Here is a 263,116-nt window from a genome sequence, read left to right on the forward strand (position 1 = left end):
GAAATCGAAATACTAAGGCTTGCCTAGCTCATTGAGTTATTAAATCTGTAGAGCCATTAGGTATTTTTTGGAAGCCGGAGGGATGAAAAATTAGCAATCGCCTTCACCGGGAATCGAACTACGGATCTCTGGAATACCGGCCCAGCGTGCAGAACCACTACACCACGAAGGCACGCTAGGAAGGCGGGAGAAATACCTTATAAATCTAACCCATTAATCTTGAATGAAACGTGTAAATGTCGGTTAAAATTAAACAAAAAGCGCATTGTATAATAATAGTATCATATGTTCTTGTCTTTCACGCATTTCGACACTTGGATTGAGAAATATGCGTTGAAATTCTGCTAAGTCATATTTTCATATTCATATCTCAATTACCCGTTTTATAAATCATTTGCGAAAAGGAAATGAGTACACTCTTCTTTTGTTTTTATAAACGCCGCGCCGTATGTTTAATTCTGCTCACCTTCTCGCACTGGAAAAATAAAAAAATGAATCAGACGTGTCATGTTTTTTAAACTACTTGAGTTAAACACCTTGTATAAGTCCTTAAGTTAGCGTTTATCCTTGAACATTTGAGTAGGTTAATCATTATTTCCGCAGAAGCTTTTTACATTTTGAGGGGGATGAGGATTTCTCTCATTAGCGATTTCGTTTCTCACCGGTTCTCTTCTCCCTCTTATGTAAGACATCATTTTCTCAATGCATGGAGTTGATTTATCGCTTTACCTTGCCATCAGGCAAACTCTTCTTAGTTGTTGTACGAAAGATCAACCTGAATCGCAGGCAAATTCTGTTATTTGTGTTACATAATACCACATAGCCATAGGGTTGAGCGAGTGAACAGTTTTAAGCTTCGCTTTGCAACGGAATGCTGGAAGTTAGAACTCCCATACAGTATTAATTTTATTGACCGATGTGTTTTAATATGTTGTTGAGAATACACACTTGTTTCGTATTTGAGTGAATTTATATATCATATTTAAAATATAAAATATTGAAACGTTTTCCGATTCTGAAGAGTAAAGCCAAGGAAGTTTGGTAAGTCATTTTGATACATGAATTACATATTTATGTATTGTTGTTGCTGACTTAATGGATAACTTTAAAAGTAATAATTGAAATTGCATAATTTTTAAAGAAATATAAAGAGACAAGTATTAAAAATGCCTAAGTAAGGCGACTACCGTTTGAAAAAGAGATCTTCAAGGAAAGAGAAACGAATATTACATTTAAATATGTTTAGATTAACGAGTATTTATACGTTTTATGTATTACCCATCAACTTTAATTCTGGTAAGAATATATTAATGGAATAAGCGTTCCGCTAAATGACTAATTATTATTTTTTTAATCCTTGTAACTTACGTAAGCATTTCTTCCACAATTCATATAATAGCTGTGAGCATGTTCCTATTTAAGTCAAATTCTTTAAGACATAAACTCTGCGTGTTTACCACGAATTTAGTTATATAGATTATTATGTTAACGCATAATCATTGTAAGATACAATCTTTTACTGTAAATTATTTATAAAATGATATTTTCTATAGAGTGAAAATTTAATTTTACTCAGTCTGAAAAAATGGGCCATTTAAACTGTTTTTTTTTTTTTTTTTTTTTTTTTTTTTTTTTTTTTTTTTATACCAGCGGACTTGATTATGGCATTTTCCTCCTTTCTATAATCTTGAGAAATTCAGATCAGGAAGCTAAGGAAACTTTGCCTCTAATTTTTAATACTTAGTTGGTATTAAATATTTAACTCAAATCTGGACTAAAATAACATATGCTTAAATCGCCCGTTTTGAGAATTTATAACTAGAAATGTACAAACAAAAAACTACTAACGAAAACATAAATGTAGTCGAAGTTAAACGATTTACTATTTTTATTTGTTAAAGTCACCGAAAAGTTTAGCTGTTCCTAGATTTTCGCAGACATTGACAATGCAGTCAATTTTTTCTGTAAAATATTAAATCATGGATAAGTTTTAACTAGTTTCTGTCTGGATCGTTACTTCAGGAATAGAAAGCATTAATAATATTTCAGGAGAAAACGATAAACTAATAAAGACACTGTATAAATAATTTAAATGAATATATATCATAGAATATATTGTAGCACTTACAATGGGACTAAGCTGTCTCTGCTTCTCATGATTTTTCCTTGAAATTTGTGCTTCAGCATATGCTTTAGTGATCCAACTATCTCATTCTTCCCCATTGGAAAGCAGAATTTACGAATAATTTTTTATCACACATTTTAAAAATCTCTTTGAAACTGGCTGAGAACTGAAATATGTTGAAGAAAATTGTGAAAAAGATCACAATTTTTTCAGGCAAACAATTAATACTAATGTCCGGAAATGGAAGAAAAGGAAACGTATCTTTGAACTTATACTATTAGGATCAACTGATGCTTCATTCCAACATTCAATAACAAAACAGTCGGTGGTTTTTACTCATGTTCATTCTATTACCGTAATTTTATCCTCACAACTTTTGAACATATAAATTTAAACCTTTTAATTTATCTTACATTTGCGTATGTCCACTCTTTCCTGTTCAATTAAAATCTCCTAAAAATCCTTAAATATTTTCTTATTTAGAAACTACTGCTCATTTTTTTATGAAAAGTCCTGGCAATAATTATCCTTCGTCAGTGAAGTTTACATAACGGATTTTTTTCATACCTTACAAAATTATTTGGCTTTACGTTTCGTCTAAACCAAAGCCAGATAACTTTTCAGGTATAAAGGAGCCACATATAATTTTTTTATTTAGTCGGTGCCCCTCTCCTCCCCAAAAATGTATTTTTGAAGTTTTATTTATTTTTAATTTATTACTGAAGTACAATATGTTAGCAAGCTAATTGGATGTAGTGTATTTTATTATTTAAAACACAATAATTTATTAAGGTTTGTGCTTTCTTCATACAAAATGTATGAAAATGAATGATTTATTTAAAAAATAAATCAGCGGTCTTCAATATTTGGCACGAATATTTGTTATTAGTTACATCAGATTTCATACTAGCTGTGTTATGTCGTTAATTGGCGCCATAAAGATTAACGACAGTTGATTTCGTGGGAAAATGTGTTAATTTCATGAAAGAAAAATCTTGCTTGCAAATTTAAGGCTTTCCAAATAAAACATGAAAATTAAGCTTCAATTTATCTCAAATTTGGACAACATTTCTCCCAGGGAAAAGTATAAACGTTTAACAAATTTTCTTAGATTTTTCTGTAGCTTGTAGAGACATTAGGATTTTTTTGAAGCAGGAGAGATGAAAAATTAAGCAATGCCCTTGGCGGGACTCGAACCACGGATCTCTCGAATACGCGTCGAGAGTGCTCACTTCACCACAAAGGCATGCTAAGAAGGCGGGAGAAGTACCTTATAAGCTTTTCGCTGGATTTCACTCAGTCAGAAAGTGTGATGCAGATATATTCATCTTCGTCTGAAATATCAAATGTAAACGTTTCAAAAATCATTTTTGTTACTCAAAATTAAATTGTTATTCATCAGAATGTAAAAACAATATTTTCTTGCTTTTAATACAATTAAACTATGAACTGAAATCTGTGTTTATTGTAAATTAATATTAGGTATAAAATGCTAAAACGAAACACACGTGAAGCGAAGTTTCAACTTTATAACCCTTTCCTATGAGATTTCTTAACTAATGTTATAATGTATTTCTCCCGCCTTCTTAGAGTGGGTTGGTCAGCACTCTGAGCGCGTATTCCAGAGGTCCGTGGTTCGATTCCAGGCGTTGCTCATTCTTCATCACTCCTGCTTTAAAAAAAATCCTAATGTCTCTAAAATGTAAGGGGAAAAAAAACTGTGTCCGGTTGTTCAGGAGCGCCCACCCCCGGCTTAAGCGTCTAAACAAGTAGTTAGTGTCAATTCTTTTACGCAAATTTAGTTCCATAATTTTACTGTTATTTATCTTTTCGTATAACACTGTATTTAAAGCAGGTAATAATAAATGTGATGAATTCGTAATAAAAAAAACAGCATGTTTATTTTGTCCACCACCCCCTAAATTTTTTTCGGAAAACGAATCTGTGAACTGGAATTTGACATGCGTTCGTATTTTAAATTAATAATTTACACTAAAATGCCACTAATAAATGCCATTAACTTAAATTAATTAGTGACGTTTAACTTCCAAATTCATACAGAAAACAAACTCTTTGTTACTAAAAGTGAAGATGTTATTTTTTAAAACTACCAAATTACCAGAAGAATTTTTTAAAGGATACAAAATGTAAAAGTTAAATTCAGTTTCGATGTTTTCCTCCTTATATTTGATTAATGAGGTACCTGACTAATCTAATTTATTTTCCTTTACTCTGAAAATTGATAAAAGATGACAAATGACAAGCTTATATGCTAAAGATAAGAGACTTGAAAGTAAAAAAAAAAAAAGTGTTTTCTAGAAACGGTATTACAATTTTGCATTAAAATAGTGTTTTCCAGTGCAAAGGGAACTGGTTCTGTTTTACGAGCGGAATAGCCTTGAAAATGTAAAAATACTCTAGGAACTCGATTTATATGCTTGTTATTAAGTTCTATGACTGAAGGTCAGTTAGGTAAAAAAAAAGCTATGCGTTTTTTATATGTGTGGATTTTATTCTTTCTGTTTTTATTAAATGGTTTTTCTTTTTAAGAGTAGTTTATTTATCTGCAGCTTAAGTAATAAATCATGCTTGTCACGAATAAAAGCTATACATCATTTAATTATTCATACATGACATACGAGATGCCTTCAAGGGATTTTTCAATTGAACGTTTTTTCTGTCTACTTCATGAAATGTTTTACCTTGAGTTATCGAAACCGAAAAAAAGTTGACTTTTGCTTCAGAATCCGTTTCGAAGGGCGTAGCCATCTTTGAACTTTACAGAGGGCCTTATATTGAAACGGAACTTCTATAAAAAAGACTTATTTTTACTATCTTCATAACATGAACCTCCATCGATCCTAATAAAAAACATTACTCAAATTCAAACCTTTGCGAAAAATTAGAAGCTTTTTAACTTTCTGATTTTAGCACATTCTATTATAGTATTAAATGTTATATATATATTTTTAATTTTTCATAACATATTATGCTAATAATTCAAGTACTTGCATTACGAATGCAACTTACATTGATGCACATGTAAATATATTTTATGATTATACAGATCATAAGAATGTGTCTTACATAGAACATAAACATTCAAAACATTGAAGGTAGTTTCAAAAAAAACTTCAAAGTTCAAAAAAAGCTGCTACCGTAAAATCTCTGTTTTTTCAAGGCATGTAGAATCTTGTATTTCACTTTCAAAACATCCTAAAGAAGATTATTTAAATTCGCTAGTTTTTATTGCCGCAAATGCTGATTTGCTCAGAGCTTTACTTCTGTAAAAATATGGAGATACAGTTTCTTTGCAGTTTTAACATTTGAAGTATTTATATTCCTGCCCTATTTAATTTTAAAATGCGTGACAAAACTGTGAGCGTTTTTTTTTAATAGTTTGATTTGACTGTGCTTTAATTTAAAATATGAGGAACGTTTTTTTTCTCTAACGTGAAATTATGGTATTAAATCTCTACGGCAAGCTACTGTATATTTTGCAATTAAAAACATTTAAAAGAAAAATGCAATTTCAGATACTCTGCCTGACATAACTAACAAAAAGTAAAATACTTTTGAGCTATGCTTTCTCTTTCTCTAGACTTTAAAGCTAACAACTATTTAACATTTACAGTATTGAGTCATATTAAGCACAGCATAATGCTTATTAGAAAATAATCCACATCTTTGCAATATCCAAATTATAATGTTTTCTGAAAAGACTGTTGAAGATAAATCATCTAGTCTAATTTAGTTACATAGGAAGTATTAAAAACGATTAGATTATTTGAATATGCCAGAACACACGAGTACTATCTATGTAAGGGGAGGAAGGCCTTCGTGGAGAACGTTTTGAGAGAAACTGGCTCATATTCACGTTACACATGGAGAAAACCACGAAAAACAATCACGTAGCTAGTCCGTTTGCTCAAGATCCAAACTCAGTCGAACTGTCTGAAGCCAGCGGCCTTAAACACTCGGCCACTGATAGGGCCGAAATATTAAAGAATGAGTAGTGTAGTGCGACGGTTTTCTGCGAAGGTGCCGGGAAAAATTTTTACATTTCATAATCGTTCGTAAAACTGATTCTAATCGATGCAGCCTTAGAAGATACATAGCGTTGGGAACGCAATTTCAGAGTAGAGTAGGTATCGTAAGTGCTGATAAAATGATTTACATATATAATTGCGGGATTGAATTCTCCAAAATTCGTCGGTTCATGCAGCTATGATTTAATTTTGAAAGATAACCTTTTCTCAGCTGTCTTTTGGGGATTTTATGAAATCTTGCCAGCATATCATTTCTGATAAAAGTTAGATAGAAATACTGCTAATGAGTATGCATTCAAAGAAGTCAATGGTTTGTACTTTATCAATTCAATCTACTATTCTATCACAACTATCATTACCTAACAACTTCAGTTGTAATGCGTTACTAGTAGGCTGTCCTCTGCTCACTAAACCCCAAAGCACGCTTTTTGTTTTCGTGCGGTTTCATTTGGCTAAAAAAAGCACAGGCTAAGAGAAGCACAGGCGCTTCTTTTTCAATAATAATGGTAAAAAAAAGAAGGGGGAAAATGGACCGGTTGAACCACCGCAAGCAAATCTTTGGCGACACCGCATGTCACTGTGTATTGAAATCTGTGTGAAAGATAACGAAATCTGTGACCTCTGTAATGAAATCCGAGTTAGATCCGTTAACGATGTTTAATGGACCAGTTACCTCAATGACGGAGAAGTACATTATTACGTAAGAAATATTTTATTTCAAGAGCTCATAAACAAAATCCAAATGCAGAATGTTATAGAACATAACGAGAGCTTGAAAGTTTTATTACGAGTCTAGTAATTTAAAAGATGCAAAATAGCATCTAATTTATGGGATCTTATTTTAAATGTGATCTTCTATAGGGTGCATTAATTTTTCAGTTTTATTTAATCATTATGACTCCAAGCCAAGGAGACAAGCGCAGGGAACAAATGCCATGGATGTGCGCATTCCAGTACCAGTTTCTCACCTAAACTAGCTGCAAAATACAACCAAAAAATCTTGTCAACAATGGTGGGACGCTGCCGAAAGAGCGAGGAGAATTTACAGCATCTTCCTCAAAGTTGACTTTCCTCTGATTCATGTTACCAGACAGCTAACGTGGTTTACAGGTGAGCACGAACCCTTTCTCAGCTACTTCTGTGCAAGGAATTTCTCACGGACAGATGTCTTTCACGAAATTCCTCCTTCTGTTTTAGGCACCTCATACGGTGATGACTTTCAGATAAATTTTCAAGGAGCAGATATGAGATATTTAGAGAGACAACTGAAGATCGAAATTGGTCAGTTCAGCATGATTTCAGTTTCTTAAGTCCGAAAATCATTTGTACCTACTTTTGTAACAAGCGTAATCCCCACCTTGAGCCTGAGCTGCATCTTAATGGTTCAGTGATACCTGTGGACCTAAGGTAAAATTTTTAGGAGTGGTTTTCGAGTGAAAACTTAAATTTGCTCTACATGTGCTACACTTAAGGAAGAAATGCTTTAAAACTTTCAATCTCCTGAGAGTGTTATCAAACACCTCTTTGGGGGGGGGCAGATCACTGCGCTATGATCCGTGCTTAGAGGACATTAGTAAGCTCTAAATTGGATAGTGTCTCAGTAATTTACAGATCGGCACGAGCTTCTGTGTTATCAAAACTAAATCCTATTCAACACCAGGTTCTCCTGGTATATTCTGGGACATTTAGGACGTCTCCTGTTCAGAATCTGTATGTTGACTCTTTTTAACCATCTCTCCAATTAAAGAGCGAGCACTTGTTTCTTCGTCATTATTTTAATATACTATCATCCTAGTAACACCACTTTGTACAATGACTTGTTTAAAACACTGCCATCTAGTGTGTCTTCTTTCCTTTTAAAAGCCCGGACATAAATTGAAGAATATCTCTTAACTGATATAAATCAAGGAGCCAGTAAATCTTTTCGAAATTACACCTTCGGAAAATGCACAAATAAATCTGCTTGATGTTTACCATCATTTAACTAAACGAAATATGAGTGACGACATCTATAAACAGCTTTCTCTTGAGTACAGCCATAAATACAGTGGTTACATTTCTATGTATACTGATGGCTCCAAAGCAGCAAGTCATGTTGGAACATCTTTTGTAATGAAAAACCATAAAGAAAGGAAAAAATACATGAGGCTTGCTCAATGCTCACTTCGGAGTTAACTGCTGTATACTGTGTGCTTTCACACATATGGAAGCTACTCCAGGAAACGTTTGTTATTACTTTTGACTCGTATAGTGCATTAAAAGCTCTAGAAGCATTTCCTGACACCGGAATTCTGTAACTATTGAAATTATAAGACTGCATTTGAATTTAACTATTCGAAGATATCGGATTCTTTACTCCTGGGTTCCCAGACATACAGGTATTAAGGGAAATTAATTGGTAGACATTACAGCGAAATCTGCTGTGGATTTCTCAGCTAATATTGTTCAGCTCAGAGATATCAGCATGAGCACCAAGAGCAAATTTATGAATATATGGCAGAAAGTTTGGAATATTCAGGTAAGTAACAAGTTGCGAAGCATCAAGCACAAAGTAGAATATTGGGAGGCTGCTAGAAACCGGAAGGAGGAGGTAATTTATTTTAGAATTGGTGACTATCGAGTTACCCATAATAATCTTTTAAAGGGCGAAAGGGAACCTATTTGTCCTAATTGTGATGTTGTTTTATCAATGCAATCACTTTTTAACTGAGTGTCCTAATCTTAAAAGACTTGGAATGATGCATTTTAATGACCGTGACCTGCCTCTTGACCGATTAATTAGAAAATAGGCCAATACAAATTTATTTCAGTACCTGAAAGAGACGGGTTTCTATTATTTAATTGGATACAATTTTGAAAATATTCCTTGGTATTTTAATACCGCGTTTTTAATATATCTCATGTTTTTTGATTTTATCCTTCCTTCATATCTGGAATCATCTCACTTTATATTCTTTTTCTTCTCAGCATTTCTCGTTCTATTAACTCACTTGATTTTATAAGCGTGTCCTGGTTTAATTGTGTTCGGAAGTATTTAACATGTGTCAAGCGCATACAACCTTTCACGTTATGCGCCAAAATCTTCACTGCCATCCATCATTTCATCAGCATATTCTCGTGCATGTGGGTAAAGGATCTCTCCCGAACATTATCTATTTTTCTGACGGTTAACAGAGTAACTTCATCTGAAGAAGCTGGATACAGATGGGGATTTATTCCCATTCCTAAGGTATGCAATCACGAATAAACACTTAAGGAGTAAAATTGTGGAGGTTAGTGAATTCTTGGCTGCGAGAGGTCAAGAGCAATTAACCCCAAAGAAGTATTACTTCAGCAACAGCGAAACCAAGCGATTAAATGCAGATACAATGTATCCACGTGCAACGTCACGGGAAAGCACACCATGGAGTAGGACATAGAACACTTATAAGTTGTGTAAGGAGCTAACACCTGCTAACTTAGATGTAAATAATTAGGTGGGCCTATATTTATACGTAATGTATTTATACTCTGTGTACCGACAACAGCCATCGACTTGCAAGTTAGTGGTTATTATTCGAATTTTAAAATTTATTATCGACTGTTTAATGTTTTTGCTTTCAATTTAGTGTGCTATACTTTTGTCATGGAAGGAAGTCATTTCACGAATGCGTATACTACAGTCGTACCTCCCAATAAGGGACATCCACTAGACCAGACAATTTGTCCCTTAAATATATGTTCCCCTTCTGCAGAGGGTACATACTGAAAAATTTTAATTAACTAGAAATTTAGGTAGTGTCAAGCTTTAAATAAATGATATATAAATAAATAACATAGTGAGAGGTAATTATTTGAATGTGAAGTCAATGAAAAAGGAAAATTTTTAATTAAAAAAGTTTAAATTGCAAAAATGTATAAAATACAACAGAGTTTTGTATTTAACGAAATTTACTGAAAATTTTCCACACGGTTTTGTTTGGAAATCTGTGCACAGTTCACATGTGGATATTAAAGTTTCTGATGATCGTAAGTCCGTCACTGTCACCATCAGTTATGAATTAATTTTAATTCAGAGGTATATTTTAAGACATCTGTGAGTTTTTTTTTTTAATGTCACACATTTCATCTGTCTCTTCATCGTCTTCCTCATTGCTTTCCAAGCTATTTTTATTAAAGCTCACATCATGAGCTGCTTTTGAAATAAAGGATTTTATATCAGCATTGGTGTCTTCAGTACGCAAGTTTTCATCGATCCTTAAATATTGTTGCATTGAGGATTGCCACTGATTTTGACAAGTTCAGACAATTCATTTTCATCAATAGTATTTTCACTGAGGGCATTCAAAACTTGAATCTCAAAGCCTGGTTTCTTAACATAGGTTGCTAAATACAATTTTGTGATACGGATTTAACAGCCTTTCTTATCCACTCAGTGGCATTCAATACATGACATACTATTTTGAACGCTGATAGCTGTTTCCGCAAGCTTCGCTTTTGCTTCTAAGTATATCTTGGTCTAAAAGCTGTAATGCTGATCTTGCGTTAGGTGGGAAAAACACTGATTTTAAATTTAGACCACAGGTGCGCTGGCGAATTATCAAAAAATAGCAGAGTTTTCCTATTTTTTCTAAACATTGTTTCATCAAGAACAATCAACCAATTCTAACATTAAGCTTTGCATCATTTATGACAATTTGTTGTAATGCCAATGCACCGATAAAGCTTTTGGCTTTATGCGTTTGAAGCATCTTGGTATTTTGTCCTTTACACTTACAAGAGGTTGCTTAAACTCTCCTTTCGTGTTACAACAAAGTAGAACAGTGAGACGTTTCTTTGAAGCTTTCATGTCCAGAGAACTTTCCTCCTTTTAGCATAGAGTTTTCTTTAGACAAAATTGAGTAAAATAATCAGTTTCATCTGCATTGTAGATGTTTTCAGCTTCGTATCTTTTACAAGTTTCATTTAGTTTTTTACCTAGTCTGCTACATGTTGGATAGCTACTGATTTTTCTTAAATAGTCTTAAAATTAATGTTATTTCTTTGTTTAAATTTGTCTAACCAACTATTTGATGCTTTGAAGTTCTGTAGTCCCAGACTTTTTAAATTGTTTTGCTTTTTCTTGCAATGATCTCCACTTACAAGAATATTTTTTGCTGGTACAGAACTAATCCAATTGACAATATTTTTATTTCTTCTCTACCCTGCACACGACTTTCTATTTACTCAAAATTTCTGCCCTAAATCTCTCAAATTGAGCTTTGCAATTTATGCAACATGAATTACATCAACTTTTTGTTTTAATGTTGATATTTTCCTCTTTGAAACCATACTATTAGATAATGTATGTAAAAATAACACACAAGTACAAAACTACACTTCTTTTGCTCCCCAGCTGTAGCAAGAACTAAGAATGATAGAAGTTTTTCACTCTCTCCCTATTTTGAGATCCTTGTGCTTTGGCAGGTGATCCGGTCATCTCTCCACCCTTTCTTTCCCTTTGGTCCCTGTTTTGGATTTCTTTACAGCTTACTAACACTGTTTCCTTTCCCTACTGAGAATTGTAGCAAGAATAACTGAATTTTGAATTCTATGAATGTAAATATCCATTTGATTGCACTACAGTTTGCTTGTTACCAAGGTACTGTTCCATCTTTTCTTACTGAAAAGCAGTTTGCAATTAGAGAGGGATTAACTTTTTAGTGTTCTTTCGTCATAAAACTATCTTTCATTGAGCTCAAGACTTTGCCTTTAAAGCATCAAAAGATTACTAACAAATATTATTTCTATCTTTATTTATTTCTCTACCTCTATCTCATTTCTAAAACTTTTTTCAGTGTATCTTAATAAGAGGCAAATACATTAAGGTCCCTACTGAAAGGGACCGAGACAAACAGAATTGTTCCTTAAGTGTCCATGCAGGAGGTACTACTGTACGTAGATCACTCTGAAATTTTTGAGATACGCGCAGACGATAAATAGCAGAAAAAAATAAGAGTTAGATTTGGAAACAAGAGCTATTTTAGCGTAGCAGATAATTTTTTATTGGACAACTGCATTTATTTTAGCGTAGAATAAATTTTAGGCAGACGGAAAAATAGAGTTGACGCAAGAACATTATTGCGGTATGATTTTCAATTATTTTAAAGTGAATTAAATCAAGAAGAATGCGTTCAACGTCTACAGTTAGCATATGGAAATGAGATCCATCTCGTGCTATTGTCTTCAGATGGTTTACAAAATTTTACAGAGGTTGCAACTCTTTTCAGGATGAAGAACACACAAAATCTGCCATCGAGAAATGTTAATCGATGATAATTGCTGCACATTCCAAATGATACAGAAGGAACTTGACATTGGATACTCTGCCATGTATAAAATTATTCACGATGAATTGCATATGAAAAAACTAGTTTGCCATTGAATTCCCTATAATTTAACTGAACACTAAGAAGAGGAGCGTGTCAGAATCAAAAGAGAAACCCTTAAATTTCTTAAAGATTGTGACCACTATATTATTTCTAAAATCGTAACTGGCGATGAAACGTACATACCATTTTTTCTACTTTCTAACACGTCAAGAAAGTAAAATATGGGTCCTTGAAGAGGATCCCACGCCCACAGTAGTGAAAAGACAACGTGCCATGAAAAACGTAATGTACTTGTATGCCGTTTTATTCAGAAGTACAGAACTTGTTGAAGCCAGCTGGAAGTACAGAAGACAGTCTCAGCTAACTGATACACTACTAAGTGTCTTCCCGGAAATTCTTCAAGAAGTGAATGTTAGAAGACTCATGCTCCACCATGAGAATGCATCTTCTCATTCAGCAAGATTGACAGTTCTGTTCTTGAACAGAAACATATAAAAAAGTGATAGAGAACATCCATGCTATTCACTCGATCTAGCTATGTATGACTTTTAGCTATTTTCTAATCTAAAATAGAACTTATGTGGACTTCGTTTTCATTCCGAATTTGAGATTGACGAGGCTATAAATGCAGCTTTTTTGATCGATTCCAAGAAAGAATAGCTTAAGGATTTAATTTTTGGGAAATTCGCCTACAGAAGTACATTGATGCTGGAGGAGACTACTTTAAACACTCCTAAAATTTCGTAAATATAACTTTAAAAACCTGTAGTGGAACACAATTTAATGTTTCTATATAATTATTAAGATTTCCTAAGTGGCAACATGATGTAATGTTTTGAATAGTTATTAAGATTCGCGGAGTGGCAACAACGAGTCGAGCTAAAAACGTAGTTACTTCTAGCGTTCGTTGATAAGCGTTGCGTAAGCTTTATTTCTTAGAAGTTTTGTTATATTTTTATGTAAAAATAAGTAACATGTGGCAAACAAGAATGGAAACTAAAAAAATAAATATGCTGTTTCTTTTAAGAGCAAAATAAGCATTTATTTCAATTATGAAATGCTCTGGCTGATGAGTTTCGATTTCGCTTATTCATCAAATACACATTAAAAGATTGGTGACCGTAACATTGGATTATGGAAGGAACATCAACGCTGGAAACTTGCAAGGGGAGTGTCAAAATTCCCCCTTTTTGGCCAGAAAAGCCTGAAATTTGGTTTTTTTTTCAAATAGAAGCTCAATTCGAAATTAATGCAACAACTGTTGATAGTACCAAATTTAATTACGTAGTTTCTCAACTAGAGCCAAAATATGTTGAAATTATTTGGGATGTAATTACGGATAAAACATCTGGTAATAAATATGCTTTAGTTAAAGAAAGACTGTTAAACACATTCAAAGAGAGCGAAAATAAGCGAATTAAACGCTTAGTCACTGGCCTTGACCTTGGGGATATGAAACCCAGTCAGTTACTTCAAAAAATTAGATCGCTCGCTACTGATGACGTTTCAGATAAAGTACTCAAAACATTATGGTTAGAAATAATGCTTGACTCGATAAAAAATATTTTACTGGTTTCCGATGAAGGGTTAGATAAAATAGCTTTAATGGCCGACAAAATAATGGAAATGAATTCAAAGCCTGAACTTTATTCCTATGGCAAAAATTTAAATTCGGTTGATGAGTTACTACTAAAAATTTCGTCTCTGGAAAAACAAATAGAAACTTTAAGTGTTTCTCGCCACTCTCGGTCTCGGAATCGTAGTAGCGATAGATACAGAGAGCGAAGTAGAAGTAATAAACGTAAAAGATTTAATCCAAATGGAAAGTATTGTTATTACCATTACATGTTTGGCTCAAATTGCAATCCAGAAAAGTGTCAACCTAATTGCTCTTGGGGTCAAAAGAAGTCGGAAAACTTAAACCAGCAGCGGAATTAGCGGCTGATTTTGCTGCAGGTTATGTTCAGGGTGGCCGCAAACACCGAATATTTGTGACTGACAAACACACGGGTTTGCATTTTCTAATTGATTCCGGCGCAGATGCTTGTTTATTACCTGCTACAAAAAAAGATACACTTCAAAGTGACTTCAAATTATATGCCGCTAATGGCACAGAAATTCCCACTTATGGGGTAAAATTTTTAAAGCTTGATCTTGGCCTTCGCCGAGCTTTTTGATGGCCATTCATTATTGCTAAAAATACTAAAGGCATAATCGGAGCAGACATTTTGGACCATTTCAAGTTATTAATTGATTTAAAAAACAAAAGATTAATCGATGGTGTAACTAACTTTACTACTCAGTGTGACATTACATCCATCTCCAAAATGAATGATGTCAGTTTAGTACATGATAAATTAAAATATCATGATCTGTTATTCAAGTATCCGAATATTACAAAACCTAATATTTTGATAACAAATGTTAAGCATCACATTTTAACTGAAGGTCAACCGGTCTATTCCAAGCCAAGACAGCTAGACAGTAAAAAGTTACAGATTACCAAACAAGAATATCAGTATATGTTAGAAAAAATATAATCAGACGGTCTACATCTCCATGGGCTAGTCCTCTCCACTTAGTCTCTAAAAGAGATGGAAATTTTCGTCCCTGTGGAGACTATCGAAGACTTAATGCTATAACTATTACTGACAGATACCCTATCCCTAGGATTAATGATTTTAACAACATTTTAAAAGGCAAAAAAAATATTTTCCAAAATTGATCTTTTCAAAGCCTATTTCCAAATTCCTATAGCAGAAGAGGACAAGCAGAAAACCGCTATAATTACGCCATTTGGCCTCTATGAATTTAATGTAATGAGCTTCGGTTTGCGAAATGCACCAGCTACTTTTCAAAGATTCATACATGAAGTATTTCAAGGTTTGGACTTTACTTTTCCATATCTCGATGACATATTAATTGCTTCTGCCTCAGAAGAAGAACACAAACATCACTTGAAACTTGTTTTCGATAGATTAGATAAATACGGTTTGCGAATCAACATTTCTAAGTCGATCATGGGTGTTGATAACTTAGAATTTTTAGGATATCTTATAACACCAGAAGGATCTCGTCCTCTACCTGAAAAAGTCGAAGCGATATTGAATTATAAATTACCGGAGACTATCCATGATTTGCGAACTTTCTTAGGGATGCTTAATTTTTATCGACCGTTTCTGAAAGATGCTGCTAAGACACAAGCAATACTTCATGACTACCTAAAGGGTGCTAAGAAAAAAGATAGAAGAAAAATTAAATGGTCAGATGAAGCTATATTTAACTTTGAAAATGTAAACAGGATTTGGCAAACGTAGCTCTTTTAAGTTATCCCAATTCAGATTTGCTCTTGTCACTATGCACGGATGCATCTGATTGGGCTATTGGTGCAGTTCTCCAACAGTTTGAAAATGGAGCATGGAAACCTTTAGCGTTTTATTCAAAAAAATTAAATAGCACTCAGAAAAATTACAGTACTTATGACCGCGAGTTACTGGGAATCTATCTTGCAATTAAACATTTTAAACTTATGTTAGAAGGTCGCGATTTCAAAATTTTTACGGATCATAAACCACTAGTTTATGCTTTCAGACAAAAGAGCGAAAAGGCATCACCAAGACAAATGCGCCAATTGCAATACATATCTCAATTTTCTACTAACATATGCCATATTAGTGGAAGTGAAAACATTGTTGCAGATCAGCTATCAAGAATAGCCGATGTCTCTATTTCCCTCATTGATTATGATAAAATTGATGACAAACAAGTTAATGATAAAGAATTACAAGATTTACAAGCTCAAAATAAAACGTTAAATTTCAAAAGCTATTTACTTCCATCTGGTAAAAATCAGTGGTGTGATACGTCTTCTTCTAACATTAGACCATTTATACCCAAGCAGTTTCGAATGGACATATTTCAACAAATCCATAGCCTCGCTCATCCAGGAATCAAGTCAACCGTTAAAGAAATGACGTCCAAATTTATTTGGCCAAATATCAAAAAGGATATACAAACGTGGAGTCGTGCCTGTATTGGTTGTAAAAAAAATAAGGTTTCACGTCTTACAAAGTCTGAATTAGAAACTTATCAGCAGCCTGATGAACGTTTTACTATAGTTCACATAGACTTAATAGGTCCTTATTCAGCATCTGATAATTTTGTGTATTACTTGACTTGCATTGATCGCTATACTGGTTGGGTGGAAGCCATTCCTTTGCGTGACATAACAGCAGAAACCGTTGCGAGAGCGTTTTATGAAAACTGGATCACTCGTTTTGGAGTGCCTTACCAAGTTATTACGGATCGTGGAGCACAGTTTACTTCTGAACTATTTCGAACCTTGGCAATTATATGTGGAGTCAAAATTCAACACACAACTTCTTATCATCCGAGTGTAACGGCAAAATTGAGAGATTTCATCGAACTTTGAAAGCTGCTATTAAATGTCATAATTCCATTAAATGGTCCGAATCCATTCCAACAATTCTTCTAGGTCTTAGGGCAGCCTTAAAAGAAGACTTTGGATATTCCAGTGCACAAATGGTTTACGGGAAAACAATAAAACTTCCTGGAGAATTTTTTGATAAACCGACAGTTTCTACAACACCTCAAACATTTTTGCATAAATTGCAAAAACAAATGGAATTGTTCAAGCCCTCAGCGGTACAGTGAAAAATTATTCCTAAAGTTTTTGTCCTTAAAGATTTGATTGTGTGTACTCACGTATTCCTAAGAACTGATAGAGTGAAGAAACCATTAGAACCTAGTTATGAAGGACCTTTCAAAGTACTTAAAAGAATGGACAAATACTTCTTGTTACAAATCAAAGGTAAGGAAGTAAACATTTCGATTGATAGGCTGAAGGCAGCCTATTGTGTCATCAGGTGAGCAAAGGCTGGAACCAGAAACTTCTGATCCCCATTCCAAGACTCCGACTTTGTTAAAATCTGAGAACAATGATGAACGATCTCGAGTCTCACGAACTGGACGACTAATAAAACGTCCTTTACGTTTTAGTAACAATGTTGAACATTTTTCCTAACCTCTATTATTGAATCTGTTTAATTGTAATTGTATTTATTTATTGTATTTAGTATTTTTAATTCTAATGTTAGCTTACGCTACATTACTCCACTATCAGAATCTCCTAAATCGTAATACAGTTACTGGAGGGGGAGTAATGTAGTTGAACATAATTTAATGTTTCTATATAATTATTAAGATTTCCTAAGGGTCAACATGATGTAATGTTTTGAATAGTTATTAAGATTCGCGGAGTGGCAACAACGAGTCGAGCTAAAAACGTAGTTACTTCTAGCGTTCGTTGATAAGCGTTGCGTAAGCTTTATTTCTTAGAAGTTTTGTTATATTTTTATGTAAAAATAAGTAACATGTTGCAAACAAGAATGGAAACTAAAAAAATAAATATGCTGTTTCTTTTAAGAGCAAAATAAGCATTTATTTCAATTATGAAATGCTCTGGCTGATCAGTTTCGATTTCGCTTATTCGTCAAATTCACAAACCTATGTATATCTCAAAAGTTTCAGAGTGACCCTCGTATGTTAAATTAAATGTATATTTTATTTTAAAACATTACATTATTGCTTCGCTTGTCATTAATCCTAAAAATATTTGAAATATTAATATATTTTTAGAGTAAATAAATCGCTTTTAAAATCTGAGTTCGAGTTAATTATAAAGTAGCTCTAATAAATACGGGGGGAATTCGCCTACAGAAGTGCATTGATGCTGGAGGAGACTACTTTAAACATTCCTAAAATTTCATAAATATAACTTTAAAAACCTATGTATATCTCAAAAGTTTCAGAGTGAGCCTCGTATGTTAAATTAAATGTATATTTTATTTTAAAACATTACATTATTGCTTCGCTCGTCATTAATCCTAAAAATATTTGAAATATTAATATATTTTTAGAGTAAATAAATCGCTTTTAAAATCTGAGTTCGAGTTAATTATAAAGTAGCTCTAATAAATACGGGGGGAATTATATACTGTATTAGCGTCGTTGTTATTTCTTATATTCAAACGCTTATCTAACATTTTAAATGATCTCTGCAAAGCAATTATTAAAATTATTACATGTGTGGCGAAGATTTTCACTAAAGGATCATTAACTAAAGTTCCTATAGTCATTCGTCCAGAAAGTACCTAAAAATTATTTTAATTAGACCATATCTGCACTTTTAACACCAAAACATATAGACCCACTAGCGGCCGAGCGGTAAAGTCGCTAAAAACTGGTAGCTTGGTTCGATGTTCGAATTCAGCGAACGGGCCGGCTGTATGGGCGTTTTCGTGGTTTTTCCCATGTGTGACGTTTATACGACTCAAATTTCCTTAGAAATTCCTCCTGTGTTTATATATTTGCTTTGTGTATTTGATAAATACTAATAATATGCCATTCTTTTCCAGCCTGGGACACAAGTGCTACAGAGATGGATTCTTTAGAAGAATATCGTTCATTATTACGGAGAAATGATAGACTAACATTCTATGAAAAATTTAAACGTACTCTCACAACGTTGCCATCTGAAAAAACAATTGGATATGTGCTCCTATTGTGAGTAAAGAGCTTTTTGTTGCTAAATTTTTAATACCACTATTTTGAAGTTACATCTTTCCCACATAAATAAAAAGTTTTCGTATGCAAATATATAGTTATTTGGCTTTAGATCTTTCAATATCTTCAATAAGAGAGATAGATAAAAGTTGGCCTAACGCTTTTTGAATTGCATTGTAGAATTAGCACATAGTGGTTTTAACTTCACTTTATAGTACATCACTCCCCCTCTTAAGTATGACAATGTGTCTGGCTCATCGTAACCTTTTAGGTTATGTGCCATAACTCTTACCATTGATCCATCATTCACTCCTTAAAGTATTGAAAAATTTTCAATGAATTTCAGCTTTTAAGAGAATTTTGAAGGAAGTTGCAAAGTCTTAGTAGAATATCGCATATTAGAGTACATAAAAAACTAAAAACTTATGTGGCCGTCTTGGAACAAAAATTCTAATTAGTAAAACATTGCTATAGGAACTTTAATAAATGAAATGCAAAATGTTTTATTTTGTATTTAAGTGAATGTATGATCCATGAAACATGCGTAGTTGACATTTAGGTGAGTACAATAACAAGTACAACAACGACTGTTGTTTTACCTAGTGCGGAACTATTAATAGCCAAAACGAATAAATTATACCTCGTGGTTTCTTCTTAAATTGGCGGAAAAATTATGAATTTTAATTACTTATAAACACTGACGTGCTTGTTGCCGACAGCCAGCTTCTTCACGTATAACTTGCTTTTATCTTAATTAATGATACGAGACATCGCACCATTACTGCAGATATGCGCTGAAAAGACCTCTAAACATGTATAGCCTTTTCGAAATGTCTCCACAATTTTATAGAACATTTGATAGCTAAATAATTAAGGCAGGCTCAATATTTTACTGCTGGGAAAATTTGCTCCTTTGATTTTATATTCTTACAGCGCCTGGACATTTCGTAACACTGCCCCCTCCCAAGGACTGCACGTTCCGGGGGACAGTACAACCCTTGGTCAGAAGCCGAATTCGATAGCCCGTATATGGTCATAAGGCAAACTTTGTTTTGCAAGGTAGACCAGGCTACGCCCTAACAAAACAAAACAAAACAAACAAAAGGTAATAAAACATACAGATAACATAACTAAAGAAACAAATATTTACACTATGTTACAAGTTATATACACAAATTAAACACATAACAATTTTAAATTATACAAATTAAAGTTCTGAATGAATTTCAGTCTCAGTCTATTCACTAAGTTATACCCGCGTCAAATACTTTTCCACTGCAGTTCTCAGATATATTTCTGTTTTGCATATCACAGTCTGAAAATTCAGTCCTTTCAGAATTTTCATCCACAGGAAAATCTGAAACAGTTTGTTCACTACTCTGAAGTTTGTTCGCATACAGTTAACCGCGATACTTTTAGCAGATGGTACATGCTTATTTTCCTTCGTTTCCTGAGAACCAGCTCCAAATTCTGCATCAGAGTCATGAACGGAGCCCAATTCTTCACAAACACAAGTTTAGAATCAAGTCCTTGCCTGCACTATGAGACGCACGTATAGTTTGTGAAGCGGGTGAATTTTCTTTTTCCACCTCAGTGTCACATGCACTTTCAGATGGTTTAACACTTGCTGACTGCGTTTTCATAACTTCTCTATCAGTTTCGACGAAATTAACAATCGAATTTTCACTTTCTTCCACTTCAGGCATTAGGGAATCAAAAGCTTCTTTCCTGTCTTTTATTTCTTCATGTTTTCGTTCTTTTCCTTTAATCCCAATAGATGTTTAACCCATCATTTCTTGATCTTTCTCAGGCAGTTCATTAGCTACTTCTTTCATTTCTTCATCCTTTGTTAATTCAGACGCCACTTCTCTCATTTCCACATCGCCTTTTATGGCTCTAGTTTCTTCTGTAAGCTCCCCTTTCACCTGTCGGAGTTGCTCTCGCACCTTTTCTTGGCCGGCATTTATTTCTTCTCGTCCGGTTTTCTTCTCTTCCAGTCCGGCTTTAATCTCTTTCAGTCCGGCTTTGATCTCAGCTGCCATCTCTTTATATCCAGCTTTTATCTCATCATATCCGGCTTTCATATCTTTCAGTCCGGCTTTGATCTCAGCTGTCATCTCTTTACATCCAGCTTTTATCTCATCATATTCGGCTGTCAAGTTCTGCCTGGCTTCCATCTTTTCTTGGAATTCAGCAAAGGCAGTCACGAGCTGTCTTAATAGATCTTCCATTGGTCTTGTCACTCGCATTTACCCTCAAATCCCACTTCTGACCCCAGTTGTTGCGTTATTTTCTTCCTTCACGTTCGTACGGGGTTTGTGTGGATTTGAAGTGAATAATGACGACACTACTTGATGAAGTATCAAAACACACTTTATTGGTTAGTATTGTCAGGACAGCTCCAAAACACAATTTTACAGTCGTCGATGAACTACTATAAACACGCTGACACCTTCAGCGACACAGCCTTCACACTGTCGGGATACTGCCCGCACTGCAAAGCACCAGAGTACAGCTCCCAACTCTGCTTGGTCGTTCTCGGAACTTTACGTACTCTCGAGACTCTCCACGCGATGCACTCGAAGATACACAAGAGTATAGCTCTCGATTCACCACATTCTAAGACAAAACTCAACGATGTAATAATTCGCGACTGACTAAAAGACTCTCTCGATGCACTCGACGACCAACTCGCCGCTAGACTTCCAGACACTCGCTCAATGACTGACTATCAGCTCGCTAGACGAAGCACACACACTCGCACTCTTGATGAGGCACTCTGACTCGCCCTCTCGAAGAAGCACACCCACAACTGCGGACCAGCAAGGTTTATATAGCTTTTGACTGGTGTTCGAGAACATTCTGGGCTAAACCGGAAAGAATTCGTTCCAGAAGGTTCTCCATCCGTCCAAGGCATATCGTCAATTTTGTCGCCAAATGAGCGATTTCTCGCCAAATGTGGCAACCCAGCCTTCTCTTGCCATTATACGGTAACCCTAAAACTGCTTTGCGGGGAAGCCATTTTACCTGGACATTTCGTAACAATATGTATAGAATCCTCCCATCCATAGCGTTGAAACAGTTTGTGCCTTAATTCGAGAAATTTTGTAATTCAAAGTGACTATCTAAGATGAATAGTTAAGGAAATAAAGCATTCAGTCAACTTTTTCTAACACCCTAAATGCGATCACCTCTGAAAAATAACCAGCATTATTGAGAAACATAACTAAATTACTGGACTGAACATTAGCCTTAATCAGATAATGCAACCTGTTCTACAGAAAGGTCAAAAATTCTACAGAACTGTAGATGGTCATCTTAGAGAAGTTTCGCTGTACCGCTTTCATACTAAATATCAGACTTTTTATGATTTATCCGTTTATCAAGTAAATGACATTTGCTATTGTTATTATTTACCTTTACACTTAGCATTTGGTTCCGCTCATTGCGCTATATACCAGATGCTTCATAGTTAGATTTAAGTCACTGTAATTAGTCTAGAATAAACTTCACGAAGGACTACTTATTTGTGTTCACATAGTTTAGTTGAATGCAAGAAAAGAAAAGAAAAAAAAAAAAAAGAAAAAAATCTGAAACGTTTCAGATTTTAAATTACGCCCAAAAAGGCATTTGTTTAACGTCTTGTGTGTTACCTTTATTTATTAAATATCATGTTCTTTGCACTTAAGCCATAAAATTCAGCTCAACAGAAATGTCGCAAAATAATTTTAAAATTGGCATATCTTTAGGATTTCCGCATACACAGCTCCGCGCGCTGGAGAGAAAAAGTTTTTTTTTTTTTCTTTTCCGTAGAGTGTTGCCATTGCTCGCTTTTAAATCGTTGAATTTGTTAATCAAAAATTCGTTAAAGTTTTACAAAATATGAAATCGATAAGAAAACAAATTCCAAATTTCTAATTTGGGCTTTCAGATGCCCATATTCGCAGTAGGATTGCGTCATTCAAAATTGGATGGCTCTAGGTACCGTTGTTTAATCACAATGCGAAAAACATATATACATTTATGCAGATTCTTCATTATTTAATTTCTTCGAATATAATACAAAGCGATAGTATTTGGTGACAATGATTTGAAAAGTGGTACACCGTTTATAGGGTTCCGACGCAAAATGGCAAAACGAAAACAATAGTCCTTCAGGGACAAAGCTCCTTTTGAATAAAAATACAAATAAGGTATACTTTTCCAACAATGGGGAGGGCAGTTTCCCTGCTAATTAGACCGATAAAGGCTATGGGGGATTAGCTCCTACTTCAGGTGATACAACTTTTTACAAAGCTACTACAGCTCTAGTGAAAAGTTTCACTTTAGCATAATTATGAGTGACATGATCGCCTGAGCGAATTTTGAGCATGTTCAGACATGCCACCTGCCCTTGCAATATGACAAAAATTCAAGTTGAAATAGTTAAATTTAAAATTTTTAAACATTAAGAATTCAAGAATTTTGTACATTAAAAATATTGGGATAATACAAAAAATATTTAAATTATATTAATAATATATAATGCAAATAACCTTAACATTAGCTAGAAAATTTAAGAAATAAAAAATATTCATTTTTCAGGCTCATAAATAAGAAAATTAAGGTATGATTATATAAAAATAATGAATATAGCATAAATATGCATAAAATTTGCCCTATTAATTTTAGTATAAGGAATATTTTAAGCAAAGGTATAACACTTTTTTTTTTCAAGTTACTAAAGTAGTACGCAAAATTTAGAAGCAACTCCGTTAAAGACACCTGCTTTTGCCTTAACATCTGCAATAAGATTTTTTGTTTTTTAATCTTTTTCCATACAAGTTTTAATTATACGACTAAGGATCAATTTTCACATTTGTAAATTCTCTTCTTTTATAAAAACCTAATCCTTAAGTCTCTAATTTTTTTTGGTCCGACATTTTTTTGGTTCGTTTCATGCATATTGCAAAATCATTGAGATAATTACAGCCGCTTTTTTCCGAAATATCTGTATCGCTTTAATAGTTCTTTAATACAGAGCTCCTGTTGCTTTCGAGGAAGTATTAATTGGGAAAATAGCAAATTTTTACATTATTAATTATGAAATTAATAATATATTCCGTTGTTTTCGAAATTAATAATGGAAGGTTCTGCAGTTGAGTCGAAAGGCCTAACTGCAATAAAACGAGTTAGTGTTAAAAACATCTAAATAACCAATTTGCGATGATTGAACAGTTATAAAGAATTATTGCCCCACCATTCTCGAGATATAATTGGTAACATGTCGGGGTAGTATCGGAAGATCCATGGTTCGTATTCGACCTATGAATTTTCCGATACTATATTCATGTTTTCTGCTCTGAGAGACCTAATATCCTTACATGGTTAGTGGAGGAGAGTTCAACAAGACTTCGATCTGAAATGCAATTATAAAAATCTCTCATCAGAGAGATTAAAATTTCCTAAAATTTAGTTCAAAGAATGCTTAAAGGACTTAATGCCAGCCTCCCAAAGACCATTAGAATTTGAACAAATACCAGAAATGCTGATATGTCAAAATTTTTATCTGACTTATTTGATTGTCCGCAAACTATTTCCATTTTTCAGCTTACCTCTTAAGCCAATACAGCGTTGTTTCTGAGTCTGTTCAATAATACAGCGATTCTTTGAGCATAGGTTTACTTGATACTGTTGGTTAAACTTGCAGTCAATAATGCTTCAAGAACTTCTAGTCTTTGTAGGGCAATCAAAGAGCGACATTAGTTTACGAAGCAACAAGATTTACATTTTTTTACGTCTTTAATGCTTATAGGTAGAGGGCAGAAGCATAGCCCTTTTTGCTGGCATCGCAGAAACTATTCATTTCGATTAAATTGCCGAATCCTTTCATCGTGAAGTTCAATACAATCCACAATCCTAGGAAATTTTAAATCTGTTAGTCATGTTGTAAGGATCTTAAGTTTTACTAACGTTTATTTTATTTTAAATCTTTACTATCACTTCTTATTTTCTACTTCCGGCCAGAATTAAAAGCTGTAACTTATTTATGCAAATTTGTCTGGCGAACGCCAAGTACTTAAGTTGTGGCTTTTTGCCAAGAAAGAGAGAGGAAGGAGTTAGTAGAAGCAGGCTGCGTGCCCTAGCAGTTTACTCGGTTGCTGGTTGCCTTCCAGGCCAGAGGTTTAATCCTCTTAATAATTTTAAACGTATTGTAGTGTTAAACAGTTCTCTGTACTACATACGGCTTCCTGTTAATATACGGCCAATCTTCTCGGAGGTCCTTGTTTGTTACTCCAAAGTTAAGTTAGAGTTTAGTTAATATTTTTATATTCTTACGTTCAGACCACAAGTGGTTGGTCTCTGTATTCCGAAGTCCGGAATTCATTGTAAAGAGTGAAAAATAAAGGGTTTCGTATACCCTTCCTGTGTATCTTGTCTACTTCCCACATTTATTGAACATAGCTTTAGTAAGCTCCCTGTTCCGAGTCAGGTTTTTTGAATGTTCCCCAAGCAAGTAAGGCGGAACATTGAACCTGAGAGTGGCACCCAACGAAGAAGAATAACCATGGCCGAGTTTCAAGAAGAACCTGTGCTGCCTGCAGAAGCGGCTCAGAATCCAGAAATGCCAGCTACCGCCCTGGAAGGATTTGGTTACATCGTCCAGACCATGCGCGCTTCGATGAAACCAGAAGCAACATTTAATGGAAACTCACCGATAACCAGTTTTTTGGAAAAACTAGATGACCACTTCATGATGTATCCCGTGCATGAGTTCCAAAAACTCACCTTAGCTACCAGCGCTTTGAGGGGCCAAGCGTTTAATTGGTTCAAATGCATAGGCAGAAGTCTCTTGGGTCAAGCGGGAAGTCCCACCTATACTTACGAAAATTTCAAGACTGCCCTAGTAAAAGCCTTCCCTGTCGTAAGGGATCGTGCGAAATTAGAAACGGAACTTTTCAGCATATATCAGCAAAGAATCGAAAATCTTTCCACCTTTATTTTAAGAAAAATTCACGTCTTCAAACTCCTGTATGGAAACCGTCCGGATCCTGAGATAATTCAAGTGATTTTGCCGAGGTTACTTCCCTAAGTACAAGACTTTATTGAATTAAGGAATCCGACTACACTGGAAAAGTTATTTGAGCTAGCAATCCAGTTTGAAAGTAGAAGAACGGCGGACATTGAAAGAAGACGCCAATATCAACAACGAACCAATTTGGTGAGCCAAGACCACAGCAAAGTCAACCACACGGCTACGGAAGCAAAGCGAATCAAAGGGCAGGGAAACCCGAGCATCCAAAAACAGCCGGCGAACGTCGACAGTTCAATAGCAATCCAGGAAAAAAGTCTCAAGGCCAGTGGAAAAAAAAGGAAAGCATGGAAAGAAAAAAGGATTTAAACTAAAACGGATTTCTGCTGACGAGAGGGAGCGGAAATCCGAAGGCCAAGAAAACCCCTCTTCCTTCAAGTTAAATACAGTAATGGTGAAAAATTTGACTTTTCCGAAGATTGAAGTGTTGGTGAATAACATCCCAGCCACCGCACTCCTGGATACAGGCGCGCAGTGTTCCTGTGTGGCAGAAGATTTTTTTAGGAAGTATTTTCGGAAATACCGCATATATAATTCAGATAATACGACAGTGTTAGCTGCGCAAGGAGAAAGATGTAAGTGCATAGGTAAATTACCGCTATACGTTCGTATCAAGGACGAACAAGTAAAAATTATGTTTTTTATAGTAAAGAATCTGCAAGCACATATTATCTTAGGGATTGATTTTCTTTCAGAGGCAGAAGCAACGCTGGATTTTAATGAAGCGTCCCTTAAGCTGACGATGAAACCAGTTCGAAAAGAAAATCGGAACCGCCAATGTTAAACCTTAACCACCTGCCTAAGGAAGAGCAACAAAGAATCCGATGTGTGGTAAGTGAATTTGTTTCGTTATTTAGTGATATTTCAGGATTTACTCAAGTTACTAACCATAGTATCGACACCGGAGATTCAATGCCAGTTTGCCACAAAGCATACCGGTATGATAAGGATAAAGAAAAAATTATAGAATGGCACATTAGAGATATGTTACGGAAAAAGATCATAACGCCCATCTCAAGTAGTTATGCTATCCCGGTGGTTTTATGTAATAAAAACAATGACTATCCATTAACACATCCAAAAAGGTGGCGTTTCGCGATTGACTATCGTAAATTAAACTCCATAACTAAATATCCAGTATATCCGTTACCTATTATTGAAGAAACTCTAAGGAACATAACGTCTACAAAATATATGACGACTTTAGACTTAACGACTGCTTATTTTCAAATAGGGTTTAGACCGGAGGACGTGCCTAAGACTGCTTTTATAACCAAGTCTGGCACTTATGCATTCCTGCGTATGCCGTTTGGCCTTTCAGTGGCACCGGCAACATTTCAGCGATGTATGGACATTGTGCTAAGGCCTGTTCTTGGAAAGTCCACATTTATCTATTTAGACGATATCATTATTACTAGTGATAATCTGGACCAACATGTACAGGATTTAAGACAGGTGTTTTCATTATTAAATGAGGCCGGTCTAAAAGTTAATGTCGAAAAGTGCAAATTTGCAGCCCCTGAATTAAAATACTTAGGTTACAGAATATCTCAGAAAGGAATCGAGACAGACGAATCAAAAATAATCGCTGTGCAAAAGTATCCGCCGCCAAATACGGCTAAGAAGCTCTCTTCTTTTCTAGGACTTTGTTCATATTATAGGTCCTTCATAAAAGATTTTGCAGCTATTGCTGAACCATTGTTAAAATTAAAAAGGAAAAAGGCAAGATTCTCGTGGACGGCCGAAGCCAATAGTGCTTTCGAAAAATTAAAGCAAGCGTTAACGCAAGCCCCTGTGTTGAAATTTCCTGAAAAGGATGAGAATTTAGAAATTTCAGCGGATGCTTCGGATTATGCGGTAGGAGCGGTACTTTCGCAAAATCAGCAGCCCGTGGCATTTTTTAGTCGAACTTTAAATCAAACACAAAGAAATTATTCCGCGACGGAGAGAGAGGCACTTGCAGTTCTGTTAGCAGTGCAAAAGTTCCGAGTCTATTTTGGAAGAGCGCCAATAACAGTGTATTCTGATCATGCGGCGGTAACTAGATTGTACTCAGGGAAAAACTTATCCCCAAGGTTAATAAGATGGGCAGTCAAGCTACAAGAATATAATCTGGTAATCAAGCATACCCCCGGAAAGGAAAATATCGTAGCAGATGCGCTATCCAGAATAAAAATAAATGAAGAAGGTAATACTGTAAAGGTGGCAATGCTCACAGCATGTACAATAAATTCCCGAGAAACTGTAATAACCGAACTGGGTAAGGATCCTGAGTTTGGAAACATTTATGAGTATTTAAATGATCCTGAAAATTTTAGCCACCAAGATATTGTGGCGATAAGAAATAGGGCGGCCCATTACGAACTAATAGATGGTCTATTATTTTATACAAAAACTACAAATTCCAACAATGAATTTCGACCTGTTATCCCAGCTAGTCTTAGATTAAATATCCTGCAGGAGTTACACGACAGCCCATTAGCTTCTCATGCTGGTATTCGAAAAACTATCCAACGCGTAGGCGAGGCAGTCTATTTTCCTGAACTGCAAAAGTTAACAAGGGCGTATGTCCAGTCCTCCCAACATGTCAAGCAGTTAATTATATTAATTTCCGCCCGGCCGGGTTTCTAAATAGTATTAAATCCGAATTTCCAAATGAAATAATTGGCATCGATTTATTGGGCCCTTTCCCAAAAAGTCAGTTAAATAAAAGTCGCTATCTCCTTGTTATGGTTGATCATTTTAGTAAGTGGACCGAAATTGTTCCCTTAAAACGAGCCTCCGCGAAATTAGTTACTGATTCTATTTTAAATAAATATATTTTAAAATACGGGGCGCCCCTAAAAGTTATATCGGATAATGGTCCTCAATTTGTAAGTAATATATTTGAAGACATGTGCCAAAAACTGGGCATACGTCATTTAAAAATGGTCCCGTATCGGCCGCAATCAAATATAGCGGAACGGGTCAATAGAAATTTAGTGAAAATTATCTGTAGTTATGTTAAACATTTTCATAAAAGCTGGGATAATTATGTCAATGAATTTGCTTTCGCCCTAAGGACCGCAAAACATGATACAACAGGCAAAACTCCTGCTGAGTTATTTTTAGGCAGAAAGATTATAACGCCGTTAGATAAATTATTTTATGTTCAACAAAGAGCCCCAGAATTTAAAATGGGTGATATAGAAAAATTATTTAAACAAGCAAAAAAGAACACTGAAGTAGCACAAAGAAAACAGAAGCTCTATTGTGATTTGAAACGACGGGGAGTAACTTATAAAGTAGGAGATGAAGTATTAAAAATTAAGCATTCACTTTCTTCAGCACCAGAAGATAAAACCGCCAAATATTTTCCACGATTTGAAGGACCATATGTCATAGAAAAAATAACTCAGGCTGTAGTGGTGTTAAAAGCCAGGAATGGTGAAACATGCTCCGCAAACATTGACCAAATAAAACAATACTATGACCGTAATAAAATGCAAATATTTAAAGATCTTTTGCAGGATCCGGCACGGCAGGCACAAGCTCCAGAGGTGGAACAACGACAAGCACAAGGACAAGCCATTAGGAGGCAGGAGCAATTGAAAAGAAAGTTTCCCCGTTGGAAAATTGAAGGTAACAATAAAAAGAAGCCGTTCCACCGACCACAAAAGAGAGCGCATGACCACCCCCAGAATGAAGAAGGGAGAAGTACGACGAATGCAAAGAGAGCCAGGAGAAATAACGGCAACTATAACCCGGCTCCCAAACGGAAGATCTACTCATCGGACAGGACTCTACGCAGCAAATGTCGCCGAATTACGGAAGGACCACCAGCGGCGGAGGAAAAGATACAAGGAAAATTTGAACGGCCAGCAACGAGGTCCAAGCAGGAACGAGAGAGAAGTGTCCCGGTTCCGCCAAGACCAGCGGCCATCAAACGGCCAAGACCACAGGCAGAGGCGAAAAATTAGGTATTCAAGGTTGACCGAACTGGAGGGAAAAGAAAACTCCTAGAGGAAGGAACTGAAGGGCAAGCCCGCGCAAGAAGGAGGATAAATCAAACACGAATCGTTGCTACCTTCCAGGACCGGGCAGAGAAAAGAATGTCCGAATATCACAAAGATAAGTAAAATTTTAAGTTACTTTGCAAACTTAAGTTAATCTTTCATTCTTACTGCAAGTGGCAGATTTCAAGACGTTTTACCTCATGTGAGGTTTACCTTTATCGCCAAAAAGGCGAGAAATGAGTTGTTACCTATTTTGGTATTATGTTTTTCAATTACTCGCGAGTAAAACTAAAGTTGATGTATAATAGGAATGTGTAAATACTTGAATATTGTAAAAGTTATTGTATAAATTTTATTTAGAACATTCCGGCAAGAAAGAAGTTTTAGTCTGAAAGACTTTTGAGATGTAGTATTTCAATGTAGAAGAATTGGCACTTGCTTGGAAAAGAATACAAGTTAACAATGTACTATTAATGTATGTTTTAAAATGCGTAAAATTAACGGCATGTTAATATGTTCTTATATACAATGTGAACTGTTATTTTAAGCGTTAGGAAATACTGTGATATGTTAAAAGTGAAAGTAATGCCAAAAATTTTAACTTATTCGTGTGACTGTAAAAAGAGCCAAATTATTGTGAATATGTGTTAAAGGTTGAATGAATGTAGTTAGGCTCTCTGACGCTACACTTCAGAGTTAGCCACTTTCAGAATAGTACCTCAGGGTTTAGAGTTGAAGATAGGGTGTGTTACGAGGTCTTGTTATGTTGAATTTTAACACGTTAGTGTTTTGATTGTAGGCGGCAGTGTTGAACACGTATACATAAACACATTCGTGTTTGGTGTTTTCTTTTACAACACATGTCAGAGAGCACGGGGAGAGATAATTAAAATAAAGTCATGAATGAAATAAGAATGTTAAGAGAAATATAAATATTGATGTTACTTGCCATTTCATTGTGTAACATTTCATTAAACTAGTTTTCCTTCCAGATCTCTGGAAGGAACCAGATTTCAACTAAAAGCTCCTGTTCAGATGCAGTACAGATTAAAAGTAATTGTCCATGGAGCTGATAATGTAAAGACAAATTTTTTTTAATTTCTAGTTTCTAGTGAGAAATGTTTGTAAAAGATTGGCCTCGCGTTAGATTCTAGAGCTAAAAGTTTTCAACAAGGTCGTTTTAGACCTCAGTTTCAAACTAATTAACTCTGGCGGGAAGTATGTAAGGATCTTAAGTTTTACTAACGTTTATTTTATTTTAAATCTTTACTATCACTTCTTATTTTCTACTTTCGGCCAGAATTAAAAGCTTTAACTTATTTATGCAAATTTGTCTGGCGAACGCCAAGTACTTAAGTTGTGGCTTTTTGCCAAGCAAGAGAGAGGAAGGAGTTAGTAGAAGCAGGCCGCGTGCCTTAGCAGTTTACTCGGTTGCTGGTTGCCTTCCAGGCCAGAGGTTTAATCCTCTTAATATTTTTAAACGTATTGTAGTGTTAAACAGTTCTCTGTACTACATACGGCTTCCTGTTAATATACGGCCAATCTTCTCGGAGGTCCTTGTTTGTTACTCCAAAGTTAAGTTAGAGTTTAGTTAATATTTTTATATTCTTACGTTCAGACCACAAGTGGTTGGTCTCTGTATTCCGAAGTCCGGAATTCATTGTAAAGAGTGAAAAATAAAGGGTTTCGTATACCCTTCCTGTGTATCTTGTCTACTTCCCACATTTATTGAATATAGCTTTAGTAAGCTCCCTGTTCCGAGTCAGGTTTTTTGAATGTTCCCCAAGCAAGTAAGGAGAAATGCAGAACCTGATAATGTAAGCTTTCTGTATCATCTCATCCACTCTTCTTGAATGTAAGGTGGCAGATATGTATCCCAAGGAACCTTCCTTACCCACAAGTCTTAAATGAATTACTTTACTCGAATAGTAAGTAGTGTCAGTAGTTCCAGAAGATCGAAAACTTTTCCAACGGCTTGTAGAAAACGTTTAATTTGTTTCTTTGAAGACGAGTATTTCAGTAAACCCTTGAATTTCTACAGAAAGGCAGTCTTCTACTTTATTTTAAGGCATTCTTAAAAACATCATTAAATTGGATGAGTCTGACAGAGTTATGATGTAGACAAGTGTCAAATCTTTCTTCCTCCCATCGTTTTCTGAAAACTCATCATTAGTTATCGATTTTCTTAAGATTACTTCTACTTTTTGATTTATTCTTAAATTTGCGAAAAATTTCAAGCTCATTTTGTAAATTATCTACTCTAAAGCAGACGCTGAGCGGTCGTGAAGTATTCGGATATTCGCTGCTGAAGTCTTCAATACGTTTTCTTATGGTATCAACAGCTAAAACAGCCTAACATTCATTCCAAGCAGAATGCATTTAAATCTGAATGTTTGCCGAACCTTTCTCCCTTCACTTACCACAAAAAAACATATAATACCTCTCTATTTCTCTGCCAAATATACTTGAAGAAACGCCTTTCAATATTAAGTGGAACGGCAATTTTATTTAGCCGAAAATTAACTAGAATGGTTAGGATATTTGAGTAAAAATTTGGGACTGATCACAAACACTCATTTGATGATAATTGGGCACTATCGTGACAGCTGGAGTCAAATAGGATTGCAGTTTTATTAGTAGATCTGTTTCTTTCTCTTTCAGCTTAGTGTGGCAGTTAATAAATTGGTTTGCCCTTAAGTCCGTTCAATTATTCCCTGTTTTAAGTAATGTTTAATAATTTATGAGTATTAGAAATACATATCTGAATTTTGATTATTTTGTTTTAAACTTTGTACTCGTTATTTAGATGTATTAAAGATAATATTTAATTCTTTCCAATCTCGTTTCTAACTTCGTAAGGTCATCGCGAAAAATAGTTGTTTCATTGAAAATTTCCATAACCTTGTCTTTCTCCATACCGTAGGGTCATCACGCTTTATGTCAATAGATTCTAATTCCTAACATTATTATAAAATGTCATCTAATATTTCATGCTTTCAACGTAGACAGCAATGAATCTTGTTCGATGGCTGAACTTCTTTGAAAGATGCATTAGGGAAGCATTTGAATACTGAATCTTGCTTAGATACAAGGTTCTCAAAAATTTACAAAAATAGCTCAGCACGTGTTAATCCATTAACCTTTCTTAGTTTGAAATAAATTGAATCAGCGAGCTCAGTAAATAGACTGACTATGGAATTGTCTAGATAAATCCAAGATCAATAGACAGATAAAGTTATACTCTTTCCGACACTGGAGTTCAATGACGTATCGATGTCTACTCAGTGACGTCACATGACTCAAAAAAATACGGAAAAACGAACACATAATTCAAATTATTTCCCGAAGCGGACAAAGTAAAAACGATAAGTAAAAACGCTGTTTATTATTAAGTTAAATAAAGGGGAAATTAAACTTTATTAACAATACAATCTAGTGAATCTAGTGAACAATACAATCTATTTGTAATTAATACGTAAGGACCGAACGAAAGGGAATACATTAGCATAGGTTTTTTTTTAAAAAAACAAAGAAATCGTGAACAGTAGGATAGGTGCTTGCAAACGAGCAGATGAGTTTAAAAACTGAAAATGTCATTTAAATTGAAAAATAAAATCTATTTTAATTACGGTATTTAAAACCTTAGAAGACATCTGTTATCCAGTGAAGTTTAAGATCTTATAAGGTATTGATCCCGCCTTCTTAGCATGCCTTTGTGGTGTAATGGTCAGCACGCTCGGCGTGTATTCAAGAAGTTCGTGGTTCGAGTCCCGGCGAGGGCATTGTTCATTTTTCATCCCTCCTGTTTTTAAAAAATACCTAATGTCTCTACAGAGGCGCACGAACTAGAAAAGGTGGTGGATGATGATTCTCCAGGATTTGGCGATTGGGTCCCCTAATCCCCAACGCCCTTAAAAAATACCTAAAGTCTCAACAGTGGCGTCCGAACTAGAAAAGGTGGTAGATGGTGATTCTCCTACACCAGGATTTGGCGATTGGATCACCTAATCCCCAGTCACCCGTTAAAAGGGAGAGTATATAAGGTATTTCTTACGCCTTATTAGCATGCCTTCGTGGTGTAGAGGCCAGCACGCTCGGCGCGTATTCGAGAGGTCTGTGGTTCGAGTCAAGGAGAGAGCATTGTTCATTTTTCATCTCTTCTGCTTTCAAAAAATACCTAACCTCTCTAAAATCTGATATCAGATCTGGTATCAGATTTGAGCCTACAAACCGAACATAACAGAAGGTGTTAAATATTTTCATCAACAATCATTTATTCTTTAATCCAAGCAGAAATATTTACGTTTTTGTTGATGTACATCATCTGATCAAGTTGTTACGTAATCATTTACTTAGTCGTGGTATTATAATTGATGTTAATCTAGTATACAAAGTGAATTTTCAAAACTTATATAATTTCAAATGGTCGTATAAATTGAATTGTTAGTTGTGTAACTCACAGATAAACAAATCGAAGTTATATTATCTGAGAGGCACAGCGTTAAACACGCTGTTGAACTACTGTCTGAGAACGTTGATAATGCTATCAACTATTTATTTCCGGATATCATATTTAAAATAATAGAAACCATCACTTTAAGCGATCAGTTCTTTGACATGATGAATTCCTGTATTTATAGTAATGGCTTGAATACAAACCACATAGAAAAACTTGTGATATATATAAACTGTTCCTTTAAGATGGATAAACAGAGAAATTAAATATTATCTTTTTAGCAAAGTCTATTATTTAGCATCTTGTCAATCAAACCGAACAATCAAAGCTTTATAATTCTGCATCAGAAACAAATATGAAATTAATTATCTTTTGAATTCTAAATTTAATCAGGATATTCTAGAAAAACTTTTCAACCAATTTCGTAGCATTAGTCGCACTTATGGTCATACAGCTCTTACAAAATTTCCTAATAAATTAGTTATTTATAATTGAAAATTTCCTTGGAAAATTAATCCTTCGGCGATTGCGAGAATAAGCAGTTTCTTTCTTCCCAAATATGCGCGATATCTGTTAGTCGTAAATCTGTAATACAAGCTGGTTCATTTGCACTCACTGTGGCGCGTAACTGGAGTGCGAGCTGTGCTCGTCGACACCATCAAAGGGTTAGGTGAAAATCAAAATATAAAATGCGATAATCTCCAGAATTATGAATTTCTTTCCTCACAAATATTTTCAGCTCCGTATATTTTTAAAATGAATATTGCTGTTTTCTGCGAGAAAAAGAAATGCAAAAGAACTCGAGCAATTAATAATAAGTGCAAACATCTCTACAGTGTTTCACAGTTCCGGATCCTATCAAGCATTGTGCAATGTCACATGGTACACTGAACATAAATTTAAAACTTTTTACCCTATTCTTGACAGGAAGGAAAATAATTAAACTTTGGATCTGTCGATGCTACTAATGGGGTTATCTTGTCGGGGCAGGTCTGGGTGAGTGTCACATATACCGTTGATAGGACGTACTTAAGTTACCGTTGATAGGACGTATACTTGTGACCGGTTAATTCCATTTGGTGGTGCCAGTAACAAAGCACTGCCCAAGTGGATAGCAATAGTAAGCAAATGAGGCCTTATGCACTCCACAGAAGTGTGGATGAAAATCTTTTGTGAACTGGAAGAAATTTTTACCAAATTTCATGGAAATGAACTCAGAAAAATTAAGTCAATGTTTCTCGAAACAAATTGGTTTGAAGTATGCTGAACAATTTCAGCCACCAGTACATTTGTTTGTTAGGGCAGGAACCATAATAAGAACGCAAAGTATTAATATTTTAAAGTAGAGTTCTTCTCTTCGAAAGAAGAGAAAAAGGATGAAAGTGAATAACATCTCAATTAAGGTAAAATATATTTGATGTATTCCAGAAATATGTTTGAAAATTTGTGCCTTAATTTAAAAATTATCCTTGTTATTTTTATTACTCAATTCAAGTTTGATGTTCAAATACGTTAGCTGAGCTACTGACGTACAAATATTTATGATTCAATTTTTATTTTTAGTCCAAAGGGGCTTTGTCCTTGAAGAACTATTGTTTTCGTTTTGCGATTTTGCGTCGGAACCCTTTAAACAGTGTATCACTTTTCAAATCGTTGCCACCAAATACTATCGCTTTGTATTATATTTGAGGAAATTAAATAATGAAGAATCTGCATAAATGTATGTATGGTTTTCGCAATGTGATGAAGCAACGGTACCTAGAGCCATCCAATTTTGAATGACGTAATCCTACTGCGAATATGGGCATCTGGAAAGCTCAAATTTGAAATTTGGAATTTGTTTTATTATCGATTTTATATTTTGTAAAACTTTTAACGAATTTTTGATTAACAAACTCAACGATTTAAAAGCGAGCAATGGCAACACTCTACGGAAAAAAAAAAACTTTTTATCTCTAGCGCGCGGAATTGTGTATCCGGAAATCTTAAAGATATGCTCATTTTAAAATTATTTTGCGACATTTCTGTTGAACTGAATTTTATGGTTTAAGTGCAAAGAACATGATATTTAATAAATAAAGGTAACACACAAGACGTTAAAAAACGCCCCTTTGGACGTAATTTAAAATCCGAAACCTTTCAGATTTTTATTAATTTATTTTTAATTTTTGGTGTGCTTTCATAACAGCTGATACGTGAATTAGAAGGTAGAAGTAGTAGGTGATTAAGCCAGCTTAATGAATCAAGTAACGTCACACGCTCAATGGTTTCTGGTTGAGAATAGCAAATCTTGTAATGCAGGTGTTTGGGAATAAGTCGAATGGAGTGAAATGTGCATTCTATGGAACTGGGAAAATGTCTTTGTCTTCACAGAAACTGCCTTCCGCAATGGATAACTAACTTATTTATTTTTGTTTTTTAAGTTGCAGACAGACTTATTTACTTTTATCTATAGACTGACCCATTTAAATCAGGAAAACATGCTGTTATTAGTTTTCTTTTTATTCCTAAAATGTTTGCGCATTCGTTCGTCATGAAATTAATATACAATCTGGTATTTAAAATGCATCGAATCTTTATCCATTTTCTGTTTGCATCATCGATAAATATAAGCACCGGGATCAACAACACTGAATAATTTTCTTTCTTTGACATATGACATAGTATCCAAAATGCAGAGATAGCTTCATTTGGTTTCTTTACTAGAGAGTTAGCAGTTCGACTGAATCGATTCTTCCGACTCCACTTTTCATTTGATTTTTTCCTAGTTCACTTTATCCTCGCACAACGCTCTTGATTCACTCCTCATTCTCGATTTTATTCATCAAGATTATTGTTAGCGAACGATGAGTCATAAAAGCATACCGATTTAGTTAAGTGAGCAAACGGTTCTAATTTTATCCCCTAAAGCAGCAATTTTGTGCACTTTCAGACTGAATCATTCTGTCAGCAAGTGATTGATGATTTCATTTTTCTTTTGCCGAATGATATTTAGACTCTCGTTTTCCCGTTAGAGCTTATTATGATGATCGTTCTTGCAACGAATACAGGAATAATTTGAACTGCCATTTCTTTTAAAATATATTTATTTAAACAATTTATGTAAAATTTATGATCTTCTACGGTTTCATATTCTTATTATCAACTCATTTTTAGAAAATCACCACATTCACTTAAAGCATGTAACATTTCACATAAGATAGAAACTTTTATTTCTTATTCATTGTTGGAATCAATTGTCAGCATTTTTGTTTTTTCTAAAAACACGAAGGATCTTTGATTATTGTGTCTGCAGTGAAGCTACGATTAGGTTATTAGGTTAGGTTATATGAATATGGCAAAGCACAAGAGGGTTAACTGCCAAAGAGTACGGATGCCTTCGAGGATTATTTTCCAATGGAAATGGCTCGTAATCATGTTACACTTGGGAAAACTAGAAAAACCAACCGTGCAGTCACCCCATTCACGTGGATTCAAATCCGAGTTGAACAACCAGTATTCAGGGGTCTAGACCACTCGGCCACTAATGAGGCGTAAATTCCAACAAATATACAGGATGAAGCGTTGGCAGATTGCAGGTAAGCCAATCACAAGCGCAAGTGGTTAAAGAGCTAAGTGTAACGCTCAGTGTTGTGTGTAATTTGTGGAAACAGTTTTAGGACATGGATACATAACGAGAAGATCTGAACAATGTTAAAAAGATCAACAATTTAAAAAAGATCAACAATGATGAATGAGGATCATTATTTGGCACTTTCAGCGCGGCAACAAAGGCAAAGAATATGTATTGTAGACAAAGAATATGTACATAGACTTTCTTTGACAAAGGACTGCTACAGCTTTATAGCTCTGAGCTGCATGCTGTCACTAGAACCCGAGTTTCACGGTCTAGTTTCCCGAAGGCTTTGTGAGATAGGGCTGTAAACCAGAAGATCCGCTGTTTTTGTTCCGCTCACTGCAACACACAAGAGACTGCGTTTAGCATGGTTCAAGCAACATGCGCTGTGCTTTTTACAGATGAGTCAAGATTCAGTCTTGGCGTACTTCTATCTGGAAAGAGCCTGGAATACGATGCCATCCATACGGGCATCAGGGAAAAGGGTGATTACGGAGATAGAGGTGTAATGGCTTGGGCAACTATTATGTTGGATAGCCGCACATCTCTGCATGTGTTTGACAAAGATTCCTTGACTGCTTTATGGAAAACACAATTCTGTACTTTCAGTAAGAACTCAAGAAGCAAGAGAAATTTCACTATGTTCTAACGGTAATAAGAAGGCAAATATTTGATTAGGTGACAAAATAAATATCGAAAGTAAGAAATTCATTTAAAATACATTGCATAAAAGCTGTTTGTAAGTTGATTAGAATTTCGTCACTAAAATTAGAATAATGCACTTATTGCTCTTATACTTCCACAGAACAAAAACGTTTAAATTGTAAGCGAGTGTTCTTACAAACAGCCGTTATATTTTGTCTTTTATTTCTGCAATATCCGACAGTACAGCCTAACAATACTTTAAAAAAATTGATAAAATATTTGCATATATGTTGTTAATGGATGTTGTAATTTTTGTTTGATTTTCTTTCTGTTATTAGAATTTTGAAATATTTCAAATTAAAGATAAAAAATATTTAAACTCTTTCTGTTTTGCATTTATTCATATAGTAAACTTAAATTACTTTTCTATACTAATTATTTCCAATAAGAAATTATTACAATAAAGTAGCAGACAATATATAACAAACATGTTTTCTTTATATTTTTACAGATGCTTGCTGCTGTGTATTATAGCGATATTGGCGTTTCATTTTCTGATTCCGAATAAAATACACGAATTAGATGGAGTTACATCGGAAATCATTTACGATATATATAGTGAGTTTCAATTAATTTTTCTTATGTATATATAGTCGAGGTTAAGTATTCTGCTGTTACAATTCCATAATTGTTCCTGTTTTGCTTACACCCTTGTTAAATCGTTATAAGAAGATACATGCCTGGCATACATTTTCTTTCAATCAGACATCCGACACGTCTGATTATACCTCTGTTAGCAGTAAGGAGTCCCAACCATTTACATTTATTTATAAATTTATGTTTCTAGGATTCACTATGTTTATCACCAAAGTTTTTTCATTTTTTTGCATTTCACTTCTCAGTGAGAACAGCTTGACTGAGATATCCATCCGAAAGGTTTCGGGAAACTCGCCAAAGGTGTCTGTCGATCCTCTTTGCCATTTGTGATGGCAAACAAATTTTGAGCTGCCTACTAAATTATAACCAGACGCTTCTTCTTTATGCTGATGAAAAAAGTGCAAAATTTTTAGGATTGATAAAAATGCGTGTGGAAGTAAAATATAAATCGAGCAGGATTTGATATATTTGAAAAATAAATCTAGATCATTAAGAACCTCTAAGAAATATCCGTTCTGTGTCTCATTTTGTTAGTAATTTGTCTCCTTTTGTTTCTAATGCAGCAAGTGAATATCAAGATATTCACTTGCTGCTCAGGGGTTTTGAGTATTTGTGATATTAATCATGGATCCCATTCAAATTTCTACAGTTGCGTAATTGAAAGGGAATGTGTGTTAGATAATGCATTTAGAGAACTTATAGGATGAAATTTTCATGATGTTAGAAACAGTACGTATCTTGATGAATAACTGTCATTAGAAACATTTTTAACATATTAAATGCATCCTATTGACTGCACTTTCAACAGATGGAAACAGGTACATCATCACCATATGCTGCATTAGACAGCATACTTTCTTAGGATTATTCCACTGCTGATTTATTTTTCTTAGATACCGATTACATAAAAACAAACTTGTATATTTTATTAAGATATTCCTTCTAATAATCCACCTGAAGTCCTTAGAAATAAAAAATACTTGAGTTTTTCTTAGAGTAACAAATCATGTACAGATGTATTAAGTAAAATAATTCGCCGACGAACAAATATTAAAGATACCACAACAACAGGAATCAGCTTAAGTTGCGAAATTTGCGGGACTAGTTATATATTTCTTCAGTTGCATGAATGAAAATGACAAAGGGGACCAACCTTGTGCTCGCGCGATGATTGCGTAGATACTTGATGCTTAGAGAGTCCATCTATTTTGATGAAAAATAAACAGTCGAGCCGGATTACATTCTATAGTTATTTAAATTCAGATTTGTGGTCACAATTCACTTGCCACTCAAATCGTACCTGTTTCCAGAACAATTTTGATACTATTATGATATAAGCGATGATTGCAGCACATAGAGGATTGCAGCAAAGCGTCTCGAGACGAAGAAAGCACAAGCGAAAAAGGGAAGAGTGTCGCAGTAGTTCAGAGGAAGAAGGGAGGGAGTAAAAAAAAGGTTTTGGTTTACAAATTACTTTGATTGGGCAAGAGATATCTGCATTAAGCGTTACATAAGATCGCATGATTAATTTTAATGACGCAACTTAGATTTATGGCGCTATTTCTAAGACAGAGAGGAAGTTCCCAAATTAAATGAAAAATAAAAGAGGTTATAGCCAAGTAAAATTAGAAGTCTGCTGTCATATTTTTTATCTTACAAATTACCCCCTTTCAAAAAGAAAAAGGCAGAGCGATAGAGAAGCCTTTTTGAGAGAAAAAGCATTGAACCAGCAAAACATGAGAAGTATAATTTTGAAAATACCAAACACAAGCTTTTGAACAATTAAAAAATTATAATACGTAAAATTTTAAGTTCAATAATAATTTTAAGCACTATATTCTTTAAAAATAATTGCACATTTTTAGACTCGTTAGTAAAATATGTGTCCAATCTGTAAAACGTTCCTCTTTCTGGGACATTCACATCAGAATTCACTTCAGAGAAGGATTTCCAAACAGTTTTGCACACCATATTATAATTATAAAAATTTTATATACTCATTAATTATTACGAATAATCATAAATCTTAAAATTTTATACTAATTTTCACACTAATAAGTAATACTTATCAATTGAAAATATTGCAGTATTCCAGTTTCTAATTTGAAAAAGCTGTCAAACAAGAGAGTTTCATACTTTGGCGCTGAAGTTACTAATTAGCAGTACACCACTGTGTGCATTAATTTCGGTGTTTCGGGTAAAATTAGAGGATTTTAATTTTTATCTCTTTATCTTTTTTGGGGTAAAGGTACTTCTATATTCTCAGTCTAAGAACACTAATTTCAGAGAGCGAAAATGTATTTGTTTCTGGATAGCGGAGCCTGAATTTATGGAAGAGAAAAGCAGACTAATTTATTATTTATTATTATTATTTTTACAAATGGCGGGCACCTGTCTATAACGGCATTGGCCACTACAAAGGCCAGAAGTGGTAGCAATTTCATTGTAGACTCACCTAGTAAACGGCCACCATTACCTCCTATGAAGGGACAGACAATTTTACATCCATGCCTTCTCTGGGATTCGAACGCGGGCCTTTTGGTATCGCAGTCAGGCTCTAGTAACCACTATACCGTCTGGGTGGCTGAGTATTTTATTTTTGTGAATCCCTTACATAATCTGACTGTTCAGCTTCTCTTTCTTTCTGATAAATCTTTTAATATTTAACCTGTTTATTAGTCTATTTTTGTTTATCTAAGCTAGGTCAGATTTGATCTCTTAAAGAATGTGGTCTGGAAATAAGATGCAATTCATCAGAGTAAATTCCACCAGTTCAGTATGAGTATGTCTAGTTCAAATAAAATTAAATACCATTTTACGAACTGAGCAGATTTCAGCAGTATTTACGTAAATAATTTTCAACACGATGAAATGACAATGACAGCAGAGTCTATGGCCTTTTTGGTGGTGTTTTACTTTTCTCTCGTATCAAAATAAATTGAGTATAAAAATTAAATTATGATGAATGTAGGTACGAAGGAAGAGAATATGAAAAAGTGCTCATCTGTACTAAAATATTAGCACCATTGTAACGCCCGATCATAATGACAAAATTATAATTTCTAGAAGTGTTTAACTAAGAATTGCTTAAAATTAAGCAAAGTAACAACCTTGTGTTTGGCTTAGATTCTATTTAAGACTCTATCGATTTCGCGGGCGATTAGGTACAGGTTCCTCTTCATTTTCCCCATTCATTAAAGTTCTTTCAGGTTGATTTGTTTACCCACTTGCGCCATGTTTTTCTTTTCTTCGCCACTCCACGAGTCTACTGGATTCTTTCATTTTCGGAAGCTGATTTCTTCGCTTCTGATGAATAGGGACCTGTTCGCCTTCGAAACCGATAGAGTCTTAATTAAAACCTACACCAAACACTATCTTGTTGCTTTGCCTGATTTTATGTTTTACTTTGGCGCGTTTTTCTTCTCTCTTTAAGAACTGCGTATTCTCAAACCTAACGGCTGACCTTATCTCTAAATATTACCGAACTGTTGCCTTTGTTGACGCTTATTATTAATACACTAGATGAAACTCAAAAGTAAAATCTAACGCAGTACTTTATTATCCACTGCTTGCGGAAGTGCAACTAATAGTAACATAAAAATAAATGAGGCGACTTCTCGTCGACTATCTGTTACGACGTCTCTCTGCAAAGCTTAAATTACCAAGTATTACAGTTCCAAAATTTATTCAGAGTTAAAACATCGTTTGAAGTGGAAAAAAAAATCGAGAAATATTCTCACACTTACTAACCTTCGGCCGTCTAACCTGCTTTGCCAGTGGCTTCTTTTACTAAGCGGACGTACAACGTACCGACATCCACTTATAGTATTCTATTTAGTTTTACTAACAGTTATTTTAATTTTTGAGCCTTTCCTGAATTCCCTTATTTGAACTTGCATTTCCTCTCCAGGATGCAAAATAAGTAGGTGAACGAGTGTATTTAAACTGTGGTGTGGTGTATTTAATTATGTCAAAGCACACTAAGGCTATCTGCCTAAGGGAAGGGATGCCTTCGTGGAGGACTTTCTAAGGGAAACTGGCTCGTATACACGTTACACATGGGGAAAACCACGAAAACGCCCATGCAGTCAGCCCGTTCGCGGGATTCGAACCTTGGACCGAACTACCAGTGTTCAGCGACTTTACCGCTCGGCCGCTGGTGGTCGTATTTAAACTGTTAAAAACTAAAAAATTAGACAATGTGTGACTTCACTAGTGAAAGCGCACGTTTGCTATTTTGTTATACAGCTGTAAATCTTAGTAGTGGTTGCGCATTCTGGCTGTCTGGTTAGTATATCGCCGGCGTAGGTTTCTGAGTCATCCTGTTAGATTAAACTAATTGTGTAGTCTAGCACTACATCTCTACCTTTTTAATTTAATTATTATCGTTTAAGTTCTCTGGCTCACCAGCGGCCGAGCGGTAAAGTCGTTGAACACTGGTAGTTCGGTCCGAGATTCGAATGGCATTTACGATTGCAATCCAGTTTTAACCTACACTGCCTGCCGTACAGTTTGCATAAATTTCTGGTCTGAGAAAGTAATGCATATAGGAAAGAAATTAAAAAACGTAAATAATAAATGGCACATATTTCATTCTGTAGATGAATATGATACTTGCTGACTCTTCATAATATTTCTGTAAATATCCACGTTCATTTATATTGTTATTCTTCTATTAATTTTTTATTTCACATTATTTTAAATAAAATATTGTTGCATTTTTGCACGGGTTCGTGGATTTGGAATGATTCACGAAGACACTTTTGATGAATCATCAAAACACAATTTATTAGACAGTAATTATTCAGGACAGTTCCCCAAGTAGCACAGCAACGTCGTTCGTTGCTGATGTCGTTGCAAAATCGTTGCAATATGTCGTCTTTAAGACACCCAGATGTCCGCGAAACTCCCCTGTTTTGCAACCGTTGCTAAGACGTCTTTATTACTTCTTTGCAGATGAGGTTTTTGTCGCACAGACGTGTTTATTGCGTCTTTCGCAGGTGATATTTTGGTTGTGAAAGCATCGTATCACAACGTCTTAACGACGCCTAAATGTTAGCAAAATTCCACCTTTTTCCAACAGTTGTGAAAATGTCGTTGTTATGTCCTTGTGTTACACATTGATTTATACAGAAAAATAAACTTAATAATTAATATATTTTTCTTATTTTTTTTAAATTTTGTATTCCTTGTATTTATCTAAAGTTTAAATATTTTATCATTTCCTTAAAACCAAAAGATAATACAATTTTTTCTCTTTAGACTAAATATGCATAATTAATAATAGCTTTAATTATTTTCAGTACTTTAAACTATATTTTTAAATAACTAAAATTCTAAGTTAAGATTATTTAAGATGTCACCATTCTTTTTTCCTTAAGTGAGAGTAATTATGAAAGTGGTTATTATAAATATATAGCATTAATAGTAGATTTTAAGTAAATAAAACTCAATTAGATATAAATAAAAGTTAAGATATATATCTGGGTAAAAATAGTGTTTCTGATAACAGCATTATCACATTTATTTCTGTTAAATATCAGAAACATTGAAAATTGCCCCTGTCATGATAAATAAGGAAGCGGTTCTTAAGCTAACATAATCAGTATTTTACCGGAACTCAAGTATAAATTTATTCGCGTTTCACAGTAAAAAATATAACCATTAACTTCTATATCTCCAAGATATACAATGAAAGTAGTTAATAAATGTGATAAAAAATATTTCATACGAAAATATACCTAAATCTAATAACTTCCCATATTCATATCTAAAATGAAATAATAACCTAACAAAAAATATACATGACAGCACTATTTAAGAAAAAACATGAACTAGTAGTGTTTGAAAGTATAAATAGCAGAAGGAAGGTAACAGAACTAAAATTTCCAATTAATAAAAAAATATTTGTGTTTTTTAAATAGTAAGCAATTAAAAGTGCAATCATTATGGATTGCAGTATTTATTAGTAATGCTGATATTTCTTAACACCATTTCTTTCGATCATATGTAAATGTATTTACCTATTTTTAGTTTCTACATTTTAGAATAGTGGTAGATTACAATGATCATTTCAGGCGCTTTTTATAATCAATAACTTTGCTTTTGATACTGTACAGAAATAATTTAAATAACATAGTATACGATAGTAAGCTAGGTACGTTAAAGTAAGCTTTTCGTTAAATAGCACACGATGAAACTTTTTTTTTCTATTTATTATGAATTTCTTTGTTATTACAAACACATAAAATGTAAGCGAAGAATATACTTAATGAATATACTTAAATTATGAATATAATATACTTAAATGACTTACTTAATATACTTAGTTAAGTATAATGAACATACTTAAATTTAATAAAGAACAGAACCTAATTTCCAACATTCATTTATTGAGATAATCTAATAGACATACATAACTGCAATATATAAAAAAACGCGAATTACACTGTGTGTTGGAAGAATAGATACCAAACGACAAGTAATAAAACTGCAGTTTGCAATCAATAAAAAATATTTAGTGTTTTTCAATATTACACAATTAAGTAAGGCATAATTATAGATTACAATATTTCATAGTAATGCTAATGTTTCCTTAACAATATTTTTTCGAAAGTCTGAGCACCAACCTGTATCATGAACACAATAATCGATTAATATGAATGACATACGATACAGCACTTAGGACGTTATAACCGAATCCGTGTATCCAAATATAACGATAATCCGTGTATCCAAATATTGCACCGCTGGAGCCACTGAAAATTGTAAAACCACAATATAATTTTAATCACCGGTAAGTCATAAAACACCAAAACAGAACACTATTTAACTGTATGGACGATTTTAGCATGTTGCAATCAGATATTCACAAACAAAATAAGCAGGAATTCGGTATTACCACGATGATTTCTCCTTACTTCAAAATAAACTGCCATCATTATATTTTTGTAGGTCGTTCTCTTTTTGTATTGAAGCTCTCCAGTATTTAATTCCGACGGTGAATTACAAAAGCATGAAGAAAATATTCTTGAATATAAGATGGAGTCAAATTATTGCGCAGTTACTAACTTGTTCGAATTTGGCAGCTAGCCAAAGCCTCGAGCTCAAATGTTCGTTTATATAATCATCCAGAAAATAATTTACATGGAATGTCGAACAGCAGTTCAGTGCAACGTTTCAGCGATTTATTCGATTGCATTAAACCTTTCGACGGCTCTTCTGATAGTTTAATAGAATCTTTTTTAAATGGCTTAGAAGAATTATTTCAACTGAATAGAATTACGAACAATGATAAAAAAATACGAAATTTACAAAAAAATATTTATCGGGCTCTCTAAAACATTTTTAATGTCAATGTCACCAAATCCCGAGTGTACTCTAATATTAGGATTAAACCAAGCTTTTTTGAATGCACGGGAAAAACATAAAAGCATAGCAAACAGTTCATCAAAAATTTTATAGGTAATGAATTTCATATTTTTGTTCACAGTTTCTCGAATTTTGATGTCAACATTTATTAGTAATTTATCAAAGTCATTAATTTTGTCGTTTTCCATTAAAATGGTTAATATTTCTTTCTCCTTTTCCATTAATTTTTCCGTTCTGCTTCTCCTGACTGTCGGTGAGTTTTCCGTCATATATATTGGACAGACGTTAAAAATGCATGGATATCCATCGTCTTTTAACATTAGGCGTTTTCTGGGAATTCTTAAAATCGCTCCATTTTTATCCGTCTATACATCTTCACGAAAATTGTACTTATTGCTCTGTATGCGGTAAAATGTTTCACATTATGCCAGCATATTAATTCAAATAAATTCATCATTACTTCAAAAATAATAAATGAAGTCATATTTTAGAAGTGAAATAATTGCTAACATGTGATTTGCATTGTTTTCGGAAATACATTTTTTTAAAATATATAAAATGCACAACTACTTATAGAACATAAAATGCAACTTTCTTTATACATTAGTCTAATTTTTAAATATTTTGCTATAATATTTATAAAAAATATATTAAGTATTAATTATTTTTCAAAATTTTAAACTATAATTTAGCACGTATTTTAGTACTAATTAAATTTAATAAGTCAAGTATTTATATTAAATTTATATTTCATTAGATGAATCTACTTTAGATTAATATATTTAGATGAAATAAAATAATGAAACATTGCAAAATAAACCTTATGCGGATTTCAGATTCTTAAAAGGGCAGATTTAGTCTCTTTTCTTTCTAAAAGTAGCACTGATGAACTATGAAAAAGATGCTAAAACGACCACGTCTAAAAGCGGTCATATCATGACGTTTCAGCGACGTCGACAAATTGCCAAGATTGCCGGCAAATATTTTGCGTCTTCGCAACGCTGTAAAGATGACGTAAAACTATGACCACTTTGCAACCTCTCGGACCAGTTTGCAACGTCGTGTGCTACACGTTTACAGTCGTCGAAAAACTACGACAAATACGCTGAAACAATGAGCAGAACAACATTCAGGCCATCAGGCTATACCGGTGAAGACAGCTTCACGGCAAAGCACCAGGGTACAGCTCGCGACTCGGTTCGGTCGTTCCCGGAGCTCAACACACTCTAAGATAAAACTCGACGATGCACTACGAGATTCTCGACACTAGACTGACGATCAACTCTCTAGATGAGACACTGACGGACTGACTGACTAACTCCGCATGCAGGCAGGATTTATATAGCTTTTGGGCTGCCTTCGAGAACATCCTGGTCCAAACAGGTAAGTATTCGTTCTAGAAGGTTCTCCATCCGTCTATAACATATCATCAGTTTTGTTTCCAAATGTCGCCAAAGGGCGATTTCGTGCCAAATATGGGGACCCTGCCTTTCCTTGTACTTTCTGGCAACCCTAAACCAACCTTCGGGGAAGCTATGCTATCGCAGCTGGACATTTCGTAACAATATAAACTTTTTAAGCAACCTTTATTGAAATGACGCTTCTGATTTAATAATTTTTATTCTTATCTGTCTTATTTCTTACAATGTGCTGAAAAAGCATTCTCTAAGACTATTTAAAAAGGAGAACCTTTTATAATGCGATTAGAGTTTACATTGCTTGACACTATTACAGTCTAGACAGCGGTTCTCCGTACCATCTAAACAAAAATTGAAATCTTTAGTATCACCACTACAAAGTACTGCTACAACCCTCATTCTTGAACAAAGCTCAGATTGCATAAATTTACGAGTGTTAGAGAAAAAACTCAATCAGGATGTTGGGGTTTTAATTTTTGAATTTAATAGTTAAAATACTTTGCTTCTTTGCGTACCACCTATTTTTCTCTTGCGTACCACAGTTTGAGAACCCCTGGTCTAGAAAAACGTGTAAATTTACAATGCATTATGTTTACCTACAAAATTATGCTTAATACCCTCTCCAGGTTTATTGATAACAACTGACATATCCCTTTCTTTCTATAGGCTATAATGGAAGTGAGGAAGAAAGAACACTCTTTCAACAGGAATGGAAAACAGCAAAATCCATTGTTCTGAAAGAGAACAAGAAATTAAATGATGCGTATCAAAAACGTAGAAAAACCTATTTTATTAAATTAACGCTATTATTATTTCAATATCATTCCTTTCAGTAAAGAATGTCTGATACAATCTAAGTTTCTAATTTCAGATGGATTTTTGAAGAAAAGCTCATTTGATGAAGGGCAAAATTTATTAAAGAATGACTCGAAGCCTGATGTTTCCCTTCTAATAAAAGACTGTGCTCTTATATTAGAGCACATCAAACGAAAATTCAAGCGGTGGTAATTATTCCTTCAACTAATTATTTATTGATTTCTTGTTAACAGAGAAATTAAAATACACAAATTTATTTTCATGTAAACTTGTGCTTGTGTACATACAAATAGACATCATATTCTTAGAGAAGTATTTCAAAATAAAATCGGAATGAAAATTTCTTTTTTAATATCCAAAATGTCGAGCAAATGGTTAGCCTAAAGCTTGGAAGCATTTTCTTTATTGTCCAAAAGTAGTACTACAAGCATCATTTCTCTTTATTATCTTTTTAACTTTGTTCTTGGGGGCGGGAATATTATAATGCTCTTAACCTGGCGTCATATTTAATTTTACTTCAAAACATTTCATCAAGAAAAACTGAATGAAATAATAATTACGGCGTTTTAATATCTTCGAATTTTTAAAAGATTTACAATGATTAAAATACATCCAATTTTGTGTATGGCTTTCTAATATTTCATTATGCCTGCTACTAGTGCTGCTACTTATATTTCTGGCCTAATAATGAAAAAACAAATGTTATGATCGAAATTGTTTTTATTGTTTTTCAAAATATTCTTCATGAAGATCAATACACTTTTGCATGCATTTGAACCAATTTTCAAAGCACTTTTCTCATTCCGATTGAGGTAACTCCACAACATGCGTTTTGAATGCATCAACCGCTTCTTCGGGTGTCGCAAACCGCTGACCACGTAATTTATTTTTGGTGTGCGGGAATAAAAAAAGTCATTGTGTGCCAAATCAGGGCTGTACGGCGGATTACCTATCAATTCGATGTCTTGGTCCGTCAAAAATTCCTTTGTTTGATCCGATGTGTGAGAGCTCACATTGATGAAGAATGATTCTCTTTTGTTGTTTTCGAATTTTTCTGATAAGTTCTGGCAAACAAATGGTCGTTGACCGTCCTGCGTTGCTCTAACGCCACTGTCGCCACGTGACCGGAAAAGCCGAAAAAACCGAAAATCGTTCCCTTCGATGTGCTTCTTCCGCGAACAACTTTTGTTGGATTTGGCTTGTCTTGGAAGACCCATGCAGTCGACTGCCGTTTTGTTTCGGGCTCATATGCATAGTTCCATGATTCACCACTGGTGTAGATGTTATACACAGCCTTTGATGCACCTTGAAAGTATTTTTCAAACATTTCCTTGCGCCAATCGACACGAGTCTTCTTTTGAGCTTTTGTCAGATTATATGGCATCCAACGCGAAAAAATCATTTTATGGCCAAAGGCTCATGTAATATTTTATTGATGCTTGTCATACTAATGCCCGAAGATACCTGTATGTCACATGACGATTTTGCTTTATCAGTTTACACGCATCATCGATATTTTCTGGCACAACAACCGATTTTAGACGACTTTCACGGAATTCGTCCTGGATCGAACGTCGACCACAATTGAATTCGTTATACTAGTTTTTACAGTACTGTAGGATGGTGCTTTATCGCTGTATATATACAATAATATACTTAATTCTTTAGAATTGAGTTCATCGAAGAACTCTTGTCTTGATGATCCACGTCGAAAGTTGTGAAAAATAATCGCACGAAAATGTCTACGAGTCAATTCCATTTTCTGTCCGAAATAAATTTTTCAATTTACTGTAAATAACACAAATCACGCTAAAACGGCAAAACGTTCTGAAGAAGTTACGGTTAAAAATGTCAAACTTTCGATTGGAATTATATGCGGTCACCTGGCAACATTTACTGTTGCCAAGGCCGGAACAATAAATAGAAACTTTCGTATCTGCATAGAGATATGTTAGATATACTGTTTCACTGAAGTTCACTTTTTAGATGTAAAAGAACTTGCATGTTATTTAGATCTGAGTTTGCAAATGCGGGATTTTATAGTTTCCTTAAATGTATTATAAGAGTGAAGTGGGTTTTCTCAATAATCTGAGAAAAATTCATTTTACTTTTTATTTTTAACGTGTTTTTCAAAAACCCCTGCTTATCTCATATGTCTGTTTAATTTGTTTTTACTACAAGCTGACTTTTGTTGTGAGCTTATTCATTGTGTATGTTATTATATTGTGTAAGGCATAAATATACCACGAATTTCATTAACACTTGCTTTGTATGTTCCTTTTAAACTATCTATAATATTAAAGTATATTGTGAATTGGTAAAATATCGTGTTATTACTTAATTTTCTCCTTTCTAATTTTACTATATAAAATGTATACAATAACGAAAAAGATAAAATAAAAAAAGTTTATCCGCTTTTTTAATTTTCTTTAATAATTATACCTCTTTAGCTGATGTTTTTGCATTGGAGTAAAATTAATCATTAATTTCGTTTTTTAGATCTGATTATTTGAGGTCTTCTGTATTTCCCTAAAATTTTTCTAATAAGTGGCTTTTCTGTAGCTAGGTTTCAAAGTGTCCAATATTTCTGTTATTTACTTATTTCGAATAATTAGCTTGCCTTAACAATTTCATTTCAAGCTAGAAAGTGGCTTAGTTAACTAATCTCTTTTCCGTGTATTGCATATTCTTAAATTTTTATATTCTTAAATATATATATATATATATATATATATATATATATATATATATATATATTAAATATATATATATATATATATATATATATTAAATATATATATATATGCCGTAACAAAATGAAACGTTTAATCGAAGGTAGCTGCATGAGGCCCGTGATAAAGATGTGAAAATCATGATGCATTTTGGTGATTGTTAAAAAGCGACAGAACTTTCATAACAATGCCCCCATGAAGATCGGTTTCTAACTTAGAATAAGCAATCCTCATAAATGTACGGGTGCCGCTAAAAGTTTGGTTCTAAATTCCTGTTCTGATAAGTTTCTGTTATACTTTTGATACGCAGCCTTTGAATGCCCAAAGCGCTGACACTGAAAATATTGCGTAGGATTCGCCACATACGGTAGCACGAGACAATATAGATAGCCAGCTTTTTATGTGATTTGGAAGTTGAGGGGTGTTAAAGGTTGGAATAACCTGTTTAATATCAATTAATTTTCGCTTCCTCGTATTTTAATACTACGCGTACCGCAAACATTCTGCTCAGCAAGCTCGGCAGTGAATTCTTCTTTGGAGATTGTCAATAGGTCGACTTCTTATATCACGCCACGACTGAAATTCAAACTGTTGTGTGCAGATACCGACCCAGCACTTTCTTCCATTTTTTGAAATTGTAAGAAAGGTCTTGGATTGATTAGCAGAAACAGTTTCTATTAAAAACATCACCGGAGCATAAGCGTTTAGTTGATTTGGATTCTTCAGCGAAGGCTTACATATATTTTTGAACATGGAAAAGTGAAATTTTACACGCAATTCAGGAGATCCTGTCACAACCAAGAACGAGGAAAGGTGACATTTTACCCAATTCAGCAGAACCTATCATAACCAAGAACGAGGAAAGGTGATATTTTATGCAATTCAGCTGATCATGTCATAACCAAAAATCATTTTATTTAGATTTACAAATTTAGTTTTCTAAAATCGTTTCAGTTGTTCGAGGTCTTTTACTTGAAGATTCAGTAACACTTTATTAAGGTATGATAGCGATTTGTGCATCCACATTGTAAGAAGGAGTAACTTCTTACGAAGTAGTAAAGTAAGTGTAAGAAGAATTATAAGAAGTGTCTCCTCTCATCCCGGAGTCCAAGAAGTAGACGCACATTTGTGCGCTAGGGCTAGCAGGAGAAATAGCATAGAAAATACGGGCTAGCATAGAAAATACGGGTTCACCGACACGCGGTGTGCGGTGTGGGCGTGGCCAACGACGTCACGCAGAAGGCGGGGCCAAAGGGAACGTCATCACACTAGGAGGCGTGGTTTCGAGTGGAGTTGAGTTGTTTTTAGATTGCTGATTGAGTTGTAGACCTCCTGCTTCTCATTTAAAGTTAGTTTTTTTTAATTGGCAACGGGGTCATGGCGTCCTCTAGGGATGAAAAATGAAAATAATCTGTTTAGGAATTGCTCATGGCGTCCTCTACGGACGAAAAAAGAAACTAATTTATTTTAGAAATTTCTTTTTTTTTAAAAAAAATATTCTATTATTCAAAATATAGAATTGAACTCTCAAACAAAATATTTCACCAGCTCAGTAGTTTGAAGATTTTAACCACTAAGCTGATGTGATACATTCAGATTCAGGTAAAAAAGCCTATTTAAGAAAATGGAATTTGAATCGACTCATCAATTTATTCTGATACTTTTATCCTTTCTAGTTTTCCATGAAACTTTAACTTATTTCTCAGGTTTTCTGTTTTCATAATAACATATTCATTTACTGTCACATTTTTTAATACTTAACGTTTCTAATTTATTTGTAATATTTTATTTAATTTCCACATACTATTTTTTTCATACCTTTCATAAATTTCAGAATACCTGATTTTTAACTTATACGTTATATTTCACAAACGTTCCCGCACGTGCTGTTTATTTGTTACATTACTTAATTTTAGATGCAATTTCACACTTTTTTTAACGTTATAATGTTCAATATATTCTGAATTTTAACTTCATTTACTTTTTTTAAACCATTCTAGTATTCTATACACACTTTAACTTAGTGGTATGAAATTGTATTTAAAAAGAAACGTTTATTTTTCATGATCTTAGTTCTTTTACTAAATTTTCTACAGAATTTCTAATTTCTTTCACGTGTTTAACAATATCTTCCTTACATTACCGAATATTTAAAAAAAAAACTTAAGTCTATAACTGTTAATTGCTTTTCTTACGTTCATGATTTCCCTTCTGTGTTTATATTTCTTAATTCTAGCTTAACTTATTTATTATAATGTTTTTATTTCTGTCTCATCACTCGTAATTCCAAAATTTTATCCCTTTTTATTCATTTTAACGATATGGATTGTTTTCATTTACTCCATATTCAAATATTTCCTTACAATTTTTATAGTACTTGTTTTATTCCTCGATCATAATAGATCATCTACAGGTTTTACTCAGAAATTTCCATTCACAACTTTACAGTTTAATACCATTTATATCTAAATGTATTTCTTTCTCATATAGTTTTATGGTCTTCAAAGTTTCTAACATCATATTTAGTTTTAAATTCCGATTACCTTTAAGTGTGTTGATAATTTTCATTTCTAATTTTACAACCACGTTCATTGTTTCGTCCACACATACCAAAATATTTCTTACATTTTCTGATATTTAGTCTATGTCATATTTCAGTACTTCAAATGAATTTACCCTGCTCACACTATTATTTTTTCATGTTTTAGAGACACTAACTATACTAATTTTACTATTTTTCCTGCACTAATTGCATCTATGTCAGCACTCATGATAAACTAGCAACTGTTTTGCATCACATGCATAAAGAAATTCTTAAAACCAACTTTTTCAATATCGTACTCAAATTACTGTTTTCCAGATGGGAATTACCAGTATTCTTTGGTTTTACTCTGTTACATCTTTTTAAATTTTAACATCTTACTTTTAATTCTAACATACATCTTTTAAACAGTTTTTTCTTTTAATGATAGCCTTACCTTATTTGTTCAAATTAATTCTTTCATTCACCTTCTTTACTACCTTTCAGTACCTTCATAATTCACTATGCAAACGCAATGTCTTTCACTGACATTCTGCTTAATAATACCACAAGTCTCCTTAATTGACAAAAAGCGAATTATTTCTCATTTCAAAATAGAACTACTATATTTTTGCACAAACATTACCTTTATCCATTCAAGCCACCCCTTAACCTGTAACTGACGTAGCGATAGGAAAGGAGATTCTTATCATATGCTCTTTCGACATTTGAGGTTTCTAGAACTTCTTTGACAAGTATATCAATACCATCAGAAAATATACTTAACACTTTTACCCAGTTTAAAGGCAACATACTGTTATAAGAATGGTTTTAGTTAAATTTATAACACAAATAAACGCATTTTGTGTTAAATAGGCATAAACATTTAGATTCAGAATATTTCTTTTTAATCCGATGTAAGACTTGAATTTCATTCATGATACGGATTGTCTCTTGATTTTCTTTTTGTTTACCTTACACTAATAGAAAATTTTTATTTTACAAGTTCAGCTTTTAATGAAATAGAAATAAAAACTACGATACACCTGCTGTTTTTAAGAAAAGGAACTTTGATATATTTCTGGAAATGTAAATGCTTTTAGAGTTTTCTTTCAATAACGTTGATTTTCATTACTTTACTAACTTCAATAATTCTCTTATTAGCTAATATGAATGAAAGAAGATTGTCAAAAACGTGACACAGTATAATTCTTACGAACATATGTACCTTTACCAGCATACAGATATTACCGATTAAAATGAAGAAAGATACAGATATTTTACTCCAATCTACATTAAATTAAAAAAAATATTTAAACTCTCATACATTCCAAAGAATAAACGAAAACTCAATAGATATTGTCATGTTTGTATATATGAGATAAAAGTTTTATGAATGGTATTTAAAGTAATGCTTAGAACTTCATAAAAGCGAACATTCACTATGTTAATACACATATCATCAGTTATTTACATTAATCAATGTAATATTAATCATTACATGTACTATATGCATATATATTTAAAGTTTAATTGTCTTACAATTGAATAATTAACTATTGAGAGAAAGAGGTTCATATCTTACCCTATTTAATTCACATGGAACAAATTTTTCCATCAACCACATTGAACCACGTTTATTAAATTCGCCAAAGCTCTTTTATTTCTTCATTTTCACACTCACGACACATTTTAAATGTAACTATTGATTACCATTTCAAACACCGATATCATAACTCAGTGTAAAACTACATCATAACTCATTTTTTCCCTACTAACTACAATTTTATATATTCAAGAAGTACATCTAAGACATGATCATTTTCTATGTTCTAGCAAATCGATTCAATTGCGAACATACTATTAAGACTTGCGATTTTAGAAGACTTGCATGTTTTAACGATGTCAACGTTTCTTCGTTTTTGTAAGATTCGTATCAAACCATGTCGCATTCAAATGTGGTGTAAGAGATTACTTTTTCTTTTAAACACTTGTAAACAATGGATGCAATTTATAAGAAGAGAAGTATCATGCTGTTTCAAATCATCATCATCAACATATTTCTGTTTCTTTTGAGACCAGCAAAAATTAAAAAAAAAAAAAAAAAAGATTCGTGAGATTTTCTTCAAATTCTGTTTTACTTGAAAAAATGTCCGAACATTCAATACGATGTAAAGATTCATATTGTTTTAAATTCTTATGCTCACTAAATATTTTTTATCACGATTTACTCTTAAAAGTAACTTTATAAGTTTTCATATCCTTTTTACATGAAAAGAACTTGTGATTATTCACTACAAAATTCTAAGACGAGAAGCTTCGCGACTTTTCAAACTACAAACTTAAATTTCTTAGGACATACACTGCATCTGATGTTTCTTTCATGAGATTTCAAATATCTCTTCAGATTACTCGTATTCAAGAAACCTTACAAATATATCACATAAGTTCAGCGAATAATCGCTTCATAAACTCTTAAATTTTCAACACGAGTGAATCACTTGAAGCATATACTGCACTGTAAACATACAATACTTAAAAAAATTGTTATAAAAAATAAAAATACATTCATTTCACCAAGAAGCTTTTCTATTTAAATACATTTATTTATTTCCAAAGAACAAGTTTCTGTATTATACATAAAATATACTTAGAATTTTCTTTCATTAGTTAATATCAAATTAACAACAATATCCATTTACTGATATTTGATATACATGTTTGCTTTAAAATTAAAACTAAAATTTCAATATATTTCTATTAAAAAAACATAAGGAAAAAAAAATACTCATAACATCAACCAAAGACAGAAATTTAAATAGAATAGCTGTACTTATATTAGTGCATTTTTATAATCTTCATAACATTTCGATTCAAAAAACCTATTACAAAATAAATGAAACATTTTTTTCTGCCTTAAAGAATCTCTTATATTTTTAAAATTAATACATAAAAATATATCTTCCCCAATATATTTAATTCTATCCTCAACAGTTATTATAATGCAATCATGTCTTGTTTGTGAAGGATGATTTACAATACAACCTTCGCATTTAAATAGTTTTTTAATCACTGAATTTAATTCAGTTTTGATAGAGTTTATGAGTTCTTTAAAAAGTTCATCATCATCACTTACCATATCCGAACAATTGTTTTTACATTTGATTTGCAACGGTAAAATAATTTCAAAAATACCTTTATATAAAGTATTAGATACATCAGGAATAATTTCTTTCAATTTTTTTAAAATATCACAGTTTACTTTTAGGTATGTAGGTTTTAGTTTAAAAGAATTTTCATCTTGTTTAAAAACTTGTTGAAAAATACACTCACCTTCTATGTTAAAAACTACCAACTCATTATTGCAAATGATGCTGGCAGTCGTATAGACAAGATTAAATTCATATATTTTTGAGGAAAATTCTTGCCATGTTGCAGGAGTTATAACAACACCGCGTGTAGTAGGGTATAATATTTTATTTTGTTCCACACATTCACGTAGATGAATGTTCATTCTGTTTTCAAACTGATTTATGGACACAAAATATCCCCAACCAAGAGTCCACTGTGCAATCAACTTCGAACTTTCTTTTTTCTGTTCTCGATTATTCGGCATGAAGATATTTTCAGGAACAGACTTCATATAGTGGGCAAACCAGTCATCCTCTGGAAGTTCATCCTCATTATCTTCCAAGCGTCGTTTTTTAATTTTCGAAATTTTTATGTTTCGGAATGTGATACTAATTCTAGGATCTTTAACGTCAGGTTGAGAGGGTATTCCGTGCATCCAAAATTGATTCGTTGGGGGTTTCATTACAAGGAGAGTTCCATGAGTTAAGTCCACGCTTCGAGATGTGAAATTTGGCCTGGTAAATACCATTTGACGTTTTGAACCTGAATTGATGATAGGTATATCACTTTCAGGTTCGAGACAAGTTTCATTGTCTTTATGCGTTGAAATTTTCGCCACTCCGTCAGGATAATAGTTCAATAAAGCAAAATTATATTTTTTCCCAGTTATCGTTTCAACATAATCTTTTATATTTAGAAGAGTTTGAGTCCATGGTTCTGCACAAATGCTCGTTCCAGAGAATTCGTAACTAAGTCCTTCATCGCCAAAACCGAGTACTTTTCTTCGTGGAACATACTGAGTCCCATTAATTTCAAAACTAATATTTTTAAAATCATAATTTGATAGTTCATCTAGCAAAATATCAGCTTCATTTCGTGAATAAAATTCTTCGTATAATTCCACATTTAACTCTGTATCACATATATTCCTCATATTCGCTTCTGAATCTAACGACAATTCTGAATGATATAGAAATACGTAGCATTCTTAAATAGCAAAAATTATCTAAAACATACATTAACGAAATGATTTCATCAACATTTATCGTAATACATTCTTGTCATGTCTTGTTTGTGAAGCCAGTCTTTCCGGCGTCATATGTGTAAAAATAATCATGATAGGATAGTGGGAAAGAGTTACACTGTCCTAATGTTGTTATTCTGAACCTCGATATTACATATATGCATAAGGAGAATCTTAAAAGCATCATCCACTTATCATGATAGAGTTGTAACGTTGCGCGCCTCCAACTTGCACGCAACCAAGAGGTGACTGTGACAACTGGATAAAATACAGAATCTTGTGAAGGGTTTAAGTCCCTTTTTATTCAACGTAATAAATTACAATTGCGTGCTCTTGACGCTCACAGACTGCGCCTACTTGGCGGTCAAATAAAAATAATAACCTGAAAAGAAACTAAAGACAAGATTCTAACTACGAGGCTCTCTAAAATAACTAACTCACCGCGCTTCACAATACCGATGCTAATTCAGCAGACTTGAAGCTCACTTGAACGATTAACACTACTTCCCGCCAAGCACATAGGCCGAAACGCGGGGTTCTTCAATTTCTCGCTAACTACCTCCGCGCTCGTGAAGTAAGAATATCACCCACCGAACTCCTTTTCTTCTATTTAAATCATGATACTTCCGCTGATAATTTGATTCCTTGCGCGTTCTACTAAAATTTACATATTCTGGCATTGGCAGTTCCAGGGGAAAGTAAGGCTTGACAGGAAAGATAGTTTAAACTTAAAATAAATGTTAGTTAAAATAAATATAAACCCTACATTTGCCGCTGCCAGAATTTGGAAAACTTGGAAGCAGGTCCTACAAACGACCTGTTGTAAGTTTCTCTAATTCTGAACTACTGGCGAGAACCTCGTTTACACAAAAAAAAAAAAAAAAATCTTATGTAACAAATTGTATACTAAAATTCTGTTGCTCGTTATAAAGCTCTCTTTTTACAGCAACTTTTCCTGGACTTCATCAATCAATCTTGGTCTTTCCTTCCAGCATCTGGAAGGAATAAGTATCAGTATCTTTCTACATACATTATAATTTACACTTTCTTGACACAATAAATTTTTGTTTTTAACGATTCGTTTTTCTTAGTTATTGCTTACTTCACATTCATTCAATTTTTCAAGCATTAATTTAACTTTACCCTGGCTCTCCACCGTGTGTGGTGTCAAACGGGAATATTCGTGTTTTAGTCTTACAACACTTCCCCTAACCACCATGATTTGTTAGAATTCAACGACCAAATAGACACATCTTACTCGACATTCTACAACTCAATGAGCTACTTTAATATTCTTAAAAATTCAAATGTAGGTGGAGAACCCTACAAAACACATTCATTCTAACTTCCCCCTCATTCATCTTTAAACATGCAGGCTTTCGCTCTAAAGCATGACTTTATCTACAATTTAATACTTAAATTTTGACTTCATTGCTTTTAAGCATTCACTTTTAGCATCTACAATTTTATGCTTCTAGACTAAATTCTACTTTTACATAACATTCAAGTATTTACGTACATTTACAAAATTTTAATACATATGATTTTTACAATTTACCATAAAATGAATAAGAGAAAATAAATTTTTACTTTACTCATTCTTCGCCAAGCTGGCGGCACTGAAACAAAAATTCTTATTAGTACAAGAATACGAAGTTATTTTTATCTTCGGCCAAATTTTGGCTTTAACATAACAGAAATAGTCTTTCGACCAACAGAAAATGCTTGTTTTTAGCTTTTACACTTGAAGAAAATAATACTTTTGCCTTAGCTAAATAAAGTAAAACAAAACTAAGTCTCAACCGAGACATATTGACTTTCGTCAAAACATAGAACTTCATACTTATGCATAACATTTCGGAACAAAAGAGAAAAAAAATTTATAGAAGGTTTTAACTTATCTTTGAGTTTTCGATGCTTGAAACTCCGTCATACGTTTTTGGCAAAATTGGTCCCAAGTTAGAAGTTTCATGGATGTTAATCTTCTCCTTACTGCCCTCCGAGTGTCGTCCACATTGCTTTTTCTTTTGCGTCCTCTACATGCTGGCCTCTTGGCGGAGTAATCGTCTGGTTGTTGTCCTTCCCGTTTCTCCTTGGGATGGCTGGTCTTGACGTCCTCCGGTCTGGAGTCGTTCTTGAATTTCTTCTGTTCGTCGTATTTTTGTGCCTTCTGTTGGCGTTTCAGTTTCCAAAACGGCGGCCTTGCTGGCACCTGATTCTGTGGCCGTATGCGCGTTTTCCTTGATGTGTAATTTCTCCTGCTATCCTTTGTAGGTGGTGTTTTTCTCTTTACCACGGTTTCTTTACCCGGTTCATCTGTATTTTTGTTTTTCTTAAACGCTGGAGTTTGAAAATCATTTTTTCTTTTTGATACCGAAGTCCGGGTTGTAGAAGTGCTAGGTCTCTCTTCACTTCTCTGTTTCTTGGGTGGTGGAATAGTTGTTGTAGTGTTTGAACCTTCTACTTCGTTTAGACTTGAGTCCTGCAAGAAACTTTTAAGGATTTCAAAATCATTTGGATTATAGTATTTTTTCACCTGGTCGGGACTTGCTTTACAGATTTCCCCTCTGTCGTTCTTAAGATATAATACTACCCCTTTGATTTCCTGAATTACATAGGGGCCTTCAAACTTTGGAGCTAGCTTTGCCATAAAATTGTCTGGGGCACTTGATAAAGAAAATTTCCACTTCAATACTTTATCCCCAACTTTAAAATCTGCTTCACGGCGTTTTCTATCATAATAAAGTTTCTGCCTATTTCTTGCCGTATCCGAGGTTTTAAGCGCCTGATCAATCAGCTTTTGCACATCTTTTTGTTTAAACTCCTGCTCTCTTTGTTGCAAAAAGAATAATTTATATAAAGGCGTAATTAACTTTCTGCCTAAAAATAATTCTGCTGGAGTTTTTTCCGTAGTATCATGATGTGCTGTTCTTAAAGCATAAGCTAATTCATTTATGTAGCCATCCCAGCGCTTGTGATGTGTGCTCACGTAACTGCGAATTATTTTTACTATGTTTTTATTAACTCTTTCTGCTATGTTAGCCTGTGGTCTATACGGAACCATTTTGATATGGCGTATGCCAAGTCCATTGCATATGTTTTCAAATATTTGACTAATGAATTGTTTTCCGTTATCGCTAATGACTTTTATCGGTGCACCGTATTTTAAAATGTATCTGTGTAAGAATGCATCTGCGACTGTTTTGGCTGACGCGCGTTTAAGTGGAACAATTTCTATCCATTTTGAAAAATGATCTACTATTACTAAAAGAAAACGATTTTTATTTAACTCGCTCTGGGGGAAGGGACCAAGAAGATCTATGCCTAAAATTTCATTCGGAAATGTAGCGCGAATGCTATTTAAGTACCCGGCCGGGCTGTAATTAATATCATTTATTAACTGACATTGATTGCGGGACCTGACATACGCCGTTACTATTTTGTATAATTGCGGGAAATATACCGCCTCGCGTACCCTTTTTAAAGTCTTTCTGACCCCTAGATGGCACGCTGTTTTTGCTTCGTGCAACTCCTTCAAAATGCTTAATCGAAGCGAGGCTGGGATGACTGGTTTATACTCAAGATTTTCGTTTGTTGTTTTCGTATAGAATAATAAATTATCTATTATTTCATAGTTTTTTGCTCTATTTCTTATCGCATCGATATCTGTGTGTTCAAAGCTTTCGGGGTCTTTCAAAAAAGCATAGATATTTCCAAATTCAGGATCAGCTTTCAGTTCAGTAATAACCGTATCTCTAGAATCTAAAATTTTTGAAGTCAACACAGCGCATTTAAGTTCATTGACTTCCTCGTCCAGTTTTATACGAGAAAGTGCATCAGCTACATTGTTTTCCTTACCCGGTTTATATTTTATTATGATATTATATTCTTGGAGTTTTAAAGCCCATCTTATTAACCTGGGCGTTAGGTTTTTCCCCGAGTAAAGTCTACCAACAGCCGCATGATCCGAAAAGACTGTTACTGGCGATTTGCCGAAATAAACTCGAAATTTGTGTACAGCCATTAATACGGCTAATGTTTCTCTTTCTGTAGCTGTATAATTCCTTTGTCTCTGATTCAATGTTTTACTAAAAAATGCCAGAGGATGGTTATTTTGCATAAGAACCGCACCCACCGCATAGTCTGACGCATCTGCTGCAATTTCCAGGTTTTCGTCCCCCTCCGGGAATTTTAAAACAGGGGCATTAATGAGCGCTTCTTTTAATCTTTCAAATGCTGTGTTAGCTTCGCTGTCCACGTAAATTTACCCTTTTTTCTTTTGATTACTAAGAGTGGTTCAACAATATTAGCGAAATCTTTTATGAAAGATCGATAGTAAGAACATAACCCAAGGAAGGAAGAAAGTTTCTTGGCGGTGTTGGGCAGAGGGAAATTCTTAATAGCTTTTATTTTTGAATCTTGCGTTTCTATACCCTTTTGCGAAATTTTATAACCGAGATATTCAAGTTCTTTAGTTGCGAACTTGCATTTTGAGGCGTTAATTGTAAGACCGGCCTCTTTTAATAATTTAAAAACTTGTTCTAGATCATTAATGTGTTGTTCCAATGTACTGCTCGTTATAATTATATCATCTAGATAAATTAAAGTTGATTTTCCTAGGACAGGCTTTAGAACAATGTCCATAGCTCTCTGGAATGTTGATGGGGCCCCACACAACCCAAAAGGCATGCGTAAAAATGCATAAGTGCCCGATTTTGTTATAAACGCGGTTTTATGTATATCTTCGGGTCTCATAGCTATTTGATAGTAGCCAGACGTTAAGTCCAAAGTAGACATATATCTTGTCGATTTGATCTGTCTAATGATCTCGTCTATAACCGGCAAAGGGTAAACTGGGAATTTGGTAATACTATTTAGTTTTCTGTAATCAATAGCAAACCTCCAAGCCCTTTTATCCGAAGGAGGAAACTCGTTCTTTTTCCTACATAGTACGACTGGACTCGCGTACTCACTATTTATGGGCGTTATTATTTTATTCTTTAACATCTCCTGAATATGTTCTTCGATGATTAAGTCTTTTTGTTTGTCATAACGGTATGGTTTAGTCCTACAAGGTTTTTCGGCATTTAATTGAATCTTGTGCGTCACTATTTGGCAGTTTCCTCGTTTTTCTGAAAACAAATGAGAAAAATTACTCACCACTTGCTGTATTGCTTTCCTTTCATGGTCATTCAGAAGGCTAAGTTCCACCTGAGGTGTCTCCACAGGTTCCACCACCCTCTGGTCCATCTCCAACAGCACGGAACTATCTTGAAAATTTAATTTGGCCCTCGCGGCCCTTAAAAACTCCATACCTAAAATAAGAGAATGTTGCAGATCTTTCACCACAAAAATTAATACTTTGAGACTTTCCTCTTTTACCTGTAAGTTTAATGATAATTTCCCGATGGAGTGACATGTTTTTCCTTGCGCCGCGATAATTTCCGTATTTTTGGTTTTAAATAATCGTACCCTATAAAAATTCTTTTTGAAGAAATTTTCACTCATAAAATTTCCTTCTGCTCCTGTATCGATGAGGGCTTCTACTGGTACATCGCCAACCAGGACTTGTATAATTGGTAGCTGTGAGTTTTTTACGATGACCGTATTTAAATGTCTATTTGAGGGTTTTTTTTAAAACTTCCGGGGTCTGGACCCTCCCTTTCACAGGCCCCTCTACTCGTTTAAAGCTTTCCTTTCAATCTGTGTCTTCTGGGTACGCGGATGTTTATTTTCAAATTTTCTTTTTGGGCCTTGACCTTCGAGTTTCGATGCGTTAGCTTGATAGCTTTTTCCCCCATAAGAGCGATTTCCATTTCTGGTTTCCTCCTTTGAAGATTTCCTTCGGGTACTTTGAGAATATGTTTCCCCTCTCGCTTTTTCCGCTATTCTGCGATTTTGAAACTTCACCTCCAATTCGAAGAGTTCCTGCAATGTGCTTGGGTTTCTAATTTCAAAGTAGTCTTGAACAGCGGGTAACAATCTTGGTAATATTATTTCAATAATCTCCGCATCGGGTTTCTTTCCATACAGCATATCCGTTAGCTTGATTTTTCGTAGAATAAAGTCCGTCAATTCTGCTATATCCCGTTGATAGAAACTATATAGCTCGGCTTCCAGCCATGCGCGATCTTTCACTATGGGGAAGGTTTTTACCAGCGATTTTTTGAAATTTTCAAATGTATACGTCTGGCTTCCAAATTCCCCTAATAAAAATTTGCCTATATTTTTCCACCATAGCGCGGCCTGTCCTCTTAGTGCTGATGAGGCGATGGCAACTTTTTGTCTTTCAGGAACAGGGTAGAGCTGAAAGTGGTTTTCTAGACCTTCTAGAAATACCGCCACCGAATTTTTTCCGTCGAAATGGACGTTTGGCTTGATTGACGCTCTCAAAGTCTGGACCAGGTATCCAAATCCTTCCAACTGGCTTGTCATTTCTTGGTGTTGTCCAGCGGCTTCCATCCAGTTTTCGGCCATTTCAGTTCGATAAGTGTTCTGGCGCCAATGTAACGTTGCGCGCCTCCAACTTGTACGCAACCAAGAGGTGACTGTGACAACTGGATAAAATACAGAATCTTGTGAAGGGTTTAAGTCCCTTTTTATTCAACGTAATAAATTACAATTGCGTGCTCTTGACGCTCACAGACTGCGCCTACTTGGCGGTCAAATAAAAATAATAACCTGAAAAGAAACTAAAGACAAGATTCTAACTACGAGGCTCTCTAAAATAACTAACTCACCGCGTTTCACAATACAGACTTGAAGCTCACTTGAACGATTAACACTACTTCCCGCCAAGCACATAGGCCGAAACGCGGGGTTCTTCAATTTCTCGCTAACTACCTCCGCGCTCGTGAAGTAAGAATATCACCCACCGAACTCGTTTTCCTGCTATTTAAATTATAATACTTCCGCTGATAATTTGAATCCTTGCGCGTTCTACTAAAATTTACATATTCTGGCATTGACAGTTCCAGGGGAAAGTAAGGCTTGACAGAAAAGATAGTTTAAACTTAAAATAAATGTTAGTTAAAATAAATATAAACCCTACAGAGTAATGGAAAATTTCTAATACTCTGATAATCATACGCGAAAGAATGTATTATCTTAAGGTTGTTGTTGCTATTCCAAGTTTGACAATACATACAGAAGTGAAGGAAGACCCTTGATAAGTGCTGCACGTTATCATGATAACGTGAAGTCTACAGCGCTTATCAAGGATCTTCCTTCACTTCTGTATGTACTGTCAAATTTGAATAGCAACAACAACCTTAAGATAATACATTCTTTCGCGTATGATTATCAGAGTTTTAGAAATTTTCCATTACTCTATCATGATAAGTGGATGATGCTTTTAAGATTCTCCTTATGCATATATGTAATATCGAGGTTCAGAATAACAACATTAGGACACTGTAACTCTTTCCCACTATCCTATCATGATTATTTTTACACATATGACGCCGGAAAGACTGGCTTCACAAACAAGACATGACAAGAATGTATTACGATAAGTGTTGATGAAATCATTTCGTTAATGTATGTTTTAGATAATTTTTGCTATTTAAGAATGCTACGTATTTCTATATCATTCAGAATTGTCGTTAGATTCAGAAGCGAATATGAGGAATATATGTGATACAGAGTTAAATGTGGAATTATACGAAGAATTTTATTCACGAAATGAAGCTGATATTTTGCTAGATGAACTATCAAATTATGATTTTAAAAATATTAGTTTTGAAATTAATGGGACTCAGTATGTTCCACGAAGAAAAGTACTCGGTTTTGGCGATGAAGGACTTAGTTACGAATTCTCTGGAACGAGCATTTGTGCAGAACCATGGACTCAAACTCTTCTAAATGTAAAAGATTATGTTGAAACGATAACTGGCAAAAAATATAATTTTGCTTTATTGAACTATTATCCTGACGGAGTGGCGAAAATTTCAACGCATAAAGACAATGAAACTTGTCTCGAACCTGAAAGTGATATACCTATCATCAGTTCAGGTTCAAAACGTCAAATGGTATTTACCAGGCCAAATTTCACATCTCGAAGCGTGGACTTAACTCATGGAACTCTCCTTGTAATGAAACCCCCAACGAATCAATTTTGGATGCACGGAATACCCTCTCAACCTGACGTTAAAGATCCTAGAATTAGTATCACATTCCGAAACATAAAAATTTCGAAAATTAAAAAACGACGCTTGGAAGATAATGAGGATGAACTACCAGAGGATGACTGGTTTGCCCACTATATGAAGTCTGTTCCTGAAAATATCTTCATGCCGAATAATCGAGAACAGAAAAAAGAAAGTTCGAAGTTGATTGCACAGTGGACTCTTGGTTGGGGATATTTTGTGTCCATAAATCAGTTTGAAAACAGAATGAACATTCATCTACGTGAATGTGTGGAACAAAATAAAATATTATACCCTACTACACGCGGTGTTGTTATAACTCCTGCAACATGGCAAGAATTTTCCTCAAAAATATATGAATTTAATCTTGTCTATACGACTGCCAGCATCATTTGCAATAATGAGTTGGTAGTTTTCAACAAAGAAGGTGAGTGTATTTTTCAACAAGTTTTTAAACAAGATGAAAATTCTTTTAAACTAAAACCTACTTACCTAAAAGTAAACTGTGATATTTTAAAAAAATTGAAAGAAATTATTCCTGATGTATCTAATACTTTATATAAAAGTATTTTTGAAATTATTTTACCGTTGCAAATCAAATGTAAAAACAATTGTTCGGATATGGTAAGTGATGATGATGAACTTTTTAAAGAACTCATAAACTCTATCAAAACTGAATTAAATTCAGTGATTAAAAAACTATTTAAATGCGAAGGTTGTATTGTAAATCATCCTTCACAAACAAGACATGATTGCATTATAATAACTGTTGAGGATAGAATTAAATATATTGGGGAAGATATATTTTTATGTATTAATTTTAAAAATATAAGAGATTCTTTAAGGCAGAAAAAAATGTTTCATTTATTTTGTAATAGGTTTTTTGAATCGAAATGTTATGAAGATTATAAAAATGCACTAATATAAGTACAGCTATTCTATTTAAATTTCTGTCTTTGGTTGATGTTATGAGTATTTTTTTCCTTATGTTTTTTTAATAGAAAAATATTGAAATTTTAGTTTTAATTTTAAAGCAAACATGTATATCAAATATCAGTAAATGGATATTGTTGTTAATTTGATATTAACTAATGAAAGAAAATTCTAAGTATATTTTATGTATAATACAGAAACTTGTTCTTTGGAAATAAATAAATGTATTTAAATAGAAAAGCTTCTTGGTGAAATGAATGTATTTTTATTTTTTATAACAATTTTTTTAAGTATTGTATGTTTACAGTGCAGTATATGCTTCAAGTGATTCACTCGTGTTGAAAATTTAAGAGTTTATGAAGCGATTATTCGCTGAACTTATGTGATATATTTGTAAGGTTTCTTGAATACGAGTAATCTGAAGAGATATTTGAAATCTCATGAAAGAAACATCAGATGCAGTGTATGTCCTAAGAAATTTAAGTTTGTAGTTTGAAAAGTCGCGAAGCTTCTCGTCTTAGAATTTTGTAGTGAATAATCACAAGTTCTTTTCATGTAAAAAGGATATGAAAACTTATAAAGTTACTTTTAAGAGTAAATCGTGATAAAAAATATTTAGTGAGCATAAGAATTTAAAACAATATGAATCTTTACATCGTATTGAATGTTCGGACATTTTTTCAAGTAAAACAGAATTTGAAGAAAATCTCACGAATCTTTTTTTTTTTTTTTTTTTTTTTTTTTTTTTAAATTTTTGCTGGTGTCAAAAGAAACAGAAATATGTTGATGATGATGTTTTGAAACAGCATGATACCTCTCTTCTTATAAATTGCATCCATTGTTTACAAGTGTTTAAAAGAAAAAGTGATCTCTTACACCACATTTGAATGCGACATGGTTTGATACGAATCTTACAAAAACGAAGAAACGTTGACATGGTTAATACATGCAAGTCTTCTAAAATCGCAAGTCTTAATAGTATGTTCGCAATTGAATCGATTTGCTAGAACATAGAAAATGATCATGTCTTAGATGTACTTCTTGAATATATAAAATTGTAGTTAGTAGGGAAAAAATGAGTTATGATGTAGTTTTACACTGAGTTATGATATCGGTGTTTGAAATGGTAATCAATAGTTACATTTAAAATGTGTCGTGAGTGTGAAAATGAAGAAATAAAAGAGCTTTGGCGAATTTAATAAACGTGGTTCAATGTGGTTGATGGAAAAATTTGTTCCATGTGAATTAAATAGGGTAAGATATGAACCTCTTTCTCTCAATAGTTAATTATTCAATTGTAAGACAATTAAACTTTAAATATATATGCATATAGTACATGTAATGATTAATATTACATTGATTAATGTAAATAACTGATGATATGTGTATTAACATAGTGAATGTTCGCTTTTATGAAGTTCTAAGCATTACTTTAAATACCATTCATAAAACTTTTATCTCATATATACAAACATGACAATATCTATTGAGATTTCGTTTATTCTTTGGAATGTATGAAAGTTTAAATATTTTTTTTTAATTTAATGTAGATTGGAGTAAAATATCTGTATCTTTCTTCATTTCAATCGGTAATATCTGTATGCTGGTAAAGGTACATATGTTCGTAAGAATTATACTGTGTCACATTTTTGACAATCTTCTTTCATTCATATTAGCTAATAAGAGAATTATTGAAGTTAGTAAAGTAATGAAAATCAACGTTATTGAAAGAAAACTCTAAAAGCATTTACATTTCCAGAAATATATCAAAGTTCCTTTTCTTAAAAACAGCAGGTGTATCGTAGTTTTTATTTCTATTTCATTAAAAGCTGAACTTGTAAAATAAAAATTTTCTATTAGTGTAAGGTAAACAAAAAGAAAATCAAGAGACAATCCGTATCATGAATGAAATTCAAGTCTTACATCGGATTAAAAAGAAATATTCTGAATCTAAATGTTTATGCCTATTTAACACAAAATGCGTTTATTTGTGTTATAAATTTAACTAAAACCATTCTTATAACAGTATGTTGCCTTTAAACTGGGTAAAAGTGTTAAGTATATTTTCTGATGGTATTGATATACTTGTCAAAGAAGTTCTAGAAACCTCAAATGTCGAAAGAGCATATGATAAGAATCTCCTTTCCTATCGCTACGTCAGTTACAGGTTAAGGGGTGGCTTGAATGGATAAAGGTAATGTTTGTGCAAAAATATAGTAGTTCTATTTTGAAATGAGAAATAATTCGTTTTTTGTCAATTAAGGAGACTTGTGGTATTATTAAGCAGAATGTCAGTGAAAGACATTGCGTTTGCATAGTGAATTATGAAGGTACTGAAAGGTAGTAAAGAAGGTGAATGAAAGAATTAATTTGAACAAATAAGGTAAGGCTATCATTAAAAGAAAAAACTGTTTAAAAGATGCATGTTAAATTAAAAGTAAGATGTTAAAATTTAAAAAGATGTAACAGAGTAAAACCAAAGAATACTGGTAATTCCCATCTGGAAAACAGTAATTTGAGTACGATATTGAAAAAGTTGGTTTTAAGAATTTCTTTATGCATGTGATGCAAAACAATTGCTAGTTTATCATGAGTGCTGACATAGATGCAATTAGTGCAGGAAAAATAGTAAAATTAGTATAGTTAGTGTCTCTAAAACATGAAAAAATAATAGTGTGAGCAGTATAAATTCATTTGAAGTACTGAAATATGACATAGTCTAAATATCAGAAAATGTAAGAAATATTTTGGTATGTGTGGATGAAACAATGAACGTGGTTGTAAAATTAGAAATGAAAATTATCAACACACTTAAAGGTAATCGGGATTTAAAACTAAATATGATGTTAGAAACTTTGAAGACCATAAAACTATATGAGAAAGAAATACATTTAGATATAAATGGTATTAAACTGTAAAGTTGTGAATGGAAATTTCTGAGTAAAACCTGTAGATGATCTATTATGATCGAGGAATAAAACAAGTACTATAAAAATTGTAAGGAAATATTTGAATATGGAGTAAATGAAAACAATCCATATCGTTAAAATGAATAAAAAGGGATAAAATTTTGGAATTACGAGTGATGAGACAGAAATAAAAACATTATAATAAATAAGTTAAGCTAGAATTAAGAAATATAAACACAGAAGGGAAATCATGAACGTAAGAAAAGCAATTAACAGTTATAGACTTAAGTTTTTTTTTTAAATATTCGGTAATGTAAGGAAGATATTGTTAAACACGTGAAAGAAATTAGAAATTCTGTAGAAAATTTAGTAAAAGAACTAAGATCATGAAAAATAAACGTTTCTTTTTAAATACAATTTCATACCACTAAGTTAAAGTGTGTATAGAATACTAGAATGGTTTAAAAAATGTAAATGAAGTTAAAATTCAGAATATATTGAACATTATAACGTTAAAAAAAGTGTGAAATTGCATCTAAAATTAAGTAATGTAACAAATAAACAGCACGTGCGGGAACGTTTGTGAAATATAACGTATAAGTTAAAAATCAGGTATTCTGAAATTTATGAAAGGTATGAAAAAAATAGTATGTGGAAATTAAATAAAATATTACAAATAAATTAGAAACGTTAAGTATTAAAAAATGTGACAGTAAATGAATATGTTATTATGAAAACAGAAAACCTGAGAAATAAGTTAAAGTTTCATGGAAAACTAGAAAGGATAAAAGTATCAGAATAAATTGATGAGTCGATTCAAATTCCATTTTCTTAAATAGGCTTTTTTACCTGAATCTGAATGTATCACATCAGCTTAGTGGTTAAAATCTTCAAACTACTGAGCTGGTGAAATATTTTGTTTGAGAGTTCAATTCTATATTTTGAATAATAGAATATTTTTTTAAAAAAAAAGAAATTTCTAAAATAAATTAGTTTCTTTTTTCGTCCGTAGAGGACGCCATGAGCAATTCCTAAACAGATTATTTTCATTTTTCATCCCTAGAGGACGCCATGACCCCGTTGCCAATTAAAAAAAAACTAACTTTAAATGAGAAGCAGGAGGTCTACAACTCAATCAGCAATCTAAAAACAACTCAACTCCACTCGAAACCACGCCTCCTAGTGTGATGACGTTCCCTTTGGCCCCGCCTTCTGTGTGACGTCGTTGCCCACGCCCACACCGCACACCGCATGTCGGTGAACCCGTATTTTCTATCTACTAGCAGGACTATGTGCAATTCGAAGTCCAACAGTCCACTTTCTAGAAAGCAGGCACTCCCGAAGACTTATCACCAAGCCGCCAATGCTAAGGTCGGGAGACCAGCCGTTTGACACCAGTAAGAACAGAAAATAGCATCCCGTTTAGCTGAAGCAGAGTCTAAAGCAATATGTTGGGAATAGTATCTCGCCCCTCAACTCTCACGGCTCTCCTTCCCAACGACACGCACGGCAAAAACCTGGACAGTTTTCTCGCCATTTAAAACTATAAAAAAGTATTATAATCGCATCTCATGACGGGACCCAACCTTTAAATAGGAAAACCACAAGGGAGAAGGTGATAGATAAGAACAGAAAAAAATGAAAGGAGGGAAAATCGCTAGTGCTCCAGGATCGTGACCCCCGTCTCACGAAGAAACTGATTCCCTGAAGGGCTAGGGTATGTGCGGATTGACACACCAAATACTCACAAAAAGTGAGCACCTGAGGGCGGGGTACATCTATAAAATCCAAATCATACAAATGCCGAAGCCGCAAAATGAACAAAAGCACGTAAATTTTGCTTACCTAATTTTCTTGTGAGAATGGGTCTTGACGAAACGCGGTCCAGGATTATTCTGCGGATAGATGAAATTTATTTTACATTGAAAGCACAAGAAAAAGCCCAGAAATACCGCAGGTGGGATGTTCACACCTCGGTTAGCTGCATAAAAATCATTGCATTCAGATTATGTTTGGCTTAGTTGATTATAGCAAAACATACCTTCGTGCCTTCATGGAGCACTTTCTGGGAGAAACTGTCTCGTATACATGTTACACATGGGGAAAACCATGAAAACACCCATGCCTGAAACCCGTTCGGCTGGAATCGAACCCACTTCGGGACTACAAGTGTTCAGCGATTTAATCGCTCTGTCGCTGGTGGACATTCAGATCATGTGACTGTACTAGCATGGGTCGAAGAAAACACTTTTTTAATTTTTCTGTTGCTTATAACTTGGAAAAATTGCATGCCGCCTAGCTAAGCAAAATGAAAACAAAGATTTCAAATCTAATCATATTTTCCTTTCGCGCATCGCTCAAGAAGTTTTGGAAGATGATAAAATTTTAATGCTTTCTTTGTCAATTTCTTTTTAGTTTCTAAACTCACTGCTACAGCAAACGCTACAGGTCCAAATGTTAATTTTGGTGCACGAAGAGCACGAAAAGTTTAAAACCTGTAATTTCAAATTATTTATTGTTTGCTCAAAATGCTCAGAAAACAAAATTTTTTAAAAATAATAACAATACTTCCTAATTTTTGCTACAAACCATTTTAAAATGTGATTATAATTATTAAATATAATGTAACTGTATTGTAAATATTATGTTACTATGTACGCGATAAATGACTCATAAAATTCTCATGTCGTTGACAAAACAAAATAAGAAGAGGAAAAACTCCTAATAAAAGAAATTATTTGTAGAATCAATCTATTCAGTGAACGCTTCGTGATCTGTACTTTGATGGAAGAAAAGATGATAAAATGGTAATAAAAAATTAATTCAAAGTATTTCCAAAGACTTGAAAAAGATGATTGTTTTTCCCCTCATACCAGTACTAGGATCAGAATATATCTACCATGTTTCTCCCTCTACAGGATTACACGTGAGACTGACTATACGTGAGATTTTCCTTGAAGAACTTAGTATGGCAGGAATCGAAGGAACTATAATTAATACTGGTTTGGGAAATGGTCTTATCCACCAGATCGAATTACTCGTTGGGAGATCACGTCAGTGGGCAGCTGCACTTCAATGAATTGCAGTTTCGTCACTTGGAGGCTTCTACCACAAAGCACATATGCTTCAGTGGACCGGCCGGGTAAAACTCGCTGGCTTTGAAAAACTTCCACTGGTGCGTTTGAACGTGTTGAAATCTTTTTCGTCAAGTTGACAGAAAAATGTTGATCAAGGATCAGTTATACTATTGGTATTTCTCTTACCATTAAGTGAGGCAAAATTTTAGGATTAGCAGCTTAGGATTCTGGTCCGCTTTTACACTCAATAAGACAGAAAAGTCTGAGTACGTGAGTTTAGGAAAACATACTGATGAAGTTAGACTATTGATACATTTTATTTTGAATCGTTACACGCTTTTCCGGTTCAAAATCAAAAGTAGCAAAAATTCGACAGACAGCTTTCGAAACTATCAGAACATCACGATATTAAACTCAAAATTTACTGGAAGTCAGCAGTCCAGAAATTCAGTGGAATGCTTTATTTTCTCATTCCTAAAATTTGATCTTTGCAGTAATTTCGGATAAAAGAAGATATATCAGATAACTAGGTTTGCGCCGATTGTTAAAAGCTCGATTATTTTCCAAAGGAAGCACTATTCGAAATTCCAACACGACAAAACTTAGCTTCGAAGCAACGGACTACGTTGAAATGATTTGGTGAGAGAGTTGCATTATCTCTCTCCCTCCACTATTAAAGAACATTATTAATAAAGACACCAAAAATCTATTAAAGACAGGCACATCGCTGTAGTCAAATTTCCAAAGGTGTCCATGTCGCATTCAGGTTATAGAACAGTATGTCAAACGGTGTCCGCGAAAACATCGCGGAGAAAACAACGCAAGGAGAAAACGTCGCGCTACAAAACATCCGTGGGAGAAAACATCGCAGTTCCAAAGCATCGTGATACAAAACGTCGTCGTCGAAAATAAAGCGGTTCAAAAACTTCGCAATTTAAAAACATCGTCGTCGAAAATATCGTGGTAAAAAATAAAGTATCTACAAATTATCGCATGACGATAGCATCGCAGACATGCTTTTTTCAGGCTTTAGTAAATGTAAATGGATATTCTCATAATGATTTGTGAGCGCAAGAAGGAAAGAAGGATAATTTTTACTTTCACATTTTTTATTAACTAATAAATTTTTGCTGAAAAAGTAAGAAGGAAACTTAAGAATATAAAATTAAATGCAACTTATAGATTATACTTTTCATGAAAAATTACCAGTAAAAACTTTATAAAAATGATTTATTAATGGCCTTTGTTAGTTAACTATGTCAGTTTAAAATTCTATTAAGTCCTATAAGTTGCTATAATTTTCTATGCTTAAGTTTCCTTCTTATTTTCTCAGCAAAAATTTATTAGTTAAAAAAATGGGAAAGTAAAAATTATCCTTCTTTCCTTCTTGCGCTCACAAATCATTATGAGAATATCCATTTACATTTACTAAAGCCTGAAAAAAGCATGTCTGCGATGCTATCGTCATGCGATAATTTGTAGATACTTTATTTTTTACCACGATATTTTCGACGACGATGTTTTTAAATTGCGAAGTTTTTGAACCGCTTTATTTTCGACGACGACGTTTTGTATCACGATGCTTTGGAACTGCGATGTTTTCTCCCACGGATGTTTTGTAGCGCGACGTTTTCTCCTTGCGTTGTTTTCTCCGCGATGTTTTCGGCGGACACCGTTTGACATACTGTTCTATAACCTGGATGCGACATGGACACCTTTGGAAATTTGACTACAGCGATGTGCCTGTCTTTAATAGATTTTTGGTGTCTTTATTAATAATGTTCTTTAATAGTGGAGGGAGAGAGATAATGCAACTCTCTCACCAAATCATTTCAACGTAGTCCGTTGCTTCGAAGCTAAGTTTTGTCGTGTTGGAATTTCGAATAGTGCTTCCTTTGGAAAATAATCGAGCTTTTATCGGCGCAAACCTAGTTATCTGATATATCTTCTTTTATCCGAAATTACTGCAAAGATCAAATTTTAGGAATGAGAAAATAAAGTATTCCACTGAATTTCTGGACTGCTGACTTCCAGTAAATTTTGAGTTTAATATCGTGATGTTCTGATAGTTTCGAAAGCTGTCTGTGGAATTTTTGCTACTTTTGATTTTGAACCGGAAAAGCGTGTAACGATTCAAAATAAAATGTATCAATAGCCTAACTTCATCAGTATGTTTTCCTAAACTCACGTACTCAGACTTTTCTGTCTTATTGAGTGTAAAAGCGGACCAGAATCCTAAGCTGCTAATCCTAAAATTTTGCCTCACTTAATGGTAAGAGAAATACCAATAGTATAACTGATCCTTGATCAACATTTTTCTGTCAACTTGACGAAAAAGATTTCAACACGTTCAAAGCGCACCAGTGGAAGTTTTTCAAAGCCAGCGAGTTTTACCCGGCCGGTCCACTGAAGCATATGTGCTTTGTGGTAGAAGCCTCCAAGTGACGAAACTGCAATTCATTGAAGTGCAGCTGCCCACTGACGTGATCTCCCAACGAGTAATTCGATCTGGTGGATAAGACCATTTCCCAAACCAGTATTAATTATAGTTCCTTCGATTCCTGCCATACTAAGTTCTTCAAGGAAAATCTCACGTATAGTCAGTCTCACGTGTAATCCTGTAGAGGGAGAAACATGGTAGATATATTCTGATCCTAGTACTGGTATGAGGGGAAAAACAATCATCTTTTTCAAGTCTTTGGAAATACTTTGAATTAATTTTTTATTACCATTTTATCATCTTTTCTTCCATCAAAGTACAGATCACGAAGCGTTCACTGAATAGATTGATTCTACAAATAATTTCTTTTATTAGGAGTTTTTCCTCTTCTTATTTTGTTTTGTCAACGACATGAGAATTTTATGAGTCATTTATCGCGTACATAGTAACATAATATTTACAATACAGTTACATTATATTTAATAATTATAATCACATTTTAAAATGGTTTGTAGCAAAAATTAGGAAGTATTGTTATTATTTTTAAAAAATTTTGTTTTCTGAGCATTTTGAGCAAACAATAAATAATTTGAAATTACAGGTTTTAAACTTTTCGTGCTCTTCGTGCACCAAAATTAACATTTGGACCTGTAGCGTTTGCTGTAGCAGTGAGTTTAGAAACTAAAAAGAAATTGACAAAGAAAGCATTAAAATTTTATCATCTTCCAAAACTTCTTGAGCGATGCGCGAAAGGAAAATATGATTAGATTTGAAATCTTTGTTTTCATTTTGCTTAGCTAGGCGGCATGCAATTTTTCCAAGTTATAAGCAACAGAAAAATTAAAAAAGTGTTTTCTTCGACCCATGCTAGTACAGTCACATGATCTGAATGTCCACCAGCGACAGAGCGATTAAATCGCTGAACACTTGTAGTCCCGAAGTGGGTTCGATTCCAGCCGAACGGGTTTCAGGCATGGGTGTTTTCATGGTTTTCCCCATGTGTAACATGTATACGAGACAGTTTCTCCCAGAAAGTGCTCCATGAAGGCACGAAGGTATGTTTTGCTATAATCAACTAAGCCAAACATAATCTGAATGCAATGATTTTTATGCAGCTAACCGAGGTGTGAACATCCCACCTGCGGTATTTCTGGGCTTTTTCTTGTGCTTTCAATGTAAAATTAATTTCATCTATCCGCAGAATAATCCTGGACCGCGTTTCGTCAAGACCCATTCTCACAAGAAAATTAGGTAAGCAAAATTTACGTGCTTTTGTTCATTTTGCGGCTTCGGCATTTGTATGATTTGGATTTTATAGATGTACCCCGCCCTCAGGTGCTCACTTTTTGTGAGTATTTGGTGTGTCATGCGATAATTTGTAGATACTTTATTTTTTACCACGATATTTTCGACGACGATGTTTTTAAATTGCGAAGTTTTTGAACCGCTTTATTTTCGACGACGACGTTTTGTATCACGATGCTTTGGAACTGCGATGTTTTCTCCCACGGATGTTTTGTAGCGCGACGTTTTCTCCTTGCGTTGTTTTCTCCGCGATGTTTTCGGCTGTAACCATGTCAAACTTGTGACTGAAGCTTCTAAACACGTGTGTGGCGCTGACGCAAGGGATCGCTTGATTAGGATTATCCTCCTAACGAGATGTATTGTGCCAGGATATTTAAAAAAGACTAACGTTAGCGTTAGAAATATATTGAAATTTTAGTTTTAATTTTAAAGCAAACATGTATATCAAATATCAGTAAATGGATATTGTTGTTAATTTGATATTAACTAATGAAAGAAAATTCTAAGTATATTTTATGTATAATACAGAAACTTGTTCTTTGGAAATAAATAAATGTATTTAAATAGAAAAGCTTCTTGGTGAAATGAATGTATTTTTATTTTTTATAACAATTTTTTTAAGTATTGTATGTTTACAGTGCAGTATATGCTTCAAGTGATTCACTCGTGTTGAAAATTTAAGAGTTTATGAAGCGATTATTCGCTGAACTTATGTGATATATTTGTAAGGTTTCTTGAATACGAGTAATCTGAAGAGATATTTGAAATCTCATGAAAGAAACATCAGATGCAGTGTATGTCCTAAGAAATTTAAGTTTGTAGTTTGAAAAGTCGCGAAGCTTCTCGTCTTAGAATTTTGTAGTGAATAATCACAAGTTCTTTTCATGTAAAAAGGATATGAAAACTTATAAAGTTACTTTTAAGAGTAAATCGTGATAAAAAATATTTAGTGAGCATAAGAATTTAAAACAATATGAATCTTTACATCGTATTGAATGTTCGGACATTTTTTCAAGTAAAACAGAATTTGAAGAAAATCTCACGAATCTTTTTTTTTTTTTTTTTTTTTTTTTTTTTTTTAATTTTTGCTGGTGTCAAAAGAAACAGAAATATGTTGATGATGATGTTTTGAAACAGCATGATACCTCTCTTCTTATAAATTGCATCCATTGTTTACAAGTGTTTAAAAGAAAAAGTGATCTCTTACACCACATTTGAATGCGACATGGTTTGATACGAATCTTACAAAAACGAAGAAACGTTGACATGGTTAATACATGCAAGTCTTCTAAAATCGCAAGTCTTAATAGTATGTTCGCAATTGAATCGATTTGCTAGAACATAGAAAATGATCATGTCTTAGATGTACTTCTTGAATATATAAAATTGTAGTTAGTAGGGAAAAAATGAGTTATGATGTAGTTTTACACTGAGTTATGATATCGGTGTTTGAAATGGTAATCAATAGTTACATTTAAAATGTGTCGTGAGTGTGAAAATGAAGAAATAAAAGAGCTTTGGCGAATTTAATAAACGTGGTTCAATGTGGTTGATGGAAAAATTTGTTCCATGTGAATTAAATAGGGTAAGATATGAACCTCTTTCTCTCAATAGTTAATTATTCAATTGTAAGACAATTAAACTTTAAATATATATGCATATAGTACATGTAATGATTAATATTACATTGATTAATGTAAATAACTGATGATATGTGTATTAACATAGTGAATGTTCGCTTTTATGAAGTTCTAAGCATTACTTTAAATACCATTCATAAAACTTTTATCTCATATATACAAACATGACAATATCTATTGAGATTTCGTTTATTCTTTGGAATGTATGAAAGTTTAAATATTTTTTTTTAATTTAATGTAGATTGGAGTAAAATATCTGTATCTTTCTTCATTTCAATCGGTAATATCTGTATGCTGGTAAAGGTACATATGTTCGTAAGAATTATACTGTGTCACATTTTTGACAATCTTCTTTCATTCATATTAGCTAATAAGAGAATTATTGAAGTTAGTAAAGTAATGAAAATCAACGTTATTGAAAGAAAACTCTAAAAGCATTTACATTTCCAGAAATATATCAAAGTTCCTTTTCTTAAAAACAGCAGGTGTATCGTAGTTTTTATTTCTATTTCATTAAAAGCTGAACTTGTAAAATAAAAATTTTCTATTAGTGTAAGGTAAACAAAAAGAAAATCAAGAGACAATCCGTATCATGAATGAAATTCAAGTCTTACATCGGATTAAAAAGAAATATTCTGAATCTAAATGTTTATGCCTATTTAACACAAAATGCGTTTATTTGTGTTATAAATTTAACTAAAACCATTCTTATAACAGTATGTTGCCTTTAAACTGGGTAAAAGTGTTAAGTATATTTTCTGATGGTATTGATATACTTGTCAAAGAAGTTCTAGAAACCTCAAATGTCGAAAGAGCATATGATAAGAATCTCCTTTCCTATCGCTACGTCAGTTACAGGTTAAGGGGTGGCTTGAATGGATAAAGGTAATGTTTGTGCAAAAATATAGTAGTTCTATTTTGAAATGAGAAATAATTCGTTTTTTGTCAATTAAGGAGACTTGTGGTATTATTAAGCAGAATGTCAGTGAAAGACATTGCGTTTGCATAGTGAATTATGAAGGTACTGAAAGGTAGTAAAGAAGGTGAATGAAAGAATTAATTTGAACAAATAAGGTAAGGCTATCATTAAAAGAAAAAACTGTTTAAAAGATGCATGTTAAATTAAAAGTAAGATGTTAAAATTTAAAAAGATGTAACAGAGTAAAACCAAAGAATACTGGTAATTCCCATCTGGAAAACAGTAATTTGAGTACGATATTGAAAAAGTTGGTTTTAAGAATTTCTTTATGCATGTGATGCAAAACAATTGCTAGTTTATCATGAGTGCTGACATAGATGCAATTAGTGCAGGAAAAATAGTAAAATTAGTATAGTTAGTGTCTCTAAAACATGAAAAAATAATAGTGTGAGCAGTATAAATTCATTTGAAGTACTGAAATATGACATAGTCTAAATATCAGAAAATGTAAGAAATATTTTGGTATGTGTGGATGAAACAATGAACGTGGTTGTAAAATTAGAAATGAAAATTATCAACACACTTAAAGGTAATCGGGATTTAAAACTAAATATGATGTTAGAAACTTTGAAGACCATAAAACTATATGAGAAAGAAATACATTTAGATATAAATGGTATTAAACTGTAAAGTTGTGAATGGAAATTTCTGAGTAAAACCTGTAGATGATCTATTATGATCGAGGAATAAAACAAGTACTATAAAAATTGTAAGGAAATATTTGAATATGGAGTAAATGAAAACAATCCATATCGTTAAAATGAATAAAAAGGGATAAAATTTTGGAATTACGAGTGATGAGACAGAAATAAAAACATTATAATAAATAAGTTAAGCTAGAATTAAGAAATATAAACACAGAAGGGAAATCATGAACGTAAGAAAAGCAATTAACAGTTATAGACTTAAGTTTTTTTTTTAAATATTCGGTAATGTAAGGAAGATATTGTTAAACACGTGAAAGAAATTAGAAATTCTGTAGAAAATTTAGTAAAAGAACTAAGATCATGAAAAATAAACGTTTCTTTTTAAATACAATTTCATACCACTAAGTTAAAGTGTGTATAGAATACTAGAATGGTTTAAAAAAAGTAAATGAAGTTAAAATTCAGAATATATTGAACATTATAACGTTAAAAAAAGTGTGAAATTGCATCTAAAATTAAGTAATGTAACAAATAAACAGCACGTGCGGGAACGTTTGTGAAATATAACGTATAAGTTAAAAATCAGGTATTCTGAAATTTATGAAAGGTATGAAAAAAATAGTATGTGGAAATTAAATAAAATATTACAAATAAATTAGAAACGTTAAGTATTAAAAAATGTGACAGTAAATGAATATGTTATTATGAAAACAGAAAACCTGAGAAATAAGTTAAAGTTTCATGGAAAACTAGAAAGGATAAAAGTATCAGAATAAATTGATGAGTCGATTCAAATTCCATTTTCTTAAATAGGCTTTTTTACCTGAATCTGAATGTATCACATCAGCTTAGTGGTTAAAATCTTCAAACTACTGAGCTGGTGAAATATTTTGTTTGAGAGTTCAATTCTATATTTTGAATAATAGAATATTTTTTTAAAAAAAAAGAAATTTCTAAAATAAATTAGTTTCTTTTTTCGTCCGTAGAGGACGCCATGAGCAATTCCTAAACAGATTATTTTCATTTTTCATCCCTAGAGGACGCCATGACCCCGTTGCCAATTAAAAAAAAACTAACTTTAAATGAGAAGCAGGAGGTCTACAACTCAATCAGCAATCTAAAAACAACTCAACTCCACTCGAAACCACGCCTCCTAGTGTGATGACGTTCCCTTTGGCCCCGCCTTCTGTGTGACGTCGTTGCCCACGCCCACACCGCACACCGCATGTCGGTGAACCCGTATTTTCTATCTACTAGCAGGACTATGTGCAATTCGAAGTCCAACAGTCCACTTTCTAGAAAGCAGGCACTCCCGAAGACTTATCACCAAGCCGCCAATGCTAAGGTCGGGAGACCAGCCGTTTGACACCAGTAAGAACAGAAAATAGCATCCCGTTTAGCTGAAGCAGAGTCTAAAGCAATATGTTGGGAATAGTATCTCGCCCCTCAACTCTCACGGCTCTCCTTCCCAACGACACGCACGGCAAAAACCTGGACAGTTTTCTCGCCATTTAAAACTATAAAAAAGTATTATAATCGCATCTCATGACGGGACCCAACCTTTAAATAGGAAAACCACAAGGGAGAAGGTGATAGATAAGAACAGAAAAAAATGAAAGGAGGGAAAATCGCTAGTGCTCCAGGATCGTGACCCCCGTCTCACGAAGAAACTGATTCCCTGAAGGGCTAGGGTATGTGCGGATTGACACACCAAATACTCACAAAAAGTGAGCACCTGAGGGCGGGGTACATCTATAAAATCCAAATCATACAAATGCCGAAGCCGCAAAATGAACAAAAGCACGTAAATTTTGCTTACCTAATTTTCTTGTGAGAATGGGTCTTGACGAAACGCGGTCCAGGATTATTCTGCGGATAGATGAAATTTATTTTACATTGAAAGCACAAGAAAAAGCCCAGAAATACCGCAGGTGGGATGTTCACACCTCGGTTAGCTGCATAAAAATCATTGCATTCAGATTATGTTTGGCTTAGTTGATTATAGCAAAACATACCTTCGTGCCTTCATGGAGCACTTTCTGGGAGAAACTGTCTCGTATACATGTTACACATGGGGAAAACCATGAAAACACCCATGCCTGAAACCCGTTCGGCTGGAATCGAACCCACTTCGGGACTACAAGTGTTCAGCGATTTAATCGCTCTGTCGCTGGTGGACATTCAGATCATGTGACTGTACTAGCATGGGTCGAAGAAAACACTTTTTTAATTTTTCTGTTGCTTATAACTTGGAAAAATTGCATGCCGCCTAGCTAAGCAAAATGAAAACAAAGATTTCAAATCTAATCATATTTTCCTTTCGCGCATCGCTCAAGAAGTTTCGGAAGATGATAAAATTTTAATGCTTTCTTTGTCGATTTCTTTTTAGTTTCTAAACTCACTGCTACAGCAAACGCTACAGGTCCAAATGTTAATTTTGGTGCACGAAGAGCACGAAAAGTTTAAAACCTGTAATTTCAAATTATTTATTGTTTGCTCAAAATGCTCAGAAAACAAAATTTTTTAAAAATAATAACAATACTTCCTAACTTTTGCTACAAACCATTTTAAAATGTGATTATAATTATTAAATATAATGTAACTGTATTGTAAATATTATGTTACTATGTACGCAATAAATGACTCATAAAATTCTCATGTCGTTGACAAAACAAAATAAGAAGAGGAAAAACTCCTAATAAAAGAAATTATTTGTAGAATCAATCTATTCAGTGAACGCTTCGTGATCTGTACTTTGATGGAAGAAAAGATGATAAAATGGTAATAAAAAATTAATTCAAAGTATTTCCAAAGACTTGAAAAAGATGATTGTTTTTCCCCTCATACCAGTACTAGGATCAGAATATATCTACCATGTTTCTCCCTCTACAGGATTACACGTGAGACTGACTATACGTGAGATTTTCCTTGAAGAACTTAGTATGGCAGGAATCGAAGGAACTATAATTAATACTGGTTTGGGAAATGGTCTTATCCACCAGATCGAATTACTCGTTGGGAGATCACGTCAGTGGGCAGCTGCACTTCAATGAATTGCAGTTTCGTCACTTGGAGGCTTCTACCACAAAGCACATATGCTTCAGTGGACCGGCCGGGTAAAACTCGCTGGCTTTGAAAAACTTCCACTGGTGCGCTTTGAACGTGTTGAAATCTTTTTCGTCAAGTTGACAGAAAAATGTTGATCAAGGATCAGTTATACTATTGGTATTTCTCTTACCATTAAGTGAGGCAAAATTTTAGGATTAGCAGCTTAGGATTCTGGTCCGCTTTTACACTCAATAAGACAGAAAAGTCTGAGTACGTGAGTTTAGGAAAACATACTGATGAAGTTAGACTATTGATACATTTTATTTTGAATCGTTACACGCTTTTCCGGTTCAAAATCAAAAGTAGCAAAAATTCCACAGACAGCTTTCGAAACTATCAGAACATCACGATATTAAACTCAAAATTTACTGGAAGTCAGCAGTCCAGAAATTCAGTGGAATGCTTTATTTTCTCATTCCTAAAATTTGATCTTTGCAGTAATTTCGGATAAAAGAAGATATATCAGATAACTAGGTTTGCGCCGATTGTTAAAAGCTCGATTATTTTCCAAAGGAAGCACTATTCGAAATTCCAACACGACAAAACTTAGCTTCGAAGCAACGGACTACGTTGAAATGATTTGGTGAGAGAGTTGCATTATCTCTCTCCTTCCACTATTAAAGAACATTATTAATAAAGACACCAAAAATCTATTAAAGACAGGCACATCGCTGTAGTCAAATTTCCAAAGGTGTCCATGTCGCATCCAGGTTATAGAACAGTATGTCAAACGGTGTCCGCCGAAAACATCGCGGAGAAAACAACGCAAGGAGAAAACGTCGCGCTACAAAACATCCGTGGGAGAAAACATCGCAGTTCCAAAGCATCGTGATACAAAACGTCGTCGTCGAAAATAAAGCGGTTCAAAAACTTCGCAATTTAAAAACATCGTCGTCGAAAATATCGTGGTAAAAAATAAAGTATCTACAAATTATCGCATGACGATAGCATCGCAGACATGCTTTTTTCAGGCTTTAGTAAATGTAAATGGATATTCTCATAATGATTTGTGAGCGCAAGAAGGAAAGAAGGATAATTTTTACTTTCCCATTTTTTTAACTAATAAATTTTTGCTGAGAAAATAAGAAGGAAACTTAAGCATAGAAAATTATTGCAACTTATAGGACTTAATAGAATTTTAAACTGACATAGTTAACTAACAAAGGCCATTAATAAATCATTTTTATAAAGTTTTTACTGGTAATTTTTCATGAAAAGTATAATCTATAAGTTGCATTTAATTTTATATTCTTAAGTTTCCTTCTTACTTTTTCAGCAAAAATTTATTAGTTAATAAAAAATGTGAAAGTAAAAATTATTCTTCTTTCCACCTTGCGCTCACAAATCATTATGGGAATATCCATTTACAGTTATTAAAGCCTGAAAAAAGCATGTCTGCGATGTTATCGTCATGTATATCGTTTGTAGATACTTTATTTTTTACCACGATATTTTCGACGACTATGTTTTTAAATTGGGAAGTTTTTGAACCGCTTTATTTTCGATGACGATATTTTGTACCACGATGTTTTAGAACTGCGATGTTTTCTCCCACGATGTTTTGCAGCATGACGTTTTCGCCTTGCGTGGTTTTCGTCCGCGATGTTTTCGGCTGTAACCATGTCAAACTTGTGACTGAAGCTTCTAAACACGTGTGTGGCGCTGACGCAAGGGATCGCTTGATTAGGATTATCCTCCTAACGAGATGTATTGTGCCAGGATATTTAAAAAAGACTAACGTTAGGGTGCACTCTTTTGAATAGCAAAACTAAAAATAATAACTGTATTCAAAAAAGAAAAGTAAAATCATCGTATATTATGAAATATTGATATTTTTACAAAAAAAAATTGTGTTTCTTGAGCTTTTTGTGCAAACAATAAGTAATTTGAAATTACAGGATTTTAATTTTTTTTCTACTTCCTCATGCCTTAAAACTTACATTAGGACATTTGCATTTCGATAGTAATGAGTTTAGTAACTATAAAACTGAAGAAAACATAAACGTTTCACCACCTCTCAAAATCTGAGTACGATGCACGAAGGAGCGGAAGGTAAGATTTGATTTTAATTTTTTTTTTTTTTTTTTTTTTTTTTTTTTTTTTTTCATTTTGCTTAGTTAGGCGATAGGCAGCATTTATAGGGTACAGCGATAAAAAATTTAAAACAGAAAGCATTTTTTCTGTCCACCCTACTGTGTAGTGAGGATTTACCTTCACTTTTTATTCTGGCACCATTAGTTTTGACGAACTAACTCCTAAGGTTTTTGTAAGGTATTCATTGCAAGTAAACGTAATTTTAGTTTCTTTCACGATAAGTAATTCCCGCCTTGCAGGAGCGAGGATGTTTAGAGATAACAGTTTTCATGCACAATTGAGTTCGTTGGCCTGTAAGTAAAGGAATTGTGTCTTGCCAACTTTGGCGATAATTTCAATAAGTTTTCTGGAAGCATTCCATTCTTTATCCGTGTCATTTCTGGTTGCGCGGAATCCTAAAACATTAATATTCTGCTTACGTTGAAAGCCGGCATAATGTTGCATGGCAATGATATTTCTCTGAAATCGCTTCATGCAACGTTTGGTCTCTCTGCCTAACGCCTCCAACATATCATAGATGCACAAAGCGTGCATTTTGAACAAAAGCTATGACCCAATTCGCCTTTGTTTTGCATATGAAGGCAATTGCATTTCGTACAAAAATTGTAACAGTATCTGATACTTTTGCCTTTGCATTTTGTCCTAAAATATAGTAAATTCTATTTTTGTTAAACATTTTTGTCAAAAGAGCCCCTAAATATAAAACATTTGAACTAATTTTTAGTTATTAATTTTTTTTCTTTTTGTCACTATAGTCTAAATAATCTATATTACAAATTTCATTGATATATTTGCGATAAAAATGGTAAACAAACGACTCTCAACAGGAAAGTTTTAATTATAATTGAAATGAACATACACTACTTGTAAGAATTTGATTAATACAGGTAAAGTATATGTTTGAAAGATTCCCCAAACTCTGTGCTTTGATACAAGGTAGTTCTGATAACTTTCTTGGGTTCATAATTTTAATTATTAAATACTTAAAACCTGAAGTGTATGTGTGTGCATATTCCTTTATTGCAGCGTCAGTCTAGATGTAATACCAGATGAATGCAAAAATGTAATACTGCCTCCAACACACTGTGAGCCAAACAGCCGTTATCGAAGTATTGATGGAAGTTGCAACAATCTTATCAACCCACATTGGGGAATGTACGGTGCATCATTTTTGAGACACCAGAAAGCTCATTACGCAGATGGTAAGGAAACATTTTTGTACAATATAAATATTTATTTTATTTATTTATTTTTTTTTTTACTTCAGAAGTTGCGATTGGTCGTAAGGGAGTTTTCCTCATTCTGTAGTTTCCCATTTTTGTATGTAGAGTTTATATATATCCACATATAGAGTTTTTTTATTAATAACAAAGTAGTACCTGTCATAATCAAGATTCATCATCTCAATAAATAATTTCTCTTGTTGTTTCTGTTTGGCGGCATGCATCATAAAGCACATGTTTTTAATATATAGCTACCAAGAATATTTGAGTATCGTTTCGAATGATAAATTTATCTATAAATGTTTTAAACTTATATTACCTTTTCCATTCTTGATGATAACCATTTTTTAGTGAATAGTGAAAAGACACTTACATTAAGATATATAAAGTGTATAATTTTCATTGATGCTATTGGTTGGTAATTTTGTAAGATTTTTATATTAAGTAACTCAGTTATCTTATAATTTTGGTTTTACTATAACTTCTACTTTCGTCAACTTCTACCAGAATGAAAATTAGTTAATGTACTATAAATGCATAAAAAGTATAGTTTCTTGAATTTGTAACAGAGGTTTTGGCAGTCTTGCTGCCCGTTTCTCTGCTACGACTCTCTGCTGTCCAATTGATTCAGCGGTTTTATTTTCGGTAAGTCGCATTTGCTTCGCTAAAACTTAGAGCCACCCCAAGGCTTATTTAGGCGCATGCTAATTTTATTTCACATTTTTATTTGCCTTGAATGTCTTGTTCTGAATTTCTCGCAAACTGCCGTGATTTGATTCTGCTATATTTTCTCAGTTTTGTATAACTGTCAAATTAACATGTAAATAAATAAGTTTTATTTCTAAGCTTCACTATGAGTCTATGAATTCTGTAGTCAGTATTTAAGACGGGACGGTAATTCATCTGACTGTTTTTACGATTCTGACGTTTAGCATTTTAAAGCAGTGTAAAATAGTAAATTTTATGCGAAAATAAGCAAGGAATAACTGTCAAATTAACGTGTAAATAACTAAGAAGAGAAATATCCGTTGGGTGAGATTATGACTATTTGAATTTAAAGTTAAGATTTAAAATTTTTCTAATAATTTCTGAATTGTGTTTCTTTAACACCGAGGAAAACAATCTTCAATATTTTCATTTCTAATCAGCTGTTTTACCAATTAAATAAACGTAGATTTTGATACGAGGGGGAAAGTCTGCTTCCACAGTTTGTTATCCAGCATCATACTGCACAAGCGCCTGGCATCATGGTGTGGGGAGCTACTGGGTATAATCGTCGACCGCAATCTAGTGCAGATTGAGGGCAATCTCAACAGTGATCGCTACATAAGGGAAGCTCTGGAGCCAGAAGTCCTCCCCATGTTTCGACGCATTCTGGGTGCCGTGTTGAGTAGGATAATGCGCTTGCACATGATTCTCAGACTGCACAAGTCTTCTTTAGTGCACAACAGATTTCGCTTCTTCCATGGCCTACTTATTCCCCGGATATGTGGCCAACTAAGCATGTTTGGGATTTTATCGGTCGGCGACTCACTCAAACAGCTAGTGAGGCACACACACAAAAGCTTCTATCACACGTCGGTTTCTTTCAAAAGAACAACTGTTTGGAACAATTTTTCTGCTTTGTCACAACAGTCAATCACCATAGATCGCTTTGGGCTTAACAAAGGGTTTGAAGCGGTTCCCCACTACAAACAAGCTGATAGCTAATTGGGTGAAAACGAACAACTTGCAGTTTTTTTGGAAAGGAAGGAAAAATGCGCACGTCTTTCTTTCAATAGTAAGCGAGGCAGAAAAATTGTCCGAAGCAGTTGTTCGTGTGAATGGCGTTAAGCCGAAGCCATATGGAATGTCACCCAGGATTGCATTCAGAACCAGTAGGATTTAATGCCATCGGTGTACAGGCTCTCATATAAAGTACAGCGTGGCGGACTTACAAAGTACTGATTTCCGACATTCTTTATTTTTTTTATTTTTATTTATTTATTTATTTATTTATTTTGTGTGTGTGTGTGTGTCTTGTAAATGTGACCTTTTATTTGTGCCACTATCAGTAATATGCGAAATAAATTTCATTCATTTCCGACAATTCCTTCATGATGCTGCATTTTTCACAAACATTAGTGCATCTAATGGATTACGCTTTCATATCTGATATGGTGATTAATATATGTAAATGAGCTGTTTATATTTCAAACAAATATGTTAAATTCTAAACAGGAATATACTAAAGTCAGAATAATGTATTTTTCTGCAGAAATTATAATATTTGACTTTTATCATTTCAGATGTTTCCCAAGTTCGGGAATCCGTGCACGGAGTTCCACTTCCTAACGTTCGGCTTCTATCAAGCAAACTTTATTCGCGAAAGACTCTTCCAGATGCAAATACGACCATGCTTTTGATGAATTTCGGCCTCTTACTTGACCATGATGTTGTTAGATCGGGTCAAGCTGCAGGTAAGTTACGTATATTTGTAGTCAGTAACAGAGTATAGTAACACAGTAAATTAATAAGAGCACTAATGAAACTGATGAAAGGGTCATTCATAGCAAGTTTTAAGCTTACATTCTAAGCCTAAGTATGATGTAATATTTCTGGGATGATCATATGAGATGAAGTGATTGCATCATCCTTTGGAAGCTATATGATTTTTGAGAGGCTGTTAAATATTGTCAGTCAGTGATGGCTCTTGATATTCAAAATGTTAAACATCAGTTCTTGACAGAAGGAGGCATAACACCTACAAATGTTCATGAATGCATGATGATACTACGTCTAGCCTTTGTCAGAAGGTGGCCTGCTATATTTATGCAGGAAAGAGCGTCACTGAAAGATGACCTAGACCAGCGGTCGCCAACCGGTGGTCCACGGACCACTGGTGGACCGTGAAAACTCTTTGATGGTCCGCAGAAAAATAGGGACATTATTTAAATTTTTATGAAGATCAGTTTAAAAAATGACGAGTAACAAAACCTATTATGGAATATGGATTATATTTTTTTTTTAAATTTTAGCTACTACTTTTAGCGAAATTCCTTCTGAATTTAGCGACTTTTTAGCTACTTTTGCAGGTGTATCTAGCCAAAGGACATCGATTGTTAAGAAGGAAAACTTCTCCGCAGCAGGAGTGGCTCCTTTCCAACGTAGAGGGAAACGGCTGCGCATGCGCGAAATATCTGTCTCCAAAGTTCGAAGCCGGCTTCGAAGTTCGAAGGTCACGTTTATCAAGAGTCCATAAAACGAATATCGTTTTAATTTTTTTTTAATCTTTAAGGGAAAAGAAAATATATTTTCGCGCAAGTAAATTAATTAATGGATTAGTGATTTTGAGCAAAAAAAGTGCGAAAATCCGTCTAAATTATCACGAAAAGTCAAAGAAGGTTTCTTCCTTAACACCGTGTTCCTCAATTTCCTGTACACATCACGGAGGAATATAATTTATTCACCAGAAAATATTATTTAAATATAATAGTTCACTCGATTAATATTTTTGGTTGAACTATTATAATTAAAATACATTGAAATGGTTCATCGGCTAATTCTGGATACAGAAAAGCAAGGTTTTAATTGTGGAGGAGGTGATTTCAATATTCCTCCCCCTCGATGAAGTAAGATTGAAGTTGATTGAATTCCTCTTTTGTTTTTATTTTCCTTTAAATTTTCTTTCATTTTTTTGAATGGGGTTTTGCTTGTTTAAATTATTTTGGTTTTAATTTTTTAAATTCTTTGTTGAAATTTTTTGAAATTTATTAATTATGAAATTATGAATTTCAGTTTTTGGTCTTTGTGAATTATTAGTTCTAAATTTCTTACTTTATGGATATATATAATTGAAATTGAAAAGCTAATAAGTACTGTGCTGTAAGACCTATTTGGTCTTTAAAATGTTTTGCGCAGTATGCTGCAAAAATTATGAAACAATAGGAAGAAATATTGTAGTGAGCTCGCCAAAAAGTTACCAGGAGCTGTGGCTCCAAGAAATAGTTCAACGCAGTATTTTTTAAAGTAATAACATTGAAGGGTGAAAAATTAGCTTACACGCGAAATAAAATGCAGAATATAAAAAACTGTTAAAATCAATCGTTGGAAACATGTGAATGGCAAAAAATACAGTAAAAACCTATCGATGTGATAAGTGAAAAGTTAACACATATAAAAAACTGATCGACGGAACAAGTTAAAACAAAATTAAAACATATGAAAAACATAAAATTATAAAAATTATAAAGCGGAAAATGGTAAATTAGCCTAATTAGACTTCCAACCTGGCTTTTCAAGGGAAATTTCAGTTGGACGTCGAGCCAAGCTACAAATGTAACTCCATTACGCGTTTCGCCGAAACAGACAATTGAAGCTCTTGTGTGACGAAAAATGTTTTAAATAATATGAATTGTCCCAAAAAATCTTTCGGAGCTTCAATTCTCTGTTCCAATTTCCCGAAGCGTCCGCAAAAAATGACACATAAAAAAAAATGTAAATGCAACTCCGAGTAAAGCTAAAATTAAAATGAAAATAAAATAAACAGCGGTCTGCTATTAGTCAAACTATACAATAACGTACGGGATGGACCTGCAAGCTTAAAGAATAAAACCTTTATGAATTTTATAGTTCTGAAATTAAATTCAAATGAAAACAAACGCCGTGGGTCTTGCTAAGACCAAGAAAAGAAATATTTTAAAACACACACACACACACACAAAAAAAAAAAAAAAAAAAAAAAAAAAAAAAAAAAAAAAAACCCATAAAAAACAGACTTGTGGCTATGCTGTTCTCTTGATCACGAATCAAATTTGAAAAGGGGTTGTAATCCCCTCTGTGTCTTTCAAAGCCATCCCTCTCGTCGTGTGACGTAAGCGGGTGAAACAATGTCACTACGTAGCAGCCAATGCGATTAGATTGTCCTTTGGCGGGAACTCATATAGGTATACGGGGTGATTTTAACTAAAATGCGCTATCAAATTTTTTTATTTGAATAACTAAATTAACCTGCTTATCCTTTCTCACAATACAATCAGCATTTCATAAGAGTGGGCCTCGCACATATTCCTACCATTAAAAATGTCAATCGAAGCGTTAAAATGAATTATATTAACTTCAGTTTTCAGGCAACATTCTGCTACACTTGTGGGTTCTTATGAGTCATTCGTTTAGTAGACAAAAGAGCGACGACAGAGAGAGTGGAGAGAATAATTGTCTAATCTGCTCTTACAGCCCTTGATGCGTACTTATAAACGATTCGATGTGTAACCGTGACAACTGCGCTTGCAATGACCATTGATAGGCGACTTAGTGAATGGGGTCTCGGAAGCCATTGTGCCGACTGGCTCTCAAAGCTGCACGCCGCCAGCGGAATTTGCAGTGGTGTCGGTAGCATTCGACCTGGGATCTCATGGACTACAGCAGAATTGTTTTTTCGATGAGTGCCGCTTCGAAATGAGCCCCAATAATGTCCATCGTAGGCATGTCGGGAGACGTTCTGGATAGCGGTGGGATACTTAACTCCCTGTCGTCCGCCGCCACACAGCTCGACAAACAGGAGTTGCGGTATGGGAATTTTATTTCATTTGATAACCGGACCCCTTTGGTTTTTCATCCGTGCACCATTATAGCAGGGCGGTACTTCAACGAGATTCTATGCCCCGTAGTGTTGTCCTTTTTCGCACGGACGCTTGGGCTTACATTTCATTAATATAAAGGCCGCTACTTGGGGGGTGTGGTAAATGTCTAAGGGATATTCCGATCAAATTTGGATCTTAAATACAAAGTACATAAAATATAGATAGATACCGGACAAATTTAAATACGAAATACATGCGCCTAAATAAACTTTCGCTCGGGTCTCAGTTATTTCATGAAGCATTTGCTTCAGTAACACGGAATTCTAAAAGGCAGCCAAACTATTTTACAAATTTACCTTAAGCCTAAGCGTTATTTCAGAGTTAAAAGTCATATTTTTCGCAACTACTTTTTTCGCTTTCTAGGTGAAAACAAACATACTTTCCGTATTTTTTGTCTTCAGGTATAAAGTTCAAAATTAGAGTTTTTTTTTTTTCTTTTTTTTTTTGGGGGGGGGGGTACCATTTGATTTTTTCCATTTTTGAATTCACTGAATTCATTCAACCAAACTTTTGTAATGCGGAGATGCATGTACATCGAAAATATTTTGACTTAATTTTTTTTAACCTTTCCCAAAGTTAAGGTGCAAGTTTCTAATTTATTTATAGTCTGTTTTTATACAGCTATCTGCGTTCGAACCTAGTACTGTCAAGGTTATTCTTTATGGGATTAAATGACGAATTTGGTGTTAGTTTTCAAAGTATATTTAAATGTCTTTTAAGTTCTTTGTATTCAACATTTTAAAGCAATTTTATATAATTGCCAATTCTCAAAACTCGTTTGAATTTACTTTTCCTTTACAGATGCTATTTTAAGCTGCTGCAGTCCCGAAATCCTTCAAGATCCGGACCTTCGTCACCCTCTATGCTTGGAAATAGAAGTTTCAGAATCTGACGTTTTTTATGGCCCATTAAATGTATCTTGCTTGAATTTCATTAGAGACAGCCCAGCAGTAGGAATATGCCCAGGTACAGAGATTTTCTGCAGTTACGGAGTTTTTAGTAGCTTATGATAGTTTTATTAATCAAATTTAAACGAAAGGCAAAAGTCTCATAAAGTTAATTTCTTTCCTTTCGATTAGCAAAACTTCCTACCCCTCCAGTGATTTAGTGTTTAAGAAGGCGAATACCGGTAATTCGACCTGGTTTCTAACACGGGAGGATCGGGTTGGTTACAGGGGTATTTTTCATGATTTTCTCTATGTGTAACGTGAAGACGACCCAGTTACTCTTAGAAAGTAAGCCACGAAGGCACCTCTTTTAAATAAATCTCTCTCGTATACTTTACTACATCCAAATAACTTAACCTAACCTGACCTAGCAAGACTTCCCTGTGATTATCTAAAAGATGTAGTCTATTCTAAAAGTTTCTGTTCTTAATTCATTACTGATCAGTTTATTTTTATTCATTTTGTGACGTCAAATTCTGTTTTGGTCCAAACGAAAATAATGTTTAACATTTTAGTCACATGTTGAAGCTGCCAACATGCGCAAATTTTGCATTTTTTACTTTCAAGTAAAAAATATATATATTTTAACTTATCTTCTGACTACTTGTATCAGATTAATGGTTGTGCCAGAAGTTCAAGAGGAAATTCCCTTTATAGTATTTATAATCATAAAAATCAGTATATCAATACAACCTGTTCACTTCCAGTTCTTTTCGTTTACTTCAAATTCTGTTTGGATCCTAATGAAAATAATGCTTAATTGTTTATCACATGTTAAAGTTGACAACATACTCTGTGGTACATCGAGAACTATCGATGTGGTATATCAAAATCGGCTGGCACAGCGCCACGCATCGAAGCGCGCAGTAATAAGAAAATGACTGGAATGCGAGTAGCTGTAGTTATGAAAGTAGCTGTAGATATAAGTGTGTATGCGAGTGATGATATATTTTGTACATATAATAAAGTAACATGTAGAATAAAAGAGTGTGTCTTGTGAAACAATTACCCACGAAAGGATACACGGTAGCTGGCGACGAGGATGTCGATTTTTGGTAATAATCGTAATGCAATAGCAATTAAGAGATTTCCCGAAGACTGCTCAAGGGAAAGCTTTTATTATCATTTTCCCTTCAGGAGATCATGGAGCAACTTGTAACTGAGTTAATAGCGCAGAATAGAGCTCTAATGGAGAGACTTACTTCAGTTATTACTCTCCAAATGGACAATTCGATGCTTTCGGTTCAGTTTGAAAAATATAATGAACACAAAGAACAGTTTGATTCGTTTCTACAGAGATTCGAAAGTTATTTAGATATATAAAATGTTTCATAGGACAAGCGGGGAAAAGTACTGACTTCTAGTTTGCCCGGCAAAATGTATAGTCTTAAAAACTTGCTGGCTCCTGATAATCCTTCCGATAAAGATTATGAAGTGTTAAAAACAACATTGAGAAATCATTTAAATCCTAAGCCACTTATAATTCCTAGCAGACGTGCATTTTTAAAGCGAAAGCAGCACGTGAGGAAACAGTTAGCGTGTATATGGCAGAGTTAAGGTCACTTGCCATACCGTGCGCTTACGATCTGAATATGTTAAATACGATGTATTTGTTAGTGGGCTAAGAGATAGGGCTATTCTGGATAGAACCTTTGAGCAGGATAATATCAGTTTGGATGACACTTTAAAAATAGTTTTGGCAATGGAAAAAGCGTTAAAAAGTGCAAATGAAATAATTGGGAATCCAGTAGAAATTAAGGAATTTAGTGCCAGGAATAAAGGTAAATCTAAGTCAGTCGCTCCAAAACGAAAGTTTTAAAAACGAAACTTCGCAGTTAAGAGTGCTAAAGGCAAAATGTGTTCCTATGTAAGGGGACTGACCATGATAGAAATTCTTGTAAATTAAGTATCTGCAGATTTTGTAAGAAAATCGGGCACATTGAAAGGGCATGCTACTACGCTAAAAACGCTGAAAGAATGAAAGCGAAACAAAAACAATTAGATGAAGGAAATGAAAACACAGTTCCTATAATATAAACAGCATAGTATAAACAGTATAAACAGCATAAATTCCAGTGAGGTGAAAAATAGGAAACCGCCTATGACGGTCCAAGTGAACATAGAAGGAAAACCGGTAACTATGGAACTGGAAACAGGGGGTGCAGTATCGGTAAAGAGTTTAAAAAATTTCCGGCAAATTTCGAAAAAGAAAATTAAAAATACGGTCTGGTATTTAAAACATATAATGGAGAAAAACTGACACCTTTAGGATTTAGTACAGTTAAGGTAGAACATAAAGGTTAAAATAAATCTTAAATCTTTACATTGTTAAAGAAAACCTGGATACAATATTTGGTCAAGAATGGGCTTCAGAGATAAATTTAGATTGGTCCTCAATAAAGTTAAAATTCTCTCAAAAGAGAAGTTTAAATAAATTATTGGAACAATATATAAAGAGAATTTCGACGAAAAATTAGACGAGATAAAAAATTATGAGGTTCAACTTGAATTGAAGCCAAATGTTTCACCAAAATTTTGTACAGCTAGGCATGTGTCATTTGCATTAAAGGGCCGAATAGATGAAGAAATTGATCGCTTGGAAAAAGAGAGCATAATCGAAAAGGTTGAAAATGAAACTTCGGAATGGGCAACACCGGTAGTACCAGTAGTTAAGCCGGACGGCTCTATACGACTGTGTGCCGACTACTCGGTGACAGTAAACCCAAATATTGTTACGCATCAACACTCTTTGCCGACCATAGAGGAAATATTTTCATGTTTGCGCGGGGGAAAGCATTTTTCAAAAATTGATTTTAAACATTCTTATTTACAAATGAAAGTACTTCCGGAGACTCAAAAATTGCGAACAATAAACACACAGAAAGGATTATATAAGTGTAAAAGATTAATGTTCGGGCTAGATGCAGCGCCGGCAATCTGGAAACGTTACGTAGACGGACTATTCCACGGAATAGAAGGGTGTAAGGTCTTCATGGATGAGGCGCGAATAACAGGGTCTGATCATGAGGCACATTTAAATACTTTAAAAATGTTCTTCGAGAAATGTAAAACTCATGGACTGAAATTAAATTTAGAGAAAAGTAAATTTTTTCAGGATGAGATAAAATTTTTAGGTCATAAAATTGATGCTAATGGTTTACATAAAACTGATGAAAAAATATCAGCGATTGCAAAAGCTCCGAAGACCCAGAAATGTCCAGGAAATTCAAAGCTTTTTCTGATTGGTTAATTTTTATGGAAAAGTTTGCCCTAAACTTGCGACAATCGCAAATCTCTTATATCAATTAACTAAGAAAAACTCAAAATGGGTGTGGACGAAGGTTTATCAGGAGACTTTTCTAAACATTAAAAAAGAATTGTGTTCACAAAAAGTTTTGATGCATTATGATCTAAAATTACTCTTAACATTAGCAACTGATGCATCACCAGTGGGGTTAGGTGCGGTACTTTCTCACAAACTTCCTGATGGAACAGAAAGGCTAATTGCATATGCTTCTAGAACATTGACTGAAACAGAGAAAAAGTATTCTCAAACCGATAAAGAAGCTTTATCAATCATTTGGGTAATAAAAAAAATTTCTGTACTTAAAAGGCAGGAAATTTACATGAATTACAGATCATAAACCTCTTGTTACAATTTTCGCTTCAAAGAAAAGCATGCCAATTTTGGCAACGACAAGACTCCTACATTACACTTTGGATTTACAGTCCTCCCAATTCGATATTATTTACCGTAAAACAAACGAGCATGGAAATGCTGACTTTCTATTACGATTACGGACGAACTCAGAACAACTATCTGTTCAGGATGATGTAACTATTTTTCAATTACAGCAGATTGAAACTCTTCCATTCACGGCCGGAGATTTGGCTAAAGAAACTGAAATTGATGATGAACTCAGTCCTGAGCTAAGAATACTTCAAAGCGGCGGGGAATTGAAAGGAAGGGAGATGGAGTACAGTCTCCAAGATGGCTGTATAACGTATGGTCAACGCGTTTCTATTCCAAAACGATACCGTGATAATGTTTTGAAAGAGTTACACCACGGACATTTAGGGACTGTAAAGATGAAAGTAATTGCTAGGTCTTACGTATTTTGGAATGGTATAGATAAAGATATCGAAAATACTTCCAAAAACTGTTCTGAATGTGGAAAACATAGAATGGATCCTCCTAAGGTAAAAGTTCATCACTGGGAGTATCCGAGCGCTCAAATGGAACGTATTCCCATAGATTATGCAGGACCTATTTTTGAGCATATGTTTTAGATAATCATCGATGCTCACTCAAAATGGTTAGAAGCCTATCCAATGAAATCAAACTCGACTTTCAAAACAATAGAATGTTTATGGGATTTTTTTGCACGATTCGGATTACCAATATGGTTAGTGAGTGATAACGGGCCACAATTCACTTCACATGAGTTTAAAATATTTTTACAGAGTAACGGAGTCAAACACAAAACTACAGCTCCCTTTAAACCATCCAGTAAGGGTCGGGCTGAACGGTATGTGTTTACAGTAAAACAATCTTAAAGAACAATGCAAAATTATCCAGGAACTTTGAGACAAAAACACAGTACATTTTTGTTGCAATATAGAAAAGCTCCGAATTTAACTACTCTACAGAGCCCTGCAATGCTAATGCTGAAGAGAGAAATTCGAACAAGAATAGTTTTACGAGTTTTCAGACCGAGGATTTAGAGTAGCAGATAAGAGTGGCAATAAGAAATTATCGCCAAGGTGATAGACGATGGAGATTTGGTACCGTCCAATCCAAGTTTGGGCAGCTTCAATGCACTATAAATGTAGATGATCAGCTATGGCGACGACATATCCATCAGATGCGTGATAGAGGAACCGTAACAGATGAGGGGTTCATACGTCCACCTCCAGCTCTCGTGATTTCCAAAGAGCCTGATAAGAGTGGAGTTCCAGAACCATCCAAAGGTAATAGCCACCGGTCAGATGAGTCTGTGTCGTCCTCCGAGCCCAAAGTTGTACCAGATGTTCCATCCACGGACCTGCTGCTGACACAACCAGGTTACCAAAGAAACCAGAAGTGCCACAACCTTTGCGTAGGTCCAGTAGAATTCGACGTCCCCCAGATAGATTGCAGTTATGATAAAGGGGAAGGGATGTGGTATATTGAGAACTACCTATGTGGTATATCATAATCGGACTTAAAGCTGGCACAGCGTCAAGCATCGAAGCGCGCGCAGTAATAAGAAAATGACTGGAGTGCCAGTAACTGTAGATATAAGTGTGTATGCAAGTGATGATATATTTTTTACATATAATAAAGTAGCATGTAGAGTAAAAGAGTGTGTCTTGTGAAATAATTACCCACGAAAGGATACACGGTATACTCAAATTTTGCTCTTGCCATTTTTTCCTTTTCAGAAAAAAAAACTTTTAACTTATCTTCTGATTACTTGTGCCAGAAGTTCAAGTGGAAATTCCCTTTTTATTATTTTTAATCAGAAGAATCAGTATATCAGTACAACTTGTTCACTTTCATTTGTTTTCGTTTTGATAAAATGTTTCCTGGTAGAGCTCGGCTACCTATCCTTTAATTTAATGAAATTTAGATTGCATTGTAATATTCCTTTCCTAAAATTTAAAGCTTGCGTGTATTTTTCATTAAGAAATGACGCATGACTAAACTGTGAATTCATTTACTGAAAGACAAACTGCAATGTTCCCCAAAATAATGAACTTGAGACGTTCTTTTTAATGAAATAATTGAAATATGATATTTTATAAGTAATAACATATTTTTAATTTACAAGGAGAGGTATACATGCACTGCCGGCCATTAAAATTCTATATCACGAAATAGAACAGTTAGCATAATAACTTATTTTACCCCTATATAATAATAGAAGGATGAAATAATTAAAATTTCACGTAATTCTGAGGTACAAAATGCACAGAAATCAGTGCCCCGAGCATCTACCTCTGACAACAAAAGCAGATGTTATACGGCAGGGCATAGAGTAATCTCGATATGCGTTAGACTCAAACACGCTACTGAGGCTTCGAGATTTGTCATTTCTATTGTAACTTCTATCAGGTAAAAATGAACAGCACAGGTTGCAACCATGGACGTAGGAGTAAAAGTAGACACTCTTCCTCCACTACAACTGACGCAGTGCTGCCGAGCTAGTCGAAGGTGGGCTGTTGTATTTTTGTTTACGTCCAGAGCATGTTACCTTGATAGCCGTTTGGTAGTATTTCCGCAAATGACAGTTCCGCACAAATAAAGAAGAGGGCACATTTCCACATAAAACAAACATTCATTGTTGGATGGGTAATAACAATTTGCATAATTTAGTGGCGTTTCCGCACAAATCACATCTTCGTTAGCTTTTGATGACTTGCAGTAACGATTTTGATTATAAATTTGTTTTATAAAATTCTAAGCAACTGTACTACAAAAATACAGGTTTTAGCAAAATGTTTATCTTGTGTGCAAAGAAGGATGAATACCTTAAAGTACCTTTAAAGTGTCAAAATACCGCAAAAATATAACCCACTTTACAGCTCAATTTCCTTAGAATTGACTCCTATAAGTGTAAAAATAACGCTTATATACTTCTTTCGATGCCCTTGATAGTATACTACTTTGCAACATTTATTTTATGTTCTAAATATAAAAATATTTTATAAAAAATTATTTTTTGTCATGCACATAATATCGTAATATGTCCTTTTTAACAATTTTTAGGAGCGATTGATAATAGTTGCATATTTTAAACTAATCATTTTATTTTTATGTAATTGAAAAATATAAATTTTGAGATTGAGTAGTGGTCTGCTAATTTTAAAACAGTTTCAAGAAAGGTTTCAAGAAAAAAATCATCATCAATGCTATTAATTGGTATATCAATACATTTTGCTTATTGTTGCGTTCTGAATATCCTTGCAATATATAAATTTCAGGTATTTGTGAATTTAGAGTCACTGTTTCAAAAAATGAAGCAATGTTGATGTACAGAATAAAGTAATCAAGATTTCGATCTGATTAATTTAACTCTGACAGTGATAATGAGTATAATGTTTGCATATGAAATGGGTAGTTGTTATTTGTAGTATTATCAAAGAAATATTAAATTGGGTAAAATTGCTAAGAGAGATATTAAATGCTGTGCCAAAATATATTTACTAGAAAATCTGAATTTGAAAATGAATGTATTCAAAAACGTGTTTTAAGTCAGAAGTTTGAAACTTAGTGGCTAAATGTAAATGTAAAATTATGCATGTGAATATATTTGTAATTCGGCGTATAAGTGAGCTTAAGTTTTTTAAATAAAGCATGCAAGGGTTATCTGACTCTCTTAAAAAGACCTAAACGGACATTCCTTCCTTTCTGTGTGGTGCCTAGGGGCGAGGCACGTAATAACCGCAGGTTCTGGCCTTAATAGTGGATAATGTTTATGATGACTTGTGCCCGCCACTGGAAAGAAATTGCGAACCTTATCCAGTGTTTTTGTTTATATCATATTTTTTGTAAAAAATAGCGTAATAAATTACGATTTAAATTAAGCATGTCTAATTTTACGGTGTCTTTGTAAAGTTTCTTGCTTTTGTTACATTTTTTGTCCCATTCTTTGGTCACCGAGTCATCTCTTATATTTCTAAATAAAATATTTCACTGAATAATTTGTTATCAGGTAATTAATTATTCTTCGTTAAAATATTTCCTTTTTTTTTGGAAGTTAAATATTCCTCTAGGTGTTTGTTCACATTCCACAATATTTTCAAAGCTGATTTCAATATTCAGGTGATTTAATTTTACTGCTCCACTTTCTAATTACGAAACGCATCTGAAACAAAAATCCACGAATTTTTTTTCAAATCAGTCTTTTTGTAAGTTTAAGAAAAATGTTTTGTTCATCCTTTTGTAAGTTTTAATGAGTTTCTTAAAAACATATATAAAAGAATAATTATTTGATTATTAAATACTTGCAGTTTCTGATTCCACAAAAACATCATGGCCATATGGAACAATATTCATGTCACCTTATTTGCAAAATCTGAAAATACTTATAAAATGACAAGCATTTTTAGTGGAATATATTAAGGGACACTACACGGAAAAACTAGACTTTTGCGCACGATCCAGACCTTCTGGTCACATTTTAATTAAAATGATGCGTGATTTCACGTTGCCATAGTAGGTGGCATCTTACAGCTGCTTTCACAGCAAAAATGTTATCGTGAAAATTGGAGATGAATTCGTGACAACGGAAGCTATTTTAATCTTGAATATGAAATTATGTAACATACCATTAAAAAACCTTGAATATGAAATTATGTAACATACCATTAAAAAACAGGTTTCCATTGCTATTCGAAGTCATTATAATTCGTACTTTTACTCTTTTACTTTTACTCATGAAGACTGACTGGCGGCTAGATGTTATTCCACTCTGGAAAAATAAAGTACAAGCAAAAGAACTGGCGAAGATCTACTGTGAAATTAAAATCGTGGTTTGTTTTTACTTTTGTTCGCAGGACTAATGCCTATTTCATTTTAAATACACGCACGTAGATTTAAAGCGAAATGAGCTTGGAATTAATCACACATTAAATGTCATCTTTCCGCTGGGCTAACGCTGGAAATAATATTTGACAAAAATACCAGAATGAGTTTCGTTTAAAATGATTTTGAAAAAACACGCGAGGGCTATCTATAAGGTATTTCTTCCGCTTTCCTAGCGTGTCTTCGTGGTGTAGTGGTTCTGCACGCTGGGCCGGTATTCCAGAGGTCCGTGGCTCGATTCCCGGCGAAGGCCTTGCTAATTTTTCATCTTGCCTGCTTCCAAAACAATACCATACCTAATTTCTCTACATATCTACCTAGGAGAACTAACGAGAATGCCCCCCAACCAGCGGCCTAGTGGTAAAGTCGCTCAACATTGGCAATTTGATCGGGGTTCGAATACCAGGGAGCAGGCTGATTACATGAGCATTTTCGTAGTTTTCTCCGTATATAACACGAATACGAACCATTTTCTCTTCAAAAGTCAAACACGAAGGCATCCCTTCCCTTGCGCAAGTAGCCCTCGTTTGCTTTGCTATGATCAAATAAACCAAACCAAAGCAAGGCTAGCGAGGATGAGATGATAAGGCCTCGAAGAAGTCACCTGTTTAGAGTTTATATAATAACCGTCGTAATTCGAAAATATTTCATGCCCAAGACCCTGATTCAACTCCTTTAGGTAGTAATATACTTAACTTATTTATTTCTCTAGTGCAGCTTTTCTCAAACGTTTATCAAGTGGGGACTACTTTTATAAATTAGAATGAACTGCGGGTAACCTTGCTCTTATCCCTTTCAAGAGTAATTTTTTTAATATTTAAAATGCAATTAATTAAAATTCATTTAATTTTATATTGGTGTTAAGTTGACAGATGAGATATCACATTCATTTTCCATAATTCAAGGCTATTAGATTTTGAATAATCGTTACCTTGTTAATTAAGAATTAAATTTTGTTACTTGCAGTAGTGGAGAAAGGTGGACCCGCAGAATCTTGAACAGCTGTTCTGTATTTGGACGTACACTGCTGGCCATTAAAATTGCAACACCAGGCGATTTTGGCAGTTTTGATATTTCTATAACTCATTATAATAATTTTACAATTACCAAATGTTTTTATACAATGCATCTGAAAATAGATAAAGATAAGGCAATACAGACAAAGAAAAAACGAAAACGTTTCGACGCATTCTTTTATAATATAAAAGTTCATTTTATTTGCTTTGCACAGGACGCTGTCATTTCGTTTGTTACTTATTTAAAATTTTCACATTATTTTATGTTTTAAAATTAGAAATTAATGACCTAAAACTGCAAAGTATATTACAGTACAAGTGAAAAAATTGACGGTTTCACTGACTCGTGTGTCGGATTTGCAAAATGCTTATGAGGTCCCACAAAATTTTCTTAAATATTACGAGTCCAGGGGTCGCGAAACAAATCTCAGTGATAAAAAGGTGTTGCCACTGAAAAACGTTTAAGAAGCCTTGTTTTAGAATAACTTAAAATGGGGAAAAGGAATTATAAACAGTATTGCTACTGTATTGTTGTAATCAGAAAATTAAAAACGGGAACTGTATTTTACCAACTAATACAAAGAAATGAAGATAAATTAGAAGAAGGAAGAAAGGAAAGGAATGATTTTAAATTCTAAAGGAATGAGTTTTAAATATTAAGCAAGGCATACGCATTTTCTTTCACGGGCATGTTTTCCTTGAGAACATGTTTTCCTATATGAGATAATAATGAATAAAAACGAAGTGGTTGAACAGGAAAATTTAATCTCAGCCAGGAAAACTTTACAAGCTCTGATATTTTTAATGTATTAGTTTAGAACTAGTTATTCGGGTATACAAGCCAGTTAAAAGCAGTTTATTTTTAGAACCTGTTTCTTAATTGAAAAAAACTAGATTATTAGATAAGATGTCGTTTAGCATTAATACTGTAGCTTATTAAGTTGCTATATTTAACCTATTAGCGTTCATTTCGAAATTAAAAAAACTAAGTGCATCTCGACAGACGTTTCTTCTGCAATAATGTTAACAGTGAATGCCTAGATACAGCGGTGTAAATCATGTTTTTACCCCTTTCTCATTCATGTTGCTGAGTTTAGGTTAAGTTTGGTTAGGTTATTCGAATATAGCAAAATACAGAAGGGCTATATGGTGAAGAGGAACGAGGCCTTCGTTGAAGGCTTTTTGAAAAACAGTCACTCGTATTTACGTTACATATGGGAAAAAAATCCTAAAAACCAACATGCAGCTGTCACCTTCGCCTAGATTCGAACCCGCGGACGAACTACCAGTATTAAGCTATCTTAATCACTCGGCTTCAGAAAAGATATCTGTTAACTCTTTCGAAACTGTTTAACTTTCATGTTTTGAAAAGTTTCTTTAATCTTAGTTATATTTTTGACGAATAGGCTTAGTTATTTAATCTTGAAACATAAAAGATAGCTGAAATGTATATTTTTATGCGTAATTGTACTAATTACTTGTAAACATTAAAATAGTTTTATAAAAGTTTCTTGACATGAAAGAGTTTCTTTATTCATAAAAGATTTCTCAGATGTTTAATTGAACGATCAAAATTCTGAACAAAATTTTACACTGAACTTTATGAATGCTTTCTTTATTTCTATAAAATGGGATTTTTATGCGTTATTTTTCTTAGGACTCAGAGAGCAAAGAAATCTCATGACATCTTTCATTGATGGCTCTGCAACATATGGGCCTACTATTGAGGAGAGTGATCGACTTAGAGTTTTTAGTGGCGGTAACATTTTATATTATTTTTTACTACATATGATATTCTATATCTTATAACACATAAAAGTACTTATGATTTCATGAACAACAATACAAAATTTTGACAACTTTAGCTGGAGAAATGTAGAAAGGTAAGTCTAATTTATTTCCAGTGGATCCAAAAGAAAAATTATATTTAAGTATCAACCAAAAGAATGATTAATAAATTTGGATGAAAAGCATGAATACGAACATTGGAAATTAATAATTTAATTACTTAAAGTAGCAGTAACAGTTATGATGATTTATAGATTTAATGATTATAAAACAGGATGTTTTAAAAATAGTGCATAATTAAATATGTCTTGAGTGTTTGGTCTAGGAACTTATTCACTCTTAGACACACTTTTAGGTTTCTTACAGAAAAATGTACAATATTATACTTTTATATTGTAGCCTAAAGATAAAGTTCTAGCTACTAAATTATTTCATTTCAGGCTAAAGAAATTTTAAGGGGAGGAAGTTCTATGGCATTCACATTCGAGTCTGAAAAATAGAGGAAACATTTTATGAACTAAATTACTGTCACTCAACTAAAACAAAAAGAAAAAGCACCTCTTTTATGGGTCCCATAAAAATTTCATCTTCGTGAGATAAAGAATTTCAAGTTTTAGCGTTACTGCATCTGAGATCAATAACACACTGTAATTACACCTGGTATAAAAGGAGAATTTTCCTTTTCTGTGTAATTATTTTAACGACGTCTGAGATTTTTACTCTCATACGGAATTTCAGTTTTTATTTTTTTATTTATTTTTATTTATTTATTTATTTATTTATTTATTTTGTTTTTGTTTTTGTCGCTTTTACGTATAATTTAAATACTCTTTGTGAATCTGTGTTTGCATGGTATAATTCTTGAAAATACGGCGATTTCCTAAAATATGGTGGTTTGGAATTAGGATTTTAAGAGTTCTCTAGATGTTATTTAAAGTAATAAATTTATAATATGAATTTTTGTATTTGTTTTAAAAAGAAAGTTAAAATTTAATGTTGTATTTCAATATAACTTAAAAATAATTTTATCAAAGTTCCAGAAACAGAGATTTCTTATGGTAATTTTTAAATATGTAATCAAATTTTAATTTTATGTATCATATCACTTTATTAATGAAACTTTGAAGTTAGGAATACTGCTTTTATCTGCAGGAAAACTTCGTACGTCTATAATTGGAAACACTCCATTATTACCTATCAATGAAAATTCCGGAAAATTCTGCTACACCAAGGATTTCCCTTACAAATGTTTTTCCGCTGGTAAGTTGCCCATTTTATAGCTTTCTTTTAGATGTCCCAAGCAATTTTTGCCGTTTATTAATTTTTTTAATTTGAAAGGAACATGTGCATGAGGTTTTTTACATTCAGCACTGTGCTCTAAGGTAGCATGTAAATATCATATATTATAATTTATTACGTAATGGAATTGTACTCAAAAATAATAATGCATTTACTTACTTATTTTATGAAAGTGCAATGATATATTATTTAAATTATTTATGCTACATTCTGATAATCTGCAAGACATCGAAAGTTTCCAGCTCAGTGGAGACTTTAAGATTTGGGGAAAAACATTTGTTTGACGGTCTTTATTGTCCATGACTAGTAATAATAGAAAGAAACATTTTCTAAGGGACAGGAACTTTCATAAGAAAAACAACAACTTGTGATGCCAGTCTTTACATTCTTACGCCAGTGAATGCTATTAGGAGAGGTAACAGTTAAATAGTATAAATCACATAAATCTACGTAGACTCAAACACGTGCGATGGTTTGATTTGAGGCTCACCTAGCCAAATCAACAGGGTCATTAGATCTTTCAATAATATGCAGACGTTGACCTACCTAGCCAAACCAATGTTAAGCCGTAAGTTCGTTAAGGGGACGTAATGTACAATAGCAAAGGTCATCCATGCTTCCTTACATATTACTCATATATAACTCGGAAAAACTAGGTCGCAGAAAGTAAGTAACAAAAAAAGTAAATAATCGAAAATAATACATAAAACAGATTCAAAGGGATAACCCCATTATACGTTAGATTTGAACACATATACACAAATCAATAAATAATGTGAACTAAAAACAACTAGTATTAGACTAAATCGATAAGACAAAGATTTCCACTCATACCGTAATCCCTTTCTTATACCTGTTATTAAAAATTATTAAAAATTTTTTTCTGAGAAGTCAACAGCCTTTTTATAAGATTTTAAGACTGTATTTTTATTAAGATCAGGACATAAATCCCTTGCTCTCTGCGTTAAGGGACATGACTTAGTGAAGTTCGAGATATTTCCAAAAATAGTACATTCTTTATCTAAATTTGAACCTTGCAGGAGAAGCCTAATTAAATAGGCCGGGAACGAGTATTACCAGTAATAATTTGGTTTATATCAATATTATTATATATTTGCATATTCTTATGAACTGGTGCGAGTTTGTAATAATTTTTATTTCTCTCGGAGATTAATCCATTCTTCCATTCTGTCCTAAGATTTTCTTTTTGAGCGTGGAATGTAAATTATAAAATATTCATTCCAGCGGGTCCCATGCATTATTATTGAAATGATGATATTATTGAAGATAATCTGCAGGGTGGCACTTTTTTTGGATGATGCATATTGTATCCAACGGGTGACCTCCTTTGCTCTCACAAGGCTAACCATTTATTTTGCTCTTAAAAGTAAGTTGTAATATTAACAGTAATAATAAATAGAAGGCTTAATAGCAGATAGAAAGGAACAGTGAGAGTCTTCGCTGTTGGGTGAGGAAAAAAAGAGGATGTGCAGCATACATACCAGCCGTTAATTCCAGAGTTCCATTTTTGGCTGCAAGGGGATTTTCGTTAACCTGACTACGAAGTTCGACCAGGGACTGTGTTTAAAGACCCTCTTTACCTAATTCAGTTGAAAGAACAGTATTTCTATAAGCAGGTTGCCGTATGATTCTGTAATGCTTACATCGATGGCTTCTACTGGACTCGCATTACCTATTATTCATCGGGACAATTATTTAAAATTTGTAAAAATTCATTTTCAGCAATGTTGCAGCTGAATCTAGTAAACTCGGTATGGTAAACAAACCTAAATTACTTGTACATAGATAATTGCTATGTAATTTCAGATGCATGCAAGTACATAGGTGCTGACAATATTGCTTCCAGTTTTAGAAATTTTTTATGTAAAACATTGTTTTCATGTTTTGGTACTGCATGAAACTTGTCTGAACATTTGATCATTTATACGTATACGAATAGATTCATAAAATTAATGCCAGCTGCGTTATCAAAACTTCCAAACAAATTATAATTAAAGTGACCCTACTCAGATCTATGTAGAATCCATTCTGATTGACGTATTTCGTTGAAACTTGGTATAAACATTATATGGATCATGGGAAAAAAAGAGAGAGAAAACTGAAATAACAGTTCAAATTTCAAACACCAGGTGAAACGATGGAACATAAAGAACAAGAAACACAAACTGGAAATCTAAAACGTTAGTTTATCAGATGTTCAATGCGCATTCCATTTGTATCAATAGCATATTCAAAGCGCATTATAATATGTTTGACAGCAACGAAAGGTTTCTTGAGGAACTGCGACAACATGGCGTTTTATGCTTAATTTCAAATTAGCCAGAGTCAGTATGGTTCTTCCAGATACATAATCTTCCAAGAAGCTCCACAACCAGAAGTCGCAAGGACGTAAACCCGGAGAGCGAGGATGCCAGGTATTTGTAAATGCACGGCAAAGCAATTATTTTCAATAGTTCGCTAATATGGAGTGTTGCATTTCTTGCATGGAGACAGTAGTCACCAAACATTTCTTAAGGCAGCAATGATTTGCAGCAGCAGAACTTTGCAGCAGCAATGATTTGCTGCTGCAAATCATTGCTGCTGCAAAGTTCGCAATAACGGTCACCTGTGAGTGCACACCTTTTAGGATCTAGAAAAGTACTCTTTTCGATGAAAAAAGGGCCAAGAATGAATTTGTAGAGACATTAGGCTATTTCGAAGCAGGAGAGATGAAAAATAAGCAATGCCCATGCCGGGACTCGAACCAAGGACCTCTTGAATACGCGCCGAGAGTGACTACGAAAGCATGCTAAGAAGACGGGAGAAATACCTTATATACTTCCTCTTTTAAAGGAAATCTTGGGATCAAGGGACCCAATCGCCAAATCCTGGTGGTGGAGAATCATCATCTATCACCTTTTTTAGTTCGGGCGCCAGTGTAGAGACACTAGGTTATTTCTAAGCAGGAGAGATGGAAAATGAGCAATGCTCTCGCCGGGACTCCAACCAGGGACCTCTCGAATACGCGGCGAGTGTGCTAACCACTGTACACGAAGGCATGCTAAGAAGGCGGGAGAAATACCTTATAAAGTCAGCAATAAACCGACATAGCGCAGAGGTTGTTCATGCACAGTATTTGGACTTGCAGTATCCGCTATGTAGCTCCGTCTAGAGCAAAATACGCTCTTCTGGCCGTAAAATGTTTCATACCTATGTTGTCTCATCAAACACCTGCAAGCAAGTGCTTTGATGAGGGTCTTGGGGCTGCAGCGTTTCCACGACGTGAATCTTCTGCAGACATTACTTTAAAATGGATGGCAGAATCTTATTTGCCCTAAGCTAAGGGATAACTAACTCAGAAACACTAAAGTCCGTGCCTCTAAAATCTAGCATTCCAGTTACGAAAGCAAGACGAAAAGCCATTTGGTCAAGAAGTATGAGAAGAATTCTCCACTGGAAAAAATTGCATTGGCGTCACCAATGTGTCAAATTAGATATTTATACCAAAACAAGAATAACATTTAAGATTAATCTTTTCACTATAAAATTACACATCAACACACACAAAAATGGACAATTTACAATAAAAAGGATTGCATACCATAAGCTAGGAAAACTTTTTAAGACACACTTTGTAAAACACTTTGCAGTAAAATAAGGTTAGGGGTTAATACCCTTCAGCATGAAACAAATGTGACAATATGGTCTACCTTAAGTAATGAACTTCATTAATCTTTGTATACTAGTATAATATTTTGGAGTTGTAAATAATATTTTATTGCTTTAAAAAAGATTTTAGTGAAGAACATTAATCTAAATGCCAGTACGACTGGACATTCCCAAAATCAGTGATTAATATCTGCCTCTTCATTTAGTTTTCTATATTGTTATCATGTAGTAATTATTAAATAATGACTTACATATTGTGGAAACTTTTCGCGTCCTCTAATATAATAACCTCAATCAAGTAAAAATCTGATCATAACAGATATTCTGAAATTTCGTTTTAACACTTTATACACGTTCTTTTCCTTATGCTTCTTGTAACATTTTTGTTCGAATTCTTTCCTAAACAAACTGTTGATAATTCTCTCTGAAAAGGCCTTGGTAATAACCATATCATTCAAAAGAATTGAAGATTCACAAACGAGTCAAACAATTCATTATCACGAATGCCAGCGTGACCACGTATCCAGAATAATTTTTCATACCTTTATTACCTGATTTGTGATATTTTCACAAAAAAAAAGTGTTAATTTTAGGAGGAAACTGAAAAATGAAACAGGAGATAAGCAATATTTCAGTCATGTCATGGGCGTGGAACAAATGCAAACGAGGGGGTATTAATCAGTTATATAAGTAATTTTATTATCTAAGCCAATATACATGCTGACATGTATCTGTACTATCAAATGATTGGGATCAGTTTTTAGACGTTGTAATGCTTCGGTAAATAAATCAAAAAGTCACTGTCTTGCATCGTCATTAATTGACACAGCTGAAAGCTGTCATTCACAGTTACGCCTTCAAATCGAATAATACAAAGCTGCCTGAAAGGTGATGAACCTGTCTTAAATCAATTTGAATAGAATAACATTTTACTTGAAAACGTTCATGATTAATGTTTCCTTGAGTTATATACTTCAGAAACATATTATATAACAAGTCTGTAGCGGTCTTTATTTTAAGCTTTCCTTGTTATTCTAATAATTTGATTCTTGTTTTGGATTTCAGATTTGTTTTCCAATTAAGAAATAGGAGCTGCCAGAAGAGGATCATATTTTGCCACCAATACTTTGTAGCTGAAAAATTGTTATGATTCTCGATCTGCTTATTGAGAGCGTAGGCCGATTAATTTTGCCTGATCTCAAAAATAAGCATGTCTATAATAAATATAATAATACCTCTCGATTTTCAGTAATTCTTCTAACTTTTTAATTAGTGAATACGGAAAATAATTACATAAGGCCTCATCCATTAATCATACTAATTAATTGCTGAATATTTCTGTCATGCTTTCTCGATTCCTACAACAGCAAGATCTGGCTAGTTACTAAAGCCATGTGTAAAGATGATAGATTACAAATTTTAGAAAACTCAAAAGCCGAAAATTATAAAAATTAAAAAAAAATTGTCAGAGTTAGTGATTTATATTGATATACACATGAACTTATGTGTATGAGAAAAATACTATGTATCATGATCTTAATCATCTTGGAAAAATTATTTTTTAGTCACGTGGTATAATGAAATTATTTTTAACTATCCTTCTGCATGTCTTGATTCAAGCTGAAGAACAGTATTATAAGAGAAAGAAACATTTTTTCCCACATAGTTCTTAAGATAAAAAATGTATCAGTGTCACTTTTATAAATTACGCGCAATAATTTCTCATTCCAGGAGACATCCGAGTCAATATGCATCTGGAACTAACGACTATGCATACAATATGGCTTCGTGAGCACAATCGTTTAGCTGACGAACTGCAAAGATTGAATCCTGCTTGGCCCGATGAAAAATTATTTCAAGAGGCAAGAAGAATTGCTGTAGCGGAATTTCAACTGATTGCTTATAGAGAGTTTTTGCCAACAATACTTGGTAATTGCACAGAAAGTTTATTGTTATATTATGTTAAACCTTTGAGCATCTTTCTTGCATGTTTTCTCTTTAACATATAATGCATGTGAAAGCAAAATGTTCTTTCGCATTTAACTTTGTAAGAAGAAGCACTTAAATTAATGTTCTGCGGCGGAATCACCGATAGAAATTTCTTGTTTGCCGTTCTGCGGTGGAATTACCGAAATAAATTTTTTTTTCCAAGAATAACATTTTATTTATTTATTTATTACGTACTCTAACAATACGCACTATACGGTAAGGGGGGTGTATGCCCCGTGGAGGACGTTTTGGGAGAAACTGGCTGGTATCCATGTTACACATGGCGAAAACCACGAAAACATCCGTGTAGCCTTCCCGTTCGCTGGAACTTGAAGCCCGGACCGAACTAGTAGCGTTCAGCGGCTTTTACCGCTCGGCCGGTGTTGGATCCAGGGATAACATTCTCATCTAATTCTGATACATTGCTAATAAATTTGCAGCACTTGCAATGAGTGGATTTCAGCCTTTTGGAAGCGTGATTGCAAAATTAACTTTGTTTCCTATTTGATCAAGAAAATTACTCTATAACAAATAATTAATATGAAAAAGATTTTTGTAACTCACTGAGCGAAACAAATTTAGCATTTGTCTTCGGTAAATATGAGAGATGAAAGCTTATAAGAGCATTTAAAGAACAGATACCGAGAAGTAATGAGAAATCTAAAATATTTTAAATGTTTAACATGCTCGCAAACGTCTGAGCGGTAAAACAACTAAGAAACTGACTCGTATTCACGCACACGGTGGGGGTAAAAGCACAAAAACCCCCATACAGCCAACTCATTTTCCGGCATTTGAACCAAGGTCGAACTAAATTTCGCACTGCTTATCTTCTATTTTAAAATTAGGATTAATTAGAACTGAAGTAGCAAAATTAATTATAAGCCAACCTTTTATTAATTATAACTGCATTAATTTTTTCGCCAGTAAAGAAAAGTTAAGTTCGTGGACCGGCCGCAGAGTAAGCAGTGAAAATTCGCAAAACGTTCGTGGCCTATATTTATGGCCTATACTTGCATTGTATGTTCGTGGCCTATACTTGCATTAATATTTTCGAAAAAATTTTTGTGGTCTATATTTATGTCAATATTTTATAGAAGGGGATGTCTATTATAAATTAAGCAGAAGTACAAATAAATAGTATGCAACTAGGTAAACATTATGCTACACATTTTTTAACTGCAAACGTATAAATTAATCAAGTTCTCGAAATGCATTAAGCATCGAAATTTTGGAGTAAATATACCATTTTTGGACGATGTTTTCATACCTTAAATTATAACTATATACTGAAATTCTTTATTAAGTTGCACTTCAAAAGAAAATATTTGTCGGTACCAGAATTGTTTCTCGCACTGACAGACAACGGAAGAAGACTGTAACTTAGAAAAGCGATTTTTTCTATTGTATCAGAAGTTCATTGGATATTAATGTAACTTAAAGTTCTAGTTGTTTTGAGATATGATTAGTTTGCTGTGTACTTTTGCGGGAATTCTACAGGAAAATAGCACAAAAATGATTTAAAAGTAAAAATAATCTAACTTAGAGGTAACCTAAAAGTTATAAAATAATAGGGAAGGAAAGGAAATTTTATGTATTCCACATTTGAAAAATTATCTGTTAGTCGCAAAATCTTAAAATATCTCCTGAAATTCGAGAAAAGAATTGCAGATGTTCCTATCACGATAAATTTGCTGTCCTAAATATAAGATATATCTCCAGAAAATATGTGGCAGAAATTTAGTAATAAGCGGCGAGCATTTTCATTAGCTACTTTAGGCAGTTTTAGTTGCTTATTAACAGACACTGACCCGTAATACGCAAGGAAAATTAAGGAAATCTCATGCAACCAGTTCGTTCAACCTCTGTGAATGGAATTGGAACGAATGACCAGTATTTCGTGCTTTAACCGCTTGGAAACGTTTCGGCTCTCGCTATTTAAAAAATAGGTATATTTTTCGTTATTTTACAACACTTGACAAAGGATTTTGTCTGGGGTGACACAGGTGTCTACGGCAACACAGGGTTTAATTTCTAAAAATAGACGTGGCTGAGCTTTAAGGAAGGCCATCAAAAAAGATGAAGAAATATTAATAAACGAAACATTAAAACTAAATAAAGTAAAAAATAAAAATTCTTAATTAAAAATTGTTAAAATGTTAAATAATAAAGTAAAATACCAATTCTTTTTATTTGGGTCCCAGCTGAAATTACAGTTTCGATCAGAAATTAAGAAGTTATTCAGACCCTCATAGGCTCTCGCTGAATGTAAGCTGTAAGCAGAAAGCTAATATAATATACAATTTACGTAAATTTCAGAAATACAAACCATTCTTTTTTTCAGCAACACTGATGAAAATCGTAAAACTTTTAAAGCGTTACTAAGGAGAATAAAGGTAATGCTAGAGAGAGTGGGAGAACATGAACCAAAATTTTAACGAAGAATTGTGCGTTCGAATACAAAGACACAAAAGAAATCACTCTTTGGCCGCATTCCCTGCCGATGTAATCATATCCATCAAGATGAATGTGTGTAAAGAAAAAACATACTTCCAAGTCCTAAGCTTGATTTGCGAAGTGAGAACAAACGCAAAATCGTGTAATGAGCATTTTCGTCCCTCATAGTTGGTTACCTTGATCCGAAAGATCCTGTTCTGTTAAGAGTCTGTTTCTGTTAGGAGATGATAGTTTTGGACGTGCCTGAGCAGTTGGTCTTAGTATCTCACTATTTAAAGCTCGTTGGCATTTGCGAACATAAACGATGCTTCCCCTTTATGAATTCGCCATTACAGAATCAGAGAAAACGACAACACGATCAGGGTGATCACCTCCACTTTTGGGAACGGGAAATTTACTTGTAAATTAATTAGGAAATTGTTTTCAAACACGAGCTTTCGTAAATATAATGGTCTTCTTGAAAGGTATGTATCGACATGTGGGGGAGGGTTTTTCCTTTCTTTCAGTGTCTTAACTTTTATTAATGATTTGTTTCCGAAGGAAAGAAAAGCATTCATTCAGAAGCACACATTTTCTGCCGAAATTGTGTGTTTTTATGAAAACAAAATGTGTCGGAGCTCGTCTTATTTAAGGATCTGGTTCGCTCTGGTTGGGATTGTGATCTATCTTCAAGAAGGAGAAGCTTCGGGGCAATTTAAGCTTTTCGAAAAATCGGTAACATTTCAATTCTGGTAAAAATGTTGTAAATATAATTTCTTATACTTGAATCTCTCTCTTAGATTAGCTATTTTAATAAACAAAAACCAACAAAGACCAAAACAGAATGAAGCAATTCAAAAGCTTTTTATTGCAGTACTGAATTTGAAAACAAAAACATTGTTATAAGAGATAAGAACTACGTTTAATTTAACGGTAGTCAATCGTTAATGCTGGTACATATATACAGTGATTTAATTTGTGCTAGATTAAAAAAGAGTACTAATATTCAACAAGTTAGGAAACATATATGCATGAAATTTGCGTCAAAAGAGCATAGGGCACAGAGAAAGTTTTGATGTCATCATGGAACTGAAAGGGAAAATTTTGATATCACCAGGAAATGACTGATCAATGGAGACATCTCATGCATACTCTGCTTAGCTTGGTAACAGACCCCGTGGAGTATCGCAATCGACGATATCTAGTAGGTGGTGATGAGCATTTCTAGGATCTCCTTTACTATCGACATGCTTCTCAAGGCGAAAGGTGTGTAGTCGTATATACCTGCTTAAAAATGGTTTCTTAAGTCTAATCTTGAAAAATTACCCTATATCACTTTTAAAAATATTGTTCAGCACATGTTGTCTTATAACACAAAAGATCCAAAGTAGCTCTACTTTGCATCCTGAATCATCTTAACTATGGATTTTCAGTTGTATGGGATTTTTTTCTTGTCAACGATTGGACACATTTAAAAGTTTAAGTTAAAAAAAATACAAGAAATATATAAATAAATATAAGAAATATATAAATAGAAATAAGAAATATATAAATAGATATAAGAAATATATAAATAGATATAAGAAATATATAAATAAATATAAGAAATATATAAATAGATATAAGAAATATATAAATAGATATAAGAAATATATAAATAAATATAAGAAATATATAAATAGATATAAGAAATATATAAATAAATATAAGAAATATATAAATAGATATAAGAAATATATAAATAAATATAAGAAATATATAAATAAAAGATAAAAAAGATGAAAAATGTATAAAAATATGTATTATATAAGCCATCTGTGCACTAAAATATAAAATCGTTACTTTCATTCTCAATCATTGGTAATATATTTCAGGAAATAGTAAGATGGAGGAATATGATTTACGTATAAAAGAAAATGAACCTTATGATGGATATGACGAAACTATTGACGCAGGTATATATAACGTATTCTCATCAGCTGCTTTCAGATTCGGGCATACCCTCGTTCAGGTAAGTTTTCTATTTTATCATTTATATACCTTTTTACGACTATTTGGTATTCTATATTTGACATGTAATTTAGAAAAACAATTAAAGATATTTTCTTACAATTGTTGTTGGATTTGGCACGATATTCATCCAATATACGTTCCGTACTTGCAACTGATAACTAAGTATATGCATATGCAAAGATGCAAAGAAATTTCATACTAACAGAATTAGGAATTTCTCAAAGTCGTTAATAATATTCTTGAACAGATCATCCAATAAAATTTATAAATCTTCTTGAATTAACAAGCATTAGTAGAATTCTCAAATATTATATCCTATAAAAAACTATTAGCATTAAAAACATGTTTAAACACTTCACATACCATTTACGTTGAAATTTTATAAAATGGCGTCATCTCCCATAACATTAGCAAGGTTCTGAAAATCCTGTTTTAAAAGTGATACATTTCATGTATCTTATTTGATTAATTGAACGTATTTAGTCCTCCAGTTCAAGCACGAAATTTAGTTTTCTTTGCTAAAGTTGCATCCCTATCTTTTAAAAGTTATTAAATTTATTGAAATTCTATCAGCCATTACTAGCATAATTACATTTTGCTATGAATGTATTTTATTTCCTGCAGTCATTCAGCAGTACTTCCAAGGTAATATACACTGGTGTGCAAAAATTAAGGACGAGACGGTTTTTTTTAATATAACTTTGTACAAAAGCTTTCCAAATCAACACATTTAATACCGTAAGATCCCCAATACGTAAGGACATGAGTAATGAAAGCAACACTTACTAAAAGAGAAATCAGAGGGATAAAAAGAAGCTTTATTGAAAACGTAGCATGGAGCGCAATGCGACTGAAGGCCGAAACATCCCTGTGATGGGTGTCCAACAAGAAACATCCGGTCTTTAATAGGGGATATGATCTCCCCTGACTGCTAGGCAGGTTTCACATGCTGAGAATGAGGGTGTCAATGAGTTGTTGAGGCATTGCTGCCCATTCGTCTTGCAGCACCAATCGAAGCTCCGGAATCGTTACTGGTGGTAAGGTACGAGCTGCCAAGCGTCTGCCTAGAAAATCCCATACATGCTCGATGGGATTGAGATCCGGAGATCGTGCCGGCCAATCCATACGTTCAAAACCCTCACTCTCTAAGAGCTGTTCGGCAGCTACTGTGCGATGACATGGTGCATTGTCGTCCATGAAAAGGAACTGCGGACCCATAGCGCCTCTAAAAAGACGCACATATGGAAGAAGAATGTCGTTACAATAACGGGTCCCGTTGACTGAACCTGCGTCGAAGATGTGAAGGTCTGTACGACTACCAAGCATGATGCCTCCCCAAACGAGAACACCGCCACCTCCATACCTGTCCCTTTCAATGATGTTCGAGGGATGATTGCGGCTTCCCCGCTCTCTCCAGATGAGTATGCGATGAGAATCGCTACTCAGACTGAATCTGCTCTCATCTGTAAAGAGTACTCGTCTCCATTCATTGTCTCTCCAATTCCGGTGTTCCCGGCACCACAGAGAACGCCTTCTCCGAAGGGCAGGCGTTAGAGGTACACACCGTACAGGGCGTCGTGCAAACAGACCACCACCGTGCAGTCTTCTGGCCACGGTAAAACGCGATATCGGTCGTCCAGTCGCCTGTGTCCTGTGTCTAGCGTTTTCTCCGCTGTCTGCCGCCCGTTTCTTCTGGCCTGTAAGGCAATATACCGGTCATCTGCGGGTGCGGTTCCTCGTGGACGACCACTACTAAACCCCCGGATAGCTGTACCTGTAGTTTGAAATTGTCTCCAATGTCGTGAAACGATGCTGTGAGCAATTCCGAACTCTGCAGCCACACTTGTCACACTGCGGCCTTCCTCCAAATTCTCAATGATTCGACCTCGGGTAAAAGCATCCTGATGTCGTCTAACAGATTGATTATTCGCCATTCCTCACTGAGGCAGCAACTCGGTGTGATTTTAACTGCTATACGGCGTGCAATCTCTTTGTCAGAAATACTGATCTTACACCGACAACATGCTTTATACTACTCAGACACTCCCCCATTACGTGTACTTGCATATCTGCGCATGTGCTACCGTACATCACCTTACTTAATCTCCTGATTGGTCTTTCTGTACGCTCTGCCTCTTCGTTCAGCTGATATGCTAATTTTTCGACTTCGTCCTTAATTTTTGCACACCAGTGTATGTCATCAGGTGAACCAATAGTTGTTGCGGGAACTCCTTGTCTATAACAGCCCATCGAACAATAAAATTGCAAAGCTCTGGAATTCGACCTAGGTCACGTACAATGGTCGTTGAATAATGAAAAAGCATAGTCGTTTCATATTTTCCCTCTTGCGCAAAATTTGTACAATCTAGTTTCCGTTAGAAATTCATCCACGAAGGCATTCCGTCCCTTAAGCAGGTAGCACTCACTTGCTTTCTCATAATCAAATAAACCGAACTAAATATCGTCTAAGAATTGTCATCTGATGTTTAAGAAATGTAATAATTGAGAAAGGTACTTCAGCAGATGCCATCTCTTCATTAAAAAAATCATATAAAACGTCTGAGCGTAAGTACTTTAAAAACTGCAGTTGTAGCAATTTATCCTTTCCCTAACTAAAAGTCGCACCGATGTACCCGGAAGAATCAGTTGATTTTTCTATTGAATAGGGGAAAAAAGGCTACTGTTTGGAAATATGCAAGGGCTACTGCTTTATTAAGGTTAAGTCCGAAATAAGATTATCAGTGTATAAAGTTTATGGTGTTTTGGGATCAAAAACTTTTAAAAGGACTTTTGAAGAATTACCTTCGAGCCTTTGTGAAACTAAACGGAGATCAGAAGAAGGGTGTATAAGACACTTTTATTCAAACACAAAATTAACAATTGACCCAACTTGTGTTACAGGTAGGTAACACTTTTGGCTTAACAGAAGTATGTAACAAATAATAATTTCAAGGCAAACGAAATATTTACGAATAATATATGTTATGAAAACGCTTATAAAGTATTTCTCCTGCCTTCTTAGCATGCCTTCGTGGTGTAGAAGTCAGCACGCTAAACGCGTATTCGAGAGGTCCGTAGTTCGAGTTCCGGCGAGGACACTGCACATTTTTCTTCTTTCCCGATTTAAAAAACATACCTACCTAATGTCTCTACAGTGGCGCTCGAAATAAAAAAAGGTGGTGGAAGATGATTCCCCACCATCAGGATTTGGCGATTGGGTTCTTTTTCCCAGTTGCCCTTTAAAAGGGGGGTATATAAGGTATTTCTCCCGCCTTCTTAGCATGCCTTCGTGGTGTAGTGGTCAGCACGCTCGACGGGTATTCGAGAAGTCCGTGGTTCGAGTCCCGGAGAGGGTATTGCACATTTTTCATTTTTCCTGCTTTAAAAAAATACCTAATATCTCTACACACTTAATTTTCAGATTGGAGATACCGGCTTTGAATCGTGAAGAAGATTGAAATTTTACAACTTAAGCACAGAACAAACGCGAATAATTGCATAGCTATTTCATATAAATTGTTCCCATCTGCCCATCCCTCTAATTTATATTGTGTACTTCAAAATATATAGCTTCTTCCTGAAACAAATATTTTTTTCATTTTGAAAATATTCGCTAGATCTGAACGAAAATTTAAATATATTTCAAATTAGAAATTATTTGGTTGAAATTTTGTCCGTGATATACTAAAATTATTTAAAAAATGTCTTTTTCCTACATTTACCCCTATGCGAGTCTTATTTATTCTTAATATCATTTTAAATTCTGATTATTACTTTTAGGGTATCCTGGAGCTCAGAGGTCCAGGCTATGAACTGCGAAGTAAAATTCCTCTACACAAAACTTATATGAATCCAAGCATTCTTTACAAAGGTGGAATAGATGACGTTATACGGGGTATGGCGTCGCAAAGAACACATCAAGTACAACCTTACACTACAACAGAAGTAAAGTTATTGAACGTTTACTTATACTTTTTTATATAGTATCGGTGTTTTGTTATTGTTTTATATTTATTATATTAATAAGTTTTATAGCCTTCTAATTATATAAAAATCTATCAGTAATGTTTTTATTGCAATTATAACACCATATTTATAATACAGTAATATTTTACAGATGACAGGTAATAAAACAAAATGCATTGTTTACTCGAGGCTATAGAATAATACTAATATGCTAATAGAAATAGCCTTGTACAACTACATTCATTATTTTCAGGTACGCGGCAGATTGTTACAGCTTTATTATGAGGATCATGGTTATGATTTAACTGCAATATCAATTCAGAGAGGAAGGGATCACGGTTTACCTTCTTATACAAGATGGCGTCAATTTTGCGGTTTATCAGAAGTAAACACATGGGAAGATCTTTACGAAATTATGGACAAGAATCGGGTTGACGAACTGAGAGAAATGTACATGTAAGTAAAAAACACAGGAAAAAAAATCTTATGTTATAATCCTCTTCGCAAATTTATATAATATTTCATTTACTACAGACTACACTGAAATATGTTATATGAGAACACCTGTTTACAGCATATATAAAAGCTTTTTTTCACAAAACCTGCCTGCCTTAAGTAAAATATTACAACTAATTTTTTTAATTAAACAGTAAATTAAAAGTATCAATTACATGCTAAATTTAGGCCTTCAGATTGTTTGACCAACTCACATCAGCCACAGATCACATCAGATTGTTTGACCACTCAAATTACGCCACTGCCAGTGTGGCGTAATTGCTATGCGTAAAACTTTCACAAGATACCACAGGAATACATGCTAGGAATAGTGATTTCAAAGAACTCACCTACTAATTTAATTTTAGAACTAAAATGATACACTAGTTAAACATATAAAAAATATGTGAAGTTTTGTATCATATCCTAGGAAGAGATGAAACAGCCACTAATTTGCTATGATCATTCGAAACTAAAAGATGGCTTTTATTTTTTTATTTTTATTTATTTATTTATTTATTTATTTATTTATTTATTATTATTATTATTATTATTATTATTATTATTATTATTCTGGTTAAGAGATGAAAATTTTAACCACTTGTAGTCGCTGTTAAACATCGAGCTCCCAATACAGAGCTGACTTAAAGGAGCAAAATCTGAAAATCTGAGTGTGCAGAAAAGATGACCAAAATGAAGCCAATTTTCTGTAGAGACTACGATGACACGGTTTTTTAATGACACGCTTTCGCATGAGATGAAAAGTAGACTGCATAAGGTTTCTAATACAGAGCGGCGCTGAAATAGCCTCTTTGCGTGTCAAGGAACAGAGTCTTAAAAAAGAAATTTTGTGCACCGTTATGTTCTTTGCGAAGCAGAAAACATGAAAATCAATTGTGCCGTCACCGGGTTTCGAGCCAGTGATCTTCCTTGTTCTAGATGCACGTGCTAACCCCCTTGCTACAAAAGAGAAAACACGCTGGGGATTGCGATAATTCCTTACGAATTGAACTGCATGATCTATTGAATTTATAACTCGGGGAATTTAAATCTCCTTTAATTCCATCAAACAGAGCAAATATGTCATCATCATTATAACGAACCCAAAATGGAGAATTTAGTATTTTAAATAATTTTGAATTATAATAGGAGGACCGGAAAGTAATGTCGTTTCTGCGCATGTCGACAACAACATGCTAAGGGCAGAAGTGGAAGCAAATCCATGTCAAACACTCTTAACCAACCTTGGTCGACCATCCAAGAACATTTAAAGCAGAATGGAAAAGTAAGCAAAGCAGGTGTTCGAGTCCCCCATAATTTGTCCGAAAAGAACAAAGCCAACCTATCCATCACATGCAACGTATTGCTTCAACAGCACCATACAGAACCGTTTTTTAATCGTTTGATTAGTCGAACGTTTGATCGTTTGATTAGACAAAAAAATAAGTCTTATAATCCAAAACTCAAAAAGCAGTTTTAATAGGGGTTACAAAGGGTTTACATCCCGAAAAGGCGCTCCTGTGTGTTTGATGGAGTATTCGCGGAATTATTAATTTTGAATTGCTGAAACCTGGACAAACTGTTAATGCAGACCTTTATTGTGAACAATTGGATGGAGTGCACTAATCTTTAATAGAAAAATATCAATTGTCAACAGAAAAGGCGTCATTCTGCAACACGACAATGCAAGACCGCACTGTGCAAGACGAACACTGGAAAAAATTAATGACTTGGGGTGAGAGGTACTGCCATACTCACCCACCATACTCGGCCGATATCGCAGCATTGAATTTCCATCTTTCGGATCCCTACAACATTTTCTTAGTGGCAAAAAATTTGAAAATTTGGATGATGTCCAAAATGTCCTCTCGAGATATTTTACTCCAAAACCAATTGATTTTTATCGGTCCGGGATTGAAACTCTGCACATTAGATGACAAAGGTTGTTAATAACGAGGGTGATTATATTATTGATTAAAAATAAAAACTTGTTAAAAATGTATTCGTTTGAATTTAATGTAAGAAAGCGACATTACTTTCCTGTCCCCCTATTAATAATGTATTTAAACACCAGCGAGAAAACCTGTGCGGAGCTATAGTCTATCAGTTTATAACGTTGCGCGCCTCCAACTTGCACGCAACCAAGAGGTGACTGTGAAAACTTGTATAAAAGATAGAGCCTTGTGAAGGGTTTAAGTCCCTTTTTATTCAACGTACTAAATTACAACTGCGTCCTCTTGACGCTTACAAACTGTGCCAACTAGGCAGTCAAACAAAAATAATAACCTGAAAAAGAAAGTAAAGACAAGATTCTAACTACGAGGCTCTCTAAAATAACTAACTCACCGCGTTTTACAATATCTCTGCTAATTCAGCAGACTTGAGGCTCACTGGAACAATTGCAACTACTTCCCGCCAAGCACATAGGCCGCAACGCGGGGTGCTTCAATTCTCGATTTCTACCTCCGCGCTCGCTAAGTAAGAATAACTCTCTCACCGAACTTGTTTCCTTCTAATTAAATCATACTACTTCCGCTGATAATTTGAATGCTTGCGCGTTCTACTCAAATTTACATATTCTGGCATTGGCAGTTCCAGGGGAAAGTAAGGCTTGACAGGAAAGATAGAACTTAAAATAAATGTTAGTTAAAATAAATATAAACCCTACATTTGCCGCTGCCAGAATTTGGAAAACTTGGAAGCAGGTCCTACAAACGACCTGTTGTAAGTTTCTCTAATTCTGAACTAACTGGCGAGAACCTCGTTTACACAAAAAAAATCTTATGTAACAATTATATACTAAAATTCTGTTGCTCGTTATAACTTTCTTCTTACAGCAACTTTTCCTGGACTTCATCAATCAATCTTGGTCTTTCCTTCCAGCATCTGGAAGGAATAAGTATCAGTATCTTTCTACATACATTATAATTTACACTTTCTTGACACAATAAATTTTTGTTTTTAAACGATTCGTTTTTCTTAGTTATTGCTTACTTCACATTCATTCAATTTTTCAAGCATTAATTTAACTTTACCCTGGCTCTCCACCGTGTGTGGTGTCAAACGGGAATATTCGTGTTTTAGTCTTACAACACTTCCCCTAACCACCATGATTTGTTAGAATTCAACGACCAAATAGACACACCTTACTCGACATTCTACAACTCAATGAGCTACTTTAATATTCTTAAAAATTCAAATGTAGGTGGAGAACCCTACAAAACACATTCATTCTAACTTCCCCCTCATTCGTCTTTAAACATGCAGGCTTTCGCTCTAAAGCATGACTTTATCTACAATTTACTACTTAAATTTTGACTTCATTGCTTTTAAGCATTCACTTTTAGCATCTACAATTTTATGCTTCTAGACTAAATTCTACTTTCACATAACATTTAAGTATTTACATACATTTACAAAATTTTAATACATATGCTTTTTACAATTTACCATAAAATGAATAAGAGAAAATAAATTTTTACTTTACTCATTCTTCGCCAAGCTGGCGGCACTGAAAGTAAAATTCTTATTAATACAAGAATACGAAGTTATTTTTATCTTCGGCCAAATTTTGGCTTTAACATAACAGAATTAGTCTTTTGACCAACAGAAAATGCTTGTTTTTAGCTTTTACACTCAAAGAAAATAATACTTTTGCCTTAGCTAAATAAAGTAAAACAAAACTAAGTCTCAACCGAGACATATTGACTTTCGTCAAAACATAGAACTTCGTACTTATGCATAACATTTCGGAACAAAGGAGAAAAAAAAATTTATAGAAGGTTTTAACTTATCTTTGAGTTTTCGATGCTTGAAACTCCGTCATCCGTTTTTGGCAAAATTGATCCCAAGTTAGAGGTTTCATGGATGTCAATCTTCTCCTTACTGATCTCCGAGTGTCGTCCACGTTGCTTTTTCTTTTGCGTCCTCTACATGCTGGCCTCTTGGCGGAGTAATCGTCTGGTTGTTGTCCTTCCCGTTTCTCCTTGGGACGGCTGGTCTTGACGTCCTCCGGTCTGGAGTCGTTCTTGAATTTCTTCTGTTCGTCGTATTTTTGTGCCTTTTGTTGGCGTTTCAGTTTCCAGAACGGCGGCCTTGCTGGCACCTGACTCTGTGGCCGTGTGCGCGTTTTCCTTGATGTGTAATTTCTCCTGCTATCCTTTGTAGGTGGTGTTTTTCTCTTTACCACGGTTTCTTTACCCGGTTCATCTGTATTTTTGTTTTTCTTAAACGCTGGAGTTTGAAAATCATTTTTTCTTTTTGATACCGAAGTCCGGGTTGTAGAAGTGCTAGGTCTCTCTTCACTTCTCTGTTTCTTGGGTGGTGGAATAGTTGTTGTAGTGTTTGAACCTTCTACTTCGTTTAGACTTGAGTCCTGCAAGAAACTTTTAAGGATTTCAAAATCATTTGGATTATAGTATTTTTTCACCTGGTCGGGACTTGCTTTACAGATTTCCCCTCTGTCGTTCTTAAGATATAATACTACCCCTTTGATTTCCTGAATTACATAGGGGCCTTCAAACTTTGGAGCTAGCTTTGCCATAAAATTGTCTGGGGCACTTGATAAAGAAAATTTCCACTTCAATACTTTATCCCCAACTTTAAAATCTGCTTCACGGCGTTTTCTATCATAATAAAGTTTCTGCCTATTTCTTGCCGTATCCGAGGTTTTAAGCGCCTGATCAATCAGCTTTTGCACATCTTTTTGTTTAAACTCCTGCTCTCTTTGTTGCACAAAGAATAATTTATCTAAAGGCGTAATTAACTTTCTGCCTAAAAATAATTCTGCTGGAGTTTTTCCCGTAGTATCATGATGTGCCGTTCTTAAAGCATAAGCTAATTCATTTATGTAGCCATCACAGCGCTTGTGATGTGTGCTCACGTAACTGCGAATTATTTTTACTATGTTTTTATTAACTCTTTCTGCTATGTTAGCCTGTGGTCTATACGGAACCATTTTGATATGGCGTATGCCAAGTCCATTGCATATGTTTTCAAATATTTGACTAATGAATTGTTTTCCGTTATCGCTAATGACTTTTATCGGTGCACCGTATTTTAAAATGTATCTGTGTAAGAATGCATCTGCGACTGTTTTGGCTGACGCGCGTTTAAGTGGAACAATTTCTATCCATTTTGAAAAATGATCTACTGTTACTAAAAGAAAACGATTTTTATTTAACTCGCTCTGGGGGAAGGGACCAAGGAGATCTATGCCTAAAATTTCATTCGGAAATGTAGCGCGAATGCTATTTAAGTACCCGGCCGGGCTGTAATTAATATCATTTATTAACTGACATTGATTGCAGGACCTGACATACGCCGTTACTATTTTGTATAATTGCGGGAAATATACCGCCTTGCGTACCCTTTTTATAGTCTTTCTGACCCCGAGGTGGCCCGCTGTTTTTTCTTCGTGCAACTCCTTCAAAATGCTTAATCGAAGCGAGGCTGGGATGACTGGCTTATACTCAAGATTTTCGTTTATTGTTTTCGTATAAAATAATAAATTATCTATTATTTCATAGTTTTGTGCTCTATTTCTTATCGCATCGATATCTGTATGCTCAAAGCTTTCGGGGTCTTTCAAATAAGCATAGATATTTCCAAATTCAGGATCAGCTTTCAGTTCAGTAATAACCGTATCTCTAGAATCTAAAATTTTTGAAGTCAACACAGCGCATTTAAGTTAATTTCCTTCATCGTCCAGTTTTATACGAGAAAGTGCGTCAGCTACATTGTTTTCCTTACCCGGTTTATATTTTATTGTGATATTATATTCTTGGAGTTTTAAAGCCCATCTTATTAACCTGGGCGTTAGATTTTTCCCCGAGTAAAGTCTACCAACAGCCGCATGATCCGAAAAGACTGTTACTGGCGATTTGCCGAAATAAACTCGAAATTTGTGTACAGCCATTAATACGGCTAATGTTTCTCTTTCTGTAGCTGTATAATTCCTTTGTGTCTGATTCAATGTTTTACTAAAAAATGCCAGCGGATGGTTATTTTGCATAAGAACCGCACCCACCGCATAGTCTGACGCATCTGCTGCAATTTCCAGGTTTTCGTCCCCCTCAGGGAATTTTAAAACAGGGGCATTAATAAGCGTTTCTTTTAATCTTTCAAAAGCTGTGTTAGCTTCCGCTGTCCACGTAAATTTACTCTTTTTTCTTTTGATTACTAAGAGTGGTTCAACAATATTAGCGAAATCTTTTATGAAAGATCGATAGTAAGAACATAACCCAAGGAAAGATGAAAGTTTCTTGGCGGTGTTGGGCGGTGGGAAATTCTTAATAGCTTTTATTTTGGAATCTTGCGTTTCTATACCCTTTTGCGAAATTTTATAACCGAGATATTTAAGTTCTTTAGTTGCGAACTTGCATTTTGAGGCGTTAATTGTAAGACCGGCCTCTTTTAATAATTTAAAAACTTGTTCGAGGTCATTAATGTGTTGTTCCAACGTACTACTCGTTATAATTATATCATCTAGATAAATTAAAGTTGATTTTCCTAGGACAGGCTTTAGAACAATGTCCATAGCTCTCTGGAATGTTGATGGGGCCCCACACAACCCAAAGGGCATGCGTAAAAATGCATAAGTGCCCGATTTTGTTATAAACGCGGTTTTGTGTATATCTTCGGGTCTCATAGCTGTTTGATAGTAGCCAGAAGTTAAGTCCAAAGTAGACATATATCTTGTCGATTTGATCTGTCTAATGATCTCGTCTATAACCGGCAAAGGGTAAACTGGAAATTTAGTAATACTATTTAGTTTTCTGTAATCAATAGCAAACCTCTAAGCCCTTTTATCCGAAGGAGGAAACTCGTTCTTTTTCCTACATAGTACGATTGGACTCGCGTACTCACTATTTATGGGCGTTATTATTTTATTCTTTAACATCTCCTGAATATGTTCTTCGATGATTAAGTCTTTTTGTTTATCATAACGATACGGTTTAGTCCTACAAGGTTTTTCGGCATTTAATTGAATCTTGTGAGTCACGATTTGGCAGTTTCCTGGTTTTTCTGAAAACAAATGAGAAAAATTACTCACCACTTGCTGGATTGCTTTACTTTCATGGTCATTCAGATGGCTAAGGTCCAATTGAGGTGTCTCCACAGGTTCCACCACCCTCTGGTCCATCTCCAACACCACGGAACTATCTTGAAAATTTAATTTGGCCCTCGCGGCCCTTAGAAAGTCCATACCTAAAATAAGAGAGTGTTGCAGGTCTTTCACCACAAAAATTAATACTTTGAGACTTTCCTCTTTTACCTGTAAGTTTAATGATAATTTCCCGATGCAGTGACATGTTTTTCCTTGCGCCGCTATAATTTCCGTATTTCTGGTTTTAAATAGTCGTATCCTATAAAAATTCTTTTTGAAGAAATTTTCACTCATAAAATTTCCTTCTGCTCCTGTATCGATGAGGGCTTCTACTGGTACATCGCCAACCAGGACTTGTATAATTGGTAGCTGTGAGTTTTTTACGATGACCGTGTTTAAATGTCTATTTGAGGGTTTTTTTAAAACTTCCGGGGTCTGGACCCTCCCTTTCACAGGCCCCTCTACTCGTTTAAAGCTTTCTTTTCAATCTGTGTCTTCTGGGTACGCGGATGTTTATTTTCAAATTTTCTTTTTGGGCCTTGACCTTCGAGTTTCGATGCGTTAGCTTGATAGTTCTTTCCCCCATACGAGCGATTTCCATTTCTGGTTTCCTCCTTCCTTCGGGTACTTTGAGAATATGTTTCCCCTCTCGCTCTTTCCGCTATTCTGCGATTTTGAAACTTCACCGCCAATTCGAAAAGTTCCTGCAATGTGCTTGGGTTTCTAATTTCAAAGTAGTCTTGAACAGCGGGTAACAATCTTGGTAATATTATTTCAATAATCTCCGCATCGGGTTTTTTTCCATACAGCATATCCGTTAGCTTGATTTTTCGTAAAGTAAAGTCCGTCAATTCTGCTGTATCCCGTTGGTAGAAACTATATAGTTCGGCTTCCAGCCGTGCGCAATCTTTCACTATGGGGAAGGCCTTTACTAACGATTTTTTGAAATTTTCAAATGTATACGTCGGGCTTCCAAATTCACGTAGTAGAAATTTTCCAATGTTTTTCCACCATAGCGCGGCCTGTCCTCTTAGTGCTGATGTGGCGATGGCAACTTTTTGTCTTTCAGGCACCGGGTAGAGCTGAAAGTGGTTTTCTAGACCTTCGAGAAATACCGCCACCGAATTTTTTCCGTCGAAATGGACGTTTGGCTTGATTGATGCTCTCAAAGTCTGGACCAGGTATCCAAATCCTTCTAACTGACTTGTCATTTCTTGGTGTTGTCCAGCTGCTTCCATCCAATTTTCGGCCATTTCAGTTCGATAAGTGTTCGGGCGCCAATATAACGTTGCGCGCCTCCAACTTGCACGCAACCAAGAGGTGACTGTGAAAATTTGTATAAAAGATAGAGCCTTGTGAAGGGTTTAAGTCCCTTTTTATTCAACGTAATAAAATTACAATTGCGTGCTCTTGACGCTCACAGACTGTGCCAACTTGGCAGTCAAATAAAAATAATAATCTGAAAAGAAAGTAAAGACAAGATTCTAACTACGAGGCTCTCTAAAATAACTAACTCACCGCGTTTTACAATACCGCTGCTAATTCAGCAGACTTGAAGCTCACTGGAACGATTACCACTACTTCCCGCCAAGCACATAGGCCGCAACGCGGGGTTCTTCAATTCTCGCTAACTACCTCCGCGCTCGTGCAGTAAGAATATCACACACCGAACTTGTTTCCTTCCTATTTAAATCAGAATACTTCCGCTGATAATTTGAATGCTTGCGCGTTCTACTCAAATTTACATATTCTGGCATTGGCAGTTCCAGGGGAAAGTAAGGCTTGACAGGAAAGATAGTTTAAACTTAAAATAAATGTTAGTTAAAATAAATATAAACCCTACAAGTTATAAATGAGAAGGTAATTTTGTTAGACATTTCAACTCAGCATTGATCGGAACTTTAGTGAATAGTGATTTTACATTTATTAAAAAACAATGATTTATTATAAGAAGTATTTTTAACTTTATACTGACAAACTTCCAAAAATTTTGAATACTATAACTATTGTTGATTAGTATTGGAGAAAACCTGGAAACTAAATTTTTAGCTAGTCAGTGAGGTGCAGCATCTAGATTTGAAACAATGGCCGAATGTAACACAAGTTTTGTGAAATTTAGGAAAACAAATGAGCTTTCTCAACAGTAGTTGAGATAAATGAGTTTAATAATTTCGTGGAGAGAATATGTGAATATCTAATGGTAGTTCTTATTTTCTAGAGATCTGAAAAAAAAAAGAATTTATAGAGAATTCCATAAAAGGTTTAGCAATGCCTTCAGTATTGCTTTCTTATCTATGAGAACTATCAGACTTCCACTTCGAAATTAGGAAATATAATAACGTTCGGACTAGAGATACTTTCATAAAAAATAGATTTTTCTTTTGCATTTAGATTTGAATTTAAAGAATAATAACATTTGGACTACAGATACTTTCATGAAAAATAGATTTTTCTTTTGGATTTAGATTTGGATTTAAAGATTTAGGGCTGAAATTTACATTAAACTTCATAATACTGCAAAACGTTTCTTTTGTATTTCTTATACTTCTTTAATTTAATTTTTCTTTCATTGGACTTTATTCGAGGAAATTCTTAGAGAAGATGGCTTTGAAGTTGGTGAAGATTTAAACCTATATTCAGGACCCACATAAATGAACATTGCAGATATTAACTATAGGATCAGAGTTAAAGCGGGAGGATATTTTTGGATTATTTCAAATCGGGAAACTATGAAAGTTGTTCCAGAAATTACGATGCGTGAATCGCTTTTCGACGTTGATGTGCTGATTCAGTTATAGACAAGACTTTTTTCCATTGCATCCAGTGTTGAAGATAATTTGGAAGTTTTAGAGGAAGTTTGTACAGTTAAATTCACTTTCAGATAGCTGCGAAGATATAGCTTTTATGACGAAATGAAGTAATGCTTCAGTTTCAAAAGAATATTAAAGACTTGACGGAAAGATTTTTGACTTCATTTAATGTGAATGAAACTGGATAGCATTTTCTTATATTTATAAAGTAGTTAAAGACGGTTTAAAAATTTATGTCATTTGAGTTGTTCTGAAAATCCGTTAATATAAGAAATATATTAAGAACAAGAAGAACTGGAATTATTATCTGATAGTTCCCGAGTTTACTTTTTAGTTACTTCTAGACGCCTGTCGCATATTTTTAGTTTCGCGCATTTACTGTTTTATTTTAATCCTTCAATTTATTTAGCTTCTCACTGTACTGGTTGTTTTTCTACTTTTCGTTTTTCAATTTGTCGTCCTCTATCAACCTCTACGCCTCAAATGGCAGAAATTCTTAAGTCACCTTTATGTGCTACTGCATTGCAAAATTAAGAAATCTATACTTTTTTTTCAAATTAAATGCAATCAAAAACCATCCAGTTGAGTTTCTAATTTTTTGTTTTTTAAATTGCAAACTAGCCGAAACTATCTAAGAAACTTTACAAGTATTATTTAGAATTTGCAAATCTTTCTCCAAACTTCCCTGCCATGGCCTTGGTCTTAAACTGAGTAGGATTAAACCAAATTAAATAATAAATGATTAATATCAAATAAAGATTGAACAAAAGTGGATCAGATATTATGTGAGGTTTACCACTGTGTAATTGCAGCCAAAAGTGAGTAACCTTAAAAACTAGTTAGCGAATAATCGCTTAAGTTCGTGTAACAAGAAACAACAAGATTGAAGGGTAACTAACCCATTATTTTTCCAATAAGATTTAACAAAACTCCGTCTTGGAGTGTACAATAAAAGCCGACGCTTGGGCTTGAACTTAAGAGACTAAGAAATAAACTAAAACTAAGATTACTAAAAAAAGAGATATAGCCGAAACTATCAAGATTCTAATCGAGTTGGCCCCTTAACTCTATTTGAGCTTATCAAGGGCCTGAGTACAGCCGAGCGTAATAACAGCTTTGAGAGAGAGAGTAGCCAAAAGGCAGACGCGCGCAAATCAGAAACTCTGATTCTCTCTCACTCAGAAAGTAGAACTTCGCGGTTTAAATACCGCCCTTCCTCATTAAGTATTCAGAGTGATTCCAAAACTACGTTCTGACCGGATGTAGTAAGTTGAATTTAAGAATTTGACAGGAAAGGAACTTTAACTTGAAATTTAACTGTTAATAAAATTAACATAATTCTTACAATTATTTTTATTATTATTATCTTACAATATGACGAAATAATGAGCAATTAACAAAAATAACAAAGTAAATGTAATATTAGTTATATACAGTTATTTAATAATAAAGTTAACGAAATACATCAGCTCATGGAAACCAATCAAAAACTTCACCGTACACAGTGTTTTGGGTAAAAACATTGTTTACACGTTGTTTAACATTAATAAAAATTGCCTAAAAGATAAAAGAAAATTGTGCCAAATTTTATGCTAAAGAATGCATTTCTACCTCACGCAATAAATGTATTGCATGCAAATACGGAAAAATTTGGTCTTTCTTTCACATTGTGGGAGGACGTAAGGGAAGAGGCTTTCCACTTTGACCTTGTAGGATGAGCTGAGTGCGTTCACGCCACACACAATTTTTCTTCTACCATTTTCTAATATAAGATCAGCAGCATATCTTAAGAATTCCTAGTAGAGTGGTGTTAATTAATTGTCGTATTTTGTTACATTCAGTACATTATTGATATTGGATGTATTATTTCTTTAAAAGTAAAATATAGCTGTAACATTAGGTGGCAATAACCCTTTATTTGAAAAATGATTCAACATAAAAGTGATACGAACACAAATTTGAGGATTGAGGGTAATACATTAATAATCGCTTCATAATGAGAGCTTGTCTTTACAGTGAGCTCATTCTCGTTGTATTTGGCATTATTTCAAGAACACATTTAATAATTTTAAATGTAATACGTTGTTCTGAATCACATACCTATTTTAAATACCAAATTTGAGAAGTTTTTGATATCATAATAAAATTTTTACAACAGTCTGTTCAGTGTTTGAAGTAAAGTATGACTTCCGGTTTATCAATTTTATCCCAAATCTAATGTGTTTTTCCCATTGATATAAAAAGTCTTAAGCATTAAAATTAAAAACTTTTGGATTACATTTTAATACAGTTTCCCATTACAAACTCTTATGGGTTTCATTAAAGTGCCACTTCCGATTGTCTAGTTTTACCCAAACGTCTAACCAACTCTTTATATGAATGTACAAAGCTTAAAAACGGAAAATCGAAATTTTTGGTAGTTTCATATAAGAGTTATTGTGAACGAAAAAATCCTGATACATATATAGACAGAGACAGACATGATTGTAAAAATAATTTAAAATGTTTCATGGGAATCTATTTCTTGCTTATTTGTTGAAAACTCGCTATCGAAATTTCTGACCGAAAACGTTACCTTGTAAGGATCTTAAGTTTTACTAACGTTTATTTTATTTTAAATCTTTACTATCACTTCTTATTTTCTACTTCCGGCCAGAATTATAAGCGTTAATGTATTTATGCAAAGTTTGTCTGGCGAACGCCAAGTATTTAAGTTGTGGCTTTTTGCCAAGCGAGAGAGAGGAAGCAGTTAGTCGAAGCAGGCCGCTTACCTTAGAAGTTTTACTCAGTTGCTGGTTGCCTTCCAGGCCAGAGGTTTAATCCTCTTGATAACTTTAAACGTATTGTAGTGTTCACAGTTCTCTGTACTACATACGGCTTCCTGTTAATATAAGGCCAATCTTCCACGTTTATTATTTTAAAGTTAAATTAGAGTTTAGTTTTATTTTTATATTCTTACGTTCAGACCACGAGTAGTGGGTCTTTGTATTCCGAAGTACGGAAATTATTGTAAATAGAGAAAAATAAAGGCTTTTGTATACCCTTCTTGTGTATCCTGTCTACTTCCCACAGTTATCGAACATAGCTTTAGTAAGCTCTCTGTTCCGAGTCAGGTCCTTGCATGTTCCCGAAGAAAGTAAGACGGAACATTGAACCTGATAACCTCCCTTACCTTTGTATATAGGTTGGCAGGAGGTAAAAATGCTGGGTGCCCTATTCTTCCTTTAGTGGAGCCAGCGCCTTTCTTAGGCTCCTGTTAGTGTAAACAGACTTTTTATGGGCTTCAAGCAAAGCCCACTTCTGGATGCCTTATTTTACCCAAAACTTAATCAACTGTTTATAGGAATGAATGAACTTATATGAATTAAATTTGTATATATTTATTCGATTCCGTTACAAAAATCAATTATCACACCAACTGCAAATTGTACCAATTAGTATGCTTTTCCCAAATTTCATAAAATGGTATTCCATTCTTCCCAATTGCTTCGAATGTAGTTACGGCTTTTTGCCCACTAGCTAACTGTTTAGATTCAAAATTTTCAAATCCTTTATTCACTTATGTTCCTATGACCTGAAATGCCTAATAAAAAGATCTTGTGGAGTTCATTTATCGAATGTGACAAACTTATCTCTCTTTCTCAATGTTCTGTTAACCAAGCAAACATTAAAACATTGAATATTTCATTTTGGACCAGCTATGTTGATGATGCATTTGCTATACTTTGTAGATACATTAGGTATTTTTAAAAGCAGGCAAGATGAAAAATGAGCAATGCCTTCGCCGGGATTCGTACCGTGGACCTCTGGAATGCTCGCCCAGCATGCAGACCACCACACCACGAAGGTATGCTAAGAAGGCGGGAGAAATACCTTATATACTCCCCCTTTTAAAGGGCGACTGGGGTTTCTAGGGGACCCAATCGCGAAATCCTGGGTGTGGAGAATCATCATCCACCACCCTTTTAGTTCGGGCACCACTGTAGAGACATTAGGTATTTTTGAAAGCCGGAAAGTTGAAAACTGAGCAACGCCTTAGCCGGGAATAGAACCACGGACCTCTGGAATAAGCGCCCGGTATGCAGACCACTACACCACCAAGGCACGCTAAGAAGGCGGGAGAAATACCTTATATACTCCCCATTTTAAAGGGCAACTGAGGTTTAGGGGATCCAATCCCCAAATCCTGGGGGCAGAGAATCATCATCCACCACCCTTTTAGTTCTGCCGCCACTCTAGAGTCATTAGTTTTATTTGTAGCAGGCAAGATGAAAAATGAGTAACGCCTTCGCTGGGAATCGAACCGCGGACCCCAGCGTGCAGACCACTAAGGCACCACGAAGGCAAGCTAAGAAGGCGAGAGCAATACCTTATAACTTGACATCAGTGAAGACTAATTAAAGTTCTCTCAGTCATGAATTCAGTAGATTTTACTATTTGCTATTCAGTTCATTTCTGAAAGAGAATTGTCTAATTCAGTTCCACTCCTTGACGTAATCTTCTTATCAAACGTAACGAATCTAATTTTAATAGCACTGTGTGTCGTGAAGCTTCATTCTACCTTCCCCCCATCATATAAAATGTAGCAAAACCTCGCATAGCATAGGTATTTCATTCCACCAATATCCCGGACTTTCTGAAACCGGACTAATTGAGGAACTAAATAATAATAAATAAATAATTCAAAATTAAATAATTAGTGTCAAAGAATTTTATTTCTTCCTCCTTCTCAATAAATAAAAACACGATTAACGAATTCTAGTATCTTTATTGGAAACAAATTTCAAAAATTCAAATTTTTTGTAATTAATTTTTTATTCTCTAAAAACTGCTGTGTCGATGTCTGGACACAATAATTTGCATTTATTGTCCAATAAATTTTAAGGATACGTTCAATATTGGATTAGCTTCCATAATAAGCTCTGACAATGTTTCAACTATTCCAATAATTTTTTATTGTTGTTCAGCTGTTAATTCTCTTCCAGGCATTTCAACGTAGCAGTCGTTTACGTTGTGCTTCCTCATAAGCCCATTGTGCTTCTATGCTTATAAGCGTTTCATTATCTAGTTGATTAGTGTTCGCTTTCATGCAATCAAATACTAGAATGACGAAATTCAACACACTGAAACCAAATTATTGTCCAATTTCCACTGCGTTGGTAGTCACTACACCTTCTCTTGCCGTAGCTGTCAGGGATGAAAAATAAATGGCCTGTGCTTGAGAAACCCCAGATAAAAATAAAAGTGCATATCTTTTTGCATAACGTAAAAGAACGCATAAAAGTACTGATCTGTATAAAGGGAAAATATACAATTTATGCATGAAAAAGAATTTTTTGATGCATAAATTGATGATTTTGATGCATATTTCATTTTTTTTAGAATTAATTTTTATTTTGCTCAATTAAACTTTAGTTTCCTTTGAAGTTTACAAAGCAGATTGTAATAAATCCGGACTGATCGAAGCCAGAAAAATATTGTCGAAATGCCATTTCTTTTTTTTTTTTTTTTTTTTTTTTTTGCTTGCGTGTGTGTGTGTGTGTGTGTGTATACTAAAAGTTTTTTTTTGTCCAAGTCTTCTCTTGACCAAGATCTCAGAAAATAAAAACGGATATAACTGCTAGAGATTTCTCAATACAAATTAATGACCAAGTAGTTACAAAACTTTCAACTCATTACTCAGAGTTTCTTAAACTTTTTTCGGTCGCGACCCCTTTTTATCACTGAGATTTTTTCGTGACCCCCAATATAATAATAATATTTACAAAAATTTTGTGGGACCGCATAAGTATTGCGCAAATCCGACACACGCGTGAGTGAAACTGTCAATTTTTCACTTGAACTGTAATATACTACTGCAGTTTCAGGTCATTAACTTTAATTTCTAATTTTAAGACATAGAATAATGTGAAAAATTTAAATAAGTGATAGACGAAATGACAGCGTCACGTGCAAAGCAAGAAAAATGAAAGTTTAAATTATAAAAAGAATGCGTCGAAACGTTTTCGTCTTTTTCTTTGTCTGTATTGTCTTACCTTTATCTATTTTCAATACATTGTGTTAACATATTTGGTAATTATAAAATTATTATGATAAGTTAGAGAAATATCAAAACTGCTAAAATTTTTGGCGACCCACAGTTTAAGAAACCCTGCATTACATGGAAGCATTTTTTATCGTCTCGAATGATCATAAATATTTAGTAGTTAGTAATTCTAGTTACAAAAATTACCCATATTTTATTGACATTTAACTTTCGCTTCTTTCCCCCTATTAAAAGAATTCGTATTTCGGTATTTAAAATCTCTTTTCCTGATATGAACTTCTGTGGTACATCGTATGTAGCATTTCTTATGTAGCTTCTTTCGTGACTTGTTAGACATTGGTTAAGCAAGGCGAGCAAGGCTTTAAATCTCGTATTTTATGGAACGTGAAACTTATGTTTGAAACCAAAGTTTATAAATCATTCACTGAGCCCTATATTTTTGTCCGAAAATGAAGTTTTAATCTCTTTGCTGTCAAAATTGTGTAATGAACGTCTTCAGTCTGTGAATTAGATTTGTTGGAGATTTCACATGCATGAAAATTTTTCTTTAATTAATGATCAAAACTCTAACTCACATTCATCCTTAACGTTTAAAGAACGTGACTCTTCAGTTGCTTGTCTTTCACTTTTACATTAATGTACGACATTAAGGTTTTTACATGTTGTCATTTCGTTGGAACATACTCGACGAAATATTGACATCTAAGTACTTGTTTCTGTTAATTTCATTTTTGTATACGCAGTAGAAGAAACTGAATTAAAAAAACTGAACGGTTTACTTATACTGTTCCGATTTCTGACGTTAATGTTTGTCCTTCTGGGTTTGAACGTTTAGATAAGGAAGATGATCGGTTTGGAGAAAAAATAACTATAATATATTGAGAAATGTACTTTACTTAGGTCTACTTAAAAATGCTTATAGGATGGAAAAGAATTAACACAATATTCTAGTCATATGCCATTCTTAATGGTTGAGCTCAAAACTATACAATACAAATTTGAAAATGAAAGCTACCAAATAGCTTTATTTGGACTTTGTTTGAAATTTCAAGAAAGAGGAATCTTGAGTCAATAAATCTATTCTTTATCTGAAGCACTGAAATATTTTATATTTTTCCTAACGTGAAACGCGTTGAACTGCTAATTTACAACTTTGCTTATTGCGATTTATAGTATAAGGTTTGCGTGTTTAATTTTCTGATTATACTAAAATTGTAAAAAATGTATATTCAACATTCAGGTCTGTTGATGACATCGATATTATACCTGGAGCATTAGGCGAATATCATGAGAAGGGATCGTTACTTGGACCTACCTATCTTTGTCTCATTAGCAAGCAGTTTCAAAACCTTCGAAAAGGCGACCGCTTCTGGTTTGAAAATCAGAATCAAGCTGGATCATTTACAGAAGGTTAGTTGTAAACGAGCTTTTGTAGTTTAAGCTTTCAATGCTATTTTTTTCCTAGTTTAAGATATTAATATAGATCATACAGAAAGCAGAATTATATAAAATTTTTATGTATAATAACTCGAATAAAAGCAGTATTTTTGATTACTTCCTTTCTTTTAAGGAAATGAATTTATATAGAAGGCATGTATATATATATACAAAACGGGTGGCCATAATTAAACTGACAGTGCTCACAGTGTTCTGTAGCGCGATCTATTTGCGAGAATGACGCCACATTTTGTAGGAAGATTAAACAAGACGGGGGACGAAGGATTCCGCGAAAAAAAATTAGTTCCCAAAGTCACCGCTAGGGGGATATTTGGCGCTGTGTAATAGAAAATAGAGTGTTAGCAAATGCAAATCAATACGGAAATTACCTTTTATTTTGCATTCAAATAAGTTTCAATGTGGCTGCCGTTGTTGTGGACCACATATTGCATTCTCTGCACAGTATGCACAACAGCAGACAGTAACATGTCTGCAGGAATCTCCCGTACAGTCCGTGATATGTTATCCTTCAACGTAGCCAGGTCCTGGACCACTCCTTGATAGACCTTGGACTTAAGGTAACCTCATAGCCAGAAGTCGCATGGGGTAAGATCAGGCGACCAAGGTGGCCATGCAGTTGTAAAGTAGCGGCTAATGACTCTTTCTGTTGTGAATTTCTGTCGTAGCATATGTTGCACCCGTACAGCAACGTGTCCATCTTGCATGAAAATGATTTCCCCCAGGCATTGTCTTTGCTGAAAAGAAGGAAAGACTTGCAGATACGGCCGAATTCTGTCATTTCTTTTTTATTTATAGTTGGCCCATGTTTTTACTGAATTTAACAGAAATGAAATGAGCATTGTAGCTCCTTCTCCTTGAAGAGTTTTTACATCGGTATCTCTTGAAGACAGCAAGTAACGGTAAATTTGCAATAGCTAAGCGCAAGGTGAAAACTGACAAAGCATTTAGAAGAAGCCTTTAAGGTAGTCAAAATTTTCGGTTCTTTATTGAAACTTTAATCTGATTGGTTAAACAATATCTGTAGTACAGGGTTAAGTAAAATAGTATGATACGGATTAATTGTGAAATAACGCAGTTTTGATTAATATGTTATAAACAGTTACTACTATTTTTAGAACAGAAAGAGAAAGTATTCAAATTAAAATGAAAAATAAAATGAGTTACTCCCAATTAAAATTAGAAATTTGCTTTCATATTTTTTATCTAAAATTTACATCTACATGTCAGTGTGTTTGTGTTTTAATGGCATATTATGATGAAGACATTAATGGTTCAGAGTGCATTCTTTATCTCTAGAACAACTGAAGGAAATTTATAAAAGCAGTTTTGCTAGAGTGCTTTGTGATACATCAGATGCACTGATGACAATACAAAAGTTTCCATTCCTGTTGCCTTCCGATGAGTAAGTATTTTGTAAGAGAGAATTATAGTTCTTCCTTTTCAAAAGTATAGATTGCTTCCTTGTTGTAGATAAATTATTCAATGACTTGAAAATTCTTTCACAGCTGAGAGTGTCAAAAATAAATACGCGAAATTGATATACTTTTTATTGATAATGTGTTAAGCTGTTATTTCATTTGTAATATTCAGTTATTGATTTCTTATATTATAAGATTTTTCTTCCCTGGTGTTTACGATTATCTCCAATTATATGTTGTTTTTACATGAGTTACAGGAAGGTGGAAGAAATAAATTTCACCCTTGCTTTATTTTTCCTATTTTTTACCTATATGCTGTAAAGATTGCAGCCTGTATTTAGTTTAATTTAGCAGAATTTAAACAAGGTCACTCCTTCCGAAGACTCTGCCAGCCAGGGCCGGATCCAGGGTTGTGCAGCCTGTTCTGCGTCATGGGGCGCCGAGCGTACAGGGGCACCAATTCCTGTTAATAAATTTGAAAATTCTTAATACAGCTTTAGCATGCTGTCAAATGGAATACAATAGAATGAAAAACTAGCCGAAAACACCACAAGAGGCTAAACTCCTCCGGAACTGAAGAAATTAAACCAGTCAAAAAGAGGCATTGTGCTAAGGACTTATAGCATTATTATCCTTTATCCAAATGCTATTTTTGTGTAAAACCGCCTTAAGTAACATGAATTTATTATTTCTTACTTTGAATTTGCACGGTTCATCCCTTAGGGTCTGACAAGCGCAGGTGAGATGAAACAACAGTGTGCCATCTACCATTTTTAACCCCGTACAGTTTTTACCTTCTATTGCATTTTAAATATACATTACATCGAAAAACATACTTGTGTGCTCTGTTGAGTGTTAAGCATTTGTACCAATATACGATATATACAAGGGGGCACCAAAATGATTTCGTACAGGGCGCCGAATACCTCGGAGCCGGCCCTCCAGCAAGATTCTTTACGAAAACATGAAACTTGCAATATCTTGAGCACTTGAACACACCTTAAAGTTTTCTCAGAATTACTATAGATTAATTGCTATTACATACTTCTTACAGGGTGTTCCGAAAAGTGATTAAATGCTTATTTTTTTAAATATTTTTTTTTAGATTACGTACTTTCAATAACAGATTTTTTAACGTCAGGAAGATAATTTTATGTGAGAATTTTCATCATCGGAGAAAAAAGAATTCCGTAATTGTGCACTTTAATTTTCATATGGTTCCCGTAAAGAGAGTTCCCTCCCTATTAGAGAAATAGTCATTACACTTTAATGCAAATCGTTGGACCTTACTTCCAAAATTCTTTGAGATATGAGCAATAGATATTTTCTCGTGGACAGTAGCAAGCTTAATGCGAGTACTGTTTCACGCAATGCAAAATCTTTAATCGCGAAAACGGACATCATTTGATTTAATCGCTCTCTAACTTTCTGGAATATTCGTTGAAAAGAAGTTAAATCTACATATTTGTTTTCCAATATTGGTAAGAAATAGTAACCCAGCTAGTGTAGCTGTCAGCCGTAGCTCCATCTCCCTACCACAACGTAGTTAATTTTTCTCATTGTCTGTCCCAAAAATGTTTAATACAGCTTTCTGAATTTCCTGAGTTTTCTTATAACCGCTTTCTGAATTTGCAGGTAAAGGTACGGAACTATGTTTAATTTATTAAAATTTAATGAATACTTTACTAAATAGAATTTTTGCTTCTCGTGGGTTTATAAAAGTTAAATTTTATACTCATGGAATACAAAATGGAAACATTTTTGATAAAATTCAAAACCTTATTTTGAGAAGATTTGTTAGTGTAAATACTTGTCTAAAATCCGCATTTATGGGAAAAGATGTCTGCAGCCAACTGTATTGAGTATCATATATAGGTCTTCAGAATTCGGACTTATATGCTGGTACAGAATTTAGTACGTGAATTAATGGAGAACAAAATTAAACATTAGTAACTACATAACAATATTTAATCAATTTTAAATTGCATTACCCTATGGCTATAGCTCTGAATATTGATAAAATTATTAAAGTGCGAAGGATGGGAAAAGTGAAGATAACGTACTAATGAGGAAAACTTGATGTCCTCTCAAACGAAAAGAGCAAATTTAAGAATCAACGCAATTTGAAGGCTAGTTATAAGGTTAAACTTAAGTTGCCTTAAATTACTCCGAAAGAATGATTACACCGAAACAAAAATTCCTCTTTCAGGTCTGAAGGACTTCAGATCTGAAAGAGAAACTTTTCTTTTGGCTTCTGTTGCATTCTCATAGCTCTGAATGGAAACAACAGTAAAATAAAAGGAACTAAAATTTATGCTTAGTAATCAACCGCGAAAACGGGAACTTAACAGCTCAGAGGAATGTCGGTCACTACCAGAAGATTTGCTTGAAGTTTCCTGGCAATGTCAGTCCTCATTCTCCTTATTCAAATTCTTGTGAACTTGTCTGATTTACATATGTTGGTTGTAGAAAGCAAAACAGTAAGAGAAGAGGACAGATTTTAACACAAGCAAACTTTTAAATTAAAATAAACCTTTCATAGTGGCTTTATGATGAAAATGAGAAGCAAATGTGATATTATCATTGTAGCGTATTGTTATATAGTTTAACAGTAAGACATTCAGTTTTAATTAACAAGAGTTACATTTTGATATTTCATGCAATATAATTTTTTATATTTTTTTAACTGACGGAGAGAGTTAATTACAGTCTTTAATTATTTACTTTCTACTTTTCAGAAACCCCATCATAAAGTGTAAAGACTTACCTTCAATGAATATGTTCTTGTGGAAAGAGATGTGAAAACAAAATTCTAGAAGAATATTCGCTAATGAGATTTACCTTATTGTGTCGAATTCTTCAGATATTGAACAGCAAAGAATTATATTCTGCTTTTAATTTCAATGCTTAATTGATTATTTATCAGTAATGTTTGCAAATATGCTGCAAAATGTTTGATCAGTAAATTAAAAGTAATTTTAAATTTAAGATCTAATACATGATAGTATAAATGATAAAAGGTTAAACAGAGTGTTATAAAAGTACTACATATAAGCTTTGTATCTTAAGCATGTGTTTCTAAAGGTGTGCTATTGAAATCCTGCTTAAACAGGAAAACATCCCTCATCAAAATAGGTTGGTATGACATTACGTTGCATTTATATTTTGTATACTGAATTAAGCAGTTTGGTATAATTAGATCCACAAAGCAACCGATTTATTGAAGTTTATAACATATGTTCTTGGTCCCCCTTATCTTGCATTTTAAATTTTTTCATTGCTTTGTATCACTTTACCTATTTTCTTTTGCTCAATCAGTTAGCAGCAGTTCTTGTGAGTAACAAGTGCAATTTCTACTTTTGCTTTTTAATCTAGTAACATGCCTTTCATAATTAATAAAAAGGTAGCATGATGCATTTTAAAGGAGAAGAATATAACTTATTTATATTGTCATTAACAGTTATAAAAGTAAATCATATTTTCTGGCAAGTAGTGTTGAGATGATTGAGCTTAGTCCCCCCCCCTCCGAAAATGATGTAGTGAATGAAAATGAACATAACCTAAAGCCTGCGTTACCAGTTGAATAACCGTGTCAGTAGCATATCTCATGCAGAAGTTTCCATATGTACAAAAATCTAGCATTGTGAAAGTAAAGCTTCTATAATCACGGAAAAGGTTTTCAGTACTCATGCGTTTTACACTTGATACGAAGTTTCAGCAGTGTATAACTACTTAAATCATATTAGAATTTAAATATTTTAATAACAGATAACAGTTTTTCTATACCAAATAACAGTTTTTCTATTCCAACAGTTTAATAGTTTTTCTATTCTAAGTAATATATCTGTAATGGCTTGAGGTTTTGAACACAGGACCTCCTGTTTTGAAAGAAGCTAATTTTACCTATTAATATACCCCTAATATGTACTTAACGATGCGACTTAAATAATTTATCTTAATTACACGACTAACTGGGGTACGTGCTCTGACTGGATGTTCTGTTCACACTCCCTACATCTGTCTGGAACCGGTTATGACTCGACCACATGGAACTTTAGAAGGTGGCAACTTACTCTCCAAGTATTCTGCTCTACTTGGATGGCACTGTGAAGCTAGAGATGCGATTGCGATCTGAGGCCAAGACGTTTGCTGTTGCGAAAGGAGAGGCCGCTTTTACGTACTAAAGTAAAGATGTTTCGAATGATTTCTAGTTGTCTAGGCAAGACGGATGATTCGATTAGACTGTTTTTGTGACTATAAAATCTAGTACATGACACTATACCAACTTTTTAAGTACCATAATTATGCCTCGCCATAAAGTTTTTCAGCATGATTTGGCTTACGTTTTGGCAATTTAAACTTAACATTCTGCTACCGTTTAAAGACATAAGTACCAAAACTTATTCTTCTATAATTTCTTTCCTTTAAAATCGATGAATATTTTTGTATTGCGTTTGAAAGTACCCTCCATTAAAAAATAATTTATTCGTGCTATTTTAATGAATGAAAATTCGGTGAAGGAATAAATGAGTGTTCACAGCACTTTCATTGTATCTCATATATGAGTTACTTTGTACATGTATTTATTTGAAATCTTTGCAACGATCTTAAACGTTTTAGTTTTTAATAAAACTATGTTATTACTACATAGCATTTGGTTGTGTTTCTTTAAATGATCATTAATTTCCAGAAGTTTCATTTACTATTAAGTAATAAGTATGCAGAGATGCTCAGTACTTCACTTTATATCTGTGTCATAAAACAGTGTTTCCTAAATTTTTCATTTCATGGAACATCTCACCGGCGTAAAAAATTTCACAGTGCACTTCATAAGTATAAATAGTATCAGAAAACACTAAGAGAAAACTTACAACGTGATAAGTTTAATTTATTTTATACCCGGGATTCAATTAATTCAATTTCTTTCAAATATTTCTGTATTACAATGCATAAAGATTCCAGCTTGGCATTCATCTTAGATAAATCACTTTATGCTGTCATAAGTACGAAATCAACGAAACAAATTGAGTAAAAGTACCTAATCCATTTATCCTGCGCGACTGGTACATGACATAGTTTTCATATCGCATCTATGAACATCGGTAATTAGCACTCGTGTGCTTTGCCTTAATCAAGTAAATTAAAGCAAATATGGACTAAATTTCCATTTGACACAGTGAAACTATGATTAAATTTTTAGAACACTTAATCGTACAGAAATGAATTACTGAATATATATATATACATATATACTATTAACAGTTTGACTATAAAATAAATCCTTCAGGTAAGATAAATGTCTACAGTTTTCTTTTGACCCATTGAATACATATATAAATCTTTGTATTTTAGTAACATACATTGGCTAGTTTCTGTGAACACAACTTTTTTATATCCGTGGTCTGAAAAGCTGCGTGCAAATGATAATGAAAATTTCCAACGATGGTCTTTTTAAATTCTTGATAATGAGCATGGAAAGAAACTTTGTTCACATATGTATATTGTAGCAAAGTACTTGAGGTAAAAGAATATTGATAGCTTTTTAGCTAACGGATGGAAACGCTGTTTTTAAAAGTACCTGATAGATAATGGAGCATTCTTAAACTCAACTTCAAGGGATAAGAAACATATGCAAATGATTAAAGAAATAAATAAAGATAAGAAAATTGAACTGTTTATTCAGTATCTAATGTGGCCACCACAAGCAGCTATACAAGCCTCTACACGGCGAGGCATACTGTCTATGAGGCTATTAACGGTTTATTGAGATATTCCCTTCCAAGCCGAGTCGACTGTCTCGGTTCCTCTATGGTATGCGCCTGCGCTGCTCTGTGCACCACGTTCAATAACAGCCCACCTATGCTTGACAGGAAAGAGATCCGGTGAGGCTGAGGGCCAGGGAAGGATGTCAGTTCCAGTGAAGCTATTCAGAATGTGACCTGAGACATGAGGCCTAATATTATCTTGCTGGAATAACGTACCGGGAGCGGACTTCACAAGTGGCCGAATCACAGGCATTACAACTTACCCTTACAAAATGCCACAGGCATTACGCACCGGCCCTTTGTTAAAATGCCAGTAATGTGCACAAGGGTTGTCCACTGTCCGAACATGATGCCACCCAGAACCATGAAGCTCGGTGTGGGGCTGGTGTGACGATCGTCAGTATGGACTGTCAGGTAATGTTCTTCAGGAATCCGCCACTTATGTCCACGACAGTCATTATTTGATAAACAAAATCGGGATTCGTCTAAAAAGAATACCCGATGCCATTTGTTTTTCCATTGATGATAACATCGACCATAAGCCAGACGGGTAGCCATGTGTCGAGTGATTAAAGGAACTGGCTAGTGGCTGGCCGCCGTACGCTCATCTGTGTTGTAGTTATTTATGCTCACTTGTCTGACGTAGTTAGCCTAAGCTGGCAAGGAGTGCCTTTTTGTGGCAAAGAGCGCTAGATTACACCTGCCGTTGGTAACAGCCTTGAGCACTCTTCAGGTGTCAGTGAGATTTAGCTCAGTTCGGCCCCCAATTTTGATGGAGAGCACCCCGGATGGACGGGTCCAAGGGTCTCCCACCCCTCTCCCTTTCCACCAAACCACATGACAGGACTTTCGGCTCGCCGTATATTTAGAGCGCCGCTATGCCGCACCGACACTTTCAATTTTACGCACATTTATAAACATCTATTCCTTCTCCGAGATTTGGACCCGGGCCCTTCGGCACGGCAGTCAGCGACGCTAACCACTATACCTGTTGACGCTACCTAACTGATTTTGTTTGCAGTTTATGATTCAAATTTGAATAATTTGAATAATTTGATTCAAATTTGGGGGGTCTTGTAAATACTAGTATAAAAGAATATTACATTTTTTTATACTATTTACAAGTGTGAATGTGTGTTTTTCACAAGTGTGAAGTGTAGTTTTTATACTATTTTACAAGTGTGAACATGTGTGAATCAGTGCCAAATACAAAATTAAGCACAAATCTTAGTATTTTCTTAAGTCGTATATTTAATTAATAGCATTATGATAAATTTAAACAATGCTTGTAATAATTATAATTGAAACCTTGAAATTTGAACAGCAACTGAATATTACCTTTGTTTATAATAATCAAATTTGCCTAGCACATATTTATTAGTAATGCTTGCAACCAAGTAATTAACAGCACTATTATCAGTAACTTATATATCATTACTTACATCTAACATTCCACTAACGAAACAACGATTAAAGTTTCTTAACTGCCATTCACTGTGCCAAAATTCCTGAAAACAAAACCATTTTATAAAAATTCTTAAATGAATCTTACAGGCATTGAAAAATCTTAAATCATAACTTGATCACACACACACACAGAATATTTGACCATTTTTTTATATTAATAAGAACTGCTGTTTAGTGTTAAGAAACTAGTTAACAATGGATTGGGTTATTAAATTATGGCAAAACACACAAAATGCTATCTGCCTAAAGGGAGGGATGCCTTCGTGGAGTACTTTCTAAGGGAAACTGGCTCGTATACACGTTACACATGGGGAAAACCACGAAAACGCCCATGCAGCCAGCCCGTTCGCGGGATTCGAACCTCGGACCGACCTACCAGTGTTCAGCGTCTTTACCACTCGGCCGCTGATGGGCAGTTAACAATGGGGAAGAACGAAATGACTCCCCGTGTTCAGCAACTTTACAGCTCGGTCACGAACGGCCGAGCTGTAGAGTTCTCTGTAGTTTCATTTTTATAATAAATAAAATAAAGGGGTTTACTTTTATAATATTTAAATTTTACACTTCACGTTATTGTTAAGAAGGACTATCTGCTATATGAATCTTTAATGCATACTGTCAACATCTTATCATTCGCTACTATAGTCTGTGCAGTCAGCTTAATAGATATAAGTAGTGATGCTTGACAGTCATGATTTTTATCTTGTCTTTCAGCTACACTTGCAATTTTCCTATAACGTGCCTGTTGGAGCACATACTTTTTACTGTAAAAGCATGCAATTTTATGAAGAACTAATTTGTTGTAATATATAGCATACACGAAAACAATCTGAGTGCGGTTTGTTATATTAAAGTGAAATACTATGTAACAACTCATGAAAAATTAGATATATCAGATATACTATGACCTTATACAGTCTAACTTTCTTTGGTAGCTTGAACTAGTTTCAAACACCTAACACACGTAAAGCGAATTATGGCTGTGTCTAAAACAACTACAGAGACCCGAAAAGGTTTAAAGCAAACTTTTTCTTTAACAGGACTCACAATATAAGTGCATTTCTTGTGCTCATAAAATTCAACCATCACTTGTGACGATGCAACTAAAGTAACAGTCAAATTTGAATTAAAACGTAGTCAGAGATTGCCCAATCAAATTTAAATCGAAGTTGACTCAAAGCTCTAACTGGCGTAACAATTTAAATATCGGCAGCAAATAACGTTAAGTCGAATAATTACAAACTTAACCGAGATGGCAGAACTAAAGTAACGTGACCTCGAGAGGCAGAAATCCGATATGTTCTACAATCCCAAAACCTCATCTAAAATACCCACTAACTTAATTTATATTTCTGGTGAGGAAACAAAAAGGAGAATTTGTAGTAAAGGCTGAAATTATAAATAACTGGCTAGTGCAAAATAATAGTAACTTTTTTTTATTTTATTTTAATTTTTTATTTTAAATTTTATGATTATTAAAACTCATCATCAATTCCTACATGTTCTAAAATCATCTGCCTTTAAAAAAATTGAACTTGTTTCACTTGTTCTTTCATCTTGAACCAGCTCTATTTCATATTTACCAACTGATTAAATTAAATAAATTTTATTAATTTTTACATTAATTTCAAACAAAATATTGCCGTACATTTTAAGGGATATGATCACTTTTTATGGAAAAATCGATAAAGTAAAATTGCGGAAGTACACACGTCTAGCATCTGTTTTATTTGTAGTATAATTTTCTTCTTAAAGCATTTTAAAAATGATGTCTTCCTTTTGAAAATTATAATAGTAAAGAAATACACCTTTTTTAAACTTTTTTTCTTAATTTTATAATATTTATAAGTTTAGAAAGATGTTAAAAATATTAATTACACTCTAATGAAGTTATGCATGTGTGTTTTATGTACATGTATATTTTCATAAGAAGAAAGATACTGTGGCATATATAAACATAAATGCACTTATACAATGTTAAGTTACTGAAACGTAAAAATATATACATTCCTGAAAAATAAACTTGTTGTCGCATTTGGTTTAAAGCTCCAAGCTATCTCCTAAGTATTTAGGCTGAATTCTTTCACTGTTTTCCAGCAATCTTCAATGGAATTCATATTTGGTCGTAACATACCTTGAACTTCCAGATTGTTGAAGCAGTAACAATGTTGACATTTCTTACAGAAAATTACGATTTTAACTCTGCAGTTACTTTACTCTTCAGATATACCGTACCAAGATATAAACAGCAAATTATTTTCACTCAGATTCCTGGATACCTACTATACAGCTTATTTATCTTCTTTGAATATTGCGTAACGTAAATATTGCACCCAATTCTCTTTTGGGAACAAGCGATGTTCGTTTAACATACGTAGCATAACGTTTAACTCTCTATTGGGTCTGCCACTTCGCATCCCGGAGCGCTTGCGATCATTGCTTCTCTCTTCCTTTTACTGCTTCTCTTTTCCTTTTCTATATAACACAAAGGCGCAGTAAAGAGGTAGCAACATAAACCAACTGGTTGCAATGAGGTCGTGGTAACTTTTACGACGTATTGGACACAAAAGTTTTGCCGTCGCATCATAGCAATCTGTCGACGTGAATGAAACGTCGTGAAATGAGAGCTTTCAGACATGATGTCCTAAGTTTTCCCCAAAGTTTATCAGCTTTAATTTTTGAATGAGAATGGGCTAATTTTGCCTTTATAAAAATTTGGGCTCCTCACAAGACTCAGTTTGTTATTTTCCATTATTTCATCTGAACGTATTAACCTAAAATAAATGTGTCTAAAGCAAGAATATAAATTTGGTATAAATATTTATTGAAATGAATACATGAAATTTAAACATTAGATTTTTCTTAACACTTAAAAAAATATTATCCACTAAATTAATAATTAATATTTAAAACTTTGTTTTTATAAATTATAAAGCATAAACTTTAAAATTCAAAATAATATAATGTAAATTATTATTAATTTGTGCATTTTAAAAATTTAAAAAAATCATATTTTCTAAATATGGGTAAAATACAAAGTTTAATTATCTGTAAATCAAAAATTTTTTAATAGTATGTACATGTGCTCAAATTTAATAGTATATGTCAATTTATTGCTTCGTTAATAAATAACCTGTCAAAAATCTAGAAACATTGTTACATATCATCTGCAGCTTGCAAATTTATCTTTCAAAAGGGTGCAACAGTTCTAGCATTAGTGGGGTACTTTTTATGAAGCACTTTCCGAAAGCATTCTGATCTCTGCCTTGCAGATTAAAAAAATATAATATATAATATATATGATAATATAATAAGTAATATAATAAGTTAATATAATATAATAAGTTTTCAAAAAACTTTTCAAAAATAACTTTTCAAAAATCTAAAATTAGAAGAATAAAATTCCTATTATCATGCTTAATAACATTTTTTTTTTTTTTTTTTTTTTTGTTGTTGTTTCTTAAAAAAAAAAAAAAGAAAGAAAGAAAGAAAGAAAAGAAAAAGAAAAAGTATGAGGTTACACTTTTCGACAAAATCCATACCGATGAAAGCTTTTGTTCTAAATTTCCTGTAATTTTATATTATATTGCTGCTTAGATGAATACCTTTTCCTTGCTTTACTTGTTTCCTTACTTCGATACATAAGAATGCTCTCGAAAGCATTAACAGTAATCTGATATTACTTTGCGCAAATACATTTTTGTTATGATTTCTTCTGTTAAATAAATTTGTAATGAATATATTTCATAAAATAAAGCTTTCTTATATTTTAATTAACTATTATAATGCTTTCATATATAATATCTATGAAAGATGATTGAGATGTAACGATCGGAAAATAGTACGAATACTTCAACATTTAATTTATGACGTTTACATTAACGAGTGAAGTGTTCAGAGTAGAAAGGAAGGGTGTGAGTGGGGAAGAGTTCAGCACTTCAAAAGTTGATCAAGATGAAGGAATTTTCGAATTTTCTAGAGCTCGAATTTGGGTACTGTTAGCGAAGTTTCAGTACTAAATTGTTTCTGTTGGCAAAAATGTGTAACTTTTAAAACATTGTACAAAATATTTCATTTGAGGTCAATTATTTACAATTCCTTTATGTCTTTCATTCTGTGCCTCATTTAATATCATGTATTATCATACTCATGTATTTATGGAAAGACTGATGATAACTACGTAACCATAATGTTATTACATTGTAGTATCTAGTTGCTAAACTTTTAGTGTGACTGCTAAATTATGTACAGGAACCAGACAGGAAAAGGGTGAAAAAAAACACTTTATCAGATTCTTTAAAATTCACAATGCGACGACTTGACGCTAACGAACTACGCCTCGCTCGTGTGGTAACTCAACTAACAAGAACTAAACTGAAAATTCAGTTATTAAGTTTAATTATTATTAAATATTAAATTCAAGTTATTAAATTCAGTTATTCAGTTATAAGATATTAACCAAACAGTAGAAATTTTCCCCAGGGTTCAGATAATCCTGTTATCTAAATCCGCGTCGTCTACTGGCAGCAGAATAATAGCAGTTAGGCCACTTTAACCAGCAATAAATATAGAATCAGAAGCTCACGCTACAGCTAACAATACTTTTTCAAAATTTCCCTTCTAGAGCTCAGAATTTAAACCTTATTCTTCTACTGGTATAAATTCCATTCTTTCACACGCGCTACCAAATTTACATATTCTGGCGTTGTCAATTAGGGGAATGAGGGCTTATAGGAAAGAGAGGCATAAACGTAAACTTAACTGGTTAGTCAAAATAAATATATATCCCTACAACATAAACGTTATTAGCGAGGCTTAACTTCAGACTTAGTTGATTTATGCTATGAGGAGAAGACATGAATTATCATTTACATAATTTAAAAGATGAATCATCATTTCTGATAGTAGAAGTAGATTCTATTATTCTACGAAAATGCAGCTATGTGCATATTAGGAAGGTCCTTTTACTTATAAATAAGGAACTATTCATCTCAAGGGCAAACGTTTTCATAAACATTTTATAATAATAATATTCAGTGTGAAGTTCCTTCCCCTGATGAAAGACGAAGAACGGAAGTGACTTACCCCGGAAAAACCGGTCGAGGCAGGCTGGTGGGGGGGGGGGGGAAAAGACTGGACGGGGAGGGCACTGGGAGTTGGACCGGCGAGCATGCCGTGTGAGAACGTAGAGAAAAGAAATATGTTTTAATTTCTTTTGCGCGCCTTGTATATATATATTGTATATAGTTTATGTTACAGTGTACTCGTTGTATGGTGTATCCATAGTGCAGTTTGTGTAATAAATTAGTGAAGAAAAGGTCAAAGCGGACAACTGTTATTTTCCCACTATGGTAAGTTTACACAGAAGAACCCACCTCGTGTTTGAACGAGCGCGAGGCATGACAAATGTCGCAGTCGTACAGGATAGTGGGAAAAAAAGAAATCACCAAAAATACGAAGGAAGTAAGATCGTAAAAAGTGATTTGAGTGAACGTGGTTTAAATGAAGGAAATAAGTCACGAAAGCAAGGAAGATGACAAAAGATGGTCATGTATCGAATAACTTGGACGGAAAGGAATCGACGGAAAAAGCCAGTCACGAGGTCGAAGGTGAAACGGAAATAGCTTGTACTACGCCGTTGGTAAGGAGTAAAGATGAGGGGGAAGTAGAAGTGGGAGGCAGTGAGCAAGTGTCAGCTGATAACCCACCCTTATCGCAAACTCAACATTTTAGACAGGAGCAAGCGGAATGTATTTCGCTGGAAAGCGCGTTCATGGATGCACGTAATAACAAGAATGGGTATTGGCTGGAGTCAGGAATTTTGTACCACACGGGAAGTGTCAATGGGCAGCGATGTAGTCAGTTAGTTGTTCCTCAAAGCCGCAGGAAAGAAATTGTGAAGTTGGCTCACGAAAGCTTACAAGGGGGGCACTTCGCAGCAAAGAAGACGGCGGAAAGGATTAAAATGTCGTTTTGGTGGGAAGGATTGTCAAAGGAGGTGCGGAAGTGGTGTGAAGCTTGCAAGGAATGCCAGCTACGAAGGAAAGTTAAAGTGAAGGATAGGGCTCCAATTACAGCAGTAGGGAGGCCAGAACTTCCATTTCAAGTGGTTAATGCGGACGTTTTAGGGCCGATTGAGCCGAAATCTTCAAGAGGGCACCAGTATGTGTTATGTGTTGTTGATCAACATAGCAGATGGCCGGAGGCAATTCCACTAAAGGCGATAACAGCGAAAGCTACATGTGACGCTTTCATTGAAATTTTCATGCGAACAGGAGTTCCGAGAATGATAGCCATGGATAACGGAACGAACTTTAAGGCTAAGCTAACACAAGAATTTTTAACTAGGTTAGGGGCCTCGCCAAAATTTTCTACGCCAGGATATCCGCAGTCAAACGGGCTAGTGGAAAGGTGGATAGGAACAATGAAGTCAATGTTGCATCACGCGATAAATACTCGAGGAAGAAACTGGGATAAGCAGCTACCATATTTGTTATGGGCTTATAGGGAGATACCGAATTCAACTACCGGAGTCTCACCATTTTTGCTGATGTATGGTCGGGTGCCAGTGGGGCCACTGGCGATACTTAAATCAAGTTGGGTAGATGAGACGGTATTACCACAAGGAGTTGGGGAATCAGTTACTGAATATTTAATTTCTCTTCGAAATAGGTTACAGGAGGCAGAGAAATTCGCTAAAGAAAATTCGGAAGCTAAACAGCAGAAATACGTTCATCATCATAATTTGAGGTCTAAGGAACATGAATTCGAGATAGGAGATGAGGTAGTAGTACTGATACCAACGTCAACAAATAAACTTTGCTCGAAATGGACAGGACCTGGAGAAATAGTTGCGAAAAAGTCTCCACATTCATATTTGGTAAAATTGCCAGATGAATCTGTTAGACATTTGCATCAAAATAAGTTACGGAAATATATACAGCCTATAAATGCAGTAGGGATAATCTATGAGGCTGACACAGAATTTGGGAAGGTGCAGCACGCGCCTATTCAAAGAAACCCTAAAGTAGACAAACTTTTAGATAGGATCTGTGTTTCAGAGGAATGGAAACATTTAGATAGGTCACAAAGGGATCAGTTGAGCAGATTAATCAAATCTTTCCATGTAGTGTTTGACGGGGAGATTAAATGTGCGAAGGTAGGATCCCACAGTATCAGGTTAAAAACGGGAGTTGAAAGAAAGCAACCTCATGTTTATAAGGTACCTGAGGCGTTGAAGCCACAGGTGGAAAAGCAAATTGCTGATTTGTTAGAAAGAGGTTTAATTGAACCTTCCACAGCAGAGATTGCTTACCCTATTGTGTGTGTAGCGAAACGGGACGGAAGCATACGTTTATGTTGTGATTATCGAGGGCTTAATGCGGAAAGTCAGATTGTCCCATTTCCTATGCAAAACGCAGAAGAGCTTCGATATAAGGCAGGGGCAGCACGTTATTTGTCTACGCTAGATATTCTTAAGGGGTATTGGGAAATCCCTATGGAGAAGGAAAGTAGACATCTGACGAGTTTTGTTTCTCCGAAGGGTCAGTATCAGTGGAAAGTGATGCCGTTCGGTTTGTCAGGTGCTGCCACAACTTTCCAAAGAGTTATGAATCAAGCTCTTAGACCACATAGTGATTATGCTGAAAGTTTCATCGATGATATAATTGTCTATTCGTCAACGTGGGAAGAACATCTTAAACATTTAAGAACCGTACTCAGTACTTTACAGACATTGAACTTTACGGCTAATTTAAAGAAATGCTCTTTTGGCAAGTCGGAGGTAAAGTATTTAGGTCACATAGTAGGCTCAGGCAGACATGGCCCAGATCCAGAGAAATTGCAGGTCATTAAAAATTTGAAGCCACCTAGAACCAAAAAGGCATTAAGATCAGTTTTGGGTTTATATAATTACTATCGAGAGTATGTTCCGAATTATGCAAAAGTAGCTAGGCCGTTAACTGATCTCACGAGAAAATCTATACCTAATGATATACCTTGGGGGTCTGAAGCCGAGAAGGCATTCAAAGAATTAAAGGATGCTTTGTGCACGGCATCGTCTTTATATACGCCGGATATACGGAAACCTTTTGAAATTAACACAGACGCCTCACTAATAGGTATTGGAGCGTGTTTACTTCAACGAGATGAGTATGGGAAAGCTAGACCGATAACATTTGCTAGCCAGAAATTAACTAGCGCTCAGTCTAAATGGAGCACTATAGAAAGAGAGGCGTATGCAATTATTTGGGCTCTCGACAAGTTCGAAACTTGGACATACGGAAATAAAATTTTGTTGCATGCAGACCATAACCCATTAAAGTACTTAACCGAAGGGATACCCCGGAATGCAGAGATGGGCATTAGCTCTATCCCGCTTCCAAGTCACTGTAATGCATAAACCAGGAGCTAAAAACTCCGATGCAGACGCATTGTCGAGGATCCCTCACGAATGTATAAGTGACCAATAATCTGAACTAAATTGGAAAAAACAAAGAAACTAATGTTGGTATCATATATATATATATATATTTTTTTTTTTTTTTTTTTTTTTTGTGTGTGTGTGTGTGTGTTTGTTTATTATTGTAACACTAGAAAGGATAATGTTCAATGCTATTATGGCAAAAAGTATATAGATATTGTAATTTTCATTTATTATTTTTTTTGTATTATTGTGGTTTGTATTATTGTTTGTATTATTGTGGTTACATTTACTCTAGAAAAGATGGTGTTATTAGGGTATATTAGTAAACGAATAATTCCTTACAGAAGTGTCAGTGAGTTGATATTGCAATGTTTAGTTTGTATCGCTATAGAAATTTGGACATGTGCAGTTTTTATGTTTATGTGTTTTAAGTGTTCTTTTTTGTGTTAGTGTTTATAACTGTAGCATGACCCTTTTTTTTTTGCTCTCTGATTTTACTGTGATTCCTTGTGCTGTGTCCCGGAAAAGAGGGACTACCTGGTAAGTGCCAAAATAATATGGGTTTCAAATTTTTCGACTCAGTCGTAAATATTTACAAACCAGAGGGGAGGTGTGAAGTTCCTTCCCCTGATGAAAGACGAAGAACGGAAGTGACTTACCCCGGAAAAACCGGTCGAGGCAGGCTGGTGGGGGGGGAAAGACTGGACGGGGAGGGCACTGGGAGTTTGGACCGGCGAGCATGCCGTGTGAGAACGTAGAGAAAAGAAATATGTTTTAATTTCTTTTGCGCGCCTTGTATATATATATTGTATATAGTTTATGTTACAGTGTACTCGTTGTATGGTGTATCCATAGTGCAGTTTGTGTAATAAATTAGTGAAGAAAAGGTCAAAGCGGACAACTGTTATTTTCCCACTATGGTAAGTTTACACAGAAGAACCCACCTCGTGTTTGAACGAGCGCGAGGCATGACATTCAGTAACTGCAGTTTTTAATAATTAATGATTTTATGTTTTGTTGCGAGATACAAATGCGCTTTGTTGCATAAAGAGAGTTTCACAGAATTTGTTTCTGCTTGAATAGTTAACCTAACAAAGATAAAGTTTTTTTGATATTTAAAAATATTTGAATATACAGGAAACATGATAAACTTTTAATTGTAAAAGGCCGTTTAAATCAACATATTCCTACCGAAAGTTTGCAAAATATAATAAATTTAAAAAAAAACATCATAATGTGTTTTCGTTAAATATTAATTTAATTCTGTCTGTAACTGATATAGTTGTAATTTCATCGTGTTGTTTATGAAATGACTGCTTTTTAAATATCTATGAACGCTTTCGAGTTTCCTAGGTTAGATTCAGAGTGCCAAATGGAAGAAAAATATGAGAAATTACCCTATGCATTTTGATGAAATCATAATTGCAATTTTCGAAAACGTTGGAGTAAGATGCTGTGAAATCATGCTCTTATATACAAAGTAATCTAATATAGGTTTAATTAATAAGAGCAAAATGTAATCTTTCTGTAATAATGAAAATTTTGCTTTTTCTGTTATAAGTAAAATCTAGTTATTGCTCCTATCTTCGGTATTTTTTAACATATTTCGCTGACAGACCAAAGCTAGTAAACCTGATCTATAACTTCTGTCGTAGGATTTCAAATGGTAATAATTTAAAATTCATTAATATCATTAATCAAATAATTAATACAATTCGAAATCCAAGCCATTGCATCATGAGATCTCCGGTATTTAATCAAGTCTGTCATCAACCGAGAAAAGTTAGGAATCTCTATAATTAGTGTATATGGGCATCCTTCTACCACAGATTCGAATAAGAAGATATAAATTATGACAAACGGAAGCTTCAAATACTTAGTAAAAGTAGTTCTAAACACATATATGAAAATATTCGACTTTGAAACTTTATAGAAAGATAGCAGCCGGTACAATACTGAAATGAAACTCGGAGATGAATTAAGCAAGCAGGCACTTCATTGCTCAGATTGCATAAGATCTAGAATATGGATTGTTTACTGAAACCGACAAGGAAACAACTGCAAACAATGAGATCCTGAGCTCTCGAAGACGTTCAATAAGTTTAAACCGCAGATAAAGCCCTTCTGTAAGAAGCTCACGTTATCTAAAGCAAAGATATTTTATCATTTTTAAGGACTGTCATTGTCTTAACAACAGTTTTTGCAATTTTCTTTAAGTATCATTTGAATCATCTCAACATTATATTTTGAAATGATATCATGTGAGTTCTACTCATAATACTTAGATACAAAACTTGAAAACGTCGCTTCACATCTGTAGACGATCTAAGTATTCTTTTACAGGTAGGATAGTATTTTAATATATAGCAGTTTTCTAAATAAACAGTAAATTTTAAATTTATTTTGCACTCAAAACAAACAAATTATGTTAAACTAGAGTTTCAGCTAGTTACATTATAAAACTTTACGTTATATTATGTGTCATTTATTTGTATGGATATTTTTGTTTTGTTGAATTGACCCTTATGTGGAGATATAAATTAGTCTGAAGCCATAAAGGATAATGAGTACAATTTGAATCTAAAGAACATCTTAAAAAACGTTTTAGTCAGTCTGTATGCAAGAAAATAATTATTTACAAACTGAATATTAATAGGATGAAATTTGTTTATATAAAGGTACAATTTGTCGTATTACTATTAAAAAGAAATTAAGTTGAGGAAAAAATTATCAGAGCAAAACTTATTATTTTTCTCCGGTTTTGAGATATTTGTAACAATTAAAGATGCCTAGTGATGTTGTATGTGTTGATAATATCAATTTTGCTGTATATGCTAGATCAACTATTTTACTAATTATAAAATATTTACCTTTTCTCCCAAAAACAAAAGCATAACTTTCTTGGAATTATTCTTTATTAAAAATTTAATTGTAAATTAGAAATGAATACTGAAAAAAAAAGTTCTTTACGATAGAGACCTTGGAAGTGACGAAATAGTTTAATTAAGGTAAAGTTACCTGCCTAAAACGAACAATGCCTTCGTGGTTGCCTTTCTAAGGAAAACTGGTTCTTATGTCTATTACACATGGGTAAAGCCACGAAAATGCCTATGTAGAGAAACCTTTTGCCACTTTGAACACATTTCGAACAACCAGTGTGCCATAAGGCTATTGGTGAAGTGGAGAGGAAGCTATTGCTTTGGTTGCTGGAGAGAAATTAATTGGCCATGTTTCGCGATTCATTTGGACCCGTACGCAATTAAAAGAAGAAATTTTACTGAGGTAGTTTAGAAAAGCTGAGTGTACGAGTAAGACCATCTGATCCTTCAGCTAAATAAAAATAAAAAGAAATTATGAAAATATATCTCTAGAATTAGTATTTTGAAAATTTATGTTTAACATAAAGGATCTGAAACTGAAAATTATTAATTAATTTTTGTTAAATTTATATTACAGAGCTAGCTGATGCATTATAACAGCGGTCGCCAACCGGTTGTCCGTTAAACCTTTTTGATGGTCCGCAGAAAACTTAAGTCATTATTTATATTTTTATGAAGATTCGGTTTAAAAAATGACGATTAACAAAACCTATTATGGAATGTGGCTTATACTTTTCTTTTAATTTTATCTACTACTTTTAGCGAAATTCCTTCTGAATTTAGCGACTATTTAGCTACGTTTGCAGGTGTATCTAGCGATATTTGAAAGTGAGAGTTGGCATCCATTGATATGCTGCTGTTATCAATAATAGCGCGAACTGGAATTCTCTTTCCTTTTGAATTACAAACATATGCTGTTGTAGTCGTTAATAATACGGTTTTTTTCCTTGTCATTAGGTAACTTGATGGATTTTTAAGAGTCACCTGCATTCTTGTTTATAATTGCATCACTGGAAATTTCTGTTTTTGTTTTTCTAACTGTTGATCGAGGACGCCATTGCTGAGTAAGAGAGGATTATTATGTTTACAATAATTAAAAATTGGTGGCCTAACACTTTCAGTTTATTAATATTGCTTTGCGTTTGCCGGTTTGTTCTTGCTTTTCGTGAAGTTCCTTTTCAATGATATGGAAATGTGAAGCTTTTTATATGAGAAGGTAAGTTTTTTGTACTTTTCATATAATTTTTCACTGTGAACGAAATATGTGTATCGGTGAGATATTAATAGTATTTTAACTGTTACTTTTAATCAGGGCCGTAGCCTGAATTTCCATAAAGGAATGCTTCTGAACACCAAATATTTCGAAAATTATATTAACGAATGAAAATTAGAATTACATATATTGTTTTTGCATGTATGTTTGTACATACATGTTATTTAATGCAGTGAGTTATTACATGTATTGTTTGTAATATTGTTTTTGCGTATTAATATGTTGTTTTTAAGGCCTGATTTAAGGTGTTTTTTTTTTATTATTTATATTAGTGGTCCGCCAAATATAAAATTATGTATGTAGTGGCACGGGAAGTTCTAAGGGTTGACGACCGCTGCATTATAAGATAGACATATCATGAATTTTACTCACTGCATTTTACAAAGTAGCTCTTCACCTTAGAAATGTTATGTCTAATGGTTGTGGTTTCGGCTTAGTAGATTATGGCAAAACACACTAGGACTATCTGCCTAAGAAAGAGATACTTTCGTGGAAATCTTTATGTGGGAAACTGACTCGCGTACACGTTACACATGAGAAAAACCTCGAAAACCGCCATGCAGCCAGCCCGTTCGTATAGAATCGAACCCAGATTAGAACTAGCAGAGTTCAGCGAATTTACCGCTAGGCCGGTGGTGGGCCCTACTGGTTGTGACATGCTGTTGATGATAATTGTAATCAATTTGATGTTATTTTTCTAAACGTATTCATCTTACCTTGTGACCTTAATTTTATGTTGTTATTTTGTAAGCTATTGTTTTTGTATCTTTAGGTTACCCAATCTAAAAGAATATCAATAATTCACTAAGATGCAGATTTTTCGCTAATGTATATTTTAATAATAAGTTAATAATAAGAACTGGTCAGAAATGAAATTTAAGTCTTCGCTCAGGTTTATCTTCAACTATATTTGCGGTCTTGCATTTGATTGCCTTTCATATTTTATGCCACAACAAGTTAAGCGAAAAGTTTTAAGATTTTGGAAACTCCAAAATGATCATTTAAAGACTATTCTGTACTCCTAAAACGTAGTGATTATAACTAAATTTCACAATAAATACTAAACATACTCTGGCTTTTCAATGATAACCATCAACTTTACTTAACCTGTAGTTTAACTGAAAAATTTTCCTGCATTGTGAGACGTAATCAATAGAGTTTGATCTCTTACTTTTAGTAGGAACTGCCTTTATTTAGCACTGCATCAAAACATTCGTGAAATTGTTGTAAATCAGGATAATTGAAAAATAGAAGTATTTCATACAGGGCTTAATTTTAGAAGCCAACCAAGGAAGTCTCCCAAGGGCAAACTTCCTCAAAATATATTATCACTAAGGGAACTATTTTAAGATGCAATTTGTTAAAAAAAAATAAAAGACAAAAATGATGCTGATAAAAATATTTATTTAATGCTAAGACACTTCTATTCACATTCTTCTGTCTTTTCTGAATTAATAATAACTGACTACATTAAATAGCTACAATGACCATATTTGGGAAATAAACATGGCATTTACTATGTTTTGAGACTCCCCATTTGCTAAATAACTCAGCACTTCTATATTTTGGAACAGAAATCATTGACGCTTTGAACTGAGGATATTCTAGTATTTAGAGAACTTCAACAGAAACCAATAAAGTGCACCTCGGGAAAAAATAAAAATAAAATTCAGATGACGTGGCAATTCTACAATGGAAAGTTTTTGTTCAAATGCAAGTTTGGGTTTGGCAAATCAGTCAACACTGTCTCTCACATCTACAACTACTGCTGTAGAGACATTAGAATTTTTTCTACTGCTGTACTGTACTACTGCTGCAGAGACATTAGGATTTTTTCTACTGCTGTACTGTACTACTGCTGTAGAGACATTAGGATTTTTTCGAAGCAGAAAACTGAAGAAATGTGCAATGCCCTTGCCGGGACGCGAACCTCCGACCTCTCGAATACACGCCGAGTGTTCTGATCAGTACACCACGAAGGTATGCTAAGAAGGCGGAAGGAATACTTTCACTGTTACTTCTTAAAATTCTGAATCATATCAGGCAAGCACTTATAGAGACTTATCTACAACAGTTCCAATTCTTTCTCAATGAATATTTGCCCGGAAGCTATACAGCCCGTAATATTGCTGAACACTAGTCGCTCGAGCAGGGTTCAAATCCCGTCCAAGATAGTTGTTGTGGATATCCTCACGTGAGATGGAAATGAGAGCTAGCTTCCACTAAAATGACCTCAACGAAGGCATCTCTCCGCTTAGACAGATAGCCCTCGTGTGCTTAGCATACCTTCGTGGTGTACTGATCAGAACACTCGACGCGTATTCGAGAGGTCGGAGGTTTGCGTCCCGGCGAGGGCATTGTACATGTCTGCCTGTCTCTTCTAGGCAGACCACATGGTTAAAACGACGAAATCGTGTAGTGGAGATAATTGACAAATTCTGACGTTGAACTGTGTTGCACTGTATTCCTACTTTACGTGAAATAAATGTTTTTCTACTTATTATTAGCCCTCGATTTTCCACTCGACGTCACTCCCTTCATTACTACTTTTGCGAATTTTCTTTCGCTAAGCGCAGTTTGTGACCCCATGTTCTATGGCAATTTTTCAACCTTTTGATGCCATACTATCACCTCTATGAATTTGTGGTTTGGATTCAGAAATACCCTGGATGTATATGTATTATATATATCTATATTTATATATAGATAAAAATATATATTCATAAACAGGCTTAACATAATATCAAAACTAAAAGAAGAATTCATAGTAGTACAACTCTAAAAATAATAATGAAAGTGCAAAAGAGGAAAAAATACAAGATAATAAAAATATAAAAGTAAAAAATAATCTCCTTTTACTGAAACTCCAATTCAGAATTTATCAGGGGAAAATGAATTAAAGCTTCATAAAAGTCGATTATTATGTTTCGAAAACGTGTTTCGTTCTATTGGTTCATTTGAGATCAAAGACCGAAAAACGAATCCATTAAATTTTCATTTAAGACACTAAAATTCATATAAAACCGAAAACTCGATTCTTAAATGCACCAGGATTTTCCCTACACGCCTTCGAAACACTTAATAACGAAATCTATTTCATGCATATATATGAAAAAATTTAATTTTAATAATTATTTTCTATATTCACCTTAAAATTTTAAAAAATTCTTCGAAACATTTATTAAAAACAACTACTTCTAAAAAAAGTTTCCAAACAATGTTTCTTTTAATTTACATGTTACTTATAAAATTTAATAGTTTCTCTTCTTTAAATTCAATTTAAAGAATATTTTCAGGGTGATATTACATTTTTCTTCTAATTTATAAATTTTAAGTTATATATATATACACTCCAAACTAGATATTCATAAACATCAAAAGTGTATCTTTGCACTGTATTGTTTTCAATTGAAAGGGTGCATTACACTGCGAAAGATAAAAGAGTGATCTCGGCTTTTCAAGAATGAAACGATCTTTCGTCCCTCAATATGAAATGAAACTTTCCCTTTGATTTCAGCGTCTAAGAAAAGATTGAGTTTATATGTGATGGGATGTTTTTAAAGTGAAAGTACTAACGAAATGAGAGATTTTTAAAAGTTTAAAATTTAGTAAATGTTGAGAAAATTTTAGAAAGCAAACGTTGTAATATATATATTAAATTTAATGAAAAATATAAATTTTAATAAAAAGTATTTTGCAAGAAAAAGTTTTGCCGATTTCATAGAAAGATCCTGTCTTTTCAAGGAAGAATTCCCTCTTAATTTTTATAATGGCTCATTTTATTCACATTGAATTCCAAAATATCATTACTCAGAATGACTAACCTGTAAATTTAACCCATGCCACCTAACAACTCAGCCAGCAGAAAACAGTTTGTTTGAATAAAAATATCGAATTACTTTAGTATTTCCTTATCATTTCCTAAGAGAAAATCAAACTGAAATTAACTATTAATATACAATAAAAATAAAATACACAATAAAAATTTTTCTATACATACACTCCAAACTAAACACTCATAAACATCAAAACTGGAGCTTTGTACTGTATTATTTTCAACTGAAAGAGTGCATTACACTGAGAAAGATAACTGAGTGATCTCGGCTCTTCCAGAAAGAAAGGAAGTTTCGTCGTTTCGAAATGCAATGAAACTTTCCATTTGAATTCAGCGCCAAAGGAAAGGTTGAGTTTATGCTGTTTTGGAATCAGACAAGAAGTAAATAAGTTAAACCGATATAATTAGTCTGTCTTTCTGAACCAACAAACCTTTTGTTTCTGGTGTATTATCTTCTTCAGTTGCACAAAATAATTAAATAAATTTGTAATACTATTCATTATTTTTAATGGGATGAACTAGACTTTTTTCATTTTGCAGAACAAAAAACAAAATTCAAACTGAAACGCATGAGCACATGTAGTCTAAATTTTGATAAGGATGATGTAAAATTATATTATTATATATTATAAAATTTTAAAAAGTGAGATGTAAAATGTGTAGAATAACCTTAACGTTATTCCTGAACATCTTACTCTCAAAATTAGGGTGCCGCATTATCATTCTCACATAAGGGAAACTATTAATCGCTTTCATTTAAAACAATAAACCCTTTAATAAATGTACGGAATCGAGTTGAGTCTAGAAAAGAAGAAATTTTCAGTTATTGGACTACTGAATAACAGCGTTATATTCAAAATATAAATGACAAACAGATGCAATCTCATTGTCTGCACATCTTAGAATAAATATCTATGCAAAAACTAAACCATGCTATCAAACACAATACTTATCTTTTCCTTTATGGGGATTACATGCCGGTGATAAGCTAACAACTGCGGCTTTTTCTCCTTTGATTTGTTATCATTATTTGTGTTATGAACACTATGGAGTTCTGGCAGAAAATATCTACAACATTTGAATAGAATCAGTTTATATTTGAAAATGTAAGAAACTGTTTTTTTTTTTTTTTTTTTTTTTTTTTGTTTTTTTTTTTTGTTTTTTTTTGTTTTTTTGTTTTTGGTAACAAATTATAAATATCACTTTCATAACATAATTTTTATTCGAAGATCTACTAAATATCGCAGAAAATTATCACAAAGTAATTTATATTGTTTGAATACGGTGATGCACGTGAATGAGAACTATCTATCTAAGAGGATGGCTGCAATCGTAGAGTAGTCTCTATGAGAAACCTGCTCGTACTTCCGTTGCATGTTGAGAAACTACCAATATTTAGCATTCTTAGCGCCTAGGCTACTAAAGGGCAAAAGTTATCCCAAGTAATTTAAAGCGTACAATGCAACATATGGAGCATTCCTAGCTTGTAATCAGAATAATACAAGAGAGATTTAACGCATTATTATTTAATAATGCGTTAGTGCAGTACATATATAAAAAAAAAAAAAAAAAAAAAAAAAAAAAAAAAACAAATTTTCAAACTGCTAATTTAAAATCCAATGTAATCTCTGTGGGTAAGAAAACGTTGACTTGTGTACTTACATTATTAAAACACTGAATTTCAGTATTCGGATATTATGCTAATAAAAAAATAAGTATAAAATTTTTAAAAAATAAATCAGTTTATAAAAAATTACCTTCCTTTCAATTAACATTCATTTCTTAAAACTGAAGCAGTAAATTTGAACAATCCTGTGTAAAAATGAAAATTAATTGGGTTAATTTAACAAAAAGTTTTGAAATAAGCAAAGTCTGCATTTAGGCACAAACAGAAAATTCCAGTTAATAAAGGACGTAAAACAATTGAAACAAATTAGCACTTAAGAGTCATTGAATTCTGCAACACTTTCGTATAATCTGTGTAAATACACAGAACAAAATAGAAACATATGCATGTTTCAGAATATTCTGAACGCCGGAAGAAATTAAAAGCTCAAAAATGAAAAAAAAAAGAGTGCAAGACAATGTTGGTGGGAATCTCCGTAGTGAAAACTGGCAGGCTAATTAGTTGTCTCAATTTATAATTACCTCTACAAATGCATTTCTGTAGATCGAACTAAATTTGCAATATTTCTAACAGTAAGTCGCATCATGTAATTTTTAACAACAAATTTCTATTTTTCAAGCAGAATTAGATTGTTTTCATTTGACATATAAAATACGTTCTAGAAACGCTGGATAATCTAAATTATACTTTTACATCTTGTAATTATACTTTTAAAACAGAAGAGATTGTAAGCTATTTTTCTTAGAATCATATTGCCAGCTTCTCCGATGCATCGATAAATTGTGTCTGTATATATATATATATTTCGTCATCGGAGCCATTCTTGATTTAACGTTAATTGTAGGAGTTTATATTGTCTTGTACCAGCAAAATATTACCCTCGCCATTCTGTACCTTAATATTGCTCCTCATTTCTCGTTAATAACTACTACAGATGCTAAGTTTTGATTCTGGCAAGACCATGAAAATTTCTATCGTACTTTTCGGTTTCAAAATGATTACTTTGAAACTCCCTCTCTTATAAGTTGCACGTACTTCTGCATTTTATTTTGCGGTGCTAAAAGCAATCCTTTCGATCTAATGATATGATAGGATCTAATGTTATGCGTAGTTTTAATTAACCAGTCATGAACAACTTAACATTTTTATAAAAACAACACGCGTTCTTAAAGGCTTGAGGTACCCCTTTTCTGTATTTTTAAATAAACGCATTTTGTTATTTTCTTGTTTTGACATATTACAATATGATTATTACCTCATTTTAGATGCTTTATTACTTTTCAATTTAATTACTTGTTTTACTTTTTCATTTTATTGACGAACTTTGCTAATCCTAAATGTCTGGGGAAGGCTGCATATGTTTTTATTAGAAATACCTTATACGCGATGTTACTTTTTTTAATACTTTTACATAAATTAAAATTGTTATAGCATTCTTAGTTAGAACACCCACTTTTCTTACATTCTTGTTTTAAACATGAAATTATGTTAAGAGATAAATATCAGTCCTCTTTCAAGCAGAAGTTTCACATTTTTCCCTCTAGAAAATTCCTCTGAAAATTAATATTTGAAGGAAACCGGTACCTTGTCAGTCTGCTATCATGAACCGAATTGACGAGGCAGAACGTAACTGTAAAGATTTAGGTCTCATTAAATCAAGACGGGAGTGTATATCGGATATCAGGCTACTTCATCCACTCCGATACTCAGGAGAGTTGTATGCGGTATCAAGTGTGCATAGTTAGAATAACATTTTGGTTTAGTATGAAGGGGTTGCAAGAATTGGCGACAAAGTTTCTAAGATTAAATTATATCCGAAAACATAATACTCAATGTTTTTTGAAAGCGAGATCATTTAAAAAGTGATGACAGATTAGATATTTTTCTGCGCCTCGGATTGAGCTGATAAAAGTAAAATATTGAGTGACGCTTTTATCCTCTTAGGGAAGGAATTCGTCAAATAGAAGGTACTGAAGGGTATACAGCCCTAAATTTCTACAGTGAGGAAGCTAACACTGGTATCATTCAGCACGCTTCCGAATTCTAGAAAAGCTCTGCAAAATTATCTTTAGCACGTTTTCTCTGCTTGTATTTATATTTACCAAATTATGCATAACCTGGAGATGATTTTCACATAAGGTCTGAAGACCTCGCTAGAGATCTCACTTAAGTTATCGCAGAAGTCAAGGGTTAAGTCATATCAAGACAGTCAAAAGTTACCATGTTCTTTCTTTGGATATAAATCACGGGATAAAACAACCAACCTTTAGTTACTGACAAGGAGGAATGTTGATCGGGATAAGGGATAGATAAAAAGTGAAGCATACTTCAATAAATGTTTTCCTTCGTAGCTTTCTCAAGAGCAAAAATTACGGTTATAAATTTCACCACAAGTAATTTTTCTTTGCGTATCACATGTTTCTAACGCAGGTTTAAATGTCGCGTTTTAACGTTTGGAGCCTTAAAAAGTTATTAATTTATATTGTTGTGTAATTTATAGCTTTATGTTTTGAAAAGCTGCTTTTAAAGTTAGTACTGTTAGTTCGATATATCCTTTAATTAAAACTGGTACTGTTATCGTTGATACCTATCATATTCACTTTTTCAACCATTTACGAAGTAACCACAGTACAGTAGAATCCCTTTTAACCAGGAGAAACGGAATTGAGCCGATTCCGGAGAAGAGCTTTTTCCATAGAACATATATTTCTAGAACTTACTTGCTTATGTTTTGTAATGCCATTTGTAGAAATTGCAGCTTACGAATTCCATCTATCTTTGATCTGCAGACCAAAATTAAATATTGGAAATCTTGCAGATTATTAAAAATTAAAACACATAACATAATTTTATATTTAAAAAAATTAAACATTTTAAAATTACAATATTTATTACCGCACGAAAATTACGAATTTCTTAGTGTTAAGGGATAAAACTTCAGATATTTGATTATCACCGTAGTTTTGAGAATTCGCTGTGTAAACAATGAAGCTTCATTACATCATGCACGGACGAAGATGAACATTTTTTTGAGAAATCATGAAAATCTTCAATTCTACATCAGCTACCTTCTATGTTATTTTCTTGCTCTGAGTGTCCTCTTCATCTTCATCCCTTTCTTTCTCATCATCTTCCTTCTTTCACAGTACATGTCCAATTATGTCGTCATATTTTGATACAGTGTAAAGGAAGAAGAATTGTATACACCTGTCCGAACCTGTACCTCCTCTTCACGAACTCCAATCCTGTTCGAATATATAAATAAATCCAAGATGTCTGAAATGAACGCCAGAAGTGTTTTAAAACAAAGAGAATCTTTGTCGCTCGATTCGTCATTTACAAATATAATCAGAAGCCATTACATCAACAGTGATGTAAAGTAATGTTCTTCACATATTTCCAGTAAAGAAACAAAGTAAATATGGCGCCCTTCTGCGTGAATTGTTTAGTTTCAGAGTTTACACATGGACGCATAAAAAGAATCGATAGCTCGTCTTTATATTCTGGGTAATTTATTCATTAATTCGATGAGGGTTCATACGTAACGCAAGCAGCATAAACATAATTCAAATGTCCTCAACATTTACGTTTTCAAATTGTTAGCCCTTTACACATTTTTATCTCATTGGCCTAAATTTCAGATTTATATCTAGGCTTTGAAAACTGCAGTTATTTTGATACTTCTGGTTACTATATTCCTGTTTCGAGTAATTTTACTGGATTTGGCTCAGGACAATAAGGCATGATTCAGATGTTGTGATCTCTCCTATAGGACAATACCCTAGCCGAACGGTGTGGTGGTCAGTACATGTAACTGGATTCTCTCAATATTGGGTCCGGTTTATAAGCACGATATAGCACGTTTGTCGGCATGAGAGTTTGTGAAGCTGTCTGTACGACATAGTGGCACTTAAAACTCGCTCGTGGCAAAATTTTTCAGAAGGAATGATGGTAGGAGAAATAGGGGTAAGAAAACCTTAAGTTTCAGTGTCGAGAGCCATTTCTTCGAAACTCAGTCAGAAAACTTTCGTGCGGGTTTGCTTAAATTAAATAATATCAAGTCTAATCTAATTCTGTACGGTTACATTTGATATAGAAGAATTTCAAATTTACTACCTTAAATTTCTACATTTAATTGTAATATTTATTATTACTGCGTTACTTCTTAATCTAATTTCTCTGCTTTTAATGCTTTCACCGCCAAGCGTATTTTAAACGAACTTCCATTAATGCCAAATAGATTAATATTTGAATGAAATGCTTTAATGAATAGTAAAGCACAAAAATATGATGCGTGACATGTAACCATCGGTAACTGAAAAGGTATATAGAAAAAGCTCAGCGTCGTTCACTGATTGTACTTTTGGTGATAAATATATTAACGAGTTCATAAGCTGTTCTTTTTTTGCGTCTCTGCATCAATCTTGAGGTAACTAAAAAATAGCTTTTGAACTTTACTTGTCTTGCATTGATTATGCCCATGAAGAAGCATAAGGAGATAAATGCATCTACCATTGATTATGATGTAAACACATGTGATGAGAGTGTAACTTAGCTCAACGCAACATTCTAATGCTGGTTATAAAAAGTAAAACAGAGGAACAAGGTTTACTGATTTAAATGATAATGGTCATACTGCGAAAGGCGGGAGTGACTCCAGGCAATAATTAGAAACAACGACTACCAGCAAGCCGAAAAAGTTCAGATAAATAAGAAATAATTACAGTATAGGAAAGGAATTAGAAAGCTAATGCATGAGGTACAGATCGCGATTAGAAAAACTGAATTGAAAGGTGAAAACAATGAAACTGTAAACGCCGAACTGTGAGTGAGAAAATCTGGAATTAAATTATAAAAGCAAGGTTATTTAGGAGAAATAAACCACAGAATAATAATTTAAAAGAAAAATAATAATTAAAGACACTAGAGCACTTATTGGTGGTCTGTTAGAAGTAGTAAATACTAATAAGAACTTTATGAATAGTACAAAAAGAAAAGATATTTCTGAAAAGAAGTTTTTAAAAGAAAAGAAGGAGATCCTTTCTTTGTTCTCTGGGTCTTGAGAAAGTTTGACAAAATACCATTTATTGGGGACAGACAGTTTGCATTAAGGGCGGTGGCCGAACTACTGTTGTCAAAATCCGAAGACTAACAAAAACAGTAGTCGAGTAAAATGTATCAGAAGATATATTCGTCATCGTTTTTAACAAGTTATGTGACAGAATGTTTGTATCGACAGATTTGACGTTATAAGCGTCTATAGCAGCGGTTCTCAACCTTTTGACTAACGCGTACCATCTAAACAAAAATTGAAAATCTTCAGTACCACCACTATAAAGTACTACTACCACCACCACTCTTGAACAAAGCTCAGATCGCATAAATTTACGAGTGTTAGAAAAAAACTCAATCAGGATGTTGGGGCTTTAATTTTTGAATTTAATAGTTAAATACTTTTGCTTCTTTGCATACCACCTACTTTTCTCTTGCGTACCACCTGTTGAGAAATCCTGGTCTATAATAGAACTCTTTCCATTTTCTGTCACCATTACTTTATGCTGGCGAGAAATTTCTCATCTTTGCGATATGGTAAATATTGTCATTCAATGAAGATTTTTCAGTGTTTTCCGATTATCCGCATCCCTACCGAAAAATCGCAAACTGGTTAGCGACTTTGGAAGCATATCACGAATTCATTGGTGACTTTTGAAGACAAACGTTTGTTTGGATACCCTGTAAGGATCTTAAGTTTTACTAACGTTTATTTTATTTTAAATCTTTACTATCACTTCTTATTTTCTACTTCCGGCCAGAATTATAAGCGTTAACGTATTTATGCAAAGTTTGTCTGGCGAACGCCAAGTATTTAAGTTGTGGCTTTTTGCAAAGCGAGAGAGAGGAAGCAGTTAGTTGAAGCAGACCGCTTACATTAGAAGTTTTACTCAGTTGCTGGTTGCCTTCCAGGCCAGAGGTTTAATCCTCTTGATAACTTTAAACGTATTGTAGTGTTCACAGTTCTCTGTATTACATACGGCTTCCTGTTAATATAAGGTCAATCTTCCACATTTATTGTTTTAAAGTTAAATTAGAGTTTAGTTCTATTTTTATATTTTTACGTTTAGACCACAAGTAGTGGGTCTTTGTATTCCGAAGTACGGAAGTTATTGTAAATAGAGAAAAAAAAGGGTTTTGTATACCCTTCTTGTGTATCCTGTCTACTTCCCACAGTTATTGAACATAGCTTTAGTAAGCTCTCTGTTCCGAGTCAGGTCCTTGCATGTTCCCGAAGAAAGTAAGACGGAACATTGAACCTGATAGTGGCGCCCAACGAAGAAGAATAACCATGGCCGAGTTTCAAGAAGAACCTGTGCTGCCTGCAGAAGCGGCTCAGAATCCAGAAATGCCAGCTGCCGCCCTGGAAGGATTTGGTTACATCGTCCAGACCATGCGCGCTTCGATGAAACCAGAAGCAACATTTAATGGAAACTCACCGGTAACCAGTTTTTTGGAAAAATTGGATGACCACTTCATGCTCTACCCCGTGCACGAATTTCAAAAAGTTACCTTAGCTACCAGCGCTTTGAGGGGCCAAGCGCTTAATTGGTTCAAATGTATAGGCAGAAGTCTCTTGGGTCAAGCAGGAAGTCCCACCTATACTTACGAAAATTTCAAGACTGCCCTACTAAAAGCCTTCCCTTTTGTAAGGGATCGTGCGAAATTAGAAACGGAACTTTTTAGCAGCAAAGAATCGAAAATCTCTCAAGCTTTATTTTAAGAAAAATTCACGTCTTCAAACTCTTGAATGGAAACCGTCCGGATCCTGAGATAATTCAAGTGATTTTGCCGAGGTTACTGCGCCAAGTGCAAGACTTTATTGAATTAAGAAATCCGACTACACTGGAAAAGTTAATTGAGCTAGCAATCCAGTTTGAAAGTAGAAGAACGACGGACATTGAAAGAAGACGCCAATATCAACAGCGAAACCAATTTGGTGCGCCAAGACTACAGCAAACTCAAGCACAGTGGGCAAGGAAACCCGAGCATTCAAAAACAGCCGGCGAACGTCGACAGTTCAATAGCAATCCAGGAAAAAAGTCTCAAGGCCAGTGGAAAAAGAAGGAAAGCACGGAAATGAAAAATAATTTAAACTGAAACGGATTTCTGCTGACGGGAGGGTGCGGAAATCCGAAGGCCACGAAAACCCCTCTTCCTTCAAGTTAAATACAGTAATGGTGAAAAATTTGACTCTTCCGAAGATTGAAGTGTTGGTGAATAATATCCCGGCCACCGCACTCCTGGATACAGGCGCGCAGTGTTCCTGTGTGGCAGAAGATTTTTTTAGTCTCTATTTTCGGAAATACCGCATATACGAGTATAATTCGGATAATACGACAGTGTTAGCGGCGCAAGGAGAAAAATGTAAGTGTATAGGTAAATTACCGCTGTATGTCCGTATCAAGGACGAACAAGTAAAGGTGATGTTTTTCATAGTAAAGAATCTGCAAGCACATATTATTTTAGGAATAGATTTTCTTTCAGAGGCACAAGCAACGCTAGATTTTAATGAAGCGTCTCTTAAGCTGACAATGAAACCAGTTCGTGGAGAAAAGGCTGAACCGCCGATGTTAAATCTTGACCACCTGCCTAATGAAGAACAGCGAAGAATCCGACAAGTGGTAAGTGAATTTGCTTCGTTATTTAGTGATATTCCAGGATTTACTCAGGTTACTAACCATAGTATTGACACCGGAGATTCAAAGCCAGTTCGCCACAAAGCATACCGGTATGATAAGAATAAGGAAAAAATTATAGAATGGCATATCACCGATATGCTACGTAAAAAGATCATAACACCCATCTCAAGTAGTTATGCTAGCCCGGTGGTTTTATGTAAGAAAAATAATGACTATCCTTTGACACATCCAAAAAGGTGGAGATTCGCAATTGACTACCGTAAATTAAACTCCATAACTAAATATCCGGTATATCCGTTACCTATTATTGAAGAAATTCTAAGGAACATAACATCCACCAAATATATGACGACTTTAGACTTAACGACTGGTTATTTTCAAATAGGGGTTAGGCCTGAGGACGTGCCTAAGACTGCTTTTATAACCAAGTCTGGCACTTATGCATTTTTGCGTATGCCGTTTGGCCTTTCAGGGGCGCCGGCAACATTTCAGCGATGTATGGACATTGTGTTAAGACCTGTTCTTGGAAAGTGCACATCTATCTATTTAGACGATATCATTATTACTAGTGATAATCTCGACCAACATGTACAGGATTTAAGACAGGTGTTTTCTTTGTTAAATGAGGCCGGTCTAAAAGTTAATGTCGAAAAGTGCAAATTTGCAGCCCCTGAATTAAAATATTTAGGTTACAAAATATCTCAGAAAAGAATAGAGACAGACGAATCAAAAATAATCGCTGTACAAAAGTATCCGACTCCAAACACGGCGAAGAAGCTCTCTTTTTTTCTAGGACTTTGTTCATATTATAGGTCCTTTATAAAAGATTTTGCAGCTATGGCTGAACCATTGTTAAAATTAAAAAGGAAAAAGGCAAGATTCTCGTGGACGGCCGAAGCCAATAGTGCTTTCGAAAAATTAAAACAAGCATTAATGCAAGCCCCTGTGTTGAAATTTCCTGAAAAGGATGAGAATTTAGAAATTTCAGCGGATGCTTCGGATTATGCGGTAGGAGCGGTACTTTCGCAAAATCAGCAGCCCGTGGCATTTTTTAGCCGAACTTTAAATCAAACACAAAGAAACTATTCCGCGACCGAGAGAGAGGCACTTGCAGTTTTGTTAGCAGTGCAAAAGTTCCGAGTCTATTTTGGAAAGGCGCCAATAACAGTGTACTCTGATCATGCGGCGGTAACTAGATTGTACTCAGGGAAAAACTTATCCCCAAGGTTAATAAGATGGGCACTCAAGCTACAAGAATATAATCTGGTAATCAAGCATACCCCCGGAAAGGAAAATATCGTAGCAGATGCCCTATCCAGAATTAAAATAGATGAAGAAGGTAATACCGTAAAGGTGACAATGCTCACAGCATGTACAATAAATTCCCGAGAAACTGTAATAACCGAACTGGGTAAGGATCCTGAGTTTGGAAGCATTTATGAGTATTTAAAGGATCCTGAAAATTTTAGCCACCAAGATATTGTGGCGATAAGAAATAGGGCGGCCCATTACGAACTAATAGATGGTCTATTATTCTATACAAAAACTACGAATTCCAACAACGAATTTCGACCTGTTATCCCAGCTAGTCTTAGATTAAATATCCTGCAGGAGCTCCATGACAGCCCTTTAGCTTCTCGTGCTGGTATTCGAAAAACTATCCAACGCGTACGCGAGGCAGTCTATTTTCCTGAACTGCAAAAGTTAACAAGGGCGTATGTCCAGTCCTGCCCAACATGTCAAGCAGTTAATTATATTAATTTCCACCCGGCCGGGTTTCTAAATAGTATTAAATCCGAATTTCCAAATGAAATAATTGGCATCGATTTATTGGGCCCTTTCCCAAAAAGTCAGTTAAATAAAAGTCGCTATCTCCTTGTTATGGTTGATCATTTTAGTAAGTGGACCGAAATTGTTCCCTTAAAACGAGCCTCCGCGAAATTAGTTACTGATTCTATTTTAAATAAATATATTTTAAAATACGGGGCGCCCCTAAAAGTTATATCGGATAATGGTCCTCAATTTGTAAGTAATGTATTTGAAGACATGTGCCAAAAACTGGGCATTCGTCATTTAAAAATGGTCCCGTATCGGCCGCAATGAAATATAGCGGAACGGGTCAATAGAAATATAGTGAAAATTATCCGTAGTTATGTTAAAAATTTTCATAAAACCTGGGATAACTATGACAATGAATTTGCTTTCGCCCTTAGGACCGCAAAACATGATACAAAGGGCAAAACTCCTGCTGAGTTATTTTTAGGCAGAAAGATTATAACGCCGTTAGATAAATTATTTTATGTTCAACAAAGAGCCCCAGAATTTAAAATGGGTGATATAGAAAAACTAATTAAAGAAGCAAAAAAGAATACGGAAGTAGCACAGAGAAAACAAAGCTGTATTACGACTTGAAACGACGGGGAGTAACTTATAAAGTAGGGGATGAAGTATTAAAAATTAAGCATTCACTTTCTTCAGCACCAGAAGATAAAACTGCCAAATTTTTTCCACGATTTGAAGGACCATATGTCATAGAAAAAATAACTCACGCTGTAGTAGTGTTAAAAGCTAGAAGTGGTGAAACCTGCTCCGCAAACATTGATCAAATCAAACCCTACTATGATCGTAATAAAATGCAAATATTTACAGATCTTTTGCAGGATCCGGCACGGCAGGCACGGCAGGCACAAGCTCCAGAGGTGGAACAACGACAAGTACAAGGGCAAGCCATTAAGAGGCAGGAGCAAGTGAAAAGAAAGTTTCCCCGCGGGAAAATTGAAGGTAACAAGAAAAAGAAGCCGTTCCACCGTCCAGAAAAGAGAGCTCACGAACACCCCCAGAATGAAGAAGGGGGAAGGATGACGCATGCAAAGAGAGCCAGGAGAAATGACGGCAACTATAACCCGGCTCTAAAACGGAAGATCTACTCATCCGACAGGACTCTCCGCAGCAAATGTCGCCGAACTGCGGAAGGGCCACCAGCGGCGGAGGAAAAGTTACAAGGAAAATTTGAACGGCCAGCAACGAGGTCCAAGCAGGAACGCGAAAGAAGTTTCCCGATTCCGCCAAGACCAGCTGCCATCAAACGGCCAAGACCACAGGCAGAGGCGAAAAAGAAGGTATTCAAGGGTGACACAATACAGTGTACAATGTTAACAATGTAGTTAACAATGTACTACTAATGTATGTTTTCAAATGCGTAAAATTAACGGCATGTTAATATGTTCTTATATACAATGTGAACTGTTATTTTAAATGTTAAGGAATACCGTGATATGGTAAAAGTGAAAGTAATGTTAAATATTTTTTTTTATTCGTGTGACTGTAAAAAGACTAAATCATGGTGAATATGTGTTAAAGGTTGAATGAATGTAGTTAGGCTCTCTGACGCTACACTTCAGAGTTAGCCACTTTCAGAATAGTACCTCAGGGTTTAGAGTTGAAGTTAGGGTGTGTTACGAGGTCTTGGTATGTTGAATTTTTAACACGTTAGTGCTTTGATTGTAGGAGGAAGTGTTGAACACGTAGACATAAAACACATTCGTGTTTGGTGTTCTTTTACAACACATGTCAGAGAGCACGGGGAGAGATAATTAAAATAGTCATGAATGAAATAAGAATGTTAAGAGAAATATAATTATACATGTTACTTGCCATTTCATTGTGTAACATTTCATTAAACTAGTTTTCCTTCCAGATCCCTGGAAGGAACCAGATTTGAATAAAAGCTCCTGTTTAGATGCAGTACAGATGGAAAAAATTGCGTGTCCTGGGAGCTGCTATTGTCAAAACAAATTTCTTTCTTTTAAATTTCTAGTTTCTAGCGAAAAATGTTTGTAAAAGATTGGCCTCGCGTTAGATTCTAGAGCTAAAAGTTTTCAACAAGGTCGTTTTAGACCTCAGTTTCAAACTAATTAACTCTGGCGGGAAGTATGTAAGGATCTTAAGTTTTACTAACGTTTATTTTATTTTAAATCTTTACTATCACTTCTTATTTTCTACTTCCGGCCAGAATTATAAGCGTTAACGTATTTATGCAAAGTTTGTCTGGCGAACGCCAAGTATTTAAGTTGTGGCTTTTTGCAAGCGAGAGAGAGGAAGCAGTTAGTTGAAGCAGGCCGCTTACCTTAGAAGTTTTACTCAGTTGCTGGTTGCCTTCCAGGCCAGAGGTTTAATCCTCTTGATAACTTTAAACATATTGTAGTGTTCACAGTTCTCTGTATTACATACGGCTTCCTGTTAATATAAGGTCAATCTTCCACATTTATTGTTTTAAAGTTAAATTAGAGTTTAGTTCTATTTTTATATTTTTACGTTTAGACCACAAGTAGTGGGTCTTTGTATTCCGAAGTACGGAAGTTATTGTAAATAGAGAAAAATAAAGGGTTTTGTATACCCTTCTTGTGTATCCTGTCTACTTCCCACAGTTATTGAACATAGCTTTAGTAAGCTCTCTGTTCCGAGTCAGGTCCTTGCATGTTCCCGAAGAAGGTAAGACGGAACATTGAACCTGATAACCCTTACGTCTCTTTCAACGATGCATCCAGTGCTGCCTATTCTTCTATACTCTCCTTGCTGCAACAGAAGACACGCACACTTCTTGGAGGTAATTACACCAATCAACAGTTGTGCTTCAGGATAATCCCAATTCTTCTTCACAGAATTTCACTAGCATTTATCTCCTGATTCAGTAATAAATAAAGCGAATGACTGCTATAAACTAGTTGCGATTATCTTCAAATCAGTTTCGGACTTGGAATTTAGAACTTTGCTTGAAATTTTTTATATTGTAGTTTCTATAAAATTCTATCATTTAAGAAGTATAACTACACAGAATGCGAATTTTTGCATTAACTCTTGTTATGATTAGGTTATTTAGCTAAATGTTTTGGCCAAAACACCATATTCCTGAAAAAATGAGACACTTTATTTTTTATTAGCAGAAAAATTCGTCAATTCCATTACCATTCGTTATAACAAAACCAAACGTACTCAGCGCAACAAGAAGAATGATCACTGAATTTCAAACGTGTGAATCCTTGTTTTCTCAAACACATGTACCCTACACGCCAGAAATATCCAAGCCTTATCTGAAATTCTGTCCGAAGTCCATCGTCGCTGTAGCAATCTACCCTGACTACCATACCAACCAGATGACTAAAAAAGATGGCATTCAAACCGAAGATGCCATAATATGATGCGTTGGGTTAACTTAGCATTCAAAGTTTAAGAAAGCGGAGTTTGGTATAACGTTGTATGTCACACTTTTCTAAACATTATAAAATTGTGAGTTAAGTTTCCTTAGATCAATAATTGAAACAAGCTATATGTTTTGAAAAAAAAAAAAAAAAAAAAAAAGATAAAGGAAAGAAACATTACTATCGGATCAAACTGTGGATTGGAGAATGAAATTTATTGCGCAGGAGGGGAAACTCCTTAAGCTTCATTCCACTTTTGATCGTGATTATCCCAGGAGACAGAATTTAAAGTTGCGTTAAGGATAAAATCTTGAACTTTATAACGCTATTTTACCGCAGTCAACATTTAAACTGTATCTCGCGTACACAAACAGAAGGTTAATTACTTGTGATAAAGAAATTATTAAAGGGAGAGCTGCGTTTGTGTACAGGAAAACCTAACAAAAAGTCATTTTTTATCCTTAGAAACTTGCTAATATTTCGTATCATTAGTTCCTCCATCGCTGGTCTCTTCATCTATAACTGTATTACATAGAAATCAAATTATCCATTTAAGGCTATTGATAACAGATGATTACAGCGAGTGGGAAAAAACATCAATTTTCCTATGCCATTGAGAAATCATATAATTTCCACCGGAAAGAGAATTTAACAAAATGAAATTATTTATACTTTTGCTCAGTTTTTAGAACTCATTTTATAATACTAAAATCTTAAATGTAAGTAAATGCTAAATTAAACACTTCCTGATATTTCTTTTTCCTAATTTTGTGATCTAAATTCTTCTTAGAAAAACCGTTTTTGTACAGCTAGAATGTAAAAATTGTATCATTGCTAACAGTAAAGCTGTTAGTTGATTAAACTGATTTCATAGCAGTTTCAGATACTCAAATATGTTCCTTGTATAGGGAAAGTTATAAGATTTTTCTCTACGAAATAAGCTCAGCATTGGCGCTCACTTTTTTATCGCCAAAATGTAGCTAAAAAATGCGAAACAAAAATAAGAAGGTCAGACAATGTAACTCTCCTGTGATACTTTTACGTTTTCCTTGTAACTGAAGATCTCCATATACAGCATTTTCCCCCTCCCGACGTTTGTTCTGCTCTTACATATGTTTAATACTAAAGGTATAATCTATTGCATTTATAATGTGATTTTTTTTCTAAGGTAATGCATCACTGAAGCTGCTCGTTGCAATCTGTTATTTATTCTATCCAAACCACTGCAATCAAGAGGGAGTCCCTTATTCCGTATTTTCCAAGTAAGTGTTTTTTGTAAATTTACGTTAGTTAACTGCTGTTCGTGTACATATTGATGAAAACACTTCCTGGGGAATGCATTTTAAGCTTAAAAGCTGTTGAAAGTAAATTATTAAAAGTACTTAAGTTAAAACTGATAGAATACATTATGGAAGGAAATAACAGACGCTATTTAAAAATGTAACTATGAAATCAGAGAAAAGAAGAAGAAAGTGTAAAAATGTTTTAATGAATGTGCAGAAAATACGAACAAAAGGCTTTCCATTATTTACTTTAGTTGTCTTCGCAAAAAATAAATATACTTTAGACAATATTTACTGTTAATTCTTATTTCATAGAGTACTCCTAAAGAATTATAAATTATTTAAAATAATTATGTGATTATTTTATAGTTAAAAAACCAAGAAATTATTTTCATTTTAAAGATTCAAACTCAATTTAAGTAATATTAAAATGCCAATCATTGGTATCAACAAAAATTATCACATTTCTTTCCTTAATTCTCGTTTTCATAAGCCGACAGTTTCGGAGATGCTGCGATACATTGCACTATACTAGACTTCCAGACAATCAACGTTTTATAAGCTTATGTTACAAGCGTCTGAAGATATTACTTTCGATACATATTAAGAATTTTATTCCTGGGAGAGGGAATAAAATAAGACGAAAATTGCCAAATCTTACAGGTTAATCTTCAAATCTTGTATCAGCTAAAAATGATATTAAGTGCATTTTATAAACTATTGGTATAATAAAAGGAATTCAATAAAGTGGCAAAATTAGTAAAATGCATAAAATTATTCGTCTGTATGTATATATAGCTTTGCGAAAAGGAAGAAAGGAAACTGAGAAGATCTGCAATATGAACATGTGAAGCTGTGAATGATGAAAAAAAACGATATTGCGAAAAATTTTTAAATTTACTGTTACTCTGCCCATTAGCATATTTAAGCAACGCAATTCAACTATTATGTACAAATACTAAGAGTAATTACTAAATCGAAAAGGCAGTATTCTAAGGGTACTTTTCTGTTAACACGGCGCTATTTAGCGCTAAACAGAAACGTTGGCGTGCAATTTAACTAGCTGGCGGCAACTCTCACGATCAGCGAAGCTTCATGAAAAGAATGACTGCTTTATTCAGTAAAGACTAAATACTAAAAATAAAGTAAGAAAAAAAAGGGGATTTCACTTGCAGCTGTCATCGTAAGTGATTTGGTGAAAGCTAGAAAACACTATGGCACCCTTCCAAAAAGGAAAATCCGAAATCATATAACATAATGTACATAATGTGCGATGTCGAATTTGTGTAATTCTCTGATTTTTCTAAGAAAAAATGTCACAGAATTGCACTCTTCCCGTGCAAACAGTGACATCGCACACAACTTCGGCATTGCGAAAATTGCGAATTGGTATTACACATTATATATATATATTATGTTATATGACACATTGTTGTTGTTACACGTTTACTGTTACTGTTATCACATGTTATTGTTATTACTTTTATTACAAGTTTGCCATTTCTGGCGGTGAATCTTCCGATTTTGGCGACTGGCCGAAGTGGCCATTTTAACAAGACAGTATCAAAATATAAAACTAATTTCATCAGATTAATTTCAGATTACACAGAAGGCAAAAAACTGGCAAATTCATTTAACATGTGGAAAACACCTGTTTTTTCATGCAGTCACCACCATATGAATTCGATGAGGTAAGATTCTAGAGAGGGACGACTAGTGCCCCTCTCTAGAATGTTTCTCTGTTTATTTCGTCATTTTAACGACATCGCTTATCAGGATCAATAACGCTGTATGTGTGCATGTCTCTGTATAGTCAGGTTATATAGATGCTGGAGACGTGAAAAATATGCAATGCCCTCTCGCCGGGATTCGAACTCCGGACCACCCGAATACGCGTCAAGTGTGCTTCCAGTCACACCACGAAGGCATGCGGAAAGGAAGGAGAAAACATCTTATATCTTGTAGGTGTTCATATTCGGCAGCTGTCAATTCATCCAGCTAAGAAACTATAAAACTATAAAAGATAATTTCTGGATTAATATTCGTTCTTCCTGCTTATTTGCAACGACATTATTGCTCGGGTAATTATGGCGCGATACAAACAGGCTACGACATTTGTCGATTTGGAGCACATTTGACTACGGGTGCCCCATTAACAGAAAAGTACTGTTATAAATCTTAATAGCTTAGTTATAAATAGTTTAAAAGTGTAATCGATAACGAAACTCATGACAAACCTTTTCAATACTTTAGAGATAACAAAAAATGGATTCTGCAAACGAGGGAAGTCCTCTTTTACATACAGGAGGCCCTATACCCAAGAAGAGAATTCTAAGGAATATCTGCCTAAAAATTCCAGCAGAGATAACAATAACAGGAGTCATAGTAGGGTAAGTGAGTTTTTAAAATTTTATTGGCATGCCGTGCAGTTAACTGATGAACAGATAATACCGAATATTCATTACAGAAGATGCAATTATGACTGACGTTGATATACATTTAAGCGTCTAATTTCATAGATTTCTACTAAAGCAAATGCTCCTCCTTTGCATTCAAATTAGATGTAAATTATCTTAACATGCAATCATTGTTAAATGCTTTAATTTGTATCAGTTCGGCAGAAACAAATAAAAAAATTGTATTAGCATTAATTCTCTTGGTGCAAATAAGCCAATACTTTGTTGGTTTACCTCATATTGTTTTCAATCATACTCGTACTTTCAAGTAATGAGATTTGTTGTGAGACCTTAAGTTTAATAACTCGTTAACAATGATTAAATATCATATATTAAAAGAGACGTGTTATCAGGACTTGCATTATACCGCCCAGACGGATAGTGGTTAGGGGAGGTAAACCGCTGAGTTGGCTTCCGACCCAGGTATAGATATATCCATGCAGAATTGGTTAAGTGGTTAGGGGAGCCTACTGCGGTACCGAAGGGCCCGGGTTCGAATCCCGGAGGAAACATGGATGTTTGTAAATATATAGTGTCTTTGCGGCATGGGGGGTAAATATATGCCAAGCCGAAAGACCTCTCGTGTGGTTTGGTAGAAGGGAAGAGGAGTGGGATGGGAGACCCTCATATCTCTCCCGGGTTGCTCTCCCTCAAAATTGGGGTGGAAGTAGAAGTCCAGCCTCCTTCAGGCTCTGGCAGCCATTCTTTCATGAAATTGATGGGCAAGACAGCAACAACAAGGTTCCTTCCTTTAATGCGTTGAGTACTGGCTGAATAGCAGACTTGCAAACCTGTTTGACTATCTCGCAAAGCATGCAGTAGCATTAAATTGACACACTTCTTTATAGCTACTTATGTGCACTAGTTTTTCGGTTTCAAGAACATGGAGTCCTGGAAAAAGTTCATTCTTATTTTTCTATAATCCTAAGAAGTAAGCTATCGGTCAAAGTGAATAATATTTTTAACATTTTGTTGAATATTTCCGTTTGCATGTCGCTATTATCAACGCTCAGTATTTCCAAAATGCAGTCGTTTTTAACCAGTTTTTAAGAATATATTATGTGTTAAGCGTTTTAAAAATATTATCACTTCCCAAGCGGCATTATGGTTAGTGTCTCTGACTACCGCACCAAAGGGCCCAGTTTCAAATCCCACAGAAGGTATGGGTGTGTCTTTTCAAATGAGGTCAAGAAGGAGAGAATGACGTTAATTACGAAGGGAAAAATAAGCGGGTGTGTTAGGAATCATAAGAGGAGATATACTGTAAAAGAAAAGTTTTTTAGGTCCCATTCAGTGTCAGTATATCAGGAATAAAAACTTGAGTTAAAGAGTTCTCCTCTGTTCTTCACTGTAAGTCAGTAATGTGTGCATGGATGTACTACATGGTACCAGAATGGAGACAAATTATATAGGATGCGAAAAGTTTTGAAGTGCTCTTTTATATATTATTAAACAGTTTAATAATATTAGGATGCATATTTTTGGATTATTAATAACATATATCTCCTTATAAGTACAAGTTAAATTACAATTATCAAATGAATTTAATGGTTACATTTATTTATTTATTAACATTTCTTTATTACATTATTTTCGTTGAGAAATTTCGTTTTTTTTTTTTTTTTTTTTTTTTTTCCCTGAGCAATACATGGATGTATATCACGAGGCTAAAAAGCACTGCTGTAAACATATAATGCGATCCAATTCCAGTTGAACAGCACTGATTGTTTATGGAAAGTGTACTATTTTTTTAAAAAGTTTCGTATCATCTAACATGAAATTAATTACTTAATCATCTTGAGAACGATTTTGTGTGCTTATTTAATTGAATATGGCAAAGCATATGAGGATTGGCTAGGTATTGTTTCACAGAGAATTTTCTAGGGAAAATGGGCTAGTATTTACATTACCTTAAGTCCACGAAAATACTTACACACAGTGGTAGGCTTGTTCAATCCACTTGTTAAATCTGCATCTAATTTTCAGGCCCCCCTTTCTTGTCTAGTTTATCATTAAAAGGGAAATACATGTTACTCATTGAACTTCGCACGTTAGTCTGAATAACCTTTAAACCTGATGAACCTATTTCTGAGACAAGGAGAACTTTCTGACAGTATAATCTATTTTACATTTAACGAGCTTGTGCCGAATACGTTTATTCGCTACTTTATGTAATTTCTGAAATATTTTTAATTCTTATATTTTTTTTTAAATTTCAATGTCAGTTTTATTTTCTTAAAGATATTTTCTTTTTATTCACAAATATTTGTAATTTCTATTTTTCTATGAAGCAAAACATTTAATTAGATTCTGATACTTTGTTTTCATAAGATAAAGTACGAACCCTTTGTTAAAATTTTCATAGCTCACTGTAGTTCAGTGACTGTATTAATATGCCATTTTTTCTTAAATTCAAATGCTTCAAGAATAATTAGAAAAGGACTTAATTCTCTTCTTATCCTTAAAGTCTTCATTAATAAAACTTCATATTTAACTATAATCATGGGAAATAATTCTCCAAATATAATTCAGAGCAGAAAAATTAAGATACATAAACGACTTGGAAATGGAATTGGCATTGAGATTCTTTTTAAGAAATATGATGAAACTTACAAAAAGTCTACGAAGCGAAGTAATTCCGTAAAATATTTTGTAAGTCTTTATGATTAAATTGCACTGAATTATAATAAATGACATTTAAATATAATTTAATAATTTAATGTGTATATGTGGATCTGTGTGGGTGGCTCACTAGCGGCTGAGTGGTAAAGTCGTTGAACACTGGTAGGTCGATCCGGGGTTCGAATCCTGGTGAACGGGATGGATGCATTGACGTTTCCGAGGTTTTCCACATACGTAACGTGTATACGAGTCAATTTTTCTTAGAAAATCCTCCACCGAGGCATCTTTACCTGCTTCAAAACCTTGTAGTGTTCCTCCCTTTTATCTCTTAACTAAGTGTGGAGGAGTGGAGGAACCTAGTGAACTGCTAAGAGAATAATCGCTTAAGCCCAGAAGCAGAAACGTAACACTCAAGAAAGGTTAATTACTCTTTATTGCTCAAACTAAAGATGTACAGTACCCTTTCTCAGAACGTACAACAAAGCCTCCACTTTGGCTTAAAATCGAAAATATAAGAAATAATAACTTAACTAATCACTAACTAAAGAGATGTAGCAGAATTAACACAATCTAACGAGTTGGCCCCTAAATTTCGAATTAGCTAGCAAAGCTTATCAAGGGCCCGTATTACGGCCGAGCGTAGTAACAGCTTAGAGAGACGTGGCCAAAAGGCAAACGCGAGCTAGTCAGAAACTTTGATTCTCTCTCTCGAAGTCAGTGGAACTTCGACTTAAATACTCCTTCTAATTCGCATTAAACGAGATTCTAAAAACACATTCTGGTAAGGAAATTGTAAGCTGAAATTAATAGAGATAGGAAAGAAGCTTTAACTTAAAAATAACTGTTATAAACTTAGCATAAGCCTTAGAACCTAACTAACAATTTATATTGATATTATGTAAATATATTTACTCTAATGAACATTGTATATTAAAGATATTTTTCTTTTATAGTTTATACCTTGTTCCATATTTTGTTCTATTTATATATACTTATATACGTATAGGCATACGTCTATAGCCAAAAATTACATCAATAATGTATTTTTCATTATGATTAACTTCATTCTTAATAATTTTCTGCAGTCTAGTTTGAGTACTTTTATTCATAAATTCTGAATTAAAAGAAATTAAATGTTTACATGGCATTAGAAAATTAACCAAAAAACAGCGACCCGCAACGTATTTGTAATTTGGTGAACGGTCCTTAGACATGAAAACGTTGAAAGCCATTTGAGTTAAGACTATTTTCTAAGATACTCAGATACTTCGTATGTAACATAGCATTCGAAATGCAAAACTCAATATTTGTACTACATATTCATTGATGTAACAAATGTATCTTTCTACTCCTATGCCTTTAAAATAGCTTTACAGTTTATCGTACTATAATCCATTTTCATTGCACAAAATTTTATTCATTCAAAGAATTCAAATTGTTTGCTCATTTTCATCTCTATAAAACTGAATTAAGTAATTAAGCATTAAGAAATTAGATGTTTAAACGGCCCCCACATTTTCCTACGACTCGGAAGCGCTCAGTCATCACTTTTTCAAAGACCCCCGTGTTTAGGGTTGTTGGTAATTTATGACTTGACCTCATATGATTAGCATTCATGGGTGTTTGCAAATGTATAGAGTCTGTGCGGCATGGGAGCCAGTCAAAATATGCGGTGAGTAGGAAGTCCACTCGAGTAGATAACGGTAGGGAAAAAAGGCAGGAAGACCCTCGGACCTGTCCTCCAGGGGTGCTTTCCTTCAAAACTGAGGGCAGAGCTGAACAAAGTCGTGTTGTCACGTGCTTGGTACCCAAGGCTTTTGCCAACGACAGGCACAATCTTGACGCCTTGAAACAATGAATTTCGTAGGCTTGCTCTGATTTCAAACAAGCGAGATTAAGTACAACAACAGCAACAACAAAAGTATTGCTAGTTAGCAAAATATTTCGGGAAACATAAGGAAAATACACCATTAACTGATTTACCCTTTGCATAAAAGGTGAAATATAATCATTTAAAGTTAGTAGTTCTAACTGAGAAAAGCGCGTATTAAATTTGAGTTAAGTGGGTTTTCCAGGAGAAATATGCTTGCGTTTTCAGGTGACAAGTAAAATAATTTCAGTAAACTGAATTTTTAGCTTATATTCAGAAATAAAATGCATCAACCTTTTACTACCTCATGGTAATTCATACTAAACTTTTTACAATTTAATAAAGTGTATACGTTTAATATCATTAAATGAAAACTTTTGCTTTTCAGATTGTTTCTTTCGGTTGTAGCTTTACTGATTTTGTTAGAAAATTTTCACTCTTCTTCTGACAAGGAATTTGTCCTTGATAAAGTGGACGACGGCTTACTTGGTAAGAATTACATTTATAAATTAACTAAAGTTTTATGATACATTGTCTGTCATCTAGGTATGGAGAATGCTTGACTTAGTACCTCTGTGATTACTTAAATGAATCTTTCTTATTTAGGTTCGCCATTTAAGTACAATAAAAAGGCATTAGATAACACATGGCAAGATAAGAAAAATTCTGCGAAATCTGGAAAATACTCAGGCAACAAGAAATGGGATAATGTTGAAAAAGGCTGGAAAAAAATTTCAGAAACAGGTCATTTTTTAATTATAAAAGCATTAATTCCCAGAAAGTTTACAGAAATCTAAATGAAAAGTATACATGCTTTTAAAGGAAAAGAATTCTTAAAGTAGTTTTGTGATAAATTTTGCAGTTGTGCGTTGACTCTGGTTACTCTCTCACATTTTGAGACTGTGTAATATATATATTTACTAATTATTAGTGATTTCAAGAGTAATCTATCATAAATAAACGATATTGTGAATAATAACTAAATATTTTATGTAATCACCTTGTGTCTAATGTTACAGTGGCAGAAGTAAGTTGACTTTTATGTAAGAACTAACTAAATTGTTTTTTCAAATTAGTTTCTTTTAACTTCCTCGTTTAAGAATTTCTCCGCATTTTTGTCAGGTGTTAAATTCACTTTCATAAATATTCATAAATTTTCTTATTTTTCATAAATTCTCTTTTTATGGCATTAAAAAACTTTTCTAAGCTTTATCCTGAAACTAGTGCATCTGTTTTCCTATGTGTGAATAGAAGCAATACGTGAAAAAGAAACTTCAGTGAGTTGCGGTGATTACTTAACAGAAATATTGTTCTTCCATCTTTTACTTACCTTCTGATTTCCCATTCAAGGTCAAATTTTTTAAATAATTTTTACATGATTAAGGAATAAATAAGAATTAGTAACGTATGATATAACTGTGATAAACAATTTAGAATAAACATATCGGCCGTTAACCATTTACAAGCATTTAATTAATCGTGATCAAGATTTTAGAGAATTTTAGTAAATATATGTATTTTATAAGAATGGGAAAACTCTTTATTTATCACAATTATGACATTAGCTTGCAAACAATGTACTCAAATTTATATGAAAATTTAAATCTTTTAATATCTTTATGCTCCAGTACTGGGCACATTAAGTTTCTGACATACCTATAGTGGTTTCACCAAAGCGGGCCAATCAAATCTATGAAATTTTAAAAGATAAAATTCGCGTTTTGCTATATGCTCGTACGTCATGCCCATAGAAATCTTTATGCTGCCCTTACTTTCGTAATCGTTGTTCTCATATATATATGTGTGTGTGTATTTATGTATATATGAGTACACACTTCTGAATATACACACATGTATACACACTTCTGTGATTGGAAGTGTATATACACACTCCCAATCACAGAAGTGTTTTAAATGATGCAAATATTTGTGCTATGGCATATTTAAATTTAAAAAGTGAATTTTGATAAAATTACGAATCGGTCCCTCAGTCGCTATACTATCATCCTTAGTAAAAATTTATGTACATTTAAAAAAATAAAATTCAAGACGTTTCGCTCTCATATCACAAAATGTATTCGAAATATTTAATTTCAAAATTTGCCATCTATTTCAATTTGTCGGTTAAAAAATAAATTAGAATAATCCGAGGCTGTTTTATTCTTTTTAATGTCATCCAAAGACATTGTTTTCTGATTACTAATATGTAATATTCTTTAATTTATTACATATGGTAGCAAAACGTTTTTTCATGCAAGTAATTTATGAAGTTTTTATATGCTAAAAATTCGTTATAAATATTTTTATGAATATTATTATTTTAAAATCAGAATTTCATTACCAAACGAAAATTCACTAAATTAGAAATATTTTTCATTTTTCATTTAATCAAATAGTGTTATAAATTGGTTGCGTGCGAATGCTGAAACCTATCAATGTTTTTTAGAACACGAATACTGTAAGATTATGTGGATAAATTTTTTAAATATATATAGATATATATCAATATTTTTCACGTCAGTCTACACAGCAATGCTCGTCACTTAATCTATTAACATCAGAAACCTTTTTTCTAAACTGGTATATCAATTTCTCGTACGTACAAGTGCAAACCTTTTGCTCTTCAACTTGTGTACAACTTCTGATTATGATTATAAAATATGTCAGCAAATTTTTATTGCATAGGAGTCAAACCTTCTGTCTTTTATTTTTATGAGTATGAACAATTATCCTACTGACTGAATATTTCTAGAACTTTTTCTCGATAGATTCGTATTACTTTTCAAGCTTATAATTTTTTCTTCTCGTCCTGCTTAAAATTATGAGATTGCCTCGATAAGTCATAATATAATATGTATGACTTAATAAGTCGACACACATATATATACAGTTAGATATATATATACGTATTTTTTCATGTCATGTTTTTCAGGTTATAAGATAAATGTTTTCAAAATGATTTATTAATGGTAGAATGATTAAAAGGTGTCCTATAGTTTACACAAGTAAAACAAATGAAATTATGATATTCTACTGAACACACTGAAAACTTTAACCTTACTTTTAGCAAAATAGATAGCCTTGTCATTTCAGTAATCCTAGGTTACTTTAAACTGCTAATATTTACCCTAAAGTTTTAAAACTTATTAAAATCAATACAATAACAATGATTTTGATTACCTTGCCCTTAAAATTCTCAACTGTAAAAGCATCAAGCTTTTTGACAAAAACAAAATCAAAAAATCCTGCTTCGACCACTGTCTAAAGAATCATTAGCTGTAACATTATTTTCGTCATCTAACTTACAAATTTTTATTTTGCGTGCTTGTATCAAATGAATTGTGGTCTAGAATTTTTTATGAAATGTTGTCCATGTTGATGTACTAAATAAAATACCAATTTCAAAATAGTATACATTTTTAAGGAAAAATAAATTTAGCGAAGATACATCTCACTCACTTAATGAACGATTCAGTTATTATGTACCGGAAATACGAAATAGTGTCTTTTGAGTTTTTATTGGGTGAATTTGGTTATGTTACACTTTAGAAATGTAACTTGAATTTTTGCTTATATAAATCTCTATCCTGAGGTTATGGGCATTTTCATCATTGTATAGATCATTTGATGAATTTTCGTTTAGGATCTTTCAACGAGAGCTTCTCTAAATCATCCAGATCACATGTGGATATATTTTCAATGGCATTTGAGTTTTTTTTCACTACAGTTTGTAAATAATTTTGATAATAATATCAACGATATGCACGTTGTTTAATTTATACTACTAATATTAGTCTTAACGAAGAAGGAAACGAATTTTATAGCTCAGCAACATGTGTTTGAAACTCACTACAGTGTATTATTTTTAAAGCAGATTTAATTTATTCATTAAGTAGAGAAAATTAGCTCACATAGCAATATGTATAATTCAATAATATGGCTGTACTGTCAGAAATCGATCGCGACCCGTTTAGTGGTGCGCTTTGTATTTTAAATCTTGTCTGAATTACAGTTATCACTGTGATTTACTGGTTTTCATTTTGTTCATCTGCATATATCATATATTTGTATACACCAATTAATCTGTTCTTCTAATGTTTTGATGTACTGCGTATTGCTCCTAACTTTTATTGTGGCTAAATGTTTCCCAAATTTAGGTTGGCGTACCACAGACGATATGAATGCATTCGATACAGCTCGGAAAGATGGACAAAATCTTCTCAGGTCTCAAATGGACTCTGGTAATATGAAATGGAAGAAAATTGATCGTGGATGGAAAAAACTTTCAAATCGAAGTAAAACTTTTAACTTGTTAAAAGAAGCTGCTTTAAATGCTTTGAAATCTAAAAACCTTACTTGTTCCAAATTTTGTTACTGAAATATGACTGTATTGTCATTCTGCAGGTGTAGCTGCTCCTTCCAGTTGTCCATTTAAGAACGTACACAGTAATCCTCTCTTAGGAGCACCTGTGCCTCAATCTAAAATAAGCTGCGCACTCCTTGCTGAGAAAGCGCGGCTGTCTCTTGGAAAATGGTACGATTTACTATGCGTTTGTTACTTTTAATCACTGTAAAATATATAACAGAATCTGAAAATTGCTTAAAAAATAAGTAGGTTGCGGAATCCATCATATTGTAATTCTCAGTGACATGTGTGATAATTCTACCCATTGATATGAATACAGATAAGAAGCTTTTTGACATCTATCATAAAAAGTCTAGAAACTCTAGAAGCATTGCTCTTAACGTATATTAAGTAAAATAAGTGGAAGAAATGGAAAATTGAATGACAGACTCTTTCAGACTGACTTTCAATAAGCTTTACAATAAAAGATAAATTAATTCTGGTTAGCTTCGTAAATTTTTATCTATTCTTGACTCGTAAGTTGGTACTTTAATGTTATGAAGTCAAGAGGAAATTTAAGTGCCGGAAAAGGCCTGATTAATAGGACTACGTTTATATTTTATAAAAGCTTAATCTTCTAGAGTGTTTTCAAAGAAGGTGATTTTAAATTACAATTCTTATCGAATATATAAAATAAATTAAATCAAACATATATACAGGGGCTCCATTTAAAATCAGACCCTTCTTATAAACAGTACGTTTACATATTGTGAAACGTATTTTTTTAGCAAGATATATTGTAAATAACGCACATTATGTCATGTTCTAAAGACATTATGATGCTTTTCCTATCTACATTCCGAAAGGCAGCAGTGATTTTTCATTTTCGCCCTTTCTAAGGTGTGTGCATAATTTATAAGCACAGTTTGTTTTAATCGCGAGCACAAAAGCAATCTAGATCGATTAGAAACTATATATTGATGGACATAGTCTGTAGATATGACAATGTTATCAAACCTTCATGGTGGAATCTACTGTATGAAGTTTCTCGCCATCGTGCTTTATTTAGGGGAAATTTTCAACCTGTTGTGAAAAGATATTGAAATGCCACGCAGTATTTTGATAATTTTCCAAAGTCCATAGTTTTTAAAAGTACAGGAGACCTAATAATTCATCTCCTTAACATTATATACCACACAATTTTGGCAAGATTCAGAGAAAATCTGATAAATAGGTGCTGATTTTTCAAAGCTCCATATTCGATAATTTTGGCCACAGATATATTTACTTCAATGAAATGACTCAGTTTTAAAAACACCTGATCTAAAAATAGAAATATCCCCACAAGTTAACTTTTTTACAAAACGGTAATCAGAGACGCGACAGTCGATATGACCGTGTTCAATACCTGCTCCCCCCAAAAGACTTGTCAAACATCTTTTTATTTCTGAAAAATTTGTTTTCTCCTTTCCTCATCAAATTAGTTTATTAACCCCTTATATACAAAAGAAAGATAAAGGAAACGAAAAAGTTCTGCAAATAAAATAATGATCAAAATACAATATCCTTAAATGCGCGCTCATCTTTTAAATTAAACTTCTTGTATAGCATCATATTTTTGTTTATCTCATAATCTGTTTATCACCTTTAAAAAGTGTATTCGAATTCTCCCTTGAATATGTGACTTCCTTAATGAACTGAGTATTCATTTATACACTCTGCAAAGAAATTAAGAGAATTTTCATATTTGATCTACGATCTCCAGAACTAGCGGACAGATTTTTAATAAAATTTGGTGTAAACATAGGTTGATATAATACAAACAAAAAAAAAAAAAAAACCTTGAACAGTTATAATAGACACACATGTTCGTATCTAAAAATCATGGGAGTCTGAAGGTCTGAAACAGCGGTTGCAAAAGACACAAAAGAAATGCGTTAATAGGGCGTATGGTCCCCTCTTACAGCCATACAGGCCTCGCAGCGTGATGCCATACTGGAAATAAGGCAGTTTATCAGTGCCTGTGGCAATTGGTCCCACTCATTTAGCAGCGCTGTTTTCAGTTCTTGGGTGGCTCTCGAAGGGAGGTTGCAAGTTGCAATTACCCTCCCCAGAGCATCCCAAACGTGCTCTATAGGGCTAAGGTCTGGAGACCTGGCTGGCCGATCCATCCGGCGAATATCCTTACCCTCGAGAAATTCGTCGACCAGAAGAGCTCTATGTAGTCTCACGTTATTGTCCTGTAAGATGAACACATACATCATCAACTTCTAAGCCATTGCTTCTCTCTTTCTATGCGTATGTATATATATGACTTATTAGATGTGTAAATATATATATATATATATATACGTATAATTCACACATATATTTATATATATATATATGTGTGTGTGTGTATGAATACAAAAATTAACATTACTAAAAAGTTTATTTGACGTTATTTCTAATTCATATAACGATCATGTAACTGGCAGCGACTGTAGTCAACAGTTCTTTGCACATTATCATGGATATGGAATATACAGTTGTATACAGTTGAAAATAACTGAAGTGCATTTTTGTGTATTATGCTAGTGATTAAAATTCTCCCAGTTACACACAACCTTTGCATTTGTAATTTACATGGGAATTCAAACAAAAAACAACTGAGCAAGAAGCCTTTACGAAATATTTAATATTTTGGGAATAAAATAAATACTCGTATTTTTCACTTATCACCAAACATATATCACTAAATGATATTATATTGTGTACATAAAAGTTATTAAATAAATATATGGATACAAAAATGTTGTTTACAATAATAAAATCAGAAATAATGACAAATCACTGAATGTACGGTGTATTTACAAAATAAGTATTTAAGTATTTACAAAAACATATACAACGGATCATTACAAGAATCGGAGTAAAAAAATATGCAATTTAAAAGTAACAATTAATGTAATAAGCACATGTCATTTTGCCAAGGTATTCAGCCAACAGTATTAAAATAATTATAAAATATATTTTGTATATACACGCAATTTGAAATCAAACGTCTCTTTCACCAATCTGAGCGATAACTTATTCCTGTTTGGATTTCAAGTCTGTTTACCAAGTGATGGTTTGGTTTGGTTTATTAGATTACGGCAAAGCATTCGAGGGCTATCTGCCTTAAAGGTGTGTGTGTGTGTGTGATTATGGCAAACCCTCGAGGGCTATCTGCCTAAGGGGATGGATGCCTTCGTGGAGGACTTTCTAAGGGAAACTGGCTCGTATACACGTTACACAAGGGGAAAACCACGAAAACGCCATGCAGCCAGCCCGTTCGCGGGATTCGAACCTCGGACCGAACTACCAGTGTTCAGTGACTTTACCGCTCGGCCGCTGGTGGGCCCATCTGCCTTAAAGGAGGGATGCCTTTGTAGAGGACTTTTTAAGGGAAACTGGCTCGTATACACGTTACTTCGCGGGATTCGAACCTCGGACCGAACTACCAGAGTTCAGCGACGTTACCGCTCAGCCGCTGGTGGGCGTTTACCAAGTGAAGATGGTAGCTCGTTTTCGTGGAAACGCAGCTCCGAGAAATGTCGTTGTCGTGTTCCGTTCTATCAAGAAACATATGATAGATCTGTGGGCAAATCTGAAGGAATAGTTTCCTCTAAATCATAGCCTTTAATTCATTCAAGCGTGCATAAGGAACCCTTTCACCTTTTGTGTAGACTCAGAGACGCAATTAATGAATTCAGATATTAAATCAATAATTGAATTGTCTTGCGATACAGCGCTTAAGAATATCTTCGACAAAATACCATTGATAAATTTTTGGCTATCCTGTTGTCAAGAGTATCCATTTTTGACACAAAAGGCAATTAAGCTTTTAATGCTTTTTGTTACAATTTACAAATGTATAAGAGTCTTCTTAATATTTGTTTTTCTAAAAAATAAATATAGACACCAATTAGATGTCGAATCGGGTTTAAGAATAAAGTTGTCATCTTTTTCTGTAGACTTGAAAGCTCTAGTTAACGAGAAACAACGTCACGCTTCCCATTAAAGCGTTTTTATTGTTTTACATTTATATTGTTTTATTGTTACGTTTCACAATAAATAAAAAATATTTGAACATTAAAACATTTGTTTAATTTATCAATAAGCCATAAATATCTTTGTTGGTCATGAATGAAAAGTATTAAAACAACTAGGTCAAGGAAAAAAAAGACTTGAAGAACTCTAGAATACTCCACCCCAATTTATTTGGGAGGATTCTCAAAATGAAGGAAGAGTATATTTTTCGAAGTCGAAACAGAAAACTAGAAAGTCATCAAAATTTTCTTTAAATCTTCTATTTATCTATAAAAATTGTCAAAAAGTGTGAGGAAAGTAAGTCCTGGATAAATTCATGTATATTGACGCAAAGTAGTAAAAATGTCAATATCTTAAAAGCAAAGATATGTAAAAATTTATAAGCAGAACAAAACAAAATAAAAAGATACTTCGTGCTTCAAAATTTAACTAATTTAGTTCATCGGTTTATCAGCTGTAAAATAAAACTTCTTGAGTTCTTCAGGTATAAACCGAAACAAATTTATTTCATCGTATATAAGTATCATTTCTCATTTCTTGTCTAATATATATAGAGAGATAGATAGATAACTTGAGATTGGCGAAGATTAGAATAAAACCTCGATTATTTTATCCCCAAAATTTATGCTAATCTAAGGTTGTTTTTATGCCTAATTTTAAAACATATTTATTTCATAAAGATAACTACTTGTAATTAATTACACTGTCAAGATTTTAATTATCAAAGTACTTCTTTGCGTCATATATTTTTTTAATATGAACAAAAAAATAAATGCTTGCATAGTAAACCAAATTTACAAAAAAAAGTTATGAAATATTATCTTAAGGGGCTTGTAACTGTTGTAACTGGTCTTGATCTATGCCTTATGCAACTTCCCCTATATTGTTTTCTCTTACAGATATTCAGGATTAGTGCTAAACTTCGTATAATTATAAAAAAAAAACTAGAAATCTATCTGAGAACATTGTTTGTTTGCTTTCGTTTCGGTATATTCCGAGAGAATTTTTACATTTGTGGATTTTATTTTTAGTAACTTATTATGGCGTTTCTGAATTACTGCGGTTAGAAAACACCTTATAGTTTAATAGGTGTATTGTAAAAGAACAATTTCATAGTAAAATCTTAAGGGATCTCTATAGAAAGAAAATAATATGCTCAGTAAGAACCATCAAAGACGGCATTCTATACTTACCAGCAATTCAATACCTACAAAATTTCTGGCATGTAGTTTCTTTTTAAAGATGCTGTAATGGCAAAGTTGCAACAATTTAGCATCCTAACAAGACAGAAGTATCAAATGCCTTCTCCAATGTTCAAATTGTCTAAACTTTATTATCATCTTGTCAGAAGATTCAAGCCAATTTTAAAATTTTCATTCTTACATTATAAATTTAATTTCAGCATAGACCTATCATTCTTACCGAAGCGGTGCAAACCAACGTGGAGGCAGAAATGTTTCACCACATATAAGTATCGAAAGATTGATGGATCCTGTAATAACCTAATACATCCTACTTCGGGAAAAAGTGGAACACCGTATGTAAGAATGGTTGCTCCAGATTACGGCGATGGTTTGTATCTTATTTCAGTAAAATTATTTTTAACATTTGTATGGGCTTTTATTATTTCTTTTTTAATATGTATGAGTAGTGATCACAAATAAAGTATAACAAAAATTATAAAGCATTAGCATGCATCATGGCAGGCCACAAAAAGAAAACAAAACCTTTTTTCCCTATGGTATACGTGCTCTTTCTGGGGAAAATGTTTGTAAAATGGTAATTATGATATTCGCTTTAAAAATGGCCTGAAAAATCACAAGAATTGAATAACAGCTAATTTTGAAGTTGATTTTTTATGCCTATTTTTCAATTCCTTCCAAATCCTACTAACCAACTGCGATAGAAAATGGGAAGCGAAGTTATGTTAAAAGAGACGGGAATGGAAAAAGTAGCAACTCTAGCCGCTTCTGTTTTCTCCCTGCAGAACGTGTCAGTTTTCTGAAGAAAGGATTCTGCAATGTGTTTTGCTCAGAAAGTTATTGCGTGCTTTGGCATACATCTAATTTAATTCTACCATTTAAACCTAATTTAGAAATAACTGGATTTGTGTTTACTGATATTCATTGCAACACAGTTTAAAGAGTTTTTAAATATTAATTTGCTTCTTCTTTCTGAAACTGAAAAATTTGCTGTTGAAATCAAATTACGTATAAATTTGCTAAAGCTAAGACTGCTAAAGGGCAAAATCTCAGATTTTCACAATCTATAAATATTTTATAGATTTTTACCCTGTTTTGGAGTTTTGTTTTCCCGATATGAAAACAGTCTGTTTCAATGTTTCTATTGTCTTCCCTTTTTTCAAAATCAATTAAAGATCTTTTGATTGTAGATGTATTGGAATTCTAGTAATTCCAATTTTTTTTTTTTTTTTTTTTTTTTTTTTTTAATTTTATTTTCGAACTTCTAAACATTTTATTTGAAAATGCTAGCTCTCGCTTGCAAATTTGGGATTTATGCTGGTTATTTTCCTACATTGGATAATAATAATAATAATAATAATAATAATAATAATTACTTGCGACACTATAGGTAATAAGGAATAAATTATTTCTAAATCCTTGTAAGTTATTAAGAAAACTAGTAACACGTCAAAGGCCTATTAATTTTTATTGTTGAAATTTGTGGAGACATTAGATTTCTTTTTTTATGAAGAAATCCTCACTGCCCTCGCCAAGACTCGAACCCTGGACCACTCGAATACCCGCCGACTGTGCTACCACAAAGGCATGCTGGAAGAAGGAGAAAATACCTTAAAAAGTTTGAAACTTTTAGAAAAAGATTCTACACTTTACTTTTTTGTTTGGAGCTAGTTAATAATGTCACAGTAGAAGGTTTATTTTATTTTATGGATTTAATTATTGTGCTCTTTGATTTATGGTACATTACGGGGATGATAAGGAATTTTATACAATAATAATTAAACATTTAAGAAACAATTGGTTCAAAATTCCTTATGCATAGCAGGAAAGACTTCAGTAATCAATTCTTCACTAGAGTGATAGATTTAAAATCTGATAGCCCATGTCAAACATTCAATATAGTAAGAGTTCAATGGTAATCAAGTTTCAAGATCCATATCTACAACGCGTTTATCATACCAACTTTTATACTATTAACACTTTAATAATATTTCATTGAGGAAAAAATAACAATTTAGCTCTATTTACCTTGTTTTGCCGAAACTATCTTTGCCTTTCTACGTTCCATGGTTGGAGTAATGAATGAAAAATTGGAAGTAGTAAGGGATTATCAAGACTTTTAAACATTCTGCCTAAACACGATAAAGGTAGAGTTATTAAAACATAAATTAGTGAAGGGCAGTTTATGGTTTTCTGAGAATATTAGTTTCTTTCATTATTATTATAGCAAAGCACTGGAAGGATACTTGTTTTTTTTTTTACTGTGGTATATTGAATGCCAAATGTTTTCCTTTTGGTCTTTCGTATCAAAGGTGATCTATCTGAAATGGGTAAGTGTGTGTAGTGGCTCGAAATTCTCTCGGAACAATTTAAATAGAAATTAAAAATAGGAATTATTTACTAAAAAACTGAATCATTCAGGACACTCGGCAGATCAAAAATGGTAGAAGTACTTAACTGAAATCACCATTATGAGGAAAATGTTGCATTAAATGTTAAACGCGAGACATATTGAGAATAAAATATTGTTTTGTTTTATTAGCCCTTTTCTATCTCAATCCTTAGTATGATTTATTGAATTTTGAAGTAGGATACACAGAAAATTGTTAACATTGGCCAACGTTTCTATGATCTTAAAGGTAAAGAGAAAGAATATCTTTTATAAATTACTTTAGATGGTTATGTACATTTATGTGATAAGATATAATAAGAATTATTTTGTATTATTCTTTACAGGAGCGTCATCCATTCGAACTTCTTCCAGTGGAGGTGAACTTCCTAATGCAAGATTTTTGAGTCAGAAATTATACTCAGAAAAAATGAAACCTGATAGTGAGGCTACGATTCTGTTTCTGAATTTTGGATTACTTATAGATCACGATATGGTACAGACAGCAATTGATACAAGTAAGATATTTAGTTATAGTCATTTCTGCAATCTAATTTGCTTAGGAGGATGCAGATTTTATACAAAGCAATCACTGAGATTTTATCTTTAGAGGAGGGCTTAATTTTCTTTGTTCTTATCTTTCTTTTAACTAGTAAAAGTTTCTTTTTAAGAATCAAATATTTTATTGCTATATATATATGTGTGTGTGTGTGTGTAATGATGCAATCACTTTTAAGAAGTTCCAGACAGTTTTCTTCACTTGAAACATTATTTTGCAAAAAACAGCAGCATATTTTAGAAAATCATAATTACTCGTAGCATAAAAATGCATAAAAATAGAAAAGATGTAAAATAGATGCCCGTGTTGAAATTTAGATCCTAAAAATTTATATGATTTTCCTAGGCAATAAAAAAGAGAAGATTATGTGGCTCGAATAGCTTTAAAAATGATGGAGTTATTTTATTTCTGAACCGAGGGACAAAATATCGCTTCATAATTACTCGGTAGTTAAACGTTTTAGCATCAATACTAAAGAATAAACTATATCACATTCATAGTTGCTGTTACGTAAATATGTGCATCATTTTCGTTATATAATAATCATCATTATCATAAATTTTGTAACGTATATTTATGTAAAATAAAACATATGTAAAGTAAATTTGTAATTTTAAGTGGCAGTAGCCCCTTAATTCTTCATTTGAATTTGAGCATTTCTTCTTTTCGAATAATAGTAAATGCTTATGCTAAATTATGTCATTTCCAAATTAATCCATATCGAATGATCATACATAATGCTGCTAATACAAATACGCTGTAGCCAGTCACTTTGATTCGAAATTGACACTGTTTAAGGGAACTATAATTTTTTCTTCTGTCCCAGGCTTTCTTTTAAATGCGTCAGAAACTTTCCTGCTTTGTTTGCCTCGAGCCAACATGTCCTCGCTTTCATCTCTATTTAATGTAAAAGGCACAAAAATTTCATGATGAATGGATGCACAATGATGTGTAATTCATAATATGCTCCTAAAGAATTGCTTTGTCCAGAAAGTGTGCTCAGTAGTCAAAAAGCCTGTGTCTTGACTGCTACTACGCAAGTACACATTATACATGCCAGTACCATCTACAAACATTGGCCATGATTGAAATCTTGTGCCTTAAATTTAATATCGCATCTTAAATTGGAACATGTAGGTATATGTTAATCTGGGATGTGTAAGTGTATATATATATATACTCACACACTTATAGCTGTTGAGACCCAGCGAAGAAATCTCCCTGAGAATCTCTTATTGTAGCAATCACCATACAAAATGTCAATATAAATATGTAATAAACATTTATTTAACTAAAATTAAGTAGGTAATATGATTTCTAAAACAAAAAAAAATCATCTTAAGACTAAAGAAAAACAACTTTCATCAAGCAGACAAACATATATTTAAAACGCTTATTAAATTTGTTTTTGCGAGCTTCGACTTCTGATAATGCTTTTAAAGCTCCATCAAAATGATCAAATTCATCAAAATTCATTCAAAATTATTTTTCATCAAATTTTTAGCTACTACAATTTCAGTGGAAAGTATTTCCAAACCTTTATGTCTTACTTAGCTCATTTGTTGACCGAAGATAGCTTTTAACAAACTTCAAATTTGACAAGCTTCTCTCACCAGAAGGAACTGAAGTATACACTATCAAAAAAGTCTTTAGTGTTAATATTATATCTTAACAGTTTAATTTCTGGTAAGATTCCATTTTCTTCTATCTCATAAAAAATTTCGGCAAAGCTTGAAACTAACTTTGGAAATCCTTTAATTTCTGCTTCAATAAGGTACATTGATTAAACGGCTGCAAATTTGTATATATTTTCCCAACGATTTTGTCCTAGTTGTAAGATACTGATAGAAAGTATCGATGGATTGAAATAGTATGTATCTTTCTAATTCTTGTTTCAGTGTCAAGGTTTCATGTCTTAGATCTTATCCTGGCATCATAGTCTTAAGCCTGTTTGGTCTAATCGTTTACTGGGTATGCCCATTTTTCACAACTTCTTATAGAAAATATTAACACATGTTCAGCCAGTTCATCTCCGCTCCGTTCCAGAAAATGTTTTAAAGCAGTTAACTTTTGTACGGTTTTATCCAAAGCAATTCCTTTAGTCTTCATGTATTTTGCGGGTATGGTTCACTTCGTCAAGAATGTTACACCACAAATGAAGATAACCGAGAAAGTTGAAATCACATTTTTTTAATTAAACATTGAGCTGAAACTCTAGTATCTACTTTTTTGTTTCATACATTTTTTTACAGTTTTCACTAAGCTTTAAAAATATTTCGTCACAGGTTTCACTGCATCATATTGCTCAATCATTTTGAAGTTACCCCAACAATCACTAATAATATATCTTTCTTGTGAGTCGATAAAGAGAAGAAGTTGTAAACGTTTTCTAGTGTTTTAAAAAACGTTAGACAAGTTGGAACACTTCCAAATGCATGCACCCCGCATAAGTTAAGCGAGCGATTAGCGCAAGGTACAAATAAAGATTTCTTATTACGCTAGAGCTTGACTTGTACCCTAGAGTAAACACCTGCCATAATGGAAACGTTATCATAGATTTGACTTCGACAGAAGTTTACGTCCACTAGTTTTTCATTAATGACATTTTCATACATCATAAATTCCCTGTATGACGTCAACAGCCTTCTCTCCAACAAGGAGGAAAAGTTTCAAAAACGATTCTCGCTTCTACTTTTACGTTTTCAGTGTGAACATGTCTAATAATATGGTTCAATTGATTCTGGTACGATGCATCAGGTGAACTATCAATCATTATTCCGTGATATTTCGCGTTTTTGATCGCTTATATGACTCTTTGCTTCTAGGGTAGAAGTACGAAGTCATGTTTCCTGATCTATACTGCTGGATTTTCACTAAACATTTTTTTAGAGAGGGTCGTAATGTGAGATTAATTCAATTAACTCTAAAACTTTTCCTTGTTTTCTGAAAATTGATACTCTTTGTGACCTCGAAATGGTATGTTTTGTCTTGCTGAAAACATGGGATGTCCAATAAGTGATGCAAAATATCATTCCACCTTTTTTCTTTCCATTTCTAGATTTGCTTGATGAACAACATCAATCGTTTTAGTAAGCTCTAGCTTGCCCCTAAAGTTTTCTGTTTTTTTAAGATTGTTTAATTTATCGTCAGAATTCTTATGTTGCGACAGCTTAGAGTTCAGTTTCCACCAGTTTCGGAATTCCGTAATAAATTTCATATACCAGCACTTCTTTGTGATGAACAGTCAAGAGTCTGCAACAAAAGCATATAAGTATTTTCTGCCTATTTTCCGCGAGCCTTCGTGGTGTAAATGGAAGCATATTCAACTCGTATTTGAAAGGCTCGAGTACTGACGAGGGCAGTGCACATATTTCACGTCCCTTCTTCAACAAAACCTAATGACTCTACAAGCAAAATAAGCTTTACTTGGATGGGAAATAAACCATTCACTTTCTGAGAGCATTTTTACCATTTTGAAAGTGTCTGTAAAACCAATGTTTCGCTAACTGGCGAGTTTGCCCTTTTATACGTTCTCCTACTCCTGCTCTTTGTATCACTTTAAATGGTCTCTCTTGTTTTGGAAATTTTCTTTTTTTAACGTCAATTCTAAGGCCATCTGATAAAGGGATAGGCCAATTTTCACATCTTAGCCAACGAGCAATGCATCAATTCTATCTGATAAATCTTTCTTTTTTTTTTTTTTTTTTTTTTTTTTTTTTTTTTTTTGTTGTTGTTGTTGTTGTTGTTGTTGTTGTTACAGTTCTGAACCGTCATATTGTATATCAGTTTGCTGGAATAATGTTTTGATGTTTTCGAAGTCTTGTTCACAAATATTAAAATCTTTCCTCTCGTTCACAAATCTTAACATTATTTACTCTCTTCTTAAGAAGCTACAATGGAACAAACTGATGTTTCTAGATCAGTTTGTTCTATTACAATTCTAGAAGAAGAAGAAGATTCCTTCTGGTCTTTTGGTTTAGGCAGGTGATGGAGAAATTTCGGTAGAGATCCGTTCAGTGCCTCGTTCTCTTGTTATCTAGTTTTCTTAATTTTTCTTTTTCAAGCCCCGCTGGGATGATGCCTCTTCATTGTATCATATTTGAGAAGGAAAGAAATAACTAAGCAACTTCAAGTACCCTAGGTATAAAATTTGTTAGGCTTTTAAATAGCTGAGTAAGTACGATGTAAAGCTCCTAAAAATATTTTCTAGTGGCAGTATACAATGGCGCCAAGAATATATTGTCTAGTGGCAGTATAGAATGACGCCAGGAAAATATTATCTTAATAGTAAGGTTTACTTTTAATGGACCTCATATAACAAGCTTAAATGCTATACGTCCGATGTAAATACTTTCTTCCAGATATTGAAGTTTCAAAAAATGCAGTATTATAGCTTTGGAAGCCTGTACATGGACAACTGATTACTTTGGGAGAAAATGTGCAGGGCCTTCACCGGGAATCGAACAGCGGACCTCTGGAAAACGCGCCCAGCGTGCAGACCACCACACCACGAAGGCATGCTAGGAAGGTGGGAGAAATAGCTTATAAAGCAATAAAAAATACTGATCACTTTAAATGGTCTCTCTTCTTTTGGAAATATTCAAAAGTGTATATTAAGTGTAGAGTCTTAAAAAAGATACCATTTTTAAATGAAAAAATAAAAGTAATTAATAATACATTTTGAGTTGTATTGATACATCTAATTTTTCATACTCAAAAAATTAAAAGCATTTAACATTGATTACATTTATTTTATTTTTTATATGCAGCAGGTCTGAAATAACTTTCTACACTAGCCAAAGGAAAGTTTATAATTTGTATAAAATAAATAGATTCTATACAAGTCTCGTATGTGTTACCAAATAATTATAATTATTTTCGCAAATATAATTTTACTGGCAAATTAAGCATGAGTTTTAATAACTTTGATATTATTTATAACATTTGAATTTTTTTGGCAATTTATGTGCTATTACAACACCACATTTCATTCACAGTTTTGTCAAAAATTTAGATCACAGATGAATAGTCTTATTTCAGTTTTTAGTCATTCAGAGCTCCTTTGGCTAATCTATAGAAGCATATCACTATGCAGAGTTTATGCACTGTTTATGGTATGTTTTGCATACTTAAACGTTTTCATTGGTACCTAATTAGTACTTTAAATTTTTTTTGGGGGGAGGGGTTCTTCTAACAGCTTTCCAATTGACTTTTTAACTTCCAATTACACAGTTGGATTCTTCTAAAACCCAGTCTGAATTTTTGACGTCCAGTTACATAGATAATTCCTTCAAAACTCAGTCTGCGTTTTCCTTTCTGTTACTTAAACGCAGTTTTTGTATACTGCTCACATGACTGTGGTCACTTGAACACTGGGATATTCATAATTCGATATACCGTATCAAGATATAATATTGGAGGGGGGACGAAGATTTATTCAGAAAAATGCTAAGCTAACAGAGAACTTTTATTTGTTTACTTAGGTAACATGTTTGCCTAAAATGAAAGCTTCAGTTCTGAAAAAAAGAAGGCAGTAATTTAATTATCCTTACACATTCTATGTTCCTTTTATATTTTATGTCTTAGAAACTTATGTTAGAGCATTTAGGTGTGTTTTAATAAAACAAAAATTCTAAGTAAGAAATTTAAAAAACGAAATCTAAAGTTTTCTGTTCCCACACTTTTGACTTACATTACTGTGCATGATCTTTTGGGGGAAAGTGGAATCCCTTAATATCAATAAGCTAGTAAATGAAACACAATAAACATATATAGAATGCTGTTCTCCATTTAAAAGAGTATGAACAAATACAATTTACTAAGGATGATGATATATCTTCAGCCGTAAATATAATAGGGAATTTTATTTAGGAATTCCCTGAGACCTCAGTATTATTTCAAGTAGTCTTTCAAGACAGACATCGTAAGGAAGGTTGACATGGACTGCCATGGTCATACAGACCAGTTCTTTGTATGATACTTACGAAATTAATCCGGACGGCATCAAATAAAATTTGCAATTTGGCTGAAGTTAAAATATTATAATATTTCTAATAAGAATAAGCTTTTCTTAACATACAGAGTTGAAAATATATGAGAAGGAAAGATTATACATTTCAGTGTTTATGCATCTGGATGTAGCCTTAATTTGTGCATAATTTAATGTGCAGTACAAAACATTTGCTTTGTTGATCACTTTTAATCTATTAATTTGAAGCAATATATTATGCCAAAAAGTATTTAAGATCTGAAGGCCAAGAGTGCATTGGAAAGTTCATAATTCATGAGTAATGAGTTGATAACAGAAGGAAATTCATAAAAATAAAAATCATCTAATTGGTCATTTTAGATTCATCACTCTAATTAAAATAACGGAATATCTTACATGACACTTAAAACTAAGTTAACTATTCACTAATTTTAAATAACACTCTTCTTATTTCAATATATTTTATAATTGTCTTTTAACCAAATAGTTACCATTCTTTGTGTAAAGAGTTTATATCGTACCCTAAGCTTTCGATCTTCATAGATATATATCAGACCTAAACACTTTGTAAGGTCCCTCCCTTGAAATTCTAAGTTAATGTTGGAAGTGAGGAACCTAAGAACTGATAAGCGAATAATCGCTAGAGTTCGAAGACAGAAAACAACAAGAGAGAAGGGTAAATAACCCTTTATTATTTCTATAAGATTTAACAAGACTCCGCCTGGGAGTGAACAAATAAAGTCCACACTTTGGACTTGAACTTAACAGACTAAGAATTAAACTAAAACTAAGATTTAACTAAGTATAGCCAAAGCTATCAAGGTACAATGAGAGTTGGCCCCTTAACCTATTTTACTACGAAGCTTAGCAAGGGCCTGAGTACGGCTGAGCGTATAACAGCTTTGAGAGAGAGAGCGGCCAAAAAGGCAGACGCGCGTAGTTCAGAAACTCTGTTTCTCTTTCTGTCTCGGTAAGTAACTTCGTGGTTTAAATACCGCTCCTTCTCGTTATATATTCAGCAAATTCCAAAACTACGTTCTGGCCGGAAGTAGTAAGTTGAAGTTAAAAATTTGACAGGAAAGGAACTTTAACTTAAAATTTAACTGTTAATAAAATTAACATAATTCTTACAACTTGAATTTTATAGTTTGAGACAATTTCGAACGCGAACTATGTTTTATATAGATATGTGAAAACCTTAATGGGATTTGTTTTAATAAACATAAGGCGTCAAAGAGGTATCTCCTCATTGATAAATACATCAAAATGTGTATATCGAAACAGATATGCAAAAATGTACTGTTTTTCACGTTACTATTGAGAACAAATAAAATTTCCTCTTTTTATTCAAATGGTAAAAACTTTTGACGATTTTTTTCGTTATATAATGCGATCTTTTAATTACTGTAAACTGGTATATTTATAAAAGAGTGTAGTTAACTCGGACTTTGAATCTTTTTGCTTTTCTTCCTTTGCAGAATACTGATTCCCTATACAGTTAGTTTTCTGACACCCAGAGCTCATTTTTCATATTAAAAATACGATACTTAAGTAAGGCAATTTAGAGTTTAAAATTACATTTAAATATTGGGTTGCTTTCCAGAGTTTCGTTTCCGTGTTGTTAAAAATATTTTGAAATGCTTACATTATTTAGAAATTTGATAGAAAACGAGAATAAAATGTCAAATGGAGCAAAATGAAATTGTGGCATACTTAAATGAACCTATTCTAGATTTAACTGTGGAATGATTTTAATCGAAAAATTGTTATACACTAGTTTGGAAGAAAGTTCCACTCAGTCAGGACGACTTAACTGCTAAACCTTTTATCCCGATCGTGTTTCTTCTATAACGTTTAAGGATGTCGAAACTATCTAATTAACTGCTGCTCCTAATTGCTAGCTCTTTAATCTAACATTTGTATGTTGGGGAATTTTCTTCTTTGCTTAATTAGACTGTGGACTGAAGACACCGCTCAAAATGTAAAACTTAATTCAGATCTTTATTTTCTTGCCCCGCTTCTGAATTTAATTTAGAATTTAACACAAGAGTATGCCTTCTTGATAAGCAGCTTGCTAACACTTACAGCATATTAACTACTTACACTTGCAAACATCTACGTAAATATGCAACCTATCTGTATCGGTCATATTAAGTCTAGTTGTTGTTCAACACCTACAAGGTGTGCTAAATTTACAGCGTTCTCATCTGTTCGAATCAATGGCTTTTGTGTTCTATAGGTAAGCAGAAGTGATAGTAGCAACCTCGTCTCTACTCTAAATCACGCCGATTATTATTCTTCCTCTGTCTAAACTACGTCGTGAGCCCTAAAATTTGTATAAAGTTCCTTGACTGAGAGAGTAAGAGACAAACGAGACATAGAAGAAAGAATCACCTTAATTTTAACTGTTAGTAAAGCTTAAATGTGCATTAATTTTGAAAATTCAGTCTGGGAAAATAGGTTGTAAATTTTCAAAGTATATCTTTCTTGTTACTCTGTTGAGTGATCATGCGAGCAGATATTTATTTGTTATTTTAGTTGCATTCCCTCTGCATTTAACCTAGCTTAATTTTTTTGTTTAGTTTCTTCCTTCATTTGCAAATTTGCAACTTCTCGCAATTAATCTATATAGTATTTACCCTGTATTTTCTTCATTGTAACTCGTTTAAATCCACGATTTCAGTAGTTTTCTAAAAGAAAGCTTTATATTAATAAAGGAGTTGGTTACTAATAAAAGTCTGGAATATAATACTCATCATATTTTGATTAAGATAATTAAGTCAATTAATGCATTTACTTTATTGTGAGTCCATTAATTTCTTTCTGAAGACTAGGGTTAAAAAAATGTTCCACTAGCTGCAGTTACTGTATATTTTTCTTTAGATTTATGTAATCATTGATATTCAGTTACATTAATGATATTTTATATTTGTATTTACATAGAATATTCTAACTGTCAATGTTTACAAAGTAAAAAAATTGATTGAAGTATTCAAATGCAATAAAACTTGCATATTTTTAGATGGCATTCCCTGCTGTGATCTGGAGATTCAAAAATCATCTGAGAGCCTTCCAAAGGAGTGTCTTCAAATAGATGTACCTGATAATGATCCCTTTTATGGTCCAAGAAATGTTAAATGTCTAAATTTGGTGAGGTCAATTCCTGTTCATGGGCAATGCATTGGTAAGTGCAAAAGTAACTTCTGTATTATTCTGCAGACATTTTGTAGCACCTACTAAATTTCAGGCTAGAAAAACCTCATGATTTCACAGAAGGAAATCTATTACTTTTCACCAAAGTGCTCAAGGAACAGAATTACTTTCGGTTACTAAACTGTAAAATAAAAATTTGATACCGAATTTTAGAAATTGATAGTACTGTTTTGTTGCTTTTAAGACAAATGAGTTTAGTTTCTTTCTAGTATAACTAACAAAATCAATCATGCATACTTTTATTAAAAATTAGTCATAAAGAGTATGATTACACTGTTAGACATTAAAATTTCTACGCTACGAAAGAAGGGAAGAAACCTAAAATTAACACTTGCGGTATAATATGCTGGAATATGTAAATTATTAGCATTTCATGGCATGCGCACATTACAGCAGGAATAATGACACCATAAAATAACGCAAAAAGGAGACTGAAATGCCAATTTTTTATCCAAAACTTGTCTTTAGTGTTGTTTGTTGTCTTGCAGATTGTGTTCTGCAGTTTGCAAGACGAAAATCATACCAGCACGTTTCAGAACTCGATCGCAGTAGAATCCATAACCCTCCGAGAAGGAAGACTATCTTATCGTTGATTGAGGATTATCATGCTGTGCGCGTTGATCGACATCCAGTTACTGTTATGAGAATTTACAGTCGATAGGTCCAGGAAAGCCAAGCTTGACGATATGTGGTATCTCCACTGTCCTCTGTCCCAATCCCTGAGACAACAGATATCTTATCCGAATCGAGTTTAGCTATTGTACTGTCACATTTCGTAGCCTTCATGAGAATAACTGGACGTTTTGCATGGCGCTAAGTAAACCTCATGTACAGTGCTACAACCTTTCAACGTCACGGGTTGTCAGCAAGGCGACCATTGTTTTAGCTTCTTCTGGAGCTGCAGCACAGACCTCAGTGCATATAATGGTGCATTAAACGACATACCAATGGTATGACAGCCATTTTTGACCAACTCCGCTTTTGCTTACAGCATCATGATGGCCATATATCTGCGTGGAGGCACTGTTGAAAATGAACGACAGGAATTTGTCCTCTCCATCTATATTCTAGCCTAGAACCTGCACTGGTAATAAGAGGTTTCATTGTTCAGTCAACCTATTCACTGTAAATTCACATAGCTAGTATATTATCGAGCCGCCATTAAACAGCTGAGGTTTTAATGTCCATGCATGTGCCATATTTTTGTTGCCTTCGTCCACTCTCCTTTCAACAAAAAACAACGTAAAATCTCATGTTGCCCATGTTGTCCCTCGTTTCACCAATTCACAAATAGACTCAAATTGAAGCATGGAGGAACGCAAGATTATTTACTATAAGGTGTCGTTCCCGCATATTCTCTATCTATACATGTGGAAACCATTATGCATACATTGAAGTTTACTGATGACCGTACAGGTACGCTTACAGGCCAGGCCAGCACCCCTATAGTGACAGAGGTGATTGAGGTATTGCTGAACTTAGCTTCCGCCCCAGTTTAAAGGAAGCCGTGACCAACTACAATATATCAGGCCAACTTACTGTATCGGTGAAAGCATGTAACGTCTTCAAACTTGGGGTTACGGCATGAAAGCCGACGTCTCCATTAGTTGTATTGTATCACGACGTGTCCTGCTTTACGAATTTCTGTTGCTTGTATTATGTCTTCCTCTCTCTATATATTATATATAGCAGTTTATATATATATATATATATATATATATATAGCCCCTTATAGGCCAGAAAATATTTTACCCTAGTGTGAGGTAGTACAAAATTGTAATGAAAATTACAAATGGGCACACGCCAGGTGTACAAAATCATTATTTGGGCTATATGTGACACGTTACTAAACACTTATTAAAAAAGGAAGCATGATTCATGTAGGTCTAATAATTTAAGTAAAAACTGAAAATTTCAAACTTTCAATAGTGATCATATTTTTGCTCCAATGAATGTATATGAATTTTATTTTACCTGATCTGCCCCAAAAGCTGCACATTAAATTATAAAATGTTTATGGGCTTACGTAATTCATTAATGTGAATTAATTTTTATGGCTGTTTGGAATTTGTATTTGCCAAAACTTTCTGTTTGCATTAATAGTCTATGGTAAGAATTCACATGTCACTTGTTTATTAATAATCCTTTATTAACAACTATAATGAAAATACATTTTAGAAACTGTAACTCTATAATTTAGTTATTCTTCTATACTACATTTTTAACATCTAATTTAAAACATAAGAGAGTCTCTGTTAAAAAAAATCCCACTGTTTAGTTTAAAAACTTCCTAAGAAAAAAATTTTTAAATGCCATAAATGTATAACTTAGCAACGAATAAAGACAAATGAACTTTACTCTTATATATACGCACAGAGTGTCCAGCAAAGGATTCCCTGATATCAAAATTAAAATCTCGAAAACAAAGATCGATAGAAGAATACAACATGCAGTATATTTGGAAGCTTTAAGATTGTTATATAGAAGTTTCCGAATAATAGTTACAAAAGCTGCAAACAGATGCCGCTGTAATCGCAATACGTAGTGAGGATATATCCAAAAAACGTAAGAACGATCAGTTTCTACCCTTTGAAACGTCAGTACAGATTAGAATGGAAGAAGAGGTTGAAATCTTGTATTCCATTGAACAACGTGTGTTTCTGGTACTGAAATACCAGAGGTTATATCAAAGTCCTATGGCAAAAAGGTGTAGTTTCCAAGCACGATTTAACGTTCCCAAAGTACCCGATGTGAGAACCATACACAAGCTCTTTGTTAAATGTCCGACGGACAGGCAGCGTGGCCGATGATCTGGTAAACAGTTTTGGTCGCAGGCAAACTGTAGTTTCTCCTGAAAAATGTCGCAACTGTTTGTGGTTTCCTTAGATTCAGCAAAATCTAAGGAAATCCGTCTGAAGAAATTGCAGCAAAAACTAATTTGAAGCATTCTAGTCTGCAGAAAATACTGAGAAACAGCCTAGACATGTTTCCATTCAAAACACAAAGTCACCAGGCACCAACGTACAGCGCTTTTGTAGAGCGCTGTTGACAGCATTTGTAATAATTACCTTGTAACTTTAATGATTTAATATATTTGACGTAAAATGAAATTTTAAAAGTATTTTAAACTGCATATCGATATTGTGAATAACATAGGACTGAGTACGCCGAAATCGTAACATTAAGTGCAGTGACGTCATCAAACAGTGAAGTGGCCTGATCCATTGTAGTTGACACACGGAATAACTCATGAAGGTAAGAAATACAGGAGAGGCCACAACTGGTTTTTCTCATACACTGACTTGAAAAAGTGACGAACCCTGTTGGTGACCAAAACACTCAGGGACTTCCCATTAAGATCAACATGCTTTGACAAAATCGGAGGAAAATAAATGCATACTATATTTTCTTTTCTACAATTTCAAGTATGTGAAAGAATATATTTTTAAACAATAATTCATTCTAAACAAATTAAATGCTCTACGTTTCCAAGAACAGTTTTAATTTGAATGAAATGTTTACTAAAGATTGGGGTAATAACATTAGAAAAATTTTTAAGGTAATTCGATTGTATTCGGTTAACGATTACGAAAATTAAATTCAAAGTTTATGGTATTAATATTAAAACTACGCATTATTTCATTTCTATTTATAGAGCTTCTTTCTGAAATACTTTCTCAAATAAAAGATGATTTTCAGCTTCTGAGCCATCTTTTAAATCAAAAATCATAGTCTCTCAAATTAATGCTCTCTTCGGCTCATTACACCTTATATTTTAACAGTGAAATATACGTTAAATATTGCTGCTGGTTTCTGATTTCCACGTACTTAAAACTTTCTATGATTACTTATGAAAGGAAGGGAGTTTGCTAATATTATATAAAACTTGCAACAGAATTATTACAAAATGTCAAGAAATAGTTCTTTTAATACTTTTTCTAAAATATTTTTTTTTTACCCTTGATTTTAAAAGTACACAATCTAAAAATTCTACTTTACTACTCCCTTAAGTATGCATCTTGTAGAGTGTGCTTTACAAAACATTTTAATAAACTGTTTTCCAGTACGAACAGTTCTTGCTTATATAGCTTTTTTAATATATTTTTCAACAGATTTTTAATTTACGTTTAGAATTAAATGTTAAAATCATTAGTATATATTTAGATAATATTTATAGTCATAAATTTAGATACATTTGATAATTAGATTTCTTCTCAATAACATTAACGGGAGTTTATGAATGAACAAATCGTTCATTTCCAAATAAATTCATAAATCTGTTAAAGGCGAATGCATGCTTTTCACAAAGATATGCATAAATATATTCAACATTTTTTTATTTTCGACATTAGCAAATTTTTAATTTCTGTGCATTCACTGTATTTTTCGATTAAAAAATTTGCAATAATTTTGTATATATCAGAATGTTTTACATAAGAAATGTGTATAAATTAAATGAAAATTACATGCATGATTTTAATACGCACTCAAAGTCAATTTTCCTTCGAACGTCCTCACGAAGGCCTCTCTCCCCTTACGCAGATTTTAAACAACTTAAACTTGCTTATGAGCCAAATTACAAATATTTTATCATGCATAATTTTATATTTACATTTAGACATCAAGTTTCAATTTTTTGACTTAAAACTCGTTTTTAGATACATTCATTGCCAAATTTAGATTTTCTAATAAATATATTTTGGCAGAGCATTCAATACCTTTCCTAACAATTTTAATAGTTCTCTCATACTCTAATAAATAACAACTAACCATTTAACTTTTAAACATTAACTTCACTGTCATCAGATTGCAATCTTGATTGTCTTACTCTGCGCACGAACACTGCTTTCTTTTTTTTAAACATTTAAAATAACTAATTAATCTAAATTCACAAATACCTGAAATTTACATGTTTCAAGGTAATACAGAATGTAAAAATATGTAAAGTGTATTGGTATACCGGTTAATAACATTGCCATCACCCTATTTTTAAATTGCTAATAAGCTGTCAAGATGATGTGGCACATTCACATGGTCACATCACCTTGGCCGCATATGGCACTTCCGCCAAACTGGCAAATCTTTCTGTATACAGTGTTACACAAATATATGGTTACAAATGAAGGAAAAAAACTTATTAACATATTTATCTACATATATATTAATTTGCCTGTGATGACCTTCTTAGAGCCTAAACACTTAAGACAAATATATATTAATTTTAACAAGGACTGGAGAATTTTGAGGTAATTTCATTTTTCAGTTAAGATATATAAACCCAAAGTGATTATTTTTCAATTATTTCAAAATAAAATGTTGAGTTTAAAATGACCAACTATTATGCCTCTCGTTTAATATTTTTTTAAAGCGCATATTAAGATATTTAGTGGATGACAAAAAAAGTATTTCATTTAAAATATGTTGGTATTTGGAACATAAAATAAAAGTATCAAATACACTATCAAGGGCGTCGAAAGAAGTACGCAATTTTTTTACGCTTATACCAGTTAGTTATAAGGAAGTAGAGCTTCAAAGTGTGTTATATTTTTGCGATATTTTGACATTTTTAAAAGTATCTTAAGGTATTTATCATACTTTACACATAACATAAACATTTTGCTAAAATCAATACTTTAGTAGTCCATTAGCTTAGAATTTTATGAAACAATTCGTAATCAAAGTCGTTGTTGAAAGTTATTGAAAAATAATTAAAATGTGATATTTGCTTAAATGCCACTAAACTATACAAATTGTTATTACCCAGACAACAATTAATATTTCTTTTATGCAAAAGTGTCCTCTTTCGGTTTGTGTGGAAATGTGGGTGGAAGTACTACCAAACCGCTCTCAAGGTAACATGCTCTGGATGTAAACAAAACACACCCGCTTTAGCTAGCAAGGCCTGGCAGCACTGCGTGAAGCGATGTAAGAGGGTTACGTCTTCTTTTACTTCCATGGAATAACTAGGAAGGAAGGCGGTTCGAGTGTCTTCCATCCCTCTTCTTCTACCACCTACCTCTAAAGAGGACATTTGACTCACCATGTATTTTGAGTGTTTTCCTACTGCACGGAAACTACACGCTTATAAACATCCTAGACTTCTTCAGGATTCGAAGCCAGGCACATCAGTACGGCAATCAGCGTCACTAACCACTAAACCGGTAAAGCGGCTATTAATGACTATAGGGTAGCACAAAGCTCTTCTCCTTTGCAAGATAGGAATTTAATCAAATTAATCAGCTTGTTCCTTAGCTGTTTAGTTCTTAGGACATGTCTGAGGAGGTGGAAGTTGATGGTAAGTGGACATTCGAAGCAATAGTTGTCTGGGTTGTTCCTTTTCTGAAGCACACTTTGTTCTATTGCAGAGATTTGACCATCAGAGAAGAAAAAAGAGAAAGAACCGTGACCCGTTAGAAACCTGTTAACATGTAGATTTGAGTAGTGCCGTATAGTTTGTTCTTCGAAAAACGTTTGGATCCTTCGACTGATATGGCATTGTTAAGCCAATCTTGCCATTCGGAGTTCATTTCTTCTCTAAGACGGCATTTTAGAGAGGATTTTGACTATGGAATTTCGATATGCAGTACGTTGGTATTATTTGTAGCTTCCTTTGCTGCTGCCTGCAGATTCGTTGCTGACGGTGGCGGTGTGAGCTCTCACCCAGGTTATTTCAAGTTAAGTATTTAGGTTGTAGTAGACTGATGCAACTGTATCTTGGATGATACTAGATTTATGACAAATATTTCCTAGAGCGTACACTTGCAGCGATTTAAAAATTTGGAAGCCGAGAAACACGTAAAATGTGGGATGCCTTTGTCAGGATCCGAACTCCGGACATCCCGACTGCTAGTCGAGCGTGCTACCAGTTTTACCACCGAGGCATGTGGAAGGAGAAAATTCCTTACATTTCAGCTCACTTAAATCGAATTTCACCCGCCAAATCTAGGTTTTGAGATAATACCGTCATCGATTTGGAATTTTTGGAAGCCAGAAAACAATGAAGAATCTACGATGTGCCTCGCTGGGTTTCGAAATTCGGACATTTCAATTGCTAGTAGGATGTGTTTCAAATTAAACTAGGAAGATACTTGGTAGAAAGGAGAAACTTACACGCTAAAGATTGGCTGTCTAGGCGGATAAAGATATTTCTTTTACAGCTGTTAATACCGAAATGTGCTGCCTTTCATGGCATGCGCTTTCACTTGTAAAACGCTGTTATCTAAGTTGAGATTGAATTTTTCTGACCGGGTGAGAACATTGTAGCCCTTGACGATGAATCTGCAGCCTACACCATTTTCTGTTTTTGAACTGCCAAAGGAAAGGTTGGGACCATTCTTGCGGTTGTAATTGACTTGCGTGGAGAACTTTTAGCTTTTTATTACTAGACAGGTGAATTTTTTAAGGATGGCCTGGAGATTCGTACTATAAATGATCGATTTTTAGGGAGCCGTAATTGAGATTTTTGTGCAGTTGGATGACAGATAATTTAGAGCTTTCCGTTTCAGCTACAAGGAAAAGAGAAGGGATGTTCGCCAAGGAGTGCATTACAACATTTGGTATTATTTTACAGCATCATGCTATGCTTAGAAGGAACAGTCTGTGAATTCTCTGGACATATTTTACTTTCCTTGCAGTCCAAATTTTTTCTATTACACTTAGATTATGAATGTTTTCATATGGTAATTTAGACCCCCATACAGTGCGACACATTTTCCTGAAATTTTTTTAAGATTATGCGGTTTTGAGCTTCATGTTACTGAGGTGTTCAATCCAGTTTAACTTTTCACCATTTGTAAGGCCTAAATATTTGACAGATTTAATTATTTTGATTTTCTTACCGTTACTTTCGAAACGAGATTTTCTTGTAATCTTTTGAGATGGTTCACGAAATATTACTGTTTTTAAATTTTTCTTAGGAGACATTTTAGGTCGTTATTTTTCCTGTGGTGTGGTGTATTTAATTATGGCAAAGCACACTAGGGCTATCTGCCTAAGGGGAGGGATGCCTTTCGTGGAGGACTTTCTAAGGGAAACTGGCTCGTATACACGTTACACATGGGGAAAACCACGAAAACGCCCATGCAGCCAGCCCGTTCGCGGGGTTCGAACCTCGGACCGAACTACCAGTGTTCAGCGACTTTACCGCTCGGCCGCTGGTGGGCCGTTATTTTTCCTGAGATTATACTGCTCATTGATTGTTTCACTGATGTTTTTTACAATATGTCACGCGTTTTTTCGTTACAAGGAATTCTGCTTCATCAGCAAATGCTACTTTATCTGAGTGATTCGAGCATTTGATGATCTAGTTCCAGAGAATGCAAGGTTCCAAAAATTTGCGGTTAGGCAAGATTACTGGGTTAAAGTTCATTTCTAAATTTTTCCATTATTATATTAATGTACAGAAAGATACTTTTTCTGCCTTGCTTTATCCCAAAGATGTTCTTTCTGTCTTAAGGTATTTCTTACATTTTTAGAGCATTTCATACAGCAGACTACCATAAAGAATCAAAAGCTTTTTTCAGGTCCACACATCCTTGTACCCAATGAAAGTTTTATTGGGTTTGTTTTACGAACGACTCATAGATCTTTATTTGGCGTAATCCCATACGGCTTGTCGCTCATGGAATGGTGACGCCTGAAGTGGTACCGTAGGCATCCAGCTAGGACACTTTCTAGGACCACTGCTATACAGAAATATGGTTAAAGTAAGGATATAACTCTGGTAACTGGGAAGTTTAGATCTTTGTCTCTGAATATAATTATTGATCCCGTTTCTCGTATATCTCGGAAAGTGTTAATTTTAAAATGTAGTTGACTTGCTTCGTGAGGAACTGGAAAAAGCCTGGATCCAGAACTCTGATGATTTCATTATTTATTCCGTCTGGAACCTCAGACTTTCTATTATTACTGATTTATTTAGGTTATTGATATTGTTTGTAACTTCATTCTTTGTAAAATCGCAATCGTTGAGCTGTGCAGTATGTTGTAGGACTCCTACATTTTCGTTTTGAGCGTATGTGTCCTCCTCAGGGCTCAAAAGGCTTCTCAGGGCTCCATATCATCTAATAATATATTATTTAGGATGTCAGTGACAGTGGTGCTTCTCGCATCACTATTGTTAGTTTTGTGATTGGAAATTTCTGCTGAATCTTATTTGTAAACGCTTGAAACTTTTATTACGACATATTTTGTAAAGTGTTCCATACGAATCGCTGTATTGTGCACAATATTTCCCGATTAGCAATCAATCTTTGTTAAGCTTATTTTCCTTTTGTAATTTACTTTTTGTTACGCATATGTTTTTAGAATATGTTTCTTTCTTCACTCGTACGAGATGACCTGAGATGTTTTCGCAGCGTAATTGTCCTTTTCCCTTCAGCTCTGAGTTCCTTTATACCCCAACTGACTGCGGACTTGCTGCTTGAATACTTAATTTTGTGAGCTCTTAGACAGTGGATCTAGATAGCTTTAATGAAGGATTTTGGGGAGGTTGTTTAAGTTCTTTGTCATGCGCATTTCAGAGCTTCTCATTAACGAGACTGATGTATATGAAAATTTGAATCTTTTCATGGAGCAGCTGTCAGTTTTTGTGGGTTGCTATGAAATTGACTATTCTGTGGGCGGAGGTTGAGACTTCTGTCAGTGTTCTCCAGTTAGTGATATTATGACCTTTTAAATAACTATATAAGGTATTTCTCCCACTTCTCTAGCGTGCCTTCGTGGTGTAACGATAGCATGCTGGGCCAATATTCCAGAGGTCCGTGGTTCGATTGCCGGCGAAGGCGGTTGCTAATTTTTCATCTCTCTGGCTTCCAAAAAAAATCCTAATGTCTCTACAGTGGCACGCGAACTAAAAGGGTTGTGGATGATGATTCTCCGCACCCAGGATTTGACGACTAGGTCCCCTAAAACCCTAGTCGTGCCCTCCCACTTCCCTAGCGTGCCTTCGTGGTGTAACGGTAGCACGCTGGGCCGGTATTCCAGAGGTCCGTGGTTCGATTCCCGGCGAAGGCGGTTGCATATTTTTCATCTTTTCTGCTTCCAATTAACCTAATGACTCTACAACTAAAGAGTGTAATATTAGGCCACCGTCTTCCCATTCGTGTGAGAAAGGAAAAAGGGGCTGTATTTTTGTTGTGTATAATCTGTTTGCTTGCATCTATGAAATTTTCTAGTACGTCTCTTCTTTCATAATCCGCGTGCGAAGAGTTCAGAAATTTATTCCGAACAGTGTGCAGGGTACTTAGGGAGATATTAAAGTCTTCTCGGGACTATAAGTAGAAAAACGAAGTGAGGAAAGAGGGTTCTTAATTTAAAATGGAGGTAGAGGTGACATCTCGATTAGAGAATTCATTGGCAACCAGTATTTGTTAATGCAGATGATAGCTGTTTTAACAGCTTAGTAGTTTCTGCATGGCATTGAATGATGTTCCAGCTGTTTGGAAGGGCGCTTACCTTTACCGAAATGCGATATGGCTCTTGTAGAGATATTAAATCGAATCACTTTTCCGTGAGGAATTTGTTGAGGCGTGATGCCGCTGACAATGCTCGAAGTGATTTACATCATTTCGATGGAAAGTCAGAGCAGTTGTATTTGTGCAAAGTTGTACTTAGCTCGGGTTGAGGTTGGAATTAATGCGCATATTAGTAATATGTGCTTGTTTTTGTTTTAGCGTACTCATGGATGTAGATCTTGCAATTTAGAAAATATTCCAGGTGGGCCAAGTTGATTATCTGTTCCATTTGTTATATAGGTGGCAGTTTATGCAACTGGAACTTAGGGCTGTACATTTTGATATACGGTGATATCCATCACGGTATATGCAGCAATATTTAAATTTGCAGCTGATTTGAAATACAATATTTTGTAAGGACTTGACATCGAAAGCATCAGCTCCAAAGATTTCTTTAACTTGATGCATTCTCCAACATGTATAGAACCGGTTTTTGGCCGTGAGTGTTCTAAATGCTAGGAATGCATTCGGATACCCATTTCACGCAGTTGATTTGAGCATCATTCAGCTGGACAAGGGGATCTCGGCGTTGTTCGAGCATTGATTCCATATTTATTTTATTGATTTTTCGATCAGTTTGACTCACTTGGTCATAGTCTTATATTATTTTTCCTTTTTTTCCCTTTTGAGGGATTTTCTTTGAGGAATTTTATTTATGAAGTATATTAATTTCCTGGTTCTTTTTATGTTTCGAATGTGTATAAAATTTTATTAGAGCTAGATTTGTCTTTACAAGAAACTTTTGGGCTTCATTTTGGAGTATTAATTATTCTGTTAATTTTGATTCCTAACAGTGATCGGGAGGATCTTAATTAGATCCTTGGAAAGAACTTCTTTGCTTTTCATTTTGGGAGAGATAAAAATCGTGGAGATAATTTCTGTCTCGTGAGAAGTCTGATTTTAAAAGTAGAGTCCAGGGAGTAAGCATAATTAAGATCATTTACACATTCATTTGTATTCCTTTTCTTGGAGATGCTGAACTGGAAGTATGTGCACATGAACTTCTTTTTGATTCTTATTAATTGCAGAAACCAAGCCGAATGAAAGAATGAAAAGGTCGCAAATGTCAGTTTCTAAACTAGATAGTTTCTAACTATCTAGTTCTGACACAGATCTGATGAAAATATTAATTTGCAGCTCCGACTTCACATTGAAATCTAACTTCTTAAAGATGAAGATATTCTTAACATTCATACTGTCATTTCTATTATCCATAGTTCTATTTGGGAGAGCTTTCAATCTCTATATTCGATTCAAATCACTACTACAATTAAGTCTTAATGACTTTTATTTACACACATCTTTATATTACAATATATACATAATTCGAGATTAATTTCAAATCAAAAGATGGGGATTATCCTCCCTTCGTATCAAATTCTATCAAGAGAAAACCGAGTGAGCGACCGCTCTCTTCCAAGTTTGTTTTTCGACTCCTCGTTGCCACTGGCAGAAGAGAAACTTTCGCTCATTTCGCGTTCGGGTTGTAACACATACGTTAAGAATCTTTTCATCTTTTTCGTCATCTATAAGATTAATGAGGATATTTGTGTTTATGCAGCAGAAAGTCTGTGAGGCGCATGAAGCTCTGACAAATTCTAGAAAAGGGGTACAAGTCAATTTTGTCAATTTTATCCACAGTTTGAGGAAATGAACGGAGGGGGGATTCTAATAGTAGCTGGCATTCCAAATGAAGATTTGAGACTAATGCATGGATATACGATTCTAATAAATGCATACTTTGCTAAATTTGCAAGTCATCGTTTCAAATTGAGGCACAAATGCATCAAGTTTGGAGGTATAGTACTTAATTGTTGAAAAAAAATGGCGGCTGAGCTTTAAGGGTATTTTGAGTGCAGGTATGTGCATAAAAAATTGACATAAATTCTATAAAATTAAATAAAATAAGGTTGCTAGTATGAAAAAAAAACACTGAAAGGTATTAAAATTTGTCATTGAGAAATTGCACTAATTTTTGCTTATTTATATTGAGACATACATGGTCGAAGTCCTCAGAATGTAATACCAAAACCGGATTTTTAACAATATGAGAGCAATTGAATACTGAAAAACAGTGTATTATACAACACAATAAATACCGTAAGGCAGAGATTATAAAAATAATTTTACTGCGTCTATGTTAAATTGGTGGAAACATAAAGCAAAATAATTTGCCTATACCCAGTTTAGAATAGCAACTCTACTATGGAAAAATCCTTGCTGAGATATATTCTTGTACGCAAGGTAGAGAATCACAGGCAAACTTGTGAAGAAACTACTGTAAAGTTACTTTTTCCTACTGCTCAGTATGTTAGCAGTAAATTAATTTTACAAGCAAAATTTCCTATTGATTATTATATCTCAAAATATTAAATATATGGAGCTCAGTAAGTTCTCGGAAACGGCAAAAATTTTTGTAACTGTTATGATGGGTAACAAAGTGAATGAAATTTAATATAAATAGGGTTGTTAAAAGGGCACTGAAACAAGGTCCCCAGCTAAACAGACTAGTCATCAATACAACTCCCGTGACAGGAGAACTTTCGTTCTAAGGCTATTGCCAATCGGAATTAAGTGCCGTTCTGCACTTATTCATCTAATATGTTGCGACCCCACGGCCCTGGGGCAGACGAGACAGTACCAGTACGGTCCCTGCCGAGCCTACACCGTCCCGAGTAAACTCAAGCACAGCCTGTGAAGACTGATTTTATATCCTCGCGGTTGAGACTGTCTAAGTACAGATCCTAGCCAGTACTTCCCAGGAATTCTCCTGAGTCAAGCCCCGAGAGGAAGTCATCAATACACAAGCTCTTCGATTACTGCTACGGTAGGCGTGTTCTTCAGATCTTTCACCGATTAGAAAGGTATATTGGTTTCACGACAGCACTCGCCAGCCATTGCGAACATACGAGCACTGGCATCATTGAATTTATGCCCCATAAACTGCAAAACCCTTAACTGCCATCAAAGTCAGCTCGACTACATACTGTGAACAGCTGCTGTTGTTGGCGTAGGCAAATGCTTGGAGAACTGCTTTTTGAAATTTCTTTGCTTCGGAACATTATTCAGAATTCGGATCATTGTTATTAAATTATCTAAAATTTTAACCATGCATGCATTTCTGTCTCGTTTGCATTGTAATTAAATTATTTTCAATAATGCTGGTATTTAATACAGGTTATGAGGCTTTCTTATAAAAAGTGTATTTCTTGTGCCTTACATGTGATTATCATCAGCCTGTGCCTTGGTTATGGTGTATCTTGTACTTTACATGCCTTACATGTGATTATGTTCAGTAATATATATTTAGCAGCTGATATTTATAATAACTGAATTAAGAACTTTGTTTCCTTCTATTTGCGTAAAGACTTAATCGTTGAGTGATTCTTTTTTGTTTCATTTTTTTACTTAGGAAGAAGAGAGCAGCTAAATAAAGCTACTTCATTTTTAGACGGCTCAGCTATTTATGGATCTACAGTACAACAAACGAAAGTACTGCGATCATTTAGCAGAGGTATTTATTTTATATGATTAAAGATCAAATGAAACATGAAAAAAAGAATGATAAATAATTCTCTTTCAGGAGAAGTTCAGCTAGCTAGTTTTTGCAATGCATTTGAATTTAAATTCTAAATTTAAGAAGCTTATCTAGTACTTAATATTTTAAGCATTTAGCTACAAGAAACTTCTTGTAATATAGCAGAACACCTAAAAACTATGTTAATTACCTTAAGCAGAAACTCCCAATTTGAAGCAGACAAAAACAAAATACTCAGTACATTTCTTAAGTGCATATGATACTTATTCAAATCAGTATGTGTCTTCTCTTCATTGCCTTTTCAATAGTTTCCAAACCAAGGGCTCCACTTGAAAACAATATAGAAATTATTTACCATATTCCTGTTGTAAATACAATAACCATATCAGCCAAAAATTGGCTTTGAAAATGCCACAGAATATGCCTCAAACCGCTTAGAGGAAAGGAGATTACAGTTTCTGTTTCGATTAACCTATCTTGAATTGGGGACAATAAGACTGGGCACAGTCAACCATTAATATCATAGCTTTCTATCGAACTGTTCGTCTTTCCCTGAGTTTTATGATATTTCTTAAATACAAGACACTTACAGGCAATTCCGATTATAGTGAATGTTCAGCTACAATGACATTTGTTTCAGTTACTAGTCCAAACCAATATCCATAGGAAACGCAAATTAAAATTTTCGTTTATAATGTACCATCGACTTTTATTAAAGTGTACCTAAAAACCCTGCAAAGAAATTAGCAACATTTCTAGCAAAAGTTTTAAAATAGCGTATTGACAGCAACAACCTAATACATTAGCACTCGTTGGTTTTCCAGAGTTTTTCAATGAGGTATCAATCAGTGTTTTGTAGCTGCCTAAATACCTTCCTCGTTTGAATAATCCCTTTCATTTCTTTTGTTTATTGACAAAATTCTCCTGCCTTCGCCTGTCATACGTGCCATATGTATTTTTAACTGTTTTTTAACCTGCCATACAGTCTTGCAGTTATTGACACAAACGATGCAATTCTATGATATCATATGCTACTTTTTGCGATTTTTCGATTCTTCTGTTACTACTTTAGAGGAAAATTTTCTGACAATGGTATAGAATTCAAGATGAAAATGTTCATCAAATGCATTTTAAAATGATTGCTTAATCAATGCTTTTATGACTTAATTTTTTTCCAATTTAGGTCAACTTCGGACACAACTTATCAACAATACTCCGTACATGACATTTTCTGAAGGAGATGGCTACAGCTGCGGCACCCCGACAGAGCCTTTGAAATGCTTTGCAGCAGGTAAAACGTGCTAATTAAATATATGCACATATAATATTAAAAACCTAAAGTAATTTTTTTATCTATTTTTAATATAATTTTCAACATTATACGGATTTATTACAAATTCTTTTTGTCTTGAAAACAAAAGGCATAATTTTCTTTGAGTTTAGAATTATGATTTACTATTATGATTACTAGTAGTAATAGTAGTAGTAGTAGCAGTAGTGGTGGGGATGGTGGTGGTAGTAGTAGTACCTTCTTCCCCATACTGGGCAGTCAGGCTTAACATCTAAAAATTATTTAGTTTTAGCTGGGATACTGTTACGTAAGTCTGAAAACATATGACTGTTTATAATTGAAAATAGCTTCTAGAAATACATTATGGAATTTCGAATGTATTATAAGACTTAATAAGGATTTTGTTTAATTCTTGATTTTCTTTGTTCTGTTCGCTCTAGTGAATCAAAATCTGTCATTATTCTATGTATTGCTAATAAAATAAAGAAAGCATATTGAAAAGCGAAGCTATGATAAATAGTGTTCAATAATAAGGTATTACAGTTAATTTAAGAACATAGAATATAATTTGGCCTACACTAGTTAGACAGCCACCTCATGTTGTTATTTATCCATGTGTAATGAATGCATACATAGCGCACAATTTATTCTAGGAATTAACCGGATGAAAGCATTTCCTGCAAAGCTTTCTTCGGTACTTACAGTTTTTGGTCTCCTTTGCTCGGAACCAGCTCCTTTAAATCATTTCATTAACCTTGTCATTGAATCTCATTTATACGTGTCTATCGAAATGCCTTTTTATCACGGCGGTACATACCACGCTTTTCCTCAAAATGTATTTATCAGTAAGGTTATCTTCAAATGAGTTCTGGGAAAGAGAATATTCATATTTGTTCCCTCATAATACCACAACTCCAGCAAGAAAGAAGAAACTTTATGATTTTTAATGATTTTTGTTTTATAAATATAATTAACTTTATCTTAATTTTATCTTTTTAGGTGACCCACGCGTGAACATGCTTGTAGAGTTAACAGTCATGCACACTCTGTGGTACAGGGAGCATAACAGGCTAGCGGATGAGCTGAATAAAATCAATCCCCATCTGACTGATGAAATGTTATTTCAAGAAGCTCGTAAAATCTTAATCGCAGAATTACAGCATATAACTTACAATGAATTTCTGCCTCTATTATTAGGTGAGACGAGTTAGACTATAGTTTTGTTCATGAAATTCGAATACTGGAGTTGAAAATAAAATTTTAAATTTTAAAAACTATATTTTCATGTAAAATCAGTCTCTTATTTAATGACAGGCGTATTAAATATCGTGCACAAATAGTTAGATTTAATAGTTACTGATACAGCTGAATAAATGAAATATCTTTTCAGTTGCCAATTCAAGTAACATGTTTATCTTTAAACTAATGGCTCATGCGCATTTTAATTTCCTAAAGATATATTTCTCGTAAAACAGCGTTTAAGTATGTTTTCGTGCAAATTTGAAGAATGAAGATATAATTGAAATGGAGCTTAAAATCGTAATTTTGATACATAATTTCTATAGTACCATTCACATCTAAAATGTTAATACATGGAATCATGAATTTTTGTCGGGAGCATAACAGGTTAAAAAGATTTACTATTAAAAATTATAATTTAATTTATGTATATATTATGCATATAATGTATGTAATGCATGTATATAGTAAATGTACATATATATATATATATATATTACGGCTACAACTCGAAGTCTGGTCATAGCACAAAAGTCATTGCACTTTGGCAAATCAGTATTGGCCTAGTTTTAAATATACGGTAGTTTACCAACACTTCGTAAATCTGATAAAGAATCTATATGAAATGTTATATAAAACTACCAGAAAGGATTTCATATAAATAAATTATATTAAATATTTGAAGCACATAAGGAAGAGATATTTTTTTGACAAAAACAAGTGCAAACAAGCTAATAGAATTCATTCATTCCGATTTTAGTAACACTGTCAGGACTTGTGCTTCTCTTAATTTGCCTTGTAAACATGAATGGTTCTGAATAGGAACAGGGAGCTTACTCAAGCTATGTTCAGGAAGGTGTGAAGTAGACAACACAAGCAGGAAGGGTATACGAAACCCTTTATTTTCAATACTTTACAGGTATTTCCGAACTTCGGAATACAGAGACCAACCACTTGTGGTCTGAACGTAAGAATATAAAAACTATAACTAAAAGCTAACTTTGAATTAGTATACAAATGCCTAGCACTAAGATTGGCCTTTATTTAAAGAAAGGTACGTATGTAGTACGCCGAGCTGCTAAAACTACGATACGTCTGCAAATATCAAGAGGGCTAAACCTCTGGCCTTAAAGGCAACCAGCAACAGAGTGAAAACTCGTAAAACTACAGTGGCAACTGGCTTGCTTCCTAAAACTCCTTCTCTCTCTCTCTTGGCAAAAAGCCACAACTTAAGTACTTGGCGTTAGCAAGACAATTTGCATAAACAAGTTAAAGCATTAATTCTGGCCGGAAGTAGAAAATAAGAAGTGATAGTACAGTTTTAAAATAAAATAAACGTTAGTAAAACTTAGAATCCTTACAACACCATATCTATAGATAAGTAAATAATAAATAAGCTACAAGCATGCATTTTTAATAACAGAGTATTTTTGTTCCGTATACTTCAAATTGTTAACCAAGTTGGAGACTTTTATAGTTAGGAATATGCATTATTTTATTTGAGAGGGAATGCTGTTTCAAAATCAGAATGGCAGTTTTATAAATGTTCCCCTGTAATGGAATGCTAGTTTTTTATAATTTATTTCGAAAGATATTAGAAACAGCTTTTTATTTCTTTTCATGTATTTGTTAGTTTATCTGATACGATTTTTTTTTAAAAAAAAAGAGAGAGCATTATTTCAAACATAGAATTCGAAATAACATCTGCTATGGAGGAGTTACCTAAAATATCCACTCAGATTCTATATCAGATTCTCCATATTTTTGTCTTTTCAATGACTTACAATGGCTAAACGGTGTATGCGGACAATGACTTCGAGAAGCAATTACATCTGAGTTTCAGTCGGGACACATATATATAAAGATTTAAATGTTTGCTAAGCGAGTAGACAATAAAAATATTTAATGAAATGAATATCCTTCATTCAGAGCAAATGAAGAAATAAATATTTAAATTAAAAAGCTGAAATAAAAATATATAACTGAACTTAAAGCCATTTATTAAAAGGAGACTGTAATTGCTTGATATGCGTAACAAAAGGCTAAAACTACGCATCAAGTTATCAAAATAAACATTAAGTTCAAAGCAATTTGGTTGCTGAAAACTTAAAAAATAACAGGAAAGAATTATAAATTCATCCATCCTAACACAAACACCAGAATACAATCAAGAATGTAATAAAAGAAGCAAAAGATCAAGAAATCATACACGTGTCCTTTAGATATGGGACGTGCAAGTCGTAACTCTAGTTTGACATTTACAGCTGCACTGGGTGAATTTATGATAGCTTTTAATGTTTTTTTGATGTTCTTAACAACTAAGTTACAGAGAGCTTACTGAATAGTTTGGATAGTTTGATAAGTGCTTTTAGCATTTTGCGATGCGTTTAAAACAACGCAATTTACGTCTTTTTGCTTTCATATATAATTGCATAATATTACTTTTATTTTGTTATCTTTGCTTACACATTTAATCAACTCTTATATTTGTTATGAATCAGATAAATTTGTAGACATATTAGGTTAATTGGAAAAGCTGAAGAGATGAAAAATTAGCAACACCTTCGCCGGGACCGAACCGTGGACCTCTCAATTACGCGTTGAGCGTGCTGACCACTACACCACGAAGGCCTGCTAGGAAGGCGGGAGAAATACCTTATAAATTTATTTCTTTAATACTTTCATTTTCTGCTTACCTAGCAATCTTGTATTAGCATATAAACTATACTTTAAGTACTGCAGTTTAATGCTCAATGGAAACGTTTATTAATTTGTTTTTTTCACATATATATATTTCATCATTTTGAACAGTAAAGATATGCTCGAAAATTTGCATCATTTAACAATATTATCTTACACAACAAATAATATCTGAAATGATAGCTCATAGTTGCATTAGTCATAAAAGCATAATTCAAGAGAATTATTTAGGACATTAGGAGAATTATTTATTCATATTAATTAATGAGCAATTACATTTTTATAAAAACAAGCTGAAAACCAAAATACGTAAATTAATAGTAAATTTTAAACCCCATTAATTGTTGTCGGTTATAAAATTTGTTTTTAGTATTCCGATATAAATGTGAATTAAGTGCCTGCCTGTGTTAACATTTTTCAGGGGAAGATGCCATGAACGAATACGAGTTGAAAATTGATAATACCATGGAGTACGAAGACTATGATGACACTGTTGATCCCAGCGTCTTCAACGTTTTTGGTTCTGCAGCTTTCAGATTTGGTCACAGTCTTGCTCAGGTTAAAACTCATTTTTGTGTTTGAAACTTTAAATTGGTTACTCTGTCTCTTTGATGCAAAACTTTTCATCTGACATCTTATAGAAAGTGCTTACTAGTTTACTAGGCTTTACTAGTAAACAAGTAAGCAATTCTCTAACGAATCGAATAAGCGAACGCATGAAATTCTATCTATTTAAAATATACACTTATATATCATATACATATTTTTATATACTTAAAACTCACAATTTTATTTCCATAAAAATAACATCTTACATGTTTTCCAAAATAAAAGTTTTGAAAGTTAGGATTCCATTTTAAATTGCTTTGCAAATCACTGTCATCCTCAGCTTCAAAACAAAAAATAATAAATTAAACATTTTGACATTTTTCACTGTTTTCAAACACTGAGTTAATATATTTGTGTTTTAAGAGTTCGTACAAACTTTGTGTATAAACATGCCAGAAAACCAAAAAAATAAATAAATAAATAACCAAAACCTTTTAACCCATTTTTTAAAACTCCAAGTACTAACAGTTTTTACAGGTGAAGATATCCTGAGCAAATTCGAATATCTTCATCAAATTACATCCCAAATATGAGCAGGTGCTATGGAAGCTATGGAAGCATCCAAAATTCTAGCCTAATTCGAAACTTCTGTATAAATTCAGAATGTTCCTTTCAGTATATATTCCTGAACTCCTGAAATGTTATAAATATTTAATAGTTTTTTAATCAATTTTATTATGTGCTGTTTCATGTCCTAAATATATCAGCAAAGATATCAGCATTTTTAAGAGAAATTAATGACTTTTCCTACTTTTTCATCAATTTTATGTTTCGAAGTATGAGATTTATAATTATGCTTGGTTTCGATTACCAGCTTGGTAAAATAAACCCGTCTGGAGTTAGAAATTTTATATAAACTCATAAATACTTCTCAGCATTATGGCGAAAGTGTTGATTATACATTCCCCAAGATTTGCAGTCCAATGTTAAATAATAATAATAATAGATAGATAGAAAGAAAAGTTTTCATTGGCTTCTCCTCTCAGCGAGTTGTAAGGTTTCCCAGAAGTTTTGTATTAAATTAATGCCTTGTAATAAAACAAATACTAGAGATATCTAGCTAAAAGGGGTTAGGAATGATGCTCTACGAAAGCTGCCAAAGGGTCTTTATCGAACTCAAGAAATCTGCACTTAAATACATTAACTAGTTTGCGTCCTGGTGAGAGCCGACGAAAGTAAAAACGAGAGTAACGGCAAGATAATAAGATAACTGTTTAATTAATACAAAAACTGAATATCTTACATTTGATGGCCTTTAATATAAGCCTAAAATTTCTCTCTGTTAATAGAGTTTACAAAAAACATTTACAAGGGTTTGTCTTCCTTTTTACAATAAGACTGGTTATATAGTTTTGGCTGGCAAACATGTTGAAAAATTTCAAACCTTCCATTCAACTCTGTTGTTCCTGACATGTTTTTTCTTTTTCTAGCTTTATTCATTGTAAAAAGATTGAATCTAGGTAAGATTAACATCAGAGCTCTCATCAGAAAATAAACTGTCTGCAATGAACGTATCTGCGTAACAAAAGAAGACAAATTTTCTTTCTTACACAGAATACTGTGATTATAAAAATAAAATTAGTTCTTCGAAGAAACTAATTTTGTTCTTATAATCAAATAAGGAAATGTAATTTTATTTTTGTAATAACAGAATTCTAGTTTCGAAATCCAATTTTGTTTGAAACATTTTATCGTAAAAGAGAGTTTTATGAAGTTCACATAAATGACGGTAGTTCAGTATTTTAGATATTTCCTCATCCAAATTAAACGAATATTAATATAGATGGTTGTGGTGAGGAAAGAAGAGATTTGACAAAAAGTCGCAGGAACTATTTGAAATTCGTGGAATAAAAAAAAATATTTATTATGAATTTATTCAATGCAGTTTAGATATATTCCAGTCAAGTAGCCATGTACGGTTTACATACCTATTTCAGTAGCCATTTTTAGCAGTAGTTTGTAGTCTAAAGTACTGTTAAAACTGTGATGAAGCAAGATGCAAGGAGCATGAAAATGCAACCTAAAAATTGCTACTTAAAAGGTGAGATCTAATTTTCTCATGGAAAAAATTTTAGAGAATGCTTTGTACATTTCATTGAGTTACTTATTCATTTCATAATGTTATAAAACTTGAGCAATTCAAATCTTAACCTATTTAGAAACACATACAGTAAACCTTAAGTATAGATTTTAATTTATATAAAATATGTTTCTTAAAGCAAATTTAATAAGAAAAATTTAACATTAAAATAAGAATTTTACAAAGACACTTTGCAAATATTTTAACAAATTTTATTCATCATAATTAATGCTTTACATAAAAAATATATATTACTACTATATTTGTATTAAGTATTATATTTGACTGCCTTTTCTCTGAATTATCAATCTAAATCTTGCTTTGCAAGAAAGATTTAGATTGATAGTTCATTTATAAGGGATCATTTATTTCATTTAACTGTGCTGTTTTCTTCCAATGCTCATAAATTCTATTCCAATGCTTTCCATAGTTTACGTTTGTTTCAGGTTTGCGTTCAGAAAGAACTGTTTCATAACCGCAGCAGACCAAAAGAGGAAACATAAAAAACTACTGTTTAATACCTGTCTCTATTGTCATTTTTTAAAGAAAATTTTAGGATAGTTTCCGATATATGTGTTGTTTACTTGATGGAATTATCTTCATACAGAGTTCTGGGCACAAAATGTTGGGATTTCTCCTTTAAATATGAGAATTAAATGATTAATTTATAGTTTTGATTTCGAAATTTTTCCGCAGTTTTTCACTGCAGTTTTTCGCTTTATCGAAACCGATAGCAATCATAAATTCTTTACTGAAACTGTCTTTAATTTTATGAAATGAAGCTTGTAATTATTTTTCTGTGCTCTTTTGATAGCAAATCTATTTTGTATTACAGTAATTTGAATAAATTCCTCTTCTATAACAATTCACAAATATTTTTATTTCAGTATGGCTAAATAATTTTTATCAAGAATTTTATGGCATATTCTAAGTACGTTTATGTCAAAGGAGATGTTATCGTGCGCTTTTAAAGACTGAAAGATTTTGGTGCTTTTTAAGATTTAAATACTCTTTTTCTATATATACACTGTTACCGTAACAGGATTAACAATTAAAGACATTACAATATTTCTTTAATTGGGGGGGGTGATTTTCTTTTGAAATTTAAAACTTTACATCTGAAACAGCTGTACACATTTTCTCTAGTAAACATTGTTAGTTTTTTTAATACATATTAGGTATGTTTGGATGCTTTACCTTTATTACGAAACCTATTGCTTATCTTGCGTGTTAAAATATTAACTCGGAAATATCTACAGTATTTTTTTAAATTACAAATTGAAGAAATTCCTTTTAAAAAAAAAAACGAAAAAAGCATGACATTCGATCGAAAACATTTTCACATGTACCATTTTAGAAGCAAGTAATATTTAACTGCATTAGACATTAACGTAGACGCAAACAATATTTATTTTAGCTGAAAACAATTGTCTTCTATCATGAATAAAATAGTTTTTATTTTTATTTTGTGATAATTTATTATGCAATGAAGCTGAGGTTGGCGCAACTGAAAAGGTAACAAATCTACAGTCTTGGCATAAGTTTTGTAGGTAATTTATTAGAGTGCATCGAGTTTAACATTTCAAGCATTTCTTAATTTAATATGATTTTAATACACACTGGACTAGTAATTACTTTGTATTTGAGAATTATTCTATTCTGAAATGATATTATTTCTATTTGTTCCTCTTACTTTATATTTAAATTAGTTTTTATTAATGTAACAGGGAACACTGGACCTTATTGGACCGGATAATAAAACAGAAGGAAATGTTTTGCTGCATGAAACATTTTTCAATCCCCAGTTGCTCTACCACAATGGTCTTGATTTACTACTCAGAGGGGCAGCTTTTCAAAGAGCACATTCAGTGGACAGTTACATCACAAATGAAGTAATTCAAAACTCATTTCTCAAAATTGTTAATTGTCTTGTATATGATGCGCCATCTGGCTTCCGTTTATTCATTATTGCATTTATTTATGCTTTACATAAAAAATAATCTCTCTTTGATATATGTTTTATATGAATACATAAGACTTGCACACTGACGCTGTTTTGCATTTCCATATGTATAACAAAGCATTCTAATTATTGTTTGAGGATTATATTTTTAATTGATACCAATTTAAAATATAAATAGTAAATATAAAACTTACCACAAATTTATTAATTTTTTAACAACCGTTACCAGTAACATGCAAATTATTAGGGAAGTATTAATTTTATAAATAAAGGTTAATTTAATTGTTAGATACAGGGTATCATCTAAAGTGTTATTCATAAATGTTCTAAAAACTATATAACTCAGCAAGAGCAATTATGTCTAACTTTCATAAATATATCACTTTTATTTTTAAATTTTAATATGCCCCTTTTTTATTATTACTCCTTGATGGCATTTGATACAGAGGAGTCAAGGTTTTAATTAATTGCCAAGGAAAACTAGATTTTTTTTAAATTTTAATGATTTTATATTGATTCAACATTCTAAAAGTTATCTACTATGAATTCGAAACAAAGTCTGTTAATTCATCTTCGTGCCGCCCAGACGATATAGTGGTTAGGGGAGCCTGACTGCGAGACCGAAGGGCCTAGTTTCGAATCCCGGAGAAGGTATGAATTTAAAATTGTCTGTCCCTTCATAGGAGGTAACGTTGGCCGCCTGTTAGGTGCCTCCACAATAAAATGGCCATCACTTCTGGCCTCAGGACTGTCCAATGCAGTTATAGGCAAGTGCCCGCCATTGTAAAAAAAATTCATCTACGGTGGATGGTCTTACATCTCATTACCTAGTGTAGTATAACACCTGTAGACCTTATATGAAGAATACCATGCACGATATTTACAGATGGATAAGTCTGTAACACTGCATTCACATTAGTACGGCGGTTTGAAAGTCGGTAAGGTGATATAAAATGCTTTCTACTAATACAATTATATAGTGAAATGGAAGTTTTTGCTTCTAAAACTTATATTTAACCACACTAGAGTAACTTGTTCACCTTCATAGCATTCTTAAAATTTTTATGAAAGAAATTTTAAGCAGTTACTAGTTAATTTAGATTTTTCCGTAAAATTCAAAGCAGTTTTTCTGTGAAAATTGAATTTTTCCAACATTAAAACTCTTAATGCTTGTGCAAATGTATTCCCATTTATACAAAATTATTACTGCGACTATAGAACACCTGATTAGCCAGTATTAATTAGAGGGTCATCAAAACAAATAACTTAATAGTTTTAATAAGCGGCCTGTTTTGTTTATTTAATAAGCAGCCTATTAGTATGAATATTATATCAATAATTAAATTATGTGAAGAAACTGTTAACACAGACTTTCAAATTTTCGCAATTATTTATTGCCTGAAAGCAGCCAAACCACGTCTCATTTTCTGCATGTTCGTGTAAATTACCGTTTTGCGGCAAATGTACTTTTAAATTATATTTCTTGCCCTTGATATATTCCAAATCATCTTGGAAATAAAGATTCTGAATCCAATGAACAATGATCTTTTCTGCTACTCCAATCTCTAGAAATGTTAGTGCACAAGGCAGTTGGAATAAATACCGCTACTCGAAATGTTTCGAGTATTAATGTGCTTCTTACAATTAGTAGTAAATCGTTGGCAGTAAGCCAGAATGCTAATAATCTTACAAAGGAATAAATAATGTTCGAATGAATTAATTAGTAACCCATTCGGTTCACGCCGAAGTTATCAAAATTCAAAAATTATATGAGAAATAAAATTAGTGTCAGATCTTTGTTCAGCCTTTACTTCGGGATCAACTTCAGATCTTAATTCATACTGAGACCAGTTTTTCTCCTTCTAATCGAGCCATGGTAGACCATTCTACTACAAAGTACATGTCGGTATAAGCTGAGGTTCAAAACCATGAGATGCAATGTCGCAGATTGTTTTTTAGAAGAGCCATGATTCCGACGTCTAATAGGTATACTTCTATAATTCGAGATGTTCTATCTGTAACAAAAGTTTCCCACTTGCGTGGATGAACGGATAGGCAAGACCTTGGGATCCACTTGGGCATAAATTTCAAAATTAAATTTTCTTAAAGTATTCAGGGGAGCTCGAAATAACCTGGTCAACAAGTATGCGACACAGAGTTCTAATCAAAGAATAGATACTTGTTTTATAGGCCCGACTTTAGTCTTTGATACCGAAAGATTAATACTAACCATACCATTGCATTTTTGGCAACAGTGGATGGCTGCTGCATAGGCCAACGAAGAAGCATCACAAAACCCACGTAGTTTAATAGCACTGTCTGTTGAAAGTATGACTCATCTCTGAAATTCACAATTATTGATTTGACTGAACGTCTGTTGAAATTTCAACCAGTCATATGAGAAGTGTTGAGGAATAACTTGTAAGGTTTATCCTAAGTTTTTAACAGTTATCTTTAATTAAAGCTACTTTCCTATCCCTCCTAATTTCAGCTTACAATTTCCTACCAGAATGCGTTTTTAGAATCATGGTTAATGCAAATTGTAAGAGCGGTATTTAAGTTTCACGGACTTCGTTACAGAGTCAGAGATTCTAACTAGCGCGCGTTTGCCTTGTAGCTACTCTCTCTCTAAGCTATTACTACGCCCGACCGTATTTCAGGCCTTTGATAGCTTCGCCAGTTTAGTTGATATTTACGGGCGAACTACTCAGAATTTTGATAACTTCGGCTATACCTTTTTAGTTAAGCATTAGTTAAGTTTTATTTCTTAGTACTTTTGAATTCAAGCCCAAGTGGAGGCTTTTCTGTACGCTCTGAGAAAGGAGCCGACTGTTAAATTCTTATTTTGAGAAATAAAGGGTAATTAGACCTTCTTTAGTTTACGTTCCTGAACTAATGCGATTATTCGTTTGCCAGTTCACGAGTTTCCTGCACACTTAGCTGTTAGAGAAAAGGTTGGAACCCCACAAACTGATCCCAGTCACTTTTAACAAACCATACGTTTCGTAGAATATTTTAATCCCTATAATGCAAAAAATAGCATACTATATATTATGAGACCTCCCAGGAACATACTGAAAAACAGCGTTTATTACATCTTTAATTTGAATCCTAAAACACATTTGTTGTAGTGTAGCTGTCATGCTTACCTGTTTATCGCGGTTCACAAGTCTCAGAATCTGTTAAAAGGGTATTGTGATCTATATCGCCACCCGTCTTTAAAAATATCAGTTACATTTAAAACTGTGTAAAAAATAACTTTAGATAAATGTTGGTTTTATGGAGTTTGCATTTCGAGGAAGATAGGTATTAGAGTTCAATTAAGGGGGAGTTCTGCCTGATTTTAAATTTCATATTAGCATTCTCTACCATATATACTTGTTATCGTTTCTATTTTCTGATTATAGTATATTCAAATATCGTCGAACTAAGATGTCTCGTATTCCACTTCAATTAACTATTATGCAACTAATCCTACTTCTACCACTTTAGACTGAGACTTTCTCTGCAGCTTTTGTATAAGGCAATTCCCGGCATACCATGATAATGTCTTATTGTTTTCCAGAACGCCATGATTGACACAATGTACTGAGAAATGCGAGAAAACCTTTTAATTATTATTCAGAAACCCTATTTTGGTACTTTCTATTAAATTTCTTTTGCGTTTGCCTTTCTCTTTTGTTTAATATTACCTTTATTCATTGCTTCTTTCATTATCATCATCGATTATTTAGACTTTGTTGCAATACCGATATCTTTTGGGGATGAATCCATTTCTTCCTCTTGTACGTTACGTGTTTACGGCAGCAGTGTATGCTACACGAGTTTTTACGCGTTATTTAAAAGATTCTATATAAAGGCCTTCTCAGCCCGAGAAATGTTTTACACATATCTTTCATAAATTAAGTTTGTATATGTTAGAATGACGCCACTTGCTATTCAAATTATTTTTAGACACTGGCGTTTTCAATTAAGACGGGATTAAGTAACACATTATAATATATAGAGTTTGTTCGTATCCAAGTTTTCATATCCATAAAGTTAGTTTCATTCTCTCAAAAATGCATTCGTTATCAGTCATAAATATCTTATTTGCAGGCTTTTCTATTATGAATTGTTTCAAACACTTTCGTGATTGCTTTCGTGAGTATTAAAATAGGTGCTCTTTCGTATTAAACAATATCTTTAGTATATCCCATTGTTGCTCTAAACTTAAATTCTCTGCTTTGCAGCTTGTATTTAATTTAACGCCCTAACTTAGGTTTTCCAGGTGTCTCATCGGCAACCCAAGAATAAAGTTATGACTGCTAAATAAACAATAGCCAAAAATCTACCTGAACCGCGAATGGTAATCTAAGTTCAAATAATGCCCAACAGAAAAAGAAGATCCAGTTGCTTGCGAACGACACGCACCAGCATGAGCCGCTAAGAATTTACAGTTTTAAAAGTAAAATAACTAGACATCTGGAAGTATTCGAACGCTCAGCTCTAAACTCCCTCTTATCTCCAGTGGGGTTTTAAAGTCACTATCAGCTGGCAATGCAAGAGCAGCCGCCTAAAAACGCCCAGAAGAAACAGGATAGTACAAGAATTTAACATTTAACTGTTAGGAAATTAAGACAACTGCCACAGCATAAATAATAAAATAGAGGCCTAGTTCGAATGAATAAAAAACGAATGAATTCGCCCTAGTAAGCGAATGAATAAAAAATTGTTTAATTATTCTGAATGTGCATTTCAGGTTCGCGAGCATCTTTTTCAACCAGCTGATCGGGATTATGGACATGATTTAGCTGCTGTTGGAATACAGAGAGGAAGAGATCATGGATTACCATCCTATCCCAAATGGAGAGAAGTTTGTGGACTGAGTGAAATAAAAACTTGGGATGATCTTCTTTCCGCGATGGATTTAGAACATGCTGAGAAATTAAAGGATGCTTATGAGTAAGCATAAAATTATATACTTATGATATCCTAAATTATGCTATATATGGAATGCTGAAGCATGATAATGAAAAAGGTGGATGAGAGCTTCTCATTAAAAAATGTTTTCTGTCTTCAACATCTATTCCGTCTTTCTTTCTATAATAAAAGAATTGTATATTTCTATAAGGATGAAAATTGTGAGATAAAACTTCTTTAATATTTGATGTGAACGTCTGATTGCTTTAATTTTTCCTTTAATATTGACCAAAAATATTAGCTGTCTCAATTGAGCCAAGTCATTTGAATCTCGGTTTGTGTATTAAGCCGTTGTTTCATATTTAAGGTCAGTGGACGATATAGATTTGATACCCGGAGCTTTGTCTGAAAATCATGTAGAGGGATCGCTTCTCGGACCAACTTATTTATGTATCATTGGAAGACAATTTAAGAAGACAAGAAAAGGCGATAGATTCTGGTTTGAAAGACAGAAAGAACTCACTTCTTTTACGGAAGGTAAAATTTTTGTTTTACTTGCATTTAACACTACAATGTGACATCTTGTAATAATTTATGAAACATTTTTTTTTACATTTCTTGTTCTTGTTTGTTCAAAAGACTTTCGGAAAAGTCATATTTTACTTTACTTTAAGTACAACTATAGGACATCAAGTAATCAGTAATTAAACTTATATTTTTACATTTCTTATCTCTATCTTTTCAAGCAAGTTCGAGGAAAGTTCCCATCACATACATGAAAATCGAAATAGTTGAATTTGGCTGTTAGACCAAATTCAACTATCAAGACTACCATTATTTGTTATGAATTTGGCTGTTAGAAAATTATTACCTTATGGTGAAACTGAAAAACAACGAAAAAGAAATTTAGGAATTGCATGTAATTATTGATTAACCATTAATACGATTACCATTAATACGATTTTGTTTAATTAAATTTATAATTCACTTCAATTTTTACATTATTCTGTGACATTATTCATTTTTTTCTTGTCAAATCGGATGCAGAGAACTTTTTTTTTTGTGGGGGGGGGCAGATAATAAGATTGTTTCTAATAAAAATGGATTTAATACTTTTGGCTTGAATGGAAATCAAGTATTATGAATAAAAACCGAATTAATTACTTGAAACAATGAACTTAGTGCTGACAGTAAAACATGGTTGATAAGATGCGGTAATTTCGAATCGTGTTTGCTGTGGCAATAGTTATTAGGTTCTAATGAAGATATGAGAGTCCATCAAATGTATTCAAGTATACTAAACTGATTTTAAGAAATCTAGAGTATTTGGCCTGCGCAGCAGTTTTAAATTCTGCCAAGGCAGTAATCCAAAACAGCAGGCATTTGTGTTCATGTTTAGCTGTTCTAAGAATATAACTGCCCTAATGACATCCAATAAAACTCCCAAATCTTCGTATCTAAACCCTACACGTATATTTAGAAAAGCTGGAATTAAGAACTGTAAAACAAGCTGTTCCGTCTAAGGTAGAGCTAATACTTCTGATATCAGAAGAATTAGAAAACTTTCACCCTAAAATTACTTTCAAATTTATCAAATTAGTTCCAACAAGGATAAAATGTGTTCGTCGAGCAAATGGAGATCAAACTAAATTTTGAAATACTATATTTAATATTTATTTATTTATTACAAATGCCCAGAAGATTGTCTATGACGCCATTAGATCTCTAGCCTTCCAATATTTATGCGGGCAAACAGTCATGGCGGACATGAAAGAGCGGACACCCTTGCTAAAATGGCGGCACTTTGGGATGGGACTAATAATTTTTATATCCAAGATTCAAGAAAAAAGACCATTGCTGAAAGGAAAAACTGGATTTATACAGAATGAAATTTTTGCTGGGAGTCGTCTAATAAGAAAAACGAGTTAATGAAAAATATAAAGTTAAACAAGAAGATGAATATTATAAATAATGTTGATATAAATCAGGTACTGACTAATCATGGGCGTTTCCCGGCTTATTTAAACCGGTTCCATCTATAGAATAATGATAAATGCTTAATTTGTGATAAGTTTGGGAACGCCAGGCACTTCGTCGATGAATGTACGCTTACCCAAAGTGCAAGAGAGAAATATAGAAAAAATTTTAAGAAAGATTTTAAAAGGAACTATTCAAATTTGAAAGATTTTGCAGAGACAATAATGAAGATTATAAATACGAACAAAGATAGAGTTGGGATTCGGCACTGAGACTCAGATTTTGGACTTTATATGTTTTCCCCCTTTATATTTGTTTTTTTCTGGCCATTCCCATTTTTTTATCATACAGCCGGCTTGTGCCGGCTAGGAGGATCGGGGCTGTGCTCTTATAATAATAATAATAATAATAATAATAATAATAATAATAATAATAATAATAATAATAATCCATCGAATTTGTCAGAAAGTTTGCCCTGCTTATGTATTGGGACAATAATAGCTTTCTTCTAAATGGCTGGTACGTTAGAGTTCCAGCTTCTGTTGATCAGCATTAAAAGCACTGAAAACCATTAGGCCCAAGCTTCTTAATAAATTCTGGGTGAAGACAGTCTGGACAGACTTCTTCCGTTTTTAAGGTACTTAATGGAGTCTTCGAGTTCAAATTTGGTAAAGTCGGCACTAAACACCCACTGATGCGGGCCAAGACCAGATATAGCTTTGTGAATGTTACTTTTCAGCATTTTTTGAGTTCTCCTGTAATCTTGACTCAGTCTCTGTGATTAAGAATAAAACGAGATAAATGCATTTGAAGTATCTTTGTCCCTAGTTAAAATTCCATGACGATCCTTGAAGAGGGCCCTAGTAATTTGGGAACGGCCAGCCTTTATATTGTTAACATGCTTAAAAGCTTTCTTAGAATCAGATTTATAATTCATCATGCTGATAAAAGAATTAAAACTTTTCCACTTTGCCTAATAAATTTTCTTTTAAAGGTAAGCAACACATTTTCTTCAGTTTTGTACTTTTTCGGCCCTCTTTGACTGCTCAGCAGAAATACGATCCTTGTTGCACTGGTCTCTCGGGGCCTGGAGATGCGGAGACCATAATGGTTTGTAATTGCTAGGTTTTCCTCTGCGAATACACTTTTTAGCAACTTTGTGGATTGTCTCACAGAACCTCTTAAACGAAGTATCAATGCTCCCAATATGGAATGTATTATCATCTTCAAAAATCTGTTCTAGATCTGCAGTAAATGCATTCCAATTGGACTTTTTTAAAGTTCCATCTGCGTTGTAATCTACTATATTTGGCATTTCTTTTTATAGGAGTAGTTTCCTTGATTGTTGTAATGATCGCTCTGTGTCCAGAGCCGGGGTCATGAGTTACATTTCTTACGGCGTTAGTTTCTAGACCGTCTGAAACCATAGTTAGGTCAGGATTTGTAGATCTGCCGTCGTAATGGAGAACATCGGAACATCAGGCCGAAGAGTGAGAACATCGGATAGGTGGTATAGAAGATTTAAAGGAGTTGAGTTGAGAAGATCTTCTATTACTCTGCCTGCACTATTGTAGTCAGCATAGTTCCATCTAGTGCTATGAGCATTGAAATCACCCATTAGGACTGTCTTTCTGGAGAAAGAGAGAGTGTCGAAATTTAATTTTGTGTTACCAGGTGGGCTGTAGCACATAAAAATTGTAAAACGGACATCGGTTTTGCAAATGTCAGTGCAAACTAACTCAGTGCCACTGATAGAGCCTAAGTCACTAATAATTGTGAAAGAAGAAGTAAGAGATTTCTTTAGTCCAACATGAATACCACTTGCGACTCGTCTTGATTTAGGTAATATATGTAAGGAGTATCCAGGGAAATTGTGGAATTTTAAGGATTCTGAAGTCGGATTAGCTTCATCAATGGAAAACACATCACCATCCTTCTTATCTGGAACAGTTAGGAGTGTTGAGTCCTTTTTTCATTTGAGAGGCCGCCAGCATTCGACTGAAGCAGTCTCAAAGCTTTACACATCTTGCAAAAATTCTGAGTAAAATGTCCAGAGACACAAGGAAGGAGGCAAAGCCGTAGAAGATTTAATATTAACCAGGGTACTCCGCGTGGAGGTCTGCTACATTACACCTCATATATTTAATGTTATTCTGCCCTCGCATTCATCATCCTTTTTAAGTTTTCCAGCAGTTTAGTGTAAATGTTTAATTGTTTGTAAACTGTCTTTTTTTATTAATTTTTAGTTAAATACACTGTTTGAAACACGGTGCTACGTTTATATATTACTAAACACAGTGCTATGCTATTTCTTTACTCACTTTAAGTCATCATTTAAGCAATGCATAATGCTCGTCGAAGCCACTGCATTCATAAATTTCTCTTTGAATATGAAATAACTTTGAGAAATTTGCTTTTGATTTCTATCAGATATTATCAAACTTTTAATAACTATTGAGTATCATTAAATTACCATGCAGTTAAATATGTGTTCTGTTTAGTTACCTGATCTTGTAAAATTAAATATGTATATTACAAGTTTGGAAGCATTGAAAATTTGCTTCAATAGAATAATTATAATTTTAAAAAAACTGCATTTTGTGGTATCCACTACTAAACCATCGTACCGAAATTACCATAGCCTACAAAGTCACTTCCTGAATTACTGAAAACCTCTGCGTAATCTTCATTGTGTTGAATATTTTATTATACAAATGAGCATGGTTTCGTTCCAAATTAAAGATACGTTTATTAAATTAAAACAAGTGCCTCGAAACGAAAGGCTGGGAAACGGAATTATGTTTAATAAATTTAAAGAAAGAAAAGAATTTCTTTTAACTTCCAGCAGAAAATTTCAAAGTACATACTTAAAAGAACTTAAATATAGCTCTTGTTTCTTAGAGCTAAGAGCTGAAGAACTGCTTTATAGAAGCCGAATTTGTAATACATGATAGTAGAAACACTTTTTATGAATTAAACTGACGGTAACACTGATTGAAATATTTTCCGTTAAACATGTTATAATAAACTACATCAAACAGCATTTTAATTATAAAGAAGTTCATATGCTATCACATTATGAGCAACGCAGTTTTATAATTTGAAAGATAAGTTAAAAATCTCCTGTCCCAAGATCGGCTTTGCAATTTAGCAGAAAACGTATGAAGAATTTTTCCGCAAGACTCGTAACAACTGTGAAGAATGGCAATTTGGCAGGCTACATCAACAATTAATATTGCTCGTATTGTAACATTATAATAACACAAACATTGCAGAATATAGACGTTTCTAACGTCAAAATTAACATATCTGTTATTAAAGCACGCAAACTACCAGAAGTTTATATTGTTTATACAAAATATGTAATGAAAAAGCATTACAGTTAACGTGAATTACATTTTTGCATTATTTTATAGAAGTTTTATATTCTTGCAATACAAACGATATTTGAAATCAGTTTCATGAAAATAAATTCATTCGTGGTTTATTTAATTTACGTATTTTAGGGCAACTGAAAGAAATATACAAATCCAACATGGCAAGGATAATTTGTGATAATTCGGACAGCATTGATATGATACAAAAGCATCCTTTCAGAATTCCATCTGTAGAGTAAGTACTGAAGTTAATGTTAAATCTGACACTGTTAATGTTAAATCTGATAGATATTGTCTTTTTATTTGTTTGAAAAATGTTAATGTTAAATCTAATATATACCATCTTTATATTTGAATATGTAAAATGTACTCTCTATTCAAGATTTATCAGTTCGTCAGCAGCCGAGCAGCAAAATTGCTGAATACTGGCAGCTTGACACGTGTTCAAATCCCCGGCAAATGAGCTAGCTGCATGGAACTTTTCAGGTTTTCCCCAGGTGAACGGGGATATGAGCCAGTTTCCTTAAAGTCTGCTCCACGAAGGCATCTCCTCCTAAGGAAGATAGCCCTCGATTGCTTTGCCATAATCTAAATAATTCAATTCAATACATCCAAGATTTTTTTATGATCTAGCACTTAATATTTGCTAACAGCGAAGGTTGGTAATTGTTGCCTTCTTCATATGTCAAGAGTGTTATAATTTGCTAACAGTCGTAATTATGAAGTTCGTTTCTTGTTGTAGCAAACTGATAGCGAGGACATTTTCAGTTTTTCCTGCAGAAGAGGAGTCAAAAGACGCCTAGCAAACATACGGAGATTGTAAAAGAACCGAAATATAGGAACTTTTGAATAGGAAACAATGATATCCAAAGTAATCCTGACTGAATACGTTCTTTATGATATTAGGAATAACAGTATTTTCTTTATCGTATTGTACAAAGAGGCATTAGTTTAGATACAGTATCAAGAGCTTTCTTAATATCAACTTTTCCTCATACTTTGTTATATTACTTTAAACTGTGCTTAAAACTCGAGCTCAGAGAGGTCACCGTGAATTACCGCATTTCTTTGCATAGGATGACCACTCCCACACTAAAATCCACGCCATTCACTGTACTGTGTTTCGCCCGGCTCTAAGCATAGCCATCATAAGCAATTGCTTAGGGCTCCATTTTTCGGAAAGAGAAAGCCACGTTGCTTTCAAGAACGGCAGTTTTTTTTTTTTTTTTTTTTTTTTTTTTTTTTTTTTTCGTGGAGTGGCAGGTACAAATTATTAAACAGTGTATAGTGCTATAAGCGACTGAGCCGTACTTACAAATATTTGAACATCCTTACGTAAAATCTTAAAAAAATGACCTGCAAATTTTCTTGATTTATTATAGGGATGATCATGGGCAGATTGGGCTACCGGAAATTCTGGAAAATTCACGAGGCGCCGGTACCTGTGTCTGTTTTGTTACTTGAAATCGATGGTTTAAACACTTGAGACATTAATCATAACTATGGAATTCATGCAGATAAATCGATAAAATCATCGTAGAAAGAAAAAGATGTAACGCCACTCAAAAATTCGAAAGATAAACTAACGGTAATGATATTAAACTCGACGCCTTAAATCCCGCCGTCGTTAGCTCGCCGCAGATTCATAACTGTTTGTTATGAATCTGCGGCGAGCTATGACATTTTTGTTATGAATCTGTTGCAATGCAATTTTTATGTCCGCCACCTGGAAGGTTTCGTAAAAAGTTATTAAGGTGCCTGCATCTTTATGCAAGTAGGCAGCCGCTCGCTAAGATTGAGAACTTAACATGGCTATCCCAACAGCACTGTTGAGGACTGCTTTCTTTATAAAACCGAACTTCATAAAAATGCCGCCACATTTCTGGCTTTATATCAGAGAACCTAGTGTCTCGACGAGCGGCTGTCAACGCGGGAAAATGTGCTGGCACATTTATGCCTCAGCATCTTTTTGTCTTTGCGAAAGACATGAATTTGAAGACAAAAATGTGCCAGCACTTTTTTTTTTTTTTTCAAGATGTCTGGGCCGATTAGACCACTCCCACCCATCCCTGGGGATGATGGATTTAAAGGCCCTATGTTTGATATCGAGATTTAGCAGAAAATTCAGATGTTGAACCTGTATTCAAAACCATTAGAAGTCGAAGAAATAAACGAATAATCCATTATCAGTTTTCAAGGATGCTTAAAAAGAAACGCAGTTTTAGAAAAAAATCGTAGTGCTTACTTCAGTGACGTCAGACAGGTCTAAATAAAAAAAATGTATTTAGAGCTTTTGAGGGCAGAAATCATTTGAATAATTCATCACGGCGAGCATAAATTTTCCATTTCCTTATGATTATTAAGAACTACATAGAAGCTGATTAAACTGCAAAGATTTGAAACTTCCTTTAAGATAAAAGACGACCGAGTTTACAGTGATCATCTATAAGTGTGATAGTACTAATGTTGAAGAGATGACCAAAGAATAGTACAGCTTACAAGATCTGATTTCTGGAAGGGTCCAAAATAATAAAAAAAATTTTATTTCCTACATTCATATGCTATACGTATCTCTTCACAAGATCGTTATCCTAACCATACGAATCACCTAATGACTTTCTTTTTTGAGGTGGGTGGAGGAAAAAGTCCTGTGTCAATAATGGGAACAGAGAGGAGTTTTTCTAAACTGAAATAAACAAAAACTCTTTTGAGGTCAGGTTGAAGAAAAGAAAATTTGAATTATGCGTTACGAAAGGCACTTAAATTTACGATAGGTTGCATTTGCAATAGATTGTAAATGCTGTATTTTAAAATACCTTATTTTTGTTAACTGTGTGAGGATATATCTATTTATTTTTAACTAATAGTTAATTTTAAGTTGAAGTACTTTTCTGTCAATCTCTTTTCATCTCCACTTTTGATGACAGAATGTAACTGAGATAGATTGTATGACAGAATGTAACTGATTCAGATTGAGGGAGAAAGAAGTACTGTTTAAGCGAAGGCTTCGCAAGTTGATTTTAGAGCATGATCTGCCTACTTGAGTCCACGTTGTTACCTTAACTTAATAGCGATTTGATTCTGTAGCGTTGAGTGCTTCTAGCCATTAGGCTTGTCTTGCTGGCTTTCTACAAATCAGAGCCTTTCCTGCGCATTACTTTATCCTGTTAGTCGTTAGGCTGATCTTTTACATTTGATTTTAGTTCAGCATTACGTATTTAAGTTAAGCCAGAAATCTTGGCTTGTGTAAACCCAAGTTGGGTCATTGTTTTTTCTTTGTGTTCAAATAAAAGGGTCTTATACATTCTTCTTCTGACTTTTGTTTTTGTAATCACAAGACAAGACGATAATTCTTCTATAGTCTGTTTAAAGACCGTAGTGAATGCTTCCTAAGGATACCAGACTTTATAACTGCATAAAGATATATTATGATTTGAAATATTAATGGGTTCTAAAATGATAATTATTGAAATAGCTCGTATAACTAGCTCTGGGGACTAAACAACTTGTGTTGAATCAAAAATGATTGAATTGTTTAATGAATATTTATTATTTCAAAAGACATTAATTTCCTTATATTCCGACTTCTCTATATTCTTTTTAACTTTGTCAATAATCTTTTGATTTATTGTATATGCAAAACAATAAATAGTTCTCTCAGAATTTCTTTTACAAAGGTAGAAATAAATTGAATCTCAATTTAAATACACGTTTGCAGTTTTTAGTTATGCTTTGTTTTTTCTAGGCTACGTTGTTCTAACAAGCTGTACATTTCAACCCCCCCCCAAAAAATTTAATTTAGTTAAGAAGAATTGGTATAAAAGAGTGAAGTTTTTTATTTAATAAAGGGATTACTTAATTGTTTACTTGTTCCTAATTTCATCCGCCTGACAGTAAAATCATTAGCAATAAGACCTTGTACTTAAAACATGCCGGCAACTTGTGTGCATAGTGATTTGATCCGTGCATTTTTTAAGCAATAATCTGCAACTGATATCTTTCCAGTGCAAAGTGTTAATTTCAGAAGATGAAATTAAATCAAATCTTTCTTAACCTATGCCTTAAAATATAATACGAATTTAAATTTACCCTGGAATCGCAAATGAATAATGAGTTCTGAAATTTTAGCGTTATTTATCACGGTTTCATTACTAGTAGCTATAAAAAATCATAAAATCATTATGTGTTAGAGTGTTTATCGTATAATTTAATTTGCGAACATGCTATTTGAACACGACTGACAATTTGAAATTTAATAAGTTTTTACGAATAAAATGCGATTTTAGAAATTAAATTCTTGATTAGTAAAGAAACATGTCTTTTGCATAACTTCTGTTTCAAAATGCCATTATATTTCAAACCTGAAACAGTTGTAGAAGTTTGTTCCAGGGGAGTCGCATTATCCAAATAGCCTCATGCGGCTCACGAGCCGCAGCTTGGCCATGCCTGCTAATTTTAATTGCTAAGTTTCAAGTTTGAGTCCTAATTAGCAACAGGTACAACCATAACGTAAACTTTTCGACCCTCCAGTTTATTTACTGCGCAAAAATATATTTTTCAACCTACGTTTCATGTACAAATATTATAGTATGTTTACTCTGCAATAAGGGTAATTAAAGTTCTTATGGTCCACCCATGTCCAATGAAAAGAAAACTAAGCAATTCGGCGTGGTTCTAATCCGGGCGAGCGGGCTGATTACATGAGCGTTTGCATCTTTTCCCTACGCGTAACGTGAATGTGAGCCAATTTTCCTTTGAAAGTCTTCCACAAAGGCATCTCTCTCTTTAATTATAAAAACTTACGGTACCTTGCCTTAATCGATTAAACAAGGAAACATTATTTTCTTTTTTTACCCATCACATTTCAAATTTTTTTACAAGATTCCATTTTAGTCTTCATTTATAACGATATGCACAAAATTTCAGTCAATGATGCAGCATTAATCACTTTAATAAATTTCTATTATTTAATTGTCATATTCTTATTTGCATTTGTAATTTTTATTTTCGTGCTTGAAAAATAAGTGAAGAAATTTCTTCATTCTTTTACAGCTAATTTCTTTAATCACAAGTCTTAATTAAAGAAACCAATAAATAATTGTAAAACGAACATCAGTAAAGTCATAGAAGAATGATTGTATCACTTCCTTTTCTTGAGATAGATAAAAAGTTTCTCATTAATATTTGCTGATATTCCTTTAAATATGATTTTTACTGTATATATCTATTTTGACATTTTTAGAAATCCTGTGAGAAACTGTGATGAATTTGCAAAGCTGGATTTGTCTCAGTGGCAAATAACAAAGTGAATGAATGAGCTTTATGTAATATTTTTACAAGAGTTTATGAAGCAATGATAAGAAGAGAGACAAACTGCTTAGTGCAATGTGTTATATATGGAGTTTAACCAAGAAGGATTTCAAAAGAATTATAGAAAACATAACGTTTATATTCATAAAATACTGTGGTTAACTGGTTAGAAACATTTTGCATCCGATGAGAAATGTTTTCATAAGCAATTTAATGAAAATGTACGTTATATTGAATTCTGATGATATAATATATAAAGTTTACAAATAAATGATGTTTTAGAACTAAATCCAGCAAGAATAAGAATTTTTATGTTTACTTTATCAGCAGCCTCTATAGATTTATGTCTCCAAATGTTAAAGGGCACATCCGAAAAAATGTGATTCTTAAATTTTTGTAATTTAGTGATTAAATAAGCAGCAATCTGTAGATTTAAGCTCAAATAATCACAGAATATTTTCATATATGCTAAAATATGACATTTCAGAATTTATAATAAAACATATGAATAATTCATTGTTTAATTATCAGATGTTTCCTAATAAATAAATCAGGAATTCTAAACCTCGGACTTAGGAATTCTAAACTTCGGTAGAAAAAAAAAAAATATGTTACCTAACTACTGGAACCAGAAACTATGAGAGATTATGTAATTTGCAATCTTTTAATTTAGATCTGTGCCTATTATTCAAATAATTGTGATAAATAGCTACATTTTCCCTTGAATATTTGAAAAACTAGGATAATTGTATATTAAAAAAGCTATTAAGTTTTGAATGACTATTTGAAGTATTCATAGAAAGTCCATCTACTGAAATTTAGAACATTTTCCACTTGTTTAACTTTTATGCCACTCTAACATATTATTAAATTACATTCCAATAAGATGTTTCGTATCCATTAACGATTAATTTGATTTTGTGAAGCATTTTTAAATATTAAATTAACAGTACTTTAGATTTTACAGAACACCTACTACAAACGTAAAACTACCTTTTATATATACAGTAGACGCTATATCTGTCTGACTCCCTTTTAACTCTCGTTGCAAATGAAGAAAAGCGTTTTTAAAATGCTATAGACACAGTGTGTCCTAATATCAGGAAAATATTTTAAAATTTGACTCCGTGAAACAAAATTAGTTATATCCTTCCGAGATCTTCGTTACTGAATTATACAATGTGTTGCTGCATTTTTAAACTGGCTCTTGCTCGCTATTGAAGTGTATTAGTATTCAAATTTTATGCATGTGCTTTGACATTATAAAACTCTATATATTTACTTAGTTGTGTTCTGTAGCATTTAGTGCTTATTTGTTCATTTGTCATTAAACGAATTGATTGTTTTATGCTTTACTGTACAGTAATTTTAAATTGTTTATCTCGAAGAAGGGATAAATAAAAAACTATTTTCAAATTTATCTCTCTTGTTTTTTCCACAGGAATGATAATTTTATATGAATTCTGAAATTTTTCTAAATTATATTCTAAGAATATTTATTATTTTAAATTTTCCCTTTATAACTGTACCCGTCGAAAGATAATATTTACTGAGGTTATAATATATGAAGCACTATTTACTGACAAGTACTCAAATAAATAAAAACCTCAAGATAATAAAATACTATTTAGAGTAACCGTTTCTTTCTCCCAGGTGTATACAGCTACATTATCCAGAATTCAATATTATTTTCAACCAGTTAGATTCCTAAACAACTCAGTTTAAGTATTTATTAAAAGAAAAATAACTTGAAACCATGTTTGCTGTTAATATTATTTTTTCTAGTCCTGCATCTTTATTATTGATAAAATATTTAATGAATCACCAATGAAACACTTCTAAATCAGCATACCTGTATTCTGAGAGTACGTATATACATACATCCAGAATGTCCTATACGGAATTTAGAATGTTCTTCGAAACACAGAGTTCTTGAATTCAAGAGAAAGAGATTACCGCATCTGCCGCTAATCTTTTCGCTACAATTTCTCCCAGAGTCTGAATTGCTTGAATCGACTACAGCCTTTAAGCCATAATTGATCGCCAGAGATTAAAGGCTTCAGCCAAAATTTATAGGCTCGCATTGCATTACAATATCTGCAATTTTACTTTGTTTCTGTAATCCCCGCAAATTCTGTAATTGATTTCTCTTATCACACAGGTTAGGTAACTATTAACTAATAAAAAGTTTTATTTTAAACCTTTTTCTGTATTGAAATTACTTTACTGGGAGATTAAACAAGGCAATGAGTCACTTTACTGTCTTCATGGTTGTACAGATTAACATTGACAGTATATATGATCGGTACAGAGACGCCCAATGCACATAATTAAGTATGCATTGAGATAGCTCAAATTTGAATATCTCGTAGATACAATGCGAGCTTCGGTGAAACCATCCGTCACTTGCGATGGTAGTAGCCTTGTAGTAAGTTTTGTGGAAGGGCTGAAAACTACTTCCTACTGCACCCAAATGAATAGCAGTTCAGCAGTTTCGGTGGTTGCTCAGGCACCAGTACCACCCTCCACTATCAGCAGTCCCATCAGCTCTAAAGAACCTCCGAACATAAGTAGTCTAGATGTTAATGTCTATTCTAAATCTTTAATCTAGTAAGGTGATTTAAAATCACCTTACTAGATTAAAGATTTTCCTTGTAGAACAAAAGCGGATAACTGTCCAGCTGGAGGTCCAATTACAAGAAGCAATGCCTTGTACACCAATGCATTTTCAAGGCAAGTTAGCTTCGGACAGTGCAATGAATATCACATGTGCCGCAGCAATTACTTCACCGCTGAAAAACGTGAAAGACGCACTATCTATATTGGTAACACATAAAAGGAGGAGACTACAGTGTGCCCCACTTTTGCAAAATCAAAGGAATGATCTTTCCAATCATGTTCTTTTGATAAAACCCAAAGCCTGAACAAGAACACTAGAAGGCATAAAGGCATAAGTGAATTTAGAACTGAAGACAGCTTTTCTGTCTGTCCAAGCTGTTCTGAATTTCAATTATACAGGTTCGTCCCACCAGATACAGAGAACCTCTGGTTAGGTGCTGCGAAAAAGCGCACTTCCAAGGATTAAAACGAGCAATTCAGGATAGCCCTTTACTCAAGAATTCTTCGGAACTCAGACAACCGAAGCCCAAAAAAGTTAGTTACGTCATCTTTGTGGTTCCAGAAAGTATACACCTAGGAGACATCGCGGCTGCTCTAGCAGATCAGCTTCCGAGTTTTGATACAAGCGCTCTTCAAGCCTGAGGCAGTAATCCAGGCCAGTCTGGCAAGAAGAACTGGGTTACTGAAATTGAACCGTAGCACGTGGAACTCCTAAACAATCGGGGTAGACTGTTAGTGGGATTTGATTCCTTTCATGTCCGCTCTTACATCAAGATAATAAGGTGTTGAAATTGCCAAGAGTTTGGACACCTAGACAGGAACTGCAAAATCCTGGAAAGTGTTGCAGTGGGCACTTGACTCAGGAATGGGCATCAATTCCAAGTTCATAGTCTTAACTGAAACATTAGTACAAAAAAAGGACCTCCTACAACACCGCTCATTGCGCCGTAGCTAGCGCTTGTCCAGTCTATGGAGAGCAATTAAATACCTTCATCAACTTCACAAAACGAAGTGAAAGAAATTCAAAAGAATATTCCAGAGCTCAACATAATACTGAGAGTATTTACGCATTTTTAGAACGATGTCGATAGAGAGTTAAAGAAAGCAAATGTTTGTCAATAAAAATTTCTGGCGACAGCTTATTATTTGCAATGAGAAATATCGTCTGCTACATTTAAATTTACTCTTCTTTCAAAATGTCCCAAGTGAACAATCTGTAGATTGAAGAATATGTTTTTGCTTTTTCCGAAGAGAAATATTCTTATTCCATAATTTAAAAACGCTGTAAAATGCAAGTTATTAAAATTTCTACGTGCAGAATAAGCAACATTATTAATCGGAAAGGGAAAACCGTCAATTACTACTTCTACATGAAAAGAAGACTTCAAAACGAATACTGGAAAAAGTTAGGTAGTTGTTTCTCGTGTTTCTAAAGTTAAATCGTTGAAAATACGCCTACTCAAAAATAAATTGCAAAGTCTTTAAATATATCTGTAGCAACAATAAACGACATAAGAAACCAAGATTTACAGCATAAAAAAGCTAAAAAACATAATGTTCTAATGTTCACCAGCTTTTGCCGAAGCATGTGACTCAAGAATAATTTCTAGACCCGTGTATGAACACAATTGAACAGGAGATACATGAAAATACGTTGTAAACCTAGATAAAGCATTGGTTTATTTAAATGAATGCAACAAAAGAAAGGTCTACATAGAAAATGAAGACACAAAATGTACAAACCTTGATGAGTCAATGCAAAGAAAGTTTTAGTAATGTGTATATAATTGTCGCAGGATTCTCTTACAGTACGAAATTAAAATTATTAATACTGGAGGGAAAATGTTAAAAATCAATTCAACGTACTATCAAGGAAAGGTTTTTTTGTCCGATACTTACGGAAGAAATTTCATTTCCTTATCCACTTGACTTTCGAAGAGTTAAACTTCATAAATACAAAGCAACAAGTCATACTTCGGAAAATACCATTGTATTCCTTGAAAAGCTGAAGACTGATGCAGATATTGCATACACACCTTTTCAACGTATTCCTGCAAATTCCCCTAACATTTTACCCGTGGACTACATTGCCTTTGTTTGCTTGGAGAAAGCTCTTTCTAAGTGCAAATCCACCACGATTGATGCAATCTGTAAAGTAGGGGAAGAGGAATAGAAATCAATACCGTGGAAATTTTACGAAAAGCATTCTTATCATGGGAACCACGATGCAAACTTAAGCTGCGTTCAGACGGGGGGCATAAAGGGCATAAGTGGTTAAAGCCGAGCTCCGTTGTCAAGGCAACCAGTCTGTGCTACGTCACAAAATCTGGTTTAGGGCTCATGGCATAAGGTTCCAAGTTTTCAACTTTACGCCGAGTTTGGTATAAGCGTTGACCAATCAGAGCGAAGCTAAAACGAAGCGGCTTTCTACAGACGATTTCGCTGTTAGATCGAAGGCGACTTTTTTTTAATATGGAGCACATCGTATCCGAATGAGTTGTAATCGTATCTGAACGAAATAATGAGGTGATCTCGCAAGAAATCTACAATTATGACATGCATTTTAATGAGTTTGCATAATAATTGAAAAATATGGATGAAACTCGTAATGCGAAAGTTAAGCTCAGGATCATGCACGCTGTATATGATCCTGTAGATCAGGGTTTCTTAAACTGTGGGTCGCGACCCCCACTGCAGCAGGGGATCGTCAAAAATTTTAGTAGTTTTGATATTTCTTTAACTTATTATAATAATTTTACAATTACCAAATATTTTTACATAATGTATCTGAAAATAGATAAAGATAAGGCAATACAAACAAAGAAAAAAACGAAAACGTTTCGACGTATTCTTTTTATAATATAAACGTTCATCTTCCTTGCTTTGCACGTGACGCTGTCATTTCGTCTGTTACTTATTTAAAATTTTCACATTGTTTAATGTCTTAAAAGAAGAAATTAAAGTAAATGACCTAAAACTGCAATAGTATATTACAGTACAAGTGAAAAAATTCACAGTTTCACTCACGCGCGTGTCGGATTTGCGCAATACTTATGGGGTCAAACAAAATTTTTGTAAATATTATGGGGTCCTGGGGGTCGGGAAAAAATCTGTGGTGATAAAAAGGGGTTGCGACTGAAAAAGTTTAAGAAACCCTGCTGTAGATGATTGATCCCATCCATTATTTTTTTATTTTATTATGAAAATTCTTGAAAAATGCATGCTTGCAAAAATTTTATTTTTTCTGCTTAAATTATTATTATTACTTTCTTTCTGTTTATTATTTTTGTATCAATTATTACTATCATTTTCTTCCTGTTTAATTCTTTTTGTATTTAAGAACAAATTTATTGAAAAAGCTGGAAATATTGTATTGCTATTTGCTTCAAATGCTGATTTTTCCAAACAAACTCCATGAATTAATTTTACTAAAACATCAAATCAATATCAAGAATCTGAATTTTTTTATAATATATATTGTAATATGTAAGTAAAAATATTACTTTAAAAAAATAAAAAAAAACTATTTTCACTTATTTAAGAATAGTCACAATAGTCAATTCAATGGTGTAAGCTTTGTATAAGTAATAAAAAATTAATCTTTTGAGAAAATGCTCTTATGAAGTTCAAGAAGGAAAAATGTAGTGAAATATCCTTAAAACAACAGTCAACAGTCTAGACAGTTTTGTATCCTGTTGATATTCTGTTCTGTTTTTTAATTACGTTCTCCATGAAAGGAATTTACTTTTAATGAAACTGAATAGCACACATAATTCATAACATGGACTATAATTTAATGAATAGTATTTGTAATTATTATCCACTCTTCATTACTATCATTTGAATGGAATTTTGATCATTAAATTCATGCTATTTCTCTGGTAAAAATTCCTGGATAAGGTATGAATGTTTATAATTTTGTTATATTTGAAGACTTGGGTACTTAAAATTTGTCAATGTGAAATTACTTTTGAGATATTGGTCGTAAACAGAAATGACAGCATATTTTGAAATTAAACTCGTTTTGGTGCTTTAATATGCATGTCTGCCAGTCAGTGAAGAATTGTCATGATCTGTCAGCAAATGAAAAATCATTAAAAGTAATTACTTCTGACTACAAACGTGAATGAAACTTACATCTATGACATCTCAGAGCACAGCAGAGTTTAATTTGAATTACTCATGTTATATAAAAATACCAGTTTGCAGAATCATCCACAAAAATTCCTGAAAGTTATTGTTTACTTTGTACTGTAGTCTCTCGGGTGTAACCCCCCCCTTTTTTTTTTTTCAGAAAAAGCATATGAAAGTCAGGGGTGCGACTTATACATGCAAATGATTAGAAATAGATGCATACAAACAGCTGGCAATACAGCAAAATGTATTTAAATATTGAGCATCAAATACATTGTTGTGTGAACGTTTCATACTATTGTAAAAGTTTAGTTGTGGTTGCTGGCTATGGTGACCAGTTGTGGAATACTAGTACTAGTGATAATTGATACTGGTAGTGCAGTCAACTATTGTAGTGATCGACAGTAACAGTGAATAAGGAGTGCTAAGCACAGAAATGTGTTTCTTTTGATTGAAAATTAAAATAATAATAATAATAATAATGTATGGTAAGTACTGTTTTCCGCTTAACTGCTTTCACACCTGCAAAATGAAAAAATATTATATACAGGCTATTTGTCACTTATCCTCAAGATTTTTTTTTAATTAGGCATATTTAGAATATCGTATTTTTCCTAAGAGAAATTACATATAAAAATTGAAGGAGGTTTTATATATATAAATATGCATGCGCATATTTATAGTATAGAGAGTACTACACTGCAATGCAAAAATATTTCATACTGCTTTGCATAGAAATATGTGCCAACCAAGTATTGGTCTTTCCAAAAAATATATATCTAGACCATTTCGTTCTTTTTCTTTTTTTACCTTCTTCCGTTGCCTCTTGGCTAATAAGAAGGGCAGATAAAAGAGCATTCTGTTGAGCCAGTAAAACTTTGAGCTGAAAAAGCCATGACACAAAATAACGAAAACAAGCAAACCGAACGCGGGAAATCAATCGAGCGGAAAAACAGCGCGCAAAAGGTGTAGACACATCCACGCATGCGCACATTTAGCTTCTCTCATTGGCCACAGCTTGGACCCGTCTCGCAGGTGTCAACGGAACTCCCGTATTTTATGATCTTATGACTATGCTTCTGCCGCCGTCTGAACGTAGCCTTATAATACAGAAAAAACTATCAGAACGAAGATTTAAAAAAATACTCTTCACATTTTAAGTATCAACTGAACAGCCCGGAAATCTTTCTAAAAACGTCCTCGGTGCAATGCAATTTTGCAGAGATGTCACTCAGATTAGAAGAATGCAGATTAGAATTCAAGAAGCTGCGGCTACTTGACTTCACCAGGAAACCTATACCATCAGTGGAACAATTCCAGGAGTCTCGTCACCCTGCATTACATCTTTCTGTATCATCATTTTTATCTAAAAATCTACTTGCGAGAATTGTCTATAATAGCACTCTTTCACCTACACTAATGAAGACTATGGACCACATGGCAACTATCAGAATAGTTACTTGCAACAGCAGCATAAATAACACGGTTGTGTACTTCCCATCGAGCACTGATACCACCGCTCTTTTGGAGGAGCTAACTCTCCATCCAACAACAGGACCGATGTATAAGATTATTGCAGAGTACTTCAATGCTGCTAGACCCTCTGGGGAGCTGACACTGAGAACTCAAGGGGTGCTACAACGTTGGAATTTACAGAATTGCATCAATACGTAGTTTTGAACAGCCAGGATTAAAAGTATCAGAACAAGAGGATGGCCTGACATAATCATGGCCTCCCTGTCTACGACCAATTATTTAAAAGACTTTTTCAGTTAGCGATCTCCTACCCCGGAGAGACCATAAGATCACAAAATTTAAGATAGAGGCTCTAGCAGTTTTTAACCATCTAGACTCTGTTTTAAATCGTAATAAAACGGCGATTTAAAACAGAGTTTACAAGGGCATACAAACCTAACAGATTTTCTCAAAATTAATGCAGAGAATATCATAACAGAATTAAATAATTTTCAAGAAAGAGAGACACAATTTATACGATAGACTAGTGAATACAGTAAAGGGCCGTTCCCACTGGGGTTTATCTGAGCTAACGAGGACAACTAAGGTAGCCGACCCATCTCCAAAACCAGTTTTTTCCGATATGGCAGCAAGTTAAAAAATCAGAACTGCAGGCATAGCGGAGCTAGTTGACACAGGGAACTGACTCCGTTAGCTCAGATAAACACCAGTGGAAACGGCCCTTCTGTAGAAACTGTATTGCACCAGATGGCGCAGTGTGCGCTTGAATTCTTCGGACTAGTGCAGAACCTTGATGATTGCGAAAGATGTATCACCATCGCGAAACATTAACTAAAGTTTATCTGTGCCTCTCTTTGTTGTAAATGTATTTAATTGTGTCGTCAATAAAATATAGAGAAAATGATAAAAGTCGAGAATGCGTCTGACAGGTAAGTGAGATTTCTTTATATATTGATTTGAATTGAGTTTTAGCGACAAAGAATGTATATGCGTATTTACAAATCTTTTTACATGCCTGTTACAAGGCGTATCGCCTGAACAAAGTCAAAATGAGAAACACTACTCTTGGTTAACTTCAGAGCTCATGGCGGAAAGAAGCAAGGTAAGGGCACTGCGACGCAAAGCCCAGGCAAAAACTGTTCAAAATCAATGGCAGTATAACGTGAGTTTATACGGCAAAGGGAGAGTCACAAAAAAAAGAGAAAGATAATGAAGGCTAAAATTGCTTCTCGGAGTTTTTTTTTTTTTTTTTTTTTTTTTTTTTTTTTTTACTTTTTACGATGAGGCTGATTTTACAGACTGAGGGAATGAGGATAGAATTATTTACAATTCGAAATGCAACCAAAGAAGAAGAACCTCCACCGACGAAGACAGGATTATAATATGCCATAATTAGCAATCTAGCCACTATGATAACTCTCGGACCGGCTAGCATCCATAATATAGTCTTGCGTGCTATTCGCAAAGAAATACCAGAAGTTCTCATGCTTGTGCTATTAGCTTACTGGAGACTACAGAACTTTCCCAAAATAATGAAGATCGCACATGTAGCATTCCTCCTGAAATCTGGGAAAGCTCTTGATCTTTTATCATACAAACCGTACATTTGCTACCATCAATGGGCAAGTTTCTGGAAACAATCATACTGAGCAAGATTATATATTTCATGAATAAATCAAAAACATTTAAATACAATTTGGCTTTCGAGCACGCAGCTCTGTAGAGTCATTAGGATTTTTGGAAGCAGGAGAGATGAAAAATTAACAACCGCCTTCGCCGGGAATCGAACCACGGACCTCTGGAATACCGGCCCAGCGTGCAGAACCACTACACCACGAAGGACGCTAGGAAAGGGGGAGAAATACCTTATATACTCCCCTTTTTAAAGGGCGACTAGGGTTTTAAGGAACCTAGTCGCCAAATCCTGGGTGTGGAGAATCATCATCCACAACCCTTTTAGTTCGGGCGCCACTTGTAGAGTCATTAGGATTTTTGGAAGCTGGAGAGATGAAAAATTAACAACCGCCTTCGCCGGGAATCGAACCACGGACCTCTGGAATACCGGCCCAGCGTGCAGAACCACTACACCGCGAAGGACGCTAGGAAAGCGGGAGAAATACCTTATAGCTCAACAGAACATCGAATTGAAGATCTCATGACAACAGTACGGCAAACAGGAAGTTTCCATACCCTGGTGACAGCAGTAGACATCAGGGAAGCCTTCGATTTCCTCTAGTGGCCTGATGTACTTGTCATTCTAGAAAACATGGCCTGCCTCAGAGCATTAATCACATTACTACGATCCTACGTACAAGATAGAAGAATTCATGTCACAACTGACACTGGAGTCTTTAGGAAGGATGTAAACAGATGGTATCCTCAGGGCTCTTGTTTGAGTTGATGGCTTGTAGTATAGGCACTAGGCTTGTGAATTCTGGTACCAAAGCGCTTCGACTATCAAATCTTAAAATAACACTTCGGTCTGATTCTACTACAGCCATTTGGTAGATAAAAGAAGTGGGAAACTGGCCAGTTTTCTTGATAAACTGAGTTAGACTGCCTGTGCGTCAGTTGACAAACGCAAAGGCACAGAAACATATTCTGGGAAGTATGAATATTGCTGATTTACCGTCATGTGGCTGCTCTGCTAGGGGCATGATTGCTTACAAGTGGTGGGAGGGGCCTTCGTGGCTAAAGGAAAATCCTGAATGTTAGGCGGTTGTTTAAATTGGTCGCCAACCTTAGACAAACTTAAAAAGGAAAAAGTTTAAAATAATAACTATTAATTTGGTGAAAGATGCAAGTCTTTGGCATCTAAACAACATATCAAACTATGATAAATTAATCTGAGTGTTTACTTGGGTTTTAAGATTTGTAAATAATTGTCGACCAACTCGAATCAAGCCTAACAACCCTGAACTTTCTTTTCTGCAACTGATAATTCTGAGATGTGTTTGATCTGTTCAGTTATTACTTGCCTGATGTAAAATCTTTGAATTTCGTTTCATTTAAAAATAAAGATATCTTAAGAATAAGAACCAAGACAAGTCATCAATATGATGAAGAATCCTTTACTAGGTTATTAATCAAATTTATACAACTTAGACATGCTGGTCTTCAAATAATGCACGTCTTATTACGAGAAAAATATTGGATAATTAAAGCTAGGAAAACAATTAAGAATGTTCTATATAACTGCATGACATGTAAACGTTTTAAAATTAAATCTATGTCAAGCGAACCTACACCTTTGCCACCAGACTGAATTACAGATTGTGTAGCTTTTGAAGTTGTAGGGATTGATGTGGCCGGGCCTTTGTTTTTGAAAACTGGGGAAAAGGTGGGGATAGCATTGTTTACTTGCATGGTGTTTTGAGCCATTCACCTAGAAATGGTAAATTCTTTGTCTTCGGATGCTTTTTGTTGGCTCTTAGGCAGTTTATTGCTAGGTGAGGAAGGTCAAGTACAATTTATTTTGATAACAGAACCAACTTCAGAGAAGCATTTAATGATCTTCCTAAATTAGATTGAGACAAGATTTCTAGAGAGAGCTTCATACATAATGTTATTTGGAAATTTATACCACCCACCGCAGCCCAGTGGGAAAGGTTGATTTGCATTGTAAAGGAATTATTAAAAAGAACTCTAGGTATATCTGTATTGAATCAGGAAGAACTTAACACTGTGATCTGTGAATGTGAATCAACTGTTTTGACTCGAAATCCAACTTTTTATTAATATCAAATTTATTTCACTTTACAAACACATGCATATTAATGCAACTATTTTACATATAGAGTTTAGTATAATGATCAAACGACCCATACATCTTAATGATGAAAAACATTCAGTATCTCAGTAACGTAACTTAACTGCTTAGAATGGGAATTTTCTAATCATTACATTCAAAAACTGGTTCCCAGATTCATACATCAAACAAAATTACAACACACGAAATGTTAAATTTAATAGGAGTCGCAGCAACATCCTCCCGCTTTGCATTGCAGGCAAGTTTGCCTTAAAAGCAATGCAAAACGAAGCAATGAAAATGTATACATATATAATAGGCATATATTTTAATGCATGACATGAAACTGAACTAAGAACTATAAATGTGTGAATTTAACATAAAAGAACAATAAACAACACATTACAATTATCTAAGTCTAGGAAAAAAGTCACTAGCAGTTCATAAGTCCATCCGTTTAACAGGCACTACTCGACGACTAAATCGAGTTACCTTTACATCTTTCAGAATCTCGTTGTTGTAAGGCCTCAGTGTTTCACCCAGGCGGCCCGGGCTTGATTCCCGTAATGGGAACCATCTGATGTATCAGAATCAGTCCAACACTCAAACACTCATTTAAAGAAGCATATCCAGGTCGCTTGAAACAAGCGTCGAGCACTGGGCGTACTTTTGTAGTACTGCTGGATGGCTTGATAATAGGCCTATGAGGGAGATAATGACTGAGTTTAAACAGCTGCTTCATTGAAACCGTTTCTATGATGTCTTCTAATTTCCACCGTTGGAATATAGCATTGTAGGCTTGGAAGTTATTTTCATTTAATAATCATTTTGTTACCATGCGAAGACGCAATTCAGCTATATCGTACTTATCATAAAAAGCAGGATTCCCAGCTAGCCACGGCAAAGCTACTTCTTAACGTCCATCTAAGGTTTATGGATCAAAGTTTCTTCATCAAGAAGGATCTTATTTCTTCTTTCTACAAGATCTGTAATCGTTAAAACTTCTAAATCCCATGTCTTCGGCACCTCAAAATTTTGAAGATTTAACATGACCACATTAATCACTTGCTTTTTTTTGCCAGGTCCTAAAACTGTCCTACAGCTGAAACCCCAGATGTAAGTACCTCAATTTTTCCCATCAAAATGCATCCATGTACATCGGCTCCTAGAAGAATTTGTATAGGTGGTGTAGCTCTTCCAACATCTGTCAGTTTTATCCCTCACGACACAAGCTCAACAAGCAATGTTTCATCACGTATTCTGGGTAGCATTGAACAAATTTTCTGTTGATCAAGCAGAGACATTGAAGTAGAATACTTTCGATCTAAACTTTCAATAGTTAATGTATATCTATTATGCTCAACAGCGGGAGAAATTCCTCCACCAAACAGTCCTTGAGATAACATTTTCTTTCCGGAAGGAGGAAGATTTAACTCAGCAGCTAAGCTCTTCTCAATATAAGAAAGATGTGATCCATCATGTATTAATGCTCGAACACAGATTTCTTTGCTCCTATGCCGTAACCTGATCGTGATTGTTTTCAAATATATTTCACATTCTGAAGGAAGATTTGTCAATAGAGTATCTGTAGAATTTTGCTTTTCATCTGCTACGTTGTCCTTTGATGAGGAATTAATATCTTTACGTAAATCTGTTCAAAGTAATGTGTAATGCCTCCATGCACAAGCCAAACATTTCACGCTACTGTGACACTTTTTTGCCATATGACCAGGCTTAAGGCAAACAAAGCAGAATTTCTGTCGCATAACTGGGATTTTCTGTCATCGTAACTCATTGTTGATAATGTTTGCCAATCCTGACTTGGATGAGGACGGTCACAGAATATACATCTAACTTTTCATGCAGATGTGTTCGAAATTAAAGTAGCAGCAGTACATTCACCTCGTTGAACTGGTGCATGTAATTCTTTTCATTTAATACAACTTCCAAATGCATTTTCTGCTAAAACACGATGTTCTTCATAACGTAGGAAAGACATCAAATTTTCCAGAATCTTTTCCTTTGCAAGGACTGGCTTTCCCTCTTCAACGTCTCTGAGCTCTTTTCTTCTTCTGAGTTGAGTCTAAACCTATCCCAAGCCTTTAAAATTTCTATTGGAAGACACGATTCCACAACAGGATACAACACTGCTACGTAATTTGATGTTGTTACACCCAATGTTTCTAAAGCTTGTAAATATGAACCAAGTTTACCATATAAATCAGCTAACTTGATAATTGATTTTTTATTTACTAATGCCAAAGATTCTCGAATGTAAACTTTAATTAATAAGTCCTTTCTGTCATATCGAGACTTGAAATGGTCAATAACTTAAACGTAGTTATTTTTAGAAGGTGGATAACTTTCAGCGATATCATGTGCTTTACTCTTTGGTTTCAAAGAAGTAAACAGATATTGAAATTTATCTTCTCTTAAATTTTCATGTTCATAAACTCTAGAAAATTGACCCCAAAATGACACCCATGATCTAGGCATAAGATCATGCTCCTTAAGATATAATTTGGGAAGTATTAAACTATCAGATGCAAGCTTATTAGAAATTACAGATTTAACTTTGTTACGTTGATTATAATTCTTCTCATACATAACTCTTATTTCAGTAAATTTATCTCGGTAAGACTCCATAGCATCATATTCTTCATCCATAAATCTAACTAAATTTTTACTTTCTCCATCTACTTTAAATAAATGCTCTGCCTTCTCAACAACTTTGAAAAACTGAACATGAATGTTCCTTATGACATCGATCTTACTATGAATATCGACAAATGTATTCGCAGCCATAGTAGAGATGGCATAAATTAGTTCTTTCTGCTTGTAACTTAATTTCACGTTTTGCTTCACCAATCTTTAATGTAGCCTCCATTCTATTTGTTCTGAATCTAGAGTCATTTTACCTTTCTTAAAATGTACTATATCAGATTGAACATAAATACTCTACATGAAACAAAACTTAGTATAAAATAACTCAAGAAGCAATAAAAATTAAATAAATTCATAAATTATATGGTTTACCTCCAATAAAGTAATGTTCGATTCGTAAATCCAACTGCTTCTGGTTCGCTACTTAATGCGGAGTACGATGTCTCAGTCACCAGATGCCACTTTTGTTTTGACTCGAAATCCAACTTCATTTAATATCAAATTTATTTCACTTTACAAACACATACATATTAATGCGACTATTTTACATGTAGAGTTTAGTATAATAATCAAATGATCAGTAATGATGAAAAACATTCAGTATCTCAGTAACGTAACTTAACTGCTGCTTACATAACTGCTTAGAACAGGAATTTTCCAATCATTACATTCAAAAACAAAACTGGTTGCCAGATTCAAACATTAAACAAAATTACAAAACAAACTATTAAATAATAAGAAATAGGAAATGTTAAACTTAATAGAAGTTGCAACACCAACTGTTAATAGTAGACCATTAACAAAAGTATCAGAAGATCTACAAGAATTTATTCCTCTTACACCCACTAGGTTTCTTATCAAAAACCACCGTTCCAGTGTT

At 33.8% G+C, this 263,116-nt stretch overlaps 2 protein-coding genes across 2 annotated transcripts; both read left to right on the forward strand.

The window, feature by feature from the left end:
• The first annotated feature begins 589 nt into the window (after positions 1–589).
• On the forward strand, positions 590–144,583 carry LOC118205098 (immunomodulatory peroxidase-like). The gene is made up of 17 exons (XM_085808731.1): positions 590–1,041; positions 18,962–19,109; positions 39,405–39,511; positions 49,006–49,113; positions 49,211–49,343; positions 87,089–87,264; positions 89,574–89,744; positions 93,708–93,872; positions 105,096–105,197; positions 106,379–106,486; positions 111,926–112,123; positions 116,494–116,630; positions 120,413–120,577; positions 120,852–121,054; positions 138,298–138,467; positions 139,812–139,917; positions 142,672–144,583. The coding sequence occupies exons 2-17, from the start codon at positions 18,985–18,987 to the stop codon at positions 142,733–142,735; spliced, it is 2,238 nt and encodes a 745-aa protein (XP_085664857.1). The 5' UTR covers positions 590–1,041; positions 18,962–18,984; the 3' UTR covers positions 142,736–144,583.
• Positions 144,584–157,754: 13,171 nt separating this feature from the next.
• On the forward strand, positions 157,755–249,015 carry LOC118189021 (immunomodulatory peroxidase-like). The gene is made up of 19 exons (XM_085806933.1): positions 157,755–157,933; positions 179,265–179,358; positions 181,633–181,769; positions 186,716–186,816; positions 186,934–187,071; positions 190,485–190,622; positions 190,732–190,861; positions 196,146–196,315; positions 198,682–198,852; positions 207,905–208,066; positions 222,022–222,123; positions 223,331–223,438; positions 224,438–224,635; positions 227,799–227,935; positions 231,794–231,958; positions 236,771–236,973; positions 237,299–237,468; positions 242,415–242,520; positions 247,528–249,015. Exons 3-19 carry the CDS (start codon positions 181,645–181,647, stop codon positions 247,592–247,594), a joined length of 2,391 nt encoding a protein of 796 aa, XP_085663059.1. The 5' UTR covers positions 157,755–157,933; positions 179,265–179,358; positions 181,633–181,644; the 3' UTR covers positions 247,595–249,015.
• The last annotated feature ends 14,101 nt before the right edge of the window (positions 249,016–263,116 follow it).

Source organism: Stegodyphus dumicola, chromosome X1 (assembly GCF_044657685.1).
Source record: "Stegodyphus dumicola isolate Sdum_Otavi_A_Nest chromosome X1, ASM4465768v1".
NCBI classification, from domain to species: Eukaryota; Metazoa; Arthropoda; class Arachnida; order Araneae; family Eresidae; genus Stegodyphus; species Stegodyphus dumicola.

Excerpts from the sequence above, each read along its gene's own strand:
- LOC118205098 (XM_085808731.1), top strand. The coding sequence starts at position 18,985 with ATGGATTCTTTAGAAGAATATCGTTCATTATTACGGAGAAATGATAGA. Across the intron at positions 105,198-106,378 it reads ACTTAGAGTTTTTAGTGGCG|GAAAACTTCGTACGTCTATA; the intron begins GTAACATTTTAT and ends TTTTATCTGCAG. Across the intron at positions 116,631-120,412 it reads TCGGGCATACCCTCGTTCAG|GGTATCCTGGAGCTCAGAGG; the intron begins GTAAGTTTTCTA and ends TATTACTTTTAG.
- LOC118189021 (XM_085806933.1), top strand. The coding sequence starts at position 181,645 with ATGGATTCTGCAAACGAGGGAAGTCCTCTTTTACATACAGGAGGCCCT. Across the intron at positions 186,817-186,933 it reads AGTGGACGACGGCTTACTTG|GTTCGCCATTTAAGTACAAT; the intron begins GTAAGAATTACA and ends TTTCTTATTTAG. Across the intron at positions 242,521-247,527 it reads TTCAGAATTCCATCTGTAGA|AAATCCTGTGAGAAACTGTG; the intron begins GTAAGTACTGAA and ends TGACATTTTTAG.